This window comes from Perissodus microlepis, chromosome 13, assembly GCF_051167445.1.
Source record: "Perissodus microlepis isolate ML-2025 ecotype Zambia chromosome 13, ASM5116744v1, whole genome shotgun sequence".
Lineage (NCBI taxonomy): Eukaryota > Metazoa > Chordata > Actinopteri > Cichliformes > Cichlidae > Perissodus > Perissodus microlepis.
The window spans coordinates 9191273-9403350 of NC_140473.1; the positions used below are offsets into that span (position 1 = coordinate 9191273).

The window sequence follows — 212078 nt, forward strand, 5'->3', positions numbered from 1 at the left end:
CAACAAGGTGGTGGTAGGCTCTGTAATTATTTTAGATATCCTGATGGAGCTCAGAAAGCGAGAGGAGGGTAACGCTGCTGCTTTAACACTGGATAGGCTTTATTCAATTTAAATCAACTGCTTTGCTGTCCAAAATCCAAACAGATCGTGTTTGATTAGCTATGTGAAACAGTTATTGATTTTTGTTTGTTAGACCACGGAGCCATTTGTTTGTGCATGTGTGTGAGTGTGTGTAAGTGTGTGCTCTGGGACTGCACAATAAAATATGTGTACTATAGCAAATCTATGTTCATTTTAATTTCTAATTAGGGCTGCTCGATTATGGCAAAAATGATAATCAGGATTATTTTCACTGAAATTGTGATCTCGATTATTTGACGATATTTATTTAACAATAACAATGTATTGAATAATGACTTTAAAGATTGTCAAAAAATAATATAAAATAGTGTGCAAATACTGATAACAGTGCAAATGTTTGCAATATAGGAAATAAATGAAAAATGTAAACATCTATGTTTAGTGAACTTTGCAGTGTTGCTCTGTGGTGCAGCTACGACACTGTAGCAAAGTTTACACACTATGTCTACTTGATCCACGTCTGACTCCGCGAACCCATAATGTTTCCACACCACTGAAGTTTTTTTTACCTCTCTTTTCAACCAACGGCAGTCACTCTCCTCTCCAAATAACTTCTGCTTAGCTTTCCGAGCTTCCCTCGGGTCCTCTTAATCAGCGGTCCCCAACCCCCGGGCCTCGGACCGGTACCGGTCCGTGAGTCGTTTGGTACCGGTCCGTGAGTCATTTGCAGTTTTCGATAAAATTGAGGTACAGCCAGCCAGAAGGGGACAGAGGGGGGGATGCCTCCCCTGCACCCTGGTGACACACCTTTACCCCAAGGCCCTGCATGTGTGGGTGATTGTGGTGGAGTGGGAAGAGGGAGGCAGCTGGAGATGGGGAGGGAAGGAAGGGAGGGGCAAGTGACCCCTCCCTGGGGCCAGCTCTCCCGCTGACCCCAGTAGGCACCCCCATACTCCGCAACCCGCCAAGGAAAGGGGGCCAGGCCCATCCGGACTGGGGCCCAGTACAGCAGCGCCGCCCGGCCCCACAGAGCCCGGGACAGCCCACCCGACCCCACCACAGAGAAATCAGGTTATTTATAACATCAAGGATAATCTATAATAATAATGTAGTCCAGGCTACCAAGAATAAGTCTATGAACCTGTATATACAGTGGTCTGAGTGCTTTACAGTTTCCATGGTAATATTTGTCAATGTTCTTTGTGCTTGAATTCAGGAACACTTGTGATTGCAATATGATGAAATACCTTATTGTGATACAGTAAAAAGGTAATAATGTTCATCTGGAACACTACGAGAGTCTCTCATCCACTGCCGCCCAGCGTGTGTTTTAGAAGAAAAATGAGAAAATAAAAAATGGATGCATGAAGCCCTGCTGAGCAGCAGTGGAGCGAAGTTTTACATGTTCTGCAGAAGGTCGAGTGATGCAATAAAGAAAAAAATGGGGAAAAAAACCGCACGAGTGCCATTATGGTACAGGGACGTTCTTCCCCACGTTGTCTTCTCAGCATCTCTCAGATCACCCACACAGTTACACAGCGACCCCCGCCAGGCTCAGTTTGTTTTGCAGAGTGCTGAAACCACAAGAGCTTTCCTCTGTCCCCACTGCCACCCAAAGTTTTTCTCGTGCTTGAGCCGAGCTCGCTCAGACGGGGAGGCTTTTTTTTCTCTGTAATGGGAAGACTTTGGCTCCTTTTGTTTTACCGTGTCACTACACTTTACAGAGCACTGTCTGAAATCATTCAGAAATATTAACATCTACACAACACATACATTATATGTTAATCCCCGGAACTTCAAAGTAGCCTGCAGAGAATGCGGTTTTCTGAAAAGCCAGTGGATTTCTCTTTTCTCCGTGTATCTTCAATAATAACAAAACTCCTCAGCTGATGGACACAGAAGTCAGAGATTTTGTGCCAGTTCGGAAAAATCCAAATGTGTAGATGAAAAGGTTTCCAGAGAGTCAAAGGAAAAGATTAAAAGGACTGGAGCTAGAAGAATTATGCACAAAAATTCATTCTAAAATAAGAATGTGGAAACATTTGACTTGAATACTGTCTCGTTATGCATGAGCTGAGCCTTCATGCCCTTTGAGTGAGATACACCGTCAGAATTATTAATGAGAGCTAAACCCAAGATAACTGGGCGTCAAAAGGGGTCCCATGATTTGTGGTGAATTTCAAAGAATCATCCACTCACCCACAGAGTCACACAGAAGAAAGGCAAAAAAAGAACGCTCTTGCCAGTCAAGGCGGATTAAGAACAGAGACAATGACTCATAAAATGCCAAACGTGCTTGAAAGTACAAACTAATGGCAAAGAGGGAGCAGACGTTTGAGATGGTGCAAACCAGGCATACAGTACAGGAATGTGAATGTGACTCTGTGAGCTAGCTTCATCCCTGGCAATCTCTACTTCTGCTCCTGGGACAAACTGACAACCAGCCCAGGATATACCTCTCACCCTGTATGCCCACAGTGACCTTCAATCAGATAGAAGGTTAAGAAAACAGTTGTGAAAAAGGAACACAATTTGTTTGTTATTCAGGAACATTGTGAATGTGTTCAAATTGTTATGTATTTAAACGGTCATAAGCTGTCACTATAACAAAGTCATAATACAATAATGCGTTATTTAGAATCCCCATATATCACTCCTTATGTATCATATATTAATTACATAGCAGTCACGCAGCTCCCTGCTTATATGTTGTCAATACAAATAACAGCAGTAGGAAACATAGTTGTAAAAATAGCTATAACACTATAACAATATATATATATATCTTTTTTTTATTACATTTATTTAAAATGTATTGCCTCAAGGCAACAATATACCATAATGCACAAACTGAAACATTTGATCTGTTCATGCAGAAGAAAGATTTCTATTTATTGAAAGAAAATTTTTGTTCTAACCAAACACATTAAAAACTAGACACACTGTTTGTTTATGTGCTGCACATTTCACGTTTAATGAAAGCAACATTTAATTGCATGAACATATACACAAAAATCACCTTCCTCACTGATTATAAAAGTTTAGAAAGCAATTTCTCTGAAATAAGGATATCAATCATACATCTATTTCTGATCAAAGCAAGCAAAAGTTGACTTTTTTAGTTCTATGTGTTTGGATATACAATATTTGGATGTTTTTTCAAGCTGTTCCTCTTCAGTGTCCAACACCCCCCACCCCACGTTTTTTTAAAAATTCTTCGTTTATATATACTGGACAAAATATTCTACTTAAAAAAAAAGTAATATGATGTAGAAAGAGTTGAATATGACATGCAATGAAATCTCCAATCATCTTACTCTAGTACTGAATTTCTCCCTCTTTCTCATTCAGAACTTCTTCCCGTTGATTTCCTGCTATTGTGGTACTTCCGTTTCTATCTTCACTTTCACTCTCACTCTGCCAGATCACTGTGACCTTATTGTCCTCATCACCATATGACATCTCATCATCACTCCATTCCCTAATATGTGCGAGTAGAGAATGGGAATTACATATTATTTTAAATCCATTACAAAACACTCTTGGATAATTCCATCTCTTTTCCTTACAAATACAATATATTTTTACATTGTATGCTAACTTTGTGCCCTTCTTCCATGGTCCACGGTCAGCACAATGTTGCCCCAGGTAACATGCAGGTTATTTATTTTTTGTACTTTCCTATAATATATTTGATGATATGTCATGAAAGGTTTTTGAAACTACTTCTTTACTTCCCAGTGATGGTGACTGATTTGTAAATAATTATCTGGATGAAAGTGAAATCGATTTTTGTGTGAATGCTTTCATTGGTTAGTATTTGAGTTCCCTTCCCTGCACATTGTCTCATTTTATTTAGAAAGGCTAAATGAGGCTAATCTGCCTAGCGGCAACATGGAGGGTTGAACTTGTAGAACTGCATCAGTGTGTGAGTAAAAAACCTTTGCAACGTGCAGTGTCAGGTCATTTTTTAAACGGGTAATGTATTAAACATTACTTGTTACTTTTCTTAAAAGTAGTTAATTACGCTCATGAGAAAGTAAGTGCACTACTCGTTACACTACTTAAGTGTTTTGTGACATGGAATCCACTGTCACACAATTACTAGATAACAATACAAACTGTAGGCTACGGTTACTCAAATACAACAAAGCAAACTGGCAAGAATACAAAAAGACTTCACAACACATTACTATCATTAAGAGGACGCTAGAGCATTAAAATAATGCTGTAGCAGTATTTTAAAGATGTGGCAAATCACATCTTCAGCAAGGTTTCTGTGCTTGTCTAGCCTGCCCTTTAGTCCTTGTGTTATATGTCATGCAATAGAATTTCAGCTACAACCCGAGTTGTGCTGCTAAATAGTCTTAGAACAAGTAAAGATGGAAAAAATGGTAAGAAGGCTTACTTGAGAAAGGCTAACGCTGCTTTAGCATTACATCCCAGCGGTCTGCGGTGACTTTTAAAGAAAGGCAAGCAGAGATGCACATGCTAAAAACCGCCAGGAAAAAAGTTACTGGCATCTCTGCTCATTGTTAATGGGAAAAGGACACGCCTGTAAAACAGAGACAGCTACAGTTTCCTATGAGCACAAGAGAAGTGCAGCTTTCAGCAACAATAGCAGACTGTGGCCACAAGATGGCAGTAATGTAAAGGATGAAGGCAGCGCTGTCTGAGATGAAAGAGGAGAGATGCTTTCTGGTTGTCTTTCTTGTCCTGACAGAATGCTACCATCATATCCCTATAATAAAGCTTACAACTGTAAAGATATTTAAACTGCTCAGAAGTCCAGAAAAAATTGAAAGGAATAGTTTCTCCTAAGGCAGTTCTTGACGGTTTGTTTTTACAGACTGTGTGTGAAACTACAATATATGTGCACCTAAGTAGGGTGACCATATTTTGATTTCCAAAAAACAGGACACTTGGCTCAGTGATAATAAAAAAAAATTTATTAATACTGGTTGCCTAAAGAAAACTTTAACAATGCCTTCTCTGTCTGGTTAATGAATGGTGAAAGAAAAAATGTCACACGGTTGGTCACCCTAACTTGAGTCAGGGGCAATTAACTAAATTTTAAACACCATGAAATAATTATCAAAGGACAGCAAAACACAAACAGTGATTAAATAAAATGGTCAGTGTAAAAATGAATGGTAAAACACCACGGGCCTATAAGTACTTCTTCAAATGAAATAGCATATCTGTTAACATATTATCTGCAAGAATTAGTTCTTTCCTTCCACGGTCAGATATGAATTGAAAACTGCTTCCTCTTTGAACCACACATGGGAGTGAATAATGACTGCAGCAAACACATGAGTACATAATGGGAAATGAGTGTTGAACCAAAGGAGAAACTGATTGAGAACATGAGTCAGGGAAGAGGTAGGCTATAGCTCGTGACTGAAACAGACTGAAAGCGAGACTTATGATGGAAAGACAGGAGCACAAATCGAGATGGTGAAAGAGCCAGTATTAATGCTTCTTGTGAACTGCACAAAATAACTTTACCCCATCAATGTTTTAGAGTTTAAGTTAAAGTATAGGGTATAGGCTGAGTATAGGCTGACTTTAGCAACACTGTGCAGCTTTTTTGGGCCTTTGGACCTTCTAACTATTGTAGCTACATTAGCTAAGAGGGCTTTATGTTTCGCAAACACTGTCTGATGTTTTCAGCTTTAGTTTATGGCCTTTTAAAGCAGTAAACACATAAGCTAAAAAACAACCAGATGACCTTTTTTAAAACTATAGTGTTGTGTTCATCAACAGCTAGAGCTTTTTCCTTATTTGATCTGATATATTGTCTGATTTTTGGCCCTTTGGCCTCATGCAATCGATATTCTGTGAAAATCCTTGGCATGACCCGCAATACCTCCTTCAAAGTCAATAAACAGATCAGATCACTTGTCAGCGCTGCTGTTTTCAGTTAAGACTTTTCACAGAGGTAAAATTCTGTAATTCTGTGTGTGTAAGTGCAAAGTAATGATTTCCCTACTGTCTACAGGTGACACAAAACATGGCTGCTCATTTTCCAACAAGAGTATGACCATGAGGCACCAGTGCTATCCTCCCTCCACTGGCTTCCTGTCTGTTTCAGGATTGATTTAAAGGTTTTATTGTTACATCCTCTGCCTCCACTTCCTCCACGCTTGCCTGGAGTTCCTCTCTCTCTCATCTGTGCGCTTGATTGTAGGAGTGAAGACAGGTGTGTTCGAGCTGGAGGAGAGAATCAGCAGCTGCACTACATCACAATCATCAAGCCTGCTTCAAATACTCTGCTCTTCCCCCTACACGCTACCAGCACATAGACTCTGCTTGTGCAGGCTGTCACGTTTCTTGCTATCATCTGAGCTCTTATCATTTTGTCTTCTGCTCCTGTGTTTGCTTGAATCACAGTCCTTCTAGTACCCGTCTGCTTCTCCAATGTAGTTTAACTTCCAGGTCCCTGGATCCCATTCTGCCCACGATCCACACCATCAGTTTTCCTGCTGCCAGCATGCTTCCACTTCAGTCTTTTCCATCCATCCCAATATGACTTCATTAACTAGCCTGCACTTGTGTTTCAGCAATTATATTATCAACGCTGGCTGTGTTTTTCTTTTTTTAAAAGGTGATGACACTACCATATTTGGCCAAACTCTTGCATTTTCATTCCCTAGTTAGAGAGCTACATCTAATCAGTCAGATTATCTTGGATACCCCAGACACAAAAATTGAGATTTTACAGTGATTACACCCAATCTCTGCAACAGCTTACCCTGCCATAGGAGCTACTCAAACTTCGGAAAGTTACTGGTTTTGTGCACAGCTTAATATACTAACTCATTCCACCTGTTTATGAATAAATTCAACATCACTGAAAATAGTCTGATTACTCTTAATCAGCACTATATAAATTTGTCCACAGTAACTCTTTTATGAAACTGATTTGCATTATTTGATTAAATACATTTAGCTATGCATGAGTTATTTATTTTATTGTTTTTACTTTGATTCCTTTTTTCATTCAACTCTTCGTAAAAATGAATTGGCTCATGTTAAGGCTCTAATTGCATCACATTTAATTGCTTTTAAAATCATCTTTCAAGCTTCTGTGAACCCTGCAAAAAATGCACTCTTTCATGTTTATTTACTTCGACCCCTGAGATTGTGAAGAGGTAGAGGGATAAACTCGTTAATCATGCATGCCCTGTGTACATATATAATACGCGTGGTGCACATGCGGAAAATTACAAGCATTACCAGCGTCTTCATCGCTTACTTCAAACATCCACATTACTGCAAGGACAACGGCGCTGCTCGGAAAATCAGACTGTATCGTGGAGATCTACCTATGAGCAAATGTGTATTGAAATTCCTGCACAGATCATTGCTTTTCTGAATGCTTGAGTCTGAGTTTTTGGAGGTAAATACAGAATATACCAGGAGACCTTACCTCCCTAATACCAGTAGTATTGCTTCTGCACAGTAAAGAGCTTAAATTTAAACCCGTGGAAATCTGTTTGGGACTGCTGTAAAGCACTATACACTATCTATGCATGTATTCTAAATTCCCTAATGGAGTTTTTTTGAGAACCATTTTTATTTTTTAGTACACAAGAATTTCCATCAACAAAGAATAACATGTTTATCAAATCTTGCCGCCGTGGGATGCTTATCTCTCCTCTGAGGACAGGTGCTCTGCCTCGAGCAGCAAACTCTTCGCTGAAAGAGAACAGTAGAAAATGAAACAATCATTCATATGCAAGTAGGATCCACTGTTAGGCCGCCATTTGTATTCTGCTCTCCGGCTGGTTGGCCTTTCTCTGTTGAATATCAGCAGGATATGTTGACTGTTCATGACTGGGATCCAGTGTTGAATCAGAGCTGTGGTTTCAGGCATAGCAACAGGACAAACGGGAGGGGAGTGCTGAAGGAACAGGCTGCGGTCTATTTTGAGTATTTTTGTTTAACCCAGTTACAGTGTCAGTGTGCTGTGACTGAACCAGGACCAGTCAGGTGATTTTTCCTCTTTTTGAAATATGGGGCAACAGTGTTATAGATGAAAATGTGATGTAGTCAAAACAATAGCGAGCTGCTTCGTACATGGAGACCAAGAGAAAATAAATTAGACTAGAATAAAAAGCCAGTTTCGGGTTAACACGTAATAACGGCACGGGTGTCCCTCAAGACAGCTTGCAGCACCTCTCTGTGACCTTGGTGGCTTCGGTTTGTGTCACCGTTTCCATCTGCCAAACAATCCCAGAGCAAAATGGACAAATCATCGTAGCTGGGTGGCTCGCCACATCCTCATCTATTTCAAAATACACGTATAGCCAGAGATAAGCTTCCAATACAGAGCTCTCGAGCGTTGGTTGCAGCAACAATAAAAGCATAAAGCCTGTAAATAAACGAAGACACGGCCGTGCCACCTGAGGCCCTGTTTCCTGGAATCAGCTAGAGTTTCAATTTGAGTTTTTTTTTTTTTTTCTTTTGCAAGCAAACGAGGCAATTATTGTGAGAAGCCACGGGTGAGGGGGGATATGAGAAACTGGCTTTCTGTGGGAGGCACGGATTGGAGATGAATCCCATCCATGAGTTGCCTTGTTCAAATGCACCCCTGCGCCTTCCCGCCTCCAAGCATCCGCCCTCCAGCCATCCACCTGAGAAAGCACTTTATGAGCTACTGAAGTAAGGCAGATGACAGTTTTGCCTCCGTTTCTCTTTTGTCAGTTCCACCGTGCGGTACCTCCAGCCTCAGTAACACTCTCAGATCCTAGATATGAATCACAGCATCACCCGAACATGTTTCATCTTTCACTTCCACTGCCAGACACCTACATTACTTCACCACTCCTGTGAGGCATGGATTCTGTTAATTTCACCACTCTTCATCTTAATTTAATATCAGAGAGATAGCAGGGTGGCCTATGTGATTAAGTGATCCAAGTTATAGATAAAGTGAGTGCGTCCCTGCTTATAGCCTGTGTCTGTATATGCGTGTTTGCGTCTTGATTTTTCATCTCTCTCGCTTCTGCTTTGACATCATCAGCGTGTGCCATTACTTTGCATCGCTATTTCCCCTCACACAATGAGACACTAATCTAATATTACAACTGCATCTACCTTTTATATATAATATAATAATAATAATGTTGTTTGTGTCGATTTTTACAGATGGAATAAAAACAGAGCGCACAGCCTGAGCTTATTGGAAGTGTGTAACCACAGCGACAGAAGAGTGCCAAACTGACTTTACTGCTGAGCTGTGTAATCTGCAGAGACATGGGAGTGCTTGGAGTGTTCATTGTGTGTGTCGGTGAAATGAAAAGGGTTTATATTTTTTGCAGTCTCCTTGGTGTGGACAAATGCGCCAAAGCCGCGATGTTAGTGTCACCGTGCCTCGGGGAAATCACTGATGTTTCAGGTGCTGCTGAGTGATGCGGGGAGACTGGAGCACAGCAGATGTGGGGACTTGTTAGGAACTTTATTTGCCATTGTACCCTTCAACAGACATCCCTCTTAATTGGGTCTCCGTGGATAACGCTCAGCATCTGGACTCTTTGCTCATGAATGGACCGAACTGATGTCCTTCTGTGCTCTCATTGCCATACACACTCACACACAGAGACAATCTGTGTTAAGACAAAGGTGTTGGAGTTATCACTCCATCTAGTGGTGAATCTAAGTCTCATGACAGAAACATGAACACTGTATTAGCTGCATGCCTGTAGTGCCTCCCCGCGAGCTTTCTCCCCCACGTTTGTGCATGCATGCAAATCTTTTCTGCTTTTAACCTCCGTGATCCATCAGTCACCTAAATGCGCATTTATTCATCGACTCTGCACATCAACCTAAATCTGTAACTGATTTCACTGTGCACAGTTTATGTGCTCTTGTTGGTGTCACTGCCCACAAGATGTAAAAATCAATGGAGCCCCGAAGAGCCCAGTAGACAATGTGCTGTGGTCTGATTGGCTACAAAGTACTCAGTAGGCCCTCTTGTGATAAATAACTGTTATTCCATAAAGATGCGTTTTGTGCCTGCACTAGTCAATATTTTATAATGATGGCTTACATAATAAAGTGTAGTATGAAAGGTCATTTCTGGTGATGGTCCATCTAAATCAGCCGTCTTTCCAGCTGTAAAGGGTGCTTCAGTATCTTTTACAACACAAAGCTTTTGGTTCACTCAGGTCACTGCAAGCGTCCAGCTACACCAGGCAGCTCTGATAATAAAGACGGGCGACCTGTGATGTGTAAGAGGGCATCTCAGTAATGTGCACACAACGTCTTTCTGTCATTAAAAATAAAGTTTCAACGTTTTTATATATTACCTCTTAAATATCTACTATAGGCCCCTTAACTGCATTCAGCATTTTATTGAGAACGTGGGCAGTCCTCTTTATTAACTCTGTGTTATAATGAATAAACAACAAAGCCTCTGATTTTCTTTAGATTTATTTACATTTCAAATATTTCTGAAGCAAACCGCAGGAATGACTCAGTTCTGAATATGCAGGAAATAACACAATTTAAGGCACAAAATTCAGACTTTGAATGGATTTAGCTTTACCACTGAGGTAGCTTCATCTTGTCTAACATCTTTAACTATGACAGTATGAAAGTTTTAATGGCATACAAAGAAAAAAAACCCAATTTGTGTTAAAAACTATGGCGATAAAGCAGGGTGAATGATCTCACATACTTTTATTTTGTTTTTCAAGTACATTTTTATGAAAAAAAAAAAAGACTTTAGCAAAACAAAACTCAGCTAACAGCAGGTTTTATCCATAGTGTTGGGACAGTATAAAACCCACATAAGTTGCTTGCAGACACGACATTTTAGCGAAGGTTTCCTTGAAATGTCTTTTACTGATATTTGTTTTCTTGATGTATCAGAAGAACAGAAGATGACGGATGTCTCAGCCTGTAGCTGGTGGCACATATAACATTTCAGTTTGCTACCTACAGGATTGTGACACCTGTCAATACTTTGAGTGAAGCCCAAGGAAAACAAAATCTACATGAGCTTTAGCTCTACATTCAGGAATAAGTTTCTTATAAAAATAACATCTGAGAAGATGTCCTTTAGTTGTCTTTACTCACACTCTTCTTTAAATCGAGTGGAGGTTTATGACAATATGTCATACAAGTGGTCGTCCAGTTAAGTCTCAGACTTATTTCAAGACGGGTTTTCTTCAGAAAGCTCCACCTAAAGAAAGACAGAAAATAAAATTAGACATTAATTAAATATCTCTAACGCTTACATACCAAAGCAGCAAATTAATAAATAGGTGGACTGTTTAGTAGAAAGTACCTTGCTGAATGCTGCTTTGCATATAGCTGGTGAATTGAGTTGATGCAACCCAGTGGTTTGATCATGGTGTCCCAGCTGCATACTGATGGGATCTATGGTGATGCTGCCCACGGTGAAGTGCTCTGCAGCCAGCAGCTCCTGATGGGGATGGGCCCCATTCCTGTTATACACTGCTGCTAGATGGTAGCTAGTATTGCTCAATATGCTGCTTTTCCTTGTGAACATGTTTAGATCTTTAGTGAAGCTGTCTAACATGCCAACATCAAGAACCAGCTTCTGTGGCTGTAGAAGATTGGTATGTGTGGATAAGTCACGAGCATCATGATGCAGTTGGACAAAGCTGCCCTCTTGTGGCTGCAACAGAAGGCCGAAATCATCTGGATGCAGAGCACAGTCCGCTGGGCTCTCACACATGTCGGACACAGAGAGACAGTCTGGAACTAAGCGAGCGTCAGATGTATCATCTCTGAAATCACAGGATGGCGATGATGAGGTGGGTGGAGTGTGGCCACTGAGCGTGCCAAAGGATGGTTGGTCAAAGGTTTGAGTGGCTAAAGGGAGGGAGTCTGAGGGTGAATGGTGACAGGTGAGCTCGGTCTCTGAGCAGAGAGTAGAGCACAGCCCCTGATCTGTGCATGCATGCTCATCCATCAGAATGTCATGGCTGACCTCCTCTTGCTCCAGCTAATGGGCTGGCACTCTCCATATGGCTCAACTATAGATCCAGCACCATGACAGATCCATGCACTGGAGTCCATGTCTTATACTGTATCTCCCTGCAGTGCATCTAGCTGGGGAAAAAGACAATATTTCCCATTAGCTCCCAAAGATTCAGAAACTAAAAGTGCTGCAACATTACACCTGAAAATGCCAAATAATTAACAAAAAGGCTCACCATGGAAAGCCCGAGATACTCGGCTACATTTTCTGACACATACACCAGCCTGCCCTGTGCGGTGGAGACGAGGATGAAGCCGTGCAAGGCTTGAAGAAAGACCTCATGTGGCAGAGAGCAGTGTGATCGCTCTCCAGCTGGGAGCCCATAGAGAGGAAAGAGTGAGTTCAGCCTTGCTTATACAGCATGCATCTCTGCGGGTTCTCACATCTGTTACTTTTTGATTTGGTCTCAGGGGTACTGAAGATTTAGTCCCATTTTGTTTGACAGCAATGCAGGCTGAATGCAGATTAAAAGTTCAAAGGCATTAAAGGATGACTGCTGTATGAAAACTTACCCCGGACAGACTTCCTGATGTAGGTGCAGATGATGGCCATGGAGTGAAGGTACGAGAGTCGCTCCTGGTCCTCCAGGGTGATGGGCAGCAGAGCACGCATGTTCTTGATCTCATGATTGATGTGGTCCCGTCGAGCTTTGGATGCCCCTTTGGTGGATCTGTGAGAGACCATGGTCACTGAGGTCAGAAGGCTGAACTGAAAACTAAAGTAGTAAATCCGGTGAGCTCGAACTTTTGTCTATTTCCACACTCGCATTTAAAAATCATTCTGATGTGTAACTGCCAAGTGTAGTGTGCTTTTTTTAAAATGAAAATCTAATTGCAAGAACAAAGAGTAATTGGCCTGAACTCATGCAGCCTCTTTTTCATGGCTCAGCCTGCCTTATAGCGTTAGCTTGTGGGAAGGTGATGACTTTGAATATCAAGGGTTCCTATGGAAACTGCTGATAATTGCAGTGACAATGGCATTACGTGCTCATTTTTAAAATGTAGTCACAATATTAGAAGATAAACGGATCTATGTCAGTGTAAATGCTGTCAGATTCTTAAAAAGTACTTTTTCTCAAATTAAGACATCAGTGTAACATAAAACCCAGCTGACAAAATTGCAGAAAGGAAAAATACATGAGTTTTAACTAAGCTTTTCAGGATGGGAAAGTGTTGCATATGAAAATAACATCTGAGAAGATGTCCTTTAGTTGTCTTTACTCACACTCTTCTTTAAATCCATTGGAGGTTTATGACAATATGTCATACAAGTGGTCGTCCAGTTAAGTCTCAGACTTATTTCAAGACGGGTTTTCTTCAGCAAGCTCCACCTAAAGAGAGACAGAAAATAAAATTAGACATTAATTAAATATCTCTAAAGCTTACATACCAAAGCAGCAAATCAATAAATAGGTGGACTGTTTAGTAGAAATTACCTTGCTGAATGCTGCTTTGCATGTAGCTGGTGAATTGAGTTGATGCAACCCAGTGGTTTGATCATGGCGTCCCAGCTGCATACTGATGGGATCTATGGTGATGCTGCCCACGGTGAAGTGCTCTGCAGCCAGCAGCTCCTCTGCAATGAAGCCAGTGTGCTCTTGCTGCTCCTGATGGGGATGGGGCCCATACATCCTGCACACTAAGCCGTACTGCTAAGCCAGAATACTGGTTTCTCTGCTGTCAGGCTCTATGGATGTGAGATACTGGTTGGGATTAAAGAGACTGGTACGTATGGGTCACGATGCAGTTGGTCAACGCTGCTTCCTTGTGGCTTAACCTGAAGGTCGAAATTGTCCGCTGGGCTCTCACACGTGTCGGATACAAATGAGCAGTCTGGAACAAGGCGAGCATCAGAATTGAGAATGTACACGCTCTGAAATAATTAGTCGGAGATTAGGAGATAAATGGAGAGTGGCCACTGAGCATGCCAAAGGTTTGAGTGGCTGCAGCAAGCTCTGTGTCTGGGTAGGAATAATGGGAGGGAGAGGCCTCAGGGGAGCACAGCCGCTGATCTGTGCATACATGCACATCCATCAGAATGTCATGACTGAGCTCTTCCTGCTGCAGAGAGGAGCTGGAGGAGGCGGGGCTGTATGGAGGGATGAAGACAGCAGGGCTATCACCCAGGAGGGCAGGTGAGCTCGGGGAAGAGCCGCTCACCACACAGTCTGTGTCGTGCTCAGACTCCCTCGTATCTCTGGCACCAGGCTCCTCACTCTGGCTGTTGGGTGTCCTCTGCCTTTTATTGTTGGAGCTTTGAGGATGTTGAGCACAGTGGTAGGAATTTGGCAGAAATGCTGGTTTGAAGGCCATGCTGCTGATTTTCTTCTGAAGAAATCTGGCCTCAGTTTCACTGCAGGAACACAACGTGCAACAAGTCAGCGTCATTACTGGGAAAACACTGAAACATGTGCTCAGTTTTTCCAGAGGAGGTCATAATACCTGATGATGAAGTTGGTGCAGCTGATGGTCTGGCATTCCCCAGAGACTTTGGTGGCTCGACTATAGATCCAGCACCACGACAGATCCATGCGCTGGAGTCTCAGCACCATTTCCACCTGGAAGCCGTCATCTGAGTGCACTGGAGGAAATGTTCATGGTTATAACCGTGCACACAAAACCTCAAACGTATCACACACGCTAAAATAAATATGTAACGTGCTGAACTAAAGAACTGTCTTTAAAGAGAATGATGCTAAACAGTCTTAATATTTAGGGTTTCATATAATCAGTCATCAATCATTCAACAACTGAAAGCTAAAGTGCTCAGTGTGCTGTGAATAGATGACAACAGGTATTTAATGTGCCAGTGAATACTGAAATCTTAACATTTAGCTGTCTCTTTGTCTTAAAGGCTGTTGTTCACTTACTCAAACTTCTGTGAGAATCTGCACTCAGCGACAGATCGTCAGGATGGACGAGGCTGTACCATGATCGACCAATCATTTCCTCTGCTGAATACCCCAACAAAGGAGAAACGCTAAAAAGGAAAATCAAAATGTCAATAAACAGAAAAACGTTCATTATTCCTGCTCACAGAAGAAGTTGTGCAATTGTACCTATCTGACAGCTTCATAAAGCTCATATCCAGTCCATGAGAGTCCGTGCTCCTCAGGCAGTTCACTGCTGGGGTGCAGACAGTGACAAACAGTGGCTCGGTGGTGGTGGTGGTAAGGGAGGACACACAGAGGAAGCTTCCAGATCTTCCCTCAACTCTGACCAGTGTAGAGGAGCAGCTGCCATGTTGCAACTTAAAGGTCTTGGAGGATTTCATGCAACATATAAAACTCCGCTCTGAGGAAAGAAAACACGTCAGTTTAGTCTTTCATGTTTGTTAAAACATTTAAGACTAGTTTTGCCGAGTTTTAAAACTAACTATGAATTAAATGGAAGAAATTCACTTAAAACAAGGGCTTTGTAGCACAATGCTGCATCAGTAATGGATTTCATAAACAGATTTCAGGGGAAACTGGCTCATTTTTTCCACCTACTGCAGCAATGTCAGTAATATTACAGCAAAAAGAGGGGGATCATTTTATACAGTCATTTTAAATGCCGCACATCATTTGAAATTTTGGTTACCTGATAATATGTTGCTTTCGATGTCCAGGTTTGATTTAACAATCTCAGTATCGGAACATCCCACCATGTCATAACGTGTCTCCTTGCAGTACATACACCTGCGAAAGTGACATAGTTGGTGTTAGTTCTAACAGATTCAAAGTCCATCACTGCTGCAACATTACACCTGAAAATGACAATGTAATTCACAAAAGGGCTCACCGTGGAAAGCCCGAGATATTCAGCTACACTTTCTCAAGCACAGACCAGCGTGCCCTGTGTGCTGGTGTGAGGGTGAAGCCATGCAAGGCAGCTGATCTGTCACTCACTCTTTGTCTCCACTATAGATCCGGCACCATGACAGACCCACGAACTGGAGTCTCAGCACCATCTGTACCCGACAACTGTCATGTGCCATCTCATTAGGGTGGACTGTTTAGTAGAGATGATGTTGAAGCAACCCAGTGGTTTGATCATGGCGTCCCAGCTGCATACTGATGGGATCTATGGCGATGCTGCCCACGGTGAAGTGCTCTGCAGCCAGCAGCTCCTCTGCAATGAAGCCAATGTGCTCCTGCTGCTCCTGATGGGGATGGTGCCCGTTCCTGCTGCACACTAAGCCCTGCTGGTAGTTGGTATCGCTCAATGTGCTGCTTTTTCTTGTGAACATGTTCAGATCTTTCATGAAGCTGTCAAACATGGCAACATCAAGAACCAGCGCAGGATTGGGAAGACGAACTGAAGGGGGAGGAGAATTAGGGGGCCAGTCACAGGCTGAGGGCATCGTGTTGGTGGCTGTAGTTTGGACCACATGCTGATAGGGATTCACAGTGTGATGCCGGTCAAACCTGCTGGCCAGCGAGGAGATCTGCTGGGCCAGAATACTGATCTCCACCTGCTCACTTTCGCTATACTGGTTAGGCTCTAGGGATGTGGGAGACTGGCTGGGATTAAAAACACTGGTATGTGTGGATAAGTCAGGAGCATCATGATGCAGTTGGACAACGCTGCCCTCTTGTGGCTGCAACAGAAGGCCGAAATCATCTGGATGCAGAGCACAGTCCGCTGGGCTCTCACACATGTCGGACACAGAGAGACAGTCTGGAACTAAGCGAGCATCAGATGTATAATCTCTGAAATCACAGGATGGCGATGATGAGGTGGGTGGAGTGTGGCCACTGAGCGTGCCAAAGGATGGTTGGTCAAAGGTTTGAGTGGCTGCAGGGAGGGAGTCTGAGGGTGAATGGTGACAGGTGAGCTCGGTCTCTGGGTAGGAATAATGGGAGGGGGAGGCCTCAGGGGAGCACAGCCACTGATCTGTGCATACATGCACATCCATCAGAATGTCATGGCTGAGCTCCTCCTGCTGCAGAGAGGAGCTGGAGGAGGCGGGGCTGTATGGAGGGATGAAGACAGCAGGGCTATCACCCAGAAGGGCAGGTGAGCTCGGGGAAGAACCGCTCACCACACAGTCTGTGTCGTGCTCAGACTCCCTCGTATCTCTGGCACCAGGCTCCTCACTCTGGCTGTTGGGTGTCCTCTGCCTTTTATTGTTGGAGCTTTGAGGGTGTTGAGCACAGTGGTAGGAATTTGGCAGAAATGCTGATTTGAAGGCCATGCTGCTGATTTTCTTCTGAAGAAATCTGGCCTCAGTTTCACTGCAGGAACACAACGTGCAACAAGTCAGCGTCATTACTGGGAAAACACTGAAACATGTGCTCAGTTTTTCCAGAGGAGGTCATAATACCTGATGATGAAGTTGGTGCAGCTGATGGTCTGGCATTCCCCAGAGACTTTGGTGGCTCGACTATAGATCCAGCACCACGACAGATCCATGCGCTGGAGTCTCAGCACCATTTCCACCTGGAAGCCGTCATCTGAGTGCACTGGAGGAAATGTTCATGGTTATAACCGTGCACACAAAACCTCAAACGTATCGCACACAACAAAACCAGAATAAATATGTAACGAGCTGAACTAAAGAACTGTCTTTAAAGAGAATGATGCTAAACAGTCTTAATATTTACTATTTCATATCATTCAACAACTGAAAGCTAAAGTGCTCAGTGTGCTGTGAATAGATGACAACAGGTATTTAATGTGCCAGTGAATACTGAAATCTTAACATTTAGCTGTCTCTTTGTCTTAAAGGCTGTTGTTCACTTACTCAAACTTCTGTGAGAATCTGCACTCAGCGACAGATCTTCAGGATGGACGAGGCTGTACCATGATCGACCAATCATTTCCTCTGCTGAATACCCCAACAAAGGAGAAACGCTAAAAAGGAAAATCAAAATGTCAATAAACAGAAAAACGTTCATTATTCCTGCTCACAGAAGAAGTTGTGCAATTGTACCTATCTGACAGCTTCATAAAGCTCATATCCAGTCCATGTGTGCTGTTGAAGCTGTGACAGAAGTGAGAGTCGGTGCTCCTCAGGCAGTTCACTGTTGGGGTGCAGAGAGCCACGAACAGTGGCTCGCTGGTTGTAGTGGTAGGGGAGCATGCATAGGGTTGTGGGAAGAATTGGAAGCTTCCTCTGACCAGTATAGAGGAACAGCTGCCATGTTGCAACTTAAAGGTCTTGGAGGTTTTCATGCAACATATAAAGCTCCGCTCTGAGGAAAGAAAATGCGACAGTTTAGTCTTTCATGTTTGTAAAAAAGAGGTTGGGCAAGTTTTAAAACTCACTATGAATAAAATGGCTTAAAATAAGGGCTTTGTGGGGCATTTGGGGGATTTTGCATCAGTAGCACATTTCACAAATTTGGCATTTTCTGCAGATCTGAAACCTCTTTAGTGTCCTCACTGGATTTGCATCAAACCAAGTTGAATTTCCAAGGAAACCGGCTTACTTTTTTTCCTCACAGTAGAAATATCTGTGACAGTACCAGCAACCAGCATGTGATAACACTATAATCATTTCAAATGCCATACATATCATTTTAAACTGAATTCCAAATCTTTGTTACCTGACATTGAGTTGTTTTCAAGGTCCAGGTTTGATTTAACAATGTCGACATCAGAGTGTTCCACCATATCATATATCGTGTCTCCCTGCAGCACGTCTACCTGGGAAAGTTACACAATTTCCCATTAGCTCCCAAAGATTCAGAAACTAAAAGTGCTGCAACATTACACCTGAAAACACAATGTAGCTAACAAAAAGGCTCACCATGGAAACCCCGAGATACTCGGCTACATTTTCTGACACATACACCAGCCTGCCCTGTGCGGTGGAGACGAGGATGAAGCCGTGCAAGGCTTGAAGAAAGACCTCATGTGGCAGAGAGCAGTGTGATCGCTCTCCAGCTGGGAGCCCATAGAGAGGAAAGAGTGAGTTCAGCATTGCTTATACAGCATGCGTCTCTGCGGGTTCTCACATCTGTTACTTTTTGATATGGTCCCTAGAGGCCTTCATGCTCAGTCCCATTTTGTTTGACAGCGATGCAGGCTGAATGCAGATTAAAAGTTCAAAGGCATTAAAGGATGACTGCAGTATGAAAACTTACCCTGGAAGAGAACAGACTTTTTGATGTAGGTGCAGATGACGGCCATGGAGTGAAGGTACGAGAGTCGCTCCTGGTCCTCCAGGGTGATGGGCAGCAGAGCACGCATGTTCTTGATCTCATGATTGATGTGGTCCCGTCGAGCTTTGGATGCCCCTTTGGTGGATCTGTGAGAGACCATGGTCACTGAGGTCAGAAGGCTGAACTGAAAACTAAAGTAGTAAATCCGGTGAGCTCGAACTTTTGTCTATTTCCACACTCGCATTACAAAAAAAAAAAGAAAAAAAAAAAGATGTCTAAGTGGCAAGTGTAGAGTAAAAAAACAAAAACCTAACAGAGTTTTCTGAACTGATCCTGCCTCTTTTTTCCACAGTTCACCCTGCCTGATATCTCTTCCCCACAAGCCAAAGCTGACTTTGAATATCAAGGGTTCCTATGGAAACTGCTGATATGAGAGGCTGTTGTACGTCTCCAACAGAAATGAGGGCTCTCGATAGACTTTGCGTGATCAGTATCTGTCTGGACCCATCCACGGAGAGCCTGGGGTTTTTATAGCTGCCAAGGCTTCAGCGTGGGCGTCACACAGGGAAGGCTGGGCTTCTGATGCTCCCTTCATTGCCTTATAAAGTGGGTGTCCTCTGAGTGGGGTGCCCCACGTCACAAGCTCTCAGAAAGTGCCACAAAAGGAGAATTATATCACAATATATCCCAGTGAGTTAATCAGAGATCCACAACTGGACTTTTTAGGGCAGTTATCTGGACTTATGTGTTATAACCTTTCAAATGGACACACTATGAATTTCCATTATTATGTTATATTCAGAACCATATTTCCTATATATATATACGTATATTAAAAGAATCACTTTGAAAGAGTTTTCTTTGAATAATTTTGGCAGCATCATGTGCAAGGCTAGATTAGTATGTATCACAAATAATAAGCTACTAGGCTGTAGACATGGGGGGGAGGATTAAGTGCTCCCCGTCGTGCATGCACTATAACGCACAGCTGATTCCAAATTTTCCCAGCAGCCGTGCGTTGATTCAGCCACTAGAGGACGTGGAGCAGAGAGGAGGGGAAAGAAGAGTTATCACTGACCTGAACCTCCTGTAGACTGGGCTCCGGTGATCCGCGGGCAGATGGTGGGAAGTGCAAGGAGTACTGACGTGACATTTACACAAGTTGCACCAAATAGTCATTTTTGTCGCAGTTGTTTCCACCTAACGAATAAGCATTGGTTGCACACGGTCAGACATTGCTCGTGCTTTTTTAAAAAGGCAATAAAATGTTCTTTTTTCTTAAGTTTTAAAGAAGTTTTATCGTGAGTATTTAAAGCAGCCCCCTGTGAGGTGAAAAGAAAAGGCGTCTTCATCTCTTACCTCAGCAGACCGAAGATGAGTGTCAGGCACTTGTGACCGTCCCTCTTATAGCCCCAAACCCCACACCTCTCCTCCGACCCAGCCAGTGAGGAAGAGGAAAAGGCTAAATGGGATAATGTTACCTGTTGTGACGCGATGACAAACGACCGAGGCGGGTTATATTTGGTGAAAAGAGCCCTAAAAATAACCCGTCAGACAGGACGCAGAATGAGCGGTGATGAATTAAAGTGCAATCATCAAAAAAAAAAAAAGTTTGAAACTTTTCCTCTTATATGTGCAGACACTGTGGTATTTTAAGAAAACTGCGATTCTCTGGCCAATCAGGACGTCCCCTGGCACCCGGACAAAGTAGTCCCTTTTTGGTTTTTTGTTTTTGTTTTTTTGAAGGGGAAAATTGATAATCCATCTTGGAACAGCTTTGAAATTCAGATCACACCACACTGTAAAATACTTTTACCTTTTTGTAAATTGTTGGCCATTATTATTTAGTGTTGATCTATTTTCTGTGTTGCAGGAACTCAGACCTGTTAACCGTATAACGTGATTTTTGTCCCCCATAAAGTGCACAAAAATACCGACTGTCGCAAAAATGAGTCATACGTGTACATTTATATGTAATTTATTTTTATTCATTTTTACTTTTGTCACGCGGTTTAATAAAGGCTCCAGTAAAATAAATAAGTTTAAAAAAAAAACAACCTTTTCTGGGAACTTTCAAGGTTCGGGCTTTGTAGGGTTAAAAGGAGAACCAACTACAGATGGCGCTCACAGGACAGAAAGATTAACAACCAGCGGTTGAGTCTGCTGGATTTTACAAACTCACTCCAGCATTTGTTCTGAACTGCAGTGAAGTAGAAATTCCGCATTTGATGGTTTTCTGTGCTGCTTTAGAGTATGAAAAAAGTCTTTGGTTAACACTTATTTATTTTTTGCTTTCAAGGAATCAGACTGTCTTGTAACTATTATTTATTTATATATCAAGTCATCCTTAATAATTCTTCAGACTTTAGAAATGTTGTCCACGGTTTGTATCGGGGGGATTTTCTCACTCATTTTCAGTCCAGTCCTTGTGTCTGAACATTTTCGTTTTCTTTATTTATTCAGCCGATTAACACTGACGTATGAATCACTGAAATATATATATATATAAAAAGCACTTAAGAATTTAATATTTGTATTACTGTCACAAAAATGTTGTTCTCATTTCATTGAATCTTTAAAAAAAAAAAATACCTAAGTTAACAAAAAAAATACATTTGTCCACAAACAAGGTGATTCTCAAAAACAAAAGGTATTAACCAAAAATGTGGCACCTCATGACATAATGTGCTGTCCTTTAAAAAAAAAAAAAAAAAAAAAAGAGGAAACTAGGGAAATGGAGGACTATCTACAGCAGATGCACGGTTTCTGAAAGTCATGTCTTTAAGAAACTGAGAGAATCCAAAAAAAAAAAAAAAAAAAAAAAAAAAAAAAAGGCCTGAGAGATGCCCTTTGGCCCTTCAGTTGATCCGTCTGCTGTTCACTGAAGCCTCATCAGAAATGGTCTCAGTGGAAGTGTGGCTGCCATGAAGCCGTTCTTAAGGAAGGGAAGCAGGGAGAAAAAGTTGAGGTATGCCAAATTGGGAGCTGGGCTGAAATGAGTGTTGATGAGTCTTATGCAGGGGGGGGGGTTGCTTCAAATGATCATCAGTATGTATGGAGGACAGGAGAAAGGTACAACAGTGAGCATCTCCAGCCATCTATAAAAAACACTGCAGGCTCTGAGCTGCATTTCAGCCAGTGGTGTTGAAGATCTTGGCAAATTTGATGGAATTATAAATGCAGAAAAGTAGTCAGATTTTGATCCAACATGCAACACAATATAAGTGTCTAATTGGCATCGGCTTTATTTTTCAGCACGACAATGACCCCAAACACACTGCCAACACAGTGAAAGCTCACCTGGATAAAAAACACAAAATTAAGCAGTATCAGCCGTGGATTGGCCTCCCCAGAGCCCGGACCTGAATATTATGGAAGCACTGTGGCATCATCTTGACAGAGAACAGAACAAAAGGCAGCCAACATCCAAAGAAGAGCTTTGAATGAAATGACAAGAAATTTTGCTTGTGTTGAAGAACAAAGGTGATCATACTAAATATTGACTTGTTAAAATTATGCAGACTCCGTGTGTGCATCATATACAGTATTTTTGTGTCTCCACAACTCAAATCGTTGCACCCATTTCCCATCCGCAGTGTAAATGGGGACTGGCTTAAGACTTTTGCACAATCTCAAAGTCACAAGCCATTCAAACCTGAGAGCAGAAAACCAGTTTGGTGCATCATTGTTTAATCTGTGAACAGACTTGTGAGGAAGTGAGTTATGGCAGCCTTCAAAGGGCTTTGACTGCGTGCATATTAGTCACTCAATTAAACCCCTGCTGGAAGGGAACTAAGCTACAGGTCTACAAATATGACGCACTGAGTCTGAGCGGCTCACACAAAATTAGTTCTTTAAGCAGATGAGTAGATTAAGGGCATCACAAAACATGACTAAAGCATACTAGAAACTTAGAAGTCTACCAAATTCTCACACTCATCCAAGACGAGAGTGATGGCAAGTGTGATGCCTGCATACAAAACTGCAGATTAGTTTGCGCGTTTATTCGTGTTCATTAGTGAAATTACTACTTTTGTTTCTCTTTGGGCGTATTTAAACAGCTATGCCTCCTATCCTCTAAGGACTCATGCTCCTTGAATCCCTCTATTTTCAAATCCCCAATTTAGTCGCCTTTTACCAGAGAACTAGAACTTGAGTGAGCGAACTGGACATCGATATGGGAGGGACAAGACAAAACAAATCACTCTGAACAAATCCTCAGTCCAATTCTCAAGGGCCAGTGGGACCGTCTGAGTCCTGAGGGGAAATTAGAGCGTAATTTGGCTGAGTGTCTCCTTGCATTAGCGCCTGCGTCACTGGTCGAAGCAGGGTCTGGGGCCAGACAAAGGGGACCCAGCGAAGCACTGCTTCCTGTGTGCGGTGGGACCAGGCGGGACAGGGTGTCTCTGTTGCCTCACTTTAAGCTGACCCTCCGTCTGTGGCGTGCACTTAACACTGAAGATAACACTGGCTTTATAGCAGGGGGCTGGTGACAGACAGGAACAAACTGCCAGGACACCACTGGTAGCAGGGGCAGAGCTTGGTGCTGAGGTTCAGTGCAAGATGCTTTATTTTATGCAAACCAAAAAAGCAACCACACACAATCCATTAGTCTGCAGACTGGTGCGGGGGGAGCGGGTTAGGCTGTAACCCAGTCGAGTAGACGGTGAGGGGTCTCAGACAGGCTGGATGGTTTTTAAGCAGGAAACAGAAAATATAGAAGTGGAGGCTTCAAAGTCCTGCTAACTATTAAGTACCATATACAGTAGCTCAAAGGGGAGTTATCAGTCTGTAGAGCGAAGAGGTGGAACCTGGACACACATGGCTCTGCCTTCCAGTGAGTGGAAATGCTCATTATTTAGTGATCAAATCCATTCCTTTGACAAAGGACTGTTGGTGCAGAGAAGTGGTCAGAAACAAAAGATTGTTTTCTTTCAACAGTAAATTTAAATTCACTTCATCCTGTGATCTCAAAAGACAAAATTGTCCACTCTGCCTGAAACAGGCCCCCAAAAATCAGTGTCTTGGGTTAACAAAGGTGGTGAGGGCCTTAGATCACATGTTTGCATCATGCAGCTTGCCACATGCCAAATACTGGCCTTGAGATGTAACAAAGTTTAAGCATAAAGGGCACGTTATTATAGTCCTATGGCACAATATGTGCAGTGATGTGAAAAAAAGTAACCATCTCTTAAGTCTAATATTTGTATGAGGGAAGACATTTAAAAACACAGATGCAACATATGTAACTAAAACCTGCTAAAGTCAAAGTTCAAAAATCAACAGGAGCCTTAATTAAAACAGTATGTAGCAGCCAGGTGCCGCTGAAGTGTGAGCACCTCAATAAAAGCAAATGTTTTGATAGCTCGCTGGTCTGCAGCATTAAAGCAGCACATCAGTGTGAATGTTTTCACAAATGAAAAACATTCAGTTGCCAAGAAATGGACACCTTAGCAAATTTACCCCAAGGTCAGATCGGGCAATGCTCAGAAACTAATGTTTTGGCCAACACCAAACACGACATATCAGCATAAACACCTTATCAGCTGTCAAGCGCGGTGGTGGAGGGGAATTTTGGCTCAGTTTTTGGTGAACGGAGGATAATGCGTCATGTTTTGTTGTTCATCTGAGGTTGCATTTACTCAATTTTAAGACCTGCTAAGAACCAAATGGTTTGTTGGGTCCTGATGGGTAAAACCTTAGAATTAAAAGGGTGTACAGTACACCTTTGCCACAGAGCAGTATATGAATGAATGACAACAACTCTGGACACTTTTAGAAATCAATGGATACAAAGAGTAACCACTTTGACTGTCTCAGATTTATTGACACAGTTATAAAGCATATTGCACAGGAAGTCCTGACCAACTTTGCCAGATACAGAGACCCACTAAAAAAAAAAAAAAAAAAAAAAAAAAATTATATATAAAAACAAATCAGCAACAGGAGCCCACACAGTCGTAAAAGGAATCCAAACACACTCCAGAGTTTGTTCTGTTTTTAAAACCATGTTGCTTTTGAATTAAACAACTTTTCAAGATATACTTACTGGTATGAAAACATTTTCTGCATACAATCTCTTTATCGTGGTTCTGTCCGCGACACAAAAGACGGTAAAGCAGGCGCAACCACGTGAAGCTTATCACTCATTTGTAAATCCAACTCAAAGTAAAATGACGCTAACCAATTAAACATGTGACGCTAAAATATTTGGGTGGTGGAGCAGGACACTTCATTATGTGGAGGAAAGAGAGTGGCTATTATCTAGGAAAGTTATGCAGGTACTTTTTTTTTTTTAATCCCACTATGGTGCAATTTACTTTAATTTTAGGTCCTTACTAAAAATGTCACCCGTAAACTTTACACAAAACAAATGAAAGAAATATCTGAGGAATATCAAGAGTGTGTCAATATGCATGCGTGTGCAGGGGCTAAGAGTCACCGAGTCTCAGTGGCACCACAGGTCTGTAAAGGGGTTAGGGCAACCAAATGCCCCAAACTTTGAAGTCTGTTTAGGCAAACGCAGCATCAACATATCTCCTCTCTGTCAGGTCAAACGTCCCATGGCTATAGTGCACTTATCTGGCTACTTAAATGTTTAAGATTGGGGGGTTTTGTTTTTTAAAAACACTGCTTTATATGACACAGTTGTAAATATTTAGGATGTAGGTTATTAAACGCTAATATTTGGGACCCAGAGCCCTGCTGGTTTTTTAAATGTCGACCAGCTAATCAGAGACTGAAGGCAACAGAACACTTGGTCCCAAGGACCGGCACTTAAAACATCCTCACGAGTGTGTGGCTACAGCTTCCAATCCCACCTTAGCTCAGGCATTTCCTTCCCAGGACCAGATTAAAGTTAAAATAACTTTATCACCTATGAATTTATGCTCATTAAGTCTGATGTTGTCAACAAAGGCCAAAACCAAAAATATGTATTAAATTTTAATCAAAGATTGTCTGTGTATCCAAAGCCTGAGACACTACTGTTGTCAAAAAAATAAAATAAAAATCACCCAACCTACAAAATTTATATCTGTGTATCAGTGACAGAACCATCATGGCCATGTGGGTTTACTGAGCATGCAGTGGAAACAAAGGCTTTGCACAGACACACAGCTTGTTTTGGTCTTTATAGGGAATTTGTTGACAATATATATTAAAAAAATGAAACAGCCTTGCTCATTCACTAATGTGGGTGAAGCTGTGATTATTTATTTATTTTGTTTTAAGAAATAAAAGCCCATCACCAATCACGTTTTGAAAAGTCAGATAAAATGTAAAAACCCACAACCTAAATAAATGTCCAATTTGAGAATTTCCAAGTCATTTTCAAGCAGTGTGGCATGTAATCTGTTAACAGCCATTGTGCATTTAAAACATCTACAATTTTGCCTGTCATTATGCACAAACATAAGAGGGTCACATCGTTAAACTATGGGATTGTCTCTAAAAAGAAACTACACTATGCATATCAGGTGACCTCCTCAACAACAAGTAAACTAAATGAGGTGGGCGAGGACCACTAGCTTACACTCACACTTTGCATCAAGATTCCCTTCCACGTTTGGCACTGTAAAGCATATTCAAGGGGGGTGGCAGGTGAACCCTTTAGTGAAACTACAGCATTTCTTAGAACACAAATACCTCCCTGCAAAACACCTCCTTTAGTGATTCAATGTATGGGAAATCTTAAAGGCCCAATGATGCATGCAGTTCAGGGAGATAGACACGCTCCACTCTACAAAGCAGACATTTTCATTGGCTGCCTTGCAAATCACCTTGTAGCCACTTAAGTAGGGTACTGACAGAATTACAACGAAGGGAAATGGCAAAACATTGAAAACCAGCTTATTTTGTAATGATCATATTCCAATATTGTGGTAAAGAATCTTCTCCTTTCATTCAACATGCACCAGCTCTATCTGCCCATGAACCTGATAGTTGCACATGGCTAAGTAAGGGAACGCTGCAAGTGAAATAACCATTTGCATTTGAAACAGAAGGTTCACATTTGTATGAGTGTGACATCTGGATGACAATCCTCAAAGAGGTTAGCTCTCAAAACCTTTGGCTGAAGTTCTTGTCTCTTCCTGTGCTTAACATTAGAAGTCTATGATTATCATAGGCTGATTGAATTTCTAGAGAGGCTAGAAAGAAGAGAAAAAAGGTGAACAGGCATCAACGATTTCCATCTTAAGGGCTAAAATATCCCCAGACAGGGCAAAGCCGATGGTGTCCAAGGGAGTCTCACACGGGATGTTTTGGTCAGTAAAAGTTTCCACTTGTAGAATGTGTAAAATAAATCGGATCCAGACTATACAAAAACCATCCTCGATTAGAAAGATAAAAGCCCAGTGTCCTGAAACAGAGTCTGGGTTCTGCTTCACTTTTAAGCTTCTTCATCCATGGGAGGAGAAGATGGGCCTACTGATGTTGCTGTTGGTTGTCATGGCTGCCAGTTCCCACCTGACGTTAAAGAAAAAAAAACAAACAAAAAAAACAAACAAAAAAGCTTTAGTAATCACCAGCAAACAATTAATTTGATTTTAAAGTGCACCAGTGCAAAACCCAAAGTTATTAGTGCCAAATATGAATAGGCATGATGTTCATACTGGATTTAATTTTTTTGCTTTTAAGCTTCTTTAACTCACAATTTTATAGTTCAGTCATTAAAATAACTGAAATGGGCAGTTTTGAGCCTTATGCTAAGCTGTCTACAATTTTATATTTGCAGAATCCTTTTATATTTTAAATCAAGTAGTTTATATTTGGACCCCTGACCCCACCTTACCCACGTGAGGGGCTACATCGTGGCCCCCGCTGTAACATGAGCATCAGGAGCAGGAGCTGACAACAGGGTCTAGTGCTGACCTGATGACAGGTCAGAGGTTGAGCTCCAGATTGTTATCACTGGGTCTGGTTTCACACTCACTCCCTATCAAACGGCTTTGTTCGTTTTTTTGTTGTGCACGTGTGTGTTTAAGAGGGGAGATTGGCACAGGACCTGGAGATGCCACTGAGGGGCAAAAGGAGTTAACCAAAGTCTTGTGACCCCAACTGAAAACCCTCTAAAAGGTTAGAAACACAACTGCAAACACCAAAGTGGGGAACATGCAAGGTGGCAGTGACGGTGCAAGAGAAATGAGAGACTAAGAGGAGTAATTAGTATCAGGTTCCAGGGGGTCCACGTGTAACAAAAATCCCCTTAGTGGAAGTCCTCAATTTTAGACAAACACCTTTCCTAATGATCTCCATCAGCTTGACCAAATCTATGAATTAAGGTTTTAGGGGAACAGTAATGTACTTTAAATTGCTTTTCTGCAATTTATATATACACACTTTCTGACAGCTAGTCTATTTTAATGCATCTTACCGCATTAAACATGGGCTTAAACGCAGCTATCAAAACTTCCCAAACCTGTCATTACAACCTCACAACAAATCAAAGTGGCGTTGTCAAAATTGAGTCTCTTGCATCAAGTCATGTGTCAAAACAATTTGATATCAGTCAGTAAGACGGGAAAATTATGCGTTATTAATTCAAAATGCTGAGGGGGAAAAAAAAGACTTTTTACACACTTGTGTGCCAACTCCTGTGCAGGATATTCAACTAGAAGAACTGCGATAGCATTTCATCCTGTCATGATCTCCATGAGCAGTGTGGTGTAGCTATGACGTTCCTATATATCACCAAGTCAAACATGGCGCATACGGTGGGAGGGGGGAACCAAAAATAAAGCTTCTTTTTTTTTAAATTAATTAATTAATTTTAAGCAACCCTAAACCATTTCAAAACTTTTCAGGTGGACAAGAAGTAATTTAAGACAAAGCCAACTTTTCACTTGATTAGTTTATGTTGCTACTTTGTAACCACACCTGAAGTTGTTTAATGACTGTTAATCATCTCAAAGATATAAAGTTTTAGCATTAAGATTTTGTTATATTTAATTTCCAAGGATAAAGTAGTGAAATTACTTTTTGTAGTCCACTTTAGGGTTAATTTCAGTTCTTTAAAGGCTGAATAGGTACTCTCTGCACACCATGTACTGCATTTGTATTTTGGCCTTTCCTCTGCATCACAGGGAAGGATCTTATACAAGCTGTACATGTGATCACAGACAATGAAGCAACTGAAAGCAGCACTATACAAATGGTTCCTGGCTGTCTGACTTCTGTACCCGAACCTTTATGCATTTAGATCTATAATTATGATTTCTACATGCGAGGACCTAAGCCAAGTCAGACAAAAGCCAGAGTAAAACTTGCCACTAGTTAAATGAAGGATAATGAATCATAATTTGCCTCTTTTGAAAAACAACCTAATTAGAGAGAGGCTGAGTAGTGGCAACAATGACTGGCATAATAAAAACAGCACGAACAACAATATGTCAGCTCTATGACAAAACAGTGCTAATGTTTGAGAGGAGGATGCTCATCTGACCTGATATCATGTGGGAGTCCCGACTGCTCCAGACTGTACTGAATGACAGCTATTTTGCATAAAGTCTTCAAATTAGGGCCTGAAAAGAGAGTGGAGTGAGTCATAGGATGATCAGTGGCACTAATCATACTCAAGCTATTAATATCAATTTCAGCTGTGGGAATTCAAAATTGAGCCAGGAAGGTCAGATCTAAAGAATCTGTAGATGGAAGGGTGCAAAAATAATCAATAGCTGGAAAAAATAAATAAATAAATAAAGCAAGTGTTCACGTATGAGAACAAGCAGGACATGATGACGTGAGTGTGGAAGTCACTTCAGTACACAAATCATCTTATTAAAAGCCAGATTTCTAATAATACGTACAAACTCCCTCTCATTTACTATCATCGGCAAAGGCTGTTCCACCATATGTTCAGTGATAAACAGTGTGAAGGCACACGTGACTGGCACGAGGAAGCGTAGGCCACGGGGGTTGTCATTGGGTACTGCCAGTCCCATAAGGTCCCTGTGTAAGCCCACCTACACAAACCCTAACTGTGACCTGACAGCATTACAGGCTACCCCAGTGCAGGCAGGATATTGCCATATTTGGTAGTCCAAGAGACGGAAGTGCCGCATTTGACAGCACCGTGCAGAGCCAAGGCCAAGCATACTAGGTCTGGTCAAAAATAAAGCAGTCATTTCATAATTTATTACAGAGAAGGGGAAAAAAAACCCATCCCAAATCTTATTTTAAAAACAATCATTTGTTTAGCTTGCTTTTCTGACATCTTAACAGAAAAGTCAATATAATTCCCTTTTAAGTTATCGGTGGGCTGCCTGACAAACATTTCCTGTACAATTCACAACAGTTATTGACCAGCATTGGCTTCTGTTTGTACTCAAGTCTGAATTTGAGTTTTTGGCCATATGGCAAAGTTTATGCCAGAAAAGATGTTAACTGCAGCAGCTTCAACTGGAAAAAACCGTAGGGCTCTAATTAATGTTGTACTTAATTAACGCATCACAAATCAATCCGAACAGCTGTCTGGCAGAGATGTCCCTGTACACACGAGAGTGGGTAATGAGAGAAAACCCGGGATTTTATGTCCTTAACTCTTCATCGTATCTCGTTCACATATGACAAACCGTATTTTGGTTTAATTAATCTATAATTAGCTGAAATAAATGGATGAATATCAGTTGAACAGGTAAAACAGTCTTAATTACAACATCTGCCTTTTTTTTAACTTTTATTTTGTTGAGCTGCTTTGATATGTATAATATAAAAAAAATGTCAAAATATGTTTGTAGGATTTTTGTTTAAGTAAATGAATAAAATTCACAAACCCTTAGCTCAGCAAGTACTCATAATGGTAAAGACTCTGGAAGCGTGCAGCCAGGCTTGTAAATTTAACTCTCGTAACAGTTAGTGGAGACCACCTACTGTCTTTTTAGCTGCAGAACTGCACTTTACCAGCCAGTTGCTGCCAACTCCTTTGTTGAGAAGCAGTACAGTGGATTTTGTGAGATAATTCACTATTAAAGCAGCAGGACTGAACTAAAGCAGTAAAATAGGTATGACATCTAAACCATGAAGGTGCAGGTTCAGATTATAACACAGTTCATCGATTCTGGTGACTCCTTTGAGATCATCCTAATGTTTTCTTTATGTCATTGAGTCAAAAATTGCTTGGGGGGTGCATTATCTGCAACAACACAGAATCCTAAGAGAGATACCAATAAAGACAAGAGTACTTACTGAAGTCTAAGATATACAGGTCTGAATGATCCATGAGGTTAAATTCATCTCCCATTCCTTGCTCTGGACAGGGGCTGTAAAGAGAAAAGTAATAGGGTTAGAGTGATTCTATAAACTTCCTGTTTTCATGAGCACAATTCACACAGCTTACAAAGACCGTAAGCATTACTCAACTACTTAATGCGACACACACACACACTAGAATTCCAGCATTGGACTCTCAGTTATTTATCTTATTACATGAATCAGTTGGGACCATAATCAGGGAGCCACAGACTGTCCTAAATAAGAGCTATCACACAGCTCTCCTTATCATGGGTTGCATGATTTAGGTCCACAGGAAGTGGAGCAGTCTTGTAAGACAGACTGGCCAATGCTGATAGTCTCCCAGACCTGAGCAGCCATAGATATCACTGCACATCTGTTTCCTGCCACAGTTAAGCACATACACCTGTGACACCTGGTGCACCACAGCTGAACAAGCCCAAACTATATACCTGTTAAACCATTCTTTTAATTACTTTTTTTAGGTAATGTAGCCTGTCAGTTCAGATTTATTCGCACATATAGCAAGGTAGTACATATAGCTTTCCAAATGCACGGTGCACACGACTGCTTTATATTCATAATGTAACAATAAAACTCATCTAGAAGATAAAACTACATTTTACATTTAAATTCACCAAGCCGTTTGCGTTCTATGGAACCATTAAGGAGAAAGTGTGAAATGCAGAAGCCAAGTCTTAAGAGTAAAATCAAGATGCTTTTTGGACCAGCTAGTGATTGGCATGTGTCCAAACAACCCAGACATTACCACAGGAAGAAAAAAATAAAATAAAATTGTTGGCAACAGATTTGTTGCAGTTTTTTTGCATTTACGATTTTCATCACTCTCTTCATCTTTCATTCTTGCCCTGAACCATCCTCTTGCTGATCTCAATGCACCGTCTCGTCACCACCCATCAATCTCTCTCACCCTTTCCTGCTGTCTTCTCCATCGCATCTTCCTTTCGCTCCGTGTTCAGGATGTTGTAAGGGTTTTACGTTGCTAATCTTCCCTAAACAAACACGGCGGTGGCTTAAAGCAGCCAGGAGAGATGCAGAGCACGAGCTCCGTCGTCCCAGGGGGCCAGCTGGGGAAGTCATTACGCCCCCCGCCCCCCAGGAGGTGACCCACCCGGGCTTAAAGTGGGAGCCTTTATCAGAATACTCACCCAAGCTCTAACATTACTGTGGTGATTGAAAGGGTACATTTCAATAGTGGTGAGAAACACTCACTCTTTAATGTATGACACACATGTGAGTTACCTGAAACTTTAAAACTACCACCGGAATTAAATTAGCACAAACATCCCTCATGTGAGAATTAGTATTGATGATTAATTTTAACCAAACAAATGGCTTCGATATGACTGATTAAATCAGTCTTACAGCTGTTTGTTGTTTGTTTTTTCTTTTTTACCCCCAAACATCCTAAAAAAAAACCAACCATGCTGTTGGGTGGCATTGCCTTATTCAGTCAACAGTTTCCTGTTTTTTTAAGTGCATCATTCTCAAGTTAAGCCAGCTAACAGCATTTGTTTAACGTAAGAAACAGTATGATATAGAAATATTCAGCTACTTGGGAGTTTTAGATACCACATGTGTGGAATGGACAAATATCAGCAACCTGGCTACACAACAGAAGTAATGAAAAGCAACATCTCTATCTAAAGAGCACCCCGCAGTAGCTGTGAACTACTGTGTAAACCCGTAGGGAGGGTATCGGCCTTGGATGCTGACGCGTGAAAGAGTACAGATAAGGGAATGTTTTAACACGAGCAACCACAGAGATGAAGATTGCATCCACTGGGATATGGCTTCTTTGGATGGTTGTGGATAATGCAAGTCAGGGTGTGAAATTCAGCAGAAAATTAGGGAATGGTAATACTTTATGGGTCACAACAAAGAAAAAGGGCTGAAGCAGACTATGGAGGCAGCGGCAATAATGGCTGTCTGACGCACTATTCGGAAACGGGAAAGTCACAGTGTGTGACTTTATGTGGCATCCTGGTGTTTGATGGGCCACTTTGTTACTTGATCAGCAAAGTATCACTATGTGTGAAAGTGCTCCTCCCCCTACAGCATAGTGGTTCCCAGTCTGAATGAGGCCTGAGTGATGCCGCCCCCCCACTAAAACAACACTGAGTGCTATTTCAAACAACACTCAATGAGGGCGTCTAATCACCCAATTGCCAGTCCTCTCTAGCAATGCACTACCTGCTCCACTTCATTATCTTACACACCAAGGTTTCAAAAGTGTAGAACAAAGAGTTGAGCTACAGTCCTAAAACTAATGAAGAGACACCAAAGAGCCGAGGACTATTTCAAAGTGTCGAAGAAGTTAATTGCCCACAATTTTTGCAACTTACTTTCAGAACCAACACTGAAAACGAAGTGGCGAAGAAAAGATTTGGATCTGATATAAATTCTATTCATGACACCTCTGCTATCTCAAAACAAATAGAGTCAACAATATACCTGGAACCTGACCTGTCGTAAGCATGTTTTAAGTGGCTTCATTGGGCATATCCTCATTCTTGGGAATGATATGATCTGCATCCCTTTCCTTTCTCCACTTCCTATTGAACTTTGGTCCATCAGAACCATCTAACTCACAGGAACTCATCATGCACTACAACTTCCTGTAGAGGACTTTATCAGGAGAGCCAGACTTACACATTATTGCTGAAACACCTTGAGTGAAAACACATGAAAGCAGCGAGAACAGTTTGTGATGCGCTTTCAACATTTTAAAATTACTTCTGATATGATGGGCAACCCAGGTCCTGACTGGTAGGTTATATTTGTTAAAAAAAAAAAAAAAAAATTAAAAAAAGAAAAAGAAAAGAATTTAAAAAAAAGAAGCTTTAACTGTTACTGTCATTCAGACAACAGTACAAGCTAAAAATTATTAAAATTCAATACATTAAGAGTATAGACAATGCTTGGTCATGTCTATTAACTTTAGCCAAGGTAAAAAGCAAAAGCATTTAAAATGTAATGAAACAATCTATATAGACATTATCCAATAGGAATTTAAAGGATTGTTAAGATTCCAGCAAGAGTTTGTAATGGTCTTGGTTATCACTGCTCAATAGATTTCTATTCAATGCTTTTGGCTTAATCTCTGCTGTCTCAACTCGTCTTACCCAGCTATCTGTGCCCCCTCCTGGGCAGTGGCTGGACAGTGGATTAGACATAGAGCTGCCCAGACCTATACCCCATGCAGAGGGTGAGATACAACCTGTAGCTGGCTCCCAGTGAGACAAATAACTGACTTTAGATTAGAAAGAAGAGATGCCAACCCCTAATGAAGCATGCAACTCAAATTTCAGTCTCTCTAGATAAAATATAATTGCACTTAGTGATAATACTTAAAGGCACTGCAAAGCCAGAGTGGTTAGTAATTTGGTTCCTTGGTCCCAGGACGGGTTCTTATCAACCTAGCTACCTAGAAAAATTAGGGTGATTTAAAAAAAAAAAAAAAAAAAAAAAACATTTCTCACAGCTCTCAACATAACTGGTTCTCAAAGGGTTTGCCAAATGTTTAACTGCCAGATTCATTTTGGAAAAATAGGTTATTTGGTTGATTTTGATACACTGCCATTTACATACTAATAAACACAGTTCTCATAGATCATTATAACATGTATTAGCTCACTGGTTAACTTTCCATCAGTGCACTGCTTGAGCAATTAGTTCTTATAGTACTGCTATAAGAGTACTCCATCATTTTCCAGAAATATCAATTTTAATGTAAAGCAGCACTGTTTAAAACACGACTTGCTGATTAAAACATCAGACATTATCCTGTTACACAAGTTGACTGGTGGGCTTTTCTTGTAATTTACTACTTAAACAGCTTCAGCACAAACTCCAGACAATGTAAGGAGGATCACAGTCCAGAGTTGTCTTTTCCCCTCACATGTAGCACATGGCAGGAGATACCCTGCTTCAGACCTGCCCGAGTAGTGTGTGCAGGAGGCAAGTAACACTTGTCGAGTGAATTCCCTGGCCTCCTCCCAGCACCACTCTCACATGAGTGTAAATCCGTGTTGTCAAACAGACATTGTACTAGGCTGCAGAGACTTACACAGAGCATTTAAATTTCAGATGCAGACATACGTGCAAGCTCGTCTTCTAATGTCTAAATTTAAGGGATGTTGTGCATGCGTGAAATCGGCTAGTGTTGCATTATTCTACTAATCCAAAAAGCACAGAGGTGTTTTAGTTGTAATGACAGCACTAACTCAAAAATACTACTATTTAGAAATGTCTACTGACATGGACAACAGCATCACAATGCATCATCTGTGTAAGGCTGTTTATTTGAGCTGCTGTGCAACACTCAACCCCTACGACACCATAATGTATACAGACCGTTAGCAGGTTAAGGAGGGTTAAGATGCAGATGAAATACTATCATGAGCTTGTCTTTGAAGAGTAAATCACAGTGTAGCTGAGCTCCCCCAAGGTCTTGTCCTGCCACGCGCGGTATGCCCCATATCCTGATGGGGTCACGTTCGCTGTTTGACAGGTTTTATCTCAGGAATACTAAACACACACAGACAAATAATAAAGGAAACTTCTGCAGGGTACCCTTTGACACCAAAGGCCAAAAGACAACATGTGTGGTATCAAAATCTGTTGTGCTGACAGGCGTGCATCTATAGAGTCGATTTCCACTGTGGCAGATCTAAGATATTGAGTTGGCGTTGTAGCAAGCCTAATGAAGCTAAAAATATTAAAGTTTCAAGCAGAGTTTTTTAGTTTTGGTATAATACCCGGCAAGAGGACTATCATTTCTCATTCCCATGCTGTGTTGAGTCTAACATTTAGACAGGCAGGTTCCAGGGTGATAACAAGTCACGTTTTAACCAGATGGTCTATTGTAACAGCTGCCACTTCAGCTATTGATAAAGGCGCAATTCAGCCGTGTGCGAGATATAGAGGCACCAGGCTTCTGACCTTCCTGGACTGCTAAACAAAAACCCCTGGACTTTGCAGAACTTCTCTGGCTCAGCACATTGCAGTTTTATAATGAGCTGTTAAATTCCACACAGATTAAATATCCCAGTGAGATTTTGGTAGCTTAAACTAGAGGTTTGGAGCTGGAATGTTTTGGCTACCAGCAAGATTACCTGCTATGTGGTCTCCCGCTTGCTAATTACGTAAAGCAGCAATTCACTCTCAGCGGAGATCAGACGACTCAGATCTGTTTGAGTTTTAGAATCAAGTAATTCAAGCCCAGAGTCTTATATTTAGAGCTTTCAACCCACTCATCCAGTGCAATGACTCGACAGAAGCCAGAAATATTAAAAATGTTTGTTTTTCCATCTAATGTTAGAAATGGCGTCAGCATGCTTTCCATCTTTACTAAATGTACTAAGTGACTCTGCATATTTCCAAAATGGAACAAATGTGTTAAGGTTGGCACAGCAGAGTGTGTGTACCATGCTGACGTAAGCCCAACAAGAGCTGTGACTCACTAAGTCATGTGAAGACATCCAGACAAATGCAAACACCACCAGAAAAGGCACTAAGTGTCCAAATACATAAGCCAGTAGAATATCTAAGCATTGACATTCAGATGCAAATAAGTAAATTAATGGGAAAATTAGATTTTGAAGGCCTTAAAATATCCCAGGTTGCTCAATATCACCCAATTGTGGAGACACGACCAGCAGTTTCAAGACAGGAGTTGCATGATTCTCCTTAATCAACAAAAGAGTTCATTTAATGAAGGAGTTATTTTTGAAGAAAAACCATACACCTCACTTTCATCTTATTAGATATCATCTTGACACTGGTATTATTTTTTTATTAACTATTTGAGTTGCACTCACTATATTTATCATTATGTATTTGATTTGTAAATGTAAATACAGATTATAAGTAGGCTTCTGTAATCTCTGAAATATGTAAGAGTCAGATGTATTACCTGCTCTTACTTATGCACAGTAATATCATCCTAGGTGTATGAAAACTATACCTGCTTTTGAAAAAACTAATTATCAGCAGTATACACAAAAAGGTGCTGAAGGACTAAAAAAGGCACAAAGGACAACAAGGATCAGGCAATTACAAAAAGCCTTCAATCACAGATTAACATTTAAACACACAGATAACTTAAGTCTGTCATCATTCAAAGATGAATGAATGCCGTCATGGTAAAAATACATTCCCTAAAAGCATTGTTGGAATGAATGCACATCAGGTCCAAGTAGTTCAGAGGCCTGTGCCAGATTTCCCTTCATAGATTCCGAGCTGTCTGCTCCCAGCATGCCAAGCTGTCATGTCCTTGTTCACTTCCTGCCCCTCATAGGATGCCCTGTTCTCAGGCTTAAAATGCTTCCTGATTTAGCTCAACCTGGGTTTGTCGTAAGAAATTAAACACACAGTGAGAAGAGAGCCAACAATGACAACATGAGCACTGTGTGGCACTGCCTTCATACGCAACTCAACTTGAGCTGCGTTTCATTCCTCGGGGAACAAAAAAAAAAAAAAAAAAAAAGAAAGAAAAGAAAAGAAAAAAGCAAGAAATAAAAAAGAAAACATTTACAGGGTTTAACTGTTCATTGCTTGTATGCATAGGTGAAGGTCGGTACAGGTGGAGTTGGTCATGCACGGGTCGTCCTTCGTGGGGCAGTGAGCAGGACCCAGTAAATGAGTGTAGCAGAGGCACTGGGGGTATATCAAATTGCACTCTGTGAGAAAGAATGCTCCCTAAGGTCATAAATCAGAGATGGGGCAGACTTTCGCGCCTTTCTGCAGCTCAGCAGCCCTGTTTACACTGACGCAAATGGTACTCAACACATTGCCACTAATGCCCAGCCCGTCTTTCACACACACACAGTCTGCTCATTTACCTTCAAAGTGAAAGCATGTATGAAAATAGAGGTATCCTCCACTTAAAAAGGATTATCTGAATCCAAATTTAACAGCACCAAATTAGAGTAAACCAGGCTTGTTGGCTGCAAATCTTACTTACACTTGGAATTTCATGTTCTGCTAACAGCAGTGTGTCTCATTCAGCTGTTCCTACATTTTATTTTACAAATGCATTTTAGCATATTGCAAGAAGACTGAAGCACAACCCTTTGGAAAGCAGAGCAGTCATGCTTGAACTAATGGTTTAACAGTCCTTCACTAAAGTGATAAATTATTCTGAACAAATTCCTGCAGGTAAAATAAACTAGGAATAAATATCAGAGGGGTTCTGTTTAAGATCAGTCTGAAAGGACAACCAACTCAGGAAAACAACATTTGGACTATAAATTTCAACACAATTTCCTCAGAAGATCTACTGAAATGAGGAGCTCCACAACAAACACAAGCAAGGTGTCCAACAAATAATTCATGGCAGCCTGTGCAAGCATTCGTCAACTGCATTGAGACAGACACTAATAACTTTCTAGCCCTGTTAACAGCCCTCATGTTGTTAGGACGTGCAAAAATAAACACAAGAGGTGCTGGTTTTAAAGGGACTGTTCAAACGTAATTAGTTAATGAAACTGGATCAGGCTAGTCTTTATCAATGCAAGTCAAGACAAAGCCTAAACACTGTTCAAATCTTAAAATTACAACTTTATTAGTCAAAAGACGAAAAAGAATTTAGGTCTGCTTGGATGGTGTTTGTGTGCAAATGCTTATGGGAGTTCCTGCGTGTAAGAGGCTTAAGTGTGCTCTAAAATAACAAAAACAAAATAATGAGCAATGCTGGCCAAGAGAACCTGTGTGGCCAACTTACTTGGAGCCTGTGAGGATCATGCTCCAATTTTTACAGTAACAGAAAACCCCTCTCCAGACTTTGAACACAGGAACCACCAAGCACATAATAGACAAAGCAGTTTTTCTCTAAAGATAGATTCATGAATATGTTAACCTCTGTGCCCTTGGGCTTTTAAACAGGATGTCAGAGACATTATGTAGTGTTTGATTTCTTCCTCTGCACCCTTCATCAGCTCAGTGACACTCCCTTTTCCAGCCCTATCTGCTCAGAACAGGAAATCATGACTCCATTCTGGACTAATCCCAGTGAGTACCTAAACAAAGGATAACCTTCAAAAATTAAGACTCATCCCGAGCTTGTCATTTTCATTATAAGCTTCTCAGTACTACATGAATATCTAATGATTACAAATTTAGAGAGACAACTCTTCTGTATTATGCTTTTGCATATTATTTGAAATGTGTGTCACACATACGCGTTTTGGGGTGTGATGCACAGCACAATGTGGTAGCAAGTGAAGCTTTACAAAACACATCCAGCAACAGTCAGTGGCTCAAAAACTACAGGGCACGTAGACGTAGAGGGTCTGAAAGTTGCCTTATCCACAGCCTTGTGATCCCCACCATCAGGTTATCCCAGTGGAGTTCTCCTGATAACAGAGTCTTGCTGATAACAGTACCCCAGGACATGCACTACCCTGGACGATGCTGTAAGCTACCTCATTACTCCAGTGGCTACTGGCCTATCACAAGAAAGTCACCACCTCAGCGGCACCTAACCAGCTACGAAGCCCCTGGTTATCACTACTGTAGACAGCAATCTACAGGATCCAGACTGTGTTTGGCATATTGAAAAGAGAAGACTGTCGTCTGTCCTGAAATGGTCAGATGCACAAAAAGTTGCCACCCCCCTCCACCCACCTAAAGACAATCACTGAAAAACTGAGTGCAAAGAGCCCATATTTAGTGTTTTTTATGAGAGCTGTGAAGGCAAGGACACAAAAGAACACTTAAGCAGTCATCTTTAGTGCAATGAGGAGCCATTGTGATTTTTCCTGAAAGAACAACTGAAATTTGAGCGTCTGAAGTCCATCCATGCTTAATTTCATGTCCTTTGGTACATTTTCTGAAATGAACTTGAGAAGTAGAGGTAAGACATGTATTTTTTTTTTTTTTTTTTTTTTTAGACTCTAATTGCCTGGAAACCTTCACCAGCGCAGATGGTGTACACATCATTATTAAGGATTTCTCAGATGCTAGGCTACAGGACCAGATTTTTGTCTTTTTGTGAACTCAAAGAGTTTATCAGGTGAACCCAGGTAAACGGATTATGTTTTTTTGGGGGGATTTTTTGTAAATGTTCAAAATCTTAACATCGATACAAAGTTTCCATCATATTGACTCTGACATGCATGTGTCTATTACATTGTGTCATTACATGAACGTCTGGGCAAACTTTGATAACATGCATTTCTTTCTGAATTAGGGAATGAGTTAATGAGTACAGCACACACAAAATGTTTGGCAGCGATGTAAATATACAAATGATTGACAAATGATGACAATTTAATTGAAAAATAAAGAAATATTTAAAGTTCAAATCTAGGTCAAGTACTAATATTTTGTGCCTCACCTGGTTCCTCCAAAGAGGATGATTCTATCTCCAACCATACAACAGCACTGACGCCTCCGAGGGCATGGGCCTTTCCCTTTAGGTTCAACTTTCTTCCATGTGAAGTTTTCTAGTGTGTACACATAAGGCAAAAATGAATTTGATTATATTAAAAGTTATATTTTATATAAAAAAACAAGAATAGATAAAAAGAATGGGCATAGATACAATGACAGATTTCTTTGGAAATGTATCTGCAGCACAATAAATCTAAACTACAAGAGGTTACGTCAAACTAGCTAAACTAGAAGAGTTTCTCACTATGCCTGCTGTTTATTCAGCTTCCTAAAAATATTAAGCCACAAGGCTCTAAGATAAAGGAATATTTATAAAGAAATAAAATAAAAAGAGACAGGGGGGGTTAACCTTCAACACAAAATCTTACATTTCAAAAATAGAAACAAATCCTCTATGAAGTGCATGCAACGTAAGCGACGATGTTGAAGCTCACTCACTTGTTCCATATAAGGATGAACTGTCTCAGACCCAAACAGCATCACTGCATCTCTATAGCAACAGGCCATTCAGACCCTTAGATAATTATGACTAAAATTAAAGTGCTGCCACCTAGCGAACTGCAGAGCACATTTAGATGGCAACTGAAGAAATCAGCTTTAAATAGCACAGGCACATAAGATCATATCCACTACAAAAAAGACCAAATCCTCAAATAAACTAGAGAAGAGTTTAGAAAACAGCTATGGCTGTCCTTGTCCAAATTCCCTGCCAATGTTTCCCAACACATCACTACATCAATGATCTACTTTTAATATGATTCAACACCATGTGCAACTGCTGTCACAATGGTTTTCTCTAGTTACAACTAGAAATGGCAGTTGGGAGACAATTAAACATAAATTTATTAAAACAATGGACTTTTAGCTAGTGCCTGGTATTACCTTTGTCATTTATTTCCTGACACAAAGACAGTATCAGATAATATAGTGCTATCCAACACCATTTAGGACACTAAATTATCAACGAGTTTACCACAGGTGTGTTGCTTCATCAATGACTATGTTTAGCATGTAACAAGAGCCTGAGGCTTTCTTCCAGAAAACCTCCTAAACCAATTTGAAATGCAATCATGTAACATTCATCAGCAACTGAATGGGCTGTCATTCCAGCATCTGTGTTGCAAAACATGAAACACAGAAAGCAACTTTGTGGTGAAAAAGGAAGCAGCCAATCACCATTACGCAAATGTCAATTATGCAGCGGAGGAGGACCAGTTATTTATGCATGAAGAAATGAGAAAAGTAGGTCAACACAAGCTAGTCCTGCACTTCTTGTATTGAGGTAAATAGTCAGGGTGGAATTTAAAGAACTCTTTAAAAAATAAAGCTACCAGGAATTAAACCCTCTAGTAGCAGTGCTCTACAGCAACAGGACAGGTTTTCCAAACCTAAATGATGTAAATATAGACTTACCTGGATTGAATTTCCAAAGGTCGTTGAAGTGTCGTTCCATATGAGAATTGTATCCTCCAAATATGTACAGCTCTCCATTGTAGGAAACTTCACAAAAATAAATAAAAATTCCAGATTAATGATATTTGAAGTATACTATAAGGAACCACTTGACCCAGATAAAGTACCTTGATTTGTTTAATCGAATAACGTTGGCAGATTATATTTGACAACATTGTTCTCACAACATCAACTAGGGCTGCACGATTTTGCATAAAATGAGAATCACGATTTTTTTGGCTTAGAATTGAGATCACGATTCTCTCACGATTTTCTTTTCCAGTATAAATATTTATTGCACTTATTAATTGCACATCAACTTCGTAACAGTTGAGACTGAACATAAAAACAATAAATAAACACAAAAACAACAAATGTCTCACGTTTTGTTGTTGCCGCAAAATGTTGTACTGCTTGAAATTCCGTCTCCACCGTTGCTCGACAGTGCGTGTATAGAGCAGGTAGTGCAACAATAGAAAAATAGTTGCGGGACGGCACTGTGTAGCGTTTGTCTAGGGTGTTGATCGTTTTCCTAAATCCCTCGTTTTGCACAGTGTTGATGGGAGCCACATCTTTGGTCAGGTGATAAGTGATAGCCTCCGTAATTTCTTTGTGCCTGCGGGAGTTCGATGGGTATAGGGAAGCGCTGTATAAGGTTCCCGTTATTGATGTTTGGGTGGTTGACCGGGACGGATTTTCTCCTGTCACTTTCTCGTCATCCCTGACGTGCTCTCCGTTGTTTTTTCCCTGCTAATTTTAGCATCACACGGCACAGCTTCTGTATCACGTGGTATAAGGCTCCGCCCTTGTCATTTGTTGAGCAGGAAGAGTGAGCGCTTGTTTTCATGCAGATTACGTCCCGGATCAAAATGCGGTACAATCGTCGTAGTCTTTCTTTCTTTTTTTTTAAAAATCGTTGTCATTTGGAAATGAGATCGCACATAAGTATGAATCGAGATCGCGATTTTCTAACGATTAATCGTGCAGCCCTAACATCAACCCATCAGTACCAACATTCAGCACTCACAGTTTCACTAATCCAACATCTAGATGCATATAAAAGATTAGCACCTAGCCTGTAAATATATTGGAACAAACAGAACTCAAATTAAAAGAACTTAATCAGATACTGGTCTAATAACACAGTCGATTTTATGTGTGTATTTTGTGCCTTACAGGCTGAATGACTTCTGCGTCCCTCTGGTAGTGGCTGTGTTGAAGGGGTGGTCAGCCAGCAGTTAGTCTCTGTGTCAAATACTCTGATCTTGTTGCAGTAGACCTCATTGTTGGAGTGGAAGGGACCAAGACGATCTGCTCTTCCTCCAAACACGAACATTTTTGTCCCAATGATGGTAGCCGAGTGGAAGTCTCTCCAGCGTGCTGGAGTTCCCTGCAGAGCAAAGACAACACACGATGTTACTGTTACACTCTTCCACACTCAAAGTTTTAGTGAAGAGAGAACAGAGCAGTCTACTCAGACACTGTAGTTGTAGCTATTGAGAACATTTTTGGTAAAACTTTACTGTCTTTATTAAATCTAAAATTTCATCAAGTTATGTTGATCATAAGCCTTGGTATGGAATTCATCTTCCTAAAATATTCCAGATCTTATTCCCTGGGATAAGAAAAAAATCCTAATATTCAAAACAAAACCATTACATGTCAGAAACAACTCTTACGTTCAATATAAGGGACAGTGTTGAAGCTCATTCGTTCCATATAAATGATCAACCATCTCAGGCATTTCGCCCAGGAAAAAAACAGAGCAATTTCAGGTAAACACTGCCATCTAGTGGATCAGTTTTCCAACTACAAAACCACAGTGAATCCCAAACCTCCCCCAGGCACCACCATCCCTTTTCAAAGGGATAGTGGTGTCCAGTCAGCCCAGTCATTGGGATAGTGTAAACAATTTAATGGGAGCAAGACACAGAATCATAATCAAGATATATGAACTTTACCAGAAATATGACTGAAACAGGACCTGCTCTCACATACTGCAACCAACTCTAACAGAGGCAAACCTCGACTCACTTTACATGTCACTGCCCTGTAGTCATGCCAAAGTCTTTCACAAGCCTTCCTTTCAGGAATGTGCTGCCAATGTCTAACCATGAACTTTATGCAGACAGGGGGGCTTTGTAAATCTTTAACATGGTTGAAAGAATACCAGAACCAATACTGAAAAGTGAGTTTTACACATGCAAATGTAAAAATACAAACGCTAAATGATCCCAAAGTTCAAAGTGAGTAACTGCACAGAAGTTTTCATTTTCCTAAAGAGGAATGCAATCCTAAGTATTATTCAGTCACATGCACCGCTAAATCTGTAAGCACCACAGTCCAATCTCCTTACTGACAACATGGCTGTAACTAAAACTGAATGGATTGACTTCCTCCACAGTAACTCCGTCATATGATGACTAAAATATACTTTACAAGCGTTTAATCACATGAGCATGTTGACTGCATAAACACAAATAGTATTTGCTAAAAGGAGACTGTATATAATCCAGTGTGAGGCTTTTTGAACTTGCCTAGCAGGAAGCTGCTTTGAAATTCCACACTGCGCTGCTTTTATAACATGCCAATATACCCACAGGGAACTTATGTTGCTGATGTTCAGCTGTGTCATCTTTGTTTTTTATGAGAGGGTTTCCTGTTTGTTTGTTAGGAGAATTATTTTGAATGCTCAATACAGAAAAACTGTCAAGGAATAACCAACAACGGTTGAAAAGCAACAGCTAGTGACTTTTAACTCACTCTGGCATTAATTAGTGACCAAACCATGGTAGTGGTATCCAGTTTGTGGATGTCATTGGAGAAACAGTCAGCCTAAAATAAATAAATAAAAAAAGATTCATTTTTAATGTTCACAGAGAAAGTTTGTGTAAGCAAAAATAAATCAAAAATCAAACTCACCAGCTGCTCATATCCTCCAAATATATACATTGCCTTTCCCAGGACACAGGCAGAGTGGCCGTCCCTCGCCCCTGGAACAGTCCCTGAAGTCCTGGGTGTGTACCATCTGTGAGTATCTGTGAAGCAGTCGCAGTTGTTCAATATTGAGATCAGAGCACTTGCGTTACATGCAATGGAAAACTATCACACGCATGCAGGTGCTACAGCTTTCTTAATATAAAACAGTTCCTCTACTTTTTGTTGTCACAATTTTAACTTCAAACAGGTTCATCTCAAAGGAAATACACCCTGAAACTCTCAGCAGCACGAGTAAGACGAGGGTCTACTTACTGACATCAAAAGCATAGAGCACATTGCAGGCCCCCTCTGTGTCGTTACGCCCGCCCCAGAGGTAGATAGTATCATCCAGCAGCACAGCTGTGTGGCCATAACGCATATATGGCACTTCACGGGCACGTTCAAGTCCTGTAATCCTCACTGGAGGCAGCTTCATCCAGCGCAATGACACTAAAAAGCACAAAAAGTAAACATTTTCCTTTATTAAAAAATAAATAAAATATAAAAACTTAATGAAAGAACATTTTTTAAAATTCAATTAAAAACAAACACACACAAAAACAATGCTGCCTGACAAATTTTACTTGATACTGTGTTACAAAGGAAGTTCTACAAATTCAGTTATTCGCGCGCGCGCATATATATATATATATATATATATATATATATATATATATATATATATATATATATATATATATATATATATATATATATATATATATATATATATATATATATATATATATATATATATATTTTTTTTTTTTTTTTTTTTTTAAATGGAAATTAGGTTGGTAGTCAGTAATTTATTTTATTATCTTTCTTGCTCTGAGAGCTAAAAATGTAAAATTTGTTAACGTGCCTACAACTCTCTCACAGTGAGCTTTCAGTACAGTTCACATCACTTTAATAATAAAAAGTACCATCAAGAAAAGAAAAAAATTAGAATCAGTCTTTGCAGTAAATGGGTTAATGGGGGAAGGAGGACAAAGCAAGATGACAGGAAACTGTAGTTAAAGAGGTCCCATTTCCATTACACTCAAAGCATTAGTTCCACAGATCTTTTCATGATACACCACTAGCAGGTAGGCTCCATCTACTTTGGGAAGTCGTAAAACCCTAAAGCAGGTGGCTGACCACACAATGGGGAAAAACCATGCAAAATGAGTTAAGGGTGTTTCTCTTAACCCATTTAAAGAAAACAGCTGTGCTTGTCTGATAGCAACTGAAAAACAACAACTGGAAAAAAAAATTGTTGCAAACCGCTATGAAAAGCTGGGGTTTAACCGCCAACCTGAGTGAGTTTTCAGTAAAGTTGTGCACATTCAACAAATTACAACAGTTTCTTAACCTTTCTCAATAAACTGGGGAAAAAAAGAAGTGCTGTCCTGCCTGTCAAATAGATTTTTTTCCCACCCATTTAAGATACAAAAAAAAGTGCATGAATCAATTTTACATAAACACCAATATAGTCTTTTTCCAGAATATCCTTTAATATTTTTTTTTTTTTACTTAAACACTTTTACAAATCAAACAATGGATCTCTACACACACACACACACACACACACACACACACACACACACACACACACTTACCACATACCTGTGTTGAAGACGTGCACATCAATCTGACGAAGTGTCTCATAGTCCTCCCCGGAGCAGTAGCCTCCAAAGGAGTACACCTTGTGACCCACTGCCACAGCAGCATGGTTGACTCTCCGTGGCCCTCCTTCTAGGTGCACAGTCCAGCGCAACATTCCCCACTTCTGTGACTGTGAGCGCTTAGACCATCACTCTGATGCTCCCATCAAACCAAGGCCATTAAAACCTGTGACCACAACAAGGGTAGTAGCAGCACTCTGCTAAAGAGAACAACAGGGTAAGTTGTGAGGGGGCAATCAAGGACAACAAAGGGTAACTGTTGTTCCCTTGGGCTAACCTCAGCTCTGCTGTTGCTGACAGGTACAAGCCCCTGTATCTATGCTTGCAGGGTATTTTAAGAGGTGATTAGACCTACACTTACCACGCCTTTCTATTCACTCTTCACTTTGTACCCACCCACTGCACTACAATGAGTTTAAAGTCAGAGTAAACATGTGCCTCCTTTAGGCAGTACTATAGGAACACAAAACACTGCCACACTACTCAAGGAGATTGCTCAATCTATACACAGTATTGAAATCCTGCCAATTTAATATTTGTGTGTTTCTATTGTTTTTTTCTTAAAAACAAATACAACCATAATTTGCCTATTTTATCCATAACGATTGACAAAACTGAAGTACACCTGGAGCTCTTAGCTCAATGAGAAATTAAACATTTCCAAAGCGACATTTTCAGCTCTGAACAGTGAAATTTAAGTGATATAAAACGCTACTTGTTAAACACAAGTAACTCTGCCTCTCCCCTTGCTTATTCTGTCCCTGTGACACACTTTACCACTGACCTCCAACCTTTGTTTACCGTTAAAAATAAAACCTCCCTAGAGCACCATTTAACATAGACCTATTTCAAGCCCACATATCTATGAGGAGCAACAGAAGCACAAATCTAGTCACCAGGCATGTGAACCTTAACTGGAGCCAATATTTTCGATGATTGCACTATGTGCACTATGGGTAAATTGACACCCCAACATGCAAATACAGTTAAACCGTTTAGCCTTTCCCAGGTTATTCAAAGTTAGCAGTATAAGTGCACACAGATTCCTTTATACATACTTAATACTCATCTCGAATAATTTGCTACACAATTAGACAACATGAACATTTTGCCAGACCCGAGCTGAGTAGAAAGCACCTTCTATCCCCCTGTCCTATTGAACAGTGCACTGTTGACATCAGATGACTAACAACGGTGCTTCAAAGTACACAGCGGCTATCAAGTAAATAAGACTCGTTTGTAAATGGGTGCATACTTCTGCACAGATCTCGACTGACTGAAGCACAAACTGTTGACAGATGAAGCTAATCTAAAGCTGGTGACATTGAGCTGTAACAGTTATAACACCCAGTGGACGCCTCACACACTAGCTAGCTTTGCTCTTTAGCTAACGTTAACAGGCATAACAACAACCTTTTGAGGCGCACTGGCTAGCCGCCGCGGTCGCTTATCTCTCAACATCACCACCACAGTAACGAATATGGTGCTACTGCAAACAGCTGTTTGACAGCCAAGGTGCTAGGCTTTGAGAGGCTAGGCTAAAGCTAAACAGTCGAAGCTAACTATTTAGCTGTTAGCAAGCTAACGTAAACTGTAAACAAACGACAGACAACTTGTAACACAAAGACATTCACTCCCAGCTTTGGCAAAGTTACGAGTTAGTCAAGTAAAACAGAATAACATTCATATATGTTCAATTTTGCTACCTTCGAGCCGGTTGTGGTTGACAGGCAGCCAGGCAGGGCTATCCCCCGAGAGCCCCTACCAAGCGTGATGGAATGAGAAGTTACCGCGAGCACCCCCTGTCGGCTGTTTTATACTTGGGGAAAACACGCACGTGAGTCTTTCTGCTTTAAAAACAGATGGATTTACTAACTGGCGTGCTAAGTGCAAAATAGGTCAGCGGCTGCATTTTTCGACACCGTTTTTGCATAGCACAGAGAGAAGTTAGAGTTGAGTGTCTTGCTGTAACTGTGATGTTATGCAGAATGGCCGGATTAACCTGTTAGGTGACCCAGAAGCTTAACGTTTTTGTCATCCACGTGGTGTGATCACATAATAATGTCACCAGTTACTATAACAATGAAAATTTTTAACATGCAAATGAAAATATACCAAGATTGCAATCACAATGTCATCCAGGAAAGCTGATTTTTCTTTTTTAGGGTTCATTGCAGTCACTGCTTAAAGGCTCTCTCGTCAAGATAAACTATCTGTTGGATATCTGTTTGACACACTCCATTCAAAAATTTACATGAATGCGGAAATATAAAATATATTCAGCAAATGCAGTCTTCCTATTTGAACAGTAAAACAGTTACTGGAATTTTTTTTCATGTGTATCCATCTACTATACCCGTTAACAGCAATGGATATGTGTATTGTCTAATAACTCACTGTTTGTCTTTTTCAGTCTGATGGTCCAACAATCAAATCTTGTTGGACCAGTGGAACAGAGGGAGGCCGGAGGAATAATTTAAACAAGAAACAGAAAAACAGAAGAGCAAAACTCAACCTGCTATTGGCAAGTTCTCTGTCAGAAGTGATAAAACTTCCTTTAAAGTCATACTTACAATTGAACATACTAATAACAAAACAATCAAGACCTTCTTGACACTATGTTTTGCGGCTTGTATTACTGTGTCCAAACAAGTTTGATTTTTGGTTCAAAAACATTTTCATATCTCTCTTTATCAAGAAGCACTTTCCTAATATGCTAAACAACCCTCAGTTCTTTACATTTTACTTCCAAGAAGCCTCAAGGGATGAACCATTGCAGTAGCTACATATAACTTAATTTAAGAAACAAATGCAGTGTGTCCTTAAAAGTTTGAGGGAATTGAAAATGGTAGACAAAAGAAGAGCCAGACCGAAAGCTCTTCTACAGTGTGTCCTTTGTCTTCTGCTCCAACTGGTTGTGGCAGATAGCTGCCCATCCCTGAACCACATGACTCTGCTGAAGGTTTCTTCCTGTTAAAAGGGTGTTTTTCTTCCCACTGTCACCAAGTGCTTGCTCCTAGGGGATCGTTTGATTCTTGGGGTTTTGTCTGTAGCATTGTAAGGTCTTATGAGGTCTTACAGATTGCTGTTGTGATTTAATTATTATGCCACAAATATGTAAGTGCTACAAATATTTTTTTTAAAAAAAGGACGCCAGGAACGGGTCAAATACTTTTTCACAGCCCGGCATGCTTGTACATATTTCAATAAATACTGCATCTAGTTCCCATTTTCCTAGCAATATATAAAGAAATGAGGTGTGTTAAGACCTTTCTAAAGTACTGTAAATTTATGTCACAGACTGTTTTTAACTTTTAAGCAAGTATCTGTCCTTTCATAAAAAGGCTTCTAGAAATCCTTGTAATTGAACAATTTGCAAATTCTGAATGATTTTTGTTTAAATGCTCTTAGCTCATAATTTAAGGTGTCATAAATACAAATGATGTGGAATTGCTGTTTTAAACAAATATAACACTGCAACTGAAAATGAACTAGCAAGGTGATGAAACGCCATTGTGTTTGATACTGTTGTGACCCAGACCAGTATTTATGTGACATGCACAGTAGCGTGACTAGAGCAGTAGATGGCACTGTTGAATTGCAAGGTTAACAGATACCCATCACACAGCCTCCTGCCCAAAAGACTGTGAATCCCTGTCATACCCTAGTGTACCGTTCCTACCCCAGTATTTGGTCATATATTGTGACCAGCTTATTCATTGGGTCTGGTTGAGAAGCTCTTGGGCAGCAAATTTAATCTGATAATAATAATTTGATACTGTTTGCGTGACAGCAATTCATAAGGCCTGGCAGAGCATGAGCATTTTGTATGGAGCATCCCAGGAAATCTCAGTGTTACACTGTCAGCATAGTAGTCACATATAAACAAAGGCTGAAACCCAGCTTGCCTGGCACTAAACCAGTGTACTTAACCACAAAATAAGGCTAACAGCCTCAGCTTATCCCAATATAATAATGTAGTCAAATCGGTGAGTTCTTGCATATCTATTTATGTTTGATATAGAGAAAAGCCATTCATGTTGCAGCTTGCAAGCACTGCATCCAAGTCAATGCTGTCAATAAATAAGAATGTGCTCCTGGGCAGCTTGCCTGGGTTAGAGAACAAAATAGCTTTCATCTGAGGTTCATATGGGCATGGCTGACTTAATTCCTACTGTAACTGAGGGCCAGGTGATGGGGCCGGGGGTAAATGTGAGCAATTAACTTGCTATTTTGGTATCTTCAGCCTATCATATATACTAGCGAATTTTACTGAAACCCACAAAACGGCCTGTTTCACACGTCCACACTGTGGGTATGACACACTATGCAATTTTATTATCCTGCCTAAATGTTCAAAGGTATAGAATTACAGGGGTGGGTTAAGTGTGATCAGCTTGGTTTCAAATGTTCAGACTGATATGAAAGGAGTCTCATAAAAGGATTATGGCACTGAGGATCCATATTACAGCTGCTACGGATCTGACCGCATCACTGCCCAGGTCCGAGTCCACTCAGGAGGGGCTCTGATTGATTCACTGTGTGTAGGCATTCCAGCCCCGCGCCAGCTGCACGTCACGCACAATGGTGAGATTGTGCCTGCGGCTGTCCAAAGACAGCTGGTCATGGCTGCCCCTTGGAGCTCTGATAGGTGATTAGAGAGATATCTGAAACTTTGTTGCTGCTGTAATTTTGTCAGCTGACATTAAAGCATATTTCATACTGTTTTTTTTCCTTTATCTTGACCTGTTACATGCAACTGAAAACTTTAAAATGAAATCTGACAGTCTGATCTGGTGATTCTGAAAGCTGTCTACTCGGCAGTTCTTTATTATGCTCTGACTGACATTACACATTTACAGCTAGATGATGTTATGGTCTGGAAGCAGCCCCAGGAATTTCAACTTGGCTGTTTTTTGAAATGATGACATGTCTGCAGCACATGTAAGGTAACTGTTTTATTTTTCTACTTGTACAGTCAACCTTCATACTGTATATTGTGGAAAACAATACGCCTGTATACTATGGAGGAATACTATTAGTTTTTGTGTGTGTTCTAGACATAGTCTGTTTTTTTTTTTTTAAGTGAACAGAGAGCCCACCCTAGTGAAAGTGTTTCTTGCAGCTACACCCAGTCTGCCGTGCCTAAAAAAAAGAAGAAAAAATCCCAGCCTGCCATCCCACCTGTCAGCGTTTGCACAGATTGCGTCACCCATCTGCCCTGCTGAGCCATTCTTTGACACATTTGCTTAGTGGCGTCCTTTACAAACTTTATAGCCAGCACATGTGTGTGTGCGTGTCTGCTTTGACATAGGGAACAGAAGTTGCCCAACTGCAGCATAGCTCCGCAAATCAACAACAACTGCTAAAACCCAACTGTTGTTCGCTATTCTCGGGCAGGCCCGGTGATGGAAGAGCTTTGCAATGCTTTTTGTGGCCGAGAAAAATACAGCTTTTGCGTAGAAGCGGCTCATTCGGTTAACCTTTTTCTTTACCATGGGGTATAAAACTTCTAAGTGTGCTGTTATTATGAACAGTAAAACCAGCTCCATGCAAAATAAACCAATTTATATAAAAGGAAAGGGGGAAGAAGGGTTTTTTTTTTATATACTGTTGACCTGAAAAACAAACACTAATTAAATATACTTTTGTAACATTACTCCTTTCAGCCTCACTTTTGTGTTAAATTAGTGCATGGGTCTTGCCAGAAAATGTTAATATGTTTTACATTATTACGGACCTGCTCCTGATCTTCTTTCATAGTTTCCACTACGTGTTTTCGCTGCATGGGTCTAAGTTAAGGAACATTCTTACAGTCATAGTGTTGTTTGAGCATTGTCCCAAAATGTCCAATCCTATGCATCCGCAAGCTATCAGTGCTTTGCTACAGAGTGCAGGCAGGATCTCCGGATGTTTAACGTACGGATTTGACTTCCGCCATAGCTCGATTAGGTAAGCAGTATTGAGCAGTCCAGAATGATGTCATAGAGCATGATCTAACTCTGTGGCCAGATGACTGAATCATACATTTTCCTTTAATTTCGGGGTTATTAAATGAACAGAGCTCCTCTCTGTGAGTCTCTAAAGAAGACGATTGGTATGCGCCTTAGGTAATTTTCTCGCTTATGGTTCATTTGAATTGCTCTGAATTAAGAGAAAAATTAGTACTTTGTAGCAGCATTTATTAGTTAGGCTGTGTTTCCAATTACCAATTAAGTAACAAGCTGTATTTTATAAGGAAAGTCATGTGGCGGTGCAGGGAGGCGGGTTATTGGACAAAGCTTAAAATCCTAAACAGATGAGTGATTTAATAGCGTATTATCATTTCCACACTGGTCATAAAAAACGCAAAAATGCTTTGGCAGCAGCCAAGATGGGGGAAGAGTAGGATCAAACCGATCTGACCATTCTGTACTTCACCTCAGATCCTCTCTATGGGAAGAAGATCGCTTAATACAGAATGCTGATTGTAATCTTTTTTTTCTTTGACAGCATATGCCCACAGTCTGCACATTTTCTGAAGGTTTTCTCTAGCTTCTTTATCTCTTTCAAGGTTGGTCTGAGTGATGCTGTTGGATAGAATAGTGAGAAGTTTGTCTGTGGTCTTCTCACCTCCCAAATTAAAAAAAACAACAACAAAAAATCCCAACAATTAAAGACAGAAGTGTTCCTGGATTCAATGCAACTGCACAAAATAAAGCAGATATGAAAGTACGCGTAATTTCTTACACTCTCATGTTCTTCCACAGCAGTTTTATCTTCTTTTGAGTTTTTTGTCCTGTGTTATTTGTGCTTTTAGGAGTAGGATAAAATAATTATCGTTCCACAGAGTTTTCAGATTGACTGCAACAGCAGAGACAGGCAACTGTCTGCAAGGCATATTTTCACTTGAACCGCTTCAATTATGTGGCTCACTTTCTATTTTTGCCCTAACCTCACCCCTCTTCTTCTCATACAGTTGGTACAGTTGTTTTGAAGATTGCACAGCACCTGCTTAAAACCCACTTGTTGTTATCATCCATGGGTAAGGGCCGGATAAGGCAGTGACTGCTACTTTCCTTGGATGTCCTGGGGATCTCTGAGTCAGTCAGTGACAGGCCCCAGTGGTTCTCCCACACCATATCTGAAGACACTTAAACACTTGAACCTCCCATCATCCTCTTTTGATGCTTAAAAATAGTTTGGCGCTGCGGTCTTTTGAAACTTAGTCATTTACTGTTTCTTTAAGGGACAGATGACCTAGAATAATATAAAAATATGTGTGAGTCTTAACATCCATGCAACAAATATGCCAAAAGAGGCTCATAATCTGGGTTCTCGTGTTATCGTGTCCACACAAACGTTTTGCCGTGGCTTACAAACTGTGACTGAATTTTCAGAATTTTATAACGGTTGGTTAAAATCATTTTTGTCCTTTTATGTATTGTAAATTGTCTGTACAATCTGGGAACCCACAACCCATGTCTTGTCACTCTGCTTTATTTGTCAAAGTATACCACAATGCGGTGCTTTGTTCATATGTCAGTTGATTTTTTATCATCAACAAGTCATGCATAACTTAGACTAGTGTCAGCAATGAGCTCATTCATTCCTCTAACAGGAGGTGACATGAGTGAGGCAAACAATAACGCAGAACTTTGAGGTAGGTCCAGCTTGTTATGTGAAGGCCTCAAGGCCACCTTGTTTGTCAAAGCAGGAGTGGGGGATCGCATTTGGCTTTCCTATGTTAAACGCAGACTCCTGAGGTGAAGTGTAATGACGTTTTCAAAGTAAGACTGAATGAGTGTTGCCCTAACTAGTTTTCAAGAAGATCAAAAAACAAATGAGACATTTTCCAAGTTGTCTGTGTGTTTATTGATGTATGGATCCAATAAAAAAACTGACAAAAAAAATTACCCTTACTGAAGCATTAAACTAATCTGCAACAGGGATTCATAGGATAATTCAATATCTTCTTTTCCCTGTCTATATTTCACAGTTTTCCTAAAACACTTGGATTAAATTTACTTTTTTTTCTGCTGTTTTACTTTTTTTTAATGTGCATGATGATTACAGATCCACTGAATGATTGTATGTATAAACATTTATTCCAAAATGTCAGTATAAAGGCTGATGTCTCCTTATTTACTCCCTCTGTGCTGAGAGACTTTAACAAACCTGTCCACTTAGCAACAGTTGCCTATTCAGATGTCAAGTACACATGTTATCAGTATACTCTAAGCAAGCTGCATCACATGATTAAAGTTCTTGCATTTGATTAATAAATCACACTGCCAAGTCAACTGAGCTTCAAAATAAAAGCTTAAAGGCACCCAGCTTGCCACTGAAATGACATCAGAGGTCAGATGTTAAGCGTCCCTCTCAAGGTGATTGATACTTTCGGAGAGGGCAAAAATAAGCTACAGCTTTTTTCCTGTTATTCAACCTTTGATATGGGAAAATTGCTTCCTGCTGTTGGAGCACAGATGCCTAGTCAACTGATGATGTCACATAATGGGACCTGATCCCAGCTTTCAGTATGACTGCTACCTGAAGGTGCAGTCTGTCTGATACAGTGTGTCCATCTTCTTGTCCTGGGGGAGTCTTGAACCTGCAGCCCTGCAGCCACACAAGGTTCCTTATTATTATTATTTTTAATTTAAACAGGAAGTGAAACCACTGAGATTAAAAATCTTCTTTGCAAGCTTGTCCAGGTTGACATGGGCAACATTAACCTACCATGTTTTTGTGCACAGGCACAAGCAGACTGCAAATTCCACACAAAACAGTCCTTGCTATGAGGAAACAGTGAGAACTGCTGAGACACGGTGCTGCCATTTACCCAGCGTCTGTGGCTTTGATTAAAAAAAGACTATGTGAATATAAATATGGAAATTAACAATAGTGTTTTTTTTTTTTAACATATTCATATTTATCATTGCTTTTTATTCTCTATTTACATTTAAAAATTGTTAATATTTTTTCAGCTAAAATTTTCATTGGAGCTTAATGTTATCGATATAACCACAGTTCTCTAAATAGCCAGCTTCTTCTTCTCACATAAGCCTGTTAACTACTATGTTTACGTTCCCTCAAAGTCCTGGATTAAAGTGCAGTCACTGCTTGTTAGGTTCCCTGCATGAGCAATACTGTACTGTGGCTATTGCGGGTACTGAATCGTAATACTTTCATCCTGGGAAGTAGCAAAATTAACTGAAGCGAATTAGCTACACTTTGCTAATAATGTACCGCTAGCATTACCATCAGGTGGCAATACCCATGAACAACAGCACTAGCAATCTCATATAGCATCTCATATTAGCAGTGTCACTAGAAAGTAGCACTACCTTTTTCTTGTTTCTTCTTTTAACTTTTACTATTTTTAAAGCTATTAGGCAGCTTTGTATTGTATTTATTGCTCTCTGTTGCTTCCATATATGACTTATTGTTACAAAAAAGAGCTATAAGAAGTATAAATCAATCAAACTATATAGAACCAACTAACATTTTGTTTATTAATTTGAATACCCTGAAATTTTATGATTTAGTTTAGTATAAAATGGCACAGATAATGCATTTCTGCATGCTAAAGATCTTTTGTTAAAAGGGTTGGCATAATAAGCATGTGCTTCAGCCAATACCTTTTAATTAGCCTTGTCTTGTGCTTTCTTGCTTTGTGGTAGATCTTTATTCTGTATTCACTGAGATATTTGAATGCTAATCAAATAAATAATTAAAAAAATAAATAAATACAAAATTTATGATCAAAGCTGCCTACTGTTAATTTGGTTAATTTTCCTGAACAGTTAGGAAAATTACAATTGTTCAAATTTGTTGGTAATAACGATAAAAAAAAAAAATAGGCTAAACAAATCATCGTTTCAATTCTCTAATTTTATAAATACAATAAAGTCATAGTGATATTGTACTGAAAATGCAATGTGAAAGTGTCATACAATCATCGTTAATAGGCCACTGCAGACTAGTCAAAGATTTTAATTATTTACATGTATACCTTAATTATTTTTATTAGTTATGTTGAAGGGCTAATTTGTATTTAATAAGATGTGTAACTATTATTATAATTGACAGTAAAGGTTATTGAACCCTACACTTACACTAAAACATGGAAATGTTCAGATGATCTTCGTAGATTATTAGATTTGATTCAAAGGCTAAAATTACATTGCTATAAGCTAATACGTGCATGCTAGCATGCTAACTCTAATAATACTAACAGGTACAAACCTGTTTTCCCTTTGACTTTACTAATAACAATGCGCCAAAACCAGGGAGATGGATCGGCCATCACAGAGGGATGTTGGGTAAAACTTCAATCTTTTCATTTATATCCAGAAATGTTCTAATCCAGCCAGATTTCCAGTGAACATTATGTCGTGACAGCTAATGAGTCCATGAATGCAAGTCTATTTTGAGTTAAAACACAAATCAGAAGTTTAAACACAAACACTAATGGGATGCAGCTGATCATCTGAAAACTTCCTTTCAAATCTTTTGATTGATTAGGTGGACAAAGCTTTTTGTTCGGAACAAACTTAACTACAAACCTCCCCAGCTATAAAACATCCCCAGCTCCTTTGTCTGATGTATTTTTCTAATGTCATGCTCAATTGTTATGCTAGGATGTTAGGAGACTGTCTTATTTTAAAACCAGGTCTGACTCCTGCCTGTATATTTTTACAAACTGCACTTACTAACAGACATATACATTTTTTTTCACTCAATACTACAGTGTTGCCAAAGCTGGTGTTTAAATATTATAAATATGACAGGTTACATATGTGCATGGAAGATTGCTGCTTCAGCTTAAAATGCTCCCGATATGCGTCACGGCAGACAGTTAAGTTTCATTGTTTTGCTTGCGCCTCCTTATACTGTGACAAACTTGGCACTTTATTGCAAGTGATGTCATCCAACACTTTAATTTGCTTAGCCTTTTTATATCTGTGATAAGCGTGGACATGTTCAAAAAAGTGAGAAACAGGACTCCTGGCATGAAGTACCACAGGTGTGCGGGAGCGTCAGATGATAAGCATGCAGTCTTACCAGGTCAGATATTGCCTCAGGTGAGCCTCAAGAGTGGTTTTCACAATCATTTCATTATTAAATCGATGACTAAAGGGTTTGGAACTTCAGCTTTTGGCTTTCCAGCCTGCAGCTTTTATGTTTTCAAGAAGACTTAATTGAAATTAAAAACTACATTGCAACCCACTCCAAGAGATCTGGGGTGGGTAAATCCCATGTGGGCACCATGTAGTAAATGCTGAAAATGTGTCTTCTATAATGTGTTTATATTACGCACTGTCCATAAACTGCAGATGCTGCATTGTTCCTTTGAAGCACAAATCATTTCACTTTCACTCAGCAGATGATGTACAAAAATCCCGCAGGCGACCCAACTGAGACGAGCTAGGTCACTGACGAGATGTAGCTTCAAAACTGTGTGTGAAGTACAAATGAATTGACAGTGATAAGCATTAGCAGAAATAGGAGTTCACCGTTTCACTGGAACTGTCTCCCTGCCATTTTGATTTTATTTCACTGTCATTCAGACAAACCACCCTCTTTGTAGTCTGTTGTTTTTATTCCATTTAAACAAAAAAGTGAACCGGTTTAAACATGACTGTGTTGGTTTAAAACTTTACAGACACTATCATCACAGTTTAGACATAACTAAAACTTTGGTGGTTCTGATGACTTAACGTGTGGCTTTTGATTAAAATTGGGCTTCTCTAAAGGTTACTTTTTATGTAATCTTAAGTCCAGTTTTGGCCAAGCAGGGCTGACATAGCACCTAATTTTTCTATTCCTTTCATAGCAACAATTTCTAAAACCTAATCTTTTTTTGGTTTTAGAGCAAAAACTCAGTCTTATCTGCACTGAAACTTGACCAGGAGGCCAATCATGCCTTTGTGATGACATACACCAAGTGGAAAAGTACAGACCCCCCCTCTTGCCCCCATGTATATTCTCTCCTCCGCCGCAGCTATCAACCTCCTTTCATGCGGACAGACTCGGTGACATCACCCCTTGAACAAGTCCTCTGAGTTGTATTTACTGACTCTAACTAAATGGAAGATATCTAACAAGGGCAATCACTAACCAGGGCCTGTGGTGAGAAAACATCAGGTTTTTATTATCGTCTTGGGAGGCAATGATATCAGCCATCAGGCCAGAACCAGCTTGTCTTTTAATATCCATCCTCAAAGGTGCGCACAAAGACATAGAAAGGGCAATCACATCAAGGCTGACATATAAAATATTTGTAATGGATGCGGTGAGAGCGCTTAAATGTTACACACAAGACGCGAATGCAGGCTGTGGTGAGCGAGGGAGCACTTCCAGGGTAAACAACATAAGGAAGGTGTTACAGTAGCCTAATCTGACTCGGTTGGCAGAGGTGGGACACCTGGTTCAAATCTAATCAGATGGTAACTCTCTGAGCAAACAACTCTCCGTCCTTTATAAATGTTTATAGTCTAAGTGGAAAAGAGGCAAAAGATAGACAAAAATTTTTAAAGGTCAAAAGAAAGAATTTTTAAGGAATCTCTAGTGAAATGATCTCACTCATAAAATATAAAACATGTACATTTTAATGCTAATTGTTTGCCTGGATCACACTATAGAAACCTGAGCAGCCCCCTCGCACTCACAAAAGGTGCAGCGTTTACTTTGAAGGCAAACGTTCTCCATTGCCAGTTTGTTCTGCACTTTTTCAAATTTCGCTACAGCTTAGAGAGCAAATGATGAGTGTTTGCAGGCAAGTTCAATGCAAACTACGGGCCACTGCAGCAGACTACAAGTGACCAAAGCAATCACCAGAGGTTTGTGGTACAGCACCCTCTTTGTGACTGACGTCACCTTGCAGTAACCAATAACCAGCAGCAACCACTCACCAGCTCGTCACGAAACACACTTTTTTTTCCCTAGCGACCAGTGGTTGCCTGATCCCCCTGACTGTCTACGTCTGTGTGACTGAGGCCTTACTGGAGTAAATCATTTGACTTTAAACAGCTGTGAGCATGATGAAATAAAATAGTCTTAAATTGTATATAAAATAGTATTAAATTGAAAAGAATCACTTAATTTTGTTAATGACTGCAACTTCTAAGTGAACACACATCACATTTTTGTCATTTGCCGGGTTCACAGTCGCAGGGTTTAACCACTGCGCACATAAATTGCAGACTTTAAGAGCCGCTCACACGGCAATATGAAGAAATGTCATTTTAAAGTTAGCCAAACCCCCTTGAACTCCACCCATTCAGCCTGTGCAGAATTTATCTCTGATTTCAAGCTGCAACACATTAAAAACTCTGCCTTAGATGACTTCATCATGAAACTAGAGCTCTTTTAAAAGCATTATTAACCATGACGACTCTGGGGATACATCTGTCATACGGAGCCCCGCTGAGTGAACGCTGTCCCACTGCTGGCTGTTTTGACCCTTCTCAGACAAACTCAGTAACACTGGAGACTTCACAGCATGTGCAATAATGTTTGGGTTTTTTTCTTTTTATGTTTCTATTTCTAAACGTTACATAATACCGCCACATGGGTCAAATATTAGAGAACACTGACTCCACAAGCGCTGTGCTGTAAATGAAGCATGCAGTAACATCAGTTTCATAACACTGCCTGAGTTTTGTTATAAGGAGCTGAACCACACTGGAGAGTCACTGGACCAGGTGCAGGGGTCAAGTCAGTGGGCAGCAGAAGAGCGAGAGTTCCTTGTAAGGGAAAAGCTTTCAGCAGTGAAAGCATTTTCTCCCCTCTGCTCCTCTGCAAATGTTTTCTCTGCTGTCTGCTCCCCCCCCCACCAACCCTGACATAAGCACGCCACTCCTGGCATTCCAATCAGTCATCCCAACATTTGTTCTGCTGAACCTTTTGCCACCATCAAGGAGTGGTGGGGGCCATCATCTGCTTGACTTCTGTATGCACCCCTCCTCCTCTACACACTTGTTATGTCAGCAGCTCTGAGGTTTAAGGAGCAGAGCGACAGATTTGGTCTGTTTCATTCAGCTGTAACCCGTGTGGCAACTGCTCCCCTCTGATGGAGAAAGAGGAGGCTCAACATAGACCTGAGGGAATCATTCTCGCTCCTGGACAGACAGCATAAAGTTGAGTCTCTGAAAGTGATCCTTTTTATTTTTAAGACTTTTTTTTGTCTTGTAATTCTTGTGTTGGGACAGATCCCAATGCCTTACAGCTGAATGAGTTCTTCTGCACTTCAAAGTGGAGGTAAGGGAGAGGCAGTGTGGGTGTGTGTGAGTGTGACTCAGCCGAGGATATTACCTCATAGAGGATAAGCTGTGATTGAAAAGGTCCAACAGAGGTCTCTCCCTCTGACTCCATTACTCTGGGTCTCTTATCTTGCTAGATTTTCTGTTAGGGTTCAGAGGGGAAGTTTTGACAGCCAGGCTTTACAGCCCCCCCTGTTGATCCTGACAGAAAGAAAGCAAGAGAGAAGAGGTGGTGACTTCATCCCTTCTCTTAACCAACCCTCCTTCTTCCCCCTCCTTTTCTGAGCTTTCTTTTTTTTTTTCCAAGACTTTAGTGCAGCACAGTCAGGCAGCATGCCAGCAGTTTTCATCTTGCTGCGGTCCCTGGTTATCAGGCTCCTCAGTAGCAGACTGGTAGGCTCAGTGGCACAATATCTCAGGAGAATCCTCTCAACAGGCGCTACGCACCTTGGAACAGCACTGCGCCACATCTGGGACCGTGTTCGATCCCAGGAGTCCAAGGAAGCCATCCTGGGCTGTGTGCTGTGCATTCTCAACATGCACAAGAAGGTGGAGAATTGAGCTCTCTCTCTCTCCCTCTCTCCACTTTCGGTTCCACCCTCCACTTGACTGCTGAACTGAGACTGGACAACTGTTTAGTCAGGAGAGCGCACAAAGGGATGAAACAGACTTTTTTTTCAGAGCTCATTTGGACCTAAGCAATTTTGTTTTGTTTTGTTTTTTCTTATTGGGACACTAGTCATGTCTGAGAGCATTGTGAGGAAGGTGCAGCCCTTTACCATTGGGACAAGGCTGTCAGCTCCTGCTGTGGCAAAATGTCAGGATTTTACACAGAGTTATCTGCCCGGCGAGACTCTGGATAACTGTGTGCTGCAGCACAATCTGAACTCGCTCTACCTCAGTGGATCACAGGTGTGTGCACATGGACCCTGTCTCGTCTCGCCGATTGTCAAGCAGGTAGCCCCCGTGAAACACAACCAAGACCGGATGGCAGCGGAGGACCAGCTGAACCAGAACGTTGCCTCTGCCTCTGCTGTCTCCAGATCAATAAAGAAGATCACAATCTCTGGGAACAAAGACAGGCCAGAGAACAAGATGACAGCAGAACCTGCAATTACACGGTGCACATCTGAAAACAACAATAACAACAACAACATCAGCAGCACATCAGAAGTACATCTGCCAAGGATAGTGGGTGTGAGCTGTGAGAATAAGCCCACTTCTCAATTTAAGGTACAAGACTGCATGCACACATAGAATTCTAACAATAAAGAAAAAATATGACTCAAAAAATATGGCAGTGCATTAAAACAGTTGTTAAGGTAAAAAAAAAGTCTAAATATAGATAAATATTTTTTGTCAAATATATGTGTAGCATACCTTTAGTTACATAAAGGATATCTGATAAATTGGCTATTTTAATGAGTTTCAAAATAATTAACCTTAAACTTGAAGAGGCCAGTTTTCCAACACTGTTCTGCTTTAATTATAACATTTCCAGTAGAATATGGAAATGATCTAAACATGATCTTTAAAAAAAAGAAAGTTATTAAATAAATGGCTGTTAATCGAAGATCTATTTGTCTTACTAGCTCCAACCGAAAAGGCCTGTTGGAATTAGTCACAAGCACGTGCGCTTTCACATCGTGTAAAACGTTAATTACCAGCGTTCATTTTTGATTACCTTTTTTTTAAAAAAAATTTTTATTTTACCATTCATTATTGACATTTCTCGTCCCTCCCGGTTGCATATTTTATCCTAATATTTTAGGTTTTACTCAAAAAAGAGAGCAGCGATGAATTTCAGCCCATGCAGGGACAAACCAGACCGAAAGCGAACAGAGAGAAATCCCTACAACAGGTAAGATGCAAGCTAACTGCTAAATTAATGTCAAATAGTTAGCATTATTTAAAAGACATGTTTTAGAGTAAAAGAAGTGGTAAAAGAAGTGGACTTTTGAGGCTAAAATATTTTGTTATTACTTACTGTGCTACTGTGAGCAGCTGTCTTTAGTGTTTTATTTAGACTAAAGGAAAGCTAGCCCTTGTTGGGGGTTTCTTTATAGCTAGCTGCTTTTATATTATAAATTTAAAGCGAAGTGACACAGGGGTGGAAAACCAGTTATAGGAACAGTGTGTTTTGCTTGAATGCTACCCAGAATACTCGTTGTTTCCTCTTGATTTTGCTGTCGTGTATTTAAGACATGTTATACAGAACAAATAAACACTAAAAGTATATTTGTAGGATGTTGTGTAAAGCTAGTGGGCTGCTGGATTTGGCCGGTTCCAAGCTGAAGTCATTGCGTCTTGCGGATGAAGTGCTGTGTTAACAGCAGAGCTTGCAGAGGCAGGGCCCACTGGAAAACATGAAGTCAGGAGTAGATGTTAACAAAAGAAAAGGCTAGCTGAAGTACTTGTGGAGGCTGGTTGTAATAATACACAGACTGCCATGGCCTTAATTCCCCTTCAAGAACAAAACAAGGAGTAATTTTTCACATAATTTCCTATTTTGTTACCACAACAATACTTTGAGTTTACTCTGCTCATGTATTATTCATCCACGTTGTCAAAATGTTCTTATTACAAGAGATAAAGTGGCTTTGGTGCCTGTACCTGTGCAGGTAATAATGAGCGAACATGATCTGTCAAGGCTCTTTAAAGATGACATGTTTACACATAAGCCTGAAAAACATTGGAGGATCTGCCTGTTCCTGCTTCCCTCTTGTGCCCAGATGTTTCCTGATTGGGGACCAGCAGGAATGCTTGTCCATTAGTGAACTTGTGCCAGTCGTGTTCATTTCATCCTACGTGGTGCTGACAGTAGGTTTTTGTTAAGAGAGACCTTGGGGCCAGTCTGCCATGTGTTTCTAATGTGCCTGGATGGCGAACATAGGTATAATCAACGTAAGCGGACACTTAGACATCCTCTGATTGTGAAGTGATATTGCTGGAGAGCTGTGCCTCTTTCTTAAAGGTTTGTCAGAAGCAATCATCATCTGGTGTATGGTTTTATCTGTTTAAAAAAAAAAGGTTTACGTTGGAGACAAACTGCTCTTGTGTTTTCAACACTTTCTCTGTGTTGCATGCTCACACAGATATCAGTACCTGAACCGCAGGAGGATGAGCCTCAGAGGAAAGAAAGCCATCCACGCACACCGATTGAAGGGTCGGCAGCTGTTACACCCCCAAGTGACTGCTTCACTCAGCGCAACTCACTCTTCAGCAAGGAAGTACTGCAGGTAACACGAGGAAGGCATACCAGCGTATTAGCATCAGTAGCTCCTCGTGGTATTTCAGTGGGTTTATCATTTGTTTTTCACTCTTTGACATACAAGCTTTATTTTCCTGCTCTCCGTCTTTTTCTAATGTCTAATAAATAAGGAAAGATTTGAGGAGATACTTTTTCTATGGAGCTTCTCGTAAATTTGCAGCCTCTTATTTTACAGTTAATTAATCAGAATCTCTTTTAATCTATAAATGCTACAAAGACCACAAGCTACAGTGGGCTGATCCCAAAAGAAACATGTTATGCTGTTCAGTTAAAATCAGAAAGGAAATTGCCTGTTGTATGACCCTCAGAGGAGAACAAAATATGTACTGATTCTTATTTTGTCCCTAAGAACTGTATGAGCTGTGTTCGGCTGAGGGAAGAGAGGGAGGGGAAACCGCCACAAGCAATTATTTGGGGATGAGATCATTGTTTGGCTCCATCTCTTCACGCCTATTGCTCAGAGAGACTCAGCCAAGCAGCACAACTGGTTGTGTTATCTCACTGCTGCGTTTACCCCAGCACACACAAGGACATTTTTCAGCGAGTTCGGCTGAGGGACATTTTTGTCCAGCAGTTGGCTTTGCCATCAGACCTCTGTCGAGCAACCATCCAAGTGATAGGCGAGAAAAAAAAAAGAATTACATTTGCGTATGATGTATGTATGTGTTAAAAGCTTTGTAGCACATTAACAAGCTTACTAGACCCATTGGACACAGTGGAGGACGCTTTTGTATGTTCACGGTTTTTGACAATTGGCTTTATAAAAGTGGAAGTTTAGGTACCTGGGGACCTGCCTGTTTTACAGCGATTTGGTTGACTGCTATTGCTGATGAAAATGTATTATTATAGTATTACATTTCTGTCAAAGTGGAAGTGAGCCTTCCAGGGAGAGACTTTTAATGGCCCCCGATGGTTCGAGCTAGGGGAGCGGAGCGGGTCACAACATGGCGCAGCAGGACTTTGTGTAGAGCCATCTGTCTCCCAGGCTGCTCTGCAACATATCTTGCCTTTCACCATTTCATTTCCAAGATAGAGAAATAGAGAAACTTCAACCCCCACAATGTTCTCTGGGCCAAGTTGCATTACAAAAGAGGTAAAAAATGTGGCCCGTTAATAGATATTTTATAACTGTCAATCAACTGTCCTTGTTTTCTCTATAAATTCCAAAATCAGATTTCTTTCAACTTTTTATATTTATTTTAAAATTTGTTATGTATTAACTGCAATGTTTATTTATGTGGCCATATTTTTTTTAAACTGCAGTCGGTCTATTCTTTGTGGCCAGACTAAGGCCCAACTGTATGATTTGAACAGACCATTGTTGTGCAGAGTGGACAGGAAGAAACAAGGGAATCATAGACTTCCTGTATGAGGTCATTATAATGCCATGGGAGCCAGTGTGAGAAGATAGGGGCAGGCCTGTTTTGTCAAGCTCTTTTCCTTCTGTTGAAACCAGAAATACGCCCGTTACCCTGGGGGCCTTGTAAAGTTAATGACTTGCTCCTCTGGGGAGCAGTGACATCATATTTTAATCTAGAGCAAAAAGCTGTTTGGTGGATGTGTCATGTGCGGTCTTGATGTTTCATTGATTTTAAAGTGGAGTTGCTACAGAGTTTATTATTCAATGTCAGTTGCACCGAATTCCTTGGGAAATAATGCTCTGATGTAATGTCAAGGTTTGATGACTTATTTGTGTGTGTAACTGTCAGTTGACGTACACAAAAGCAGCGCTGTGAAAAAAAGGAAAGTCCGGATCAGTCTGACAAGTAGAAGAACCTGAGCTGATTTATTAGTTTTTGTAACTTAGGCGGGCCACTGACTTCCATGCTGTGTTCTTTGCAGAAAACAAACACGTACTTTCCAACGCTTTCTGATTTTGGCCACCTGGTTTGGCCTTCTCACTCCATACAGAAGGCTGCCAGAAAAGGCTGCTCTGCAAGACAAAGCCTTATGCAATGGAGTCGAGGCCCTTGCCAAGAGAAACTTCTGCTCTGTATAACATGACACTGGAGAACAAAGAGCTGGTCTTGATGTGCTTGATGTGCTGTATGCTGTATTACAATAAGACGGGGGAAAAAATTCGGTCTTTGCTAGATATGTAAAAGGATGACTGCTTTTGTCTAGTGTACTTTCATGCAGATGATATCTCACAATCCAAGCTCTAGATGAGCTTAAGGTGTGAAATGACTCGCTGCAAAAGAAAAAAATAGAATATACTGTTGGTCCAAATGTACAAATCAGTCTTCACCATTGATTTTCACATGTACAAGGAAGCATTGCGTCACTTTTATGGGCTCAAATGTGCACAATAGAGTTTGGCCCAAAATCAGTTTTTGTCATGTTTGTACTTTGTCACTGTCACAAAAATCACCAAATTGTTGTGAAAATTTGGCCAAACAGCACTGAATATAAGCTCCCTAAACCAGCATGAAGTGTGTAAAGCAGTCTTACACACTCTCAGATTCAGGTCAGCAAACATATTAGTGAATAACAATGTGAAGCATGACTGAGACATTTTTGCCTGTGTTTGTAATTTGGATGTAGGCTGAGGCGTGGATCAAAGGCAAGCTACAGGATTTGAAGGATGGATGTAATATTCAGTGCTGCCCCCTGGAGGATTGGGAAGATGCCTCACAAATGCTTCAGAGAGATCTTAAAGACTTTGAGAACACCCTGATTCAACTCAACCAGGTGGGAAAGTTATTCAAGATGAGACTGGACACTAACTGAAATATCACAGAGTTACCAAAACAAGCACATCTGAGCACCCTATGTCCAAAATTAAATGTTTATTTTAACTTTTTAACACATAATGGGCATCTGAATGTAACCATTAATCACTGCGTTTGGTGTTAAAAGAGCCTGTCAAATCATATAACACATAACATAATGGTAGGCACTTCCAGGCAAGAGAAAAGAGGAAACCTCAGTATTCCAGGCGACTCTGTCAAGCCAGTTTATACTTTCTCCCACAGGAGAAATGTTTGGAAATTGTGCATTGGTCATAATTAACATTGCTCGGCAGTCAGACAGGCCGGCAAGGTCGGAAGCAGAACTCTGAGAGTTTTCAGGAGTATATCCAAAACACGAATGACAGATGTGTTGCCTCTGCTCTGGGTGACAATTCAAATGAACAATGTCTTTGTGTTTCTGTGTGTTTTAAAAGATGGGTGAGCAGCTGATCTGTAAACTGAATCCCACATCTGATTTGGTAAAGAAGCAGCTCAGTCAGCTCAGGGACCAGTGGCAGACCCTCAAACAGATGGCTGCAAATCAGATGAGGGCCTTAGGAGGAGCCAAGAACCTGCAGGAATTCAACAAAAAGGTGGACAAGCTGGAGGCATGGATTAAAGAGAAGGTAAGGAACATATCAGTCTTTCTCTACTTTTATACTACATACAACTAAAATTTTCAATTCAGGAGGAAGGAGCCAACTTTAGTGGGTTACTGGGTAAACTCAAAGTATTTTGTAATATTGGTTGTCTTAACGATGCAGGTATTTCCTTCAATATGTCTTATTTTCTTAAATTCAACACCAACAGGGTGAAATGTAATTTACGTTTTCTTACTTTTTTTTTTTTGCAATGTTTTGTATTTCACTGTTAATTCCTGAACATGTTTCATTTTTCTTATCCTGTTCACATCACCTTTGTAATCTCCCTACATTTCTCTTTCCCCTTCGTATTTATCAAAGCAGGCAATCCACATATTAAAAAACGGCAGTTAATAATGCTCTCCAACTTCAACAATTATGCCAAAACAGTTGGCCCAGAGGCAAATCTGAGTCTATCAACATTTGTCAAGATATTAGTCACAAAAACAGCACTTTCCAATACAGGAAATTAGCTCAGTATCCTGAAGACATCTCTGGTTTGTGTGTGTTCACCGGTGTAAAACATCTGCCTGTCATTATCAAAAAGCAATCATCTAATTCATTTTAGGCCTATGTTTATCTCTCTGTTCATGTCCGTGTCTGGCACAAGGGAACTGATGATTGATAATGGACCTGTGGGATTGTAATGGAGGATGCTGGTTATGAAGTCTATAAAACATCCACCCTAGGAGATGTATTCTCCATTACGTTCCACTCATCCTTTCCTCTGTCCCTTAGTATCAAGTTCAAAGTTCCTCACTGCATGCTGAAGGCTATTTCTGTTTAGCATCTTGCTTGGTAGCAGAGGTAATGTGGTTTAATCCTGGTGCCTCTGAAAAAAAATAATGGTTGGGTTCCTAACAAATGGGGGCTATAAACACTGACTTTTATGTGTGCCAGCAGGAAGAGGAACAGTGTCTGGTGAATGTCCTGGGGGAAAATGTTGACAAACTGCAGTTGACTAGAAGAATTTTAGATCTGAAACAGGTGAGCTACTACTAATAATTACCAGAACACTGATAAAAGTGTTATAAACAACATTCCTGTGGTAAAAATATATGCATTTCCATATGTTAATAGCTTTCTTTACAGTTTTGTAGAGGTTTTCCAGTAATTTATCTATGGCTGCCTGTAATTTGTCTCCATCAGTGTATGGTAAAGACAGCTGAGGTCATAGTTGGATTGTGTTCTCCTGTTCCCCTGCAGGATGAGCAGCTACACAGAAATCTCCATGAGGAAATCAACAACTTGGCACTGAAACTGGAGAAACAAGGGAAGACAGATAGCAAAAACATATCCAGCAGGAGGAAACACATCAATAAAATGTTTGTCACTTACATTTGACTGAAAAATTGCATGAAACACCTCCAATCTAAAGATTAATTGAAGACTGAGTTTCTCTATGCTGCTGTCTGCTGTTTGTGTAGGTGGCTGAAGATGCAGTCGCATCTGAAAAACTACCATGAAAATCTTCATCTGGCCCTGGAAGTGTCCTCATTTTACCAGCAGGCTGATAATATATTATTTGCTATAAACAGCATGGTAAAACTTCCTGAAAACCTAATTATATTATCATATATTAGATCTGAGAGGCTCTTCCACTCACAGTGTCCCTTCTTTTAGAGGAAAAACATGTCTGTATTGAAAGACGTGGACAGCTTTGGAGATAGAGAAATGCGTGAGATCGCCAGTCAGATCATGGTAAGCTGTGTCTTTTCACTTAAAGCAGCACTGCTTTGTCAGATCTTGAAAGTGTGTTGCAGAAGCCTTCTCTACCTAACCTGCAGGCCTGTGTGTGGTAGATGCTTGATGTGAGTGTATCCCAGCTGTCGAATCTCTGTCCCACCCTGGCTGCCAGTGTCACACGGAAGCAGAGTGAGGTGAAGGATTGCTGGGCACTTCTTCAGAAGCTTTTCAGGTACGCCAACAGGCCATGGATACCCTAACAACTTTGGTGGCCTTAAATATGTGGACCATTTCACTCAATAATTGGTCCTTTACAACTACCCAGTGAGTTGGAACTTTGTTTTTTCTGTCATTACCCTACTGTTACTGACGTCAGACGTATGCACTGGGAGAACCAAACAGTTTTCCAAATGAAAATGAGCTCTGCCTGAAGAGTTTTCTCTTCATTCTGATTATCCGTGTCCAATTTTGGTTTAAATCTGTGAAAAATTACAAGCAAAGAAAAAGTCTGCCGTGTCTGTTGACCAGTTAGCACACAGATTATCATTTACCATTTACCTCTCAGTTTAGAATATGAAGTTTTCTGTGCTGAAATTTGGAGAGGTGTACAACATGAATAATGTATTGGCAAAACTGCAAGTTGGAAACGTGGTTTGTTCACCTCTTACTATTAAAATCCTGATGTCATCTGAAACAGTCTGCTAAATCTGAGTAGAACTTCTTTACAAGCATATTTAGTTATTTTTTTATAGAATGTGTAAAATACATTTATTGTTACTGTAACTACAAGCACTATGTAGCCAGACTTTTTTTTTCTTTTTATTAACTATCCAGACTTTTGCATCCTTAGACTGATTAGGGTGCTAGGAGCTGTATCAAATTAATGACTACAACCAAAATCATTGTTATTTTGTTTCAAGTTCCCAATTTTTGTATCAGAAGGCCATTAGGTTAAACAGATGGATTACTCCGTTTGGTGAAATAATCATAATAATAATGATTATAATCATAATATTGCAAAATTTGTAAATTGTGCGAGTCAGAGCTTCGGACATCCATGTGCAAAAACTTTCTCATGTTAGTAGCCTATCTTTAGATCCAAATATTACATCATGCCGTCTCTTATCAGCTGCTTTTCAAGACTATTTTAATCAAACAACACAAACACTGGCATGAAACTTCAGAGCCATAATTGGAAAGAATCGCTGGCCTCTGAAGCCCTGCTGTCAGTACTACAGTAACCTCCTGGTCTGCTCACCCTGCAGGAGTGACAAGACCATGCTCTTTCTCTCTGGCTCCACTTTCACCAGGGAAGATTCTGACCTCCTGACACTGGCCCAAGAACCCCAGTGCAACATGGGAATGGAGGCAAATTGTATCATGGGAAAGGAGGTGAAGGAGGAGAAGAATCATCTGAAAGGCTGTGCTGTAAGTAGCTTTTGTATTTCACTGTAATACTGGAGAAACCACATTGTGGTTCCCAAGTAGGAGAGAACAACTCCATCAGTGCTGGCAAAAGATGACACCAGCCCCATTCAGTCCTACAAAATCTGTGGCCTCAGAAAGTGACGCACTTCGTCCTTTGGTTTGGAAACTGCCTGATATACAGCTAAAGCACAGTTTTCCAAAATAGAAATTGACAGATGTGCTGTAAAGCAGTGGCTTCTACTCTTGGCACCCAAAATACTGTTTTCCATCTTCCCTCTACTTAATTATATCATCAGATGTCCCAGTTTTGGAGAATTCCGTGATAAGATGGTTTGCAAAAATACCAATTTTGTGCTTAAATCAGTGCTATAGAGAAAAAAGCAATATGTAACTGTGTTTTCTATTTTTTGCCAATCACCTTCTGTATCATCTAACAAGAACCCCAGTCTTCAAATGTTGCAAATATTGCCCTGTAGGAGACACAGGAAGAGCTTTTAGAGGTGTTATTTGTGCTGGCACAATAATTACATAAGTTTCCATGAAAAATGTCAAGCCCTGACTGCACAACATGGTTGAACAGTGCGCCAGAGCAAATAAGCCTTTCCCTCCAAAATTTCACTTCATGGTAGAAAAATATCTTGGCTTTCAACCATTCTAACAAAAGTACAGTCATTGAATTAATACTATATTAACAGAGGGTCCATAGTTCAGTCCAGGGTGAATATTCTAGAGAGTATGTTTATCCCTTGGACTTGACATTCCTTGTCTTGGAGGCCTACAGGAATTTTATTGAACTCGCGGGTCCTCCTATAGTTACCGCACTGCCCATAAACCTGACAGAAAGTCTGATTATCCAGAAATGTAAGTGTGGTTAAAACCAGTAATTATGTGAATATTTAGTCTTTAAACTTAGCGCATTACATTTCTTTGATTACAGTGGCTGTTTGAGTTTAGCCTAGAGCAAAGCTGTTCTTGTATTGCTGACCTTGAGCACTTCTGATCCCTGCTGGGCCCATGTCCTAACTTTGTCAAGCCAGAAAGTACAGATGCTTGAGAAAGCAAACTTCATTCTTTCCATTCTTCTCATGTTACTATTTTAGTAAATTTCTCTACTCGTGTTTTCTCGCATCTCACCATCTGTGACAGGAGCCCATCAGGGCAGCAAACCTGACTCAGTTGTTGCTCTACAAACACTGATCTTGTTGCCATGGCATGCAGGACGACCTTGAGTGAATGGTTAGAATGGTCTTTATTGCACTAGCAGTTAGTAGTTGCCTGGGTACACTGACTATGGGAGCTTTACTTGTCACTGTTTTATGGAAGGGTTAAAAAGACACTCCATGCAAAAGCTTGGAGCCTTAAAGGCCAAACGCAGTGCTAAGCCCAAGCACAGGTACCTGTTAAAACAGTAAAAGTAATTTGTCACATAGTTTCACAGCACCCTAGTGTATGGAATTGAGCCCATTACTTTTAAGGGTGCAATGATGCAGTTACATGGATCTTTAGGTTAATAGTGACTGTGAATTATTTGCACATTTGCTGGTAGACAGCATTGTCAATGCATTTGCATATGTGTTCATGTGCACATACACACTGTATTTATTCTCTCTGTTGCAATAATTCAGTCAATTAGCTGTAAAGGTTTTAGTGTCTGTACGTGCTTCAATATATGCATCCATGTTTGTGTTAGCCGTATATAGCCTCTTGTTTCTGAAGGTAAACATGGCTATCGTCTGTTTCTCTGGCTAATTGTAGCCAGATGCTACTGCTGGAGACCAGATGGGTCTGCTGCTAAGTGATAGTTCTTGGCTGACATCATAGCACACTACAGAAAAACACACAGGGTGAGAGGAGATCAGTAGAAAAGGGATAGGAAGGAAGAGTGAACAGTATGCTGAAATGGTAAATGATTGGATAAGACGGTAAAGCACAGAATACCATTAAATATGACATACCAAATTGTTAAACGGCTATTTTTTCTGTAGCTGATATTCTGCCAAAGTGAAACGACACGACATGTTTACAGTGGAGTGCCCTGCAAAAATGAAAGACAGAAGCAAATGCCTGTCTGCGGAGGAGACCTTAGCAATGATTATAAATTCTTTGACACAAGGTTTTTAGCTCTACAGCTTTAGCACATAAATGGGCCTATAATTTGCCTCTATGAAACTCAGCCTGGCCTATAAAATGACTGGCATGTTGGTAAATGATGTTAGACCCCTACAATTTACTGCACTTTGCATAATTTTGGAGGCGACACTTTTCTTTGCTCCCTGCCTCACTTTTTCTATAAGCCCAGTCAGAAAATAATATGATTAAATTAAGGGCCCTCCATAAAACACTGTTATAAATGGATTTTTTGTATTTTTTGTATAATTGCTATGGCACATTGCTAAGTGCTTCCATAACTTTATAATTTCATATTCAGTATATATCATCTGGTTTAGTTAAGAGAAGCAATCAAGAACTTACATGTATAGCACTGTATAGTTAGAAACAGCACCAACATCAAGAAGTAATTACCGAATAAAGCAATAAAAAACAGCCTAAAACACTTGAATTAAATATTTGTATACATACATATACATAATTATGAAAACATCAGTTTAAAAGAAAATATGTTGTTGTAGTACACAGCTGCTCACAGCAGGATGAAGAAGGTAAAAGACCTGCACTCAGGATAGCCGAATGTAGCAGTCCAGATACTTGTGGCTCTCATTGGAAACTCTTCAGTAGAGCCCTTTGGCCAACCTTTAAAATACTCATATGGTTGTAAAAGTAGCTTAGTGGCTGTTGACATCTTTAATATATTTCTGCCCATAGACAAGGTTGATCGCTGTGGCATTGACCTTTCTAAAAACTCCAGAGTTCTCAACAGAGTCGGGGTGGATGACCATGGAAATCACTGTCTAAAGCTGAAACAACACTGCTGCTTTAAATGGGAGCAGGGGCATGGGAGTTTGAGGGTTATATTTCTATCTACAATGGCTCTTTTTATGATCAGAGTGGTTTAACATATGTTAGTAACGTTGTGCTCATTCATTTTGTAATTTCACATTTTTAAACCTTTCTTGCCATCTTTAGTATTGAAAAAGTTTGATGCTGTCAAACAGAAATAGCTTGACTGGTCTGGGCTGTTTCACTAAAAATAGTGAACCTTTGTGAGTATGTTTTGTGTCATTTACAGGAGAAACTCCGGGCAGCTGTCCATGTTGTCCAGCGTCCAGCCACATTGTAACATTCACATTAGTACTGAGCTACAGCAACGCCTCATTGTCTAGTGACTGTTCACAGCATGAAATCCTCTTTTCTGAGACGTTTAATCATCCTGTCAGCATTAATTCAGCAAAGGCCAAGCATTACTCACACACCATGTTGCTGATCTTTTGGATTTTCCTACAGACATTTACTCCTTTGTCCACAGAGTACTGCTGACGGTGGGAGTGGTAGACGAACACAGAGCTGCCAAAGCCAGGAGCAGCAATCAGTGAACCACACCTCTTTACCAATGAGAGACAGCCCTGTCTGCAGTGATGATGCTATCGTCGGAAATCAATTGAAGGGGGAAAGGTGACGTTTCTGCCTGGCTTCTCTCACCATCTTACATAATGAAAGGTCTTTATGTAAGTCATAATTGGAGTCTATGTTTTCTTTGCAGCAGGAAGCCCAGAACAGAACCCAAGATTGCCACCCCCTCTCCAGGCCACCCACAGCTTCACATACAGCTTCAGAGGTTCACTGTGTCTGCTGACAAGGTGACTACTTCCCCTGCCAGTCACACCCACTATTCTCCCGACAATAGAAATCAATTTGCAAAACTGTTTCCATGCTCCACACATACAAATAAAAGTAAAAAAACAGGTTAGCTGGCAGTAAGGACTGTGCCTTCAACATCAGAAGTGATTGCTGTTAATTGTCAGCATAGCATTTGTACTCCACAATATGGCCATGTATTTTTGCATTAACTCATTTCTATCACTTAGAAGTTGTTTATGTGGTTTCCTGTAGCCTCAGCAGCTAAATCATATGTGTAAACTGTTCCTCATTACTCTCTTTGCTTTTTTTCCATCTCAGACTTTGTCATGGCTCAAAGACAACGTGTCCATGGCTACACAGGTGTGTTCAATAGCCAGTTTTGAGGGGCTGGAAGCAGCAAAGAGGTGTCAGCAAACCGTTGAGCAGGAAATCCTTAACAACCGAGCCAGGATAGAGGTGGTCAAAAAGGTAAACTGCAGCACACTGTCACATTCACAGTTTCTCTTAAAATAAAGCACTGAATGAATTCCTTTAAAAAAATCTCCCCACATTTTGCAACTTGGGTTTCTTGGCAGGTCTGGTTTATTAATCAATGAGCTGACATCACGTCTGAGACAACTTTACTTACCCAAAGCTTTAGATTAGTCTATAGTTACAATATAAAATTCACTTCATTTCTTATTCATAATTTTCTCTCATCACTTTAATGAACCTTCCTTAGGAGGGCCACGGGCTGGTCCGGGCACAGCACCCGGGAAGCGCAAAGATCGAGGAGTTCCTTGGCCAGCTGGAAGTCCTGTGGGAAGAACTGAGGAAGAGACACCAAAGGAATGCTGTCTTTCTCCAGGCCTCAGAAGAGCTGGGTTTTAGGGTAACATTCTTTTTTTTTTTTAAAGAAAAGAAAATAGTTCACAGGCTGTTCTCTCTTCTCTGTTGAAATTTATGATTATGACAAATTATCCTGGATCCTTTTTATCCCCACTAAAAGCTTTCTGTTCAGCCAGATCCTGAGCTGTATGCATGCACTCATGGTTAGAAACTTGTTTACTTTATCACCTTAATTGGCTGAGTTGTTGAGATGTAGTCACAACATTTTATGAAGGCTAATCCAAGGAATATAAAATGTGCTCAGATATAATTTGATTATGACTTGGAAAGAGGCTGCAAATCCAGATTGATGACCTAGTTGGAAACCATGAGTCATGTAAGTCTTAGCAACTACTTCCACGTATTATTGTTGTCTTTGTACAGTGCCTTTGGTAGTTTAAACTGTGCATTAAATCACCTTGAAATTAAAGCAGGAAAACTTCTATAACATGAGACATAAATTGCACTCCCCCAACCTCTCCATGTCTGTTCTGTACAGGTTGTGAAAGTGCTCCAGGCCCTTGGCAGCTTGGAGGCCTGGCTGGAGTCTGTGGAGCTTTCCATGAAGGAATCTGTCTTAGCCGGTGACCCTGAAACAATGAGCATGGCTGAGAGGGAAAGCCGTTTGCTGGAGAAAGAGGTGGCATCCCGCAGCCTGGAACTCAGTGCTCTGAGGCAGGAGGTGGACCGCCTTCATAGTCACAGCCACCCACGTACACGAGGGCTACCGGCACGCATGGAGGAGGTGGAGAAAAAGTATGTTAGAAGGATAGGTCAAGGGTAGCCCTTTGATATTTGTCATCATGGAAAGTTCATGTTATGGATCTGAGCAATGAGACTCTGGTGGTTTTTCTCATCACTGTGGTCAGGAAATAAAGGAAGTCAGTGTTTCCAAGAGGTCACAGGTTTGGGCTTGCCATGTTTGTAATCCAACATGGAAGAGTTTGTTCATAAAGCTCCCCAGTTCTTATTTAAGACAAACAGTTTCACCCCATAAACCACAAATATATATATAAATATATCCATAGATTTTTCTCTAAGTTGGCAAAAATATCTCTCCATGTGCTCATCATTTCACGGCCAAAGTTTATTCATTTGTGATTCATGCAGCACTTAGTGAGGTCTACCCCAGAGTTTTGACATGCACTTCACCCACAGCTTGTCAGTGTGTGTCAGAGTCACCCATTCCGTGTTTGCAAGATGACGCCTCTCTTTTTGGTTGGCCCTTGAAAGACAGGTTGTTGCCATGGACTCTCACTAAAACTTATGATGCTGGCTGGTTTACCCAACATACCTGTGTCTATAAACAGAAGTTCAGACTCTGTAAAGAACACCAAGCTGACCAAAGAAAATACAGATGTGGAAAGGTCTGTTTAAGTGTTTCCAGGGTGGGGGTGTTAGATGGGGCAGGGATGGCCACTTGTGTAGTCTGAGGTCCTGTTGGTGCAGGAGGCTCTCGCTAAGCAGCTGAAAGACACTTGTTATGATGTCATTATTTAACAGTGCACACAAGCAATGTAAGGGTCATTTATTCTGGAAAAATACCCTTTCAAAAAGATCCCTTTACCATTTCCTATATAAACTCTGCACAGTGGAGGTACCTCAGTGCACTAAAGTACAGGATATGTTTATGTGACACATGATATATGATAACATAAGCAGTGCTCTAGCACGGTACGAGTCACCTAGTAAGATGCTTGCGGTCTCTGTAATGTGGTTCTGCTGAAGGATGCAAGGTTGTATATGTGGATGTGGTTTACCATTTAGGTGTAGCTTTTGGTTATAACATCCCTGCTGGTGTTTGTGTTTCCCAGGTACCACCGTGTCCAGAGTGCCCTGACCCAGCAGAGCTCTGAGCTGCAGGACACGCGCATGCTGACTGAGTTCCTGGAACGTGTGGAGCTGGAGGAAAGCCAGGATCTCAGTGGCAGTCAGTACAGATTAGGGCAGGTAGGTAAATTTTGCAATAGTGGCATTCAAAGGATAAGCTTGTAAAAAGTTTCAATAAAAAAAAAAATATTGTTCTGCATGTGTAGCCAGTTTTAGCATTACAGGTAGCTTTAGTTTGTTGTCAAATTTTGCATTCTACCTGAAAATCTGTAGCTTAAATGGTAAGTACGCTGATTCTTAAATATACTTTTCTACTCTATCTGAGCACTCAAAGCACTTTACACAAATTCACTCATTCGCACAAGCACTTTTTTCTAAGCTCTTTCTAAGTAGGTGCTTTTATCTAACATTCATACACATTCAAACTCTGAGGGATTTATTGGAGAGCAACAGACTGGAGCAGACGGGGATCAAACCACCAACCTTCCCATTAGTATGTGACCTGCTCCACCACCTGAGTTACAGCCACACTGCAAACACAATATAAATCCATTTTATGAACTCTACAACAGCTTTAAACTAAAAGCGGTCCTTATCAAAACTGTTGACAGTGTTCTATGAATTAATCAAAATAATATAGTATAAGAATTTTTAGATTAAATTATAAATTCAGGAGTGGCAGTATTGCAATGCACTACTACTTTTTCTCATTCACATTACTACCATTTTAATTCAGTTGAACTTGGCAAATGAATAGTAACTCTTTTTGTACCTAACAGCCTCTCCACAGTGAAAATTCCCCAGCTCCTACTTTGCTGACACTTCAGAACAGCGGCAGTGGTGAGCCTCTGTTAGAAACCATGGGAGACCCCGTGGAAGAGCTACGAGAGGCTGTAGAGATGCTGAATGACACAGTGAGAGAAAGAGGTCGGTCACAAAGCCACGACCAGGCTATCCAGGAGCTGATGAGCAAGGTAAGAAGAAGAAGAGATTTTACATATATATATATATATATATCACACACACTGATTACATATAGTCTGTTCAGAAAATGCATGTACACGAGTGCTGCAGTGGCTCAGATTTACTGTTTGATGTAGTATTAACATATAACAATATTAGACGGTGCTGAATGGGTTTTAAAGTCCCCCATCTCTAATAGAGTTGCATCTGGTTTCCTTTTTCCTGTAGCTGTGCACATTAATAGGCCCAAGACAGGCCACCACTCCCCCTCACATGTGTGTTTTTGTGTTATTTCAGTTTACTCTTGGTTTAAGGAAAAAAAAAAAAGAGTACACATTTTAAAAAAGCACATACGCAGATGGCTGGAGGGGAATCCATGACACCATTTTAAACTAATTTGCAATGTGGCTCTCATTGGAAAACAAATAATGTACACTGAAGTATAATGACTTAATAACATCCTATGAGTACTCATGATGACTTGGTGCATCGCCAGCATGCCAGCCTGGCAGTGCGCGTGGAGGAGTGCGTGTGCTTCAGCAAGGATCTGAGCCTGGACATCCTGGAGAAGGAGACAGACATGGCCATCCAGTGTGAGCCAGATCGCTGTGGCCTAGAGGCTCTGCGGGAGGAGCAGGACCACCTGGAGGTGAGAGAAAGATGCCGGCACATGTTGTGATTATGCTGTAAACATCTGAAATGATTCATTTCTGGTAATGCAGTCCAGTATTCCATTACACTGATGTTGGATTATGGACAATTTGCCCTGTGTATTTAAAAAAAGGGAAGTCCCCCCCACCCCAACCCCGACTGTCTTATAGTCACCTCCAACACATTGTTCCACAGTCTGTTTCCTGTTGTGACATATTTTTTCACAACAACAACAAAAAAAGCCTACCTTTTCTCCTTTGTGCCATGAGCAAGCAACATAGAGCAAGCAAAAGATTGTTATTCCCGTGGGATATTTATTTGTGCTTGCATGAGTCACTGTTGTGTTAGCTCTCAAAGTGTATGTGTATGTTTATGAGCAAATCTGGTAGGGTGTGTATGAGTGTCCACGGTTCACAGGGTTGGAGATGTGAAGTTGGGGATGGTAAAGTTCTGTGTGAGTCATTTTCTGGGCAGTGTTATGTTTATCACACGCACACACAGCTGTCTGTACTTGATACCTTTGAAAAGCAGAAATGACCTAATCTCCCAAACTGAAATAACTGTGCCGTCAGCAGACAAGCATCTACAACTCAGTGTTCTTGTGGCTTACTGTAGCTGAGAAACGTTATGAAGTATTGGTCCCAGAGAACCCTCAACACTATTAATTACTGCCTCGTCAAAAGGAGGGAAAAAAAATTCAGATTGCAAGCTAGCTATAGCGTGGCAGCCCATATGTAGACCATATGGGCCTCTAACTGAATAATATGCATTAAGCTATGGAGATGAGGTCATAGTCAGAGATACAATTGGTACAGGCTGTTTGAGTGAGTGGATTTGATGGGAGATGATAGATTCTTACTGTGATTCTCCACAGATTGACTACGAAATCATCAGGGAGGAGGTAAAGGAGTTGCAGGACCAGGCTTCTCGACTGAAGGATCTGTGCCCAGAGAGAGTGCACGTACTAGATGCAAAAATTCAGGCTACACTGCAGGCCTGGAACGAGCTGGGAAAGAGCGTGACAGAGAACAAATCACGTCTGAAAGAGTTTGCGCAGCTCCAGGACTTCTTCAGGAGCTACCTCGCCATGATGTAAGCAGGGCGTGAGGATGTTGTGACCCTTTTCTGGGCCTCAAGTTATTTCGTAATCAACTTTTTTGAGAACATCTGCCCCTTACAACATCTATCAAGGAAAGAACAGGATGTTCTCATTGTCAAGCACAGGTCCCTGGGGAAGTGTATAATTTAAGATGTGCTGAGAAGGTCAGAGCAAGTTTCCTGGGCTGAGTGTGACAGGGCAATGAATGTCTGTCCTATCAGGGAGAGCCTGGTCATTCTCATGCTTTGTGAATGTATGGTTTTTCTCACAGCCCTGTTGCTTGTCTCCTCCACTACCTCCCACCCCAACCTGATCTCTGAATAGCTCATGGACAGAAGACACCAGGTCATGCATTTTCTCAGATACCACCTTGCATTTTGGGAAAGACGGGCAGACATCACTGGTTGCAGAGCTGGATATGCAAATTGAGCAAAAGTTTGAGGAGTTTGATGAGCTGGCCGCCACAGGCAAAAATCTTTTAGACAAGGAGCACCACCTCACACAAATGGTGAGCAGGGTTTCACACGTGACTTTCTTTGAATATATTTTTGTTTTTATTTGGTTCTACTTTACGAACTCTAATGTCTTACAGGTAAGAGAGCGTATGGAGGAACTGAGGAGTATGCTCGGGTGGATCTTGGTACACTGGAGGGCTCAAAAGCAACAGTGGCTCCACAAGAAGAGCAGACAGGAGCCTTCACAGGACAACATTTACTTTGAGGCGACAATGGGCCCGCCATCAACAGAGGTAAATAAGCAGAGGGACACTTACTGTAGAGACAGAATGAGTGAATGAAGGCTGGGGAGAACAATATAGCACCAGTGCATGTATTTTTTTGACAAGTGGAAATTGTAATATAAAATGACAAATATTTGTAGTTCAAAGTGTTTCTAAACCATTGTGTTTTTATGTTCTCTTTCCATGATACATAGAATTCAGCTCCTGAGCCAGAGCCCTTCCATTCTCATCAATCCCCAGTTGTCACCCCTACTGAAGACACAACAAAGGCAAGAAATAGCCAGCCATTGTGTTTGGTGCCCAGTCATGCTGAGAAACATAAAGAGGAGCCATCAGAAGATGGGTATGAGATCATGAACAGCATTGGACCCCAGGATGATCCTCCTAAAGCCAACGTGCTGGTGCTTAAAGAGGGCAGCAGCCCTCCTGTAGGGGGAACGGTCAACCTCATCCTTAGCTTTGGTAACACAGGGGACAGCCAGGTTCAGGTACTTGACCTGCCTGCTGGGACAAAAGAGGTAGTGGAGGAGACCTCTGAGCCTGTCCACAGGGTGAGAGACGCACTCATCATTTCACACTATAAGCAGCTACACAGTAATATGGGGCGTCACTATTAATGCCCACATTCACTTCTCTCCCAGAAGCACTGAAACAGATGATATTTGTTACTGTTCCTGAAGGTTAATGCAGTAACACGCATTCCCTGAAACCACACTGCATGGGATCTCCCTTCTTGACTGTCTTGCTGTTCATTCCCCTCTCTCCTTTGGCCTTCACATCTTCCTTTTTCCCCGTTTTCTCCCTCAGCCCACTGTGCCTCAATCTTCTGCCTATAAAAACTTTTGGAGGCGCTGCCAGGGGCTTTTGGAAAATACTTTGGGTAGTTTAAAGCGAAAGAGAAAGATTTATCGGCAGAGTGCAAATGAGGTAAACTGCGCGGTGTGAACTGGCATTGCATGCTGCATCTCGAAGTGTACTGGGACTGCATGCCGTGTGTAGCTCTTTTCTTAAGGCAGCATGCTCTACTAATCTGTTACAAGACACAGCCAGTCTGCAGCTTCCCTGGCTTGTTTCCTTCGCTGTAAGTGAGACATAAGAGTAACGGGAAATAAGTCAGGCTGAGGTGCTATCATATTCATACTGACACCATCTCCAAAGTCGCTGTGGCTGGAAAATTTATAGTTAACATGAGAAAAGTGAGAAAAGAAAACAAACTGTTTTACTATTAAAACTCAGAGTTTCCCCACTTAACTAGAGTCGTAAATGAAAATCTAAAACCAAATAAATTCTGTTTTTAATGTAGTCCTTTCTGTTATGATTTTTAATGGGATGTGAAAAGAAAGGTGCTACTTTTACAATCCATTTGTAAAAATATAAACGTAATGAATAAAGTGATCTACCTGACATTCAATAGGTGAACAATAATGTTCTGTTTTCAGGAAAAAAATATTGTATTTACGTAACTTTTATAATTTACTTTAATGCGTGCAGATTTGCAGATTTATAACAATACACCCCAAACCACAAGTTGTACAAAATCTGTGTATAAAAAGTTTTTCAGTTGATTTACTTTTCTTGGGAATTTACACCAAAAATAAACTGTTATCTTTGCAGTATTCACTACCATATTTAAAGCAGTTTTGCTCTCCATCATGCATTCCAGCCTTAAAAGCAAGAGGAATGATCTCAGTAATCTTGATGCACTGAAAACAAATCTGTGTATTTTGGCAAGTCTGTCTTTGCAGTAATCTGTCAGCAGTCATCGTGCCTTTTCAGCTCATCTTGTGTAAACTCAGATGAATTGTTAAGTTCCCACCAGAAAATCACACAATAAAACCTGAGCTTTTTCTTACTGTTAAACTTTTCTTTGGGCCACAACTTGTTAAATGAGCCAGGATTTAAAACTGAAAAGATTTGCTGACAGAGACAGAATGAGGGTGATGAGTAAGAAGAGCACAATCAGTCTTCTACCTACAGTGAACGTTGACAGAAGCTCTTTCTTCTTTGCTGTCATTTCACTACAAGCCTGATGTAAACCTGGTCGTGTTTGACTGCGCGGCTGTGCTAAAGTTGTTTGAAAGCAGTGACCTCATCCTCTCTTCCTATGAAAATCATGCTCCAAAATGACTCGCAGCATGAGTGCTCTCTCAAGTGCCAGCAGAGGTTCAGTCATTAGACAGAGAACTGTTGCTGAACTTCGAAGAAAAGCCCCCAGACTGCACACCATGATTTATAGTCTGGGGTTTCCACAGAAACAAGAGATTAGTCACAGAGTTGAAAGGTCAAGACATTACAGCTGCGTATGACGGCATGTGAAGCCACATATGATTCTGATTAAGTCCTGTAAGTGTGCAGTTGCAATAATGTTCATGTTCTTTGTCCTTACATCTAATGTTTTTGTCTTCGATAATTTTTTAATACATTTACATTGTTGTGTCAGATTCATGCATTCCTGAATCCGTTGTATTCTTGGATGTGTGCGATCATTGTCTTAGTCAATTTTGCTCTCATGTCATCGTCCATCTGTAACACATAAAACAGCTCTTGTTCTCACAGAGGGCTGCAAGGCTACAGCCTGCAGCACGCATGAGTCTATGGTTAACCATTTTTAGTACAGTAATCTCACTAATATGAGAGCTTCCACACATACCTAATATACTTTTTTCTCTTTTTAATAGGTAAGTACCTACTTGCATGTCAAGGATAACAACCTGGCTGCGGCCCCTGTGTATGAGAGCATCACCTTGCCCCGCCAAAAAAGCCGCTCCGCAGCCTCAGCCTCCCCGACTTTCTTGCCATCCTCCTCTTTGCCATCCTCCTCAGCACCTGCACTTCAGGGAACCAACGTCACTTTCCACAACACGACAGGGAACGGAGGCAGCTCCATCTTCAGCAGCATCAAGAGAATGGGCAAGAAGCGGAAGAGGAAGAGAGACGCGCGTAGACACACTATCCAGAAAATCATGGGAGTTGAGGAGCAAACAGATGGGATGCCTCATTGTACCTCTGAGACAATCACATACGACACACATACATGGCCACTGAAGGAACGTCGAAGGAAGAAGAAGAATGGGGATGGAGTAGAAGCCATTGCCTATATGAAGAATCCTTTGCTGAAGGACATTGATACAGAGTGTTCAGGGGAATACAGCATTACTCCATATGCCGTTTCAGCAGGACCCACCACTACACCCACAGCAGGTCAGGTGAAAAGCCACTGCAGGTTCCTCTCCTTGGGTTCTGTATTGAGTTTTGATCTACCTAAAGATATGACTCTCATTCCCAGCATTCAGGACATCATTACTATTGCCCCTCCAGAATCAAAAAAAGTAGCCGGGACTGATCCAGACCCTCACTCGCACAAACAAACATTCCTGAGCTCTTTCAGACAGACTAGACCCACTCCCACTGTCACGCATGACACTTCAGCTGAAAGCAGCTTTGCTGAGACACAGCTATCTACATCTCTTGGGAAACATCTTCCTGGTGTGGACAGCGGTTTACAACCTCCACCTTCTCCTTCTGTGGAGGAAGATGAGGATCAGACTGTACAATGTAATGATTTATCTAAAACCCAGGTGGCTCTTTGTGAGGAGGAAAAACAGGAGTGGGACAAAACATTGTCAGAGATTAAAACCAGCACAGCTGAGAAGGATGGGACTGTCCAGCCTTCACAGTTGCATATTTATGTGAACCAAGCCTCCACCTCCACTACAGCTATACATAAACACGAGTGCCTTAGTGTTCATACACTCATTAGAGACCTAAATGGACATCAGTACCACAAATGTGCAAGACCCCACAGTTTTCATGAAGAGAGTCCTGGACTTCAGTCAAGCCAAGCTTCCTTCATGAGAGTCAATCTGAAGTCAACAAAGAGTGTTCGACAGGACTCTGTGGACTCTGGCATCTCCACCTCCAGCAGTCTCAAGCTTTGCAAAGATGATGCTCCACGTTCTGATAGCATGCAGCCTAAAGGGGTGGTGAGGAAGCTTATATCTCTTGAAGTGGGAGGTACAGAGTGCACTAAAATAAGAGAAAATGATTCAACAGGTCCACCTTCACGCTCAGCAGTGATAGGAACAGAGCCTGTCCACCTTGATCACCAGCAGTTTGAGGAAGAGGAGGAAGAGCTAGAGGACATCTGGAACCAGACTACTAACTACAGGCAGAGCATTTGCTCAGACATCATGTACCAGCCCAATGAGGAAGAGTCCTTACCTTTAGACCAAGCCAAAGAGACACCTTCAGATACAACCCCAACTGTGCTCTACAGAAACCTCGTCACTGCCTCGGCACCCAACCTTCTTGTGGCTGAATTCAAACTGCCCACCCACATTCAGAACCTGCTGGGTTATGACAAGGGCCAGAGTCCCAAAGATCACCTTCCTCCACTGTCTATAGGAGACAGAAGGTCCTGGGCAGCTTTTCCTAACAGGGAGCCAGCCAGCAAAACTTCAGTGACAGTGAACGAGACTGCTTCGGATCCAGTGAAGCTACCTGATGTAGGGGACAATCAGAGATACATTTATCAGTACAAAGAGGATGAGGAGGAGGAAGAGGAGGTAGAGAAGGCAAAGGTGGGGGCGGAGGCAGACGAGCACACAGGTTGCTTGAAGGTGAGGTCAGGGTGTGATGATCCCACATGACTGAGATTATACTGAAATTACAAAAAGAATTTTTTCTCACACATTGTGGTGGGTGGTCAGACAGACAAGTGTGTCAACAGTTTTTAACGGAATAGATTTAATTACTTTTTCATTATGTAAAAGAAAAGACAAAGACAAATGAATTCAAAGCCAAAATAAATCAAAGCAGAAGTATATGCAGTTCTAGAGACTTAGTGCTAGGCGGGATAGTAGATTTTATGGTAGTAGATGTAGTAGAAACATGGCATATACTTTATATACCTTCGTATGTCAGTATGGCTTGCACATTATGTGTAGTTACTGTGTGCATGTACACTGCTCTCACCCCAGTTGCATTGTAGGTATTCAAGGCAATATAGCTACATTAAAAAGTTATATCTTCTCACCCTGAACAGGACCCGTCAGTGAGTCTCCTGTCAGTTCATATGGGTTTGGATGGGATCTGTCAGCAAAGGAAAGCCTCACAGAGCCAAGAGGACTTGGAGAAACCTGAGGAGCATGTGGCCTCAGGGTGGCACTGTTTCACCTCAGTGAGTGTTACTGCAGTCTGTGTAGCTCTTAGTCAACTGGAAATCTGGGCTCTTCTATGAGTTTTCTTTTTTCATTGATTTTTTTTTTTATTTTTTTTTTTATTAATTCACTTCCCTTCAGAGTGGAAAACCTGAGCTGCAGTCGATGGAGGGGATGCTTGAGAGGAAGCACAAGCTGCAGCTGGGAGGGAAGAAAGTAAGAAATGTTTAAGCCAGCACAGTCAGCAAATGTAAAGCGTGCAGTCAGCACTACACACTCTTATCTTATTTTCACAGGCAGCCTCCAGAGGTTGGAACTCCTACCACGCTGTCCTATATAGACACACCTTGTGCTTCTACCAGGATAGAAAGGAGACTCTGAGGGTAAGCCAAGAAATCACGACAAAAGGAGCCCAAGAGAAAAGTGAGGATTAATAATTGAAGTAAATAGAATGTGGTCACTGATGATTACACTGTGTTGTGCTGCAGAGTTCTGCATGTGGCCTGCCACTGAACCTCATGGGAGCAGAGTGTTTACCTTTCCCAGAATACACCAAAAAACCCAACTGCTTTCGATTAAGGTCAGATTGTAGCAACTGCTGTTTAATAGAAATATACTGATTTAAAGGCAGTGATGCCTTTCCAGCAGCTGGAACGGTAAAAATCGTGTTTTCTGATCTTTAGGCTCCGTGATGGGTCTGAATATCTGCTTAATGCATCTTCACGCTTTATGATGAAGAAATGGATGATGAAGATACAAGCAAGCACAGGTAAACTAGTTATTTCACAGCTCACACTGAATTAATGTTCCGTATTATTATTCTAATTAATTTGTGTGTGTTTTTAAAGGTCAGACAGTGTGTAGGTCTTCAATATTAGGTGTCCCTTTTAATGAAGATCTCCCCAGTTCCTTGTAAGATGCTTTCATATAATTTGAATTCCACAAAATCTTTGATATTAATTTCTGTAAAATAATAGCTTGCAATTCTTTTGTCCACAGAAAGCCCCCCTTCTGTTTTGGATGTCATGATCCAGACGGTTGCCACTGTTCCTCTCAACATGATGTCACCCAGCTGTTTCCCAGGCACAACCCACCGGGTACCACCCAGACCAAAGAAATTGTTGTCCTCACCAGAGAGTTGAATCACATGCCACAGAGTCACTTCAAGCGTTTGGATGAACATTTAATCTCATCCTCAGATGCGGGCTGCTGCGGTGAGAGCCTCTGCTGTGCAGACAAAAGCTGCATTTATCTGGGACCAGTTTAACAAATACCTCTGCCCCACTTTTGCACACGGCAATACAGAATAAAATAGACACCATTCTCCAGCGCCGGCTTCTGATTAGTCCCACTGTGCTGGTGGTTAGGGGATGCACTCTGTTACTTATTGTTTTACGTACAATTTACATTTGATTTATTTTAAGTGCAATGATTTTATCAGCTAATGTAGTATAAAAGATTTAATTTCACGGCTTTGAATAACCAAAGAACTATGAATGGTTGTTGCAGGTACAGTTGGTACCACTAGGGGGAGCTAAAGTATTGTCTACTTGCATATTAAAACAACATAACTAAGACTGGTGTTAGTACAGTAAATGGTTTTGCTTTTCCTCGCTCCTCTCCTCTGTCACTTTAGTCTTACTTTTAATGTTCTCTCTGACCCCTCCTAGATGTTGATAAAGGCAGCTTAAAGCAGATGATGACTCACAGACTCTCTCGAGGCTTCAAAGACAACGCCTCTTCCTCTCCCCACTCCCCTTTATGCAGCGGTCAGGACTGGCTAAGTAGCAAGCGTCGCTCCCACTCCTTTACTTCATGTTAGTATGCAGCTAGTAAAATACATTTTAGCATTTATAATCTATAATATCTGTGTAATTTTTTTTTGTCTTCTAATGTTTTCTGTTTGGTGTTTTTTGCAGCAACTTACCAAAAGATCAAACCCATGTTGCGTACCCCTGGAGGCAAAGGCCTGGAAACAGGCTCCAACTACTGTGTGACTCTGGTGGTGGGAGACAAGTCAACAGACAGCGCATCAGCAAGCAGAAGCTCTGAGCCTCCACTGCTGGCTTTGGCTGGGTGGGAGCAGGACAAATATCAGGACGCAGCTCTGAGGAGCTACGTGAGCCTGCCGCGGCCACGCAACAAGTCTGTCTTCAAAAAGTTCTTTGGGAAAAGGGACCTCTGAGTTTATCGATGATGATTTATAGAGATTGAAAAAAATAGTTTCGAATGTGCAGTGCACATATTAAAAACAGTTACTACTGACCATATTTATGATTAAAAGACATACCACAGTTTTATTTTTGACGGATTTTATAGAAATCACTTAGCTGGCTTGAAAGTCCTTATAATAAATCATTTTTATGAGTGTTTATATTCTTTTTCACTTTTCTTGTTCAAGCAAAAAGAAGAAAAGTGTATGTGTGCACTGTGTAGTTGCAGATTTAAATCTGTATTCCTTCTTTTTGTTTGAGTAGTATTTCTCTTTTTTTGGTAATCTTTGTATAGAAACCCACCTGCTCAGCAGACGGTCTGTTTAGAATCCCAGTGGTATCATCTTGACCTGGTTATGACCAAGTATTCACCATATCCTCAACTCACGATGCTCGTTGTACTATTACATCTTTACAGCTCCTCTGTTTCACATGTTTCATGTGTGTGCGCGTGTGTGTATGAGTTTGTGTGTGTGTGTGTGGTGCACCAAAATAATTTACTTAACCACAGATCAGCAGTTTGATACTGCCGAGCTTGTTTGATACAGATACTAATGTAGCAGAGACTATTAATAATAAAACATAAAAAAAACTTGCTGTGGTTGTGATTAAAAGAAATCATTTCTAAGACAGTTTTGCTGAAAATTTCTGTTGCTGGAGCTTTGTTGTCATCTCGGGAGGCTTTGAAGAGAAAAGGGATTAGATGAATAGAGAGATTAAAGGCCAAGCTAGGCTAAAATTATCCTCACATCATTAGTCTTATTTTTGCATATGTAAACCTGACATCATTCAGAAGCACCAGATCCAGGAACTCTGTAGACATGGCTGCATAATTAGTCATGCATAAAGCATTTGCAACACTGTTTAGCATTACAAAATATCTACTGATTCCCTAAAAGATGCCTCAAACAGATGGCTTAGAACACAGAGTGCGCATGAAAATACACTGAAAACTGCAAAGTCAAAAAATATCTTAAAATGCTAATTATTTCCATGTGTGATGACCTATAGGACCTACATAAGTATGAGCATGGGCTGTGTTTGATCTATAAGAGCAGCTCATATCAGCTGAGGTGCAAATGCTGTGTCTGAAATTTTAATTTCAAATTTGAAAGTCCTCACACTTCATGCAAAGGCTAAAAATTGCTGAACTGTTAATTCAAGTGGAAGAGACTACCATGGCTGAACTGTTTTTGGGAGCAGTTTAAGCTGTGGAAACATTAGCTGAGCTGAGCTTGAAGTCTCTGTCCTTGATAACTTTCAACATGCACTAGTTACATGCAGACCTTCATAACATACTATGATTGTACCATTAGGCCTGCACATACATAATAAACTATGTCATTTTACCCTGCAACCACTAAATAAAATTTGTGTTGAGTAACACTATCACTGACTTTAACCCCCCCCCCCCCCCCCCCCCCCAAAAAAAAAAACCAAAACAGTTGTGAACTGTACTTTTAAGTCAGACCATGCTGCCAAAAGTCACAGCGTGGTCTTGGCACATACCTATACATACACACATGCACAGAGCAGCTACAGTAGCGTGTGCAATGGAAAAAAGTTTGAACAGTTTTGCATTTGTGGTGTAAATTTGTCAGAAGCACCCAACAGAGGCATTAATCACAGCAGGTCGACAATCTGTGAATCATTATCCACACGCTGTAGAGATGAATACCTCTTGACTCGACCCTTTCAATATCCTGCAAAGCGCTCCATATATTTGTTCAGTTTATGTAACGCTGCGATAATCTATATGTCATTAGAGCACTCTGCGGTGGTGGAGTTAATGATCCACAGTGACATTCTTGATATGGCATAAAGCTGCTGCATGTACATATGGCAGCTATTTTCTTGATGTACACTGAGTAGAAACGTTTGAGGGTTTTACTCTCTATATATATTTTTTCTCTTTTGTAAAGTTTTGGAATGACGGACACATCAGCTCAGCGGCCCTGAGGGGAGCAGTACCAGCCAATCAATGGCTCACCATAACCCAGATTATTGTGTCTTCTTTGCCCTCTGACCCTACATATCATCCACTGACAGCTCCTGCTCCTTCCTCCACAGCTCCTAGGGGCTATTTTAACCCTCCTCTGAAGACACAGTGATGCTTCTGGAGGCTTTGAGTTTAGGATCATGTAGCGGAGCAATGGATACCAACTCACACCCATGCACCTCCGCTCTTTGTTTGATACGTTTCCTCTATCTAACCACTAGATACTGACCACAAGATATATCCAACCCAAGGTGAAGCCAGCTGATGCAAAACTGGCCATGTTCCTCTTACAGGATGTATGACTCCTCACACATGACACATTCCCACAGGAAATAGGTTAGTGGTTTCTCTTGAACAACACAGAACTGTTACGTTGAAATAAATATACAGCTGTGCAACCCATTGTATGAATAGTAAAGGGGAAAAATGTGCATTTCTGAGATCGTGGAAGGATTTATTTATGCCATTATTTCATGTTTTCTTTTATATTTGTCTTTCATTCTGTAAAGTGAGCTTTTGCAGGAAAGGTATGCTGGCAGCTCAGGCACAGGCTTTGAAATCCAACACTGTCTGCCTCCAGCAGCCCCGGGGAGCCCATGAAGGTGAGGTAATGGGAAGAATGGTTTAGGAGCTATCTGCGGTGGGCAGCAGGGTGGAATAATGGTTAGGAGCCCGGATCAAACAGCGTAATTTCCACTGGCTTTGGATCCTTTCTGACATTAACTGCCCACCTGTCAGGATCCGCAGACTTTTGCCATACTTATTAGCACAGTGAGGTGTGGACTGACTCAGGATTTTTTTTTTTACCACTATGTGGTGTGGGGACAGTGGACTTGGATTACCCATTGTGACTTGGATTACTGCTGGGTTTAAGGCATTATACACAGACACAATAGCTTTTTGGTATTATCCATCCTGCCACAATACAAGGCTGTGGAGATGGATAGAACAGTAGGAGTAGTAGTAAAGTAGTTTCAGTAGTTAGTGTGTGTGGATTTTTACACAAATCTCTAATCAGTCTAATGATAATCCCCATGCAGCTGAGTTATAGCACCTAAGGCTCCTCACTCGTGGCAGAAGTAGAAACTAATTTTAAAGAAGTCCACTTCTGCTATCTGTGCACAGAGCCTTTCAGGTTTATTTGGGTAAACAACCGACTGAGTGAACTGCATGGCACAGATATTTGTGGAGCCTGTTTGGCCGTTGCTATGTGAATATTTGGCTTGTTAATGAGCACGCTGCCAGAAGGTTTTCTGCAAGGTGAATTAAAGCTCAGATAGCTTTCTGGGAATATATCTGAAATTGCAAAGTCTGGTTGTAATACTCTGGGGGGGCCAGGGGAAACCCAGTGGCAAAAAAACCCAGAGAAAAATATTAAAGCTCACATACCCAGGCTACACTGACAAATGACCTTGATTTAAGGGGAGTATTGCTAAGTACTTACCATGTGCAGGCTTTGGCACAGAGAAATCTGACATCACAGATGTTAAGAAGCTTTAGCCTCACATCTTACAATAAATCATAGTCATCTTGGGAAATAAAGAGTGAATTTGAGATCTGTTTTTTGTTTTCTTTTTTTGGGAGAAAGTTGGACTTGTTGTTTATCTCCCACATGGTCTTTGAACAATATGTTAGATTCTTATCAGTAGTGCTTGGCCTTTTGGCCAAGGGCTTCTCGGACAATATATCATACATCCCCCGCCTCTACAGCTGTCAATGTGCCTCCTGGGCTGGTGCCACATAGTGCAATAAGTGGGGAGAAATTTCCTCATCTAAGCCCCCAGCTCCCCGCCACTCTCACTCACACAGCCCCAACCCTTCCCTCCAACCAGAAAGCTCCCTTTTGTCCTGGATTGTTTGTAAGCTCTTTGCATTTCTATGCCCTCCATGTGCTGGATAAAGGGTGGAGGGTGTCACACAGACATCTGTCACACAGATATGGTGAGAATGCATCTCTGCGATATGGATATTAGTTCACTTCATATTCATTCAAATTGTTCTACAGGGTGGGCCATTTATATGGATACACCGTAATAAAATGGGAATGGTTGGTGATATTAAAGTCCTGTTTGTGGCACATTAGTATATGTGAGGGGGCAAACTCCTCAAGATGGGTGGTGACCATGGTGGCCATTTAGAAATCGGCCATCTTGGATACAACTGTTGTTTTTTTCAATAGGAAGAGGGCCATGTGACACATCAAACGTATTGGTAATGTCACAAGAAAAACAATGGTGTGCTTGGTTTCAATGTAACTTTATTCTTTCATGAGTTATTTACAAGTTTCTCTTTGTTCACAGCCATCTGGTGAACGCAGTAACCGGGTCATTGCAGCAGATTTCAATGCAAGACACCCTACGAGACCACCCATCTCCCATGCTACAGTTAGCAAACTGCTTGCTAAGTTTCGTGAAACTGGTTCAGTGTTGGATTTGCCAAAATGTGGACGCAAGAAAACTGTCACTAATGAAGAAACATCAGTGGCTGTCCTAGCTTCATTCAGCAAGAGCCCACAGCGCAGCACTCGCCGCATGTCACTGGAGAGTGACATTAGTCGAACATCCCTTCGGCGGATTTTAGCTACTCACAAATGGCACCCTTACAAACTCCAGCTACTGCAGCATCTCAACGAGGATGACCCAGATCGGCGCACAGAATTTGCAGAATGGGCAAAACAAAAATTGGAACAGGACCCTCAGTTCACGCAGAAGATTCTGTTCAGTGATGAGGCAAACTTTTATGTGAATGGTGAAGTTAACAAACAAAACCACCGCTATTGGTCTGACACTAACCCACATTGGATGGATCCCTCCAAGACTGTTGGAACAACAAAAGTGATGGTTTGGTGTGGTATATGGGGTACAACGATAGTGGGTCCATTCTTCATCAATGGAAACCTCAAGGCCACTGGATATTTGAAATTCCTACATGATGATGTGTTTCCCTCTTTATGCACTGAAGCTGGCACGTTCCCTGAGTTTTTCCAGCAAGATGGTGCACCACCACATTATGGGTGCCAGGTCCGAGCATTCCTAGATGAACAGTTTCCTGGAAAGTGGATTGGTCGTCGTGGGCCAGTTGAATGGCCCCCAAGGTCTCCCAATCTGACCCCCTTAGACTTTTATCTTTGGGGTCATCTGAAGGCAATTGTCTATGGTGTGAAGATACGAGATGTGCAGCACCTGAAACTACGGATACTGGATGCCTGTGCTGGCATTTCTCCTGCGGTGTTGCTATCAGTGTGTGAAGAGTGGGAGAAGAGGGTTGCATTGACAATCCAACACAATGGGCAGCACATTGAACACATTTTATAAGTGGTCAGAAACTTGTAAATAACTCATGAAAGAATAAAGTTACGTTGAAACCAAGCACACCATTGTTTTTCTTGTGACATTACCAATAAGTTTGATGTGCCACATGGCCCTCTTCCTATTGAAAAAACAAAAGTTGTATCCAAGATGGCCGACTTCTAAATGGCCACCATGGTCAGCACCCATCTTGAGGAGTTTGCCCCCTCACATATACTAATGTGCCACAAACAAGACTTTAATATCACCAACCATTCCCATTTTATTACGGTGTATCCATATAAATGGCCCACCCTGTAGATTGCCTTTGATGGAACAATCCTCACAGTACACATTAATACAGTACCTTCAAGCCCCCTGGGAATACGTCTATTGTTCCAGTTGCACAGTGGTTGTACATGAACAAAATCATGGTGTTTACAGAAAACCACAATAACCATATATCATAATATTACCATAAGACTGGGAACAAAACATAGTTGGTTTGTGTGTGTGTATTTTGACATATTTCTACCCTTATACATAGTCATACATTGGAGTTACATTCACACAGAACATATTGATCCTGTTATTGGGTGATTTGCGATCTTTATTGTCGAGTACTTTCAGCTCTTTCAACCATTCCATCATTATTTTAAACCATCAACTTTACCAAACTATCTATTTTACCATTTATTCACTGCTTTAACTGAGTTATCACTACTGTGCCTTGCATTCACTTCATTGTTTGCACTGCTTATCCATTTTTAGCTCTGTATTCATGCTCTTGCGCTCTCAGCACATGGTGTTCAGGTGTTACAGCTGAGCTTTGTTAAAGTAACCCACAGTCTTTCTGTGCTTTCCCTGCCAGCAAGTGCCCCCGGCTGGGAATCACTTCTGTCAATGATATGCCCACAACATGACAGTTTGGACAGCATGGTTGCTAATTACATCATAACGCATCGAATGCATCCACACACACCCTTGATTTGGTACAACTGGCAAGGCCTTGGCTGCTGTTACATAACCCATCTGCTGTCTTGCTGCAGGGTGCTGACAATCACCTTCCAGTCAGGAGAGCCGCCTCCCTCGGCGCTACGCTACGCTTTGCCTTGCCCTGCCCTGAACCGCACCGTCCACTCTGCAGCAGCTACAGCAACATCATGTTGCCATGTTAGCTGAAAGATGCGACCAGTGAAATGTTGACTTTGAAGACGTTTCCGCGACTGCTGCTGGTGCCAGCGGATCCAGCCGTATGTCAGCGGAGCCCACAAAACAGATGCTGGCGCAGCAGCGTGTCTGACGCACGTCACAGCTGGCAGCTCTTTCTGCAGCCAGCCTGACAGGTTACATCAGTTATACAAGCGTTGTTTTTATTTATTTTTCAAAGTGAAAAGTATTTTCACTTTGAAACGACCCAAAGATGCTTTGGTTTTGAGACAAACAGCTTTGCCAGAGGGTTTCTATTAAAAACCTTTATGCGACTGCCAGACTGTGGAGCTCACGCAGAGAGAGGGAGAGATTCCACTTGCAGCGAGCTGATGCAAACGATCAGCAAACTCGGGAACTTTGAATGTACTTGAGCTACTTCACCTCACTCATAGCCACTGGCACAGCTCACCAAATTTTTTTAATATCTGTTTACTTGTAATCAAAATATGCATTTTACCTTTGCAAGCCTTCATAAATCACTTTGAAGCTTTTTTGTGAAAGCATGCCAACATCTCAAAAACCTTAAATCCACTGATGCTGTTTATCCTTCACTTTAATCTGACTACGCACTGATATTGATGAATATCTCATGACCGAGTGTGGAATCCACGCAAAGTGCAACATATTTATTTGCGCCGGAGAACACGAAAACACTTGCCAGTAAAGAAAATGAACAATAAATACCCGAGAAAAACAAACTGTTTATTTTTAAATTATTTTCTGTTCACATTAGACGATGAATAAACCATGAAAGGATGGGCTGCATCGTTAAATATTGATCGACTTTCAATGAGAACAGCCTCAGGTTGATGAGACAAACTGAGGCTCGCATAGCAAAGAGCTAAATGAGTCAACAGGGGCACGGCTTCGTTCGCCCCTTTATTAAAAACGGCAGCACCACCTGACTTTGTGGGGAAAATAAAATGATATTTTATACTAACAGAAGAAAAATGCCTTCTGATGTCTCTATAAATCAGTTAAACAATAAAGACCTGTTTTTGAGGCTTTGACGTATTCACCCAGAAACTGAACTATTTCCCCGCTGTCTTCCATCTCACAATCAATTATTCAGCATGTACACCAGTCTGAGGCTGTATGAGAAAGGGAAAAAAAATTAATTGTGTACATAAATAAATGCATGCGACACACCAACTCCCCCAGCAGCCAGGGATGCCTCTAAGCTTGGGTTGCAACCCCAGTTGCGAAGCGCGGGTAGATCCATTTAATCGTCTCTGGCTGTTTGAACTGTTCCAGCGCCGACACTTAGAAAACTTGTAGTCAGCAAAGAGCCACACGCGAGCTGCAGGGGTTTTTCCTTTTTAGTGGCTCCATACGAAGCTCAATATTAGGCTTTCGACTTTAAACATTCCTGCAGTGTCTCTAAGATGTCTTGTAGAATAGCATTTCTGTTCTCCTTAGACACCTAAATGGGAAAAAGAAACAAGTAAACAAAGAATTTAGAAAGTGTTTGTAGCCTGTGTGAGCAGAATATACAGCCATGCATTAAATACAAAGATTAATATGAAATAAATATAGAAAATAATGTCCAATGCCTAATCTGACCTGCTGCAATACAAGTGAAATTACCAATGGTATGTCTTAAAAAAAAAAAAAAAGTTCATTCTGCCTCATGTAATAACTCCCCCAGCCTGAGAGGGAGTACAGTGAGTAGTTTGCATGACAAAATCCATAACTGAGTCTTCCGTGATGAATTATTTTGACATTTGAGACCTCCCTTTGTTGTTAAATCAGTCACGCATGATTTAGAGTTAATCCTGCCGTAGGAGAGGGATAATGCAGGGCATGGCCCCTGTATGTTAGTGAACAGACTGCTTCCTAAGGCCAAGTGGATGCACTCTAAGCAGAATCCTAAAGTTATCAAAATCTGTTTTAAAATAGCAGGGAAAGCATACTAGGATTATTTATACTCACAGTGAACACCTTGACGTCCCTCCTGTTCCGCACCTCTTCGACCAGCCCCAGGGGTTTACCTTTAGGGATGGGGATGGTGCCCAGGATGGTGCAGGAAGAGCTATCTAAGGTCTGTCTCACTGCCCTGATGAAAGACTGGCTGAAGAGCTCCATTTTCCCAATCTCATCGATGACAAACACCTTCCTGCTGCTGCTGCTTCCATCCGCCGAACCAATCTGGAGATGAACGATGCAGACATTACATGGAGTAGTGGGGCTCAAGCTAACGATTACTTTGTCATCAATTGATCTTTAATTATAATGTCAGCAAATCCTTTGGTCTGTAAAACACCAGAAAAAAAGAAAAGAGAAATTTCCTAGTTACTTAAAATCAAGCACAATCCATCGGAGGAGATATCTATTCATTTAAGCACTAAAGACTATTTTGGATGCTTAGTTTGGTTAGTTAAGGGAAACATCTTTTACAGGCAGACGCTCGTCGTTTTAATATTTCACGTATGACTGACACCGAAAGCGTTTTGCGTGATGCTACACTGCAGATCTGCTGTGATTACAGAGAGAGTGAGATGAAAGTGAACCACGCGCTGCCGAGGCACAGACATCTTTCTTTACAGCGCATGTGTAGGCGTCACTCCAGGTTCACTTTACATGCTGGATTAATCACGGTCAGTGACAGCCAGACGGCACCACGAACACTAAAAATGCCACTGTGGAATTTACGTGTTTGCAAGCTTCCAATTATTCCATCAGTTTTCAGAAAAAAAATCAAAGTGGAGGGGAGAAGGGAGTCTTTCGCTTGCTGTGATCTACTGATGAGGGTGGCTTTAAAAAAAGCCCATGTGCTGCTTACTTACATTTCTGAAGAGGGGGAGAGCCAGATTTTCAAATGAAGGCAAGTCGACCACATACTGGCCAACTGTGTACTCCCGCCTGCCGTGAGGCTGGCTGTCTCTACAAGTTAAAAAAGACGTGAGTCAAAACAAAGTGAGAAAAAGAGAGCAGGCAGTTTGAGTGAGACTGCATGACAACACCGCTACCTGATTCTGGACAGGTGGCCCCTCGCTCCTGTCAGGGTGACCACATCAAAGCCGACTCTCCGGCCCCCTTCCCTGACCTCCTCCGTGTAAAAGCCTTCAACTCCCACTCCTGATGACACTAAAGCCTCGCAGGCTTTCTGGACCAGGGTGGTTTTCCCCACACCTGAAGGCAAAACAGACAAACTGTCAAACAACTGAAATATCACCGTTTCAAGCTGAGGGATCCTGCCTTAAGTATTACTATGGTAAATCAATGTATTTAATCCTTACAGCTCTCAGACGATTAGGTAGCATAATATATTCATGTAAATCATCAAAAATATCGCGTCACTCAAGAATAATAAACACAAACTAAACGAAACAAAAAAGGCTGAAACGTTAATTGGGTTTGTTACCCGAATAAGAGTAACTGGAACAAGCTAACCTTCATTCAAATCAACGTTAAGACTGACTTTTTCTTTGCTGGGACTTAAAACAGCTGACTGACCGCTTTAGATTTACAGCGACTTTAGCTTCAGCAGCTCACTGCTGACTGTTACCTGGAGGTCCTGTCAGTAATACGTGCTTGAACATTGTGGTTTCCACCGTCCAACGTGTTCCTGCAGCTCTTCCGGACACAGAGTTGACGCATGCGCAGTAAGAGGTAAAACTTAGGACGGCACATTTAACGATTTTTTAAATGATTTTTTTTTTTTAAAAACCAAATCATCTATAAAAGACAAGTTAAATGGGTACATTTATAAAAAAAAAAAATGTTTGCCATAAACAACTTATTTTTCTTTAAAAAATAAAACTTGGGTTTTATACAACTTTAATATAGAGTTTAACAATTTAATGTGAAAGAACAATAAATTGAAGAGGTCAAACAAATGTACTGGATCAACAAGTCCAACATTTCCAAGTAAAAGTTAGTGAAGTATACGGTTGAATAAAACTAACATTTTCCGAATTATTAAGGTGTAGCTGGTTAACTCTTTTATGCAAGATGCCTTGTATGAAATGCCAAGACTGCCCAAATCTTATATAAATAATATTGCTTGAAATCCATCAAAAACATAATTTAAGTAAAACGTGTATTTTAAAAAGTCTAAAATGTGATATAGATTACTATTTGTTTGAACTTGTGTTGCATTTCTTTGCCTTTGTATTCATTCCCCTATTGATAACGTTCCAGTTTTTCAGTTTTATCCATTGCAAAGTTATTAGTTTAAGTATGCATTCATGTGTGTGTGATTATCTTCAGATATGTTAAGACAGCCATTTCAATTGTGGATCTGACAACAATGGATTAATATTTAAAAATTTGACTTCACAACACACTTTGACAGCCTGCCCTCTGAACACGAAAACAGAAACACATAATGAAATGTAGAAAGAAAATATTGAAATAAACCAACTTCTAAATAGGATGACACATACAAAGAAAAATAATAGTTAAATACGTATGAACAAAGAAATTTAAACAGATAGTAATTTAAAAGACATAATTGAAAGTGGTATAAGGTTGTATCATGCCTGATAATTTATTTATCTGTATACATATAAATATTATTTCCATACAGTCTTTGTTTTCCTTGTCAAATGATGTGAGGGGGTAAATGGAAAGTAGCAGGTGGAATTTAAAGGAAATGCCCTGAAATCAGGAGCTGCTACAGGACCTGGAGATTTTCAGCTTGTGACTAAATCTGCTGATTTGGCGCTTTTATGCTAAATGATTTGCATAAATGGCATGCTTATAGAGATTTTTCATCCTCTTATATGTTATCTAAAGACTCATGGCCCAAAGCTTAATGCAATTATCTAGTAGCTCCAGTATTAACTGAGTGATTAAGATAAAAAATGATTGCAAAATTTCCAAAAACGTCTTTATTCAAGCGCATTTGCAGACATTAAGAAAAGGAATTAAATATACAAGTTGATTTCTTTGCTACATACAATACTACAATTCTTGATGTTACCATAGGGTATATTTATATGCTTTTTCCCCCTTTACATAGTGTACCCAGGGAGTTTGCTGGCCACTAGCTCAGAGATATGCTGATACTCTTTCCTGAAATCCAGAGATCCCAGTTCATCCTCCAGTTCCTCTACCTCCTGGGGTTCAACGGAGGACACAGAGTCTGTAGACAATCCTCGAATGGGGATGCTGTGGTTGGCTAACGCGCTCGTCTGATCTCTCGATGACATCAAACTCTCAGTGCAGGAAGTCATTTCCACTCTGCCACTCGCTGACATCTGCTTTCTACTTTGCAGGGAGGCTGACCTGTCTCTGTCACACTCATCAGAGGAACAGCTGAGGGCAGAGGTTTGGGTACGAGGTCGGATGATGTGTGTACCCCTCAGAGTATGCTTTGGAGAGCTGGGGGCTTTGATGGGCACAGGAAGGGGGACTGATCTTCTCTGGACGCTGTCGGATTCCGAATCAGAGTTCCAAAAGCGAACTGGAGACTTTGGAGTCTTTGCTCTGGAGGGCTCGGGGCTGCTCAAAGGGTCAGGAGAGTAGGCATCACTGGGCTCGAGACTGTTAAAGTCATCAACATAGTCTGCTTCCTCATTTCCATCCCAGCTGGAGTCTGAAAATGAAGACTTTGAGCTGCTGCGTCTGCGGCTTCTTGAAGATTCAATTTTATCTCCGCGCCTGTCAGATTCAGACTGTGATTGATCTGATTCGCTGTGATGCTCGCTCTTGTCTTTGCTTTGGGGAACACTGTCAGTATCCACGCTGGGGATGTGAATACATTTCGAGACTCTTTCAGAAAGAAGAGACTTTTCTGAAGTTGTCGGAGAGCCTCTGCATTGTTTACCCTCGACTTTCACATGATGTTTTTTCTGTTTTAGTGTGATTGTTTCCTGTAGCGCAGAATCCCGGCTGATGCTCTGCATCACCGTCTCAATATTTTCATTAAAATCAGAGCTCCTCTTTATTACCGACTTCTTTTTTCCAGACTTAATGGTTTTATGACCTAACCCAGTCTTTTCGTTTACTTGTGTTTTATTCTGTTTTAACTCCTCACATTCACGACGGTTTACTCTGAGAGGAGAAATCTGCTTCAGCCTTAGATTAAACGTTTTAGTTGTTCCACACACAAGCTTCTTCCTGGGTGATTTACATGAGCTTTTACTCTCAAGCAACATATTTTCTTTTTTGTCCTTTAGTTTTACAGAATCAGGTCTAACTATATGTGTGGAAACATTTCTGGGGGAATGAAAGTGTCTCAGATGAGGAAAAGTTTCCTGTTTGGTTTTCTTCAGGGATTTGGTTTGTGCCTTCTGTGGTGTGTTTTTAGCTAAAAGCTCTGCAGAAGCAGGCCTGTATATCCAAGCTAGACTGGGGTGAACAGTCAAGGGCTGGTTGCTGTTTAGCTGTGACAGTTCAACGAGCAGAGCGTTTAGCAAAGGCATCCGCTGTAAGGCTTCCCCGAGGACATTTGGAGGCATTGTGCTTGTTTCTTGGTTTCTTATTTTCGCATCGTGTCTCACTTCTGAATGCATCGCTGGAGAACTTGGAATTTCCACTTCCTTTTCATCCACTTCTTCCTCTGAACGTGAATCTTCAAAAACAGGAGCTTCTGAATCCAGAGTCCATGATTTGTAATCACCTTGTTCATTTACTCCTTTTTCCTCTGCAGAATAGTAAAGATGTGGGGGACAGAATACAGTTAAATCCTCCTCAGAATCATTTTCAGCTTGGTCTTGTGGTCTGTGTTCAGTACCATCAAACACGTCATCGTCTTCCTCCTCCTTTCTATCTTTACTTAACAAAACTTCTGCATTTAATTCCCCTTTGCTTTGGGCTTTTCCGCTACACTGTGGGGTTGGTGAGCAGACATTTCCAGAGTCAGGAGGCTGCGATGTAGACTTGTTTGTCTCCTTGACATGTTCTTGTGCCTGCTGCCCTCCAGGCACTCTCTCCCTCTCTGTGATGTGTGGCAGCAGACTCGCTCCTAGACATAACAGTTTATAACTCAGGGACATTGCTCCGACTTTCTCCCCCGCGAGGTTGCATATAGAGACAATAAGCCCCCTTTCTATGTGATAGGAGGGACTAGAAACCCCCCGTTCAGTCACATCCTGCCTGATTCTGTCCATCGCTTTAGCCAGTGATATCATACAGGAGCCGACTAACTTGGGACTCTCCTCTGTAACATCCAGCACCATACCATACAGCGGGGTGTTGGACAGCTGTACGTGCAGTGAGTTTAAGTCCATTTTGAAGAAACAACACTTTCCTCTGTTAAAGGCGAACATTCCAGGTTTCTCCTTTTCATTGTGCCCGGGGTGGTTACTGCTCCCGCTGATCTGCTGCTGTTGCTGCTGTGACTGATAAATTAGCAGCGTCGGAAAGTTCAGGAGTGTGACTCCCAGAGCCAACTCGTTAAGGATTTTACAATTTTTCTCTACTCGAATGTATTCCACTAAAAGCTCCAATGAAAACAGAGTCTCTGGATTATCGCTGTTTAGTTGTCCCGACATTCCGAAAGCTGTTTGGCCACAGAGAACCAAAGGGCTAACTATCAAGATGTCAGATAATCCGCTTTTAGCTTCCATCGGCTTCCATGGAAACAGCTGTCGCGAGGGTTTTACGTCAGAGCGCGAGATTTGTGGGAAATGATGTTTCTCTACATACGACGCGGACTTAATTAATTAGCCAGTCGACAATTTCGGGGGAGGTGGGTTTTTTGCGCGTTTTATTTATTTTTTTTATAAAATAGCTATTACTTAAATTTGGAGCGCTTGTTCACAAGTTTAAATCGAGAAGCATAGAAAGCACAAAAACCGATTGACGCGGAAAGAAAAGCGATATTCAGGTAGTTCGAGGGAATAACTTTCCTGCAGTTCACCAGATGGTGCCACTGTGGGGCTTATTGGACTTATACCCTAAAATAGACTCGTGGCAAATAGCAACAAGGCCACCAGACTTAGTTTGCAGGACAGTTTCATTAGACGCCTTTAGGTTCTTGTGGAGGGTTAGGGTTTATCTGGTAGTCTTCCTTCAATATTAACCTACAAACCTATATGTATAGGTCATCGCAGGAGAGCGGAGTAGCGGTGGGCGGAGCCTCGCTGCGTGTCGTCATCACGCAGAAAGGTGCTGGATGGGTATCGCTATGGTCCGTGCTACTTCAGTCTGCCGGAGACTGAAAGGGGGAGATGTGAGAGCGACTACGGCAGCTTCAGCTGGTTTTACCTTTTACGGATAACTAACGCCGTTAACAACCGGGACAGGACACCGGCTCGGATTTGAAGGTAAGGCCTGCACGCCCTTTTTCGTTCTACCTCTGAAGGTAGCAACAAAGTAAAAAAGTGAAGCTGGGGAACTAAAAGCGGGGAGCGCTGCACACGGGCAGAGTGGCAGAGGCGTACAAACTCAGCTGGCACGTCGATGGTAATGGTGAACACAAAGGATAAAGTTGATTTCAAGCACCGATGGTGGTGCAGTCCGAGCGAGGGGTGGAGGTTATGATGTTTCAGGAGTGGACTTTATGTATATATATTGTGGTATATTGCAATAAGCAGCAGCTGCATAAAGTTACAACATATATAACCTATATTTGTCTCTCTTCCTTATGACTTATGCTGCTGGTCAGTTTAACTGGATTCCTGTTTGTTTACTCAGGACATTGCAAGCTTTACAAATAAAGCCGTTTCAGTGTAAAACATCTTTATTTTAACATTCTTGGAGACAGAGTGCAAGCTTCTTATTTCGGTGTGATTTTGAAGGAACTGTGTGTTTGATAACGTTTACTTATGGTAGTGGTGATGGTTTGTGATGGGGGACGTGGGGGCACAGTGGACTGGAGTATTTTTGAATGAATCTGTTTTGAGTGGCGTGCTTCCATTAAAACGGTGGGGGGCGATAAAGGCAGCTTTGCCCAACTGGCCGTGTGTAATAAAGCCTTCACTTGCTTACCAGCCCATATGCTCTCACCAACCATTTTTAATATTTTCCTCCGAGAACCTGAGTGGGATATGTTTTTTTTATGTAAACAATTTGCTGTTGTGTTTTGTGTCCTTTTTGTGGTTTTACTTAGCAGTAGATTGTTATTATGAGCAGACAAAAGACAGTTCCCCCCTCCAACAGTCCCGGTTGTTTGGTTTCTTCATAAATAATATCTGGCAGCCAGCTTCTACACAGCATATACAATCTTGTTTGGTTGCTGGCCGCTTCTGTGACCTATTCAACATACACTGCACTGTATACTCCACTGGGAAAGTAAGTCCAGTGTTGTTTGTCCTTAAGCACCATATCCTTCCTGCAGGAAGTTGAGCCTCCACGGTAACTAAATCCCCAATAAAGGGAAATAAATAGGCCCAATTCTCTGCTGATGGCAGGCTACAGATACGACTAGGTGCTAGGAGTGTAAATCCTGAGTTTCTATTGCTTAATTTACAGTCCTCTGCATGTGTTTCCTTTTGTCTTTGCAGCTTACATCTGACCACATCAAGCATACATAGTTCTCTGCTCCCGGAGCGCTTAAAATCAATAAGGCACCATTATTTTTCACAGGGCTTTGAGTCTGGGAAAGATTAGTTTTCCAGGGGATTTGCCGAACTAAGTAGGCAGAGAAGTGTTTTAAGATGGTATGTTCATGGCCTGCTTTAATGTTTAACTTTTTTTTTTTTTCTTTCCTTTTAACACTAAAAATGCTTGGCTTAACTGCAGCTGTCATAGGGAAGCAACCTGAACGGGTGCAAAGATGTCTGTAATGATGTGTGGAATATTAAGCAATATTGTGCACAATAGTCAATTGTTATTATTCTTTGTACATAATGGAACCCTAATCCGTTTTATCTTCTCATTCTCGCTATCATCATGCGCATATTTCTGTTAGGCTACCTTTCTAGGTTGGATTAATGTCTTTTGTTAATTTCTGGCTTCTGAGTTTTACATTTGAAAGTTACATTGTAGAAGCAAATGTAGGGTTTTTTTTCAGATGATAAAAGATTAAAGATAATGTAGATGAGATTAAGCGTCCTGGGTACCCCATCTCACCCCCTGTCATTGGCACACTCCTGGAGCAAGACTTGCTCAGCAGCCACGATAATGACAGTGCCGTGGTAACTCCTTCAATCTTAATTTGAATAGGGATCTGTTGTGTTCTGCCATCAATAGGTTGCCGAGAGAGCCCCAAAGAAGAAATATGTGCTCATCTATTTCTAACAGCGCCTTCTGCATGACTAACCAGACAATGGGTAATTGAGCCAGATAGATATGTCTTTCAAAATAAAGTTATGTGCGCAGCTGAACAATAAGGCACCTGTCAGGTCTGGCAGAGAAACGGCTTCCTGTGACATGCCCGTGGGCCATATCCAGTTGTTATCATTGCAGAGCTGTTTAGGATGTCTTCCGGGCTACTGGGCCTGGAGACGCCTAACTAGAATTACAGCCATTATCCTTGGGTTGTGTCACAGAAACTGTCTGTGAAGATATTACTGTAACACATCGATTATTTAACAGTGTTGGCGGATATCAATCTTCTCACATCAGTTGCTTGCTTGGGATGTTTCTTTTCTTTCTTTTGTTTCTGTTCCCACGGTGCTTTCCTACCAGCATGCTGACAAGTCATAATTTGGAAAACAGCAGAAGTGAAACAAAACTGCTAAAGGTCTTGGGTTTAAGCCAAGGTTTTGTTTTTTTTAATAATGATGATGCATTTCTCGCCATTGAAGGATTCTCTTGCAACCATTTCCAACCAGTCCCACACCCCTTTCATGTGATGAGGATCAGAAACCTCGTCTGGTGCGTGCCAGCTGACTGGCTGGCTGGCTAGCTAGGAGTCACAATGGGTCTCCCCAACCAAATCCTGTTGCTTCAAAACCAACCAACCAGCAGACAGGGGATCACATGCTGCCTGCTCATGTTGTGAGAGCCACTCTTTCTCTCCACCTTTTTTGCCAGCCTTTGTTTTGATTGCGGTCTGGATTTATGGAAGGATTTAAGTCAACTCACCGCTGTCAGGACAGCATAGATGAAGTCATTAGGATAATGTTGTTGTCGTTTTTTTGTGAATTTAGTCTTTGCTCCAGTTGGGGTCTGTTTGTGATGGATGTGGGTGATTCACTAAGCACTGTTCATAATGTGCCCAGAGTAGACAAAAGCTTCCTTTTTAATTTGGGATTATGAAATTTGTATCGCTGATGATCGGGTAAAAGCACCAGAACTATCATCAGTACCCCTCATTTACCTGGTAAACAATAAACCTTCCACATGGTTCTCAGAGGAGTATTGAGATATCTTGTTCTTGCTGCTGATCAGCATGGTGATTTTCCTATTGGGTTATTCATCAATTTTGTCTGCACTGTGCACAGTATGGTTTCTTAATGTGCAATCATTGTAATAGTATTAAGGTGCTAATTTTCTTGCTTAGTCACTGGTGTGTGCCAGTATTCATCTCAGGAAATCACTGTGAGAACAGGCCTCCCAAGTTCCATATTTCCACTCCTTATGCAAGATGGACAATTGAGACGTTATGGCTTGCGGTTTGTATCCTGGGAACATGGTAACAGCCTTGGTGTCTGGGACATGTATCCTTTGTTAATCTTTGTTGACCTTACTTTGGCATCTGATAGCGTCAGCAGGGGTGAAGGATGCTATACGATGTTTTGAAGCTCCTTGGCTCTAAGTCAGACAGTGACTAAGGAATAGCATGTTGCATTTTTATATGCTTAACACATTACTGTTGCTTGTCATCAAGACCAGCTTAACCAGCGTTGACCTTACCGTTTAACATGACCCCCACATAATTTTCAAAACCAGGCTGTATCCTGTTTGCAGGACAGACAGATGTGATGTTGACTACATGGCAGTGGTTTACAGACAGCAGACTGTACAACAATGCTTTGTCTGAAAGAAAATTGTTAATTGTCCATATGCCAGACAGAATTGTGAAATATGGGGCTTCTTGGTCTTGATGAGACTGCCTGTTTAAATAAAAGACTTAATAATTTAATATAGAAGGAATATCATTGCCATACTTATTAGCCATTCCCTCACCTCAAATCACAGGTTTATCCATACAGTCAGTATGGTGGTTTGTTAGAGTTGTGAGGGTTGTTGTTTCACCAGACTCATATTTAACATTGACTTTTTAAAAACTAAAATTAAAAAAGTCCCGTACATTATAGATTTGCAGCTGAGAAGCATGTGGGCGAATGCTTCTTCCTGCCCCAATGAGCTATGCTCACACCCACTGTGTTTGTACCATAAAGGCTGGAGAAATGCCAGTGAAAGTTATTTATGTGCTTTGTCTAAATGTTTTGTCGCTGGTTTGCAATGGAGAGGATAAGTCCTGGCTAGTCACTGACTTGATGGGAGCCAAGACCGGCAGTGACCCATAGGTTAAGTCAGTCTGTGTTTCCCCCGACAGGCCCGCACAATCGGGACAGCTGACCTCTGTTGTTGCAGCCAGCCCCCTTTGGGAGATAAGGAGGATTTGGTGCCCCTGTGCATACCTCCTCCCTACCGTAGTGGAAAAGAATAGCCCTGTTTAAGTAAATGGACATGGCTGGGTGAGGATGATGCAGACAGAGTCCAGACAGGATGTCATTTCTGTACACTTTTCTATCAGCGTGTCTTCGTCTGTTTATTGGAACCTCAGTATATCACATGTGTCACACACAGGAAGTGGAACCGGTTACTTGTTAGTAGGGCTGCTCGATTATGGCAAAAATGATAATCAGGATTATTTTCACTGAAATTGTGATCTCGATTATTTGACGATATTTATTTAATAATAACAATGTATTGAATAATGACTTTAAAGATTGTCAAAAAATAATATAAAATAGTGTGCAAATACTGATAACAGTGCAAATGTTTGCAATATAAGAAATAAATGAAAAATGTAAACATCTATGTTTAGTGAACTTTGCAGTGTTGCTCTGTGGTGCAGCTACGACACCGTAGCAAAGTTTACACACTGTGTCTACTTGATCCACGTCTGACTTCGCGAACCCATAATGTTTCCACACCACTGAATTTTTTTTTTTACCTCTCTTTTCAACCAACAGCAGTCACTCTCCTCTCCAAATAACTTCTGCTTAGCTTTCCGAGCTTCCCTCGGGTCCTCTTAATCAGCGGTCCCCAACCCCCGGGCCTCGGACCGGTACCGGTCCGTGAGTCGTTTGGTACCGGGCCGCCAGAGTTGAGGCTCAGGTGTGAAATGTATGGTTTTCAGGGTTTTTATCGGTTTTCAGCGTTATTTTGTTATCGTTTTTATCGTTTACTCGGTTTTCCTTGGTCTTTTCACGTGTGTTATGAATAAATTTTCTTTTTTTTGGTACCGGTACTAGTTTTATTTTGTTGTATTTATCCGCGACACCTTAATGGCCGGTCCATGACAATATTGTTGGGCATAAACCGGTCCGTGGCGCAAAAAAGGTTAGAGACCGCTGCTCTTAATTGTTGTGACACGTGTTCGAAATGCAGAGAGGTGCGCTCGATTTGCCACACGGAGCAGCGCGAGAGTAAAGCACGAGGGAGGGGCTAATAATCGACTCAGTCATTTTTAATGATCGTTGAAAGCCCAGATCTTAATCGTGATTAAAATTCGATTAATTGAGCAGCCCTACTTGTTAGGAATGTTGCTTTTACTCTGTTTGATTAAATGTGTGTCTAATTTGATTGGATCAGAAATTGGTTGTAGTGTTTTCACCTGTGTCTGTCATGTGTCATTTGACTACTTCTAATAGAAAGTCAAAGGCCCCCGTAAACAGTTGCTTCTTCCACCTATCATCAGTCAAATTTGATTGGCAGAGACCAATCAATTGCAGTGATATGCAAGTAAGGCTTATTCCAACTGTAGGAAAGATACATATGATTTTGTATTTAGTGCTGTCCACTTGGAATCTGATCTCTCTCTCTTGCATGCACGCACACCTATTGTATCAGCCCAGAGATCCAGAATCAGTGTTTCCCTGTTGTTTTCCCATATTACTCAAGATATTGTGTTTTCCCTGATACAAATGTATATAATAGTCATCATGGTATTCCTTGAAAGTACAGAAAACTGCTCCTGTAGTCTTAAAATGTGGGCCAAAGTGACACAAAGCCCTCCCGTGCATGCATCAGTGTCCTTGACTGTCAGATCGACCTGGGATAAGCTAAGGCATTTTAAGCGTTAAAAGTGCACGACTGGTTTCTGATAGAGGATGATTGTAATTAACAACTGAAATGGAGCAGATCCGTGACAGATGCGCCATAAAGTGCTCGGGCTTTAGTGTGTGTGTGAGTGTGAGAGTCACTGAGGCATTGCTGCTGGGGCCAGTATCCTTCACTTAACCTCGTGAGCACACTGCAGTGCTTCTACACTGTCGTTGAGCACAAGGTTATGACAAAAATCATTATAATCTACATTGGTAGGAGGATGGCTTCAATGAATATCGCACTGTAGAGCTTAAGCGGTAACAAAAGGTTCAAGTTTTAATATTAGAAATATAAAATGTATGTCTAGACAGCGATGCAGAATTTAAACTCCTTTGCGCTATATGATGGGATTATTTTTGTTTTGCTGTGTGTTGCCCTGTTGTGCCTTGTTTGCAGAGTGGTATATGCAGGATTTCTGTTGTGTATCAGCCTTTTTCAAAAGGAAGGAACTTTCTCCTAAACAGCCCTTTGTCAATTGTGAGAAAGTGTTGCTTTTTTTCTTTTATAGCCGGTTCCTTTCATGTTCCCAGATCAATGACATGAGACAAATTAGAAAGTCTAGTCATGGTCTGTAGCCTGTCATTGTGTTTTTAAAAGTACTGATGAGACATATTGGGAGGAGGATGTTATTCTTGTTTGTGCTTCCACTGCTCCATAAATCAGATGATAATGAGTTTAGCTACCCTGGGAATCACCAAAACTAAAACAAATGTGGCCATTTGTACTTTTATTGTCACTGCGAATTTTGAAGTGGTGTGATGCAATGCGTTATTGTGATTGTGTAATTTCTTTCGACTCAAGCGGAAAGCTATTAAAATCTTCTTAAGTGTTGGCTCGAAGAGGTCAGAGCTGTTCTTCCAAGCTCCATTTGGTGCACATAAACATCATAGTGTCTTCAAAATCCTTTAAATATAAATATTTGGTTTCTTGGAGTTCAGTTTAGATACTTTCTCATTCATGCGTGATTAAACTGGGACATTACTGTGAAGCTTTTTTTTTAAAAAAGAAAGTCATTTACTGAAGCACAGAAATGGCTGTACGTGATGTTGCCTTTGGCCTATTCTTGTAAGTTGGTATAGTCTGAATATTTTAGACAAGCCTGAGATAATACAGGGAAACCTTTTATACAAAGTAGATGGGAAGGCTAAAGCGGAAAGAAGCTGAACAGTCAGTTTGGCCTTTCCTTGTTCTTGGGGCAGCAGCAGCAGCGGTATGATGTGTTTAAGGAGCACCGGCCCAGCCAAGCAGATCTAATATGCTAGAACATTATATTCCATCTCTTTTTTTCCCCTTCCTATTTCTTTCTTTGTCTAGCCCTGCTTCTATGGGATTTGTAGAGATTATTGATGGAGGATAATGATCTTGAGTGACAGTGGCCTGATTTTCTTTTTTCCTTTTTCTTTCTTCTGTAATCGCACTGTTTGTCACTGTGAAGGAGATCAACTGCCCCCTCCTCCTCCTCTGCAGCGGGGTGTATTGAAAGCTGCTGTGGATGTTTGGAGGTTAGCCACAGGGGGTGGCAAGATGCAGAATGCAGAGCTAGAGGGAAAGCACTGAGTGCTAGTCTTTATATGGGTTTACTGCCTTTAAAAGAAGAGGAAAATAAGATTACATAACACAATCAGGACAAACAGTGTCCCAGACACTATGCTAGGACCCCGACAGGAGATTTGTGTATTTGTAATTCTTACATAGCTCCACAGCTGTGTGTTCATTCAGTGCTTACCTTCCCCAGGCCATGTTTACTGGAAGCCTTTGGAAGCTCTCTGAAATGTAAACAGGACTGTAGGGCCACAGGCAGTTCAGCGCTAAGCTGCATGAGCTCGAGCCAAAACACAACGAACCAATGAACACACAAATGCTAGATGCACAGCCAGGTGCTGTATATCTGACCGCAGGAGCAGCTGTATAATTACATTGTTCTCATCTGTCTCAAGATGATCTGTGTTTGGGAAGAAAACACAAATACCAAAGGACAGAGCTCAGAGGAAGCTGCCAACCTTTGATGGATAGTTTGTAGTGCATTTACTTCAATATCCTCACAGAAAGCTAAGCTAGCTACACGGCTAGTCATCAGGTCACACACGCAGATCTCTCAGGTGATGACATTTGACATATCTTGGGGGTGCATAACGAGAGAAATTAGTGTCAGTTAATTATTTCCTGTCATTTTGCTTAATTTCCACTGAAAGGCGGTCTGAGCCCGGGGGTCCCTGAGGAGAGGTCTTGCTTTTCCCTTTCCTCACACAGAGACGTTTTCTTGTTTAGTCAATGCTGACTTGTTTGTTATATATTTGCTGTTGTCCTGCAGAATAGACAACATTCCCATGGCAAGGTGGTGTACAGTAAGGCCTCATTCACCAAGGATTATGTGTGAAAATTGTCTGCTCTTCTTATGCATATGAGCTTGCTCTTTCTTTGTATAGGCTTCAAATTTTCACTGGAATCTCCACAGTTGTTGTTTGGGAAAGAGACTGAATGAAGGACCAAAGGGAACAAAAACAACAACAACAAGATATTAATTTGCACAGGAGAAATATTCTAAATATATATAGAGAGAGATATTTATACAAAGACAAATATATTGTGCACATTCTTTCACAGTGCAGGTTAGGTCATATGTGTGGATTTTTTCCATTATAAATTATACACATGGGAGCAAGATCAGAGATGACAGAGTAATCATTACAAATGACAAAGGTTCCATACTATCAGGCTAGTGTAATAACTGTGTAATAGCCTCTTTGTAATAACTGTGAGGGTCTTCTGTGACCTTAATCCCATGTGAATCGGCCACATCCATAATTTTAAAGTAAAAATCCCCTGCCCTGCTACCAACCACATCCAAACAATGTAATAATGTCAGTGGTGCAAATCAGTACCTTTTTATTATTGCTTTCTCTCTTTTTGCCGTGTGTGTGTGTGTGTGTGTGTGTGTGTGTGTATGTGTTCTCAGCATCTTTCTTCGGCCTGTTTCCATCTTTTAAAGGCTGCACTGGCTTTTTGAGTGCACATTCACATTCACGGGGCTCAGGTTGTTACACAGCATGGAGACCCATTCGCAGAAAGAGCCCGCTCAAATCCATTAGAAGAGCGAAATCTCAAAGGATGATGAAATGGATGTGAGGCAGCATGCGGTAAGGAACATTTAGCTGTCTTTCTTCAGTACGCTCAACATTTATTCTGACATCATATCCAATGGGTAATGTCTGTTAATTCCAGTAAAACATAAACACCACTATCCCGTATGAATGTGGTGCACGAAATATAGACGTGAGGTTTGTCATTTCAAAATCAAATGAGCTCCCCCGGTTGTACAAATTCTGTGGGAATAGGGCTATCAGTGCTGAAAAGAAGCATGATAGGATTTTGCCCCAGGAGTCTCATTGTGGGCTGTGCTTATTATTGATTTAATATTGAACCGAATAGTGTTAGTGTCTGTGGTTTCTCAGGGATGATAGTAATGCTAAGAAATCAAATATTTCAAGGTCAGATGCAAACGTTACCCAACAGACTCCAACAAAGTGCTAAAGTATGTGTATCTCTTATTAACCAGGCAGATTTGGTGTGTAGGAACAGCTTGTAGGAGTCATTCATCTTATCAGCCCTTGCTGGAAATAGTCCAGCAATCTACCAAAATAAAAGCAAGGCTTTCCTCTGTTCCACTGAGTCAGTGTAACTTATACTGATGCCAGTGCCTGGTGATTTCTCCAAATGCTGCCATCTTGGTGACATTCTTGGGAGCCTGCTGCAGTTTAGAGATAAGGAAGTGAGGAATAGTAAAGTCTGTCCAGTGCTGTGATTAAGGACAGTCACCTTCCTGTGCGCAATCTTCATCTTGTGACTGATCTCTGCACGAGTGAGGTAGGGCTGCCACGATTAGTCGACTAGTCACGATTACGTCGACTATCAAAATCGTCGACGACTAATTTAATAGTCGACGCGTCGTTTGAAGCTTTGTAAGATCCCAAAAGACGCAGGGATAAGTAGTAGGATTTAAGAGTGTAATAACGGACTGAAACAGAAGATGGCAGCACTGCATGTACAAGGATGCCAGCTGCCGTTAAACCCCGAAGAAGAAGAAGCTGTGTCCCAGAATTCATAGCGCGGCCCTGCTCAGTTTCCAACAATGGCGGCAGCTAGTTAGTTTTAATGTTACTCTTATTATTCTTTCTGGGTCACAAAATAAACGTTTAACATATTTTCAGGCGAGAATGTAGCTGTGTAAACTTCAAACATCTGCTCAGTTTATCAAGACACCACATATTTTCAAAAGCGCTCCGACGTTTTCGGAGACGTCTGTTACCCACTAGCTCGTTAGCTAGCCGGGGTTACAGGCTCACTAGAGCCGGTGAGAACACCAGACTCCCAGCAAATCGTTTTCAAACCCACCGCCATCTTTCACTAACTCAGGTTAAATATATATAAGTCACTTAGAGAACTTAAAAATGTTATTGTTTGGCTTTTTTCAGTATTTTATTTGTTCCTGAGTAAATCGGTTTGGCTGAGATTAAAGTTAAAGTTTTTACACAGCTGAATAAACGTCAAGCAGACAGCTGATTATCAGAAGTGTGAGATGCTCGAGAATATACTGCGGTGTCCTGTTATATTTTAGATAGCAAGGAGCAGACGTCTCAGTTTACTAAACTCCACCGAAACAATCTGCAAACTTCATTAAAATTTAATAAACTATCATCTTGTCTTTATTTTTAGTTAGCACATACCTTAAACACTTAAAGCTGTAAGCTAATGATAGTTATATAAGAGCAGATGCATGCTGGTGCAATAAGCTGTACGTTTTACGTTCAATGGATGCATGATCCGATTAGTCGACTAATCGCAAAAATAATCGGTGACTAGTCGACTATCAAAATAATCGTTTGTGGCAGCCCTAGAGTGAGGTCAAGTACATTAAAGACTCTAGCTCCGGCTCTGTGTATGTCAATCCGAAATTGTATAAATATTGATGTCAAAAGACTTTTACGTGCATTCACTAGCGGAAGAGAAGCTGCGGTGTGGGGTAGAATCGTACTCCTTATGACTGTTGGGATTTTATTTCCACTCTCTGTTCACTCCCTCCCCTCCTTCATAAGGGCACCTCATCAGATCGTTGGCCTCAATCTGTTCTGAAGCTCAAAGGTCACTCAATCACCAAGGACCCACACGTCAGGTCCTATCAGTAAACTTGGCTCCTGGTAGGAGGAATTAATTCATCTGTTTTCATCTCCCTGGACACTTTTCTTCATTTACCATTCAAAAAAAAAAAAAAAAAAAAAAAAAAAAAGCAGACTGTGTGGAAGCCGAATAAAGCAAAAGCAATAATTTCCCAACCTCCTCTCCACACTTTTTGTTTTTAACGTTTTATAAGATATGTGAACATATAAATTCAGACAATTAGTAGAGGTTGATGATGGCTTGCAAAAACGATATGTAGATATGCGCTGGAGTGCGTTTTTCATCACTCAGACTAAAGGAAGGACTGATTAGGTTTGGTGAAAGATCAAGGTGTCTGTGACCTCATGCACATCCTTTCTTGAGAACACAATAAAGCCTGAGGGGATTTCGTGATGCTTCGCTGTTTTAAAATAAAAATGTTTTTGCCCATAAGTCAAGAGTTCATTTACTGATTGTGACAAAAGCGCTCTTACATGTCTAATAGGATAAGATGATGAAGTGATGACATTTTATGAAAGTCAGACATGCGTGGATCTGACCTGCTGGTTTCACTGGTTAGTTAAAGTACACGACATCTAGGCAGTAATTGTTTACGGCAGCTGACTCCCGTCTAAATCAGTGAGATCAAGCGTGGTGCTGACGGGCGGCAGAAAAGAGCGTAACAGATTTAGAGCAAAGTAATTCCCCTCGAGTATTGTAAGGTGTGCACAGTATTAAAAACAAAAAGTGCAGAGGCATGATGCGACAAAGATGCATTTTTGCAAATTTATGCAAAGGTGTGAGCGTGTGGGTGGCTTTTTTTTCTGGGTTTTTTTTTTTTTTTTTTTGACACACTTGTAGCCACCACACCTCCCTTAAACACACCCACCACATGCCATGCCAGCTGCAGCTGTTGTGCCTCAATGCTAGAGATGTACAAAATTCCTCTCCCTCTGCAATTAGAGCTGGAGATTGCTGAATAGCACACATTGCAATGTCCTAAAATTGCTCTCGCTCTCCTTTCTTGCTCCCGAGAACTCTGAGTAAATAGAAAGCGATGAGAGCGAATCACAAATAAACTGGCCCCGTCTGCCTCCGAGTTGACAGATTGTGTTTTGTGCGAGCTGCTCCTTGTGATGTGCCGTTACCCCGGTTAAAGAAACCAAAGGGTGGAAAAAGGCCTCATTGATAGGGTGGGTTTCTCATGCCTGACTGGGAATGTTCGCTTTCCACAGAGTCAAGTGGTGCATTGTGATCTCAACCAAAGAAATGCAAATATATAGAACAGATGTACTACTTCTTTTCTTCCTCCCCCGTTTGTCGGCAGGAGTAATCTCTCACTCTGGTGGAAATTGTATTGGGTGCACTCTGGGTGCAAGACTAAAGTGTTAACAAGGGAAAAGCCATGTCACCCTGGCACATGTGATGGCTGCCTGCCTTTCAGGGCCTTTTCTCAATAAGGCTAGATGCTCAGGAGAGATAAATGGAGGCTTTTGTGGCCTTTGCCAGAGGGAGAACTGCACAATGCAGGACACACACAGAACGAGGTCTTTTCCAGAGAAAATGGTTAAAAGCAGCATTTCTACAGTCCCTCCTCCTTTCCCTCGCTTTCACTCACTCCTTCACTTTTCTCATGTCTCTCGCTCTTACCCGCTCACTCTCCAAATCTTTTCCTCCTCCGTGAGAACTGAACCTTGCTCCCATAATGTTTCCATAAACGGGCTGAGGGAATGGAAATAACTCGGACCATTTCCCATCTCCTCCTTCTATCCATCCTCCCCCCACTTGCAGTCTCTTTACAGGGCTGTGGACAGTACCTAAACACACTGCCTTTAATGATACCGAGTGTTTTACACAGCTCCGAGCACTCACAGAGTGCACCTCGTACACCCTGGTCTTTGCAGCCTTAATATAGCTGTGCTACTGCTGCTTCATCAGACATTACCAGGCCCCTCCACTAACAGGACTGCTTTGAACAGGATGGAGGTCAAATTGGTCTTCTGCCTGAGATTTGAAGTACCACTACACAGCCAGGAGACACTGCCTCTGAATTACAAGCTATTGTGCTCCTCTTTCACTATTACCTATCATCTTTTGTTATTCAGGGTCTCTCTGCCTTCTTTCATTCTTGCTTTTTCAAGTTATTTTTTACTTTTTGATACAGTCATTATTTCCCATGCCCACTCTGCCCATTCTTATTTGTCCTGTCTCTTTATCTTTCCCTTCCCCTTTGTGACTCTTTGCATATTATTGTCTTAACTGTCGCAATGTTGCTGTCTGGGGTTTTACATGTAGATTTGCATGTCGGTTGTTGCCTGCATCTACAGGCCATCCTGCCAGCGCAGGGCAAACTCTCATGTGGGTGGCTGTCCTGGGAACAGATGTTTTTGGTGCCACTTGTAGGGGGAAAAGCTTTGAAAGCGACTCCATAAAAGAGATGCCAGCTGCATGACAAACTAGGGCCGCCTCGTCCTCAGGAATTCTATCAGAGCCATTTCTCTCTGAGCCCTGGAAACACTGCCTGTTGAGAATAAGCAGAGTTCTCACTTAATCAGCCTGTTCCCTTTGGATAACTTCATTAATTACAGAAGGAAGTTGTTCTGCTGGAACATATGCTCCAGATGGCCACAGACTTCACTTTTATAAAAAAAAAAAAGTTAATCTTTTATTTCTTAGTGTTGTAGTTAGATTATCTTACATGTTTCTTTCCTTCCAATCTCGTTGGTAGTAGACTTTCATTTTCAGCACCTATGACATTTCCAGCAGCTGGATTCATATGATCATTTAGCTTTTGCTGTACCAGTTGTTTTGTTTGTAGCGTACACCCAACTTCTCTAGCCAGCTGTGAAGCAGGCATCTGGCATCTTCTGCGGTCCTCTAAAAACACTGGAAACCATATCGTTAACAGGGCAAAGTTGCCAGTGTCAGCTTTCCTTTGCTACTTTAATGCCTCTGCACACGTCTGTAGCGCAGCACCTCTGATTTGGCATCTGCACTCTTTCCCCTGCCAAACTTCCAATGACAAGCAGCTCTCTGGCCAGTGATTATTATTCACCTGCTAATTTTAACCACTGCACTCGTCACAAACCCTTATTATGTCCCTTATGGATGAAGGACGTCATCTGTGCTGCACACAAAATGCACTGAACCTGAACCATTGGTGTTGGCCAATTTTTTTTTACCAAACTAAAGTTAGGATGGGTGCTCGCCTCAGGAGATCCCAGTCATATGTTTATTGGTAATGATATACAGTGTGCAGAAAATGAAAACAACTTGCTCAGATAAGATATGTTCAGCAAGCCAGTGGCAATGCTGTACTGTTCAAAAATTAATCTATGGGTTTGCTCAGCAGTGTGATTATAGCAGCAGGGAATGAAGTCTTCTTCATCTGGTATAAACAGGGATACGGTTGCAAAGCAAATGATTTGGGAAATGTGGTGCTCAGATTTTAAATGAAGCATTATTTGTTGTCTCCCATGTATTGGGCTGTAAGGACTGTCTAAGAGGCTGAAAACAAAAGTTCCCTGAACAACCACTCGACCACTCAATTTACAGCTGAACTGAGCATTTCCCTCCTCATGACAACATGTACAGGGGTGTGTTGTTGTCTAACTCATCCTTTTAAAAAGTCTAAAAGGCAAATTTAATGTTGATTATTAAAGCTGTGGCCATTTTGAGTGACGGGGGAGTCAAAGGAACTGGGGTTGCACAGCTAGCTGTCTGCTAGGCTAATTTGAGTCACTGAACTGGACCTTTTGTCTTGTTGTTTGGAGCATTTGAATCCAGTTATCTGACAAGAAGATGGATGGCTGTGTGGCTGATCATACTAGCAGACAAAAGAAGTCTGTGTGTGTAAGTGAAGTTCTAGTTTTCCTCTTTTAACCAAGCTAGCTAGCTTGGCTAACAAGATGCATTCTACAAGCTACAAGCTAATAACCACAACTAGCACGCAATAAGTGCTAGCACTCCACCGTCTTGTTTAAATGTGGTTAAAGCCATAAGGTGAAATTCGATGCTTCAAATTGGGTCTTCACAAACCAGAGATGACGCCATGGCAACTGCGTCCATATTTTATATACAGCTTATAGTATTGACCATCTAGCGATGTATTTCAATCATTTAGACATCCAAATGGCAAAGTTGTCTAGTAATTTTGAAAAAAAAAAAAATAGCGTTTTAGTGTATTTTTTTATTTACCTCTTCTGTTAATCATCTTACAACTGTTTGAGAGCTTTGAAACCATCACAGCTACATTGATATTCTCTTGCACATCTGGCATCGTTTTGGTTCCCCTTTTTTTATAGACTATTGATTTTTTTCTTTTTGTGTGCGTGTTTCATTTGTGTTTGTTTTGCCTCAAACTGCCTGAAGCAATAATGCGCGTTTCCCTGAATTCTCTGACTCACCGCTGATCTCTGTGCCCCTCTCTCCTCCTTTCTCCTTTCCCTCCCTCAAGTTTCCATCTTTGTTCAGAAGGGAGGTCTGCTGTCACTCAAGGCTGTCATGTGCAGAAAAAGTTGCCTAGCAACAACATAGAGGGATGCAGAGCTGCTGTTTACTCTCCACCCGCTCACCTCATGTGCCCACTACCCCCTTCTCTTTCTCTGTCTTCCCCTGTTGTAGAGATGGAGTGTTATGGATGGATGGATGGATGGTGGAGGCGGCAGCGCAGCCTCTGGCTCTTTGGTGAATTTGGACAACAGATACAGAATAAACTGAGAGAAGGTGGAGAGAGGGAAAGGAGAGGAGGCGGGGAGATGGTAGGGGAGTAGTGACATTCAAGAGATGATGTGTCTGCCTGTTGCCTGCCAGCTGCTATTCCTGCCTTCCTCTCAGCAGGGGGAACTGGCCATTTTCCTTACAGTACCCTCTGTACATAACTAAAAGAGAAACTTGTGCTCCCACAGCCTGCTGTTATCAGCCAGACTAAAAATACTGAGAAGCAAGTGTATCACGTGCCTGGCTATCGTCACACGCTCATATACAGGTACCTTTGATTCTCTATGGATTATTAAATGTTCCCTGGTGGAAGCAATCAGGCAAACCCCTTTGTTAACTTGTTTACTGTAATTATATAGCAAGGCTCAATGGGTTCCTCACTGCCATGCTGAGGAAAGCTGCAAGTTGGCTGTGGAATGACACGAGTCACACTCAAGGTTGCTGAGAATCAAAAGGCTTCACAGACACAAAGAATCTCAGTGTCGAATTCGTATTTTTATCCATCGAGTCGTTTTATGAACGCTCCAAGGCTTTTGACATCAATATGATGAAAAGGGTTGATATTAAGTTGTTAGTGCTGCTGTTGTATGGACAGCTTTATTTAGCCCAACCTTTTTTGTTTATTTTTAACCATGCCTAGCTTAACAAAACAAATCCTACCCTTGCTCTGCCATAGGTATGATATAGTCTGGGCTGTTTTATTTTATTGAAATTTTATTTTATTTTTTAGTTGGCTTTTATTCACTTTCTTTTATGTAAAGTGGCGTACATGGTGTAGATGCCCTGTCTGAGAGCAGAAGGAAACACAAGCCCAGCCTCAGGGATACACAAGCTGGTGTGTTCCAAGTGTTCGCCCTAATAAATCGGATGTTTTGTTTCAAATCAAAAGTGCAGCTCCAACCACTGTGGTAACCCCTGGAAAACTTTTTTTTTTTCTTAGCTTCTCTGGAGAAAAAGCTAGCAAAATTATTTCCTATAACACTTCATTAGGTGTGCAATATATTTAGTTATTAGCTACAAGTGGAAGAATGCTTCGCTTGTCTTTAAATCTACATAAAGAGTTGAAAAGGTTTGTGAGATTAACTCAGGAAATCAACAGTTTTGACCAGATTGCAATTTTCTACAGGAATTAGTGTTGAATAAAATATATTGCACCTTATTGATGAAAAAAAAAGTGTCTCTTCTGCCACTAAAACTACATTATTTCGTTATATTTCAGCTCATTCAGAATGGGCCAGATGGCCACTAGCTTAGACCCCAATTTTCAGTATATTTCCTTAAATGAGTCCAAATTCTTTCTGGAGTGTTTGAAACATGAGCTGAGAAAAGATGTTATTTTAGTGTTTTGTGAATGTATGCTGTTCTGCATGCGTATCCGCTTGTGTAATGACTACCTTCACTATGTAAATTACCCATCAGACGCGTCCGTCAGTGTGCAAACGAGCAGCGTTTGTGGGATTGTGCGTTTCTCCACAGGCCCTGCTTGCACATGTGTGGAGGCTGATGAATAGTTTGTCTGTTTGCTGGGATGCAGTGACAAGAACTCTTAAGTGTTACCTCCTGTGGGCTTCCCACTCTTCAAATAAAACTCTTTCCTTCCCCTCAACTCAAATCAAAGCTGAGAACCTGCCTGCAGAGGCTGGATCAAAGGAAGACTGTGGCACAAAGACTTGTACCCGCTGCCATTCATTCAGCTTGATTAAAGTCTGTCATTTCCTGCTATTAACACGTTTCTACCTCCAACCAGAAACTGAGCAAAGCCGTTATCAGGAAGTGGCTAGAGTTGTCACTGTGTTTGGGTCCTTTCAATTAAATCCCCTGAAGCTTAATTATGTAACATTATATGCTCTTTCTTTAGCCTTCCTGTGTCTCGGGAAGGCTGACTTTTTGAGAAATAATAGTTTCAGTTACATAAACATATTTACAAATAGTCGGTTGTAGTTACTAAAAAGGCACAAGTTCAGTTTTTAAGCCACTCTTCTGCAGCAGTACTCTCCTCAGTGGTGTAGGTCACAGTTATTGCTCTCCACGCCCATATTTCAGCCACTCCTTTACAGATTTCCAACCAGCCTCCTTCACTAAATCCATATTAGAGCCTTGACACAGCAAGCTGACCACAGGTGACTCTCATCAACAAACACTTAATGGCAGCCTAATGTCAAAAGTGAAAATTACAGTGCCATATGCAACTTTTTTTTAATGGACTACCAACTTGGCAGGCACAGAGAAGTGATCATCTGTAGTGTTCACTGTGCAACTTTTATGAGATGATATGAAGCAGCACATAAGTTAATCTTTGTTGGTTGGTGTATGTGTTTGTGCACGGGAGAGTGTGTAAACCTTAAAACCACAGCTGTTTGCTTCAAAACACCAGAGAGGGGTGTCCTGCAGAGTTCTGTTTTCATACATTTCTCTTCCTTTCTTGCTCTGAAGACCATCATAACCTCACCCCTCCCTGCCTCCCCTTGTGTCTGGTTGCTGCAGTCTCTGCTGCTGATGGGAAAAAGTATGCAGTGCTTAGCATATGGCATGTGGATAGAGGATTATCATTTTTGGGAAAAAAAGAAAAAAACCATGCCTCCTCTTGGGCCTTTCTCCGCTTATCTCTGTGTTTAAGGTGGTCGTGGTTGCTGCTAGCTCTGTCTGCCAGACAGACCTTTGTACCAAGCTGTAGTTCATAAGAGAGAATGGATAAGTGGATTCCTGCATCTCCCATCACTCCAAATGTCAGCCATCATGAGGAACTTGGAAGGTCACAGGCTTGATCTGGGGATCTTTTCCTGGGAACAATAGCTGACCCCCCCAATTTTTCTTTTCTTCTTTTTTCCCCTCCGTTCTTGTCCTTCCTGTCAGCCCGAGAAGCTCTGAATGTCACGGTCCATTCCCTGCCCCCAACCCCCAACACCAACACTCAGCATTGCTCCCCACCCCAACTCTTAGCCAACACAGCCACCTACTTTCCCTTACATATGCTAATGCTGCAGCCTCATTCAGCTGTTGGTGGCTTTGTCACAGGGGGGAGGGCTGTGTGCATTAAGGGGCAGCTGTATGCATTTCACTAAATTGACTCCAAATAGCTGCCAGACTTGTCCTGATTTTACTCTCTCCTTCTCTTCTTTATACCTTTCTCCATTTTTCTTTCCAAGCTAGCTGTTAGTAAAGGAGCAAAAGGAAGGTGCTGCAGTTTATTTTTTGAAGCTTTCTGCCGTGGAGTGTGTCGGGTTCCTCTCTTTCTTTGTGTGCTTTTGGGTGGCTTGTGCTCAACAAGTGGCTGATGGATTTAATGCACTTGGATAGCATCTCCACAGTGAGCTCATTACCACAGTAGCTCACAGGTCTCTGTTCTTAGAATTTATGGCTCTGATGAAAAAGGACTCTATTAATCAGGTAAGCATGGCAACTATTTATCTACTGTTGCTTTTTCATTTAATGGCCTCACACAGGAAAATGGTGTAAAGGCTAAATAATGCACGTTAGTTAACATGAACTTTTGTTTGAGTCGCATTTATGTGCAGCATCAGCTTTATAAAAAGTGGAGTACGGCCTTTCTGTGTTTCAGACAGTTCTTGTGAGGTGACTAAATGAGTGATTCATCTGTATATCCGTGCTTGCTCCTGTCTTCCGTTCACATCCACTGATTGACTGAACATGGTTTTGTGTCAGCAGCAGAGATTGCAGCAGCTGCCCTGAAGTCCAAATTATCTCTCTTACACCAAAATTCTGTCAGCAGCACCGGGCTGACGGTGAGGAAGAAACTTTGAAAAGGAAATAAAAAGCTGCTGCACTGAGTACAAGGAGGGAAAGACAGTCTATGGCGACGACGCGTGCTGAGGTCGCCCTGCTGTCAGGCTGCATAAGTGCTGCTGCCCAGCTGATGCGTGTGAATGTGTTTGCATCAGTGTGTTGACTCTGTCTTAACCGCGTCAAACATCTACTTCCCCTCTCTCGCCGGTGATAATGTGACAGCGTGGACTCTGCCTGACCTGACAGCAGAAGCACAGATCTTCTGAGAGCTTTCGAGCTGAACACTTTCCTTTTGCAAACTGAGAGTTCTCCTCTCACCGTTTTTCTTCTCCTCTCCCAGAGAGAGTGTACTTTTCTGAACAGGCTGCCATTGGTATGGTTGTAGCTAAGAAAGCAGCAGGCTGCTGGGAAGTGGCGGGGTGGGGGATGATGTGTGCTGATGGAAATAGGTGGTGGTTTATTCTGGAGACTTGCTGGGCCACATCAACCCTGCATGTCCCTTTCTGTCGCCCCATAGCAGAGAGGGCCGCTGTGGTTAGGCCCAGTTTGCGGGGGACAGATGGTCCCTTTTGGAGAAGGGCCACAGCACAGTGGTCTCTGTTCGTGGGGCTCCACCAGAGCAGCCAAGAACAAACACGGTCTCCTTCTGTTGGGAACATTCAGGAGCTTCGGTCTGTGAGACCTAATGGATTCAGGAAGTGACATCTAAAACTTTGCATGCGTGTTAGGAGTGTGACTGTGACACTGATAATTTTGAATGACCTTTAAATAAGTGCTTTGTGAATGCGCTGCTAGTCAGATTTCCAATAACACTGCATTCCATTAGTCATATTAGTCAGTATTCTTTAGTATTGTAACAGAGGAGAGAACGGGGGACTCTTTGTCTTTGTCCATAGCCAAGTTTGCAACATTGCTTTAGTCTTTTAATTGGTGCACTGTGAGCTTTCTGTCACTTTCCTGCAGTTCTTGTTCTTTGTTTCCATGCGAATAAACAGGGAGAATCTGTTGTCCTGTCTATTTTAATTCTCAGATCACCCTGAAACAACTAAAGGACAATGGCAGTGTGCTGCCCGGCAGGCGCTGGGCAGACGGCCAGCTGGCAGAGCGACGGGGTAGGAGACTCCCATTTTCAAGCAGAACCAAGAGGAGGCTTGCCTCTCCTGCACTGCTTATAGCCAGCACCATGATTATTGTGCTCCTTCTATATGAGCTTTAGTCCAAGCAACTGGGGCTCTTTTCCAGAACATAGCTTTGACGCATGGCTCAGCTCTACAGCTCTACACCTTGTCGATGTGATGCGCTTAAGCTACCCCTTGATGGATTGCTGTTAGTAATTATGTTAATCTTGGCATGTAAAGGTCATCATTCTAGTGCTGCAGTGGTAATTTTATCAATGGCTGTCATCCGTAATGTATTACTTGGCAGTGGAATTTAAAGCCATGCAGCAAATTCATATGGGGTATTTTATACTTGCACTGGAAATATGACAAATTACTTGAGGGTTGAACTGTCAGCTTAGTTGCAACCAAGCTTCAGAGCTTTTGAAGTGCTTTAAGAAGATGTGTTTTGATGTTTAATGAGCCTACAGCATATAAAAACACTAAGTGATTGTTTTAGAGGCTCTTAACGTACATCAATTTAAAACATGCTTTATATCTTTGCAATGCAGACAGTGACTTTGAAGCCATGTTTATATGAAAGAAATCAATGTGCAGTCATGGTTTGTTTTTGTTTTTTTGACTCATTGCATTGTATATTTTTGCGAAGTCTCTATTGAGCTTATTTTTTTTAATTATTTAAACCATTCACGTCTTGATTTACTTTTACTCTCGATGTCTTTGTATTGTTCATCACCCAACCTCCCCTCAGCTTCAGGTCATGCACTGAGGCTCTGTTTATCAGTCCACTGAACCTTGTTCTTGAACTTTTGTGGTGAATTCAATTTTTAAAGTAGAGGACAACTAAAGAAAGTTTTTATTTCTTTTAAAGTGAGTTACAGGTGTTTGGTTTTTTTTTTTAACCACGAGTAAGAGAGAAAGCCAAATTTGTAACTACCAAAACTTTTAGCTCTTGATTCTTTGTCATCTCCTTAGAGAAAACTTATTAAAAAATTTCCAGCCAGGTTGTAAGCGGTTACTTGACCTGCTGACATTAAAAAGCTTGAGTGTTGTTAGTGTCGCTATTTTTATCTTTAATTGTGACTGAGATGAAAATCAGGCTACACTGTAAGAGTCAAATGCTGGTAATTCCAAAGTGTTAAGACTCCATTTATGTCAGCTGTAATTGTGTTGTCTTTGTATTTACCCCTTAGCCAAAGTTCACTCTACAGACTCACAATTATTTAGGCCACTTTGCTCTGGCGGAGCCTTTTTCTTTGTCTATAGTGGAGCATATGGTAGATATTATGGGATTTGAAAGTGTGCAGGAAATGAAAAGAATTCACTTTTTTTTTTTTTTGTAGTTTCTGTAAGGTAAATACTCACTGTTCCCTCAACCAAGTGAAATAGAGTCACATCGTGGTTGACCCCTGAGCCTCAGACTCAGCTGTAGCCAGCACATTCCAGATGGAGCTACAGCCAGCACAAAGCAGAGCAGGCTTCAGGGCACGCTGGTGTAGGAAAACGGACTGCGTGTTCATGTAAGCCGCCTCCCTGATAAGACTAAGGCTACAAATAACCACCGGCCCAAACCGCAAACTCCACAGCGAAGCAAACCGCTATCTTTTGTTTAATTGTACATGTGAGAGCATAGCTGTTGACAGATGAGGTGTGGCTCGGTAACTGCTGGAGGACCGTCACCTCGGGTTAGAGCTGCAGCCACAGAAGCAGATTATCAGATTCGGCTCAGCTCGGAAAGTGTCTCTACTGCCACTTGTATTCCAGCCGTTTTCCGTCTTGTGTCTGTGGAAACCGGTTCAATTTTAGGATGCTGTGGAAGTATAAAAGTCTGATTCTGGTATGAAGCAACTTCTTCCTTGAAAAGCTTCCCATCTAGTCCACTTGATCCAGAAGGGAAACAGGTGATAGGATTTTTACTTGAGTTTTATATAGATCAAAATGCAGACGGAGCATAAAGAGACTTCTTTTGAAGCTGCACTTATGCCAGAGGTTAGATTCCTGCAGATACTTTGGTGGGCGCTTTTTGGTCTTTTTTTTTTCCCTTTCCAATAGCTTCTTTACTCCTAAAACCTGTGCACCTGCGGCACTGACTGGGCATTAGTAAATGTGGGCATTTCCCACAGTGCATTGTCAGGCTGGGTGAAGGGTGAGTGGGTGAGAGTATAGTTTACTCTGTGCTGTCTGACCTCCTTTTAAATCTTTCCTACTTGTTCGTCTTCTGTTGGTTCAACTAAGGTCTGGATGCGCTGAGATATAAAAAAGAAAACAAACCTCTAATTGTCTCTCATGCTCCTGTGGAAGTTGCTTGGCTTCAGAGCCTCTCTCTCCACAAGCACACACCCATATGAACTCAGGCTCCACTCTTTTGTAACATTTTATGTCTTTAATCTCCGCTGCTGCTGTCATGCCAATCATCACTCTCTCATGAGGTCACTGCATGTGTTTGTGTGGTTGTGTAATTATGGGCAGTGCCAGGCATATTGGATTGTGTCAGACTTTTCAGCGGTGATGCCCTCGTTTCTGTAGATGGTTTGCACTGTAAAAAGTCCAAATTCAAAATTAATGTTTTTGTGTGTATGTGTGTTTTAGATGTATTTCTTCTAAGCTGACATAACCTAAAAGGGTAAATATCAGGTTTCCTCTACAAAAAGTTTAGTTACCAAGTGAGTCAACAATCTTGACTGAATTCAGTCTAAATGTGGAGCTAGATCACGGAAAAATAGGAGTCCAGGGACTGTCCTTCAGAAAATCACTTCATGGATGGTGTCATTCTTTCTGCCGCATATTTAAAAAATGACACTTGCCAAAGAGAGTAGCACTCTGACATTATTAGTATAGCTGGCCTGTCAAGACAACTTCTGTGTTTGAAAACACTGGTGAAATCAACTGTAAATGTCAAGTTGAGAAAATCTGGTATAGCAGGTTGTGTATTTTCCATAGAAACAACAGCAACTGTTGGTTCCAGAAAGCTTGGAGTGACACAGTGTACCAAGAGTGTCGAAAGCTACCAGTTTTGACAGAAATTTGGGAACAAAAAAACCCCTGCCCGTACTGTGTATATATGCCAGTGCCTAGCTGATAATAGTGCATTAAAGGAAATGGAAACATGTCTAAATATGTAACAAGAAAGTAAGTGGAACATTCTTTTTCACAGCGACCCAATGAGTAAAGTAATACAGTACTTTTGAGACGTATCTTGAAGTGGATACAGCGGTTGTTAGCACATCACATGGCAGTACATCATCTTTGCTTATCAAACAGAAGGTTATGAGTTGAAATCCAACCCTGCAATAAAACACCTGGGATGTTTTGTTTTTAAATTAGTATCGCAAGTGCTGCTACTCTAGATGCATGAGTAAATATGAATAGTGACGTTAAATTTAACCCTCTCAGGCTCAAATTAAACTTTTTGTTGCTAATGCACAACCAAGTCCTGCAGTGGTACTTCTGACTAAAAAAAAAAAAAAAACTCATAAAATATGTATGTGGGGTAATCAGGTTGTTAGTTTTTAGCTGTTGCAAATCTGCAACGCCTGCCTTGAGAGGGTTAACAAGCTTACAATGACCCTTTGACTGAAGTTCTTAATTTGTTTTTGTTTGAGCTTTTACAGTGTCGGAGGCTGTGCACAGTACACATGGGGACTATGACAGAAAAATGAGATGGCAGATTAGTACTAAAAGATGTTGGTGCTGATGGTACACTCAGACAAACGTTCTCACAGTCAACAGGACAGGTTTGCGACAAATAAACCGCCCAGCGTTTGGCTTTGATTGCTACAAGTCAGAACTTGCTGAGATGTTTGCAAAATCTTGTCCACAGCATTTCTAGCTAGTTAATGGTCTCCGCTCTGTGTGTGGGTTTTTTTCCCTTCTTCTTAAAGATGTGGTCTTTGTTGTGCATGTACTTTGTGGACCATGCAACCTATTGTTTATTTAGTCAGTGAGTTGACCTGCAATTACCAATGAATCATGATCCAAATTAAAACCAGAAGGACCCTAAGCTGTCTCTATTTCATATAATGAAATAAGTTACCCCAAGTTTACTTATTTGCATTCTTGAAGTATTACCTTTTTAAGTGTTAAATGCTAAAATGCTAAAGAGAGGTTGTTTTTAATGAATAGGCTCACTCATTTTGGCATGTCATTCAAGGGGAAGCTGGCATTCAGCAGCTCTTCTTCTCTTGATGTGTTGTTAGAAAAGCGTAATCTCTTTGTTTGGTTAAGAGAACAAACATGCCCTCTCCTCATTTGCTTATTGTTGTTGTAATGCAGAACCACATCCAGTTCTCTCTCTCTATGTGTGTGCGTGTGCCTGTGTGGGTGTTCATTTTAAGCACAACTGTCAGGATTTCTGGCCTTCATCCTGTGTGACTTGCAAATTCTGCAGACCCCCAGTTACACACCCAGAGCCTTTGAAGACATGCCAAATTTGATTTCCAAGTATACCAGAGCCTTGAGTGACAGTGACTTATGAGGAGGAAAGGATGGAGGGGAAGTAGTGGGTAAATGGAGGATGATTTTGACCGTCTGTTTGGTAAGTGACAGTCACATCCCTCTATCCTTGCTGATGGACAACACTGAAATTGGTCACTGCTGAAGTAATATTTTTAATTCCGTAGCTTACTTCTTGCGTAACCCTACTTAACCTAAATATTTATGAGTTGTGTTGTTTTATGTGTTTTCCAAACCATGTGAATATTTTAAAGGATAAGAAGGCTTGATATAGTCTGTAGTTTCATCATGTTAGGCTTGATAAGGCAGCTGGCTGGGACTCAGTTTACTAGCTTCCCTACCGCCCACTGAGGGTGTGACCCTCCATTCACACTGGCCATTAAAATCTCAGCATTACTCCCTGCAGGCAATATTGGCACATCACGGTGTTCGGTAGGTGGTCTAAGCACAATAAGAGAAGGTGGAGTTTGATGATTGGGTTCTTACCGGCTCAGATACACTGCTCTACCGCCGCGTTGAGGAAGGAGTGGCTTCGGCCATTAATGGCAGGGCTTTAGCATCAGTCTTAATATGAGTGTCAGCTGGTGGGAGATTATTCCCTGTTGTGTGGTTGAATTGTGGGAGCAGCAGATGAAAAAGGAAGAAGTTGAATGGTGCATTTCGTGTTCTTTGGTCCATACTTTCATAGCTTTAGTTCATGTGATCAGTAACGCACACGCATACACACACAGTCTTGACACCTCTTTACAAGTGTCCTTTTGGTTACGGAGGGCCTTGGGGAAGGTGCCATGCCTGGTTTCCCAGGCCCCAGTAATGAACTCTCAAGGATAACATTGCCCAATTAATTGGTTCTGTGGTTTTAATTGCACCGATCTCTTTGAGCTTGGTTTTGGCAAAACTCCCATTCTATTTTTTTTCCTTCTCTGCTTAACCTCTCATTCTTCTTTTTGTAACAACCCAGTTAAGGTGAAGAATCGCTCCAGTGAAGCAGGAATACAAGTTTTTTTTGTTTGTACACCCCCCCCTTTTTCTCCTCCATCAGATTGGAGATGTCCGTGTCTGGTTGCAGATATCTCTGCCCCAACCTTCTCTTGCTGCGAGTCTGATGAATTTAATATCTAAAACCAGCACATGCCCCCCTCCCATTCTCAGCACAAGGTTGCAAGCAGCTGCTGACAATGGAGGATTGAAATCAGAGCTCCCACGTTGTTTTAAATCAACTCCTTGGAGGGAAAAGTGCCAACACAGTATGCAGCGCTGATTTGATCACATTTGAGTGCGGAGTGATATGGAACGCGATTTTATTGTTTTTATTTTAAGTTTATTGAGGAATCAAACGGAGGGCAGTGAAGCATGTGAAACGTCCCTTCAGGTTTGTTTGCTTTCCGCTTGGATTTTATCCCCCCTTCCTCCTTGTTAATGATGAACACAGTGAGACACATCCTAATGTCTGACTGTCTGCAGCATGTCAGTGTAAAATGGCAGAAGGCAGGTTTAAAAAAAAAAAAAAAAAAAAAAAAAGGTTTTAAATTCATTGAGAAGGACTTGTAAATTTCATTCACATCACAACACTGCCTCACCCGTTTTATGATGAAGTCCATGAGCTGGAAAATTGATGTAATCATCTTGGCCTCTAGTCTACATTGCACCCTAATTTGGCTGCAGGAGGAGAGGAGAGGATGACTGCATCGCAGCTTGGCCTCGGCTCCTGAGGTTGAGGCATCTTGGGGACGAGGCCAGCTACAACTTCCTGATTGCAGAGAACAGAGGAGCATTAATGTGGCTCAATTACACAAGGCTTTATTAAAGATAATTGGCCATAATTACAGGCCTGCGTTCACCCCAAAGGCGCAAGAGTGGCCAGGCAGGTTGGTCGGGACTAAGTAAACACGTCTGACTTTGACCTGAGGTGCAGTAGGCTGGACACAGGAGGATTCCACATTTTATAGGAATGTGAAAATTCGATTCCTGCTTTGACGGTTATTATCTCAGTTGAAGGTGTTGTTACATATCATGCCAAATGTCTTTTCTGGGCAAAACCTGAAGGTAAATTGTGCCTGTGATCTTCAAACGCATGCAAATCTTGATATTTTGCTGAAATGATTGTGACTTCTTGGTGACTTTTCAGCAATTGCAACACGCGATTTACTCAACCCGTGCGAGCTGAGCGTCTCAAGGTTAAGCAGCACATGATATTTTCAAAGATAACTCCAGGCCTAACAGCGTGCTATTATGTGGCATGTTTAGCTACTCAGGAATCAATTGCTACCTGAAATGAGCGTTGATGCCAACAAATCGGGTAAGCGAAGATGCAGTATTCCTCTCAAGAACTTTTTTTTAAGGGCTAATGACACGGTTCTGCTTTTTTCACGTGCACGCTATGTTCCTAATTTCCTGAAGTGCTGTCAGTGCTGAGTGGATTAGTCTTAATAATGTTGCGCTCAGAAAGTGTTTGCGACTGGCATCAAAGTGCTTCAGCGTTGATGTGTGCAGTGCTGTTTTTGTCAAACATCCTGGCACTGTGACTCTTTTTCCATAAATACCATTTGCCAAATTCCAGTTTTCTCATTACTAGCTCAAGTAGCTCAGGGTTTCACTCAGCGTGCCCTTACTAGTCCATTAGATAAATCTGTAACTATAAACATTTGCAGAGTTGGAACCAAAACCCAACAAAAGCACACTTCATGTTTTTGCTCGGAGAGCCTTCCTCTCCCTGCTCGCAGTGGCAGTTCTGCACAAGTGACTGCAGAAGTCAGTCACTCGGGTGAAATGGCCTATTAGTGAAAGAGGAGTATTAATCTCAGAGTGGTGGACAGAACACGTTCACTTTTCTGACAGCGTATTAATATCTGGCGGGCCTTTAATCAGGACACAGTGTCAGAGGATTATTTTAAGACCTGTCAGAACCGCTGGGCCACTCCTCTCTGGATGAACCAAGATGAAAGACAGACTCTCCAACATCAGACAGAAAATGAGTTCATTACTGTAATTAGGCCTCTCTCCCATCTCGCCTTCGCCATTCCTTCCTCCTGTTCACCAGGCCTTTTGTCTTAAACGCCCATAATGGCGATGCATTACTCCACTTAGCGAAAGCAGACCTCTCACCCCTTTCCATCTGCTGTTTCACTTGTGGAGACCAAAACAAAAGAAAGGAGAGAAAGAGGACAGAAAACACACACTCTCCCATCGCCTGTGGCACCCTCACTTGGTGGAGGAAGGTGGGGGTCGAGACATGGTGCGGGTCGTTAATCACTGTCAAAGGGAAATTGGCTAATAGAAGAAAGTAAAGAGAAACACAGACCACCATGTTCACTGGGTTATCCTGTCCAGGGCAGCTCACCCTGGCTTGACCCCAGGCAGCAACACAAACAAGGAGAGGCTGGACTTTATGAACTTAAATAGGCTAATCTGCTGTTTCAAGAGACTGGCTTGAAAGACAAAAACTCAGAATAGATTTTTTTTTTTTTTCCTTTAAGTGTTTAAAAATGAGGTGTTGTCCTCTTATTTTTAGCCCCTCAACATTTTTAGATGTTCAAGTGCAGACGCGATGCTGCAAACAGCGCTAATAAACGTCAGGCTTTGATTGTTCTTTGCTCTGTCTGTGTTGACAGGATTTCTGTCTGTTTCTCTCTCCGACTACAGTGAGAAGTCAGTCATGCTGTTTTGTTGTCATGCACTGACATTACAGTATGTCAGTTTCTTTGTTCCTCCTGTCCTCAGTCATCCGTTAAAAGCGTCTATTGGAGTGTCACCACTGATAAAGCTGTTTGTGCAGGTGGCGCATTTTGCTGTCACTCGCTCTAATTGCGAGTGTGAAAAAACAGTGTTCAGTCGACGTCTGGGTGTCGGTCAGGAGACTGCTCCCTGTCATGCCTTTAAAGGAGACTTGGTATTAATTTTGGTTGACCAGGAAAAATCTAAAATGGCTGTCTTGCTGCAGGAATAGAAATATGGGAATAGCTACTTAATATTTTTTTTCCCCCGAGGTTCCATGTTTGTTTTGGCTAGGGGATATCTCCCATGTTGTCTTGAGATAATGGATGTTTAGTGTTGCAAAGCAGTGGATATCTCTTAAGTATTGGCTTACAATTCACAAAGACTTTAGGGATAAAGTTAGCCTTTAAACAGACTGCTCTAGATCTACGCATGTAGGCTGCATCCAAGATTGCATGCTAACATGCTATTCAGTACACAGAGTGTGATGTAGGAGTGAAACCTAACTACGAGCAACAGTAACAGTGGTATGTGCAACGCATACCTTTTCCAGGCTTTGTTATTGTCACTACACTGCAGGCAGACGCGCATTTCATTATTCATTTCCAGCAGAATATTGCAGGCAGACGACACCAAATAAGAAAAAATATAAGTGAAAGGGAAATGTGGTAGTCGTATGCATAACCCTTGGTGGTGGAGAGTGCCCAAGGACATTTAATAACCCCCAGTTAAAGTGTAAAAATAAGGTTTTAGTTTGCTAGATGTAATATCCTTTTTAGCGTATATTCATTGTTACCTACTTTCCCTTAAATGAGGTTTGGGGGTAATTATAATGTCTCAAACTGACAACACAGCTCTCAGGAAGTGAGGGTTTACATGCTGAGCAGCATGACAGCAAAGCGCATGATGCTGAGTGCAAGAGGAATATACAGGAATGACTCTTAAACTCAGAAATGACTTGCTATTTTGCACTTGACATTGGTAAGCCTTTTGAATGAGTGTTTAGTTAAATGCCTGAAGGTGGGGGGGGAAGGGATGTGGTTAAGAAATGCCTTTGACACCGTCACATTTTGTTCTAAAACATAAAATATGCAAGTAAAGCTTTTTACGTCTCTCGGAGATGTTTGTTTGCTAACGAGACTGCAGAAAATTGCCTGAGACATTCAGCAGCTTTGGAGGCTCAGTGATGGGGAAGATGAAGTCATTAAATTGTGATGTAGTTCATTTATAAGATAGCATTAGCATTTTACTTCTGGCAATTGCATTTATGTTTCAAAAAATCATAAAAGTTGCATTAATTGGAGATTATGTTGCTGAACAAAATGCCAGTATCACAAACTTTTTATTACCCATGAGTCGTTTTTTCCCTGCAGTAATCCATAAAAGCCTATTAAGAAATCCCATTGGCTGTTTGTCAAGGAAACCAGGGTGATGCAAACTTCTGTGTTGGCCTACAGAAAAATTCCTGCAGGATCACATGGAAGTACTGCTATGCACCTTGATCTACAATGTCTTTGTGTATGGGAGACTTCCTAATTATAGCTCAGGATTTATTGTAGAAATAATAAAGTCATATTTGCTACAAGATCTGCAGCTTTGGCTCTTTGAAGACTGGCGTTGTCTGTGATTAAAAATAAGTGGCTTTGTTATTGTTCACCACATGGCAGTCAGACACATACTTCATTATTCATCATTTGCCATTTGTAACGGACAAACATATTTCCCACAGCAGTTCTCTTCACTACATTATGCATGACGCAACACAATTTCTTGCCTTCATCTTTAAGCCCCTTGTTAAATAAAGTGACACGACATGCATTTTCCTGCTCCTGTTAATAAAGCCGTTCTCATAACAACCCAAGCCCCCGGTGGGAGAGGGAGGGCTGCACATAGTTTGGCTGTTGTTGTAACTGAGAAGTCGTCATTACCAGCCTGTTCCTACACATTTAGGTCATGCATGCATTAACCTGTATTCGGCCCAGGCAGAAGTGAATACTTTATTATTAAAATGTTTCCAACTCGTCCCAAGTGTATTTGGTCTAGTCTGGCTTGCAGCTAATCTTGATGTGGCCCACATTTTCTTCCTAAAATAGTTTAGCCCCCCTCCTTAGCAGTAAATGACAGAAATGTAAACAGTTGTCTGGAAGCTGTAGCGATCATATTAAAGGCCAAGCGGATGGAACTGAGACAAAGACTAGGACCTTGGGCCCATATACCATCATTTATCATGTTCACAATGAAACCTTTCAAAGAAAGACGCTTTAACGGAGCTTCCCATCTTCGCTGAAGCGAATACTGGGGATTTGGTCCATGTTCTCTTTGATGGCAAGGGTTTTACTTGATAACTCAAGGGGTTTTCACATGATTGCAGTACCAGAAGAAATGAAGCACAGCACTGGCCCCAAAGAACAAGAAAAACGCATTTGGGTCAATGTAGAAAGCCTTGCAGTCTGTACTGCAGTGTAGTGTGATCTACAATGCAGAAGTCGGTGTCAGTAAAGAGATGAATCCAGTATAACACCTCCGTCACCTGCCCCCTCCTCTGGAGCTACAACACAACACATAGCATGGGATGAGATTGATGAGAGAAACTTGCTTGTTTCTTCTTGGAGTTTCATGAGTATCTTTATTACTTTGTCCCAACCCATACCTGCTTTTAAAAGTCTGATAGTCGATGTTCTGCAGCATTATTTACAGATTAAGTGGAAGCCACGTGTTTGTGTATTTTTAACATCTGAAATACCCAGTGGCTTCACTCTCCTCCTCTCCGTCCTTGAATGTTCAGTCTGCTGAATCTGATATGAGCTTTTTCTTCCCTAACAGAATTAGCATAGGCCAAACTTTACCCTCTGAAGTTGTGGCAGTGCTGCAGTAGACACTATATATATATATATATATATATATATATATATATATATATATATATATATATATTTTTTTTTTATTTTAGTCTTACAGTTCTACTGTTTTTTCGTTTGTTTTCTTTTGTCACAGACTTTTTACCTCATCAAGTCCTTGTTAATTTTCCTACTAACCAGATCAGATAAAAAGGCAAAGTGGAGCTGGTGTTGAATATGCATCAGTTCTCCAACTATCCCTCCTGTATAATTTGCCGGCTTGATGATGCTGCAAGCCGTTGGATCAGATACTGGTACATGCGAACGTTTAGTTCAACATCTGCCTCTTGTTGCTGTAATTTGCTTCACCGCCATCTGTTAGACATAGGCTAGAAGCACCATCCATGATATACATCTATCTAGTTATAAACCTATAATGGCACTCTCTACTCCCAAAGATGCAAATTACTCGTACTCTGCGATAAGCTCGGCATAGTTCCAAACCTGAAAGATCCCAGCGTAGCCCGTGGTGAGAGTTTATTACAAAGATAACTAGGTACAGACAATTTGGGTCAGCAGTTTTTCTTTTTAGCTTAGCTGATTGTGCCATATTTTGGAGTCCTGCTGAGAAATAAAATACTTGTTTTAAATGAAAATGTCTTTTCAAAGCCTTTCAACCTGCTCGCAGTGCGTTAAATATTTTTTCTTTCTTCTGTGTTTCTGTGCTATAGATCTACCACCTCCAGCTGTCGTTATTCATTGGCGACACGCTGTGAGAGAAGGCTCCGCTCTGCTGTGCTACGGCGCGCCCCAGTCACTCGTCCTTGACGCCCAAATGCTGTGTGCCAATTGTCATGCCACCCGTCCTCTGTGAGTTATGACGGCTGCTTCGTTGACTCAGGAAAAAGGCTGCTCCTTGGCTCACCAGTGAGCAAGTCGCATGATGAAGGAGGGTCCTGCAAGTCTGCTCTTCAAGGAATCTGCCAGCAGGATATGAGTATTTTGAGCCCTGTGACAGCTAACAAATCTAACCTTGTGGGAATTGTGGGAGGCCCAGAAGAATACTCCAGAGTCATGCAGTCAGAGGAGCTATTCAGCAGGAAGCTCAAAGCCTTGAGCGATAGCATGGGACCTCCAGCCTCCAGCATGCAGGGGAAACCTGATGGTGCAGGCAAAACAAATGGTACTCCGGCAATGCCTAAAATGGGTGTCAGGGCCAGGGTCACAGAATGGCCGCCAAGAAAAGACGGATGGGACGGGCGGCCTTCGCCTAACTATCAGAGTGTGATACCCGTGTTTCAGAACGGCCAGCAGGAACACACTGTGGAAATACTAGACCAAGGTGAAGCAGTCTGTCTGGAGGTGGACTACACTGACAAATACACGCTGAGTGACTTTCTCTGCCACTCTCCGCTGAAGGGTCTGCACCCTATCCGTCAGCGGAGCAACAGTGACGTTACCATAAGTGACATCGACTCTGAAGACGTAATGGACCAGAATGCCGTCAACCCAAACACTGGAGCCTCGCTGCACCGCGAGTACGGCAGCACATCCTCCATTGACCGCCAGGGCTTGACTGGGGATGGCTTCTTCACCATGCTTAAGGGCTACCGAGTTGAAACCCTGGACCACCGCAGTATACCCCCTCTGGGTTTCCCCGAGTTGCTGCGCTGTGATGCCTCGCTGTCCCCCAGCTTGCAGACAGCAGCACAAATTGCAAGGGGTGAGATAGTTCACATTCCAGGCTATGACTACATAGACAGCTCCCTACTCTACAGCCGGGAACGGGAAAAGTCCTTCATGAGACGTCTTAAATCGGAGTCGTCAGAAACATCACTGTTCAGGAAACTTCGGCCCATAAAGAGTGAAAGTGACGCACTGCGGCTCTCAATCGAGGATGACCGGCGACCGCTCAGCTTCCAAAAATGCTTCGCCCACTACGATGTGCAGAGTGTGCTTTTTAACATCAGCGAGGCGGTGGCGAGCAGAGCTAACCTGAGCCAGAGGAAAAACACTACTACCGGTGCCTCGGCCGCCTCAGCTGGAGCCGGAGCTGGTGGAGTGTCCGTAGTTGGAGGCGGTGCTGGACCTGGAGCAGGAGCCGATGGTGGAGCAGCAGGATGCAACAGTGCCAATCCCCCCATGTTTGAGTCTCCACTGGGCAGCAGAGAGGACTTGAACCCAAAGGAGAACCTGGATGCAGACGAGGGGGACGGGAAGAGCAACAGCTTGGTGCTGAGTTGCCCGCACTTTCGCAATGAGATTGGTGGCGAGAGCGAGAGGAAGATCTCCCTCTCCAGAGCCAACAGTGTAAACTACAGCGGTTTGTCAGAGAGCTGCTCTTTCGAGTCGTCCTTAAGTTCACACTGCACCAACGCAGGAGTTTCTGTGCTTGAGGTGCCTCGAGAAAACCAGCCAATCCACAGGGAAAAGGTCAAACGCTACATCATCGAGCACATTGACCTTGGAGCATACTACTACCACAAATTCTTCTACGGGAGAGGTAAGGAGCTAATTTCTGTTTTTACAGATAGTTAAAAGTGATGATGCAGCAGGATTTGTGTGACTCACGGTTGAGGACTATTAAACTTTCCAGGCCAGCTACATTTTTATAAAGTAAGACTTCTTCAGTCACCTGTGGGGAAGCTAGTTCCCAGATGGAACAGCCTCATCTCACAGGGTCAAATATCTCAACGTCCCAGTTGTTTTTTGTACAAGCAAATGAAATAAAGTCCAGAACAATAGCAGGCTTGTGTTGGGTGCGAGGGCGTGTGTTTCACTTCCTCAGCAGAGGAGCGGTCATGTCCTCCCTCTGATATTACTCCGAACCCTGCGGAGAAACTGCGATTAGTCATGTGAAAAAGAGAGAGGTGAGTGAGAGGGTGTACTGCAGCTGTTCCCTGCAGGGACTAAGAGAGTACGAGGTTTCCTCATATGAAACTTTAGGGTCAGCAGAACTACGCCAAGGTCCCAGTTCTCCTCATTAAAACACCTACGAGACGAATGCTGGAAATACCGTGCTGACCCCGACCCATCGCCGCATTATACATATCTGTTTTTCCCACTTCTCTGTGCAATCTGTGCTCGCTGGTCTCAGCAGATAGAGTTACCCCGTCTTAAGCCTGCCCCCACCATAGAAAACAGCTGCTTCACCTTTCACACTCTGAGATGCCTTAACCTCTTCAAAAAGACACTGAATAAAAATCTGTCTCTGAGAGACATGTTGATAATTGCCCAAATGCCTTGCTAATACTCACACCAAAGCTGGGTTCTGGATTTGGGTTGTGCATTTATTTAGCCTGCATTCACAGCAATGCAGGCCTGTGTATAACAGGGCATTTTCATGAAGACGTTAGTCTTTAGGGTAGGATGCCTCTTTCACAGTATGGAAATGTAGCCACTGCCTTTTTGCTTTTTTTAAAATAAGGTGTTTTATTGACTAGACAGGTCTGTCATCACCTGCGCTTCACAGCAAAGACACACTCACACAAACATGACTATGTGTCACTATTTCTCAGCAGGCTTTCATCAACCTGGACTGAACATTGATCCAATTGATTGCCTAAAGCCCTGCTTCCCTTAGCAACCGGAGTGGTTTTTCCCCTAATGGACACAATGCTTCCTTCACACAAAATGGGTCAACCTTCACTATGTATAGGTCATGGTCACATTAGGTGTTTGGGTTGACACTGAGGTGTGCAGAGGGCAATGTAAACCATCTCTTACTGAGATGCAAGGCCTGAAATTAAGCTTGGAGCACTAAATGTACAGAAGAATGGGCTCATAGTGTTGGACTTTCAAAGATTTTTTAAGGTGTTTCTGTGGTGTGGATTAACAGCAAAACGAAAAGGGGGCATTATTTGACATGAAAAATCAAAGTCATCCAATTTGCAACCTTTGGCAAATTGTCAGCACCATGTGATGGGCACCGCTGACATGCTAAAGAAATGTGTTGACAAAAAGCTTTCCTCTAAAGTCAGCATTGTCTGACTCACTGTGCTCCTGGTATTTGGATGCCTTGTGACCTCCATTGCTACACAGCCCCCCCACCACCACCGTTTGACCTTATGCCTTACATTTCCCTGCAGAACTCTGTCCCTGACAAGCTGTGCATTCAACAGACAGTTAACCCTACTTTCCCTCCATACAGATAATTTATTATTAATGCCGATGTGCGTTTTGCCCCACTGTTTATGCCACAGTGACAAGAACCACGCTATTTAACACAGCTTGCACTGCATGGCGTGGATGTAATATCGAAAACTTCTGCAGAAATCTCTTTGTGAATGTCACTGCTTTGTGGACCCTGCTGAGGTTTTTCTTTTAGCTGTTGAATCCAGGTCTTTCTCCTCAGCGTTAGTCTGGATTAAGGGAGTGTTTGCTCAAGGCCCTCTTATATGTGTGCCTACACACACACACACACACACGTACGCACACGTACGCACGCACGCATGCATTGTGTGTCAACAAAGAAATTAGTACTGGTTCTTATGGTGCTTAGAGCTGAAAAGACTAAAGCCCAGCTAGTAATCCTTGTCGTGTAGTGAATTTTTCATTAAATCAGCACAATAACTGATGGAAAGAATTAACGACCGTATAAGAAATGTGGCCAAAAGACTCAACTCCTTTGGAGCGATACTATAAGCAGTAGAGCTGGCACTCTGCCCATCATTATTATTATTAATTTACTCTGAAAATTAATGTCTAGACCTCAGGGTGTCAAAAGGGGAAACAACCACAGACTGTCCATAAATGAAAAAAGTATTCATCCTTCAGGGGGCATAAAAAGGGCAAGGAAAAGTAATGAGAATCTGCCCATCACATTTTCATATTTTCAGCACACTGGAGGGGTGAGGAGGTTACTGGAAGAGATTTACCCAAAGCCATGAAAATCCCCTGGAAATTTCCTGAAAATCTTGCCTTGGGTTTTTGAGCAAAGTAGATCGAAACACGAAATTTTGAGTGTGACTCAATAAATGTTTTTCTGGGATTACACCAGATTTATTTCATGCCATGATTGTTGATATAACTGATGGATATATAGACCAACACCAACATCTTTGCAGTGATTCCCCCCCCCCCTCCCCCATTGTCATGTGATCCAATTTCTACCAGGATTTGAATGTTGGTGCAGTGTTACCCACGTGGTCATCTATCTAATATGCATACGAGTACATGCCATTTATAAAGTGCAAAGCTCGACTTCTGCATCATTCATTTCTAGCATGAGAACAAAGTCAAGGGTTGCTGCTGCAGTAGTAGTAGTCGTAGTAGTAGCTGTGGGAACGTGACTTATGGGGCAGAACAGTCCATTAATTTAAAATGACAGAACAACAACAAGAGGAAAAAAAAACATTTGCATGTTCTGTGGGCGTCCTGAGCGACTGCTTCATTCAGTTATGGATGTTATGCGTCATGCATGCACTTCACTTCAGAATAGAAAACGGAATTAAATTTCTTTTGAAATGACCTGATGTATTATTAAGGTCATAAATGTATTGGTGCAGACTTATATTAAGACATTATGTCATGTCTGTACTTCAGTCTGCATGTGTCTGCATTGTGCAAAACTCAATGCCACGTGGAGCATGTGGGTTTTATTTATTTAGTGCCGAATTGCAGCAGCAGTCTTATCAGTGCTTCATTACAAAGCAATGGCTAATGACTCTATATAAGCAAGTACTTGGTGATGCTGGGGAAGAAAAAATCCCTTTTATCAGAAAGAGACTGCTGGCAGACTCAGGCTCAGGGACACAACAGCATCACACAGTAGCTGGAGATCCATGATGTGAACTCTGCTCTTGCTCTACTGGATTGAAATCTTTGAATGAACTCAGTCATGTTCAAGAAACTAGTTTGCGATGATTTGAGCTTTGTGACATGATGCATTATCCTAAAGGAAGCAGCCATCAGAAGGTGGATACGCTGTAGGGCATAAAGGGATGGACATGATCAGCAACACACTCAGGTGGCATTTAAATGATGCTCAGTTGGTACTAAGGAGTCCAAAATATGGCAAGAAAATAACCACATACCCCCAGCCTGAACCACTTGAGATAATGCAGGATGGGGTAATAGGCTGTATCTTCAGTTTTATGTTGACTGGAGTGGCCCTCGGTGTCTTCTGCTGCTGTAGCCCATCTTCAAAGTTTAATGTGCTGTACGTTCAAAGATGCTCTGTTGCATTGCTTGGTTGTAAGAAGTGGTTGTTTGAGTTATTGTTGCCTTCCTGTCAGCTCTGAACATTCTCCTCTGACCTCTTCCATCAGGAAGGCATTTTCACCCAGAAACTGCTGCTTGCTCGATGTTTTTCCCCCTCCTTTTCAGACCTTTCTCTGTAAACACTTGAGATGGCCATGAAAAAATCCCAGTAGATCGATAATTTGACAAATATACATCCCAGCTCTGATAATGCCACATTCAAAGTCACTTTAATCACCTTTTACCTCATCGTGGTGCTTAGTTTCAACTTCAGCAGGTCGTCTTTGCCGTGTATACATATCTAAATGCATTGAGTTACTGCTATGTGACTGGCTGATGAGATCTTTGTTGAACAGATGTAACTAATCAGCTCGTCTGTGAGTGTATATAGGTAAACAGATAATCTACTGAAACCACAGCAGTAATTTGATTACGTGTTTTATTAAAAATCTGTAATTTATTATTACTTTATTTATATTTAAGCTTTCTTTCTTTCACCAGCTAACATAATGTCTGATAACATGCATAACTCTCATTTAATTTTATATCTCTTTCTCTCCCTCCAGAGCATCAGAATTATTTCGGTGTAGATGACCATCTTGGACCCGTGGCAGTCAGCATCCGCAGGGAGAAGCTAGACGATGGAAGGGATAAGGAAGGGACGCAGTATAACTATCGGGTCACCTTTAGAACCAGTCAGGTAACGATAATACACTGATGTGCACTTTTCGCTCACTGCTTACATTATGGATGCATGATTGGAGAACCTTCATGACCTGTCAATTTATCAAAGAATTGTTTACTAGCGCGAACATGGATTTTTCATATTTCTCATATCACATTCAGTGAGACACGTTAAGGTCATTCGGCCTGCGGCTCAGTCAAGCAGTACAAGAGTCCAGGAATGCTTCAGTACCCCCGAAAACAACAGGAAACTTCTCTGCCCTCTTAAATCTGCACTAATGTGTCCAGTGATTCGATGCCAGTTGTGACTCAGTTGGCCATTAATGCAAATACTGATACAGTGTATCAGAGGTGTGTAGTTGCCCGCCTTCGCTCACTTTCACACACCCCGATGAACACACAACCTGATTAATCCTAAAAAACGGAGAGGCAGAGTCCTGGTGTCCCTGGTGGGACCGTATCGTCTTGATTGATGCTGGCTTGTCTCATTCACTGAATAATTCAGGTGCAACAGATGCGTCAGGCAGGAAAATGTCACTGATATCCAGTGCCCTTCTCGGTTTAAAGCACCACTCCCACGATAAAACAATGTATCTGGGTCATGGTAGCCCTGCAAGTGGCACGCAGGCAGTGTTTTAACTCCTCGACCGCTGGAGCATCTATTTGCATGTACTCCTGTCATTTAGCCTCATTGCTCTCTCTGTGCGACCTGCCCCACATCGCTCTCTCTTCCTTCCTCTGCTATATAAGTCTACTTTTCGGAAAGCCTTTTGATTGGACCGCAGTTGACTGCTGACATGTTAACAGGCTGTGCAAATGGAAATTTGGATGTTGTTGTTTTGAAAGTGTTTACTGGCACACAAACATCTAGTATTCAGTTAGCCTGTCTCAATTATTTAGAATTTGAGTTCCCTAATGCTGTCCAGAGTCATAATGTAGTCATTACCCTAAACAATAAGTCAGCATATGGAAGCATACCTGACCCAACCCTATCACACTGTACAAGTAGGAGTGTATATGACTGTTAACTTTACTGGACAAATCCTCACCATCTGTCTTTCCTGCCAGCTGACCACCCTCCGTGGTGCCATCCTGGAGGATGCCATTCCATCCACGGCGAGACACGGGACGGCCCGCGGCCTGCCGCTCAAAGAAGTACTTGAATACGTCATCCCTGAGCTGAATATCCAGTGTCTGAGGCTGGCCATGAACTCTCCCAAAGTCCCGGAACAGCTCCTCAAGCTGGATGAGCAAGGGGTGAATAATACATTGAGATGTCCTCTTGAACCGTGTTTTGAGTGCTACCACAGATTTTTGCTGATGATGATGATGATGATTTAACGGGGTAATCTGAGGTTCAGTGCCTTGATGATTAATACTTGGTGTCTTGCATTTTAAGATATGTATACATATGGTTCTTCCTTTTTTTTAAGACCCCCCCCCCCCCAAAAAAAAAAAAAAGAAAAAAGAAAAAAATTGCGTAAATACTACCACTTGTAGTTTTACGGGGTGATGCATTACATGCAGGACTACTACTTGTCGAGACGAAGTGACTCACTGTGGAGTCATGACTGTGAGGCTGCCAACCAGCACTCCAGGAGGTCACTGCATCTGGACAAACAATAGTGAATCACACAACCTCTTCACAAAACCTAGACAGATTACGCTAACAAGATACAGCAGGTTAACAAACGTGCGTCTCTGTATGTGAAATCTTTCTCTGAGGAGGGAAGAAAGCCTCGTCTGTCCAGAAATTTTCCAGCTGTTTAATTTTAAAGCCACCGCAGCCACATATCAGAAACGAAAGATTGTTTTGACTGCATTAGCACATCACGCTACATATTTCAGGCGTGTCTCTATTTGTGACATTTACCTCAGCTATAGAAGGAAACTGGGAGGGATTAACTTCAAATAGCAGGGATCTTTGTCCTATATATGGGCTGCTTGTTATAGATAGATAACACAGACTCCTGGGCCGAGGCGCAGACAATATCACGCTTAAATAGAATCAATAGAAATCCTGTACTCTCTGCAGCCAGCACCATCTGTTTTTGGCACACTTGTTGTGCTGATAGGACACTTGCACACAAGTTAGAGTAACTTACTTTTGACAGCCTACTTTGCCTGAGAGCAGGAGATTTGGTATGCTGCTCAGACGGTGGAGGGTGTCATCTTGCATTATCTCTGTTTGAATAAAATTGCTAATAGTGATATGGGCTCTCTATATTCACAGCTGTCACAGATTCATTGCGTGATCGGAAGGCCTTTAATTTCTCATGTAATGAAACTGGGAAAAAAAAGATGGAATGGAGAGTGGAAGGATTAGCCAGGGGTGATACTTGTTTCACCATCAGAGAATTGTCTGCTTATTAGTTTAATTACATTCGTTAGCGTGTGCCCATCCTTCCAATTGACAGGGGAAAGGTTCTTATAATAGAAAGTGTCAGCCAAGACCCTCTTCTGTGTTAGGATTTCGTTACACACATAAACAAGAGCAATGAAGTGTCCTCTCTAAAGCAAGTTAAATGCACTCACGGTGGCAGGCTCTGTGTCCAATTATGTCAAATAAGTGCTTTGAGGAAGTTCTTCCCACCAGATGTTACAGGGGTTTGTTCACCTGCCATGCGACTCCCCATGTCTGCAGATAAAGAGTTTGATAGATGATGAAACTGACACATGGGAGGCAAAAAAAAGCAATAAAATAATCTCAAGAAACTGCCTTCAGAGGAGGAGAGCCCAGGCTAAGTGGGGCTTGAAGCTCTTCCAGTTGGCACTCCTCTGCGCAGACCTCAAACCAAAAGCCCAGTGGAAGCCAGTTTTATATTTGGATGTCAGTATTTGTGCACACTCCTGTTATAATCATTAATGTTATTCTTGCCGGGCAAATGTTCAATATGTCAGGCACTCCTTAATCTGCTTTTTAACCAAGCTGGACTTTGACCGCCCCTCTAATGTGTTTATGTGAGGAAGCTGATACGGGACAGGAAGAACTGCAGCCTGATGATCTGCCTGACTTTTTTTCCCCCTAAAGTGCATATTTTTTGAGGATTTGTGTGCGCGCGCACAATTCTTTGGAGATGTTAGATGTTAGTCTCTTTGTTAAATGCTTCCTCTTGCTGTGAACAGAGTCAGAGAGGGTCTCCTACATCTGCAAAAAGAATATCCCTGAAAGCGGCCTTGTAGACTGCGCCGTAACAGCCTAGGACGTAAGAAGAGAAGAGAGCATATGTGAATGTATTTTAGATCTCATTGTAGATCACAGTGAATTGACTGTGCGCAGATGGACTGTGGAAAAGGAGTTGGCAGCTAATGAGATTTAGAGATGCGATCTTGAGTAAGAAATTACAAATTAGGTTTTGTTTTTTTTGTAAGCCATTGATTTTTCAATGCGAATCTGCTGTTTCAATCTAAAGACTCAAATCTGGAAAATTAAAATTCTTTAGTTTATTATTATCTGTGTCAGTTAGAAAATGAAAGTTGTGAATTTACAAGCACTGGTAATACTCATAAATTTGAAAGTGAGAGGAAAATATGTGTCATGACAGTAATGACAACGTTGAGGAGGTCAGGGAACAGTTACTGACCTTTTCCTCTAAGTTATGTTTGACAGATGATATTCTCCCTAACCTAGAAAGCTAATCTCCCTGCAGTGATTGCATTCATAGCATGAACAAAGAATAAGTGCAGGAAATTTTGCAATTACAAACACTGCGTTTTTTTAAAATCCCCTGGCCTTACATTGAAAGTTGGAGAAGTTTCTGTAGTGACACTTCAATGCAATAACCCCAGCAGATGTTTGTGTAGTGGTGCGTGGTGATTGTAGCCAGGCTTAAGTAGCCACATTTTGGATTTTTGCTGCATCAGGACACTGCAGCGCAGACATATGTCACACCACGCCATCCCTCAGGAGCCGCTCAGAGCTCTCCGGGGGAAACACTGTCCCAATTTCTTTCTCCACTCATTATGTGTCTTTTGTTGTTTGTGCGTTCTTATTTTAGTTTCAGCTTTTGTTTAAATGAATGAGCAGGAGTTCAGTTTTCAACGCCCTGCAGCTCTGGACAGATGGAGAAAAATTGGAGATGCTTTCTTTGCTAAGATTTTTGGCAAGATCTGTTAAATGGGATACAGCTCCACCTTAACAGAAGCTAATGCCGCTCCAAAAAGAGCCATCACAGACGGTGATGCAACAAGCTTCACTGAAGGAGCACTGCTCATCTGTATCTTTGTTATATGTCCTGTGTGCTTGCACTTTTCAAATTCGCCCCAAAGGTTAATGTGATTACCCTCCCTATCGGTTAGGCTGTTAAGAGGAGCTGGAGGTCAAGCGAGTCCATATCACACAGGATAAAAGACAGAAGGCCACATCATTGCACATCATGCCATTTCCACGGGGCTTGATGGTATAATAGCTTTTGGTAACCGCAGGAGCTTTAGTGCAGAACAGACTGCCTGATGGGAGGAAGTCACCATGACAACAGTGTCAGGAGTACACCGGGAAATCATAACCTGTAACGGAGGAAAAAGACAATTCCAATTTGTTTCAGTATATAGACCATTTGTCAGCATTCACATTCAGAGAAACCCTTTCTTCCCGCCGTACCGACACATTGACTCTGGGTCAAGATGAAGGTGAAGCTGTGAATAAAGGGCAACAGGTGCCAAACGCAAGGGGCTGCCTCCTCATCTATTTGTTTCCACCCTTGACCCTTTTTTTTTTTTTCTTCCATCTTCTGCTATCATTGGGAGGGTGTAAGCTTTAGAACTCATGTAGTGGAGAGATGCTCTCACACTAATCTCACAAGAGAATCACTCCAGATGTTTTCTTTCTTCCTGTCTCTTGAGGAGATGAGTTCATATCAGACATTTCTGAATTACAGCAACGCTTGTGGTGGAAACTTGAGAGATTTGGCTCCCTTTTCTATACCTTTAGATGGTCTTCTCAATAAACAAGACGTCTGTATATCTGCATGTAGACACATTTGTTAAACAATCTTCCTAGTATTTCACAGCTACAAAAGTATCTCCTAAGGAAGAGGTCCATTAGAAAGTATTGAAATACTGTTGTTGGCAGATTATGCCGTTTTCTTTCATAAACCGAAACTGTTCTGCTGTATGTCTGTAATCCACTCCCTTGTCGCCCCACAGCTGCTCTTAAGTAGCAGCTAATAGCTCAGGCTGATTTATACTCTGCACAGTGCTCCTGAGAGTTCATAGCCTAGCTTCACAAAAGGGGATTTCAGCTCTCTCCCCCCCCAAGAAGGGTTATGAAGGCCTTCACATTAGCTGTGACATGATGGAAAGTGGGCATTTGCATGCTTTGAGTGCTTAATATACAGTATGTATGAGTGTGGTGTGCGTGATACCTATCAGCAACAGGAAATAGTACTCACTGAGTGTCTATGTCTATTTTCCTCATTCCAGCTAAGCTTCCAGCACAAGGTGGGAGTACTCTACTGCAAGGCTGGCCAGAGCACAGAGGAAGAGATGTACAACAACGAGAGTGCCGGCCCAGCGCTGGATGAGTTCTTGGATCTGCTTGGTCAGAGGGTGCGCCTCAAAGGCTTCACCAAGTACAGAGCTCAGCTGGATAACAAGAGTAAGATAAAATGCACAACACACTCGCCAAACTAAACATCCACAAATGCTAACCCACACATTTCCAGTCCTGCTGAGTGCAGATGCTCCGCTGTATGTGTTTACAGGGACTGTAGTGCATCTTCAATCTTAATTTTTGTTCTATGATATCATCAGATCAGCTAACTCGGTTACATTTTGCAATCTGGCCTGAGACCCTGACCTCCCTGTCTTCTCTTATAGCGGACTCCACAGGCACGCACTCTCTTTACACTACCTATAAAGACTACGAGCTGATGTTTCACGTGTCCACCATGCTCCCCTACACACCCAACAACCGGCAGCAGGTGAGTAAACTGTACCCTTCAGGCTCTATCTTCTGCAGCACACCACCATCCTTGCTCCTCTGTGTACTCAATTGATGTCTAATAGCTTTAATAAATCCCTGAGCAAGTTCCTTTTAGGATATCACCTATCCTGACTACTGCCAATCTTCCCCAGAGACTCATTTCGCCACGGTAATGACCTATCAGTTGAAAGCACGAGCATTGCCATAGCGACGGTACCCCATAGTAGGACTTTAATCAGTGCTTCCCCAGGGGCTGAAGCAGACATGGTATTAGATGGACCTCTGTCTGTCCGTGCTAACAAGTGGAATTAGGTGGATGTAGCAGTGGACTGTTGAGCGATGGCCCTCTAAAGACAAGATTACAGACATTCACTGTATTAATCTCTATGCTGATCACATGGTTGTACTTTTTGAGTCCATAATACAACCTGTGGGCACCACCCTGTAGAGATTAGAATATCTTGATGGAGGCTGGATGTACAGTCTAAAACATCAGAAACATCTAACAAGTGAGCGTAGAAACATATGATTGGTGGTGGTTTTTTTCTCTTTACCTTTCATCCAATTGTATTTCATGAAGTGGGACGGTTTGATTTAATCCCTGGTGGTAATATTCCAGCAGGGCCAAGCAGAGCTTGACCTGTTCATCCCTTCATCATTTCCAAATCACCCCTGCACCCTCTAATCCTGCTTGTTTCGGGCTCTCACCGACCCTGACTGACAGGCTCACACCAACCAGAGAATGGGGGTTAATGACCTGCACAGGTCAACAATACAAGCAGTATAAATTGGGTTTGAGTGGACATGTGCCCTTCACACACAAATCCTAAATTGAGTTAGTTGATATCTCTACCACCCAAAAATCCCTTTGTCCTGTTTTTAAAGTAAAGTTTCAGTATCCAAACCGGGAACAGCGATTCTGTCGAGGAGAAGGGCAAAATGTGAGAGCTTACTCAAAGGATTGATTTTTTTTTTTTCGTGCAGGGGATGAACTGATGCCCCCGTCCCTGCATTCAGTGTAATAAAGATGCTCAAATGTTAATCCAGGAAAATGATGCTAAACAGGTGGTGTCCCATCAGTTGTATCAAAGCTTGTTGCAACCCATGAGTCTATGATTGAAAAATTGTTTCCAAAGGAAAGGCCTGTGGGAAGGAAACATGAACGGTGACAACCTCATTTTCTCAATTACCACACCATGTCCTACTGAGAACGTGACGTACACGCCACAAGATTGTGCAGAGGCCCTTGCAGATGAATTCACTGTGTACCAATCAATGCCAAGTGTATCATATTTGATACATGAGCATTACCTGTAGAGTTCGAAAAGCCTGAACAAATTGCACAATTTTTTTTTTAAACAATTAATAAATAAAAATTCTGGATGTAGCAAAACCTAATTTGTTTTCTTTTAATTTGTCAAAAAGTTCAATAAACATTCCAATTTCAAAAAATGTAAATTTTCTGGCAATTATTTAATGACTAGACTACAGTTATTATAGTTTTGTATTTTCTAATTATTTTAATTATCATTATTATTATCATTATTATTATTATTTCATTTTGACCTTTTTGTTTTCAAGTTCAAGTGGATTTTCTTTTTTCAGTTTAGTTTGTTGTTTGAAAATGTTTAGTTTAGCCTTTTTTCTTTTTCTTTTTTCTTTTTTGTTTCAGTGTTAGTTTTAGGCTTTTTTTCTTCATTATTATTGTACCAAGAGCATAAGTCATAGGCAAGATTTGGGGAAATCAGGCTGTATAATAAAAGCATAACTTTTTGAAAGTAGTGATTCGTAGTGTTATAAAAATCCAGATATCCATAAACACGTCTGTCAATACCTCAAGTTTTAGTTAATATAACCACCTTGGTTCAGGCTTCATAGGGTTAATTAAATAAGGAACTTTTACATAACTGGCATGATTTTTGGGGGTTTTGTTTTTGTTGTTTTTTTGTTTTTGTTTTAAGTCCTGTGACATGTGGTTTATGGCTGTTATCAGAGCTGTCAATCAAATCTTGTTGCATTAAAAAAAATGCTTTTGTATCATTTCCTGGTTTATAAGAGATGTCCATTCTGTCCATTAATGAGGACGTTTTTGCCACCCAAATTTTTTTTTGGTTTGTTTTTCTTGCGCTAAGCATGATACTTTAAGGTTTGCTGGGAAAATTTCTAAGTAATAAAAGGTCCAGTACATATGAGCACTTGGTGCTACACCTTAGTTTGTCTGGTATTGATCGGTGGCTTATCATGGCTAATGTTAGCAAATGTTTGCTAAGTTGAGAAAGAAGTTTTTGTGTGACTGTTGAGTCACTGCAACTGACACACGGCTGGCCTTTGTTCAGAAAAACACTCGCATGCTCTCATTCTAATTGAAATCTTAAAGCGATAATGTGTTTTCCAAACTTCTGTACTCTTAAACTAACCTGACTGTGTTCATCTTTTATCTAATTTAATTTCCATTTCTCCTTTTTCTCTTCCAGTTGCTAAGGAAGAGGCACATTGGCAATGACATTGTCACCATAGTGTTTCAGGAGCCCGGGGCCCTTCCTTTCACTCCAAAAAACATCCGCTCTCATTTCCAACATGTGTTTGTCATTGTCAAAGTCCACAACCCGTGCACTGATAACGTCTGCTACAGGTAAATGGAACAAGCATGCATCACGCCTGCAAGGCACTCCCAAAACCGTTTTCTACTCTGGTTGGTAAAGAAAAGCGTGCAGGGTAGAAGAAAGTAGAAAAACATCTGAGTTTGGTGGCATTGAGTCAAACCACTAAATATTAGAGTGCTACACCACGGGATAAGAAGTGAAATGGTGTGCTCGAGACAGTTTAGGCGAACGTGTTGATCTTCTGATGTTTTTCATAGATGTCTTTGTGTCAAGTGGCTCTTCTGCGTGAACTTTTAAGAACACTTAATTTAAAAGGATAATAATAATAGCTTGCTCAGTGATTTCTGTGGTTTCTCTTATGACTTCATAGTAATGCGCCAGAATCACAGGGCTCTTTTCATCTGTTCAGTGATGATACAGTTATTATCTTCAGAGACACCTTGAAATTATGACTTATGAATTACGACTCAAGAGTTTCTGAAGTCAAGACGACTCTTGCTAATAACATAGCATTTGTTGAAGGGAGAAAGATTAGTCTCAGCAGAAATAATTTTACCAAAAGACGTATAATTTCAGCGCCTGCTCATTATTCATTCATTTCAATATCTACGCTCCTCTTTTTCTTAACTGTCACTCCCGCATTTTATTTTTTTCCAGTGTGGCTGTGTCCAGATCTAAAGACGTGCCTCCATTTGGCCCCCCTATTCCCAAGTCTGTAACTTTTCCAAAGTCTGCAGTTTTCAGGGACTTCCTGCTTGCCAAGGTCATCAACGGGGAGAACGCAGCACACAAGTCGGAGAAGTTTCGGGCCATGGCGACTCGTACGCGGCAGGAGTACCTGAAGGACCTAGCCGAGAACTTTGTCAGCACGGCCACTATAGACTCAGCTGTCAAATTCAGCTTCATCAGCCTCGGAGGCAAGAAGAAGGAGAAGGTGAAACCCAGGAAGGACGCGCATCTGTTCAGCGTGGGAGCGATCACCTGGAGCGTCCGTGCCCGGGACTTTGGCCAGTCGCTGGACTTTGACTGCTTGCTTGGTATATCCAATGAGTTCATCGTGCTCATTGAGGAGGAATCAAAAAATGTGATCTTCAACTGTTCGTGCCGCGACGTCATCGGGTGGACCTCAGGGATTATGAGCATTAAGATTTTCTATGAACGGGGCGAGTGTGTCATGCTGTCCGCTCACGACAACTGCGGAGAAGACATCCGGGAGATGGTGCAGAGACTAGAGGTAAATCTCTTCGTGTCTGCATTGGAATAATCTCTGTTATCCCAAAGCTCTCAATAACTGCTGGATTAGACCACAGAAGGCCAGTGAGGTGATCCTTTTTGTAGCACCTCGTCTTCGGTGTCACTTTCTAATCATACCATATGTAGAGATTTGGGAGAACAAAAGACATTAGATGAATCAGTTTCCAACACCACACCCCCCTCACAGAGCTAGTAATTCATTCTGTGTTTGCCCTGTCTATTTAATTGAGGGGTTTTTGTATAAATTTGACATCCAGTTTATTTGTGAAATAATGAGCACATTACAGTAAAAACAATTACGCTGTCTACTACTAGTGCGTAACACAGTTTTAATAGCTCCGTGGAAAGGTGCAGCTGTTGGCGCTAATGCATAAACATAAAAAATTACTGTAAGATTTAAAAAAAATAAATAAAAGCCAAGCATCAGCAGCACCAAAAATAATGATGATATGGCACTTATTGGGTTTTACTAGAAATAGAGACAGGTTCACATTTTCTAAACATGTTCTAAACTATGCACATAAAACACAATCAGGGCCTCTTCCCCACCCGCGTGCATGCTACCGCACTTTCACCTGCATGTTGTTGCCTGCAAAAAACATTATTTGGGCGACTGTGGTTAATCCACGTGTCTAAAAAGTGAAGTGCATGTGAAGGAAAGTTGACTTTTAATGTGGCAGTGGAGCGTTGTACTTTGGATACTTGTGGGCTCTGCGGTGAAACGGTGCATTCAGCAAATGTTGCTCTTGCAGTTGCAGCTTTAATGCTTGACCACAAACCTTTTAATTCTGTTTTCACGGTTAGGTCAGCAAAACTGTTGCTCATTTAACCTTTATTTGTGCCGTCAATTCTCATGTGTTGCAGAGCTACAGAGATTTAATGGCCCCCCTTTTTTTGGCCTCCACTCCCTCACACACATGCAGTGAAAATATCTCACTAAATTAACCCGAACCTCACTTGCTTTTCAGGCGGCTCCCTCTTTTTTTTTTCTTTTTTTTTTTTTTCTTTTTCTGATTGTGCATAAACGGGAATGTGAAACTGTAAAGCAGAGCCATCAGAGTTCAGAGATGATTACAGACCTCCTGTTGAAAGCTTTCTTTGGCTCATCACAGACTCGGCAGAGGTGCACAGGCGACCGTTCGGGTCACACAGTTGCAGATGTCCTGCTCTTGATCAGGATAAACCACTATGACCTATCATGCAATTTTCACAAAAACTGACTAAATAAATAAAGCCGAAGCGGCTCAGTACCGCAGACAGTTCATTTAATGGATTGAAAGGTTAGTGAAAATGTGATTTTTGGGCGTTCTTGAATTGGGGACTGTCTGGGTGCAGGTTTACAGGGAGACTCTTTCTAGCGGGACACCAACCCAGTTTTGAAGGGGAAGGCTGGAAACAGAGGCAATTTGTTTTATTTTTTTGGGGGTCTGGCAGACTAAGAATAGAGGACACGTGGCCTCATACTACTACTTTACTCCTATTGAGAGCTCCCCACTTAGTCCCAGTCCTCGCATCCCTATTTTGGAATTCTAGCTTAGCCATCTGCACAGAGCTGCAGATACATTGTGTTACTGTTTGGGTTATGTGGGTCCAGGTGTCTTGAAATTTTGAAAATGGTGTACACCTGGCTACACAGCCCAGATGCTGTCCTCAGACACCTTGTTTCTGCTTCCTGTGTACCTGCAGGGTCTTGCTTTTCCTATTCTAGTTTCCATGATTTGTTAAGTGAAGCTCTAATCAGGCAGCCTTTTGTTTTCCTTAAATAACATCATGGTTGAATCCCAAAATCCAAACCTGAGCTGTGCCTGACCTTTTTCATGCCTGACTGTGTGCTTTCCGGCACTTATCCCGCACAGTCCCTTTTTGGCAGTTGCATCAGCAGTCTTGAAATTTGCAGCAGACCCTAGCCAGCAAATCAGTTGTTCAGCCAACAAGTAACAACCAATTTCCTGCCAAAAACCTGAATGAGGATCAGATTCTTCTGAGGATTAAAGGAGGCTCGGATAATTTTTATTATCACCTCTTGCAATGAACTGAGACTCTCAGAAGAGCTTCTGAATGAGAATGAATAAATGTGCACCTGAGCACAAAGATTCTGCATATCCTTACCAAAAAAAAAAAAAAAAAGAAAGTCACACCAGAACCTGAAGAAGTCTTTCCCATAATTACTCTTTAAAGGACACGGATGTCATTCAGCGTCTACACACACTCATCTTAAGGAAGGACAGAGCGGGATATATTAGCATTCGTGATTAGCCAAAGGACATCACTTCCTCATTCGCTATGCTAATTTCCCCTCACATTTTCTGTCCACTTCTCCAAGGAATTCCTGATTAATATTTCACAGCCCAGTTTTATAAAGTATTATAAAGTTAGTACGGATCGCTGTTTGTGTTGTTATACAGGCAATGGAGCAGCAAGCTGTAGGCACATTTATTTGGGTATGAGCTGACCAGGCATACTTGTTCCCAAAGGTGTCTGCATTTTCCCAAATGTCCCGGAGGTTGACTCGAATCAAATTTCATTGGTGGGATTTACAGGCTGCCCGACCTGTGATGTAATGTGAACAGATTGGCAACTGTAACACACAGAGGAGCCCAGTGTGAGAGCACAACTAAAAGCTTTGTGATAGCGTCCTGCTCTCCGGGTTGCGGAGCTGGTTGGCCGCATGTTCAGTTTTTACGATGCATGTTCTCTTTGCTCGGGTGCCACATACGCCACTTTCTTTTGTCTGGTTGGGTTTTGTTTTGCATCCAGAGGAAAGCACAATCGCTCTTCTCGTTTTCTTTTATGTACTACATGTGCTTCAAATACAAGAAATTGACAGTTTATCAATTTGTGTGTCAGAAGGGTCAAAGTAGTGAAATAAATGAGGTGGGAAAGGTGGAACTAAATAATTTGGAATAGTTTTATAATACTATATTGTGTTTATCTAGATTAAATATGTACTAAATGAGTTATAAGCTTTTAATCATTCTCCTAACTCCAAACCTTGTAATTATATTGCTTTTCTATTTGATATATGATGACATTTTAAACACTTGTAATTGTATTTGTAAACAATTTTCTGATTCCTTATCATTTATGCTGTCAGTAGTAAAATGCCATGGTAGCCTTTATGATTATTTCTTTATTCAAACAACAATCCAAAAAGCAACAAGCAATTTTACTGGCACATATAACAGAGAGAAGCAGCATGTTGATCAATAAAAGAGCTTCTTAATTAGTGCTCATTAGCACGATTTTGAGGTCATACATGTTGTTACAGACAAGTAAAAGCTTTGATAACCTCCTGCAGTCCCACAGTGTTGCTGAGCTCCGTTAAGCTAAAATATTCAGAATCACACAAGAAGCTACATGACGTTGATGCCGATTCCTGAAGTATAAAGCGGCCACAGATTTACCAGTCCGCACTTCCAGTAGAATGACAAGGTTTTGTCATGTCTGAGAAACATGCTTCTGCAGATGGTGCCATCAGTGTCAGAGCAGTGTCCGACTGCCAGACCTATCACTGAGGAACAGTGCCAGTAACACTGTTTGGCAACAGTAGTTACAACAGATTTGAGGCTGATAATGTTTGTTGTAGTTTTTATGGCCGGTTATTAGTCTGTTATTGGTTTGGCCAGCAGGACGTGCACACATGTTGACTTTGTCCCTTTTCTCATCCAAGTATCTTCATAGGCCACAAATACCTCCTGTGAGATGATGGATGCACTCTTAGATTCAAGCGTTATGAATCTGAGCAGCTCGTAGGAGAACCTGAGCAGATTAATTTGGTGGTTGGACTGAATAAAGGGCTCTAATGAAAGCATTTAGAAAGCTATTATTTAGGCCTAATGGATTTCTGAAAAAGGGCTGTTTGATTCATGGTCCCAAACGCAGAAGCCTTCATACACAAACCATTTAGTCCAGACTTTACCCCGGAGAACTTTTGTTTCATATTTCCAGTTCTTTTTGGAAATTTAAAATGATTGCTAAGTTTTTGGCGTCTTTTCTCTAGATTTTGAACCCGAAGTATCTTTGGCTTTTTATTTATTAGCACATAAAGCAGGGACTGTGTTTGTGTATATAATTACTGGATGGGCTCCTTTGCTGAAATTTTACAGTTGTATCCTATTAAGAGGACAGTTATTGCATGATGGTTCATAATGGGGTTCTGCCGACGTGAGAATCTGGTGTGGAGTGTTGACAATCCATAGTCTGTTAATGTGTCCCTGAAGCTAGTTGCCACTCTGAAGCAAATGGAGGCAGTCACCCACAACTGAACCGAGACTAATCCAATGGGTGATTAAAGCTCGTTGGATGTAGCGTTTTATTCCCCATTCGTTGTCATAAACCGTGTAGTCCTAATGTGTGCTCGCAGTGTAGCTAAAATGTAGTCAGTCATTTTATGTCATCAGTGTGCAAATAGGTGCTCCACTACTCCACTTACTTTGCTGTGTTTGTGTTGTGCTGAAATAAAACCATTGAAGCAAGTAGGTTGCCTGAACTTTTACTGAACCGGAGTTGCATTAAAGTGAAGGATGATGCCAAGCCGCCACTGAGCAAAGCGAGCAACTTAATTTGCATGTAAGCACATAATTGGACAAGACCCAACTTTCATTTTCATCCAAGAGCGCAACTGGACAAGCAGAGACTGTCCACCAAGAATCCTTAGGGAAAGTGTCACGTCTCTGGCAGCAGTCTGCACAATGGCGAGAGAGGCTGAAGTGAGTCATCTTTTCATGCTGGGTGTGGGGGGAAAAGTGCTTTAATTAACTGCCAGTTGATGCAGATTATGTATTTGTATATAAATATTACGCTCCAAACTTCTCCCTTGACACTGACTTTAGCTAATAGACTCGGCTCTGTGGACATGTCCGTGTCTCAGGGGCCAATTAGATCTGCGTTCCCCATGCAGCATGAAAAAAAGAGCTACTGTAGTTACTGTCCACAGAGACAGGTGTGTATTTGTGTGCGGCTCTTTGGCAAGACGGTTAGCCGTGCGATGTAGCCTCTTATTAACTTCAAGTTTGAAAGGTTCTTTGAATTAGCCAAACAAACATGCTGGAGGCTTGCTGCCTAAGGACTTCTGCTTCTGCTTTGGAGGCTTTGATAGTATTTTTCTTGTGCATGCATGTGTAATAAACCCACACATATCTTACAAATGATGCAAACCATTCGCTGTTGGAATATACTCTGTTAGCTTTGAAGGCTCTTATTAAAGAATATTAAGATCATTCATTTTTCATTCATGTGTATTGCATTCTGTTTCCAGCTAAAGTATCTATTAAGTCCTTCGGTTTTTAAAGCTCAGGATCTGTGCCGTGAAATACAAATTCACCTGCCTTTTATCGTAGATTATAAAAACAGCCGTTTTCATTCTGCTTCCAGATCGCCACCAGAGGGTGCGAAACCACGGAGATGACACTTCGCCGGAATGGCCTCGGCCAGCTCGGCTTCCACGTCAATTTCGAGGGCATCGTAGCCGATGTGGAGCCCTTTGGTTTCGCCTGGAAGGCAGGACTGAGACAGGGCAGCCGACTGGTGGAGATCTGCAAGGTGGCCGTTGCTACCCTCACTCACGAGCAGATGATTGACCTGCTGCGCACCTCAGTCACCGTCAAAGTGGTTATAATTCAACCTTATGAAGATGGCACTCCCCGAAGGTAAACCCTCACTCTTTGGTCGTCTCATTTTCACCTCGGTGCAAACACTTTTGTTACAGCAATTAAGCCAAAATGACTTAAAATCAAATGCAGATTTCCTGTTGTTGTTGTTTCCTGTTGTCCTGCGGTTAGCGAGACAGAAGCAGGTGCTCTCCCCAAAATTAATGAAGCCATAACAGAAAAGTAGTTTGGTTTACTTCTTTTTTTTCCTGGCAGGTGGTGTAAATTAGCTTGACATTTGCTCTCGTGTTTGAGGCGATTAGCATAAAGAAATGCTTACATACTGTTTGTGTTGCACCGGAGATGATGTCGTCCTCCACTGATTTCTCTGGAGATAGTCTTTCTTTGTTGCGAGAGAAATCTTCAGCAGGCCTGCAGAGCCGCAGACACGGACAGTCAGCATTTCCCACTAATGATAATGAGAAGAGGCTTTTGATTAATGGCTCAACTCTCGCTGCCTTTGTTTGACAGCTCACATTTGTAGATGGCTTTTCTCTAACCTCGCTCAACGTTCTGTTCAGCAATTAGGATGGGAGTGTGTGCCTTTTTTAGGGACACACTCCCATGTAGAGAGTCCACCGCCCTTGAAATAAATGAGGGAGCATGTTTCAAATGATTTTTTTTTCCTTTGTGTGTGCGTGATGGGAAGAGACGAAGGTCTGTGTAAAATGCTTGTTCTGAAAGCACATCTGCTTGTTTTGTCTGTGCGAGACAGACAGCCCTGTGAAATCGTATCCGTCACTCCTTCACACTCACATTTTCGACATCTTTGTTTTTCTTCGGCTTCAGGCTGACAGATTTATGTACCAGGAAAATGCTGGTTCCACTTTGTCACAGACAGCCACGACAGAATGGCTTGACAATGTGCAGAAAGAATATTTCAATACAAACCCATTTTTCTGTTTGCGTTGTTACAGGTAATGCTAATATACCAGCTAATCGTTAAAGGTAATAACACATAGATAACAGCAGATAATGAACCACTGTGTATTTTCATTCTTTGACTGTATTTGTGTGCTTTCTAAACACATGAAGTAAAGTGGCAATTGGTGAATATCTTGATAAATCCCTGATGGGTGAGTGTTTTGGTAAATGATGATAATGACAGCCTTGCTTAATGTTCTGAATGAATATATGATTAAACAGCTGTGTGTATGTGTGCATCAAAATATAAAGCATGCATAGTAGTTAACTTTTGCTTTCTGGTCTGGCAACAGAGGAGCAACATTTTTGCTCCCCCAGATGGCGAGCTAACGTGTGTTGTCTGTGAAGCCGACAGAGCAGCCTCTCTGGCAGAACCGGCGTCTAAGCCTCTCGCCACGATCTGTGATGATACACGACGATGCAATCATCGTCGCGGTCCGGGGACGGAAGAAGCAGATAAAACGGAACATCCTCCGAAACTGGTTTTGTCTCCACAAATGTGTCCAGCTTATCAGAGCAGTATTTACAGGATGGAGATAGAGAGCTTTTGGCGTGGCATCTGTGCCAGGTGAAGACTTCTGGCTTGGTTTAGCTGAAACCACTGAAGTGACTGTTTAATGGGAGCCTGGACAGCCAATAAGAAATGGGGTTAGAAATAAACATAAATGAACAGAAGCTTGTGCAGTGATTACGTCATACTAAATGTGTATAATATGTGTTGTGACGCGTTACGAAAAGAGTGTGACCCATATATCGCATTTGCTAATAGAGGCATCTGGCAGATTAGTGAGCATTAGTAGCAGCAGAACGGCAAACTGGTCAGTGCTGCTGAGCCTTCCCCGTCCCCACTGAAACACAGTTCCTCAACGCCACCCCCATGAGAACCAAACGCCTCCATCTAAGCTCCTCTGAATATTCTCCCAAGACTCCCAACAAATCAAGAGGTGAGAGGTCAGGTGAAGAATCTCGAGGGCCCTCAACACTTTTCGCTGCTGCGTCTTGGAGTTGCTAAAGTGTTGCAGTCAACAATAAGTGCTCCAGTTTCTCTGGCATTATCTCAAAGGAAAGGAATTCAGCAGGGGGCCCGAAGGCCCCAGTCAGTCCCCCGTGGCCAGAGAGATGAGGACTAATCTAGCAACAATGGACAAGAGTCTCATGACCTTCAAACAATGTACCCTGGCTCCACGCTGCTACCATGACAAGGAAAAATGTTTTCATAAGTTCATGCGGTGGCTGGAAGGAGCTTCCTCTTTATTCTTTTTAAATCGCTCCAATATTGTTTAGGCTTCCTATTTTTGTGATTCGGCGAGGAGTGATGTTGTCATCTTGTTGCTAAGATTATGTCACATTAGATTGCAACAAGTGCAATAAGGAATCATTTATACAGTGTAGCATTGTTTTGTGGCAAACCTCCTAAAGCTGTTTATGCCCTAAATGGATTTACCCTGCAGTGCCTGAAGCTGTGAGATGTCTCTAATATTAGCCTTACCTAGTACTGTATTTATTTACACTGGGGGGCAGGATGTGGTTATAGCTCAGCACAGTACCAGAGGCTTTTCCATCATCACTCTGAAAAGCCTTAAACAAGTTCAGCATGTTAGCTTTGGATCAAAACTAATGAGAAAAAGATGAAAAAGATTAGCTCTTTGAAACATGAATGCGATGTACAGAACATGGCAGAGATTGTATGTTTTGGTATGCGGTCATCAGAGATGTAAGGATAAACAGAAGGATCAGTACAATATGGACTAAAATGTATGTTCATTACAAGACATACAAATAGAAGCAGAACATCAACTGCTACGTGGCCAGTAAGGATTTTTTTCCCCTGACATTTATTCCGGCTTTTTGTTTCTCTTTTTTAATATCATATTGTCGTTTTAGGTTTTAATTGCAAAGATTTACTTTTGAAATGGTGTCTTAAGCCTGTGTCACAGCCCGGCTGATAATGAGTGTTGACTATGACATTCAGATGGCCACTTGTGACCTTTCCTTTGTAGTGCCATCAGACTTGTCATTGTGGATTTTCATATGGACTGAAGCAAAGCTGGATTTCTCACTTCCCATGCCAGCACCCATCCAAGATGGAGCACCACTAAACCCAAAGAAACTAGAAACTGCATCACAAATTGTCCTACTTAATCCCCTCGCATTCTTCATAGGAGCTGGGGCGGGGGGGTTGGGGGGTTCTGCAAAGATCAGTCTATTTTTTTTTTCATCTTTAAGTCTTCAGCACACCTCGTTTAATGAACCCTTTGACAACAGTCTGCACAGCACTGGTGGAGGTCACGACCTCTGTGACCCTTTGCCGTGACAAGGACTCTGACTGTGGGAATGGATTAGCATGTCCCCCTCACTTGCTGGCCCTGTCATTGGACTGACAGCTCTCTGACTGAGGTCTAAGGTCCTGTTGTCACACTGATCTATTGTGATTCGTTAAGAGCCGAATGGCTGAAGGAGCTGAATGTTCTCCACCAATCGCCCACTAACAAAGCTTAGCACAGTTTTTTTTTAAATTACATTTTTAATGACCTGTGATGGTATTTTAGTAAAGTTGCATCAAGTTTTGTAGATTTTGTTGTCAAAGTACCCCCCCTCCCCCTGGAGCTTTATTTTTAGTTGTGCATTGTCTCCAGTTGTGTAGTTTTCTCTAAGCTCATGTAGGCCATTGTGGCATAATTTATAGCCACTCACATTAAACTGGGAGAGAGGCGCAGCAGTTCTTTGTGGAATCAGAGGAAAAAGACGGTTATTATTTTTCTCACCAGTCACTCGCTTCCTCCTCTGCTCATGCCTGGCTGGACATGTCCGACAGCTTCTCCTGCAACACCAGCTTCCAGCTAAAGTTTTCTAACTGTTGACCAAACACCCGTTTCCTGCCGTTTCCTTATGATTTATACACTCAGTCTCGGGTCGCCTTTATACAAGAGGCACATTCCTTATACATGAATATGAAGGCTGTTCCCATTAAGTCTGCAGTTGTACTGCTGATGGAGATTATTTGGATCATATGGGCACTTTGTCACTTCTTGGTCATTCTGGAGCAAAAAGCACAGCAAGAGAATAAAGCTGAGACCTTCCCTGTTGACAAGCTGTTAGCTGGGGATAGCTCTTTTCTTTGTAGAGTAATGATGTGTGGCAACCTAGTATACCACACACATGTGCTCTCTCTCTGTCACACACACACACATACACACACAGTTAATCAAGCTAGTGCCAACCATGTTAAAAAACAATTGACCAGCAGTCTTTTTTATTTTTTTGGGGTCTTTTTTTGTGTCTGGAACAATAATTGAAAGACCTCGGCTGGCAAATTGAGTGTAAAGAGGTAATGTTCTCATCTCTAAGCTTTTTTACGCATACAACAGCTTCACTTATGCTGTACTGTCGCTCAATACTCTCACTGTCCTATATACCAAACCAGTGATGCATGCAGCATGCATATTGTAAAAACAATTATGTACACTGTAAGATGTGCAGGATGTAGTTCTTCATCATGAATGAGGCCAGCTGGCGGTGGCATCAACCAGATGTGAGAGGACACAGAGGAAGAAGCAAAGGATGATCTTCTAGTTATATCTTATAACACCCGCAGCTCCAGTGGGGAAGTCTGGTGTAAACAGCCCAGGCACCCATGGCCCAGACTGATGAAAGGGTCCTTCTGAGAAGGATTACTACTCCCCCCTCCTTCCTTCAGTGCACCCTCCTCAAACCCTTCTATGTATACATTTATGACCACAGCAAAAGTATACAGAGCTTTCCACTCCCCAGTGGATGCTGGAAAACGAGCTTTAAAGGGGGTGGGGAGGGGTGGGGGGTTGGCAAGTGTAATCATTAGGGTCATGCTTGAAATGCCTTTGGAGAGTGAGCAGAGTGCTCACACTTTTTAACCCTGACCCACCACCCGGTTAACCCCCATCACTCCCCTTCTTTCCAAACATACGCACCAAGCCGCTGCCTCGGTGATTAATGTTGCATGAAATGGCATCACAGGCCTTGTCCATCCCAGAGATCTTCACTGATGTTAGCAGTAAGTGGATGGAGACGGTGCACCGAAAAGCTACCAGTGTGTAGCAATTCAGGGAACACCCATTACTGGCCGAGGGGCGAGCTCAGATTTTTAGCTTTGTGAAAATGATCGGAAATGGTGTGAAACTATTTTAAGTGACGTTAGTGCTCCGCTTACGCTTGCAAATTGTGGGTCTGTTGTTGTCAGTAGTGCAGAAATAAACACTATATAAGTCTAAAGATCTGGCTCAGGGTAAATAAAAGTATTTGTGTGCTTCAGCAGGGTCCTGGAGAGGCAACGTGAGAACACTTCACCCTAGTTTTCACAGATTATTATGAAATTTTCAGTTTCATGGCTGAAAAATATTAAAATATTTAACATATTGTGATGTGAGGTTATAGGTCAAATTAATAGGTTCAATCCTGCTAATTAATCATTCGCATAACTTAAAACGTCATCTGTCATTTTCTGTTCATTGATGAACTTTGACCCTTGGTTCCCTCTCACCCCTCTCCTCTCAGGGGCTGCTCCGAGCTCTACCGCATACCTATGGTGGAGTACAAGGTGGACAGCGAGGGTACGCCGTGCGAGTACAAGACGCCCTTCAGGAGAAATACCACCTGGCATCGGGTGCCCACGGCTGCCGGAGCGCTATCCCGAAGCTCGCCCACTCAGGGCCCCGACCGCTTGCAGTGTCAGCAGATCCTCCAGCAGCACCAGGCAGCTATCCCGCGAAGCACCTCCTTTGACAGGAAGTTGCCAGATGGTTCCAGGTGCTCACTTTCCTCCACTTCAGCTTTCTTCGGTTGTTTGCCTATGCCCAATTTGGCACTTATTAAGGGTTGAAAGCAACGCTTGAATATGGGCGATCTAATAACTGTACGGTAGAGAGGCTGCATTACAAAAGCACAATGACAAAATACACTGTTCACTGCTTAATATTGAGTCGCATACAAATAAAGGAGCTTAAATGTTATCTGCGCTGAAAGAAAATAGCTTCTCCACTCGGTCTTTATGAATGTGGTTATCCACTGATGGCTGTATCATATGTTTCATATGTAAGCATTGCACACATGCCAGGACAAATTTACATAATGTCACAGTGGTGCAAAAAGGCAAAGGGAAAAAAAACATTAACTAAACAAATTAAGAAAAGAAATGATCCTGTGAGACATTTTTTAATTTGTTTTTTTTTTTTTAACACACAAACTTTCTGCTCAAGGTTTTTCAGAAACGGAGGCTCGTCATCAAACACGACAGTGTAAAGACGGCGTCCTTTCAGATGAAATCTTTGAACTCTCAGCCTTTCTTATTTAGAAAAGAGCTGCAGTTACACTTTGAGGAGCTGTTATTGTGCTCGGTTATTTGCATACATATAAATGGCGCATTTTAGTTAAATGAATTCACGGCTCCGCTTTCATCTCCCTTTGGATGATAAGGCTGCGCTCAGACTTTGTTCCCGTCCTCGGCTCTGTCTCTTTTGGACATCTCCATTGAGCCATGTAAAGCAGTGATTTGTTCACTCTAATGAAACCCCTACAGTCACGATAACCTTTCCAGTGTGTCACACTGACTCCCCGCCACCCACCCGCCCGTCCAGTATTGCCTGTTTTGACTATACTGGGATAATGGCCGCCTTCTCTCCCTCGAGTCCCTAGCAGTCGGAGCTCTCCGTTCTCACTCCCCTCCTCCTTTCTCTCACTCTCCAACTCCCCCACTCCCTCCCTTTTCCTGCACCCTGCTGAGGAGGTGGTGATGGGGACACTGACACAGCTCCGCTCATCTCATCCAATTACTGCAGAAACAAAGAGAGTGCTCTTCCCTAGACCACGATATGAAGCGCCCCAGAGGGAGTGGGAGTAGAGAAGGAGGAGGGGAAGGGAGGAGACTGTGTCATAAAGTCGCAGGATCTGTAGGAATAAATCAGCATGAGTTAGCCGGACATTTGTTTGTGCTGCTCAACTAATTTTATTTTTAAAAAGCACCTTTTTTAAAAATCCACACACTCTGATTGTGGTCTGAACAAAAACCGAACCACTAACCTTCCCGTTAAATTTAAATGAACAAAAATGGAGCCCGACAGGTGGTCTCACTAAATTACTCATCTCACGAGGCTTTGAGGGGGCATGGACCCATTTGTCTCGCAAGGCCGCGCGAGAATCTTTATAGCTCAGATAAAGCGCCATTTCATCCACACGTATAGCTGGATTTAGACTTGCAACCATAAAATATGACTACTGCTTCACAGCCAAATGAGACCAACCCTCTGATCTCTCTCCCCTCAAAACTTTTTTTCCCTTAATGTGAGGAGAAGAAGAAAAAAAAGGAGAACGAAAAGCAGCCGCTTCTGTCTCAAATTGAAGTGCCTGGACTTGGCTGGACACTTGACTAACACAGCCGGAGAGAAAACATAGCGATCTGGCCAGAGTGTTTGATGATGTGTGGCACAACTGAGATACTGACAGTTTATTTCCCTGTGGAGGGGGGAAAAAAAGGGAAACCGAATGAGGAAGCAGAAAGTGTTGATGTTTAAATTGTGTCGCCTTGTGAATGTTTATACATGCATTTTTGAATCCGAGCTCTACCGGATCATTTTCAGTCGCTTATCTGCAAATTTCCAATCTTTGAATGCCTGCTCCAGGTGACAGTCTCTCTTGGCTTTGCGTTTAATAAAGATTTAGTCATTTCACACCTGGTTCCAAACTAATGTATAAGGACAAAAGAAGCAGATATAAGGAGTATAGGATATCCGACAAGACTTGGCTTACGCTTTAATGTGAAAGCCATACTGCCTGTGTTATTGCAGTCTTATTTCCGTCCGCTCATCTTACCTCATTTGGCGTGCTGGTTAAAGGGAAGGCAGCAGACATAAGTCACATACAGTGTGTATTTTTCACTCCATCGTCCACAAGTTTTTCCTGGCTAGACAAAAGCAAGCAAAGCATCTTATCTCAAGGTATTAGCTCAGAGGCTGTGATGGTCAAACTAGGTGAAAGGACTAAACTTTAGTAATAAGCTAAGCATGAGGAATCGCACACAGAATCACCATCTGGATTGCTGAATGAGGTTAATGCCATAACTAACCTCTTTCTCTGCCTTTGAAAATGAGACACCTTTGCCTCTTCTAACATTTTCTCACATTGACTTTTCTTTTTTCTTTTTTTTGAAAGCCTTTAATGATGCCCTTAAGATTCACAGTCCTTCTAAATGATGATTTGATGATGATCGTTTAACAATCATTTGATAATGCCCTCCTCTATTTGTGTCCCTATACATTGTGGACTTTATTTTTATTGTTTGAAAGTGCAATTTTAGGATATTATCCGCACTTTATAAACAAATAAGCTGTTGGTATTAGTCAGAACTATATATATATATATATATATATATATATATATATATATATATTTATTTATTAAGGGCTATCTGTAATCATTTTAACCACTTCTGTCTGTTGTCCCTCTTTTTTCTGCAGAACTGTGCAGGATATGGAGAATCCCCAGGTCACCTCATGTAACAAGGGAGACCAGCACTACCGCAGTTCCCCCAGCAACCAGTCGTCCTCCAGTGATCCAGGGCCCTGTGGCAGCAGCACATGGTCCCAGCAGCCTGGATATGATGGGTACAGGACCACAGCAGTGTGAATTTTTTTTAGTTTTTTGGAAATAACCTTTAAGTAGTCCCTCCAGGATTATGCGGTTTTACAGTAATGAATGCAGCTCCAATCAGTCCCAGCACTATTTCTGAGAACTTGCAATTTTGCGAAATGACAGCAATTTTTCCACATGAAATGACCAAATCATCAGTGCACTTTTGGCCAGTCGTCATACTTTTTTTTTCTTCTTCTAGGAAGTAATCTAACAAAACAATAAAATTACGCCTGTCATGGTCTAATACCACATCCAGAGCATAATGGAGAGAAGATGGAAGATGAGTTTTATTTAACATGCATTATTATAGTTTCCGTGAAGTCATCTCAAAGCTTTACTTTCAAGATGTCTTTCAAAGACGAACAGAAAAGCCACCTGGAATGTAAATGGGCACTTTTTAATTTGAAGCATGTGGTTAAAGGCTGTTGAAAATCCCACCTAAGTGAAGTGTTTTTCTTACTTTGGGCACGTACTTCTCATGCTATTCAGTAAATTAAAGAATGGGTGGCACTTAAATGTAATTGGAAATCATTTTTAAGGAATCTGACTGACTGACGTGGCGATCTAACAAACTATGACAGAATTTTGGAGAACGATTTAATTTAAAAAAGGGTTTAATGAATAATCAAAAGAGAAATTATTGAGAGTCAGAGTATTTGGCTTTGTATCATCTGTCAACTTAATTATTGCCACAACAAATTCTTTCTTGTCATCAAATTTTCCAGTTTACTTATTTTACTAAATTTTTTTTTTTTTTTTTACAATGTTCTTTTCAACATGTTGCTCTTTATCATTTCGTCAATTATATAACGATGTCGCGGAGCAGCCCAGACTGTAGACTGCGCAGGCGTAACATCTGTCAGGCTGATTCTTGTACATGAGCAGAATCCATGAGAGACCGACGTCTGTCTGTAAGTGGTTACAGACCATGACGAGAGGCTTAGCTCCCCACTGCTGCCTTTTCTGTCAGAGGCCTCAGATGTGCATTGAACACCCGAGGACCACTGCGCCCTGTCAGAGCTGCCCCGATGCAGAACGGCAGACATGTCGACTGATCTGCCGGGCTTTGTCGGAGATCAGGAGACAATGCGGCCTCTGTTCATCTGCTATAAACTTTATTAGCTCTAAAAGGTTTAACTAAGACGCGCATTGAAAAAAAAATTGCTGCTCTTACACTTTTGTCAAGAGGTAAAATGCACCCGGCAAGCTGAGTCCAATGAAAAAAGGTCTTTTGTCAGCATTGTCTGGCAGCTTCTTTATTCTATTATGAGCTCAAGTGTTTTGACCTTAAATGATGTTGAGCTAATTGCTGTACATCTGTGGTGAATCTATTGAAGCCTTTCTCTTAATTGAATAGAGAGCACACTCTATAGAAAAACGAATTTATGGCCCATTTTCCCCCTCCTGCCCTCTTTTTCTCCTTTTTCTTTTTTTCTCCCCCCATCAGGTGTCCCTCCCCTATCCTGCATGAGCGGGTAGGGGACATCCAGGGAGGGGATGGAGAGATCCACAGAGAGAGAGAGCCCACCCTGGAGAGGACTAGGTCTGCAGGTTAGTCTGAAGTAGTCATTGTTAACATGCATGTCTGTATAGCAAGAGTGTAACAATCCTGAAACCAAAGCAAATCTCACAAACTGTTGTCCACATATCTTGCTGCCATCTTTTACATACAGTCTGCGAATCATACCATCTGCTTCTATAGTAACAGTAACTTCTGGCTCCACAGAGGCCAAATGGCACATCCCCTCCACCAAGATCCTGAACCCTCTGAAGCAAAGAGAAGGAGGAAAGGACTCGCCCAACAAGCTGTCCAGGGTAAATGTCTGATCCACTTTCACTTTATCCCACCTTGAAGCCGACCAGGTGACTTTAATATAGTTTGGATGTCTATTTGTGACTTTTGGGAAGGTCTTCGTATATGAAAACTCGGTCTGATTCGGCCTTGAAGTGTGCTGTGCTGGCATTACAGAGTCTGTGTCAGACCTGCTATATCCCACAACTGTTTCAGGCTGAGCTCAGATTGCCCTTGTTTATGGGCTTTGCTGCAATCAGTTCAATTGGGGCATTCAGTCAGATGTTCATGTTGTCCCCTCTAGACGCTCTTTGCATTTATCACTTTCCCTTCATCAGCATGCTAACGGAAATCTCATCTCATCACTGTTTCAGGTTGTTTCATGCGTTTCTAGGACACTTTTTCCTTGAAGGTTGAATATATTAAGTGTTTTAGCCCCTCGTTTCTCCTTTCTCTATATTCTCCCCACCCCCTCTGATTTATGGTTATTTTGCCCAGCACTGCCTTCCTTTTTTCTTTCTCCTCAGATGCTGGAGGCTGGCTAATGCACCTAAACAACATGTTTTGGTGTTTTCCACCACTGTTGGAAGTGGATAAAAAATTAAACCATTTTCTTTGCACTGTACATCTCTAATGTACTGAGCCTGCTTTTTCAACTGTTTTTTCTATGCTGTGACTAAAATCAATAATTTAGCAGTAAATCATAGTAAAGATGACATCGCAGAACAAACCTTTGTAATTCATGGCTTAATTTCTAAAATAAGGCGTAGATGTTGATCCCAATGGTTTGAAACTGATGATGCACATTGGAATAAGTTAATGTGACCTTAAATGTATTTGAGCTTGAGGGATAAAAGAGCTAAAAAAACCAAAAAACAAAGCTTATGATCATCTGGATTCCTCAAATAAGCATCACAATTTCAGAGTTTGCACGCAAAGTATGTGACATTCAGCATAGTCTGTTTTTATTCCTGCCTACATATTACTGTCAACTACTTGACAGCATAATGGGCCTCAAGAAAACAAGCTGTTGCCTCAGTCAGGGACACATGACCGTGTGAGGAAGCCTGATGGGTAAACCCCCTCCTTGCCTGGTACGGCAAGAATGTTAAAGCATCCGTAAGAATTATTTGCAGCTGCTGTTTGACCTCATTTGATTTACTGTGTTTCTTTCTCCTTCACCCCTCTCGCTCTCTCCCTCTCTCTCTCTGTGCCAGGCGGGTGATAAAAACTCAAGCCACTCAAGTAGCAACACTCTTTCAAGCAACGCCTCCAGCAACAGTGACGATAAGCACTTTGGCTCTGGGGACCTGATGGACCCCGAGATGCTCGGCCTCACGTACATCAAAGGCGCATCCACTGACAGCGGCATAGACACTAATCCCTGCGTGGCCCCCGGGGCCCGAGTGTTGCTGCAGGGAAGAGTCGGGGAGCAGGGACACCCGTGGGTGTCGGAGCACCACGAGGATGGAGCGTCGGAAGAGGATCATGGGAAAATGTACCTACCGCAGGGCTATGCTTCTGCCATTTTGTCTAGCCATGTGACAGAGGGCAGTATCGGGGACCTGAGCGAGATCTCGTCCCATTCCAGGTACAGCATTTTTGTCCTCATTTGTACAAAACGATTGACTTTGGCTGAGTGTGTGACAAATTAAAGGATAACTTTAAATGGAAGTTGTTGTTGAGTATGCAGCGCTGAACCTTGCCTTAACTGTTATTAGATCTCAAACAAATTTAACACTTAAGTGAGATTTTTGGATGCTTGTCTTAAAATGTGCTTTCTAAATCCATCATGAAAAACGCAGAGCGTCTCATAGACTTCAAGGATTCATGCTCCGCAGCGCTGAAGTTGTTCTGGAGCATGAACACCTTCCTAGGAGGCTTTAACGCTTTCCCCCATAAAGACGACATTTGATGACCTTTTCACACCGCCGTGTATACCAATAAAGATGTGGTTTTATGACCATTGGAGTAGTTTCTGGGTTTTCCCAATAGTAGCTACATAAGCAGAGACTACCCTCAGTAACTCCTGATGCAAACAGTCATTTTGTTCTATAAGCAGGCCTGAAATATGACCTAAAACCTCTCAGTCCAGAAGCTCCTAGTAGGCTTTCAAGGGATAAAAAGTTTACAGTCAATTACAGCACTCTGTTTTTCTTTGCTGTGGTCAAATAGTTTTTCCTGGTGTGGCTTAATTCCATCTTTTGGGGTCATTGATTTGCCTCCTGTGAACTTTCAAACACCCCCTTTTTTAAATGGCTCTCGGCAAAATCCACTATATTCCACCACGTAGATGTTTTCAGGCCCACTATCTGTTGAACACATGCAGAGACAAACACATGCACAAAAGGAAGGTTTCTGGCTGTTAACTGACCTTTTCACCCAGCCGTGCCCCCTCTCTGCTGACACACAGTCTGGATCATCCAGTTGTGCTGAAAGCTCCTGGTCGGTGTTGCTGTCAGGCCGAGGCAACATCAGGAGGCTCATCACACTATCCTTTAAGTCCTCCTTACCTGACCTGGGCCCATCTGGGAAAGAGAAATGGTGTCATTGAAGGTCGGCCCTGAAGCCACTCAGTCTGTCTGTATGAAGCAGCACGGGTGACCATTTGTTGATGTCATATAGGATTATGGTCCCCCAGTCTGTTGAGATCATTGACCTGTTTGGGGGGTATGAAGAAGTAACCGTGCCAGGATATCACTCAGAAATGAGAAAAGAGCCCATGCCATCACCTTGACTGCTCTGATGCTTCCCACCTTTTATGTAATGGTCTTTGACACCCGAGTGTCATCTGAGCAAACAGTGAAGCAGCAGGAGCACATTTGCAGGGTGTGGCACAGATGGGCATGAATATGGAAACACAGTGTGTTGTGCCTCCAGCCAGCTCTCATGTCTTTAGGGTGTTTTAGAAGAATGTTTGAGTAGCAAAACCCTAACGTCTTTTATGGACCTAAATCTGAGATCCATCTCTGCAGCTAATAGATGAATCCTAATTAGGCAAAAACAAAAAAAACAGACACACACACAAACTATCCACTTTTATATTAATTATGGAAATAATGAAGGACGCTGTAGCAGATGTGAGACTGTGTATGGAGAGGGGGAGTGCTTAAATGTGAAAGGCCAATGGAAGATAAAGGAGGAAAGAAAGCAAAGCAAGGCAGCGTTCATTACCTGATGCATGGCTCATTTTCACATCACTGCAGAGTGTGACATCGCCATCCTTTATCATCTTGCATATTATTTGGATAGAGGCAAAGCATTTACACATTTGAGGAATCACAGAAAGTAAAGCGATATAAAAACACCATTCAGTCGAGATGAATGCTGTACAGCTGTGTGTATTTGACCTTTTGATCATAACTTCAAGGGTCACCTTCCCCAGTTAACAAAAATAATAGTATTTTCCTCGTGGCATGCAGTTATTTTATTTTGTGTTTGCTCGTAAGCCTGTAAATCAGCCTAAGGCACAGCATTGTAAATAAGCAGAAAATGCCTCCATGTGATTTGAGTGCACTGACCCTTTAATGTGTTTTGTCAGTTGATATTTGACTAAATACTGAAAGGACAAAGTTCAGGGGGAATATTCACATGACAAACTGCAACCGAATCCTCTTCCAGTGTGGGTAATTTGATGTTTTTAGATTAAAAGGGGGCTTATTGCCCTCATGAACAGCTCCATATTTTTTAGGAAACTACGCAAGTAGCTTTGCGTGATTCACATGATTCAAAATATTCATAATCAGTACTTATCTTATATCGGGCCTTAGTGCCTTTTAAATTGATCCTCTGTCTGAGCTGTTTGAACTCCTCCCTCTGTAAAAGCCAGCTTTCTTCCTTCCTTTCTTTGTTGCCCCACAGAAACAGACAGTTTGAGCCTACATATGTTCACCCTTGTAACAGGATACAAATGACAGAGAATAAGGAAAAGCGTAGCGACCCCGGCAGCATGGAGACCATTCGTAAACCATTTTCCGTTTAAAGAAGTCATCCTAATAGGTCGTTTCTATACGCCTGACATGTTGCTAGCACCATTTCTATTGCTAATGCTTGTTTATGTTTTTGTTATGATTTTGCCTTTTTTTGTTTCTGTTTTTAAATTCATTCATTTTGTGGTCACTTTTGAGTTATGTTATGCCTTTTTTTTTTGTTTGTTTTCTTTTTCTTTTTTTCTTTCTGCTGTTTGATCAGTGGCTCACACCACTCTGGCAGTCCCCTGGCCCGTGGTGCCAGATACTGTATGTCTGCTGACTCCTCCAAGGTGTACACCATCCCCCAGACCAGCAGCTCAGGGCCAGAGCTGGTACAGGGGTCCGGGCTTGGGCCCGGCTCAGAGGCTTGTGGACAGGCACGCACACAGTCCAGTTGCAAATTCACAGTGGGCGCGAAGGCGACTGATGATGATGATGATGATGATGCCGCCCACAGCACTGAGGAACCTCCCAACATTTCAGAGTGTGGGTGAGTGTATGTGAGAGTGAAAGCAAGAAGAGCATGTGTGAGAACATCAGCAAATGTGCAAAAAAGCTACAAAAACAAAGAGGTTTCAGCTCACGTGCTTCACAGCGATTTTCACTAGCTAGTAGGCACATTTAAATAAAACACCCTTTAATCGCGCTCTTGTCAGCACATTTTTCTCTGTCTTACTGCTGCATCTCCACCTCAAACCCAACCCCGCGATCAGCCTACACAGAGTGGCCTTGATTGAAGCAGACAGCCACAAAATAAATAAGCTCAGTGAAGCTGCGGACATAATACACTCGGCACATGTCACTTACGGTTATTGATTGCTCCCGTGAAGCCGCGTCCCTGTGGATCGCCAGGCTCGACCATCTCTGCTGGGAGCCAAGCATCAAGACACACACAGGAACACGCACGCTGTCGCACATGTAGTCTGAGGACCCCCATCTGCAGAATAGCCTGTATCGCACAGAAAGAGGAATGTATCCAGTCTGTATGAGCAGTGATGACTGACTGTATCTGTCGGGTGATTAAATGGTTTTGCTGTAGAGAACAGAGAGCCATTGATGGTGAAAGCGAAACAGCTTTTACGGTGTGAGAGTAGCCATGTGTGTGTGTCTGTCTGTGTGCACTGATTTGGAGGATGTTTGCGAGCGGGGCGTGTTTTGGAAGAGAGAGTGTGAGATTTTGCCCTGGAAGGAACCCCGTGCTCCAGCTCCTAAGTAATTTCATTTAGGCTGTGAAATTTGCTACTTACGGTTGTGTGATTGATCGTATGCACTGAAGTCATCTTCTGCCGACTTATGAAAAAGCTCCGTAATTCAGTTACCCACCCCATTGTTTGTTTATATATTCCTACCGTTTTATTTCATCTTACATAACAGCGCCTCGTGATAAATGGCCTAATATTACTCACAGATATTGTCCTAACATAATGAAGTTTCTCTTTCCCCCAATTCTAAAAAGTTTTCTCATTTGTTCTAACGCTGTGTGTAAGGCTGGATGTGTAACAGTGCTTCTAACGGTGGGCTCTTTCTTTCTTGCTTCTGCTTCTTGTTTCAGAGGAGCGGAAAGCTTGTTAACCTTCCTTCTCACAATGCTGTCTGAGCGTTCAAGGTACACAGTTAAGAGTGAACCCTGTGGTCCTGATCTGACACCGCCTGCTTACCCCGCACACTGCCCTGCCCTCTTTGTACCCCCCACTCCTCCTCATGCAGGTGTCAAGTGCTGGTTCTGCCTTGTGGACCATGCTCAAAGTGGACAGCAACCAGCTGTGCATGAGTGACTGTGACATTTCCACTACAGATTCATACTGCTGTGTACTGTCCATCTAATATCTTAAATCTCTATTAGAAGTTAAATTTTAATAACCACAACCAAAGCTATCATCACAATTGCTTCCCTTTGGTTATGTTTCGTCTGGGACAGAGTATTCCCAGCTTTATACATGCATATTATAGCTATGACTCCACCTCACATTATCTGAAGGCCAATAGAAACACTTTTCTATCTGCGATTAAACTATTTGCTTCTCTCTGAGTGCTGTGAACCATTTTAGCTCTGCATATTGGCCAGCTAACTTATGAGCGTGGAGAAATATTTGAGTCAGTCCAGATACTGGAAGGCATGGTGGTGTGGCGGTTAGCAGCGTCACCTCACATCAAGAATGAGGCCCTGCCTTCAAATCCAGAGCAAACTCTTAAATAGCTGTAGGTGTAAAAATTGTCATTCTCTCTGTTAGCAGAGTGACAGACTAGCGCCCTGCCCAGGTTGTGTACCCTGTGTTACCCCCATGACAACCTCACATTGGCATGACAGACAATGAATTGAATGGTTGGATGGCTGGTTACATTATTATGTTTTTCTCCACTGTTAGAGTCTTTAGCCCAAAAGAAAAAAAACAAAAAAGCTTGTGCACCACTGCATCTATGGCTTGTCCATGATAGGAGAAACGAAAGAAGGCATCACAATATTAAGCAACAAACAACTATCAACACTTATACTTCCTTCTCTTTTGGATCTCTCTGCTGTTTTTAACTGGACTAAGTCTAAAATCATTTTATCATCTTTTTCACAAACTCTCAGACTTTGTATTAAAAACAGGTGGATGAAAACGTACCTTCTTTCTTTTTCACTGCCCCTTGAGAAGTTAATTATACACTGTAGGCATTTAACAGATGCCAGTGCACAGCAGAGTAATATTTAACTCCAAAGATGAGGGCTTTAATGTTGTTCCAGTTTTCTCATAATTATGGCTCAATTACTTTGGGCGAAAATGGACAGGTCAAGGTAAAGTGGGAAAACAGAGGACTTTTTGCTGCAGTTTTTGGCATCAAACAACGAGTGTACAAAATTCAGTTAACTGCACTTATTTTTCTGCCAAACAGAATAGAGCAAACACGGTACATATATTTAGGAACTGTTCTCCGTGTTGCCAAAAGCTTAATACAGTGCGGCTCTGAGCAACAGTGTCTGGAGGTAGCCGTCATAACTAGGCTGTCCCATCGTCTAACCAGGGAGCGTCTGAGCGAAGCTCCCTGCGGCCACCTAACAGCCTGCCAACAGCACTCAGTGTGTCAAGCTCAGGCTGCTCACTTAAAGCAGAGGTCTCACAGCCACATGACTTCACCAGCCTGGTTGGGCACATCTTCCGTGCCCTGTAACCTCCCCTGTAAACTCTCCACACCCTCAGAATCATTTAAATGTTCTCAGACAAAACCCTGCTGACAACCACACTGCTAACAAACATGTCACCTCTTGTGGGTCCTTCTCCAGCCCTGTCTAACAGCTCTCACGTCTCCCTCTGTTGTTGTTGTTGTTGTGAACACTCCTTTAGTTGGTGCTTTCCACTTGTTTCTGGAAGTCATTTCTGTCCCAAACCCTTGTTTTCCCTTCTACCTCTCACAGTGCTTGGCTAGATTTTATTTGCAGCCTGTGTAATCATGGTTTTGGCACAGTGATGTGGAACAGGGTAAGATTTGGAAATAAGTTCCCTCCCTTGGTCCTTTTCCATCCCCGTTATCCTGCATTCACCTGACTAGCATGGAGCAGGGAAGCGCCTGATGTTGGCATGATAAGACGGATCCCTGTCCCTGTTCTCTAAGTAGCCGGGATTACCTCTGAACCCAAGCTGTGATGGCTCCAAGGCTGCTCCCCTTGGGATGTATTTGTGTCACCCTAGTGATGAGCCATGCTCTTCTTTGCCCTCTGTGTCATCTACAGGCAGTTGTACGCACAAGAGGCCGCATGCCGGCTCCAGGCCACTGAGCGGGATGGAAAATCTCTGCAGAGACTCTCGAAAGAGGAATACATTAAAATGATGCTGCCCGACAGCCCACCAGGAGAAGACAGGAGTCGCAAGGTGAGGGCATTAATGAAACCCTAACCTCTAATTTATCATTATGATGATGTCCTGTGTAATATGCAAATAAATGTCACTTCACAATTCTGTTATTATACTGACACGATGTATCTACAAAAACCTCAGACTTCCTCCTTTTGAATAAATCCAGCGCAGAACCAGACCTGAAAATCTCTTGCTGGGAATCCAGTGAAAGCAGGACAAACATCTGCTGGCACTGCTGATAAGATTCCTCCCTCTCTCTCTCTCTCTCTGGACACAGGACCCTTTCAGTCACCACTGACTGGCACAGTGTTTGGTTAATTTAATTTCTAACAAGGGGCTGAGTTTACTCAGTCGGGATGTCATGGATTAAAGGCAGGAAGTTCCAGAGAGCACATCGATGTTTGATGTTTCTGGGTCCTGCAGTCTCTATTAATTGCATCTCGAGTTCCCTGCACCATCCCCCCCATCCATTATCTACCAGGAAGGGACTCTGGAGATGTACAAATGGGTTATTTTTGGACGCTGCTCAATTCTAATACAAATGCACTTCAGTTCCCTGGAGAAGACGGGCATGTCCTCTGGCACAGACAGGCCTCGTCCCTAACACGAAGCAGCAGTCCACTGATTCGTTTGTCTTGCCTCCAACCATCGAGCTTACGGTTTACAAAATCTGGCGCTTGCAAGACAACTAGGCAGCGTCAGCACCTGTCTCAAATGAAAGCATGCGTGTTGAGCTTGTTTGGATACACATAATATTGATGTAGTTTTGCTTCCCACGAATAAAGAAAGTAGCCAGTACAAAGGTGCACTGATTGTCAGATTCACCGAGCAACAGGACCTCTGTTGTCACACTCTCCTGTCAGATTCGGTGTGATAATGTAGTACGTGGAGCAACAATCTGGGAGGGCACGGGGCCAGGCACTCCAAAGCATATACACATATGTTCCCAATAAACACATACTGTTCTTTTCTGGGAGCAGCTTCACTGTGTTTTCAGTCATCAGCTGGCACATAAAGACATCAAATCACAGTAATTATACGGTGCTGGAAACACGGTTGGTTTATTTCTAATTCTTATATAAAACAGTCTGACCTGATGATTTGCCAGTTAATGAAACAGATTCTATAGTAAAGGTTAACGCATGTGTCATTTCCGGTACTCGCCCGTGGCCTTTCTTTGTGTGGCTGAGCAGGTGCAGACAGATTTTCCTTGCCAGCCACAGTGTCCGCTGGGACGACCTTCTATGGACAGGCAGACCATTGTGTGGCTGACGTAAAGGAAAGGCCGTTCACAGCTTATTTGCCCACAGTGTTCCTCTTTTGAACCTCCTGTGGGAAAGACAGAAAAACGATTTGAAAAGGTGGTTGTCCAACACATCCTCCCGAGTGGCACGTCATCGGGTCTTTGTTTGGTGCGGGCAGTGAAGGAAAAAAAAGTCGGGAAAATCAGGAATATCTAGGTGGATGTGCCACTGCTGCTTTGACTGATAAGAGTGTTGCTGCTCTACAAAAGAATTCAAAGCCCGTACAGCCCCAAAGCAGGCTGAGACTGTTGCCAGCTGAGGTGGATTTAGGCATACTATAATAGTCAATAATCTTGCAGGTTTTATTAATACAGTATTTTCTCCAAATGTGCACAGCAGGTACAGTTAACCAGTGCCAGGATGTGTTCAGAGAGCTTGTTTTGATGTACTAAATAGATGGCTTTATAAAGAAAAACATTAAGCCCAATTGGAATTGCTTTCATTTGCCGTGACTCCATTTATGGATGCTCTAAATCTGCGCTCTTATGCTTTATATAGGATCAGCAAATCCTGTTTTAAAGTTGTTTTGATGAGCGAGAGCCTCGAGAGTCTAATCTTGTAAAGTTGGGTGGGAAAACTTGCAATAAGAGACAACCTTGTCAAGCTAAAGCCTCTGAGGTGGTCTTTAGAGGCAGTAGATGTGCGTTGCTTTGAATTCCTGTATATATTTCTCACTTTAAAGACAGACAAGATGTTTGTTAAATTCTCACCGTGGGATTTGTCTTTGAAATGGAGATGGCTGGGTGTTGGCTTTGCGGGTTTACTAGTCTAGTGTAGGTTACAGCTGGGAAGCAAGGGGAGACGTTTACCCATCTGGCCAAATGCTCCGCATATCATTTGTGGCTACTTTTGATGTCACTGCTGCTGCATTTATGTTAGCTGAACAGCAACATAATGGATGGGATCTGGCTTTGTGGTTTTCTGGGTTTAAAGAGGAGATGCTCTGTCAAAACTGTGGCCAGCTGTAACACAGTGGTGTCTTTGCAGTGATATCCCATGTAATTCTCTCTCCAAAAGACATCCCCTCAGGGTGATGCTACTTTTCAAGCCCTAACAGCTTTTAGAGTTGTTTATTCTGACCTCATGCTCTCTTTGATCACAGCATGCATCATTCTGATTTGGCCCCTGCTTGTCTCTGCTATATGAGCTCTCTAATTGCACTATTATACCAAAAAATTGGAAGGCAGGCAAACTTCAGATGTGCAGACGAACACAAGGCAGAATATTGTTTTATACTTGCTTTTTTGTTTAAGTTAAATTACCCACAATTATCCTTGTAATTGTCCAGATGTCAGTCTCACACATATATACGACACTGTGGTTAGTCCACCCAGTTGTCTGTATCCTCCTCACCATCTTAAAGACTTCTTGACTGCCTCCTCATATTTTTTTCCTTTCCGTCTCGCTTTGTGAAACCTGCACTCTGCTTTAGCATTAAACTCAGCGACTACTTGTTGCCACATTGCAGTGGCTTCTGTCACCACCTCCTCCAGCCCTGTTATTCCCCGTCTTCCAGATGCTTTCCAGCTGTGCTCAATCCAACTGCATTTTCCTGAACGCATAGACTGTAAATGATTCCTGCCACCTCTCCCCCGGATGTTCCCCGTTTAGCCCACCCAGTTGCCCAACCGTGTATCGCCTCCTGTGCCGAGGAAAGGCAGAGCATGGGGAATGTGCATCTAGGATTGTTTTCTTTGTTATGAGTAATGGTTGACAAATTGTTCTGATCTTCTCAGGTATCAGCAGTGGACAGCTTGTCCCCCAGACGCTCGCTGTACCGAACGCTGTCCGACGAGAGCGTGTCCAGTAACCGGAAAGGCTCGTCGTACGCCAGCTCGCACAGCTCCATGCTGGACCAAGCCATGCCTAACGACATCCTATTCAGCACCACCCCACCTTACCACAGCACGCTGCCGCCTCGCATGATCCACAACCAGGGCGCGTCCAACCTGCGGAGTAAGTACAGGCAACGAAACGCTCGACGGGCCGGCTCGGTGAAAAAACACACAAACAGAAGACAGGAAGGCTAATACACACTTTTCTCAATGACGCTGCTGGATTATCAATCCTCTTCTCTGGCACCGGATAAGAGCCAGGATATCGAGACTCGTTCAAAGAGCCACTTGAGTCCTTGCTGATATCATAAGCACAACTGGTACACACTCCAGCAGCACTCCTCAATATAGCCATGTAATTGGAAATGGGTGAGGCTGCTCGCTACTTGCAAGGGACCTGCCGCTCCGTCTGCATTAAGCAGACACCTGTCACTGCTGGCTAATATTCCCTGCTCCACTGTCTCCCAGCATCCACTGAATATGTATTAGCGATGAGAGGTGTGATATGTCCTGCCTGCTGCTTTAGGATCTCTGACATGAACATGCCTATTTTTCCATGAGGAATGTCACAATGTCTGTCATACATAATGTTTCATTCACTCATCAGTCCCTGCCAGCCACCCCTCTCTGTCCCTCCTGTCTCATTTTCGTACCATCCCTTTTCCATCTCCCGCTGCTGTCCTTAGATAGAAAATGGCTTTTGGAAAGATGTTTTTTTTTTCTCTTCGGCCTCTTCTGCCTGTCAGTCTGATGGATTCCTGATTGTTTTGAAGGGTAGTTGAGAGCACAGGCTCTCCCTTTCCCGTACTGAAGCAGCCCCAATTTTGTAAACAGTGAATTACTCAAGCTCCAAGACGCTGGGTAAATTGAAAGGAGAGTGTCAGCGTCACCTCAAGCTCTCTGTGTCTCTTCTCTGCTTCTCCACTCATGCTTTTCTAAATGCCTCTCTGCAGAGTGGGAGCTTGTTTATTGCATTCTCTGTCTTTCAGGGCTGAGAGGGGGGGAGGGCAGGAGGGACAGAGGGGAGGGAAAGGAGTTATTGATTGAAACATGAAGACATTCACTTAGACAAGTCGTTTATCGCCCCTCAGACAGCTACTCGCGAGTGCCACACAGAGAAGGTGGTTTTAATGTGACTCTTGCCTATCATGCTGTTACACAAATCCAGAACTTGGCTTTTCAAAAGGTTCCCAACCTGCTGGAGGATTTCGCCAGATGAGCGAATATAGATTAGGCGTTTGGCAGGAGTTAGGCTAGACAAAAGCCATCCGCTTCAAATTGTCTCTCTGGCTTCCCCCCCCCCTCACGCCCCCCTCCCCATTCCTTTCCCCTAACCCCTTTTGTCTGATGCAAACTGATGGGTGACTCAACGATTAGCCCTAAACTCAGGCCAGGCCTAGACACTGATCGGCGTGCCTGCCTGTCTCTGCAGATGAGTTTTGGTTCTCTGACGGCTCCTTGGCGGACAGGTCCAAGTTCAGCGACCCGGGCCTCATGCCCCTCCCTGACACTGCCTCTGGGCTGGACTGGTCTCACCTGGTTGATGCAGCACGAGCCTTCGAAGGTAACCAGCCTGGATGAAGCTGCTGGCACCTTGTGTAATCCACTTCTACTCCCCACCCCCTCCTCCTGGCTGCTTAGCGTGTGTGACTGTGTGTTTTGTAATCTGCAAGTGCCCGCTTGCTTGAATGTGCAGATTTGTGTGAGCTATGTGTTTTCTTCTAGTTGCTCCTAAGTGCTTCCGGAGCTTACTTTTGGGAATCCTCCTGCTTTTTGCACCTCTACCCCGGGCCCCTTTGCAATTTCCTATTAAGAACAAAGCCATCATTTCTCAGCACTGACATGGAGCTAATCTTCCCACCATAAGGCCAGCAAGTCATCATTCGGGTTTTCAGAGTGTTGCTGCTTTTCTGTTATGGTTAAGGTTTCGTTTGTTAAGTTTGGGATAATTTATGCTCCCCTCTTGACCACCAGGTCCGAATGTGATCTTCTGAAAGAAACAGACTTTTCCATTTCGGGGGGTTTGTTGGTATTCAGCTCTGGGACAAGAGATTTAGATATGAAGCTTTCATGTAGACTTATAGGTTGTCTTCCTGTCAAAAACTTGAAAAGCTGATTATTTCCCCCCCCTCAATTGTACATTTAAACCACTCATTTGCATCATAATCTCGTTTCTAATTTAAATAGCTTTTTTGGACCAGTCTCATGCCGGTGTATTTCCCATTTATCACAGACCTGCGCACATGCCATGAGTATTTTTTTTTTTTCTTTTTTTCCCACCTTGACCCTGGACCAGTGAGCAGGCAACATAGCATGTAATCATTTGTTTGTCATAATTAAGTCTTTTGTGGGGATTCTCCTTTGATGCATTTCTTACCGCACGGCCCGCAGTCTTGTCATTTAACGAGAGACGAATCAGCAGAGTTGATGCAGAGTCTGAGTGGCAGCGGCAAGGCAGTTGTCACGGCAGCCGCGCTGGCCCAGAAAAAAACGCTGTGTAAACTAGGGGCCTTGTTGCCGAGCAGAAAGTGGCTCGGGGCTGCCATTGTGTCATGTATGTTTAACCAGCTTTGTTTAGAGCCAGTGGGGAAAGAGGCTGGCTTAGATGTAAAGCATTCACAGCATTCATAACCCTTAGTCATGTGGATCCTGAGAGACGGCTCATTTTTATGATGCAAAAAGACAGTTTGGATTGGCTTGCACTATATAAAAAAAACAAACAAACTGAAAAAACAAAAACCACTGTGCTCTCTTTGACTTTTGCAAGAAGCAGCAGATGGAAGTGAAAATAGGCTGCTTTTTTTTTTTTTGTAGATTTGAACAACAAAGCATGTTGGTGCAGTCGCTGAATGCTCTCGCATGCAGTGTGCATTCGCATAGATTCTCTTCTCTGTAATCTGTCTTTCTGTCCAGTAAGTATGAACCCCGGGTCATGTAAAAACGGCAAGCTGCTTTTCTGCACTTGTCTCCGCTTTTCCTAGAAGTCTTTAATCTTTCTGATGCAGCCATCGAATATGAAGGAAGATGTTCATTCATATGCAAATGAAGACTTGCTCTCCCGTCCCTGACTCATCTGAAAAACCAACTTCGGGCTCGGCCAGCTTTTGTCTTCGAGTGGATTAGCTTTCATTTGGGGGCTAAATTAATGGAAGGGTTTCCTTAATCTTTTTCTATGAATATGCAGAACACCCCCCCCCCCCCCCCCCCCCCCCCCCCCCCATCTTTAGCCTCAGATAAGGGCTTGAGAAAGACAGGTTTCTAAAGAAACAAGCATTAGGCCTTAAAACTGAGCAGTCCCCAAGGGTAACATGCCAAGTTTGGGTTTTCCATGGAGCTTTGACAAAGCTTAAGGGCCTGATATGGTAAAACAAGCATGACTGGTGTCTTACAGCTCCCTGGGATCCAGCCCATTATGAGCCAAACAGCTGTCAGAGGAAACTTGGAGGGGTGAGGGCGCTGGAGCAACACCCCAGGGACGGACTTTATCTGTAGTAGTCTAGAAATGCTCTGTTTACTACCTTGTTCCCTGCTGTCCGGTTATAGATCTCTCAGCAAGGCAGGACTGCTTTTGCAAGTGCACTAAACCAGAGCCATCCATTCATACAAGCCATGAATGACTCGTCCCATCCACTCGGGAATGCGTGTGCGAGTGTGTTTATCTGTTCTGTTTTAGTTTAACAGATTTCCTGTTTTTGATGTCAAAGGCAGATTATGACCCATTACTTCACCTGTTCTTTTCCCAGACCAGCGCGTGGCGTCCTTCTGCACCATGACTGACATGCAGCGGGTCGAGGCTCTGCAGATCTCGAGAGAGCTGACCAGACGGGTGGTGGAGGCGGAAGGAGCGGCGCTGGGAGCAGAGTAAGCTTCACTGACACACACACAAGAACTAAGTGAATATTGACTGTTAGCTAAACTGTCATTATTGTTTCATTTCGTGTAAATAAATGACTCTTGGCACCGTCCTCTTCTGTGTTACCCTGCAAACAGCTCCCCCTCCACACTCACTGGCAAAGTCAACCAGTTAGAGGTGATCCTGAGGCAGCTGCAGCACGACCTCAGAAAGGTGAGTCCGCGTCATCCTTTTGTTGATTATGTTTTTGTCACCTTGGTGCGCTCCTTTCGCACATTAGCAAACGACGCACGTCGGTGTCGCACAGCTCAGATGAACAGACACTGAGTAATGCGTGCCCCGAGGTCTGTGTAATACAAACTCATCCACTTAATTCAATATCCCGCTTCCTTTTCTTATTGTGTCCCAGCCCAACGTTTCCCCACCTACACTAATGTGCTTAAAATGGAGAGAGGAAATGCGCTTTTATCAGAACAGAGGAAGGGCTGCTTTGCCATGTTAATGCCTCCCATTTACACCACGCTGACGAAAGACGGATGTTCTTGTAATAGCGGGGCTTTTATCAGCCTCTTTTGTATCCATTTATTTTTTGCCTCATGTGTTTCGCGTTGATTGCGTGTGTTCACGTGTGTGTGTGTGTGTGTGCCCTGTTTTCAGGAGAAAGAGGATAAGGCGATGCTACAGGAAGAGGTGCAGCACCTGAGACAGGACAACATGCGACTGCAGGAGGAGAGCCAGACCGCAGCGGCGCAGCTCAGGAAGTTCACAGAGTGGTTCTTTCACACTATCGACAAGAAACCCTAAGACACAGAGCGAGAGAGGGAGAGAGAAAGCATGATGGCCTTTATTCCTCACGGGCACCCACTCTACTCCTACTTAAGACTCCCAGATGATCCACAGGCAAACAAACTATAAAACAAACCATTACCAGCCCCCAAGAGCAATCAAGACGCTTTCAAACAACCCCATGTTTAGGAGACTATCGTGCAGTCCTGGGTGAGAAACCTGAAACCCCGATCTGGACTTTTACTTTTGGGATCGTCCTCTGTCTGAAGCGCAGGGTCGTGTCTGATTTAACTGGTGAACGAGGCTCTTGGGGAAACACCACCCCCACCTCCATCTCCAGCACTAAAGAGGAATCAAGAAAGACGACCCAGGGCCCCGCCTGTCCACGGGATCTTCTTACAGTAGAGGAATGTAAAGCTCATTTACTGTAGTGAACATATAATCTACCTACGTATGTCGCATCGGTCTACTGTACTGTATACTCAGCCGTACTGTATCATACTGCACACACTGTCACACAGCTGTTTCTGTGCCGGCCGTCACGGACACAGGAAAGTATAGAGGGGCGAGAGGGAGGAGGGGAGGAATGTACTGGACATAATGAAGTGGTACTTACTGTCTGCTTGCACCAAGAGGAATCCACATGTGGCGCTCTTGAAACGTACGGCGGGGAGGGGGGGAAATGAATGTAGCTCAACTGAGATCTTTTTTTTCTTTCTTCTCCTGCTTTCTGGTTTCCAAAGTCGCAAAAGTTTTGAGGTTTGCTGTTTTTCAGACTTTTTGTTTCTGTGTTTTTGTTTTGTTTCTGATGAATTCCACATTTTCCTTTCCTCTGTGTTGTAATGTAGGGTCACATGGCAGTAATTTTGATGTTTTAAAGGTGCTTTTCCCTACGCACATTTGTCACTAGTTTCCCTTCACTGTCACAATGTCCTAGCAATAACAAAGTGGTAGTTACAAAACTGTGTTTTGTTTTGTTTTTTTTATTTAAATTTTTTGTTTTTTAAAAGAAGTTACCACAAGCGTGAAGAGTTCCTGTCGAGTCGCAGTTGTATTTGACGTGTATTTATGAAACAAGGAAGAGACTGTGCCTAAAACTCTTGGTTGTCGGTGGATTGTTTCTCTTTGCTTTTAGTCCTTTTTGTAAACACACGCCTTGTCTGTGGCTCACTGATAGAAGAAAAAAAAAAAGTGTGTGTGTGTGTGTGTGTCAGAGAGAGAGAGAGGTTGTGTGTGTGTGTGTGTGTAGTGTATCACAGGAAAATGTGTTCTTATGCAGTGGTTTCTAGAGCATTAGAGCAAGCGCCAGTGAACCACACTTACAATGCCAAATGTGTTTATTTTCTGTACATACCTGCCACAGAAGTGTCTTGTATTTAACACTATTATTTAAGCTTATTTAACCTAAAGTTGTTTATTTTATTAAGGGTATTTGTTTTGTTTTGTTTTTTTGTTTTTCTCCACTAAGGAGAGATGAAGCTCTGTGTATGTTGTAAAGTGTGTAGCTTGCCGGGGCAAAAAAAAAAGAAAAACAACAACAAAACTATATATTTAAATATATAAATGATGATTTTGGAGATTCCAACATTTGGATGCTGCTAGATTAACAGTTTGCTGGTTTGTATGCTTTTAAAAACTGTCTCTCTCCATGAACTGTCTCATCCCTGGTGAGACATTGGGCGCTTTTTTTGTTTGTTTGTTTTTTTTAAATAAATGTAGTTGTAAAAATAAGTCTTTTGTGCTTCGTCAGTATTTCTTCTCCCAGCCTCGGTACCAAAGCAGCGATTTGAGTTTTTTCAGTCTGGTTCACTGCTACTGCTGTTTGAAGTCTGTTTCAAAGAAATGGTTTCAGGAAATAAGAGAAACTTATTCAGCCTCTTGCCAGGGGTTAGATGAGAAGATGCATGCCACCTATTTACAGTCAAAGAAAGTTTTCACACGACTCTCTGCAGTCCTGTAAAAAGCTAAGCACACTGCATGACTCAGTAGTTTGCTGCTAAAGGTGCTTCTACAACAACGTGAAGTGCTCATTCTGTATGCTCGTCTGTATGACTGATGGAAGTCGCTTCAGTTCACTGAGGTTTACAGGCAGTCATGTATGCACAGCTCTCTTAAAGTCCCACCACAGCATTTCAGTCAGGCTCTGTTTGGACTTTTTTCTTTTTGTTTAGCCACTCTCCTGTACCGTTAGTGGTGTGCTTGGGATCATTGTGTAGAATAATTTGGAATACAAAGGAGTTTGTGGTCGACTCAATGATCGTAATGTGCATCAGTCCTGTAGCTGCAAAGTGAGTCCAAATCATCATCTTTCTACCACCATGCTTGACAGTTGGTATGAGGTGTTTTTACTGATTTGCTGCGTTTGGTTTTTCCCAAACGTGGTGCTGTGCCGACATCTCTAGTTTGGTCTCGTCTGTCCAAAGGTCATTTTTCCAGAAAGCTTGTAACTTATTCAGATGCACTTTTGCAAACCTAAACTGTGTTGTCATGTCCTTTTTAGTTAGAAACTTTCTTTTGGAAAAACCTTCAAAACGAGCTGTACTTGTTCAGTCATTTAAAAAAAAAAAAAAAAAAAAAAATGTCATGAACTTTAAGATTTAACATGCTGAGGCCTGTAGCGTCTGAGATGTAGCTCTTGGGTTTTTAGTTTCTTTGAGCATAGCATGGTCCTTGGGATGAATTTGACTCCCAGACTGTCATAGTGTTAACACACACTTAGTAAAGTATTAAATTATGTACGAAGCTCTCTATGTGGATCTATGTTCAGATCATGAAAATCATTATTTACAGGTACGCTGCATGTAAGTAATAATGGTTGTGCTGCATCACCTTTTTCAGCAACACTAAGTAAGAGTTTAGGAACTGAAGAGACACATTTTGTATGTTGAAAAGTAAAATGTTTCTGTATTTCTTGCTTGGAAAAAGGGGTTCAGAAGCTCAGGGTGTTTTTGTTTTTTTTTGTTTTTTTAAAAACAAATTTCTTATTTGATGTACTTTTTTCTTTCTTAATGGGCCAAATATTTGTGGTGGCTGACAGGTCGACACCACTGACTGCTCTGGTCTGACTGCTGGATCATGTTTTGTATTTGTATTGTTCTTTACAACAGATCCAACTGTGAAATATTCCTGAGTCAGTGCACAAAATTCTACTTAACAATTGGGTCTCATCATCATGGCCATTCACTATTGGCTATTGTGCTCGGTGTCAGAAATTCTCAGGTTTCTCTTAATCATTTCATGTTATCATTTCTTGTAGATGATGAAATCCTGTGATTACTATTATTATTATTATTATTATTTATCTATAAGCATACATATTTATGTTAAGAACATTTATTCTCAGATTGATCAGTTGTTTCCCATGCACTGATGAACCCCACAAGTAACTTGCATAATTTAACCAGTTGCTTAAAAAACGACAACAACAATTTTAAAAAGTGCAGCTAAATGTACGTATCTCCTTTTGTGTAGATGAGTCACTATGTTAAATCCAGTTTACCCATTGTAGCAGCTTTTGTGCTTTGTATCTTAATTCTCTCTTAATTCACTTGGTTGAGAGAACACATTTAATGTAACGACTGATCATTACTGATTTTTGTAATTTGGCATTGTTGACCAAAAGGGGGGAAAGAGAGAGAGATTACAGTCACTTCTGTTTCCCCCTTACTTGATTCTTTTCTAAATGGCTGAAAGAAATTGAATAAAATGTTTATAGCTGACGCACAAATAAGTTGGACCGTTTTCGGGGGTTTGGAGTGAGTCTGCCTCTGTGTGTGAGAGCCATCTTCATCCCTGCAGTAGCTGTTCTTCAGCAGGCGTCATGCAGCTGCTGCAAAGGGATTAGAACAAATTACCTCCTGAATATTAGTTCATAACTGTGCCATTACCCATTCATAAGCTCTAGTTGGGTTGGGTTTTTATTTATGTTTATGTTTGTTTGTTGCACACATAAATGCTCGTTGCTGAGAGACAAGAATCCGGCGCCTGCACAGGGACCTAAAGAGGCAACCTGGAGGTTACCAGTGGCTACGATAACTTGTTTATTTTAGCTTCTTTTTCCTTTCTAGCTGCACACCCTAACATAGCCTTGCTTTGGGATACTCTTGTTTTAAAGACTGTTTAAAATAATTAAGCATTTAATATCAAACTTTTATTTGATCTATGATGACATGAGAGTGGCCACATAGTCCACAGCCCACTGGATTAAAATGAAAGTATTTAAGGTATGTATTTATTTTTTAAACCTGTTGCCATGGTGAATCATGGTATCAGGCCCCCATTGATGATGGCTTTCTTTCTCTACTCATGCACACGCTTAACTCAAGGTGAGTGTATTCAGCAGCTGATTGGACTAACTCCAATCGCCCTTTTAGGAACAGGAAACTGTTCAGATCTTTGAGTTAATCAACTCAGTTTATATTTTAAGCTCATCTTGGTGAACCTGGTTCCTGAAGTAGGGGCCCTGGTCCAGCTTTTTCAAAATACTTTTATTAAAAAGAATAAATTTAAAAAGAAGCTCCCAGTTTTAACATTTGACCTGTTGTATTTGTGCAATTTTCAATAAAAAAAAAAAAGAGTATTTACAGATTGGATCTGTAAATCACTGCGTTCTGTTTCTGTTTATAGTGGTATCAGGGACCCTTAGTCCTAAAACTGTAAAAAATGTGGGTTCCTTTAGACAGCATAAACTTAGACTTACACTCTTTATATAATTACATCATGTATTCTTACAGGGTCATCTCAATATTTAACTGAACAGCATTTGTTAGAGCCAGAATAACAAGGAACAAAAGTCCTGAGAGTCACAGATATTTTTAACTGAAGTTCTTAAAATTTGTCATAAGCAATGATTAAAACATTTAAACTAACAGACCCTAGATAAGAAAAAATCTTTTGTGCACCTAGTGGGAAGAGGCTACTGCATGTAGACTCACTCACAAAAACCTGTTCTCCAGGTTTGAACAAGAGACAAAGAGCTAATTTGTTGCGGTACGTTCGTTAAGCTCCTGCAAGCTAAAAAAAACCAAGGATGACAACCTTTACTATGAGACTTTTTCATGCTCTATTTTGTAAACAGCAGGTGCGCTAAGACTCTCCAATGGAAACATGAAACCATAATGTGTTTGTGACTTGATTCCCAGTGAGTTGGTGTGCTTTAAATAAATGACAGATGTTGCTTTCACTGCAGGGACGCTGAAAGACTCGCTGAATAATTAATCATAAGCCTTTTTGGGTGCTGAGCAAAAAAAACCCCAAAACAATTAAATTTGTTTGCGACTTCCTGCATAAACCTCCAGCCCAGCTGCTGGAGTGTGGCCCAATACATCATGTCCTCCAGGGGATTGGGGGGTATGCTGCTGCACTGAATTGTGGGTAGAGTTGTTCAGGCCAGATTTTTGGCTGGATACATTTCTTTCACCTCTCTAACTGCATTTACCTGTGAGGGAACTGGAGCTAGTTGTTGTTAGTGTGTTTGAAGTTTGTGTCTCAGGTTACAAAGCAATAAAAAGTGTTTAAAAAGGCAAGCCATGTAAGTCTGAAGGCTTTATGAATGAACCCGGAGCTTAGATTACAACACACTCTAGAGATACCTGGATGGTCATATGGGCGTGTTTTGGGCGAGCTCCGGGTTTGGCCGGGATCAGCATGCAGCGAGATGAGGTAGTTAATCTACACGTGCGCGTGCAATGCCAGGACAGCAGATGGGAGCTCACACTGGCACAAAGCTAAAGTGTTGCCCGTTTCAGATAGAGGAGGAGTCCAGGGCTTTTTGTGGACTTTGACCAACAACTAAGGAGAGGTGCCAAATGACTTTGGCGTCGAGCGATGTTTGTGGACAGAGGCTGGATCGGCAGCAGAGTGAAAACAAGCTGTGGCAATCCATGCGCAGGACTAGTCCTGTGATGCAGTGACATGTTGGAATTTCATTAGCCTTGAAAAATATGCTGACAAGCAGTCATGCAAACCACATTGATTTCTCAAAATGTGACTGTGTCAGCAGTTAAAGGAAGAAATGCTGGCGTTCCTCTGCCATTCAGCAGCGGCGGTCATGCGCTACACAGTTTTGCTGCTCATCACACATAATAACATGTGACTGGGACACAGTTGTCCTGCTTCCACATTCCCACAGCAGATGCTCCCTTGCTGTGAGTGCCACCCTGGTGGTGATCATGTTACCCAGAATAAGGTTCAGTATGCCCAGAGCACAGCTGGCAGAGCGCAGGGAGCGAGGGGGGGAGTGGGGCTTTATCGACTGCGAGCGTAGGTCAGTGTGGAGTAACTGCCTGCAGAATATCAAATATCAGCTTTAGCTATCAGCTTCTTTAAGAAAACATTGATTGGATTTTATGTTTCTGGTGGATTTATTTTTTTTAAAAAAAAAAAAACTCCTCCAGCAATGTGTGGAATAGTTCAGAAATATCACAATTCCTCTTGCTGCATTATTCATAATGCTTGTATAATTCTCGGCTCAACATTTTAAAGCCATTTTTTTCCCCAATTATAACCACAAGTTTTGTACACAGTATCGACCACCACTCGGGTCTGAAGCGCTGCGGATGGTGAAAGAGAGGGGGAAAACTGACAAAGGTTCGCCGTTGGTCTTGCCAAACAGTTACCAAATCTCACTTGTGTTGTGTGCCTGCGAGGCGTAACAACAGGATTAGCTCTCTCTCACCTGGACTGCTTATCTGTGAAGCTCATCTCTCCTCCACGGGCGCTTTGAAATTCCCTCTCACTCACCAGGGAGCTGCATCTCACACAACACAAAAGAAAGGAGAAGTGAGGGGAGTAAAAAGGAAAGCTCCTCCAAACCAGCGGGCAGTCATCTTCCTCTCCCCCCAGTCTGCCTCCCCCAGGTCCCCATGGGGCCTCACTATCTGTCAGTCAAGTCAAAGGTGACCACCCTCTTAGCTGAACCTAGTGAAGGGGAACATCTTAGAAGCTTCTCATCTGCCCGTTTGCCTGCTATAGGAATGAGAAAGGATAAATAGAAGTCAGAGAAAATCTACAAAAGGTCAATTCTGTTAAAATAGCTTGAAATCTTGGATGACACAGACGGGGGAGCGGCACAACCTGGGCAAACCTCTTGTGCTTGAATGTGCGAAAATAAAAAAGGGAAGGCCCTTGCCTTGTGTTCGCTGCATGTGCTGTTTCACTGCCAAATTAGATAAAGAGACAGGAGCAAACAGATAAGGCAGCGCTCCTAAATTATCTTCATTTGTCCTTGTCCGCTGTCCTCTTCAGTCTTGAAGCAACAGTGAGCTCTGCTATCGATTCTCAATCGGCTGCTTCAATCGCAAACAGCCCCCGACTGTGAGCAGGTATTGAAGGCGTGGGGTAGGTTGGTGAGCGGCTGGGAGAAGTTCAGGACCAGATCTCTAGGCTGACTTTTTTCCTTTCAAAAAAACCACAAAAAACTTAGATATTGATCATGCAAAGTTGCATTAGTGCACCTGGGCCTGTGCGGCCGAGTTAGAAGGGTTGTTATAAAGGGTCATGGGAATATTGATGTCTGGAGGGTGAATGGTAGGTGTTAAGAGTGGGGGCGTATAGCGCTGAATAACAAACAACCCCCACTGACCCATCATCAGCAGTAAAAGCTTAACTGGAGAAGCAATCGATCCTCGGTGTGAAAGGAGGAGATGCAGACACGGTGAAGGTCAAACACAAAATGTATTTCAGCTTTTCCTCGTCGGCGCAGCGAGTTCAGGAGAGAGTGATGCCAGAGTTCATTTTGGCACGGTCTCATCACTCTGTAAAATAAAGAGCACGCTGGGTCCATGTGCGGCTAATTAGGGCAGACCTGTCATTATCTGCATGCATGGGGCTGTTGAGAGCCTGTTTCAGTTAACAAACATTCATAGTTTGAAGTCATTTGTTTTTGACTTTAAATAAGCTGCAGATCCTTTGATCTTGATGGCAGTGGAATGGGATTTCCAGCCTGTTGATTGGGACCTGGGGCTTAACAATCCAAGGAGAATCCAAGTGTCCTCAAGGTGCTCCCGAGCAGCTTCTGATACGTTACAAATCCTGCTGGGGGAGGCTTCTCTAGTTGAGGTGTGCTTTTGTGCACACATTTTTTTCCCCGCCTTACCTCCATGTGAACTTGTTTAATAACCACATCTATAAAAATCTGGGATTCCCCACCATTTGACCTTAGAACTGAAGAAGCTTCTCGGATGAGAGGCGAAACGTCTTCAAGCAACTTAAAGAAGTCCAGATGCTTTTCTTTGCAAGCTCCTTTGACAACCACGTCTATAGTTTGGATTCTGTAAAGAAAGTAATGCAGAAAATATGCTGATAGCAAGTGGAATATTCCAATTTTCTAATACGCGCTAAACACTAGTTTTGCAGATTTTTTTGTCATGTCAGGGTGAAACAGTAACAACACAGGATGAAGAGACACTGCCATCCATAAAGCCAGGCTTCCAGACCTCTGCTCTCACAACTTCATTACATAAAAAGTTCTTGGATCAGTATTTATATCAACCTTCTCATCTTATGTCTTATTTTAATTTCCTCTGACATTCTCACAGTAAAGCTGATCGGGGATTACTCTCCTGCTTCAAATGCCAGATGGTGACATTTATGCATCTTTATTCAGCTTGTCAACAAATGCAATAAATGCTCATCTGCTAAGCTAAAATATAAAACTGGAGGATTTCTGATTTGTAATTTTAATTAGTCTGCCTAATAGCAGGACTTTATGTTCACCAGGAGCGATGAAGCAAACACCGAATATTGGTCTTTTCCTGAATAGTTCATTAACCGGTTCAATAAGTACAAATTAATGTTCCTCTTCCTCTCTCGGTGACAGCTCAGTTTGTGATGCGGGTACAAAGCTCCACTATCAGACTCCTTTGTAATGAGGGATCAGTTTGACTTGGATTACTCAGCTGAATTTTCTATTAATAAAGCACGCAGTCTTAGACTTATCCTTTAGGTGTCTAATCAAAACATTTTAAAGTACAAACTTATATTACATGAGCCTGTTCTGCTGCTGAGCATCTCCTCATCCATCCTTTAAAACTACCAAACAGTAGAGGTGTTGCACAGACTTTATAATGTAAAAATATGAATTAAAGATTGAGATGTGACGTCACTTATTTAACATCAAGCCACTAATTTGCACAACAAGACAACTCGTGCAAAGTATTCTCCACCTTAACACACACGTCTGTCAATAGGATATTAAGCCCGCCCTCAGACGGGTCATTATTTTGTATTGATTGCTTTTTCAGTCAATTATATGCAACATGAAGAAGAAGAAAAAAAATCTTGAATGCATTTGCATAACAAAGCAATCTCAAGATGAATGACCTTTAATCTCCGGTAAACAAACTCGCACCGCTCCAATTCTCAAAAGTGCTGTTGTCTGTTATTTATTTACTTACTCACAACATATTTGTCTTTGTTCCCCTGCGCCACATAACACCTGACAAGTGCTCATCATACTGCCGCTGTAATTTATGCGTGTAATAACAAAAGTGCAAAGCTCTGGTGATCTATACGTCAAAGACGAGCCAGTCAGCTTTCAGCCTGTCGGGTCCCTGAGGTCTGACACATCCTTGCTTCTCTCTCAGTTATTTAGTTGTACAATAAATGCATTTAACACCCAACTATATTCAGCTTCTCTGTCTTGGACTGTTTCCATAAATACGGATTATGCTGATTTATACAATGTGAATGTTGTGTAGATTTATGCTAGTACAGTTATGATTTCCATGCAGTGTTTCAAGATGTGTTTTTATTTAACCTGAACCACTATCAAGCTGACATTTCTGCTTTTAGATAAAGTGCGTTGATGTCTTTAAGATGGGTTGTTGTGTAACTTGCAGGTATCTGTGCTTCTCAATGGACCTGGAGCATAATCGTGTCCATTAGGAAACGTTAGCATGTTAGCAAACTGAATAAGATTTTAATCAGGATACACATGAGATTAATATCAGCATGTTTACATCCAGCATGGGAGTGTGAGCATCCTGACATGACCTCCTAGCTCCCGGCTCTGCACTACCAAAGTCCAGTTTTAACATTGTAATCTACCTCAATGTACATCTCTTCATATCTTATCAGGAAACAACAAAACAGATGGAATAAACTGATAACTTGGCTGTTTTGGGTACAATCAAAGTAAATATGGTAATTTAAAGGTGTGATGTCAAGGTAAAAAGAGAAACCAAGCATGCCACTAAAATGACCAGAGGTCAACCAAAATCCACCGGATACTTATTCGCATATTCAAAAGACCTCAGTAATGTTTTCAGTGACTCCATCAGAGGCCAAGATTTGGGCGCACCCAAGTCAGTGATACGTCCAACAAGTCAGCTAAAAGCATTCTAAGGGAGCTATTCCTGAAGGAAGTAGGCCACACGATTTTATGATGAAATGTTTGCTCCAGCTCAGAAACAGACACAAGCCTAAACAACCTGCAACGTGTACTAGCTTTGCCCCAAGGTCTTTGGCTTGCTTTGCAACAGTATCTGGGTCCTGTTCTGTAGAAGGTATGTGGAGTGTAAAAGAGCAGGATTCTGATGACTCAGCTAGTTCAGGATCAGCATTTCTCAGCATGTAAGTATCATCTTCACCACTACAGCAAACCGACTGGTAGATTTCCTTGTTCAAGAATTGCTAAATCGACACCCTATGGAAAGGTGGCATACCCGAGCACACCTGGTGAACACATATGGTTGCATGACCCAGAGGAGACAGCGCGGAGACATTTCAGCAAATCTAATTTTGTACTGCGAGAGTCTGGAGCTGGTAGAGGTCACTTAAAGAGTTAGGGGAGTTTTTCTGCAGAGGCTATGCTGCAACTGACAGAAGAGACCCATCCAGAATAACACAGAATACTAAGAGAATGCCTCAAGGTGACTGTGGATTAAGAGGGCGGATTTGTGGGTAGCAGCTTCTGGGCCAGAAGCCTGAGTCTTAACTGCAGCTGGTTTGACTGGTATGATGTTCAAAAGACATGATGACCCCAGGACACATCGCTGATGGTCTGACCCAGCTTAAAATCAGGTTTTTTTTGACTACATTAGCACAAACAGCACAATTGTATTTAACTGTATCTAAATATAGCACATGTTATCAAGACAAAGCAAAAAAAAAAAAAAAGACTGAAAAATCCCTGATAATCAGCTGAATTGGCTGGTAGCAACTCTGCTAGTCCTTTTTTTCCCACTAGGTACAGAAACAAAATCACAAAACCTGAGCCTTTGAAGTTTACTGGCTGTTAGTCAAACCTTTTATACAAAGATTTGAAGCAGGGAGCCTTTTCAGATGATACAAGGATCAGAGAAGAATAGGACTGAGAGGAGTTGGGATGGAGACACAGGTTTTTTGTTCCTCTTTTTTCCCCTCTAATTCACAGCTTATAAAAAAAGGTACAAATCTGCCTCCCTTCCACTTCTCTGCAGAAAGGTACCTCGCCATAGAAATCTGCACCAGAATATTGGGCACTCTCAAATGGAGTTGTTTTTTTTTTTTCTTTTATCACCTGCTTTTCTCCAGCTCGTGGTTACTGTAATTGTGCCCTTTCTCATGCAGTCTCTAATCATCAGCCGCTATCTGTACACCATGTGACAATGCAAATAGGCAGCGGTAGAAGAGAAAGAATGACATTAAGTGCAAGCGCAGAGCCGTGTGGCAGCTTGTGTGTCTGCCAGCAGCTGGAAGAACTCAAACAACAGCAACATCTGCAAGGAGCGAGGTCGGGTTTCTATCGCACCACCCACAATGCAGAGTTTAGTTACCGAGGGTAACGCCTGATACATGGCAGGCCAGTTTGGCAAGAAGCCAAAATTATATTATTAGTACTATTAAAGTTCACTGGGACCCTGATGCCTTAACTGTGGATTGATGGTTATATGTAAGTTGTGTTTTTTTAAATTTTATTTTATTTTTGAATTTGGATATTTTATCCACTTTGGGGAACTTTTGCTGAATGTGAAGTGATTCACTTGGGCTGACAGCCAGAAATGTGTGAATTACTCATCATGTCATCAGCAATCTACCCATCAGTATTCTCTGTAAATACAGGCAGTGAATAAGCAGCCCAAACATGAATCTCATGGGTCCTTTCAATTTGGTTTTACCCCCTTTAGGGAACAGATGGAAAAAATCCCTCCTCCTGTAGTGACCGACTCTGTGATTTGCTTCATTTTTATGCCAGCTTCTCTCAGCAAAGGTGGATCTGGTTAGGATTCAGCTTCCAGGAACATTCTGTCACCACAATTTATTCCCACGTTTTTGTAAACATTTTCCCGTCGGGGGCATTGCTGTAGGCAGTCATGCTTTCCGTGTTCACTTGTTGAATCAGGGAAAACAACCTTAAAGGGCCAGGATATGTTATATCTTATTTCACCTTCTTCTGCAGCTGAAATCAGAGGATCCTGTTCTTTCTCTTAATCTTCGGGGGCACGCTGTTGTTCATAATAGTCGTGTTCATTGCTTTGCATTTCCACACAAGCTTTCAGAGAACTGATGTGAGGAAAATAGTTCCACATGTGAGAGCTTTAACCTCAACAGACTCAGAATCTCATGCTACAACAATTCCCGTGTGTTTGCAGTTAAAACCGTGACTCACTGCTTTTTTTAAAGTCTGAAAATCGGAACTGTGCTTCATCAGACTGCTTCTGCTTATGCTGTTGGTTGTGCTGTCCCTTGTTATTGCTGTTTCAACACACACACACACACACACACACATGCATTTTCTGATGAATAAATCACAGTTACTGAAACCAGTCACTGAAAAGCCTCTGGTTTCCCTTGCTTGCAGCAAACATTTCCGTCTTCCTCAGTGCATCACAGTAAGTAGAGCTTTGTGTCGCTGAGCGGTGGCACAGTGGTTACTAGTGTTGCCTCACAACAAAAAGGTCCAGGGTTTGAGTTCACCTGCTGCCTGGGGCCTTTGTGAGTTTGCGTGTTCTTCCTGTGTTTGGAGTTAGGTTAACTTTTGAGTCTAAACTGGCCATAGGTGTGAATGTGAAATGTTGCTTATGTCAAACCTGCTGTATTTGTTGCTTTGCACGGTTACAGTGATGTCATCACATAGCTGCACCCATTTGTACTCGCAAAGGCCAAATGTGCAAGGTTGCAAAAATTGAGATGTGCAGGAAAAGACACCAAAGCACTGCTTGCACCAGTTGGTCTCATGCTGCTACATACGATTCCCTAACTCCTGTATTTTGCACAAGTAGCCTTATATCAAAGTGTATGTGCAGCAAATACTGCTCGGTTGTAACTCGTTGCTGAATTGTGTGCTTCGGTATGGTCGCCATATTGTTCTGGGGCAGCCAGATCTCTTAATGCACATTTGTGGAGGTAAGAGGTCTTTCCAAAATTAAAGTCATTATAACTATTACAGCTATAATAATTTGCTAGTTTTTTTTAATTTCCCATGTGCCCCAACTGGTTCCCGGTCCCTCTCCTGTGCCACCACATTAAAAAGAAATCCTGGAAGCGCCCCTGCAACATATAGCAATGAACAACAATGTTATTAATGTTGGTCTGTAGCTTTCTGTTTTGTAGATTTGAATATTAGCTACTGTATATTGAAATATAACTGATCGGGTGTGTATGCTGAAGTTGTAGTCTGTAGTAGATGCATTAAATTGGAATTTCTCCTCCCTCTTTGCATATAAAGACTTAAACACATATAGTGCTAAATTTAGCACCTACATTCCCTGTTATGTGATGTGCAGAAAGCACAAAATGGAAAGCGACGTGTCCTCCCATCACACTTCACTCTAGTAACACTTTGCTTGCCAGACGCTCTGGCACTCTGAGGAATGGGAAGAATTATATAGGGATAAAGCCAGACTTTAAGTCTGGCTGTTGACGGGAACAAACATCCGCCCTGCTCCTCCTACGCTTCACACCAAACACACAACACACAAGAACTAATGAACCACCATCTGGTGCTACAGCAGACCTGGGTGCCTGCCCTGCACGGGCATCTCACAAAAACAAGTTCTCGAGCAGCTTCCCCACTAAAATACTATTCTAAACAGCAACGTGGCTCTGGCTTTAAATGCTGGCACCGTGTACAGGTTAAAAAAGATAAATTCAATATTGTCAAAATTTAAGAAGCGACATTAAGATATCTGAATGGGAACCGAAAACGTTCTGAGTTGTTTTGGTTGCTGGAAAAGTGTTTCCAATCAAGAGCTCGCGTTTGTCCATGTGTCAGCAGTGTGTTAACACATTTATGGCGCTGCTAAATAATCATTTATTCCATTTGGTTGTGTAAAAGAAGGGCAGGTAATGGTAATGCGTGCTTGTGCTGCAATAAAAGAGCTGAAATAAATTTCTCTGCATGCATAAAGGCAAAGTGATGAGGGATCACGATATGGGCAGCTGAAAGTTTGCACATACAATAGGTCTAATTCAGTGCACAAAGACGGCACATTGTGCAGAGGAGATGTGAGCGATAGCAGAAATGAATAGCAATTGAAAGGTGTGAATGGCATCTCTCATTAAAAGCAAACACACAGAGAGCCAAATAATCTTCTGATCCTGACTATTCATGCTTGTTTTAGTTGGACCTTCACACTGCTTCCATGTGAGAGAGAGCTGTCAGCTGCAGAAATACTGTGGGAGGCTTTTTTCTCCTGCTTTTTTTTGTTGTAATATCAGAGGGGAAAGGGGCTCTTTTTGTCTACCTACCCTTCTGCCAGGGTGCAAACGAACTCGCTCCTCCACTGTGAGGTTTGTTGTCGCCCTCTAGGCTGAACCAGTGCTGGGTTTCCATGGTGACGGAGGCGTGAAATGTGCCCAGCAGCCAGGCTGTACAGTATGAGTGGCCATTCTGTCTCGTTCCTTTGTCTTCTGTCCGTTCGGGGAGGCACGTCTGGCTAGCAGCACCATACAAATCAATACAGCCTGGCACACATAACGCACACACATGCATACTGTACATAGACAGGCTGCACATACTGAAAATTCTTAAAGCTGCAGCAAAGGCTCCAAAGCTCCTCGGGCCTTTTTGAGTTTTCCCAAAGTGGAGCTAGGAAAGGAAAGGTGAAGGGTCATCAGCAACAAAGACTTTAATGCAACCATTCAGAATTCAGCAGACAAATCCCACAAATTTTAGACGGTTTACTGCTATCTGTCTATCTGTGGCACATAGAATAAAAAGCTGTCAAAGCATGTGCACAGCACCGACAAACAGGAGTGCCTTTGTGTTGACTTTGTGTTGCCTGGGTGTGTGACTGTTTTGCTTTTCAAACCACCAGCTCAGCAGTGACTCTAATGAACTGCTTATTGTCTTTGTGTAAGAGCCTGCTGCTGATTAAATGTGGTCACGGTTACATGAGTTGTCTTGACTTCTTGGTCTTTGCCAGCTGCTTTTCACTGAGTCGGAGCTCTTCCATGCAGCCCTATTAGCAAATTCTTCTGTGGGCTTAATGTCACTTCTGAGCAGTGGGTGTAGACATGATTGCTCATATCTGGGCACTTCTCCAAATACTTCAGTTAAATATTACTGTGTAAGCTATACAGCTTTGTATAATCCTGATATAATTTTGGTTGGCTGATTAACATTAGGCTATATCTTGCTATCCTTTTGCTAGAGGTTTCTCATGGGAGCTTTGGTACATTTTAACCATGGTGAAGGTAAGAGAACTAGCCTTCATTACAGTGTAACTGATCTGATTTCAAGTGGGAAACGCTCTCGCTCTCTCTCAGCTCAGACCTCTAACATCAAGGCAGAAGGGGGGTGGCGGGGGGGGGGGGGGGGGGGGTGTCTATTATCAGTGCATTGCTGTGTTGTGCTTGTCACTAGAGTTTACTAAGATGAAATAAAGTTAATAAAATGATTTACAGGCAAATTTAAAGTCTTCTTGGAAGAAATAACTTTGTCTTCTTCTTCTTCTTTGAATGCTCTCCATAGGGGATCATCTGCCCTCCCTCTCATCCCATCATTATCATTCTCCTCTGCATGTCCTCCTTCACTGAATTGATCTCCACTGATCAGTGATCTCCAGCTCAGTGGAGATCAATTCAGAGTATTTCCAATAATCCTCCTCTTCACATGTCCAGACCATCTCAGCCTCGCCTCTTTAACTTTCTCTCCAAATCGCAAATTTCTTCAATTCTTGTATCATCTTGTGAACCTTCCCCTTAACTCTTGCTGCTATCCTTCTATCACAAATCACCCCTGACACTCATCTCCACCCTGCCTGCACTCTCTTCTTCGTGTCTCAGATGATTAACCCAAGGTATTTAAACTCCATCATCCACCATCAGTTCATCTACTCATTGCATCTTCACTTATGCCTCTCTTATTCACTCTTGCTCCTGCTAACTTCTGCTGGAGACTCTTTTCTCCAGTGCATACCTCCACCTCTGTAGGCTCTAACTCACTATGTCATCTGTGAACATCATAATCCACCTCCTTCGGACATCCTCAATGTTTCATTAACACTCTCAAATAGGGCTGTCACAAACGATTATTTTGATAGTCGACTAGTCACCGATTATTTTTGCGATTAGTCGACTAATCAGATCATGCATCCATTGGACGTAAAACGTACAGCTTATTGCACCAGCACGCATCTGCTTTTATATCATTAGCTTACAGCTTGAAGTGTTTAAGGTGCTAACTAAAAATAAAGACAAGATGATAGTTTATTGAATTTAAATGAAATTTGCAGATTGTTTCGGTGGACTTTATTAAACTCAGCCGTCTGCTCCTTGCTATCTAAAATACAACGGGACACCGGAGTATATTCTGGAGCATCTCACACTTCTGATAATCAGCTGTCTGCTTGACGTTTATTCAGCTGTGTGAAAACTTTAACTTTAATCTCAGCCAAACCGATTTACTCAGGAACAAATAAAACACTGAAAAAAGCCAAACAATAACATTTTGAAGTTATCTAAGTGACTTATACTCAGGTTAAACATGATATATATCATGTTTAACCTGAGTAGCGAAAGACGGTGGTGGGTTTGAAAACGATTTGACGGGAGTCCGGTGTTCTCACGGGCTCTAGTGAGGCTTGAACCCCGGCTAGCTATCGAGCTGGTGGGTAACAGACGTCTCCGAAAACGTCGGAGCGCTTTTGCAAATATGTGGTGTCTTGATAAACTGAGCAGATATTTGAGGTTTACACAGTTACATTCTCACCTGAAAATATGTTAAACTATGTTTATTTTGTGACCCAGAAAGAATAATAAGAGTAATATTAAAACTAACTAGCTGCCGCCATTGTTGGAAACTGAGCTGGGCTGCGCTATGAATTCTGGGACACAGCTTCTTCTTCTTCGGGGTTTAACGGCAGCTGGCATCCTTGTACATGCAGTGCTGCCATCTTCTGTTTCAGTCCGTTATTACACTCTTAAATCCTACTACTTATTCCTGCGTCTTTTGGGATCTTACAAAGCTTCAAACGACGCGTCGACTATTAAATCAGTCGTCGACGATTTTGATCGTCGACGTAATCGTGACTAGACGACTAATCGTGGCAGCCCTACTCTCAAAGCAAACATTGCATCTGTAGTGCTCTCTCTTAGCATGAAATCATACTGATACATTTTATCCTGGCTTAAAGGTATTTTCCATAACTTTATGGTATGGGTGATCAGAATTACCTTAATTCTTAGTAGCACAGATTCAGTAAGCTGCTGGAAATATTCCTGGTCACTACAGATTTTTCTTCTTTAGCCAAGACATGAATCTCCCGTTCCACCGCTGGTGACGGTGGAGATGATCATTGTCATGCTCAAGATATGAGCCCGTGAGATGATTTGAGCTTTGTGCCTTGTTGCAATCTCCTGCTGGAAGCAGCAATAAGAAGATGAGTACACTGTGGTCATGAAGAGGAGTCACAAGAAAACAGTTCAAAGATGCTCTTCTTCATACCTTGGTTGTGACTAGTTAGTGGTTATTTGAGTAGCTGATATCTTCCAATCGTCTTGAAGCAGTCTGACCAGTCTCCTCTGACCTCTGGCATCAGCAAGAAAATATTACCCAGAGAACTGCTGCTCACTGGATGTTTTGTCTTTTTCAGGTTATTCTCAAAAAGAGACTGAAGTAGATAAGCAGTTTCTGAAATACTCACTCCAACCTCAACCTCCAACCTTCACAGTCACTTAAATCACCTTTACTCTTTACTCTGATGCTCAGTTTTAACTTCAGCAGGCTGACTTGACCAGCAGAACAAGAGGAACCCATTTTTGGACCGAAGGTGGGAATGCTAATACATAATACTTACTAATTAGTAAATTGCAGATAAAAACTGAATTCGTTTGCACAAAACCAGAGTACAGAGGGTGCTAAGTGAGGCGTTATTACATTAACTTTACTATTTGTCAGATAATTGGGTACCAAATAAAAGCACCAAATCCTCAAACACAGTTGAAAGGGCCAGATATGCCATCTAGCAAACAGGTAGTAGGCTATCTCTAATATTACTCAAAGCAGCCATTCCCTTAATATTACAAATTGTTAACTCCTAACAAAATCCACTCCCTTTACAGCTGAAGAAATGAAATATAAGCTGAAAGCTTTTTTTGTACCGCGCCGTAAGCATGTCAATTTCTGCTGTAACGATGGGCATTTAACTTCAAAGTCTTGGGGGCTGACTCGCGTTTGCAGCCAGCCTCAAGTGACCTTTTTAGTAACTGTAGTTTTTGGCACTTCCCGTTGTCAGTCCCGGAGGCTACCGCTTGGTATACCCATGAAGTCAAGAGAATTGCAATAATCTTCTCATGTAACACTTTTCACACTCATGTCTTTAGAGACACGATTTGACTTAATCGTGTACTTAAACTGATATAATGAGGTTAAAAATGGCAGGCAAGAAGCCAGAGAAAGAGTCCACCCACCCCTGTTGCTGAATTATTGAGTCTGCACCACCAGCCCAACTGTATGAGGCTGGCAGAAAGACCGTAACTCATGAAGACAGTTGGAAAGAGCAGTCGGATGTTCTGCAGTGTCATGTTGTGATCAGGCATCACAGGCACCTCTCCTCTACAGGCAAAACCCACAAAGAGCCCGAGAGAGAGATGGCAGAGCAGAGAAGGGGTGGGTGAGCAGACATTCAAGGGCAGCAGATAGAAACAAGCATTCATGCTCTGAGCCAGTTTAGAGTTTTAGGAGGATGACTTTGCTCTCTCTCTCTCCTTCTCACTGTTTCTTTCTCTTTGTCGTCCTCTCTCCTGACTCCTCAATGTGCCCGAGGCAAAGCAGAAAATCAGCTGATGTCTGCACAAACACAATGACCCCGGGCCTTGTGTGTTCTCGAACGAGCAAAGAAAGACAAAACAGCAAGGAAAGAATAATGGAGAGAGGGAGAACAGGGCGATTTGTTTGGAGAGTTGTAAAAAGCACTCGAGGTAGCATGCTCTGTCTTTGATGGTACATTCCTAGATGGATGGCATTTTTCCAGGGGTCCTCTGAGTGCTTATCATCAAAATGCATCCACGCCAGCATGTTTTTCCATACATCGAAGGTCAGAAATCCCCACATGGATGAGGACTCAGAATCTTATAAGTTTAAACCCCAATTGTTTTTCTTTTTTGCAAACTTTCATTCTTCTGTTGTTTGTTGTTTTGTCCGCTGCAAAGTCACAAATGGCAGCCGGGGCCCACAGGTATGATGCACTCACCTTTATGTCACTTCCTATTTAGGTCAGGAAGGTCCCGACTTATCAGCACAACAGGTCACTAAACACGAACAAATGGATGTCTCCTGAATCATGTAGCTGTGTGGAGGTGAATAAACTTCTGTCTGCTGGCAATTGCAACTTTTTTTATTTATTTATTAATGTTTTCAAAATTATCTTGATGCAGTTAATTTAAAATTGTCAGTTTCATTTCATTATTTAATTTGAATTTTCATTAATTGGAGATTTAAAAGAGGCACTTAATACAAGGCTGCAACAACACTTATAGCATATGGCACATAACAGCTGCGTGGAGCTGTTTACATCTGTCTTTTTGCCCAGGTGTGACATCTGTTTCAGAGCTGAAGGCTGCAGGACATTTCATCGGTGCATGAGAGTTATAAACTGTTATCACCCTGTTTGTGTGCCCCTGTGTGTCTCTGTGTGTGTGTGCACGTTTCTGACATTGCTTTTCCCCAGATTCGACAGATTCTTCACTGTTGGCGTGCCATTGCGTTTTCGGGGCACTGACACTGGAATGCACATTTAGCTCTAAGGCTTGTTTTTGAATGGTCAGTGGGTCAGCGGTTACATAACGGGCTCGGGGCTAATGTGTGTTTTTTAGCACCATGTAATCTTGTGATTCCTTGTCAGATTTGATCTTAGCCATTGGACTTGCTCACTTCATGGAGCTCGAGCAAGACAGCCTGCCACTGTGTTTACAAGAAAAAGTGTTAAAAGTGGAACAGCAGTGGAAAACAGTTAGCTGTATTTGCCTGATTTATTTTATGGCACACTAGCATAGCTCTGCTGACTTTGCTCCAAACTAACTGTATTCAGACTTTCATAGAATGAATCCTGCTAGCTTTTCTGATAACCTGATCTTTTGTCTAAGTTCACTATGATGTATAAAATGATTCATAAATTAACCAATGAAATGATTTTCACCCCTTTCACCACCATTGTATTACCATCATTAAGTCATTATAAGTAAGGTGAAAGTAGTGTCATCCAAAAGAGGCCTGATATTCTCTGATTAAAGCTAAATGCTAAAACACACACTAACACACACCAAAAAAACAGATCTGACCAATCAGACTGAGCATTTGGCTGTGTAGCTCTGGTACCGAATATTCCAGTAGTAAACTAATACTATTTTATCTCTGACACACATTTAGACTTTGCTCTCTGTGAAATAATTACTCTGCCTCCTCAGATTTGGTCTCAACTCTACCAACAAGAGTTCAAACTGCCCCACTGACATACTGAAATGTGTATGAAAGCAGACGTGATACAGCTGCAACTCCTGGATCAAACCATGAAATTTTATCTGCTTGCTTGTAGGAATTGGAACCAGAATCTTAGTTTCATCATCATCGCTTGATTCGGACAGTGCGTTTATTGAGGACACGTCGGTGTATATTTATATTATAAGACAAGTTTGGATCTGAAGAGTTTGGAATTTCATGTTGTGTTTTCACAGCGTGTTCAGTGTGTAAAGGCCTCCAGACGCTGACCCTGAAAAATGTTATAGATCAGCAGGTTATCTGCAAGTCCTCGCTGTGAGCATCTGCAGCACTGATGCAGTTAAATTAAAATCGTAAAATTTATTACAAGTGTTATGAAGCACTGTGTACCTAACCCCTTTTTTGCAGCAAATTACAAGCTCAAATGCTTGTAATTTGAGCTTGTAACTTTTTAGGACTTGCCACTTTTCTTCCTATTACCTCCAGACGGTTATTTTGCACAGGTATGATTGGCTGTATATGTTTCTCTGGTTTGGCTTTTTTAGGGAGCTTTAAATTTAAATTTAGAATAAATTAAGTGCTGCTATTGTTTGCTTACATGGAAAATTCCCTTTCAGAAGTTATTCTCAGTGTATGGTATGATAATTAGAAGGTTGGGTCTGTGACTCAGCATTTTAGTATCTAGTGTTATTATTAGTATGTCTTAGTTGGGTTTTGTTTAGTTAAAGTTTCATCCATGTTCCCTTGTGTCCTTTTCTGTTTCCTGTGTAAGTCTCTTATCCTCTATGTATGATTTTTAGTTATGTCTGTGCCTCGTTCCCCTTATCTGTTTCCTTGTTCCTCTCCCTGTGTGTCTCCCCAGTCTGTTTCATGTCTGCATTTTTCATGTCATATTGTCAAGTTTGTGTTGTCACAGTCTTTATCTCTTTATCCTATTTTATTTTGACAACCTTATGTTTCCATGTTCAGTGTAGTTTTGGTGTTCGTTCGTGTCAGCTGTGTTTCCCATGTGTTCCCACTTTCCTCATTACCCTTCTGTGTATTGACGTCCTCTGTCTTCCTTTGCTCAGTGTCAGGTTGTCTGTTGAGTTCTCATCATGTGTCCATGCCTCCATGTTTCACGGTTTTTCCATGTTCGGGTTGTAATCGTGTTCAAGGTTTTGTTCTTTGTCTATTTTATTTAGCATTTAGTTCTCCCAGTTTAGTTCGAGTTAGTTTTGCCTCAGTGTGCATCTGCCTTTTGTTTTGTACCCTTTCCCCAGCCACAAATAAATAGCTCACCTTTTGTTATAGTTTCACTCCAAGTGTCTGCATTTGCGTCCTCTTCCTCCCTTCACACAGTCTGCTTCAGCCAGACTGTGACATATATTGTCCAGTGATCTTACAATCTAATTTGTAGAGCAATAACTGAAACCTCTGAGAAACATACCGTTTTTATTCTGAAAGAAAAAGTTATTTATCTGTCAGGTGTTACTCATAAGTAGGCTCCGCAATTCGTCATCACCAGGGTCTGATAACATATTGGGTTCAAAAGCTTGCATATTACCTCTCGGACTGGATGAAGACTGGAGGAACATTTTGGAATTTGGTTGGTTAAAAAAAAAAAAAAAAAGTAAACTCTATTTTGACACATCCAGCAAGATGCAGCAACTATAAGGGATTCAATTTGCACAGAAACTGAGCTAATTTCCCTGTGCTCTGTAGGAAGTGGATAATAAAGGCTGTCTTCCTGTCTATCTTGATTTACGGTGATGTTATCTACAGAAATGCCTCCGCTTTCACTCTTACACCGTTATACTCAAAGTTATTACAGTTATTCCACTTATCATTGTATCATTGTTGAAGGTAAGATGCTTTCTGTTTATTTTGAAATCCCTTAATGGTAACATGTCATATTATTTGTCTGAAAATATTTCTCTTTTTAAAACAGCTCTTACAGCTGGAAATAACATAATTGTTGGTCCATTTTTACAAATTCTAAATAAGTAATTGAGAAGCAGGTTTAAAATGTAGTTCTATGTATACAGGGTGGGCCATTTATATGGATACACCGTAATAAAATGGGAATGGTTGGTGATATTAAAGTCTTGTTTGTGGCACATTAGTATATGTGAGGGGGCAAACTCCTCAAGATGGATGGTGACCAGTGTTGGTCAAGTTACTTGAAAAAAGTAATCAGTAACTAATTACCGATTACTTCCCTAAAAAAGTAATCCCGTTACTTTACTGATTACTTATTTTCAAAAGTAATTAATTACTTAGTTACTTTTTAAAAACACGATTTACAACCTGAGTAGGTGATAAAGTGATAGATCTTTCAGCCCAATTCTACTTTTTCTGCATAATCCATCATACAAAATGTAATCAAATGGAAAAGTCCCTTTTTAAAACTTGTTTTATTAGTTTTAACCTTTTAACTTTATGCATCAAGCAAAAATTTAATTATATGCAACATTCTCTGACTGGAAGAAATTTGTTTAACATTTAAACTTATTTTCTGCACATTCCAGCACATAAAATATTTTTTTTGTGTGTGTGTTTACACTCACTCTTTCAAATAGATGCAAGTACAACACAGCAGAAAATAAATAAAGTCAAAGACTAGCGGTCCTGTTGCTCTATTTTCACCTGTAAAGCAGGAGTGGGGTAGGCGGAGGTTTACCCTGGTGCAGGTGTGCCGCAGCGGTCAGTGGAAGAATCCGCGAGTTTCTCTGTGAGTTTCCCATTACGTGGTAGCGCACTTGGTGCTTGCTCGGAAGTTTAGGGGTTTTTTCGGTGTAAAAATAAGTTTTCTTCCCACGCACAACAGACGTTAATGTTTTTGTCACTTTTTATGGAATCAAACTCAAAGTAAGGTCAGTACTTCCACGCTTTAAACGCTGCACGCTCATACTCTCTCCTGCACTCGATATATTATCCATTGTTGATCTGCACACAGCTGTTGTCACGAACGTCGCACTCACTTACGTCACTGTCATGAGACATTCTCGCAAAAAAATCACGGTTTTAGTAACGCAGTAACGCAGCGTTCCTACGGGAAAGTAACGGTAATCTAATTACCGTTTTTGCAATAGTAATCCCTTACTTTACTCGTTACCTGAAAAAAGTAATCAGATTACAGTAACGCGTTACAAGTAACGCGTTACTGTCCATCTCTGGTGGTGACCATGGTGGCCATTTAGAAGTCGGCCATCTTGGATACAACTTTTGTTTTTTCAATAGGAAGAGGGCCATGTGACACATCAAACTTATTGGTAATGTCACAAGAAAAACAATGGTGTGCTTGGTTTCAACGTAACTTTATTCTTTCATGAGTTTTACATCCTATTAAACTCCCCAGGAGACTCTAGTTGCTCAAGACCAGAACATTTAAGCATCTGCCATTTATGTTATGACTCAGCTGCTGCATTTCAACAAAGCTGCATTTTTTTAGAACGACTCTTGGACCCTTTTAAAGAGTGGAATGAACATTTTATATTTTTTAAATAGCTAAGGACCGATATTGTTGAACTCAGCCCTTCATTGTCATAAGCAATAATAGTAAGTCTTTCAGTGGACCAGGAACAGCCTGCAGTTTTGAAAGGTTTATTGTGCAGAAGCTCCAGTTAATGGAGAGGTATCTGCAGCAGGGGGAATCACAGGTGATTATCAGTTCACTGAGTGGGAACGGTCTTCTGCCAGAGAGGAAAAGTAGATTAGTTTTTGTTGCCGGAGTTGCACTGAAGGAATATGTGTTACGAGTTTGATTTTGACTTTTTCCAGAGAAGGCGCCGGAGGCGCCGTGGAAGTGGTGGAAGGTGGACTGGGAGATGAGTCTCAGGTAATTGAGAACACAACTCCACTTTCCGCAGGAGCAGACCAGCTCAGAATCACAGGCGAGTTCTTCAGAGAAAGAGCATTTCAGCCAACTTCAGCCGCCAACTGCTAAGAAGCAGAGAGAAACCACATTAGCACAGAGATTTCACTGATACTGCCACAAATATAACACACATATCAAAGTCCAGTCCACCCACTTAGGTAAGTGTCACAATAAACAGGAATGACTCAAAAGCAGGACTCGGAAGGTAGCAGCTGTTAAAAAAGAGCTTTTTGGGAAAAATAAAGAGAGGACATACAAAAGAATGAATTAAAGGCAGGAATAACTGATTCAGGTAAGTGCTGCTCAGCTGGAATAGGTTAGGGTTTTTCTGTTGGAGAGGAGGCCAGGAGTTAATAGAGGTTCAGGTGAGTGTTTGTTTTAGATTTCAGTTCTTTGCTTTCTTTCACAGAAGATGGGGAGGGAGTAGACGCAGGTGGTCTGCAGTTCAGAGGGTGAGAGAGTGGGAAGAAAGGTGTGGTGGACAGTGGGCAAGCAAGTGAGCAAAACAATTCTCCACACAGAACTCGACTGGTCTGAGTTATGTCAGTCAGGTGAGCGTGGCAGAGAGATACTTGAAATCTTCCGGGTTGGGAGAAACAGGGGAATCTGTCTTCAGCTGTCATTCTCCAGACATGCTTACGGGAAACAGACAAGAGAACAAGATTACAGACCGAATGCACACAAGGAAAACTGGTTCTACAGCAGAGGGCCTGATTACCACCGTAGGCAACAACGATCTGACGAGGAATCTTGGCACCAGTCAGTTCTTAAATACTGCAGAGAAGAGAAAAAAGGGAACAACCTCCAGGCCAAGGGGAACCCTGAAAGGCAGCTGGTTCAGGGTCCAGTGAAGGTACATGCAGATGTTAAAAAGTAAAGTTCAAAGGTATACTTACATATATGCATTATGGTCCTGATCTCTTTGTGATACAACAGGCCCATAATAAACATAATGTTGTATTGAAGAAAATCTGAAGATACACTAATTACACAACAGTTAAATTACACAAATTCTTAGACATTACATCTAGATGAGCTGCTCAGCCATGGAAAACCATGCCACTGAAGCTCCTGGATCACAACTTATGTGCTGATGTCAATAACTGACCCATTTTTTTTAACTAATCTTTGTAAAGGCACACTGTTTTGTCTTGCATGCCTGTGGCAATGGGACTGAAAACACCTACAGTGAAAGATTGAAAGGTGTGGTCCTATACTTGTCTCCATTTAGTGTAAATATTAATACCAGAAACTCATCAGCATACTATCACCAAAATCTCATTCTGTATTTCCTGTTTTTCTATCCTATATGTTGAACTATATTTGCCTATTTTATTTGACAAAAAGAAAAAAACTAACACAAAAAAACAATGTTGGTCAACACATACACCTCCACCACTTTCTGCTGACAATTCCAAAATGTAATACACAATTTATAGACAGAAGAAAAATATAGTGACATATTTTCAAGCACAAAGCCACAAAAGAATAATCACATGATCTACCTTGAAATATCTCTGGAAATGCACTTTTCCTAAACCCATTTTTTGAGAAGGCCACTTATTTCACATGCGCTCACATCAAAGTGCCTGCTGTCCACCCACGCAAAGATGGCAGATATAATCAGACTGTCAATCAGGCTGTGGGTGCAAGGGCACAAACATTACAAAGTCAAGGTAAACTGAATGCAGGTCACAGACTTATGCGCACATGTTGGTGGTGTGGGGGGCATCAGCACCAGCATACCACTGGATTATGCACACAGACACCTCCATGTGCATCCATCTCCGTGTTGATGCTGAGACGGTGTAACTGAGTCCTCCTGTCAAAAGACTAATCCCTCACAAGGACAGATTTAGCTGCCGAGCCTCATCAGGCTTTCATCTGAGTCCAAAGCTGATGTCATCAAGCAAGCTGCCCTCACTAACTGAGTTATGTTAAGAGCAAACAGCTTCACACCTGCTCTGCATCAGCACTGAACGGGTGCTGCTGCTGTTGAGATTGACGACGGTTAGATAAATGAGTTGAGATCCCACTGGAGGCTTCTTCCTAACCACGAACGAAAGAGCTTCAGAAAGATTTGGGGCAGGTCAACATCCTAACTCTCTGACTGTTAAATGCCTGTGGGGTGTGCTGGTGATGAAGAGGAGCTCAGATGCGGTCTCAAAGCGCTGATCAGTCATCCCCTTCCCAAACCCCTTAAACCCCTTCTGGTGCCTGTGGGGCCGTCTGCGGACACCCTGCACACCACGCACAATTACCCTTTGAGCTGTTCCCAGGCACAATTACCCTCACTCCTTAACAGAGCAACACATGGTATTGCAATAATGTATGGAATGGTCACTGATGACTTTGTGTGGGTATGTACACATACCCACACAAATCAAGGGGAGGGGTGTTGGGTTAGTAACAGTACCCTTATCCTGTCTTCTGGTTGAAAAGGCCACACTGAGCTCAACGTGTCTTTGAAGCTCTGATGGAGGTAAAACAGCAACACCACTGTGATGATTTGATTGTGTATTCCTCTTATTGACAAAATGTCAGAAACAAAACCAACCATGCCAACACGCAACAATTTCAAGAAGAACCATAGCGATTCATAGTCCCCAGTGGATAAATACATTAAACACTTGTTCTCTTAAGCCACAGTTAAGCTGTTTAGTAGAGAAATGTCTTGACGATGTTGTATTAACTTCATTGATTCATATACTTTTCATCTAACTGTGGCAGCCGTGTTTAGTATTAGCGACGCTAGCATGCTAACATAATAAAATGCTATATATTACAGGTTTTTTCCACATTCCCATTACTTGCATGTTATGATCCGCTGCACTTAGATGTAAAGATAATTGCACCTCCAGTGAAGCCCTGCTAACTGTGTCTTTAACACTTTGCATAACCTATAACGTAGGGTGACCATATTTTGATTTCTAAAAAAAGGACACTTGCCCCAGTCACGAAGAACTTTAATAATACTGTTTGCTTCAAGAAAATTTTTAACATACTCAAACGATGCCTTCTCTGTGCGGTTAGTGAATGGTTAAATTAAAAATGTCATATAGGCTAGATAAGTTAACAAGTGCAAAAAAATAACTCTGGAATTAAATAATGGTACAGAAATAAGGCCCTATCTGTATAAGAAAAATTACCAGTACCAGGAAGGTACAAGGGAAATTTCTTTTCGTCTGAAAAGCTGCACTTGTGCTTTGGCATCTTTTAAACATCATCAGCCGCGCTGCTGCACGCTCTGTCCCGTCTGTGAGCGCAGAACAACCAGAACAAAGCAGCACCTCGGGGATGACATCACACATATGGCCCATAGTATTGTAGGCACATAGAAAAACCTGGACATTTTCATCAATCTCGAAAATCCCCCCAGATGCCCCGGACAGAACGTGAAAAGTGGACATATCTGGGGAAAAGAGGACGATTGGTCACCCTATATAACATCTTTGGAATAACCCCCCCCCCCCCCCCCCCCGGAATATACAGTGTGAAGCTTGAAGCATTCTGCAACGACACATCAAATGTACCAGATTGCTTAGAAGCTACAGGATGCTCAAACTTATCCAAACATGGATTTTTAACAAGTATAAAGCACAGCTAAGCATTTATGACAAGGGAGGAAGCCAGCACCGGCCCCTGACCGTGCAGTGGCCTTTGATGCTACAGTGGAAACGAGCCTCGCAGAACTGCTGGCATGGTTGTTGGAAGCTGCTTTTCCAATCTGAGCATGAACTAGAGATTCCCTTAATTTGAACCCTGTGAGAACTTGTAGAGTAAATGTGGTCAACTGTTTGCTGTTCGCTCAATAAGCCTGCTGATCTTTAATAACATGTTATTAAACTTGTGTTTCTTCTCCGGTGGACTCTGCAGCGATGTTGCCGTCATCCCAAACCTACTTTGCTGACCACAGTTTTATCAAGACTGACAGAAAACCAGACCGGAGATGCAGAAAATAGGACTGCATTGTGATGAATGGGATTTTTATATCCACAGTGGTGGAGATGTTGTGATGTTGTGTGTAAAGTGAGGAAGTGTGTGGGGTTGAGAGTGAGGGATGAAGAGGACTTTTGCGCCTGTGTGTGCCTCTCCACATGTCTTTCCTTTGAAGCTTCTGTACACGGCTTGGTACCTTCAATTGTTGGAGATGGTGAAGTGATTAATTCCTGTGTCAAGTCTTGGGCTGATTGGACAAGCCTTTGGGGTGACTTGGATTGATTGGATGGTTCCTGTTTCTGTATAGCTCCAGTGGTTGCGATGGCAAAAGTGGGGAGGGGGGGTTGGGGATTGAGGAGGCACACATTTGCTCTCTCTCTCTCTTTATTTTTCTCTCTTCTGCTCTTGGTCTGTCCCCAGAGATCGGCCTCAAATTAATACAAATCAGAGCCCTCCTCTCTGCCCGAGCTTCACCACTCACCTTCCCCCCAGGTAGGAAAAAAAGGAGAGAGGACGCTGGAGCAGGTGCAGCCAAGTGCAGAGCAATCGGAAGAGAAATGATTGGAATATCAGTGAGCG

General features: G+C 41.9%; 9 protein-coding genes across 24 annotated transcripts; 3 read left to right on the forward strand and 6 right to left on the reverse strand.

Annotated features, from left to right (window-relative positions):
• Nucleotides 1-10505: 10505 nt before the first annotated feature.
• On the reverse strand, nucleotides 10506-13318 carry LOC146374665 (neuronal PAS domain-containing protein 4-like). 2 transcript variants are annotated; one of them, XM_084949128.1, is made up of 4 exons: nucleotides 12613-13318; nucleotides 12276-12412; nucleotides 11381-12171; nucleotides 10506-11275 (listed from the first exon to the last, which is right to left on the reverse strand). In XM_084949128.1, the coding sequence occupies exons 1-3, from the start codon at nucleotides 12782-12784 to the stop codon at nucleotides 12142-12144; spliced, it is 339 nt and encodes a 112-aa protein (XP_084805254.1). In that variant the 5' UTR covers nucleotides 12785-13318; the 3' UTR covers nucleotides 10506-11275; nucleotides 11381-12141. The 2 variants fall into 2 exon arrangements, with proteins under 2 accessions (XP_084805254.1, XP_084805253.1); XM_084949127.1 differs by lacking the exons at nucleotides 12276-12412; nucleotides 12613-13318 and having other exon boundaries at nucleotides 11381-12269.
• Nucleotides 13319-13324: 6 nt separating this feature from the next.
• Nucleotides 13325-15373, reverse strand: LOC146374666 (uncharacterized). Its single transcript, XM_084949129.1, has 5 exons — nucleotides 15159-15373; nucleotides 14970-15079; nucleotides 14542-14680; nucleotides 13536-14452; nucleotides 13325-13430 (listed from the first exon to the last, which is right to left on the reverse strand). The coding sequence occupies exons 1-4, from the start codon at nucleotides 15371-15373 to the stop codon at nucleotides 13993-13995; spliced, it is 924 nt and encodes a 307-aa protein (XP_084805255.1). The 3' UTR covers nucleotides 13325-13430; nucleotides 13536-13992.
• LOC146374667 (uncharacterized) lies at nucleotides 15307-20630 on the reverse strand. 3 transcript variants are annotated; one of them, XM_084949125.1, is made up of 11 exons: nucleotides 20550-20630; nucleotides 20269-20390; nucleotides 19173-19336; nucleotides 18836-18972; nucleotides 18633-18732; nucleotides 18017-18278; nucleotides 17828-17937; nucleotides 17408-17546; nucleotides 15883-17318; nucleotides 15682-15779; nucleotides 15307-15393 (listed from the first exon to the last, which is right to left on the reverse strand). In XM_084949125.1, exons 2-9 carry the CDS (start codon nucleotides 20367-20369, stop codon nucleotides 16097-16099), a joined length of 2235 nt encoding a protein of 744 aa, XP_084805251.1. In that variant the 5' UTR covers nucleotides 20370-20390; nucleotides 20550-20630; the 3' UTR covers nucleotides 15307-15393; nucleotides 15682-15779; nucleotides 15883-16096. The 3 variants fall into 3 exon arrangements, with proteins under 3 accessions (XP_084805251.1, XP_084805249.1, XP_084805252.1); XM_084949123.1 differs by having other exon boundaries at nucleotides 20269-20581; XM_084949126.1 differs by lacking the exons at nucleotides 18836-18972; nucleotides 20550-20630 and having other exon boundaries at nucleotides 20269-20342.
• Nucleotides 20631-24989: 4359 nt separating this feature from the next.
• On the reverse strand, nucleotides 24990-48751 carry klhdc3 (kelch domain containing 3). Of its 3 annotated transcripts, none has more exons than XM_084948556.1 (11): nucleotides 48643-48751; nucleotides 46878-47136; nucleotides 45543-45719; nucleotides 45213-45328; nucleotides 45054-45125; nucleotides 43467-43680; nucleotides 42252-42338; nucleotides 40783-40891; nucleotides 31377-31450; nucleotides 29635-29713; nucleotides 24990-27659 (listed from the first exon to the last, which is right to left on the reverse strand). In XM_084948556.1, the coding sequence occupies exons 2-11, from the start codon at nucleotides 47029-47031 to the stop codon at nucleotides 27593-27595; spliced, it is 1149 nt and encodes a 382-aa protein (XP_084804682.1). In that variant the 5' UTR covers nucleotides 47032-47136; nucleotides 48643-48751; the 3' UTR covers nucleotides 24990-27592. The 3 variants fall into 3 exon arrangements, with proteins under 3 accessions (XP_084804682.1, XP_084804683.1, XP_084804685.1); XM_084948557.1 differs by having other exon boundaries at nucleotides 46878-47133; nucleotides 48643-48746; XM_084948559.1 differs by lacking the exons at nucleotides 24990-27659; nucleotides 29635-29713; nucleotides 31377-31450; nucleotides 40783-40891 and adding an exon at nucleotides 40898-41951.
• A 12066-nt stretch (nucleotides 48752-60817) lies between these two features.
• LOC146374669 (protein myomixer-like) lies at nucleotides 60818-61743 on the forward strand. The gene has a single exon (XM_084948618.1). It carries the CDS (start codon nucleotides 61516-61518, stop codon nucleotides 61741-61743), a length of 228 nt encoding a protein of 75 aa, XP_084804744.1. The 5' UTR covers nucleotides 60818-61515.
• A 45-nt stretch (nucleotides 61744-61788) lies between these two features.
• On the forward strand, nucleotides 61789-88845 carry mymx (myomixer). 6 transcript variants are annotated; one of them, XM_084948612.1, is made up of 34 exons: nucleotides 61789-62415; nucleotides 62954-63043; nucleotides 64278-64421; nucleotides 66998-67144; nucleotides 67620-67811; nucleotides 68727-68813; nucleotides 69033-69151; nucleotides 69254-69368; nucleotides 69450-69527; nucleotides 69629-69744; nucleotides 70778-70940; nucleotides 74365-74510; nucleotides 74599-74695; nucleotides 75015-75164; nucleotides 75418-75567; nucleotides 76063-76319; nucleotides 77378-77513; nucleotides 78173-78367; nucleotides 78853-79005; nucleotides 79882-80099; nucleotides 80431-80614; nucleotides 80699-80854; nucleotides 81040-81396; nucleotides 81653-81772; nucleotides 83524-85464; nucleotides 85890-86024; nucleotides 86146-86220; nucleotides 86301-86387; nucleotides 86493-86584; nucleotides 86688-86773; nucleotides 86853-86916; nucleotides 87004-87218; nucleotides 87675-87821; nucleotides 87924-88845. In XM_084948612.1, the coding sequence occupies exons 1-34, from the start codon at nucleotides 61924-61926 to the stop codon at nucleotides 88187-88189; spliced, it is 7170 nt and encodes a 2389-aa protein (XP_084804738.1). In that variant the 5' UTR covers nucleotides 61789-61923; the 3' UTR covers nucleotides 88190-88845. The 6 variants fall into 6 exon arrangements, with proteins under 6 accessions (XP_084804738.1, XP_084804740.1, XP_084804742.1 ...); XM_084948614.1 differs by having other exon boundaries at nucleotides 74602-74695; XM_084948616.1 differs by having other exon boundaries at nucleotides 70823-70940.
• Nucleotides 88846-95396: 6551 nt separating this feature from the next.
• Nucleotides 95397-98331, reverse strand: ntpcr (nucleoside-triphosphatase, cancer-related). The gene is made up of 5 exons (XM_084949446.1): nucleotides 98224-98331; nucleotides 97685-97847; nucleotides 97502-97598; nucleotides 96648-96863; nucleotides 95397-96138 (listed from the first exon to the last, which is right to left on the reverse strand). Exons 1-5 carry the CDS (start codon nucleotides 98255-98257, stop codon nucleotides 96061-96063), a joined length of 588 nt encoding a protein of 195 aa, XP_084805572.1. The 5' UTR covers nucleotides 98258-98331; the 3' UTR covers nucleotides 95397-96060.
• A 1204-nt stretch (nucleotides 98332-99535) lies between these two features.
• map10 (microtubule associated protein 10) lies at nucleotides 99536-102244 on the reverse strand. Its single transcript, XM_084949444.1, has one exon. It carries the CDS (start codon nucleotides 102230-102232, stop codon nucleotides 99674-99676), a length of 2559 nt encoding a protein of 852 aa, XP_084805570.1. The 5' UTR covers nucleotides 102233-102244; the 3' UTR covers nucleotides 99536-99673.
• A 408-nt stretch (nucleotides 102245-102652) lies between these two features.
• sipa1l2a (signal-induced proliferation-associated 1like 2, genome duplicate a) lies at nucleotides 102653-184572 on the forward strand. Of its 6 annotated transcripts, none has more exons than XM_084949437.1 (22): nucleotides 102653-102931; nucleotides 135300-137071; nucleotides 141336-141469; nucleotides 142522-142710; nucleotides 146875-147049; nucleotides 147271-147374; nucleotides 149851-150008; nucleotides 150637-151213; nucleotides 156607-156881; nucleotides 162336-162587; nucleotides 165290-165436; nucleotides 166912-167015; nucleotides 167191-167279; nucleotides 168474-168847; nucleotides 171448-171717; nucleotides 172780-172833; nucleotides 174940-175078; nucleotides 178104-178323; nucleotides 179635-179766; nucleotides 181946-182063; nucleotides 182193-182268; nucleotides 182713-184572. In XM_084949437.1, the coding sequence occupies exons 2-22, from the start codon at nucleotides 135562-135564 to the stop codon at nucleotides 182857-182859; spliced, it is 5244 nt and encodes a 1747-aa protein (XP_084805563.1). In that variant the 5' UTR covers nucleotides 102653-102931; nucleotides 135300-135561; the 3' UTR covers nucleotides 182860-184572. The 6 variants fall into 6 exon arrangements, with proteins under 6 accessions (XP_084805563.1, XP_084805566.1, XP_084805565.1 ...); XM_084949438.1 differs by lacking the exon at nucleotides 102653-102931 and adding an exon at nucleotides 121414-122090; XM_084949440.1 differs by lacking the exon at nucleotides 179635-179766 and having other exon boundaries at nucleotides 102654-102931.
• The last annotated feature ends 27506 nt before the right edge of the window (nucleotides 184573-212078 follow it).

Bases quoted from the DNA above. Each gene is read 5' to 3' on its own strand.
- LOC146374665 (XM_084949127.1), bottom strand. From the start codon at position 12,031: ATGGATGAGCATGCATGCACAGATCAGGGGCTGTGCTCTACTCTCTGC. The intron at 11,276-11,380 runs GTACTTTCTACT...GTCTTTCTTTAG, and splicing joins GCAAAGCAGCATTCAGCAAG to GTGGAGCTTTCTGAAGAAAA.
- LOC146374666 (XM_084949129.1), bottom strand. From the start codon at position 15,373: ATGAAATCCTCCAAGACCTTTAAGTTGCAACATGGCAGCTGCTCCTCT. The intron at 14,681-14,969 runs GTAAGTGAACAA...CATTTCCTCCAG, and splicing joins AGATTCTCACAGAAGTTTGA to TGCACTCAGATGACGGCTTC. The intron at 14,453-14,541 runs GTATTATGACCT...GTGTTCCTGCAG, and splicing joins TGCACCAACTTCATCATCAG to TGAAACTGAGGCCAGATTTC.
- LOC146374667 (XM_084949125.1), bottom strand. From the start codon at position 20,369: ATGACTATTTGGTGCAACTTGTGTAAATGTCACGTCAGTACTCCTTGC. The intron at 18,733-18,835 runs GTGAGCCTTTTT...TAACTTTCCCAG, and splicing joins AGTATCTCGGGGTTTCCATG to GTAGACGTGCTGCAGGGAGA. The intron at 18,279-18,632 runs GTAACAAAGATT...TTCTTTCCTCAG, and splicing joins TGAAAACAACTCAATGTCAG to AGCGGAGCTTTATATGTTGC.
- klhdc3 (XM_084948556.1), bottom strand. From the start codon at position 47,031: ATGTTGCGCTGGACTGTGCACCTAGAAGGAGGGCCACGGAGAGTCAAC. The intron at 45,126-45,212 runs GTGAGTTTGATT...TATTTATTTTAG, and splicing joins TTGGAGGATATGAGCAGCTG to GCTGACTGTTTCTCCAATGA. The intron at 43,681-45,053 runs GTGAGTTAAAAG...TTTGCTCTGCAG, and splicing joins GGTCACTAATTAATGCCAGA to GGAACTCCAGCACGCTGGAG.
- LOC146374669 (XM_084948618.1), top strand. From the start codon at position 61,516: ATGCCAGCAGTTTTCATCTTGCTGCGGTCCCTGGTTATCAGGCTCCTC.
- mymx (XM_084948612.1), top strand. From the start codon at position 61,924: ATGTCTGAGAGCATTGTGAGGAAGGTGCAGCCCTTTACCATTGGGACA. The intron at 78,368-78,852 runs GTAAGAAGAAGA...GTGCATCGCCAG, and splicing joins TCCAGGAGCTGATGAGCAAG to CATGCCAGCCTGGCAGTGCG. The intron at 87,822-87,923 runs GTTAGTATGCAG...TGTTTTTTGCAG, and splicing joins CTCCCACTCCTTTACTTCAT to CAACTTACCAAAAGATCAAA.
- ntpcr (XM_084949446.1), bottom strand. From the start codon at position 98,257: ATGTTCAAGCACGTATTACTGACAGGACCTCCAG. The intron at 97,848-98,223 runs GTAACAGTCAGC...TTTTGCCTTCAG, and splicing joins ATTACTGACAGGACCTCCAG to GTGTGGGGAAAACCACCCTG. The intron at 96,139-96,647 runs GTGAGTATAAAT...TTTCCCATTTAG, and splicing joins GGGACGTCAAGGTGTTCACT to GTGTCTAAGGAGAACAGAAA.
- map10 (XM_084949444.1), bottom strand. From the start codon at position 102,232: ATGGAAGCTAAAAGCGGATTATCTGACATCTTGATAGTTAGCCCTTTG.
- sipa1l2a (XM_084949437.1), top strand. From the start codon at position 135,562: ATGAGTATTTTGAGCCCTGTGACAGCTAACAAATCTAACCTTGTGGGA. The intron at 147,375-149,850 runs GTGAGTAAACTG...TTTCTCTTCCAG, and splicing joins CACCCAACAACCGGCAGCAG to TTGCTAAGGAAGAGGCACAT. The intron at 156,882-162,335 runs GTAAACCCTCAC...CTCTCCTCTCAG, and splicing joins GAAGATGGCACTCCCCGAAG to GGGCTGCTCCGAGCTCTACC.